This window comes from Balaenoptera physalus, assembly GCF_965194825.1.
Source record: "Balaenoptera physalus genome assembly, chromosome: 1".
Lineage (NCBI taxonomy): Eukaryota > Metazoa > Chordata > Mammalia > Artiodactyla > Balaenopteridae > Balaenoptera > Balaenoptera physalus.
In genome coordinates this window covers 94,053,453-94,341,810 of record NC_138882.1, presented here as the reverse complement: position 1 = coordinate 94,341,810, position 288,358 = coordinate 94,053,453, and the positions used below count along the sequence as shown (strand labels likewise).

The window sequence follows — 288,358 nt, the reverse complement described above, 5'->3', positions numbered from 1 at the left end:
TTGCTTTCTCCATGTTCACTGAAGGTTTGCAGGACCCAGAGGAGAGGGGCCTTTTTCTTCCTGCCCCTACCCTTATACACAGCTGGGTGAGGAAGGCTGCAGATGTGTCTTCTTTCCGTGGATACTACTCTCTGGGGATAAATTAGGTTCTTTGGGAAGAAGCTGTAAGTCTTCCTGATTGTCAAGATATTAGTTATTAAGTAACTGGTCTGCTGGCCCTATACTACTATCAAAAATAGCAGCTGGCGTCTATTGAACGCTTAGTATTTGCCAGGCACTGTGACAGTCCTTCATGTCCTTAAAGAAACCCATAAGATAGGTGTAACTATTACCCACATTTGCAGATGAAAAGATTAGGGCACGGAGTTCCCTCACAGCTAACGAAGGGTGGCTTCAGGAATTGGACCCAGGCCTCTGTGACCCCAGAAACGGCATTCTTAGCTCCTAGGCCATATTCCCAGAGGCCTTGCTTGTACCTGAAGAGAGACTGGTTTTTAAAGGCTGTGGTTACACAAGAACGAAAGAACCGGTCATGGCGTTCATTTGTGATTCTTCAGCAAAGCAGCAGGCTGCTCAGTGACACACGTGGTCAGTTCCAAGAACAACCGATCGGTTTAATAAAGAGAACTGAAGTAAAATCAACCCCCAAAACCAGAGAGCCCACTTTCTTTTATTGGGTTAACTGGTTATTTTGTAGAATCCAGGAATCCTACCAAAGCCCAGTGTCTTGAGGTCAATCAGGGCCCAGGGCTCGCTCACCCTGCACTGAGTCTTGAGACCCTGCTCCATCCTGGCAGCTGATGCACCAAGGCTGGACTGGCCCTGACCAAAGCGGGGAGGCAGATGAGACTCATGGGTGGGGAGCATCTGCTTCCTGCCTATGCCATCCGTCTCCCCCAGCCTCATTCCCACCCTGCCCCACTCCAGAACTTAAACCGTAAAGTTCCTCCGACATCTTTTACCTCTTCAGAACCCTCTCCTGAGGAGGCCCAGACGACTCATTTACACTGAGTGACCCCTCTTAGGAAGATTTATTTTAACCAGGAAAAAATGCCTTAATCAGGCCAAAGGAGTATATCTCCAGCAGTGGCATCTTAGGCCTCCCCAAGCTAATAAGACAGCTGGGGGCTCGGAGAGTGGCTCCATGTCACCCTCCTTATCACGCTCCTTGGGAACAGGCAGGGCCTTCTTGCATCTACTCATGGCTGGATGGTGGCAGGGATGGAGCAGAGCCAAGGGCACAGGACCTCACAGGGGTCCAGCTCAAGACATGGGAGTCATGAGGTTTTGCGTAGGAAAGCACTTTGCAAAAGGAACTTTGGAAAGGGTGAATCACAGCACTGAGGGACATTCTAGGGAGGAAAGGGAGAAAAAGAATGACCTAAGCAATTGAAAGCTTGGGCAGAAAAAAGGCAAACTGGGATTACTCTTGGGAGATAAAAACCTAGAGCTAGAGAGAAAAAAATGTCATGTGCGACACGATGTCTGTCAGCAGCTGTGCCGCTGAAAATTACCCAACAGGAAGAGCAGGCAGCCAGCAAGATGGAAACTGCCAGTGCAATAACGCATCAAGGAATGCCAGGGTTGGTTTGGGCCGTGGATAAAACTGAGCACGTCTGGGGCCAAGAAAGAACAGGGTCCCTCACGGCATGTGCCCAGCATCGGCACATATGCGGTGAGGCCCAACTTGGGCCAGAATTAACATTAATTGCCCAATAATAGCAATGGCCACGCCATATTTATAGATGATAGCTCCTATGACCACAGCAGTCAGTAGGTGAAATGCACTCAACCAGCCAAGACTTCGGGTATAGGACAGCATATCATCCCTTTGGCTTTCGGTGGTTTGGTTTTTTTGTATTTTTGTTTTTTGTTTTCTTACTTTAAAAAAAAAAATTAATCTTTTAAATTTATTTTTATACAATTTTTAAAGTTTACTTTCCACTTACAGTTATTAAAAAATATTGGCTATATTCCCCGTGTTGTACAATACATCCTTGAGCCTATCTTATGCCCAATAGTTTGTACCTTCACTCCCTCACCCCTATGTTGCCCCTCCCCCCTCCCCACTAGTTTGGTTTTTTGTAACCACTAGTTTGTTTTTTGTATCTGTGAGTCTGCTTCTTTTATGTTATATTCACTAGTTTGTCATATTTTTTAGATTCCACATATATCGCTTTTGGGTTTTAATGCAATAAAACATCTTCCACCACTGTAGAAAGTTGTAAGCCATACAGGAACTCTAACAATTTAGGAATCCATAGAGTCTCTGGAAAATTCTATCTTGGCTTCCTGAGTCCCTGTGTTTAGTCACTAGGATCTGTAGTTGCTCTTCCCAGGTGAGTTGGAGCAATATGTCCAGAGTGCTCAAGGGAGGGAGCTCTGAGGTCCCCAAGGGCTGAGTGGACACCAGGCCCCTGTAGTCCTTCCTGGAAGTGCACAAATGCACAGAGAGCTGGCCCCTGGGAGCATCTCTGCAGCAAAGGCCACTGCCTGCATGAAGTCCATCCTGATCAGCAAATTTGCATAGTGTAGTTCTATGGGGACCGCTGCTCTTGATTTAATTAATGGTTTGTTTGTTTGCATAATTCTCCTCAGGAAGGACTATTAGCACCTCAAAAGGATGTTAAAAGTATCCTTAGTAATAACAGAGTAAATACAAACCTGGTTTATCACTTTGTCACTTTCAACAAACACCACTCTGAAGTACTAACCTTTCCCAGGGAGGTGTCCTATTTAAGTCAACAGCCAGCCAAATAGGAAAAGTGAATGCAGGCCAGTCTGTGAACTAGTTCATGGTGATAAGCCAAAATAATTTCTATAATGATATATATTTCTTTAATTCCCAAAAATCTGAAAAAATGCCAGAGGCATGTGTATGACTTTTCCTTCCTCCCTCCTTCCACTTAAAACCTTTTGTAGAGAACCTGCTGGGCTGATAGTACATTCTTTGCATCTCAAAGGAGCACTTTGTAAAAATGTTTTTAGAACACTAATTTTTATAACACCCCAAGGAAAGATGGAAAGGTAGGCCATTTACATAAAATTAAGGATTTCTGCATATCCCATTTCTGCCCTACCTCTTAAAGAAAACAGAGGGAGAACAGCAAATCTCCTTGAAATTTTAGGAGCCAGCTGAGATTTGATTCAGAAAGAAAATGCCTCTGAAGGAGGAAAGCAGGGACCAGAGAGTATGACCTAGCCCTTCAGTGGCTCAAGACATGCCAAGATGCAGGTGAAACCAGTGACCTCATTATGTACACGCTGGGGTGGGATTGGGGGAGTTTCTTTCTATGTGGCAAGATTACTCAGTAAAATCTCTGCAAACTTTCCATAGAAACTTTGGCAGTTAAGGCCTATGGACTATTTTCAAAAACTGAAATTTAACTCTTTAGCTAAAAAAAACTATTTATTTTAGTTATGTACTATATCTATCACTGGTTTTAAAATTAATTAATTAATTTTTATTGAAGTATAGTTGATTTACAATGTTGTATTAGTTTTAGGTGTACAGCAAAGTGATTCAGTTATATATATATGTATATATATTATATACATATTCTTTTTCAGATTCTTTTTCGTATAGCTTATTACAAAATATTGAGTAGAGTTCCCTGTGCTATAAGTAGGTCCTTGTTTATTTTGTATATAGTAGTGTGTATATGTTAATCCCAAACTCCCAATTTATCCACCCCCTTCCCCTTTGGTAACCATAAGTTTGTTTTCTACATCCTTGTTTTTTTAAACAAAAGATAATGGACATAATCTTAACTTTTTTAACGGTCATCACCTGTCATGGATGAGCCTGGTCTTATTACCTAGAAGCTGGAGAAATAAGTTCAGAAATCAAAATATAACTGGGGCAACTAGAATTACTTGCAAAGTAGCAGAGTGATATTGCCCTTCGCCTACCCAGCATCTGTTCCTATTTCCTCCTGCCTGTTAGGTTCTGTCTCCCCGGGAAGCCCAGGGGCCTCAGGGGAAGCTAATCAAAACCCAGCTTCTCACCACCACTTACTCCTGGGCATGGCTAATCTCAACCCCTTGCCAGGGGTTGGTTCAGAAATGATCGTATGATTGAGCCAACAAGGCAAAAGGAGAGACTTTCTGAGAGCCTCCGGGGAAAATATCCTTGTTCTTTAGAGACTGCCATGGGAAGTCTCTCCGGACATTATTATTCCTGGATGTGAGGCAAACTGCTACAGCTGTCTTGCTACCAGGCTGAGGATGAGGTTACGAGGGGAAGAGGACAGAGCTAAGAGAATTGCAGGGAAATCCAGCCAGAGCCAAAAGACCCCATCAACCTCAAAGCCTCAAGTACCTCTGGAATTCAGTTATATGAGCTATACTTGTTTTATAAGCTGGCTGGAGTTTTCTGTTGCGTATAAGTAAATCTAAACTAATACAAGTTGTCAAAAACTAGAAACTTCCAAACAGTACTAATGACAAAGACAAAGCATTTGCCTGTATAAAGAATGTAATATTGACTAACGGATAAAAAGAAGAGAAACTGCATTGAAATATAACAAAATGGCTTTCTCTACAGTGAAAATGATTAATTTATGAAGTAATTTACCACTGAATTTAAAGCCTTGTCACCACTCAGGACAGTATGAATACGACCAGGTAAAATGATCCAAAGTCTTAGAAACAGATATCTATCACGGCCATACTCAACCTTAGCATAGGACTTGTTGAAGAGGATAAAGCAGTACATCCTACTGTACAGTTTAGAATGGCCCTCAAGATGCCCTGGTCGAGAGACCAGAGACTGTTCTAGAGGCTCTGAAAATAAAAATACAGTTCCTAGTGGATGGGGCATGGGCTGGAAGAGGGTCAATCAAATTTATGGAAGCCAAGGCCCATTTTGGGCATAAATAAAAGTGGAAGGCTTTAAGGAATTGAAAAGTGTTCCCTTCCCATCTAAAATACCTCCCTGAAATCTCTGATGTTTGAAATTATGTTAACTCAGGAATAAAGACAGTCCCTTAACAACGAGATAAAAGGCCTCAGATGGAAATTTCCATGAGAGTACTAATATGGTACTAAAAACTAGGCTGCTCTGAAGTGGACTTTAGTTTACTTTCTATTCCACTGGCTCTAGAGTATAAGCTTTGTGAGGCCAGGTATATTTTTGTCTTGTTCATTGCTTTGTCCCTTGTAACTAAATGGTCCCCAATCCATAGTACATGTAACAAAAATGTTTGTGAATGAATGAATGAATGAATGAGATAGCCAAATCCTTACCAAAAACAAACTTTTTTGGGAGAGAAGAAATTTTTAGAGGAGACTATATGGCTGAACAAGATAAAGGAAAAGTGAACCATGCAGAAGCTAAAGATGGGGGGTGGGGGGGAAGGATGAAAGATGGGAAAGGCAATTTTTTTTTACTTTATTTAGTCAAGGGCAGCTTCTGATTGGATTCTTACACTAGACCCACGTCACGGAGCTGGAAAACCCGACATCCTTAGGCTAGAGAATCACCAACAGTATTTGAGCCAAGTAGCAGAACCTGTCCTCGTTCTCCAAATATCAATGCCCCCAAATCCCCTCCCCAAAGTCCACAGGTGGATTTATCATGAAGTTGACAAAGGTTAAGCTTTGGTGCCCCCATTTGTTAGAAGGAACGCTAGCAATGCATTCACTTGTCATATATTTTGGCAAAATTTGTAAAAGTCAGATATTTTAGTCATAATAGGTCAGACTGCCCTCTCTTTCTACTCTGACTTGCCCTCTTATCAGGTGGCATCAGGGTGGCTGCAAGCATTTTGTGGGGCCCAGCTAAGGCAAGTGCAGTTGGAAATATATTAGTTTGTGTTTAACGGGGTTTATTGATGTGATTCCCAGTCACTTTATGTATAAATATTTCTAGCCATCCTTTTGTAGGAGTGGCTTTCGGGAACATTCCCACAGCCCACTGTGGAAGCTCATCTGGTTGTCATCACATAAAGTGGCAGACCTAAATGTTGTATCACAATATGAATGTGTTCTGTGACCTTAGTGGAGGAAAATAAAGGCTTGAAATGGAGCCAGAAGATTGTAGAAGATTCTTTCCAATCAATTTTTTTTAACTTCTTTATTGGAGTATAATTGCTTTACAATGGTGTGTTAGTTTCTGCTTTATAACAAAGTGAATCAGCTATACATGTACATATATCCTCATATCCCCTCCCTCTTCCGTCTCCCTCCCACCCTCCCTATCCCACCCCTCTAGGTGGACACAAAGCACCAAGCTGATCTCCTTGTGCTACGCAGCTGCTTCCCACTAGCTATCTATTTTACATTTGGTAGTGTATATATGTCCATGCCACTCTCTCACTTCGTCCCAGCTTACCCTTCCCCCTCCCCGTGTCCTCAGGTCCATTCTCTACAAACAAAGGATTCAGTATTCATTGACACCTACTCAAAATGAAGTTCTTTCCTATTAGGAATACACATGAAGATGCAATGTATACGTTTGTGGTTTTGTACCACACAATAAAATTATTTTTCATATATTTGTATATGGAGTCCATGGAAATTATTCTGACATCTAAAGTGAATTGTAATGAAAAAAAGAAAATTATTCCAAAGGTATATATCATTAACAGGAAGAGATTAATTACTAATAGAAATAATACATAGGCTCTTGGATTATTTAATGATCCAATTAATGAGGAAGAGTGAGTTATCTGAACATATTTGAAAAAATATTTGTATTTCTTTATGATTTGACAGGAATATGCATATTGACAAAGATGTACTTCATAATACACCACTACAATGAGGACATTGCCAACAAAATAGTTAACAGTGAGCACCATCAATTCAAAACCTTTAAGACTAGGCACTAAACAACAAAAAACTGGAAAAGGTCTGAAATCTTATAGATGACAAAAATTTGGGTGAAGTTTCCAAAATTTGACTATAATCCCAAACAACCATGTGATGATACCAATAATGAGCTGTGAAGCACACAGAAACTCTTCTAAATTATTAATAAACAAATTTGATCAACCATGTGTACAGGAAAAAAACAATTTATCTTTTTTTTTTTTTTTTTAGTGTATACATGTCAATCCCAATCTCCTAATTCATCACCCCACCCCCACCCCCCGCCGCTTTCCCCCCTTGGTGTCCATACGTTTGTTCTCTACATCTGTGTCTCTATTTCTGCCCTGCAAACTGGTTCATCTGTACCATTTTTCTAGGTTCCACATATATGAGTTAATATACGATATTTGTTTTTCTCTTTCTGACTTATACTTCACTCTGTATGACAGTCTCGAGATCCATCCACGTCTCTACAAATGATCCAATTTCATTCCTTTTTATGGCTGCGTAATATTCCATTGTATATATGTACCACTTCTTCTTTATCCATTCATCTGTCGATGGGCATTTAGGTTGCTTCCATGACCTGGCTATTGTAAATAGTGCTGCAATGAACATTGGGGTGCATGTGCCTTTTTGAATTATGGTTTTCTCTCGGTATATGCCCAGTAGTGGGATTGCTGGGTCATATGGTAATTCTATTTTTAGTTTTTTAAGGAACCTCCATACTGTTCTCCATAGTGGCTGTATCAATTTACATTCCCACCAACAGTACAAGAGGGTTCCCTTTTCTCCACACCCCCTTCAGCATTTGTTGTTTGTAGATTTTCTGATGAAGCCCATTCTAAATGGTATGAGGTGATACCTCATTGTAGTTCTGATTTGCATTTCTCTAATAATTAGGGATGTTGAGCAGTTTTTCATGTGCTTCGTGGCCATCTGTATGTCTTCTTTGGAGAAATGTCTATTTAGGTCTTCTGCCCATTTTTGGATTCGGTTGTTTGTTTTTTTAATAATGAGCTGCATGAGCTGTTTATATATTTTGGAGATCAATCCTTTGTCCATTGATTCGTTTGCAAATATATTCCCCCATTCTGAGGGTTGTCTTTTTGTCTTGTTTGTAGTTTCCTTTGTTTTGCAAAAGCTTTTAAGTTTCATTAGGTGCCATTTGTTTATTTTTGTTTTTATTTCCATTACTCTAGGAGGTGGATCAAAAAAGATCTTGCTGTGATTTATGTCAGAGAGTGTTCTTCCTATGTTTTCCTCTAAGAGTTTTATAGTGTCTAGTCTTACATTTAGGTCTCTAATCTATTTTGAGTTTATTTTTGTGTATGGTGTTAGGGAGTGTTCTAATTTCATTCTTTTACATGTAGCTGTTCAGTTTTCCCAGCACCACTTATTGAAGAGACTGTCTTTTCTCTGTTGTATATCCTTGCCTTCTTTGTCATAGATTAGTTGACCATAGGTGCGTGGGTTTATCTCTGGGTTTTCTATCCTATTCCATTGATCTATATTTCTGTTTTTGTGCCAGTACCATATTGTCTTGATTACTGTAGCTTTGTAGTATAGTCTGAAGTCAGGGAGTCTGATTCCTCCAGCTCCGTTTTTTCCCCTCAAGACTGCTTTGGCTATTCGGGGTCTTTTGTGTCCCCATACAAATTTTAGATTTTTTGTTCTAGTTCCGTAAAAAATGCCATTGGTAATTTGATAGGGATTGCATTGAATCTGTAGATTGCTTTGGGTAGTATAGTCATTTTCACAATATTGATTCTTCCAATCCAAGAACATGGTATATCTCTCCATCTGTTTGTATCACCTTTAATTTCTTTCATAAGTGTCTTATAGTTTTCTGTATACAGGCCTTTTTTCTCCCTTGGTAGGTTTATTCCTAGGTATTTTATTCTTTTTGTTGCAATGGTAAATGGGAGTGTTTCCTTAATTTCTCTTTCAGATTTTTCATCATTAGTGTATAGGAATGCAAGAGATTTCTGTGCATTAATTTTGTATCCTGCAACTTTACCAAATTCATTGATTAGCTCTAGTAGTTTTCTGGTAGCATCTTTACGATTCACTATGTATAGTATCATGTCATCTGCAAACACTGACAGTTTTACTTCTTCTTTTCCAATTTGTATTCCTTTTATTTCTTTTTCTTCTCTGATTGCCATGGCTAGGAATTCCAAAACTATGTTGAATAATAGTGGCGAGAGTGGACATCCTTGTCTTGTTCCTGATCTTAGAGGAAATGCTTTCAGTTTTTCACCATTGAGAATGATGTTTCCTGTGGGTTTGTCGTATATGGCCTTTATTATGTTGAAGTAGGTTCCCTCTATGCCCGCTTTCTGGAGAGTTTTTATCATAAACGGGTGTTGAATTTTGTCAAAAGCTTTTTCTGCATCTATTGAGATGATCATATGGTTTTTATCCTTCTATTTGTTAATATGGTGTATCACATTGATTGATTTGTGTATATGGAAGAATCCTTGCATCTCTGGGATAAATCCTACTTGATCATGGTGTATGATCCTTTTAATGAGTTGTTGGATTCTGTTTGCTAGTATTTTGTTGAGGATTTTTGCATCTATATTCATCAGTGATATTGGTGTGTAATTTTCTTTTTTTGTAGTATCTTTGTCTGGTTTTGGTATAAGGGTGATGGTGGCCTCATAGAATGAATTTGAGAGTTTTCCTTCCTCTGCAATTTTTTGGAAGAGTTTGAGAAGGGTGGGTGTTAGCTCTTCTCTAAATGTTTGTTAGAATTTACCTGTGAAGCCATCTGGTCCTGGACTTTTGTTTGTTGGAAGATTTTTAATCACAGTTTCAATTTCATTACTTGTGATTAGTCTGTTCATATTTTCTATTTCTTCCTGGTTCAGTCTTGGAAGGTTATACCTTTCTAAGAATTTGTCCGTTTCTTCCAGGTTGTCCATTTTATTGGCATAGAGTTGCTTGTAGTAGTCTCTTAGGATGCTTTGTATTTCTGCGGTGTCTGTTGTAACTTCTCCTTTTTCATTTCTAATTTTACAGATTTGAGTCCTCTCCCTCTTTTTCTTGATGAGTCTGGCTAATGGTTTATCAATTTCGTTTATCTTCTCAAAGAACCAGCTTTTAGTTTTATTGATCTTTGCTATTGTTTTCTTTGTTTCTATTTCATTTATTTCTGCTCTGATCTTTATGATTTCTTTCCTTCTGCTAACTTTGGGTTTTGTTTATTCTTCTTTCTCTAGTTCCTTTAGATGTAAGGTTAGATTGTTTACTTGAGATTTTTCTTGTTTATTGAGGTAGGCTTGTATAGCTATAAACTTCCCTCTTAGAACTGCTTTTGCTGCATTCCCATAGGTTTTGGATCATCGTGTTTTCATTGTCATTTGTCTCTAGGTATTTTTTGATTTCCTCTTTAATTTCTTCAGTGATCTCTTGGCTGTTTAGTAACGTATTGTTTAGCCTCCATGTGTTTGTGTTTTTTACGTTTTTTCCCCTGTAACTGATTTCTAATCTCATAGCATTGTGGTCAGAAAAGATGCTTGATATGATTTCAATTTTCTTAAATTTACTGAGGCTTGATTTGTGACCCAAGATGTGATCTATCCTGGAGAATATTCTGTGCACACTTGAGAAGAAAGTGTAATCTGCTGGTTTTGGGCAGAATGTCCTATAAATGTCAATTAAATCTATCTGGTCTATTGTGTCATTTAAAGCTTGTGTTTCCTTATTAATTTTCTGTTTGGATGACCTGTCCTTTGGTGTAAGTGAGGTGGTAAAGTCCCCCAGTATTACTGTGTTACTGTCAATTTCCTCTTTTATAGTTGTTAGCAGTTGCCTTATGTATTGAGGTGCTCCTATGTCGGGTGCATATATATTTATAATTGTTATATCTTCTTCTTGGATTGATCCCTTGATCATTATGTAGTGTCCTTCCTTGTCTCTTGTAACATTCTTTATTTTAAAGTCTATTTTATCTGATATGAGTATTGCTACTCCAGCTTTCTTTTGATTCCCATTTTCATGGAATATCTTTTTCCATCCCCTCACTTTCAGTCTGTATGTGTCCCTAGGTCTGAAGTGGGTGTCTTGTAGACAGCATATATGAGTCTTGTTTTTGTATCCATTCAGTGAGCCTGTGTCTTTTGGTTGGAGCATTTAATCCACTAACGTTTAAGGTAATTATCGAAATGCATGTTCCTATTACCATTTTCTTAATTGCTTTGGGTTTGTTTTTGTAGGTCCTTTTCTTCTCTTGTGTTTCCCACTTAGAGAAGTTCCTTCAGCATTTGTTGTAGAGCTGGTTTAGTGGTGCTGAATTCTCTTAGTTTTTGCTTGTCTCTAAAGCTTTTGATTTCTCCATTGAATCTGAATGAGATCCTTGCCAGGTAGAGTAATCTTGGTTGTAGGTTCTTCCCTTTCATCACTTTAAGTATATCATGCCACTCCCTTCTGGCTTGTAGAGTTTCTGCTGAGAAATCAGCTGTTAACCTTATGGGAGTTCCCTTGTATATTATTTGTCATTTTTCTCTTGCTGCTTTCAATAATTTTTCTTTGTCTTTAATTTTTGCCAGTTTGATTACTGTGTGTCTCGACGTGTTTCTCCTTGGGTTTATCCTGTGTGGGACTCTCTGCGCTTCTTGGACTTGGGTGGCTATTTCCTTTCCCATGTTAGGGAAGTTTTCGACTATAATCTCTTCAAATATTTTCTCTGGTCCTTTCTCTCTCTCTTCTCCTTCTGGGACCCCTATAATGCGAATGTTGTTGCGTTTAATGTTGTCCCAGAGGTCTCTTAGGCTGTCTTCATTTCTTTTCATTCTTTTTTCTTTATTCTGTTCCACAGCAGTGAATCCCACCATTCTGTCTTCCAGGTCACTTATCCGTTCTTCTGCCTCAGTTATTCTGCTATTGATTCCTTCTAGTGTAGTTTTCATTTCAGTTATTGTATTGGTCATCTCTGTTTGTTTGTTTTTTAATTCTTCTAGATCTTTGTTAATCATTTCTTGCATCTTCTCCATCTTTGCCTCCATTTTTTTTCCGAGGTCCTGGATCATCTTCACTATCATTACTCTGAATTCTTTTTCTGGAAGGTTGCCTATCTCCACTTCATTTAGTTGTTTCTCTGGGGTTTTATCTTGTTCCTTCATCTGGTACATAGCCCTCTGCCTTTTCATCTTGTCTATCTTTCTGTGAATGTGGTTTTTGTTCCACAGGCTGCAGGATTGTAACTCTTCTTGCTTCTGCTGTCTGCCCTCTGGTGGATGAGGCTATCTAAGAGGCTTGTGCCAGTTTCTTCAAGAATGATTTATCTTTATACTCTCTAGAGAGAAAATATTACAAGACCTCTGTCATTTGAAGAGGTAATCCAAAAGCATGGAGCTCCCACAAATTAAGTCAAAATCTACAGAGTTATCAGACAGGTAGGGAACAAAAATGTTGTGGATTTTTTTGGATTTTGTGATGTTTGTGGCATTTAAATATTTTTATTTTAATTTTTTAAAATTATTTATTCATTTATTTGGCTGCACCAGGTGTTAGTTGCAGCACTTGGGATCTTTTAGTTGCAGCACTTGGGATCTTTAGTGTGGCATGCAAACTCTCAGTTGCGGCATGTGAGATCAAGTTCCCTGACCAGGGATTGAACCTGGGCCCCCTGCATTGGGAGCGTGGCATCTTAGCCACTGGACCACAAGGGAAGTCCCTTTACATATTTTTAAAATGTGTAATTTATGGTGATTTCTGTTATCATTTTAAATAAATACTCAGTCTTGAGCTTAATTTTGTATTAGTAATCTTTTTCTTTTAAAAGCCCTGTTAAATGATAGAAGCTTCAGATCCCCAAAGCAATAATGATGTTGAGAGGAAGAGATCCTGGATCCACCTGTGCTTCTATTCATTTCAACTCTGAATTGATTAAACCATTACTCAGATTTTAAACACACACAACACACACACAAATAAAAGAAAAATTTATAAAATGGGTGAAATGATCTAACATGAATTTTTCCATATCATCAGTCTTTACTTAATAGCACAGCCATCCTGACCATCCTGGTGGTAGGATGGCATATGTGTGTTGGTGATACAAGGAAATTAATAGGGTTCTGGAATTCAGGAGCCCTCTTAGGGTTTGTAAAGTGAAGAAAAAAAAAAAAGAGGATCACTGCCTTAGACAATTGTATCTAGAGAACAGAGAAAAGAAAATTTACTTTGGACTTGCAGTGTCTTGGGTTTAAATCCCAGTCCCGCTGCTTAAATGGTTGTGTGACTGTGAGACTTGATTTCTACATTTGTAAAAATAGGCAGAATATTAAGTGCCTTTTAGAGCTTTTGTGAAAATTAAATGCTACTACTGAAATTAAATGAAGCTATAAGGATTAAGTGAATAGGGCTGTTCTAAAGAGTAAATGTTCTCAGTAATAGGTGTTCTGTAAATGTTAGCTTCCTTCTGAAATACATAGAGCAGGACGTCAGCTTATGCAAAGAATGTAAATTTGTTCTGGTCATAAATGTCAATGCATTTTCTGACAATGCCAGTAAATTTGTACAGACTATATGGATTATATTTCACCTTTTTGCTTTATCCTGAGGTTAATACCAAATAGGGCAATGACGTGTGGGCAATTTTTGAAAGAAGAAATAAGAATGTCTGGTGACACAGAAAGAATTGTTTAACATACCTGGTCATCAAACACGATGTAAACAATTAGATACCATTTCATCTCTCAGACAGGCAAAGATAAAGAAGGATGAGATGCCCGCCTGCCACTGGCAAGGGTGTGAGGGAGGGGGCAGGCTCATAACATTGGATGGTGGGAGTTCAAATTGGAACAACTGTTTGGAGGCCAATTTAAAAGTGGACAAAAAAAAAAAAAACCCTAAAAAAAAGCTTTTAAAAATGTTTACCCTGCATTTAAACATATGCCTATCTATGGCCTAGTAATTCCACTTCCAGTTTACATTTTAAAAATGCGTAGTTACGTCCTCCAAGAAAATGTATGAGAATGTTCACAGTAGCTTTATTCATATAGTCTAAATGTCTGATAACAGTAAATGAATCAATAAATTGTATATTCAAAAAATAGAATACCACACATCAATATAAAGAATGAATTACTGCAATACACGACAGCATGGATGAATCTCACATATATTATGTTGAGTGGAAGGAGCCCGAAACAAAACATTCCACACCCTGTGACTCCATTTATATGAAGTTCAAGAACATGGGGTAGGTATTGACTGGGAAGGGGCATGAAGGAGCATTCTGGGGTGCTGTGAGCGTTTAACACGTGATGTGGGTAGTGGTTACATAGTTGTACATACGTAGGTAAAATTCAACTAGCTGTACACTTGATGTATATATGTTATACATGAATTAAAAAGTTTTAAGGGAGCATATCCTTTGATTTAGCAGTTACGGTTTCATCCTAAAGGAAAAATCAGAGGAGGTTTACATACAGGAACCATCACCACGGGGTTATTTATTGTAGCAAAAATCTAGAAATAAACTAGTTCAATAATAAGGAAGTAGTTAAATTATGATACCTTCAAACAATAGAATGCTATATAGTCTTTAAATAAGATTAAATAGAATAGTTAAAAACATGGAAAGTTGTTCATAATGTATTGTTGAGAAAAGGCAAGTTAACCACAGGGTTAATACTATATTTGGTAGAAATATGTGTGGGTAGATAGATAGATGGATAAACAAATATATTTTAACCAAATACAGTATGTATATTTGATGTATACATTCTAGGTGTGCTCTCCAAACTCAGTTTCTGGCTGTAAAATGGGGATAATAATAGCACCTATCTTATAGCAATGTTATCTGGATTAAATTAAATGATCTGTATAAATCTGTACACAGTGTTTAACAGTGTCTGGCACAAGGCACTTTATAAATATTAGCCATTACCTTACTCTGGGATGCTGGCCAAGACTCCTGTTACCAGCACTAACTTAAGTGTTCTTCTTTTCACCTTGGGTATCCGCTGACCTGGTTATGACTTGTTCCTTTAAGGGGTAACTAGAACTTTGCTGGAGACAGGGTGGCAAGATTATCAGGTACGGGCGCATCCAGTCATCTGAAGGCCATGGGACAACCCCGTCTGATCAGGGACATTCCTTCTGAAAGCCGGGTCTCAGCGTTCTTCTGCAGACACATCCAATTCCAACTGATACGAGAGCCACAAGGACAACCTTGTGAATACCCCTCAGAGAACCTTGGGGCCCAGGTTCCAGAGCATTCTGAGACCTACAAACCCAAGGAGAAAGTTAGGAAAGAGCTGGTTTGCTTTCTTTGTGCTTTTCCTCCTCCCACTCACTACAGAAATGTTTTGAGCAGCTGGTTTTAGTTTCATTTTTGCATTGTGTCTCCTCTTTCCCAATTCCTGCCTGCCTTGTTTCCCGTTTCTATTTCCACGCTTTTCCAAAATGTTCGTTTTCAGAGCTGCTTCTGTGCTTTCTTCTCCCGGCACCAATCTGCCTACCCCAGTGTCTCCTTTCTCCCCTCCTTCCTTCCTTTTCTCTCCCTTCCTTTGCGTCTCTCTTGAGACAGGTCTAGTGGCCTGGTTGCCATCTGCTGTCTTTTTTTTTTTTTTTTATGAGGTTGAGATCAGATGGCATCTAATCGATCGTCATGGTCTCCATGGTTACCAGGGTGACAGAGCACTTGGGAGAGACACATTCTCCAGCCTGGGGCTGTCAGACCACTCCTGAGAGGGAGAAAGAAAATAAAATCTCTTCCCTCATATTTACACATTTACATCTCTCTCAAATGCAGTAGAACATAGACCTTGTTTATGTTTTACATAGCCACCTAGTGGCTTGAGGCCAGGGAATGAAGAGTGATTTTTTTCTATGAAAAAAAAAAAAAATGCACAAGAACAAAAGTAAAGATTTTTTTTTTTTGAACCTCTGAATACCCCCATCCTCACCCCATACACACAGACTATCACCTTTTTAAATTTTTTTTCCCCTTTTAATGTTTGGGCATTAATTTAGTAATTCTAATGAAGTGTTATCCTTCCAATATATCACAGAGTAGTTCTAAAACTGACAATTGACAGTTCTCTGCTTCAGAAAAAGAAAGAGCCACTCATAAAATTACGAACACTTTAAACTTTGATTAGGATCAGTGGTAACTTTAGTCGTAACTTGTTCTTTGGCCGAGAATTATTTGTAGTACAGAAAGCCATTCTTCCCACGAAGAGCAGTCACATGTGATGAAATGTAAGCAAAATAACCCTTCTTAATGCAAAAAGGTGTCGGGGCATGACCGGTCTGTAACACTTTAATGCACAGGTTGCACAGGTGCTGGCCAATCCCGGTCTTATTATAATAGAATATGGTGGCGTTGATGGCCCAGGTCTGGTTGAAAGAGACATGAGAAAGGTCTTGGTAATAAGGATGTGTAACTAATGGGACAAAGGCTAGAGTTTTGGAGAAATTCAAAAGAAAACAACCAATCTTCATATCATTAAATAATGTTAAAACTGCAAATGGTATGCTGTCTTTGATTTATTCACACACCTTTAATCCTAGGCACAGATGACTTGGGGCTATAGGCTGTTTTACTTCCTCTCCTGGTAATATTTTACGCTTCATAACACTTATTAGAAATTCTGCTCTTTTTTTACCTCTGTCAGAGAAAACTAAACTTAAAATTATGACACAGGTCCAAGGCCCATAAGTAATTATTTTTCATTGAAAGTGAAAACATCACCTCGAACGATGGGCAGTGCCTCCTTTCTTCTTTCCTTTGTCTCTGATGTCACTTCAGACCTCCTCCATCCCCTCTGTACAGTATCTTAGTAAGATTCAGATATATTCATCTGCAGTGCCTTTGGCTGTTAAGCAAATATCACACTGATATTTGAAATAGAAATGATGCCATCAGTTGGAGGAGAGACTTTAATATAAAGGGAAAGTAATTTCTTGTGAACACAACCCCTCTTACTCACTTTGCACCTCTGCGTCTTTGTAAATACCTGCCCCCTCTTCCCTCTCCGCAGTTCTTCCCACCCTCCATCTCTTTCCTGGTGACCTCTATAGGATGGCCAAGGGACCTGCTTGTACTTTAAGTCCCACATCCTCAGAAAAGCCCTCCCGACACCCTATGGTTCAGAGACCTGAACTCCTCATTTCTTATGGTCTACACTTCTCATTGGGGACTTAGCCTGTGGTACCTTATATCAGCGGTCCCCAACATTTTTGGCACCAGGGCCCAGTTTTGTGGAAGACAATTTTTCCACGGTGGGGGGAGCAGGGGATGGTTCAGGCAGTAATGCGAACGATGGGGAGTGACGGGGAGCGGCAGGTGAAGCTTTGCTCGCTCTCCTGCTGTGCAGCCCGATTCCTATCAGGCCGCGGACCCGGTACCAGTCCAATGCCTGGGGATTGGGGACCCCTACCTTATATTCTCGTTGAGGTATTTGTTTTGTATATTTCTGGTCTCTCAATTGTAAACTCCAGAGGGGAGAGACTATGTCCCCTGCTTCTGGGCTCTTCCCTTGCTTTCTACCTAGTTAGCCCTCACTGTTTTTTTTTTTTTTTTTTTTTTTTAATTTATTTATGACTGTGTTGGGTCTTTGTTTCTGTGCGAGGGCTTTCTCTAGTTGCGGTAAGCGGGGGCCACTCTTCATCGCGGTGCGCGGGCCACTCACTATCGCGGCCTCTCTTGTTGCGGAGCACAGGCTCCTGACGCGCAGGCTCAGTAATTGTGGCTCACGGGCCCAGTTGCTCCGCGGCATGTGGGATCTTCCCAGACCAGGGCTCGAACCCGTGTCCCCTGCATTGGCAGGCAGATTCTCAACCACTGCGCCACCAGGGACGCCCCCCTCACTAAGTTTTGATGAAGATGACCACAGCCTGTTGTGTCTCCCATAGCTGGCTTTCCATTTTAAGGCCTTGGATCTTAGCATTCTCGATCTGCAGTGATTTTATTTTGTGTCAGCCAGGAAGCTATCCTTGCTTCCTTGCCTCCCATACTCTGGTGCACAAGCGTGCTGCTCAGAGAAGGTGGGTTCCACCTCGGAATGAAATGAGTCATTTGTTCCCATCAGGATGACTGCCACAGCATGGTGTCAACTCACTCCTGCCTTTGGTAAATTGAGTTTGTCAGTGCTCAGACACACAGCTGAGTGAAATGTTGTGTGATGTGGGCTGCCTCCTGGGAGAGAGAAACTGGCATAAACCACATCCTAATGGGATCCAGAAACAAAGAAGCGTGAATGAAGTGTTAATTGCATTCATAAAGACATTAACAAAGGAATTAAAATGGCAGGGGCTTCCATCCCCCAGTCAAGATCCACAGGAAAACATGTGACCCCAAAGAATGTTTTAACAATAATCATCAAAGTTTATTGCTCGCCCACTGCAGAGATGACTGTCAATAAATATTAGCTTTTCAAAGAACAAACATTTTTTTGTTCATTATCTTGAGTACATTAACTAGCAGACAGTTTAGTCTACCCCACCTCCAGTTCTCTTCTTGCTCCTTGCTGCCTTTGTATGATTTAAGTTCCCAAAGAATCAAGAGGCATTTTCAATGCTGCTTCATTAACCACAAGGATGTCTGCTAACAGTTTGAACCTAATCAATCCTACAGCTCTTATTAGAGCAAAATGTTTATTATCTGGGAGATTTTTTTGCCTTTTGAAGTAGAATGACAAGACTGGGGGTTTGTTTTACAGTCCTTCTTGAATATTCCTGAGATCATCTGCAGCGTGGGCAACCTGAGGCTCCCTCCCCCTGCCCTTTGGCAGGGCCCCCAGCTGCTGACAGCAGGGCTAAGCTGGCAAAAGGGCAGAAGGCTGGATTTGGCTGAAGATGGATCACACTGATGAATACTGTGCCTGGTTAATGAAGTCAGGGCCACAGATTTGGGGCCTTTTATGGTTCTTCTCACTCAATTTCACCCTCACAGACCACACCACTAATCCCAGCCGGTCATTCTGCGTATGTATGCAACAGGTGACTCAGAGACTAGATAGAAGTAAATGAATCTCATCTAGAAGATCAGAAATCTCTGTCTACAAAGGAAGCAGAACTAAAAAGCGTGTTTACATAGAGTCTCAGGTAGCACATGCAGCAACTCCGGAAGATACATAATGCAGGTATTCCCACCCTCATCCTGCAGATAAGAAAACAAAAACCCAAAGAAATTAAGTCAAGTCCTGGCATTAGAATTCAGGTATGTTTGATCATCTGACTGCTCTTTCTACCGCAGGAGTCTAACTCTCGTGGGATCTCATTTGATTCTCACAAGAATCCTGTGAAGTAAAGCAGGCCGTATAAACAAGGGCGTCGATTTGCCAGGAGCCATATTAATGCAACCCGAGGAGCAGGTGCTCTTAAGCCCATGCCTAGAATTTGGCTGAACAACGGTATTTTTCAGTCTAGCCTAAATTGACCTTATTCATGGATGGTGGCAGATTTAAAAGTGACAATATTCTAGTCTGTTGTATGTGTCCAGGCTGATGAACATGGGTCAGTCAGAGGAAGCAGTCTCGGAAGTGCAGACAGCATCTTAGGAGAGCTCACCTTCCAGTCGTCAGAATCAGACCCACCGAGTCTCTTGTTCCTTCTAATTCTGCTGAAGATATTAGGGGCATTTCCTTTTGTATATGACCTGTACATTAAATTTAGGGATATCACAAAATTCCTAAAATAAAACATTTTGGATTATATGTTGCTTTGTATTAGTGGTTCTTAGTTTCATATCTATATTACCAAACACTCAAAAGATGATTGTCTTTATTTCTCATTAGAACATATCATTTATCTTCCTTGAGGCCATAATCTTCAAGCAAATTTAGCTCCAGTGTAGACATGCCATCAAGTTGTTCAGGAGTCTGATCAAACACCACTTTGAATTAATTATCTAGAAGTTATTAATATTATTTGCACTTACTTTACTTGTATTTTTATAATTTTTGTCTTGATTTTGGGTCCTATTATACCTTTATGTTGCTCCTAAGGTAAAAGACTAGCCAATTGTAATCTTACTTGTCTAAGGCTAGGAGTAGGATGCAAAGATTTATAATAAATGGGAAAAAATCAAGGTGAGCAGTTGGTCGGTCACGTATTCAATTGAGGTTACAGCCTTACTTTTTTATCAATAGCATAAAGGCTGAATATATTTCCTTGGAATTTCTTGTATCAGAATGCATCACTTTCACTTGCCTAAAAATGTTGACTGAGGATATGAAGGAGTTTGACACTATAATTATCTACTGATATTCAAAACACCCAGGTAATCATCTGGTAAAATATCTAGTTTTTGTAAATTATTTTCTTTTCATCTTGTCATTTGGATAGTGAGGAGACACACCCTGAGATGCCACCTAAATCCTGGAGGGGAGGGGGAGTTTCAGACTTTTATTCATTCTATTTATGTCAAAATTAAGAGAATTAATTCATGCTCCTAAGCCAAAATTGTGTTATTATTGTAGAGTGATCATTCTGATCATTCATTCTTTCCCATTCATGAAAATCCAAATGGTTGAAGTCGTTTTACAGGGCTGTACTGTACATTATGGGTAGCTACTAGCCAAATGTGGCTATTTAAATTAAAATTAATTAAAATTAAAAATTAAGTTCCATATTCCAAGTGCTCAATAGCCACATGGAGTTAGTGGCTACTGTATTGGACAGTGCAGATTTATAGAACATTTTTGTCACCATAGAAAGTTCTATTGGACAAAGTTGTTCTAGAGCAAAAGATTGAAATCCACACAGGCTGCAGAAATACATCCTATATCCAATCATCTATTTGTAGAACAATATAGTTTCACTGAGAGTGACTTGCGGGACCAGGCTGCTGGGGCCTGGGCATCAAGGAGGAGGTGGCCTGCAGCTTTCCTTCTCAGAGTGAGAACTGGCCCTGAGCGTCATGGGAGAGGATGAGTCAAATCTCTGGAGAAAGGGCAGGTGCGGATGAGCCATGTCCATTTTCCACTCCTGCAACTCTCAGAACCTTGAGTCCTGACCTGCCACCAAGTCGTGCTTGCACAGAAGCCCAAACCAAAGAGCATTTTGGATTAATTTTCTGGCCGTTACTTCTTTGCAAAATCTACCTTGTGCCTTTGATTAAGGACTTTCTTTCTTTGTGCCATGAATTTAAATGAATCTGAACCTAGCAGGGTTTTCCACCAGCCATGACATTTAGCATGGGCATTGACCAAAAGAAAGAAGGCTTCAGACAAGCCAGGATTATAACAGAGACTGAACAGTATGGGCCGGTATTCCTGGACTGGACATCTTTAAGTGAATGCCATTCATTGGCTCCTCATCATTAAACCTATCCATAGACTGAAGTTCTTCCTCTAAGATGGAAAAGGTGGGAACAATTTCCAGTGCTTGCTGCATTAGCCACTTAAACTTGTAAAAACTTAAAAGTAATACATCACCAATCATATCCTTTTCTCCGATGTATCTCACTAGGACTATCTCTACTGTATCAAGAAAGAGAGGCGGGATGTTTTCGTAAGATTGTTCAGTCATTTGCAAAAAGCACGTGAGGTAGACAATTCTCATTACTTTTATCACATACTTCAAAGTGGGCTTATTGGGAACATGTTTTATATTCTTAGTAGACTGTAAGTTCTTTAAAACTGCTAATAATACATGTTTGCATCCCACAAGTACCTGATACAGTAGGAGGTGCTCAGCACCTTGGTTCAACTCCATCAGCAAATATTAATTGAACAAACTAATGAATGAATAAGGAGATTATGAGTGACAAACTTGTCAAGGCTGGTAATTTTTAGCTGATAGCTATAGGAAGTTGGAGGACAGGGGGAAGAGGTTCAAATTTTGAGAAGAAACAGGTTGTGAGCTGATTGAAAGTGTATCCCTTCAAAACTTCCTTTGAATTTCCAGAGGGTTATAATGGGAGAGAAAACTTTTTTGAAGGGCAACCGTGTGTTTCAAGTGATGGAATTGGTGATTGATTCGGTGATGTACATCCAGCCTATTCTCTCCTTTACAGAATTTCCTTTCTGACATTCTTCCTGGAAGTAGGGAACCTAAAGTAATGTATGAATTTGTTTTGTATTGTTTTGTGTTGATGGCTGAATGGCAGAATAATGTAGTTAGCTGACAATGAAAATGATTTACACGACTGAGCCCAAGCCCATACACTTTTTTACAAACTGAATGAAAACAAATCCAAAAATTAAAGTGACCACAGGAGAACCTTGAAATCCATCCCCATACTTCCAATCATCCCTGATAAATCAAGGTGCAACCCCATCTTCAATATTTGCAAGAAAAGAGAACCATAGGTGTATGCTAAAGGCCATAGAAGGGACTTTAAAAAATGCAATGACCTCTTTCGGGTTTTAACAATGCCGGTCATCTACGTAAACACGTTCTGTGATGTAGCTTTCTAGGTCGTGTATCTTTAAATAACCGTGACTTATATTAGTCTCTTGTTCCAACTGTTTTTCTAGTATCTCTCTTGCTGAAATGGTTTCAATTAGAGCCTGGAAAGGGTTGATACAGAATTCTTTCTCGGTGCTTGCCAACATGGGATTTGGTTTTAAATATGGCTGTTTTTCATCCAAAAAAAAAAAACTCCCCCTTCCTGCCCTGGAGTTAGAAGAGATTATTCTCAGACAGGCATTTAGCTGATTTTTAATGTCAAAGAAACTTAATTTGCAAACTCGTTAGAAACTCTTTAGTAAAAGCCGCCTAGTAAAACAAATGATTAATATTGGTAAGCTCCTCATTTGCATATTAATTAGTCTCCATACTCAACTAATTAAAACTGCACTGCCTGTTTGAGGACTTCTAGACTGCTAGTCTTGTTTCTATGTACAAGCATGTATTTTAATGAAAATAAGGGTTAGTGATTATGTCTGTATTTTCCTAATGTACTAGTTTTTTCCATCTATGACACTTAGGACTCCTTGAGAGGTCATAGAACCATCTCTAAGAAGCCATTTCATTGGCCCAAAGATCACTTTTGTCCTAGGATTTGTGTGCTCCTTCAGGTTTTGATGGGAAGAAAATGGTTGGATTATTCATGACTGCTAATAGTTGAAAATAAGTAAGAAAGGCATCAAATTGTATCTCAGTATTTGTTTTCCTGAAGTCTTGCTCTGTAAGTGTATCTCTCCAGTACAGTATTTTTTGATATTTACTTAACTACTCTAATAATTTATTCTATTTTTTAACTTTTAATCAAGAATTATTGGGTGTGAAAGTAGGCTAATCTGTTTTAGAAAATTATGCTTTCAGAAAGCCTAGTTATTTGGACACAAGACCCTTGCTCTCATTGGTGAAAATGTATTTCCACTGTAGGCAAAACAAAACCAACTAGACGAACAAAAATACCTATGAATACAAACAACCTTTGAGTACAGTGCCCTCAAATGAGATTCACGAGAAGTTATATTAGTCCCAATAATCAAGTGACATTGGCCAAATTGCTGAGCTTTTCTCTCATCTACAAGAACTAAAAATAAATATGCAATGAGTGTTTGCTTCAGGCATTTTCTTATGACACCCAGTCCCCAAACTGAGTTAGGTGCCACTGCTAGGTTCTCCCATAGCACTCAGTGTTTACCCTTCTAAAAGACCACATCTCTTAGTACGGTAATCATATCTTTATTTATTTATACTCTTTACTGGATGGTTCTCCATAGCAAGGCCTCTGTCTTTTTCATTATTATATTCCCCCCCTACTTATCACAGTGCCTGTGGTAATAGTACATGCTGATTAAATAACTGCCAAATAAATGGATAAACCAATAATAGATGGATACAACAATAAATACATAGTGTGTTTCAATTATCTATTACTGCATAACAAATAGCCCCCAAACTTAGAAGCAAAAACAATAATCATTTCTCATGATTCTGTGAGTTGGCTGGACAATTCTTCTGCTCTTTCACCTGGGCTTGCTCATGGTCCTGCATTAAGTTGGGGGTCTTTCAGGAGTTGGACTCAGCTGGGACAGCTGAGGATCTGGAATTCTCTCTCTATATGTCTTTCACCCTCAAGTTGGCTACTTGGACCTCCCATTACGGTAGTAGTAGTGTTTTAATGCATCCAGTGTGTTATGCCTCCTTTACAGAATTTCCTTTCTGACATTCTTCCTGGAAGTAGGAAACCTAAAGGTATCATATGAATTTGCATTATATTTGTTGCAACCTCCTTCTAACATGACTTCCTATTCTGCAGAAGCTTAAAAAGATAAAAACTATTTATTAGACTCCCTTGCAGCTAAGGTTCATGATGACATACCTTCAACCAATCAGATGAACACTGTGAGAACTGACTTTGAAACTAAATCAAATGGGAGAATAGGCAGTAGCTGGAAGGGCATCAAAGGATATCAACCTTGATATCCAACTTTGTGTGGATAATAGCAGCCATAGCATAGCTCCAGGGACAATAGTCCTGGTTGGAGTCATGTCCTGGATGCATGGCTTTGTTGGTATGATCTCAGAGTCTGCAGTAGGTGTGGCATCTTCTGGACTCTTAGCATGTAATCTGTAGCAGAGGGAGCAGTTCCCCTGGCAGGGTCCTTTGAAGGTGATGTTTGGGAGCCATTTTTCCTGAAGGGCTTATCTGATGCTTGCCTATCTAGCCCTTTCAGTGCTTTTGTAGGCACCAAATTCCTTTTCTTTTAAAAAGAGCCAGCATAGTTTCTGTTTTTTGCGCTGAACCCTGATGGGTAGATTTCCTTCCTGGATTATTATGGAGTTTCTGTGAGACATTTTATGTAAAAGTGACTGGCACTTAATGAGTACTTAGAAAGAATTAATTTTCCTTCTCTTATAATTTGTATATACAAAGTCACAGATGAAACATCCAGGTGTTCTGAAAGATTCTGATAACTGACTGTCTCTCCCTGTCTCTTTCCCTTAGTTTTCAGTTGACCTGTAAACACAATCTTTAATCAAAAACTTAGAGTTACACCAATACACAAACATAGAAATATAGAGATGCAAAATACATCCTTCTCTTATTCATTCTTTTAACAAAGCCTCATTGACTATGCATTAAGATTCAGCGCCTGATCCTGACCTTGGCCAAATCATTTAATCTCCCTGAGCCTCAGTTTTCTCATTTAAAAAATGAAAGAGTTGGACTACATCATTTCTAAGTTTTCTTTCTTCCTTGCTTCAAAATTGTGTGTTCTTTATATCACTAAACAATTAACCCCCAATTTTGATCTATGCATATGCAGTCTCAGTTTGCCTCAGGGCTCCAGGCTTCTGTAGTGATTTGGAATTGTGTGAGAAGAGTTGACCACGTGTTTTTATGTACTTGTTATTACTCAAATCAGCTAGGAGAACCACCTTTTTATCAATAATAATATATTTTCTTGACCCAATGAATCATAGATCTAACACTCCTAAACATAATTCTTCCCTCCCTTTCACATTTAAGAAAGCACTATCACCACCATTGCTAACATTTATTGAACAATTACTATTTATTGTATACTTTGTATTTTCTTATGCACATGACTTAGTGCCCATTTAACATCTACAATGCTCTACGTACTTTTTTGATATGATGAAACCGAGGCTGAGAGAAGTACAGCAAGTTGCCTAAGATCACAGAACTAGTAAGGGGCAGAGCTAGATCTTGACTAGATTTATTTGAACCGAAATCCTCTTTCTTAACCACTACAGTAGACGGCCTCCCAATAATAATAGTAATGATGATGATAATAATAATAATAATTAGTAGTAGTAGTAGTTTTGAAAATTCTGTCATTTTAGCTAACCATTGTTGAGTACTTACCCTAAATGCCAAAAACTCTGTTCTTTTATTCATATTCTGAATTCATTCTTATCATTTACAACCTAAATCTTATTATAACCTCCATTTTATAGATGAAGAAATGGAAGCTTATTGGTTTTAAGCATCTTGACCAAAGTTGTTCAGTTAATCACTGGTGGAGCTGGGCTGTGAGCTTAGGCACTATGGAACCAGAGTGGTCCTACATGTCATGCATTACGGTCTCCTGTTTCCTGTAGCGATGGGATTGACTCTGCCTTAATTTATGGAAGAAGTAAATTGTTTGCATAATTAAAAGTCATGTAAGTAACAAGTACATATGGCGCTTCCCACAACTGATTCTGCCCATCAGTGTGCCCTGACCAGGACTGGGAACAACTAACAGAGGCTTGTGAGCACAGAGGGAATGGATCAAGTGGTCTGTGTGTGCAAGAAGAGCTGTGCTGTGAACACAGGTTCCTTCTTCTCAAATGGGTGTGTGAGGACCTTAACAACCTTTTTTATTATCTTCCCAGAGCTATAGAGTTTCTGACCCTGTTTCTATCAAGGTGATGGTGATTATGGGAAACCACTTTATATTTCTGTTTTAAACATCATTTTTAATGTTATGTAGATATGTGTTTAAAATGTATGTTTTTGGGGGGAGAAAGTATGGCCATTTAAAAATCTGAATCAATCTTACAGGTGACCTAGATGCTGGCTAGAATTAATAAAGAGAAAAATTGTATATCCAAGCAATTAATTATTAAACACCTAACAGCCAAGTATAGTACCTGTGGGCAGAAGGCCCTTTCCTTTGAGGAGGCAAAAACTAATTGCAAACACAGAGCTGCTGAGAAGTCACGCTGGGAAGCATGGGGTGCACATAGCAGTTGTCATTTTCTGTTGGCTGAGCCACATTAAAAGAAAGGTGGAGATCTAAGAAAAAAAAGTATTTAAAACCCCTTGGGAAATTTATTCAATAACTACGCATGAAAAAGAATAGGTGATAATGAGAGCCAGGGAGAAAGGTAGTCAGGGGATGTTTACTCTGGGTTGCAGGGAGCTCTGTGAGTCCCGAGGCTTCCGAACCCTGAAAGAGCACAGATCTGGCACATAGTAGGTGCTCAAAAATTATTAAAATAACTAGAAGAAACTTTATAAATATTATTGAAAAGAGTACCTGTGATGGATTGAATGTTTATGCCCCCCCACCATTCATATGTTGAAGTCCTACCCCTCAACGTGTTGGTATTGAGAGATGTGGCCTTTGAGAGGTAATTAGGGTTAGATGACATCATAGGTGTGGAGCCCTGGTCCGATGGGATTAGTGCCCTTATAAGAAGAGATACTGGAGAGCTAGGCTGTCTCTCTCTCCCCAGTGGCACAAAGAAGAGGTCATGTGAGGACACAGATAGAAGGGGGCCATCTGCCAGCCAGGAAAAGAGTCCTTCCCAGGAACCAAAAAGGCTGGCACCTTGATTTGGGACTTCTCAGCCTCCAGATCTGTTAGAAATAAATGTCTGTGGTATTTTGTTATGGCAACCTGAACAGACTAAGACAATACCTATACCCAAGCCCTTATATATCTTTAAATCTTGTCCTACTTGGGAACATGTATAATTATACAATAGTATATATGTTATACATTATATGTACATTTATGTGTATACATTGGTCATTTTAATGTTTTGTTTTTTAATAAGTAGTTAACTTTGAATGTGAAATAACTTCCCAACTGAATGAAAATCATACTATTTTCTATGACTCAGAGGTCCATGTCCAAGGAGAAATTGGTATTCAAATCTTAGGGCTATGACCAGGGCCCTACAGCCAATGCAGTGGCACGACACCAACACATAGGCAGATACCAAAGAAGAAATTCTGGTTTCTACACTATGGGTAAGGCATAAACTCACAATTTGCAGTCACTTTCTCTTCTTTTCCCTCTCTTTCTTTCTTCCTTGTATCGGGCCTTTGGGACACATAATAGATAGAAAAGCAAACACAGGCCATGTGGCCTCTAGATGGGGTGTGCCGGATACACTATGGGACTGCCATAATCAGAGCTTTCAGAGGAGGTTCAAATCCCTCAGGGCCTGCTTCCTGAGGTTGAGTTTCTGGGGCAGCGGAGTGTCAGCAGACATATTTCTCTGTCTCACAGTCCTCCTCACAGTGAATACAAACCATTCCTGAACATCAGATAGAGAAAGTACTAGCAAATCCCAGTTACGAGAGCTCTTGCTTCACCTGTGACAGCAGTCCCTTCCTTGGGTATACATAGCCAAGAGCTGATAGCTTTTTATACAATTTGTCATAAAGGTGAGTGTCTCCTTGGGAGAAAGGTATAGTAAAAGAGGAGCTGAATTCTGGAGACTAGGGTTAGATCTAATCTGTATTTCTTATTAACTGTGATCCTTAGTACCTTGCTTACTCCTTCTGAGACCTTCCCCTTCCGTGTAGAATGGGGCTAATAGCTTCTTCCCTACCTGCTTCGGTGAGTTGATCTCAGAAACAAATGAGGCAAATTTGAACATACAAAATCCTTTTGTAAAATATAATATTCTATACCAGTGGTGGGGAAACTTTGGTCCACAGGCCAAATCTACCCCTCTGCTTGTTTTGTACTGCCCGCAAGCTAAGAATGGTTTTAACATTTTTAAATGGTTGAGAAGAAGGTTTCGTGACATGAAAATTATATGAGATTCACATTTCAGTGTCCATATGAATGAGTGTAAATGATCGTTTGTTTATGCATTATCGATGGCTACTGTAACACTTACCATGTCAAATTTGAGTATGACCCACAAAGCCCAAAATATTTACTATCTAGCCCTTTACAGGAAAAGTTTGCCAACACCTGCTCTACACAATTCAAGGGATTATTCTCTTTTTATTAAATGGATGCACCTTACTTACATGGTTTTGGCAAACAACTGGGCCTGCCATTGAGGTTGAGAAGGCTGAGAGCTGCCCCTCCCCTAGCCACAGTGCTGGGAATGCCCAGCAGCTCCGTATCATCAGGGAGAAGTGGTGTAATATATAGGGCAGGCTGAACAGGCCCTAAAGATATAAAAGTCATATGAGCAGACCCTTCTCCATGGCTGATCTTCTTCAATCCATTCCTATGATCTTGGATACAGAGGGGGAAAAAAAGCAAGCCTTGCTTAGAGATGGCTCTGTGTGATTCGGTGATACCAGTGGAAGTGGATGGCGCAGCATTACAGCCCTGTTCAGGGTGGCCCTGAAGGACAGTCAGAAAAGAAAATGCCTCCAGAAGGCAGAACTTTAAGAGGAACACCAGTGTACTTTTCTCAGGAGCGATGGCCTGAGGTCAGAATCTATTCTGCTTCATAAGCAGTAGCCAATAATTTGGTTGGATGGGTAGGGACCAGGAAGGCACAAGATTGGAGAATTGATGGCAAGGTTTGGGGAAGTAGGTAGTGGATCCCTGAGAATGGTCCAGAAATGTGAGACTATCAGTGTCTCAGGTAAATATTTATGCAAAAGTCCCCTCCAAAGAGAAAGATTTTAATCAGGTAAAGGAGATTACCTGCTCTGTGGGTTGTCACCCTCCTCCCAGGGCTTGCTCAACAGGCTCGTGAACAGCAATCACTGGCTGTAATGGTAGAGTTAGAACTTTTGCTAGGCTTAACATTATGGACTTCCCATCTGTCCTGTTGTTGGCTTTTGCCATTTCTGAGAGCCTGACTTGCTCTCAGTGTTAACTAACCCAGGATTCTAATGTGGTACCACAGTCCCCAGGGACCCAGCCAAACCCTGGTAACACTGGACTCTTCCCTTCAAGTGGGAAGGCAGAAATTTGTCCTCCCTGGAGTAGGTCCCTGCCCACCATGCTTCTACCCTCCTTGTTTTCTGTAGAAGGAATGGTGCCCAATACACTGCCATGGCATCCCACATGGCGTTGGTTCTGACCAAGGAACTCACTGTGCTCTGAAAGAAGGAAAGCAATGGGATTCACAGGACTTACACCTTATCACCCAGAAACATCTGGCTTTATAGAATAGTAATGACAACTGACATTTACATGCCAGGCACTATTCTAAGAACCTCACATATGCCAGCTCATTTAACCCTTATAATAGCCCTCTGATATAATTATCATTATTATACCAATTTCTAACAAGAGGACACTGAAGCAAGAATGGTAAATAAACTGCCTCTGGTCACTCGGTTAGGAAGGGGGGACTGAGATTTGAATCCAGACAGTCCAGCTGCAGAGGCTACACTTGTAACCACCGATGTGCACTGCCTGCGACAGAGGAGTAGAACAGTCTGTCAAAGGCTCAGCATGGAACCTCACTAGAAACAAAAGCAGGTGAGGTTGCAGCATGGTTCTAGGAAGTGAAGTTTGTTTTCTGAACCAGTGGCCAACATATGGTGCCATTTCTGCCATAGCAAGAATCTACCTCAGGGAACTATATTCAGTAGCTTGTGATAACCTATAATGGAAAAGAATCTGAAAAAGAAGATATGTATATATGTATGTATAACTGAATCACTTTGCTGTACACCTGAAACATTGTAAATCAATTATACTTCAATTTAAAAATTTTTTTTACATTAAAAAAAGAAAGAATCTACCTATTTGGGAATCAAGAAGGTAGAAGTGGGTGGTATGCCTCATTCCCACTTGGGAAACTGCTTTTGTTCCCCATAACTCAGGGCCCTGCTGACATAGAGGATTTATAATCTAAAGGAGGAACCGTCCAGGGGGAAAAAGCAGTAGTCCCACTGAATTAAAAGCTGAGACTGTCACCTGGCCATTTTAAACTCCTAATGCCAAGGGAATAGGCAAAAGGGGGTGGGGAGGGCCTCTGATGTAGGTCAGGGCTTTTGAGCCCAACTGTTTAAGGGAATATATCAGTTAGGGTGCACTGCCTTTAAATATCTACTATAGCAATACATTTAAAAGTGACTTAAATCATGGGAAGTCTGGAGGAAGGCTGTCTAAGGGTGGATTCAGTGGCTGAACAACATCATCCAAGAACCGGGCTCTTCCAGCCTCTCATCCCTCCATCCTCAGCTGCTTGGTAATGTCTCCCCTCATGGTGCCAAGATGGCTGCCACAGAGCCTGGAGTGAGGGAATGAGTGAGGCAAAGAACCAGGGGTGAGTGGGCAGAGCACAGAGGATTCTTAGGGTAGTGAAAATACTCTGCATGATACTATAATGGGGTCATTTTACATTTGTCCAAACCCATAGAATGTACAGCACAAGAATGACCCCTAAGGCGTAGGCAGTTCCATCGGTGTGATCTTGGTGTGGCTCTCTCTCTTTCTCACCTCCATTTGTTCCTGGTCATTTTCTGACCCTGATTTTCCAGCTTTCCCAGTGAGTTGACAAGCTTCAAAATATCTCTTCAGTATATCTTTTTTCCACTTATATCTGCAAGAATTGATTTTTGTTGTTTGTAGCTAAGAAGCCTGGCTGATAACTTGGCTGTTTCGTTGGTTCTTTGAAAATGAGGTTTTCTGTCTTTCTGTTGTTCTTTTTGGTGTTCTCAGAGGGTTTCAAAAGATGGCCAGTGTGTAAATATACCATCACTAGAATGTAGCTCATATTTATCAAGTCTCTATGTTATTTTAATACCCCTACCCTCACCTCAGTAAAATTCAGGCCATACAAGTCCTGAAAGGTGTCCTGGGAAAGGGGATATAGCTGCTCACAAATAACATTTATCGAGAGCTTAATAGGTGCCAGGTGCTACAAAAGTACTTTAGTATGGATTCAGTTCTCACATCTTCCTATGAGGAAGATATTACTGGGTTGTCTATGTTTTGCAGATAAGGAAGCTGGTTTGAAGATGGGTCACACATGGTACGAGTGACAAATGACCCAAGTCTGCTTGACTGGATCTTCCCAGTGTACCAGGGTCATTATTTTCATTTACTTATGCTATCAGAAATTAAAGTGACAGATTTGACCCAACCAAACCTCCATAATACAACTCAGCCATTGTTGAAGTTAATATCAAAAACATCTATCTTGGAGTCCGTTCCAAGGATCTTGTTCTGAAGGACCATAAAGACATTGATCACTTTTTAATGTAGAGTAAGGTCAGTGGCACAAACGCTGAGATGACCTTTAAATTATGTCTTCAGGCAATGTACTCCTTTTAACTGAGCTTCACCTGCCTTGCACTGGACTTGTTTATGGAGCTTGTCCACCCACATGCCCTCGAGGAGGAAGTCCCACCTCCATCCAGTCCCTGTAGCTGAAGCAGACACTTATTATACTAATTGCCACTGCTGATGAGCCATGGACAACTTGCCCAAGGCCACTGGTTTAGAGACTAGCCTGTGGCTTCTGCAGCCTGTCTTGAAAAGATGGGTCATTCAGATAGCTCTCATGGGAACCAGGAACTGGGAAACTGAGAGACTGAGCAAGTTAGCAATGGAGCTGAAGGGAGAAGGATGCTCTGATGTCAAGCTGATTTTAAAAATCACACTAAAGCTAATGTTATGAGGAGGTAAAGCCTATCCTCTGTAAAACAGAGGACAAGGAAGTTGGTTGGTGGGGAGAAGTGGACAGAGTATATGGACGGAGAGACACAGAGGTACTCAGAGAGCGAGGAAAATAAAGGGGAGGGGCTGAGGGGAGAGCCCCACGCCTTCCAGGGTTTTTTGAATTTCCCAGGAAACTTTGGTGGATCTCTGTTCCTTACAGCTACCTGATCCTGTTTGAAACTCTTTCTCATCAAACCCTTTCTCATCAAACTCTTTTTCACCAATTGTGAACCAACTGGTCCTTCATCTTTTTAGTCTTACTCAATTCTTCCTCTTGTGACCTAACTAACCTAAATGCTGGAACCAAGAGAAAAGTGAAATGGGAAGCAAGAAGTCAGGATATTCCACAAACATAAGAACCAGACTCTGAATGGTAGAACTTGACTACATTGTGCTGAGACCTGGGCTTTTATCACCTCTCTGCTCCCCTCTGTGGATAAAAGCAGAATTGAGAGTATTTTTCATCCTATAAACTGTAAAACCAGAAGCAAAATGAATTTCTTTCTTTCCTCCTTCCATTTCATGACCATGAACCAAACACATCAATCCACTTCCTTACAAAAGATATATTTTTTTCTGATTCAACAACCTGCTCTACTTAAGTCTAAGGTGTTCTAAACACCTGGATCCTTCCTGTAAAATGCCAGGCAGGTGGTTTGAGTGAGAAAAGCCAGAGTGGGCAGTCATTTTGCTATAGGTTACCTAAAAGACTACCACGTTTCTCCTTCACACTAATTTGCTTCAGACCAAAGCAGTATCAGTTAACAAAGACTGAGGGCCCCTCCTCCCTTTCTGAGCCCACGGTAATGATCCCCTGGAACAGCACAGCTGATGGAGGCACTGAGGATAGTTTCACCTTAGGCTGTTTGGCTTTCAAAGCTCCTTCAACCATCCACAGAGAAGGGTCCCCAGGGCTCCTCCCTGAGTTCTCTTGCCTTCTACATGCTGTTGTTCTACTTTGCTTGGCAAAGCACGGAACGTGAGTTAGCAAAGAAGGACCGTGGTGCAGTGCTTATGCCCCTGGACTCTAGACACAAACTTCTACGGTTCAAGTCTTGCCTGTGTCACTTACAAATAGAACTCTCTGACCCTCAGTCTCCTCATCTGTAAGATGTGGATGGTATTATTAGTTTCAACTGTAGGACTGAGTGAGTTAATATCTACGAAAGGTCCAGGATAGTGCCCAGTACATAACGCACCATGTGTTTGCTAAATCAATAAACAAACGTGCTCCAAGCAAAGGGGACTCCTCCTCCTGACAGGACAGCCAGGCTGGTGGAAACAGAGCTTTGCTTGCAAAGAACTGAATTGCATTTCAGGTTATAAAGTGATATTTTTCCTTGCAGGAAATTTCCATTTGCTAATTCATCTCTACTAGACCACTGAATATTTTAAAGTAAGGGAGTGTTTCAAATTACAGGCAACTTATTTTTAGGGAAAAAAAAAGGAAATTGAATACAGAAATGTACCATTTATGTAGAGGTTAATTAACTGGCAATTTAGAACATGGAAATCAGCAACAACAACAAAAACTGGAGGTAGTCGTGCCAAAAGACCTGGGCTGAATCCCAGCTCTGCAAGTTTTTAATTGTTTGACCCTTGGCAGGGCCCTTCCTCTCCCTGAACTTCAGTGTCTGCATAATGGGGATGTTTTTCCCCAGCTCACAGGGTGGTCATGAGGATGAAGTAAGAAACACAGCACAATGCGGGATATAGTGTGTGGCACTTAATGACTCAACAAATGTTTGAACTTGAACCTGAAAATAATTTCTGCAGAGCTCAGACACACAGCCCTTCAGTGTTTGGCTCAGGACCTAATGACCTCATCTTTGGGCAAAATTCAAGCCGGGTCACCTGATGACCTACAAGGGGGGAAACTCATTGACAAGGGCTAAAAGAGACAGGGCTAAAAGAGATGCTAAATACATAAAGAAAAATAGAACATTTTATAAAAATAAGACAAAATTCCAAAGTTTGGTAGCCTAGGGTCCTTTTGTGTAGATAAAAACAGTCCTCGGACCGAAGTTGCCTCTGAGGGATTCCCTACCTCACAGCCCAGTGTGATGATTAACACTGACATGTCTAAAGCCTCTTGGCAATACACAAAGATACACAAAGAGTATCTCTGAAAGACCCTGTTAGGACTGCATGTGCCTTCACCCCAGGGGAAAGGGACTTGGGGGAGGGCATCACCATATTGTCTTGGGTTATTTGAAAATGAACCTCAAGACTAGGAAAGAGGCTGCCTGAGGTCCCAGCTCCTCATGACAGGGCTTAAAAGATTCGAAAGGCCTGGGAGGATACATTTTCACTAACCGTATAGGGGAAGAAGCATTCGGAGCTTAGTTATATGCTGGGCAGGAAACAGTCTCCCCTTAAAGAGGGACAGAAGGCCCATGACAGAAAGGGCTGGTTGGGAAGGTGGGAATGGTCCCACCACAGGGCAGGTCTCCAGTAGAGACACCCAGGACAGAAGGCAGGCAGCCCCTGGTCACAGGTGGCTCAGTGCTTGACTGCTAGGGCCCGATGTCTGGGTTCCAACCCAGGTCTTCCTCTTATTGTTTGCATGACCTCCTGCTTAATCTGACTTAATCTCTTCGGTGTGAAATAAATACCTGACAGCATTGTTATGAGGGCAATTATGTTAATACATATGGAGCACTTAAAAGACTGCCTGGCACACTGCAATAATTTGACCAATGTTAGCTACTGTATTGTCAAATGCATCTTTCGTATACATTTTACTTTCCTGTACTTCTAATAATGGATGATCGGGTTGCCTCAACTCCACTTACCAAAGACAATGTTGTGATGAACACTTTCAGACTTTCACTCAATATACATTTATTGAGTGCCTAATACATGCCAGGCAACGTTTTCCTTTAGTCTTGTGCAAGAGCTAGTTTCCCAGAGACATACAACCACGATGGGGTTACTTACCTAAATTCACTGAATGTTGGTCACCTGCTCACAAGTTTACACGCCTGCTGGCAGCACACGAGGGCTCCTATTTCCCCACACCTTTGCCAACACCCAGTGTCATCAGACTTTTTAAATTTCTGCCAATCTGATTGGCAAAAATAGTATTTAAATTTTCATTTCTGTGGAGAGTGAGACTGAGCATATACTTGTTAGCTGTTCCTATGTCTTTTCTGAGAATTGTCTATATGTATATTTTGACTGTTTTTCTATTGGGCATCCTGTCTTTTTGTTGTTGTTGATTTGAAGTTGTTTCTTATATATTTTAGATATGTAGGACTTGCTAATTTTGGATATTGGAAATATCTTCTCTCAACTCATCACTTTTTTATTACCTATGTTTAGATTTTCTTTTTTTTTTAAATGTATTTATTTAATTTACTTATTTTTTGGCTGTGTTGGGTCTTTGTTGCTGTGCGTGGGCTTTCTCTAGTTGCAGCGAGCGGGGGCCCCTCTTTGTTGTGGAGCAGGGGCTCTAGGCACGTGGGCTTCAGTAGTTGCAGCACACATGCTCAGTAGTTGTGGCTCACTGGCTTCAAGAGCACAGGCTCAGTAGTTGTGGCGCTCAGGCTTAGTTGCTGTGCGGCATGTGGGATCTTCCCGGACCAGGGCTCGAACCCATGTCCCCTGCATTGGCAGGTGGATTCTGAACCACTGCGCCACCAGGGAAGCCCCTAGATTTTCTTTATTGGACAGAAACCCTGTGGTACACTCAGCTCAACTCCTGACTGGACTGACTTAACCCTCCATATCTATGGCCTGTCACAAAAAGAAGTTTACCTATTTCTGGACATAAACACTGTTTATCTCAGTCTCAACTTTCTTCCACACACAAGGTCCAGCATTCAGTAAAATATTATAGGACATACATCAAACAGAGAAAGACAAATACTGTATGATATCACTGATATGTGAAATCCAACAAATATAACAAACTAGTAAATATTACATAAAAGAAGCAGACTCACAGATATAGAGAACAAACTAGTGGTTACCAGTAGGGAGGGAGGGGCAATATAGGGGTGGGGGAGTCAGAGTACAAACTGTTGGGTGTAAGATAGGCTCAAGGATGTATTGTACAACATGGAGAATATAGCCAATATTTTGTAGTAGCCAATATTTTGTAATAACTGTAAATGGAAAGTAACTTTAAAAAACTGTACTAAAATTTCTTTTTAATTTAAAAAAAGTCATAGAACTAAAAAGAAAAAAATTGGAGGACATACAAAAATCAAGGGTAAAAAAAACAGTGCCAAGACATAAAGCAATCAAAGAATCTGATCCAGATATTCAAATTATCAGACAGGGACTTTAAATAACTATGATGCATAGGCTGAAGGATCTAATGGAAAAGGAGGACAAGAGGCATGAGGGAATTTCAGCAGAGATGGAGAACATCATAATGAGTCAAAAAGTTACACATCCTATTTTTATTCTTCCAGTTATTTCCCTAAATTATTAAGACCTTTGCTTATGATTATTTTTTCTCTCTCTTAATTATTTTGTTTGTTTTGTTTCTCTCTTGATTTTATTGTTTGTTTGTATAGTTTGGCCAGTCCATTAACCTCTCTTTCACTTCTTTGGCATACCTAGAGCTGAGATTGAGGGACAAAACAAAGTTTGCTACCTTGTCAGGAAAAGGAAACTTCCTCCCATGCCTCACCTTGTGATCATCAAGCAGTGACTGCTTTAAAGGAAGTGACCTTCAGTAAAAATATCAAGAAAGCACCACAGGGCTTAGTTAAATGCAGGATCTATATGGGTTTAAGAAAAGGGTTAGGGGCTTCCCTGGTGGTGCAGTGGTTGAGAATCTGCCTGACAATGCAGGGGACACGGGTTCGAGCCCTGGTCTGGGAAGATCCCACATGCCACGGAGCAACTAGGCCCGTGAGCCACAACTACTGAGCCTACACGTCTGAGGCCATGATAGTGAGAGGCCCGCGCACCGCGATGAAGAGTGGCGCCTGCTTGCCTCAACTAGAGAAAGCCCTCGCACAGATACGAAAACCCAACACAGCCAAAAATAAATAAATAAATAAATTAATTAAAAAAAAAAAAGAAAAAAGAAAAGGGTTAATTTGCTTTTTGTTCAAGTAGAGTATCTCATTCTCTGATAATGCCACAAAATAAAATGTTGCCTACACTTAAACAATAATATTTCTAACAGGCAGTCAGATTAGAAAAACAAAACAAGTTCATTGTCTAATAATTATATTATTTGTTCTAAAATTAGTATTTTTTTCACTCAGTAATATCAAAGTCAGACGTTATTTATTATGTCAATGGTCACATACCCTGAAATACTCAGGTTCAGATCAGATATTTTAATATTTACTGAGCTTCAGTTCTACTGCAATTTTTCCATAGCTCTGATTTCCTTTCATTCATTTGCTCATGGTTTTGATATCTTAGACTAGCTCTTTTTATATTCTAACTGCAAGATAGGAATTATTCGGGGTTAAAAAAAGAGTTGCTGAAGGAAATGGACAGTTTTGCACATTGGCCAGTTCTGCTCCATCACGTTCCATCACTGGAAATAAAGAAATTGGACCCGTGGAGACATGACACTGAGATACCTTCCCCTGGGCTATTTATCCATCAGGTACTGAAGGCATGGTACCTTCAAGACTCTGAGTTTTTAAAGGACTTTCAGAAATGTTTGAGATCTGAAAAAATTTGTCTCTCAAATACCAAAAGAAAATTACATGTTTGATATGCTATGGGGTAGGGTAGTGGGGTTCCAAAGGAAAAGTATTTAGAACATATGCAAGCCCTGAGCCAGCCTTGAACCTCCTGGGAATGATCTTCCACCTACTTTGTTCTTGGTCTATAGCTTTTTTATTGAGAGCACTGGCCGATAGAGTACAATGGAGAATAACAGAGAATTAGAACATTTAATGCTGAAAGCTACAGTGGAGACCATCTATTCAGGTTTTCAAACTGTGCCTCAGATACAAAAGGAAGGTTGAGGCACTGGGGCCCTGGTCTACCCTGCTCCTGTTTGTACCCCCATCTCCTACAACTCCCTGCCCTGACTGCTATCAGAGCAGCTCCACTTGGATCTGTTTAATGTATCAGGATTTGTAAAGTTTTGTTTGGAAAACAAGTTCACTGCTTACTATTAGAAAACCACTGATCTATTCTGACTTCATCATTTTACTAATGAGTGCCCTGAGGCACACAGAATTTAAATAAGTTACCCAAGGTCTCCCAAGTAGCTAAGAAAGCCAGGTGTTCTGAGTCTCAGCTCAAGACTCTTTCCTTAGGCAGAGACTGAGGAATCCCAGATATAAGAAAACAAGTTTTTTCCAAAATCTGTCCCTGACCTTGTGTTGAGAAGGTGTTATTTCTGTCCTGGGAGGCATGTGGGCTTTGCTAGGGCAGCTGTGATATGGTTCCATCACCATCTCCCACGTGCGCCTTTCCAGCCAAGGACTTGGAGGAGATCTTTTTGAAGGGCTCAGAGAGCATCTGTGAAGCTAACCAGGGGAATAAAAATCATTTAATCTCATTTTTAGTACACGGGTTATCCTCCAACTCTCATCCCTTAAGAGAAAGTTCTTGTTTCCCATTGAAGAAAAACAAAGATTTTAAAAAATCCTTTAAAAACAAAGATTTACAGCTTACAAGAAAACTAATAAGCAAAAATACCACAAAACCAGAAAGTATATAAAGAAGTAAAAGCGTGCATCTGTGATGGCGAAGAACCACAATTGACTAAGTAAAGTTTTGTTAGTCATCCAAAAAGGCTACGTAACCCACACAATAGCTGCTAGCCACATTGGCTTCTGAGCCCTCGAAATGGGGCTGGTCCAAACTGAGATGCGCTGGAGGTGTAAAATATACACCAGAATCAAGATTTAATATGAAAAAAAAAATTTAAAAGAATGTAAAATCTCTCAATAATTATTTATTTTATTGATTCGTGTTGAAATAATATTTTGGATATATTGGGCTAAGTAAAGTGTATCATTAAAATTAATTTCACTTATTCTTTTTGCTGTTTTTAACGTGCTTACTAGAAAAATGTTAATTACATATTTAAATCTAATGCTTGTGTTATATTTCTATTTGGACAGCACTGGGCTGGAAGTAGCTAATTCATGTCCATGGCAACTGAGCTGAGAAGGCTGGGGTTCTTTCCAGGAATAGCTTCCTCCCTGCATGGTCCTGGCCCAAAACTAAGGTCTCCATCAAAGAGCAGCTCCAGGCTCTTCACTCAGGCTCTCAAATTATGTGCCTTCAGGGAGTGGTCATTAAAATCATTTGCATCAGAAATCTGACTTAACCTGAGGATATGTCAGTTAGCAGGTTTTCAGGGTTATGAGATAAGGGTCTAAAGGGCAAATTCCATTTAAGTTGATTTTCAAGCACCACTTCTGTGATATCAAAGCAAAAAAGCAAAAAACTCTGTACAGTGAATTTCTACTTTCTAAGTAGGTGGGATTAGATCTGTTAAAAGCAGAAACATACTAAAACCTATGCTGCTCAGGACTTTGCCTAACAGAAATCTCTGGAAGTTTTATTTTTTGTCATCTCTAAAACAAACCTTTAATCAGATAAATATTTATTTTAGTCTCACTGGAGATGCCTTTCAAAAGAAATGCCTGGCTTCCCTGGTGGCGCAGTGGTTGAGAATCTGCCTGCCAATGCAGGGGGCGCGGGTTCGAGCCCTGGTCTGGGAAGATCCCACATGCCGCGGAGCAACTAGGCCCGTGAGCCACAACTACTGAGCCTGCGCGTCTGGAGCTTGTGCTCCGCAACAAGAGAGGCCGCGATAGTGAGAGGCCCACGCACCACGATGAAGAGTGGCCCCCGCTTGCCACAACTAGAGAAAGCCCTCGCACAGAAATGAAGACCCAACACAGCCAAAAATACATAAATAAATAAATTAATTAATTGATTAAAAAAAAAAAGAAACTTAAAAAAAAATGCCTGACATAAAACAAAACTGAAGTGTATTGTTGGTTTAGGATATACTTTCTCTTTTTTATAAAAACAAAGTTTTGGTCTGTGAGAAATGAGAGGCACTACATTTAGAGTTGAAGTTTGGTTAGCACTGAAAATTGCTAGAGCTCTGAAGAAAAGAACAATTATGAAGAGCTTGTTAGAGTTCTAAAAATAAACCAAACCCAAAACAAATAAAGCACTTGCTTTTTTAAAGAGACAATATGATAGACATTCAAATTTGAAATGGACCCATGATAGGCTGAGTAATGGCCCTCAAAGATACAAACATCCTAATCCCTGGAGGCTGGAAATGTGACCTTATATTGCCAAAGGGACTTTGCAGGTGTGATTAAGTAAGGATCCTGACAGAGGGAGATTATCCTGGATTATCCAGGGAGGCCCTAAATGTAGTCACAAGCGTCTTTACAAGAGAAAAGTAGAGGGAGATTTGACTACAGAAGAGAAGGCACGAAGACTACAGACCACGAAGCAGAGACCTGAGTGATGTAACACAAGCCAAGGAATGTCAGCAGCCGCCAGAAACTGTAAGGGGCAGGGAATAGATTCTCCCCTGGAGCCTCAAGAAGGAACAAGCCCTGCCGACACCTTGATTTTAGTACCATTAGACTCATTGCAGACTATGGCCTCCAGAACTGTAAGAGAGTAAACTTCTATTATATTCAGCCACTACCTTTGTGGTAATGTGTAATGGCAGCAATAGGACCCTAATATAGGACCCCAGTGACTTCAAAAAATTAACCTAGAGGCTGAATTTTTTGCCTTCAATCACATTAGTTTTTATAGGCTTAAAGCATGGAAAATAGAAATCTCTAAGATAAAGGTCTTGGGAGAACACAGATCAAAGGGTAAAGTGCTCTAAATGGCATTTGCCCTCTCATCTTTCCTTAGTTTTTATCCCACTCTCTAGCCTTGGATTCTCCATCCCCTTGTCCTTCCTTGCCCTCCCTCTCCCAATATCCTCTACCCCAAGATTAGCAACCCATCCAGATGCAACTTCAGATGTACTTTTGTGTCTGACTTGCCAAACCTCTATAATGTTAACAGAAACATTCCAATTTTCCTTGTGAAATCATCTATGGTGTAATAATAAATGTAACTACCAGCTTATGGATTATAATAAATATTAATTCATTTATTCAACAAATACTTATTGAGTACCAACTATGCCCTAGGCACTATATTAGATCCTGGCAGAACAGCAGGGAACAAGGTAGATGTGGTCCCTGTCTTCATTTACAGATTAGTAAAGGAGATGGATACAGCAGGTAAACATATAAATACATAAAAGGACCAACTGTGGTTAAATGCTGTGACAGAGATAAAGAGAGTACAGTGCCAGAGAATAACAGAGCTGGCCTGTCTTAGGAAATGGCATTTTGTCTTGTAAAGAGCAGGGTGGGGGGAAGAGAGCATCCCACATGGAGAGACAGCACCCAAGGACCCAGGTGGGGCAAGAGCTTAGTGTGTGTCAGAGATGCAAACAAACCCATTTGGGCAGAGCACAGCAGGAAGGGAGGACAAGAGCACAGATGAAGTTAGGTAGGCAGGGGACAGATGACCTAGAGATTCAAGGGTAATGGCAGACATCGCTGGTCCCTTTTCTCCTGGTGAACAGCCTGGAAGTATCAGGGGCTGGAAAGCCTCTAGCTAAGAAATATGCCAGTAATTGAAGCCTTACCAGTAGAGATGCATTCCTTTAAGTTTGGAAATTTTATCTGAATATCTTCCACCCTCCAGGAAGCATTTTAAACCATTATCAGTTAATACTTTGGTGGGAATTAGTTTCCTGGACTCCTTTCTTTGATTCAACATTTACCACATGTCCTCTTGTGCCAGACAGCCCCGTTTGGGGTACTACACGGGTATGAAGGATAGGAGAGAGCCTGGCCCTGCTCTCACGGAGCACAGTGGTAGTAAAGTGCTATGAGGGAAAATCGTAGGGAGCAAATGAGAGTGGCTCACAGCAGGCCCCAGACTGGTCTGGGCAAAGGGAAGAAGGCTTCAGGGAGGAAGTGGCACTTAAACAGGAAACTGAAGGATGGATAGGAGTTGGCCAGGTCAGTGTGTGTGTAGCGAGGAACTGAAGAGGAGTACTCCTGGTCTGTCTGGAGTCCTATGGAATTAGCACACTAGAAGAGCTGAGAGAAGTCCAGTGCGAAGAGATTGAAAGTGAGGATGGAAGAGAGAGGACTGCATGGGTAACCTTGGAGGCCCTGGTAAATGAATTTGGACTCTACTCTAAAAACAAAGAGAAGCTGTTAATGGGTCATAAGCAGAGGAGTTATAGGCTCAAGTTTGCACTTCAAAAAGATCACCCATGTTTTGGTGTAGAGAATGGGATTGGAGGTAAATAAGAGTGAAAGTGAAAGAACATTCAGAAGGCGATTGCTGGCCTTCAGGCAGGAAATGATGGTGGCTTGGATGAGGATGAAGATTTCCTAATTGCAGAGCCTACTTAATCTTTGCATTTACATTTATTTACAATTTAGACTAAATATCAAGTCTTTATCAATTATGTTGGTCAGATATTGAGTATGATTTTTATGCCTTTGCAAAGAAGTAGAGTATTATTTTTTATATAAGTGTAATTAATTTCAGTCTCAAGCCACATTCTTCTGGAATTTGTAAATTTGACTTTGGTCAATTTGCTGGGGGGTGTCTCTCCACTTCTTCCTTGGTATGTATCTGAATTTGGGGAAGAAGGTATGCTGAGATCTTGTACAAAGTGGGTGTCGGGGGAACAATCTTGTCTCCTTGATTGTGTTCTACTCTGAAATCCACTGACACATCCTTGGTCACATATCTCTCTTCCGCTCTAGAATCATGCTTGGTATGTAGGACCAATAGTTTCTTGTTGGATCTTGGGGACAGATTCGAGAGATATTTAGAAGGAAAAAATGATTGTATTTGATGATTCATATACACTGAGAGTGAAGTGTCAAGAATGACTCGTAGATTTTTTTGCATTAGAAACTGGATGGTGCCTTTCAACGAGACAGGAACCTTGGGAGAGGAGCAGGTGCAGGGCAGTGGGCTGGAATCATGTGGTCACTTTAGAACATGATGTGTTTGAAATATTCAAGATGAGATATTGAAGAAGTGATTGGTAATGGGGGAGTCTGAAGCTTGGAAAACATCTGGGGTTGAGAAAATACACACACACACACACACACACACACACACACACACACACGGTTTTTTCAGTGTAAAATAGAAGGTAGTGGACGCTCTGGGACAGCATGAGATCCCCTGCAGAGAGAGAAAGAGTATGGAGTAAAATAAGAACAGAGCTTTGGAAAAAGTCTGAGGAATATCCAAAGATTGGGTAGAAGGAGAACTGCCAAAATATCCATGGAGGTAAGAGGAAAACAAGAAGAATGGTGTGAAATAAAAGTCTCAAGAAGAAAGTCTTTAAAGGTGGGAGTGATGAACAATATTAAATGCTACTGTTGTTCAGTCAAGTAAGAAAGATGAAAACTGAAAAGTATCCTCTGGACTAAAAAGTCCTTGGTGATCCCAGAAAGAGCGATTCTAGGGTATGGAAAAGGCAAAAGCCAAATTGGTGTGAAGAGTCTACCATGAACATGTGGGGCAGTCACTAGACACTTCAGAAGAGTCATGCCCTTGCAGGAGGCCTAAATTAGCCCTGCAGTAGGGGCTGCTCCAAACCCACCCCAACAAAGCTTAAGAGAAAGCTTCAAAAGGTCAAGCTAATGCACAAATAAATAAACTGCCTGCTAGGACAAAGGCTAACATGCTTTAACTAAGACAACAACATCCAGTGGTCAATAACAAAACTTCACAATTTATAGAATCCAATAAAAAATCATTTACACGCACCCCAATGTTCATTGCAGCACTGTTTACAATTGCCAAGACGTGGAAGCAACTTAAGTGTCCCTCAACAGATGACTGGATAAAGAAGAAGTGGTATATATGTATATATATATATATATATAATGGAATATATATATATATATATATAGTGGAATACTACTCAGCCATAAAAATGAATGAAATAATGCCATTTGCAGCAACATGGATGGACCTAGACATTATCATACTAAGTGAAGTAATTCAGACAAAGACAAATACCATATGATATCACTTATATGTGAAATCTAAAAAAAATGATACAAATGAACTTATTTACAAAACAGAAATAGACTCACAGACATAGAAAACAAACTCATTGTTACCAAAAGGGAAAGGGGTGGGGAGAGATAAACTGGGAATTTGGGAGTAACAGATACACACTACTATATATAAAATAGATAAACAACAAGGACCTACTGTATAGCACAGGGAACTACAGCCCATATCTTATAATAACCTATAGTTGAAAAGAATATGAAAAAGAATATATACATATACGTATAACATATATACATATAACTGAATCACTTTGCTGTACACCTGAAACACTGTAAATCAACTATACTTCCATTTTTAAAATCTCCCCCCCAAATTAAAAATCACTATATATAAGAAGCAAGAAATTGGGACTTATAACCAGGAGAAAAATCAATCAATAGAAACAAACCCAGAAAGGAAGAGATAAGAGAATGAGCAGATTAGCAGACAAAGACTTCAAAATAGTTATTAGAAATTTGGCTATGTATTGGGGAAAATATGACTACAATGAGAAGTGAAGATATAAAAAAGAAAATATAAGCAATCATATCAAGATTTCTTTTTCAGTAAGCACCACCCCCCCACCAAAAAAAAATCTATAACCCACCCTGCAGCCTCTTTTCTGCAAAAGATTTTTTTTCCTATAACTTTGTACTTTTGTTTCCTTGTATGGAAGTATTTCAAAAAAAATTTTTTTTCTTTTTTTTTTAAATTTATGGCTGTGTTGGGTCTTCGTTTCTGTGCGAGGGCTTTCTCTAGTTGTGGCAAGCGGGGGCCACTCTTCATCACGGTGCGTGGGCCTCTCACTATCGCGGCCTCTCTTCTTGCGGAGCACAGGCTTCAGACGCGCAGGCTCAGTAATTGTGGCTCACGGGCCCAGTTGCTCCGTGGCATGTGGGATCTTCCCAGACCAGGGCTCGAACCCGTGTCCCCTGCATTGGCAGGCAGATTCTCAACCACTGCGTCGCCAGGGAAGCCCGTATGGAAGTATTTTAAAATTGCCTTGGGGACCATATCATATGTAATTTTTAAAGAAAGTTTAAAGTGACCTTGATAGGTGCTGGGGAAGGAGGGAGGGAGGTGTGATTGTGATAGAATTCCAGATGCACTTTTGCCCTGAATTGACATTGTTTGTAGAAAGTACAAGACTTCCTGGTCTCTGAGCACAGAGCAGAAACTAGAGCTGCAGGGATGACCAGGTTGTGTGTTCTCCTGAACAGGCTGGTGTTCGGGTCCACCTGCCTATTGGTCCCTCTGACCTAAGGTCTAACAGTCCGGAGCCTTATTGTGGTAGAACTCTCATAAATGCTGGCCACATTCTCTTTTAACCATCCTTTGGGAGCTTTAAGAGTACTTTTAAAGGTATACTTAAAGTTAAAAGAAATATTAGTTAAAAGGAAAACATTAAAGTTCAGGAGCTCATCTGGTATATTTGTGAGCATCTTTATCAGAGCTATGTTGAGTCCTGGGCACATCAGCAATTTAAGGTAATAGGAGAAAGACCAGATCTTCTCACCTAGCTCTGCATCCCCATTAAGGAGGTATAGGTTTCCCCTAAGGATATTCATCCCATAAACACTGATCTCGAAGCTGAATTTTCAAATTTGAAATCTCCCATATTATCAGCTTTTCCAAGATTGTTCATACGGTCAAGAACTCATGGGAGCTCACATTACTTTAGTTCATAGATCACTTTAGTTCTAAAGCACTACTACAAACCTTAAACTTTAAAATGATAAATGATAGGACATATTTTTATTTACACTCATTTAACTGAAAACTTATTTATTTCTGCACAGCCCCATGCCAGTAAGGGAATTAGAAGTTGTGTTTTTAGCTATTCCCTGGATGAAGGAAAATAGAAATGTGGGTCTCAGTTGAGTGCACCAAGCTGTCATGCTTATATTTGGTGCCAGCTGGTCACCTGTTGGCGGGGCCAGAAGAGAGCCCCAGGACTAAATCCATCCTTACCTTCTACATCCAGCTTCAAATAAAACATCTCCATCAGCACATCTTCTCCCTGTGCAAACCACTTCACTGAATAGAAAACTTCTCTGCTTAAGTGATTTCTCGTTATCAGCTTGTATTTTGACATCCAACAAACAAAAACTAAATTTTTAGTCTGAAGCAATAACTTTCCATTATATGTTATTTCAAGAAGCACCCATCTCCTTGCAACAGAGCATGTATTTATCTCATAAACGCATACACAGTTGAAAAGAGCAATGACAAAAATAAAAACATAAACACAAAATGACTCAGGTATCTTTGATCAAATACCTTTATTATCAGTTATATTAATTTATTTTATGCCATAGACATTTTGTTCCTAAAATCTCATCTTCTTTCACTTACTTTAGTTCTTCATTTTATCCTCGATGGACCTGTCTCATGTCTTGACCATGGGAAGAAGATGGTGAGGAAAAGGCAAGCTGGTCACCAGGATGCTGTAAATGGCAATGACACATCATTAGGAACACTGTCATATAACAGACCAGGCCGAGAATACATCATTAAGAACCCAGACAGAAGATCACCATCTTCCATCATCATCTGAAATTAAAAAGCACCTCCAAAGGAACTGTTTACTGCTTTGTCTGTAAAAAGTGCTCTGAACACTAAACCAAAGAGACAAAACATCCTTTAGCGGATTGTTGGAGCACTTAAGGAGGTGTAAATTGTAATTAGCCATATGCTAGACTTTCACAGCCCAATAAGAAAGAAGCCTGATGGTGCAAGATCTCTGTGGCCCAGTTTTTCAGGTCAAAAGCAGAATGGCTGTTGAGTAAGGAATAATCCACAAAGGAAAGCTACAATGCTATTCCATTCTCTGGCTTCAAACACAACAGATGAGAAAGGCTTCAGCACGTGTTTGCAATTGCAGTCATGTCTCTGAGTTATTAGGGAGGGAGGGCCCCTATTGAGCTAAAGTCCCAACCTTAAAATCGTGGATCTGGGGACACATTTACTCTGTTTACAAAGGAATCAGAGTGTAAATGTGTTACAAAGATAATATTGTTCTATATTAATATTTCCAGATAAGAAAAAATGGTTCAGAGATGGGGCCTGTACCAGAGAGTGGAATCTGTTAGTAAAAACAAACAAACAAAACAAAACAAAAACAAAAAACAACTCACAAACTTTTGAGAACTCAGTTTTAGTTACTGCTGTGCTAATTATGTGACTTTCAGTATGTCCCTGAATCATCTTAAACCTATTATCTAACCTCCCATAGCCTAAATTTAACATTTTTATAATGTGGGGGTGGGTGGGCTCAGTGATTTCTAAAAAATGGCATTCAAAATGTGTGTGTGTATGAGTGCACCCTCTCCAGTACCCTCATTGTCCTGAGGAAAAACCATTAACTTCGGGCTTCCTGGTGGCGCAGTGGTTAAGAATCCGCCTGCCAATGCAGGGGACACAGGTTCAAGCCCTGGTCGGGGAAGATCCCACACGATGTGAAGCAAATAAGCCTGTGCGTCACAACTACTGAGCCTGTGCTCTAGAGCCCGTGAGTCACAACTACTGAGCCTGCATGCCACAACTACTGAAGCCTGCACACCTAGAGCCCGTGCTCCGCAACAAGAGAAGCCACTGCAATGAGAAGCCCGCGCACTGCAATGAAGAGTAGCCCCCGCTCGCCGCAACTAGAGAAAGCCCACGCGCAGCAACGAAGACACAGTGCAGCCAAAAATAAATAAATAAAATAAATTTAAAAAAAAAACATTCACTTCATTGGGTTTGCACAAGGTCCTGTGACAAAAAAAGGTGAAGGAAAATGAATGAAATACTGCCATTTGCAGCAACATGGATGGACCTAGAGATTATCATACTAAGTGAAGTAAGTCAGGCAGAGAAAGACAAATACCATATGATATTGCTTATATGTGGAATCTAAAATATGACACACATGAACTTATTTACAAAACAGAATAAGACTCACAGACATAGAAAACAAATGTATGGTTACCAAAGTAGAAAAGGAGTTGGGGAGGGATACCTTAGGAATTTGAGATTAACAGATACACACTACTAAATATAAAATAGATAAACAACAACAACCTACTGTATAGCCCAGGGAACTATACTCAATATCTTGTAATAACCTATAATGGAAAAGAATCTGAAAAAGTATACATATATATATACATATATATGTATAACTAAATCATTTTGCTGTACACCTGAAACTAATGTAAGATTGTAAATCAACTATAATTCAATTAAAAAATGTCTTTATTAAAAAAAGGTGAAAGAAGAATTTCAGGCTTGGTAGGAGGGGCAAATAAAACTGAGACTATTCAAAATCTTGCACTGAAACAGATAATTGACAGGAGGATTTGATTTGCTGTTTGGCTGAGAATAAGATACTCTTCTCATTCATATGAAAACCAATGAAGATGAGTTTATATCATTTAAGATGCAATATGATCTTCTGGCTCAAATAGCTGGATGCCAGTAAATTAAGGGTTAACTTGGTTCTGAAAATCATGTGAATTTGTGCGCTCATGTAACTTTCTACTAAGTGACTTTCACTACTATAGGGAGATAACAAGATCTGGCTAATTCTTCTTAAGGCAGATAAACACAGGGACAAGAGCCTTTAGACTGAAGAAGACATAATGGATACCATCCTTCTTTCTAATCTACTTAGTCACATTGTTGTTTTAATTTGGAGCCCATTTCATGATCAGATAGTAGAGCAAGTGTGCAATTTCCAGAGTCAACAACTCCTCCTCCTCTTCCTCTTCCTTGCTCTCACCCCTACCACCCCATCCAGTACTGCAGCCAAGAAGAAAGTCTTCACTGGAAGGCAAGCGCCACTAGCGAGAGGAGAGGCTTTGCTGGTTTAACCCTGTATTCCTCACACCTAGAATAATATGCCCAGGACAGAGTGGTTGCCCAGGACGCATTTGTTGAATGAATTCTCGTACATAACGATTTTCAGAATGGTTTCGGGATTGGTGACTTCTCCTTTCTGAGACTGAGTAGATCCAGTGGATCAAACTTGATTCTCTGAAATCTACTTTGGCTTCCTACTTTCTGAAGGCAATGTAAATTGCTGGTTTTAACTTAGAAAGCCCAGTTGGGGTTAAGACTCTTGATATGCAGGTTATCATCATGTTTGCGCAATACTTAACCAACTCAAGTGGTTCAGGCAATTCCAGTAGCACCCTGATTTTAATCCTGGGGAACTTTGGGGCATTTGGCAAATTTTTATCCATCCTACTGAATTATAGCCTCAAATGATAGACGTCCATGAGTATGGTAAATTCATCATTTCAGTCTGTATTCCCTAGTTGTAGAACTTCCCTGCGTTAAGAAACAGCAGCAGCATAGCAGCAGTAACAGCAACAACCCTGACGTTTTCATTAAAGTTGGGCACTCAGGAATGAATCTGTTGAATTAAATGAATGTCCTATTCTCTAAGCTCAGTGCCTCTTGGGACAGCATGTAAAACTGGACTCTCAGCAAGCAAAACACTCTATGATCTAAATTCAAACATAATTAATGGCTAATTTCCCTCATATTTCATCTCTTTCTGCTGTAACCTAAAAATAGAACTTTAGACCTAACTCTATTCATACTCTTTTATTGCTAAGGTTTGAGACATGGAAATGGCCAATTCCTCCATATTAAATTTAGATCTATTTTAGTATATGCTTTCACCCACTTACAGACGGTTTTTGAATGATAGTTGTTGGTTTGGGAGGCCAGAACACGGAGACACGTCCATCTCACCGCTAATTCCATGTTCTTTTTGCTTTTCCTCCCTTTGTCTTCTTGCTCCTTCCTCCCAGACATCTGTCCTCAAAATCTGGCTTCCTTGTGATCTGGTCACTCCCATCACATTTGCTGTGTTTATATCAACTTAATGTTGACAGAGGTATTTGGACTTTGGCTGTCTTTATTAAGGCGTGTTGCTGTGACATACTAACAATAAAGAGTTATCTCAGCATGAAGGTTTATGCAGAAGGAAAAATGTTCTTTAGATTTTTTTAAAAAGACTAACTCTGGGTACATTTAGGCTGGTATACAACACTGATTTCCAAGGATTTGAAACAACACTTAACACACATGAATTCTATTATCTTGCATACCAAATTTCAGTAGCCTTCAGGGACACCAAATTACCAGTGAAGCAAAAGGCATGACACTGTGGTTAGGTGTGGAGGTTTTACAATAAAAGAAAGAAGATGACAATGATTGAGTATATTTGCTTCAAGGCTTTATGTAATTTACCAGATAAAGTTAACCTTTCTTCCTCTCATATCCCAACAAGTGTATATTTGATAGACACACTATTTTAAACATTATTTTAATTGTTTATTATTTAAAAAAAAACCCAGATGTTCATTACTTCTGAGTTATAAAAAGAAATACAGGTACTATAAAATTATAGTAGGAAAGGACTTAAGAAAAAGAAAAATGAGTAAAGAATGGTCAGATGGGAAAAATATGCTCTCAAAATGGAACTCTTTGCTAAGAGCCACAGATGCAATACCTTGAGCCTCAGGAGAGCTTTAATTAGTCCTGCTCTTCCTTCAGCGCATGCTCAGAAGCTCTGGCACGGACTTTAAATGAGGGCAAGGAAATCCAGCAGGGGCCTGGGTGGGTTAAGGGGGGGAAGGGCAGGATCTTAAAGGGGCAACGACCATTTAAAAGAGCAATGCCTCTAGGCCCCACCATTCCTGTCTCAGGCCCTTCAACCTACCACCACCAACCTACTCTGCCTTCTGTGTTCCCTACCTCAGTTAATAGTACTACCTCCATTTTCCCAGTTGTTGAATCCAGAAACATAGGAATCATTGCTGATTTCTCTCTCGTATGCTTCTGCAAAATGAATCACTGTCAATTTTTGCAGATTTTACCTTAAATTTGACTTCACTTCTCAATTCCTATTACCACTGTCCTGGTTTAAGCTCTCAGACCCTCACTGGGTCCTGCCTGGGCCCTTACAACAGTGTCTCAACTGGTGTTATGTGTGTTTTCCACTGCTGCCAAATCATCTTTTAAAAATCACACCGCTCAACCTGAAAAAACACTTCCGTGGTCCCCATCACCTGCAGGAAATAGTTGAAGCCCTTAGCACTGCATACCTGGCCTCTATCAATCCACAGACCTCATTTCTGACACTCCCAGGGTTGTATTTTCTGTTCTCACAATAACCAACTGCTTTTAGGATATATGTTCCAACACAATGTGAATTAACACGGAATATGCAGAAAAGTTTCTGACCCACTTAAAATACATAAACTTTTAGCGAGTAAGATGAAATAACCCAACTTCTACTTAACACTTAATTTATTAATTTAGTTATATATCATAAAATATGGATGTATACTTTTTTCACTCTCATACATCATAATATCGAAGGAAATTTTCAAAAGTTAAAAATATGACTCTCTTACCTATACAGAATGAACCCATGTCAATGATTTTATTTTAATTGATGAAGGAAGCAGTAGGATGGTAAAGCTGGTTCTAAGAGCGTTTGAAGAACTGGTTATTTCTAGGAAGAAAAAAAAAGATTGCTAGATTATATATAAAATGAGTTAATGTTCTGCAGGGCAATGAATTAATAGATTATTATCTTTCCTATTAAACGTAATCATTTACATCTCTACCAAAAATAAAATCTACAAATTTACATGTAACTGCACAGTATCTAGACTCTAATTCATAGCAAATAGCCAGGTCAAACACTGGTAAATTTTCCTACTGAATTAAATAATTAAATAATCCTGGGGGTGGGCTTGTTGAATAATGCTTCATGATTACATTGAAAGGACATACAGTCCTCTTCTTGCTTCCTGATTATTTCCAAGTGTAGGACAATTTTCCTTAACAGTGAAAGTTTTTTGTTAAAACACTTCACATTAGTCTTGTTCATCAGTGTTTTGGCACCACAATAGTCACTTCTTGAGTCACCTAACAAAGCTTTTCAGAACATAACATTTTATGTCCTCCTATGTTTTCTCCAATAAAGCATTCTGGAATCTCGTGTAGTTTGAAAAGAGAATAAATATATTAAGTAACTATCAACATTGTAGAACAGTGTACAGTTATGTGGATGTTAAAACGTTGAGTAACTACTAAAATAATAATAATAACAATAATAATAACAATAATAGTGCAATGTGTAGCTCCCAAAAATAGAAGAAAGAAAGAAGGCCCATATAAAAATGGCTTTAAGACTTCAATAGATGGCCAGGAAGTAAAAAGAAAGAAGATGGTAAACATAAAACACAAAATAGTAGAAATGATTCCAAATATATCATTCACAATGAGTATAAGTGGATTTAACTCACCTGTTAAAAGGCAGAGACTACAAAATTGGGTAGACAAATAAACCCTCCTTCCATAAACATGTCTAGAATGTAACAAAGCTAAAAGGATGAAAACAAAGGGATTACAAGGAAAATAACAACAACAACAAAAAACTGACACAGCAATGTTAACATTAGACAGAATAAAAATTAAGACAAAAAGCATTAAGAGAAAAAAAGGTATTTTATCACAATAAAAGGAATGATACAATTGGTACTTTCATAAACTTTCACAAATAAAAAGAGAACTTGATAAAAACCCGAAAATGATAATCATTTTGGAAGATTTTGATGCATTTACTAAAAACTGATACATCCAGCAAAGTAAAATTTAGTAGTAATACAGACTACTTTAATAAAATTAACAAGGTTGATCTAATATATAAAGAACCTTTCACCCAAACAAATGGAGAGTATTTTCAATACATTCAGTACACTTTTCTAAAATGACCACATACTAGGTCACAAGAAAATTCAATTTCCAAGATTTAATATCATCTATGTTCACAAAGCATTTAAATTAGTAATCAACAATAAAAAGATGGTTAAAAAATAGCAACAACCTTTAATTGGAAACTTAAAAAAAATAAACAAATAGCTCATTGGGTAGAGAGGACATTACAATGTCATGGAATATTTACAACTAAAGACAATGAAAGTACCACATGACAAAACTTGTGGAATAGAGCAAAGTAGTACCTAGAGAGAAATGCATAGTCTTATGTATAATTATTCTTACAAAAGGAAAATTGAAAGCAAAAAGCTAAACTTTCAAGTCATGTAGGCAGTAAAAGAATTACATACTAGCAAAAATAAGTAAAGAAAGAAAATTGTTCATATATTCCATAAAATAGAAAACAAAGACATAAAGAAAGAAAAATCACAAAAACTGGTTTCTTCAAAAAATAATAAAGTAGACAAGCTTCTGGCAAGACTGATAAGAATGGGACAATAAAAATGAATAATATTCAGAATAAAAAATGGGACCTAAATACAGCTAGAGCATGATTTTAAAAACCCCAAGAGAACAAGGTGAACAAGTTTATTCCAAAAACAATAGAAAAACTAGATAAAATAGTAACACTTCTAGAAAAAAAACTAAAAGTAATTCAAGAACAAAAAGCCATAAAAATAAGTGACATAAATCTCTGTCTCTATCTCTGTAATAAAGAGGCTCTCCCTGCAAAACAAACCAAGTCCAGATGGTTTAAAGAAGAGTTTTTACTAAACACTTCCAACTCATGTTACTAAGCTACTATAATCTCACAGTCAAATCCAGACAAGAACAGTAACAAGAAAATTATAGACCTATCTCACTCTCTTAGACGTAAAAGGCTAGATAAAGCATTAGCTGGTTACCTCTTCTGTTCAATATTGTATTGGGTGCCCTGGCCTGGACGGTGGAATACTATGCTGTTAAAATCAATCTAAGGAGGTGGAGAAATGAGGAGGCTTAAAGCAAGTGACCAGCGTCCCTAGGCCCTGCTGCATCTTTCTCCATTTCCAGCCCTTCAAACTGCTGTTTATCCTTCAAACACTTTGGCAGCCATCACGTCCTGTCCCACAAATTAATCTTTCATCTTCTGTATTTCCTTCGTACCTCATGCATATTTCTATAACCAAATGTATCTCAGGGTTTTGCAAGAATGTGGTTGCCTGACCACATAGCTAGCACAGAGCAGGATGGAAAGAAATGTTGAACAGCACTCTTCTCCAAAGGATCTAGAACCCATTCCCACTTCCCGCATTTAACTGATTTGTACAAAAGGACAGATTATGCTAGCAGTCACCGGGTCTCCCAACAGTCATCGCGTCCCCCGCCCCCGAAGCAGTGGCTGTGGCTTAGACGCCGCTGCCCTACCCGTATTTCTCCATCAGAGAGGATGCCGACGCCCGAGCCCACTTCCCACTTCCTCTTTCCTCTCGCTTTAAGCGGCGCAGAAACCCATCCCTCTCAGAAAAAAATCTTTAACAGGAAGCCCAGCAGCCCTGGTACCTGGCATCCCGCCCCGGACACGCAAGCCCGCGCGGGCCCCCGGCCCCCGACCCCGCCCGCGCAGACGCACCTCCCGCCGCCCCGCCCTCGCTGCCACGCCGCGCCCGGCTCCTCGCTGGCGGGGCCGAGCCGGTGCCGGGCGCCGTGGGGCTCGCGCGCCGGGCCGGCCGGGGAGGGCCGCGCCGGAGCGGGGGCGGCGGGAGGGCGGGTCGGGGCCGGGCTCCCGCTGACGGCTAGGCCGGGGCCGAGCGCGCGGCCGGCCATGGAGGTGGAGGAGGCGTTCCAGGCGGTGGGCGAGATGGGCATCTACCAGATGTACCTGTGCTTCCTGCTGGCGGTGTTGCTGCAGGTGAGTCCCCCGCTGCTCGTATGGCTCCCACGTCCCCGCTTCCTGGCCGCCCGGGGAGAGGCGTACCTCCCTCCCCACTCCCCAGCGCTCGGCCCGGATGCCGAGCCTATGCAAACCCTCAGGTGTGGCGAGCCTCTCCCGCCTCCACCTTCACCCCGCGCGAGGGCGGCGCTGGGCTAGGCGCCGCGCGTTGGCCTGGGCCCCGGAAAGCCAAGGTCGCCGGTCGGCCTGTCAAACCAAGCCTCGGATCCTCGTCCCTGAGGCGCCATGCTCCTCTCACCTCGAGTGGGGAAGGACTGCGTAGGGGGTACTTAAGCCAGCGAGCTGGTTAGTAAGAGATGAAAAATCCAGTTGTTACCTGGAATACGCTGTGAATAGGAAGGGAATTTTTAACCTGTGGCGCTGTCACTTTGGAATCTGGAACACAGAGAGGGCCCTGATCACCCGTTGACAAAAGGGCTGATTTAGAGCGGCCTCCTTCAGCTCTGGTATCTACTTACCATCTTTTCTTGGATTTGAGGGGGCTTCCTATCCAGGGGCTTTCAATGCATAGGGTTTCTTTCTTTCTGGTTTAAGTTCTGCTGGGTCATTCTGCCCAGAGTCCCCTTGGGTTGAGACTTTTTTAAGTCCATAGTGCCATCTACAACGTCTGGTGTAAAATGGAATCACTTCTTCATTGTACAGAATTCTCAGAGACTGCTTTTTTTTTTTTCCTCCAGATTTTAAGCATTTTGATTTATTTAGAAAGGGATTGTTCATAGAATTACTTTGAACAGTATACAGGACTGATGGAGACTGGCTATGTCACAATATCAGACAGTACAGTCAGTATCTGCAGTATGGCTGGTCTCTGTAGACGCCCTTTGCCGTCCTCGCCGAGGGTGCCTTGTGTCTTGAGTTAGTCCACTCCTCTGGCCCTTAGGAATCATACGTCTCTTCTCTGAATCGGTGTCCATAATCATAGTAATCAGCACCACTTTGGGCTGGGGCGCTATAGCTGTTATCATAGGAATCATAACTCTGTTCATCATAGGCAGTGCCATATCCATCTTCATAGTCATAATCTCCATAGGTCTCTTGTGTTGGGGGCGGTGGTGGAGGTCTGTACCCAGTTGGGGGGGACTCCTCTTGCTCTGGGAGTGAGAAGTCCTCTTCCCCGACTCACTGGCCCTCGGGTGGAAAGGACTCCCTTGGAAGTCGGTGTCCCTTGCAGTACCCGGACTCCCACTGGCTGGGCTGTGACTGCTCCGCTTCCCCTGGTTATTGCTGGGGTTGGTACCCCTCTTGTACGCAAGGTAACAACTGGTACATCTGCATTTTCTGGACCACCATTCAAATATGTTAATTCCTGGAGCTGTGCTTACCTGATTTCATCATTATAGTCAGGAATGAGGAACTTTTTGATTTCCTCTAGAGCATGTCCCATCCGGGCATAGGCTTCTGCTGGGGTGGGGGGCAAACACTTCAGTCAGAACATGGAGATCGTCACTGAGGTGGAAGTACTTTACTTCTCCACTTTTCCTCAACTCTTCTTCTTTTGCCTTGTCTCTCATGGAGCCTTTTCCAAGGATGGACATTTTTGTCAAGGTTTCTTCTTGGAAACGCTTCAGAGAATTGCCACGTGGCCCCAAAAGTTTTCCCACAAAGTTGAACTTAGGGAACTGTTTTTACAGGAATTAAAACTTTCTGTCCCAGCCTAAAAATGTAGGTTCCATATGCTCAAGGTCACTACAAATACACTTTGCCACACAAGTTCCTCCTCCTTTGCCAGCTTAAATGGCCCATTTGACGTCAATTACTTCTTTTATTCTAAAGGCATTTCATTCACAGATCCTTTATTAGTATCTACCAGTCGGCCATTTTACTTATTCCTTCATTCAACGTATATTTAATGAGTGCCTACTATGTGCTTATCAGGGGCTATAATGTCAGATAAATCAAAGCCCCTTTCCTGTGAAGTTTGCATTCTTGTGGGGGTGGGATGAAGCAGGCAGGCAGTTAAATAATTACAATTAACGTGTGATGATAGTTATTCTGAGTGAAGGACAGGATGGTCATGGGTATAAGCACCAGTCCGCCAGTTGCTTAAACCTTGCATAAATCAACTGCTCAACAGGAAGACTGGGAGGGTTGGAGGTGAGGGTTGACTAAGCGATTCTCTTTTCCATTAAAATGTTTGAAAGTTCAGTTGATTTCATAACCAGCCAGAAGAACCATTTAAATGATGCACTGACAGATGAAGTCAGTTCTTTCTCTAGCAAAACAAGTTCTCAGTTCACAAATATGCAATATTCTGAGGTTCCTTTAAGTGTGTTTTAGCTTTAAATGCACTTTCCTGTGGGGAAAAAGTATTTGTGCTAAATCACAAAAGAGTATTTAATGCAGAGAGAATAGAATTGTGACCATGATGTCTGACGTTCATTTATAATATTTTCTCTTTGAGAAAATTCTTTTCCTATTCTAACCAAGAATTTCAGGAACATAACTCCCTCTCTGAGTAATCTCACCTACACTCTATCTCCTGTATCATTATGTTCTCACCTGCCTAGCCAGGTATCCACTGACCTTGAATAAGTTTGTCTTGAGTGGAGTGTGGCACTAAAAAGGCCACCGTTCTGGGTTCAGGACCTGTTAAATTTCCATCATTTACTTTTTGTTACGGTTGACCCAGTTGGTTAGAGTTTGGTACCAAAGAGGTCTAAGCCCATGACCATGACTGTTCACTGAACCCTGCCTGATGTGTGGTCAGTATTCACCATAGAAGAACTAGCTCTTAGAGTGTTGGGGATGAGTGACTGACTTTATCTTGTAGGTATGGGCTGAGGAGGTGCGGATCCCAAAAGAGTAGATGCCCAGGTCCAAGCAGAAGTGAATTCTTCACAGCTGCTACCTGTTTGTGAGGCCTCAACTACCCCATTGAGATACATAATCCAAATGGTCCTGTGGTCACCCAAAGCTCTCCTGGATATGAGAGTGGAGTTCCCCAAAGGCTGCTCTATCAAGTCTGTTGTTGGAGATGATTTAGACTAGGGGAGCTGGCCTGCAGAGTGCGAGTACTAGAAGGTCCCATCACACAGTTGTAACACGATGCTTTCATCATTCTTCTGGGGGTTGCTTCCTCTAACAGGAAAAAGTAAGAAGCCTTTTTCAGAGTTGGTTGGCTTGACTGGAAGGAGCTTGATGTTTGCTTTTTAAAACCAAAGCACTTGTCTACCAGTGCCCAGTGAGTGTACAGACCAATGGTATAGCAGCCCTGCGAGAGAGGGGGAGTCCTGCACATTGTAGATGGGACTGCCAGGGAGAGGGACCACCAGGGAGAGGGGGCTGCCTCAGCGGAAGCCTTATCTGCATCTGTGGTTTGGTGATGACCAACTCCAGCTGAGAAACACAAAACTAGAGGGACAGAGATGGAAACCTTACAGATTCTTTTGTTTTCTTCCTTCTAGGATCATTATTATTTTTTAAATGATATTAACTCCCTTTACTTCAAACACATCCAAGTTCAAACTAAGAGGACAAAACCACATTACAAGCCAACTCTAAAGGTCTTTAGGTTAACTGTTTTCTTGGATTATAGATATCATCAGGTAGCTCCTCAAACATCTCAGTATTGTTTCCTTTGCCTAGGAGACCTACCTTCACTTGCCTTGCAAACACAATCTTTGGAATCTCCATAGTGGTCAACTTTCAGATACGTACAGAATAAATGCAGATTTTGTAGATTTCTCATCAACATGATAAGATACAAGTGACCTGATAATAGTGATACTTGGTTTTACAGTACCTAAGCAGAAAGCTAGAGGAGAAAAATCGCCTTCTGTAAAACTGGTTGTCCTATGAACAAGCAATAAGATTTATAATTTTGCAGTTAGAAAAATTCTTACCCACTCAAATATACATGCCCTCCTTTGGGCAAGAGTTATTTGTGGTATTTAAATATGAATAATTCTATTTACTTTTTTACCATTTCTATTTTCCGATCGTGATTCAAAGTTGACGCCATTATCACTATTTTGTGTTTGTGTTAGTGTGTGCTTATTTGCCAGGCTGTTTGGAGGAAGGTTTGAGTACAATTCTTTGTTTCTTGATCCGTTTAGACATAAAGTGGAAATGGACCCTACTCCTTTGTTCTAAGTCAGAGACTCCGGCTCCTTCGTTTTCCTCAGGATCAGGAATCATGTGCTGTGGTATAATTTGCACAGAATTTAAAACATCCATTAACCAACAGGAACATGTAACCTGTAATAAACATTCGTTTCACCCGCAGAATTGTGATGGTGCTGTGAACCTCAGCTTGAGCTGCAGTACTCTGGTGTTTCGGAATGCATTATTTTTATGTAAACTCTTAATAACCCCAACCTTACTTTTCAGATCCTCGAACTACCAGTGCATTCATATCATCCACGCAATAAATATCTTTTCACGGTGTTTTAGAAAGTGGAATGACTGGACAGGTATTTTGCAGAAGAGGGAACTATAATAGTCGACACATGAGAAGATGTTTACCTTCAGTGGTCATCTGGGACAGGCATATTAAAATGACTATGAAATATCATTTCACACTTATTAGAATAGCAAACATTAAATAGTCTAACAGTACAAGTGTGATGAAAATGAGTAGAAAGTACCCCATTTACAGAACAATTCGGCACTGTCTAGTAAAATTACAACCAGCATTGGACTCCTAGGTATATGTACGACAATATCGCTTGAACATGTGCATAAGCAGATATGTATAGGATGTTTATTGCAGCACTGTTTGTAATGACAAAAATTAGTAACCACCTAAATCACTCTCAAAAAGGGACTGGGGACTTTCCTGGTGGTCAGGTGGTTAAGACTTTGCCTTCCAATGCAGGGGGTGCGGGTTCGATCCCTGGTCAGGGAGCTAAGATCCCACGTGCCTCTCTGCCAAAAAACCAAAACATAAAATGGAAGCAATATTGTGACAAATTCAATAAAGACTTTAAAAATGGTCCACATCAAAAAAAAAATCTTAAAAAAAAAGGACTAGATAATTAAAATCTGACATAAATTTTATAGAATATATCAGTTAAAATGAACAAACTAGGTCTACACACAGCCACATGGATGAATCTCCCTCTTTTTTTAAAATAAATTTATTTATTTATTATTTATTTTTGGCTGTGTTGGGTCTTCGTTGCTGTGCGTGGGCTTTCTCTAGTTGTGGCGAGCGGGGGCTACTCTTCATTGCTGTGTGCGAGCTTCTCATTGCAGTGGCTTCTCTTGTTGTGGAGCACGGGCTCTAGGCACATGGGCTTCAGCAGTTGCAGCACACGGGCTCAGTAGTTGTGGCTCACGGGCTCTAGAGCACAGGCTCAGTAGTTGTGGCACACGGGCTTAGTTGCTCCGCGGCATGTGGGATCTTCCCAGACCAGGGATTGAACCCGTGTCCCCCGCACTGGCAGGCGGATTCTTGTAGATCAAGAGGAAGATACATCTCTACCCTCTTCCCAGGGATATCCTCTCACTTTGTTCTTGATTCCATATTACTCTATATCAGTTATTTCTGATCTTCTATCTTCTGCATTCTCTGACCTCCCAAGGAGTGGCCCGTGTGGTAGTTTTAGGTGGTCTATGGAAATGTTATTAAATAACATTAACTCATAAAGTGAGAGGGTTATTCCCCTTTCAATTCTTCTTTAATCCTTTTGTTTATCTAAGAAGAAAGTCTCATTTGGTGCTAGTATTTCTCAAAACATTTGCAAATATTTCTGTTTTAACAAAGGGAATGAACCAGAATTAAGGAAAGTTCAGACTTTGGTGGAAAACATTACCTAGTTAGACTTGAATAACATTATTATGTTTTTATTGTACTTACTATTCATTTTCTTTTAAAACTTTTTAAAGTTATTAAACATTTCAAATGAAATACATAGAATAATATCACAAACACACATGTACCTACTTCCAGGTTTAACAAATGCTGATATTTTGCCATGTTTATTTAAGGTTATGTCCGCATAGTTCAACCAGAGAAACAGGAGGCAGAACTTCTAGGCTGGAGATGTATGTGTTTGTATATATACGTGTATCTGTATCTGTATATACGTACGTGATCATATATGTAATCAGTGAATAATTTATTATGAGGATTTGACCATGTATAATTGTGGGAGCTAGTTCGGCAGTCCCTGTAAGGCTGTTGTCTCTGTGTCTGATGTTGGAGCTTGAAGTCTGCAGGGAAGGCAACCTGGAACACATCAGAATTGACTGGAATCTGTGTCATTCTCACTGCCTGCAACCTTGATGAAGCACATCTGTTTCATCATGGAACTAAACACACACTTGGCCCAGGAGTCAGAGCAGCCAAAGGAGGATCCAGGGGAGTGTAGATCAGTAGCAGGTCCAGCTGCTGTGTTGCAGCGACAAGGTGAGGCAGCAGAAACATGACGGTGGATGTGAGGCACAAAATCACTGGCCCCAAAACCTGCCCGAAAATCTCTCTTGTGCCCCACCTTAAATAAAAATGTGCCAGCTAACACTTAGTGCTGTAGAAGAACATTGTATTTTTTTAAAATTTATTTATTTAATTTATTTATTTTTGGCTGCATTGGGTCTTCATTGCTGCGTGCGGGCTTTCTCTAGTTACGGTGAGCGGGGGCTACTCTTCCTTGCGGTGCGCGGGCTTCTCACTGCAGTGGCTTTTCTTGTTGCAGAGCACGGGCTCCAGGTGAGCGTGGGCTTCAGTAGTTGTGGCACATGGGCTCAGTAGTTGTGGCTCGCGGGCTCTAGAGCACAGGCTCAGTAGTTGTGGCTCACGGGCTCTAGAGCGCAGGCTCAGTAGCTGTGGCTCACGGGCTTAGTTGCTCCGCAGCATGTGGGATCTTACCGGACCAGGGCTCGAACCCATGTCCCCTGCATTGGCAGGCGGATTCCTAACCACTGAGCCACCAGGGAAGCCCCAGAACATTGTATTTTTATAGTTCCATCTGGCTGGTTATATTTGTATTGATATACAATTTTATTTCTCTGTAAATTTACTTAAGTTAAAAAATTTGAGTCAATTTAAAAGCAGACCATTAAGTAAATAATAGAAAACAAATGGGCAGGTAACACTTGCAGGGGGTACTCACGTGACTGAAGTTTGGGGAAAGCTGAGCCTGTCCAGTAATACTTCTTCAAAGAACACTAAAAATAGTGTTCTTTACTCTCATGACTCTGATCAGACTCTTTCTTTGGCCTAAGAATTCCTTCCCTGATTTTTGTTTTGACTAAACCCCTAGCAGTCTTTCACTGCCCAGCTCAGGTGTCACATTTGCCACCTTTTCCTTATTCCCCGAGTTGGAATTCACATCTGCTTTCTTTCTTCTCTCATTAACTTCATTTCTACTCTGGCTAATAGAGCATTTGTCCAAATCTGCCTTGTATTTATAGCTCTGGACATATTTGTTGTCCTCACTTGAATGTATGTGCCTAAGAAGGAAACAACTGTTTCTTATCCGTCATTGTTATCACCTGAGGCTCAGAATACACTGTGTTGCAAAGTGTTGGTACTCACTAAAATTTTTTAAAAATTAAACTGAAATAACAGAAGGAAGGTGGTCAGGTGGTGGCATTCCCATTTTCTTTGGGAGATTGAGAGAGAAACTGATGCAGGTCAAATAATGTGTCCAAGGTCTTAATTAGTGGTTGGAACCAAGATTAGGTCCCATAATTACTGGTTTTTAATCCATCATCATTTTCTTTGCCACACCATTATGCAAGGAATTAGTTAACCAAATATATTATAGCCTATTATGTCCACAGTAGTGTGTTGGGTTTCTTGAAAGGATATAGAAGTAGAAATTAGGGTTTTCTTTTCTTCGGGAGATGGCAAATCATTAGAAGAGAAAAATTTATATCTATACTGTTAAATAATGGTACAAAGTAATATTTCCCCAGTAAATAATACAGCCACTGAATGCTTTAGATATTAAGAAAGAGACATCAGCATGGTCCAGAGTGGTTTGTTGAAACTTCAGGAAGAGGGTTGAGCTTGAGCTGAAGTTTGAAGGTTGGGTTAAAAGAGAAGTGGGTAGGCCGTTTCAGGTGGAAAAACATAACATTGGAGAAAGTGTAGAAGAGGGAATAACCTAGACCCTTGTTACACAAAGTGCGGCCCAGACCATCAGCCTTGACCTCACCAGAGCTTGTTAGAAAAGCAGGATCTCGGGTCTCATCCCGGCCTGCAGAGTCACACTCTGCAAGTTAAAGTTGGGAGGTGCTGATAGATGCTATTTGGATGGTGCTGTGCGATTTACTGTGTGATGTTGGCTAAAGAAATACCCCTTTGACCTTCAGATTAGGTTAGTTAGATATGAATGAACTAGATAAAGATATACTGCCAGTGTCCAGTCTTACTGGAAGAAAACATGAAGTTTAGAAAGGTTTTGATTTGCTGGAAGTTTACTAGAGCTGAGATTCAGACTCAGGTGTACAGATCCCATGTGCTTTTCACAGCACACGATGAAAAGTCCCGTTTGGGGAACTGAACAGGCTAGTACAGAAAGCCTGGATGCAGATAAGGTAGCCATCGGGTCATGTGGTGGAGATCTGGATGCTTTGACCAGAGGAGTTTCACGAAGAATGTCTCAGGGAGACTGATCTGGTGGCATCATGTGGATAAATTAGAGTCAGGGAAGAAATGGGACTTAGAGACATCTGTTATTCAGGGCGTAATTAAATTTTTTATACACAAGAAATAGTATCAGTAAGTCACTCCACAGATATTTATTGAATACCCACTTTGTGCTGGGCCCTGGGCATTCGGTGCTGCCTTCGTGATGTGGTCATACTCATGTAATGCTTTTGATTGAGTCAATTAGATAACTGAGTTCTAAGTGCATAAAATACTAACAGTGATGACAACAATAAAATCATCTCTGATCCCTCCCCGCAACTTTTTCTCTGAAAAAAGCTCTGGCCCCAAAGTTAGGTGGCTCCCAGTCTCATCCTGGCTTTGCCATTAGTGTTTTACGTACCCTGGAACGATTCACTTAATCACTCTGTGGCTCATCTTTCCCACTTACAACATAAACATCATATTTACCATGACTTCACAGCACAAGATATTGTGATGAGATAATTTATGGGAGACATTTTTGGTTTCCTGAGTATTATAAAGGCTCATAATGCTGTTAGTATAAAATTACTTTTAAAGCATTCACTTTTGAAACTTTAAAAATTTCAATCCCCCAGTGCATCTTAGTCACTTTTCTAATTATAATTACATTGAAGGGGAAAAAACAGTCCCGCCATCTGTGGCACTCGTTCTCCTTCCCTGGAGGTAACACTAGAGAAGATAATGATTTATTTGAGATGTTGTTGGTCCCACTCCGAAGGAGAATGGATGGTGGTTTCTCATTGTGGCTTTAAGACCCATCTGCTGATGGGTGCAGTTCTCTAGACAGGGCTACGTAGTGAATGTGTGCACAGAGTCACAGCAGAGGGAAGAGTGGGAGAGTGTTTGTGCTCTGGGGGAAGAAGCAAGATGAGAGCTCTGTGACATTGTCACAGACGAAGAAGGCAAACCGAGGAAAACCGCCCCATATGCCTTGTATAGGTGGTGCATCCCCTTGACTAGCTAAGGGCTAAACCATCTTTGACTTCATAGGACCACGTGACCCATGTATGTGGCTCTGGTGTAAAGTACCTAACAGTAATCTGTATGCAGAGTTTAAGCATCTCCTCTTTTCCCTAATCTCATGATGTCCCTTTCACCTTTCATAGTTAGCATGCATCATAGATGCCTGCCTACTCTCTCTTTTACCTTTAGCAAAACCAGGCATGGCCATTTGTGTCAAAGACAGAAAGGCTGACACCATGTTATGGAGGCTGGCACTGCAAGGAAGAGCTGCATGTTTCCGACCCCTCTGTTGACACAAAGCCATGGCCCTGTGTATTCTGTGAGGTCCCTGGGTGTGTGTGTGTGTGTGTGTGTGTGTGTGTGTGAGTGTGTGTGTGTGTGTGCGCACATGGGGTGGGTAATGGAAGCATTGTGAGGGGTAGGAAGAGAGCAGAGAAAGTGAGAAAGGAGGAAAGTGCTTATTCAACCTACTGATTGCTAAGAATAATACTGATTAATACAGATAGTACTGATTAGCTAGGTTTCACTGCTCCCTGCGTTATAAATAAGGGTATATATCAGCACCACCTCTTTGTTTTTTAACTTTTTTTCTGCACATTGTAGTTTCTTCCAAGAATGGTAGCCTCCACAATGAAATACACCTCAGATTAGAGGACCCTTTGGAGCATTTCCTGTTTTACATAGAACATTGCTTATCCTAGAATAATACAGATAAAAATAAGATGCATTAATATATTTTCACCAAGCACTTAGAATGGTACCTGGCATATAGTTAGCATTAGAGAAGTGTTTGCTGTTATTATTAGTATTCTGTTATGGTCATTCATTCATCCATGGACTTGTTGAATGTGTGATATCATCTATCTAGGCCCTGAGTTATTTGCTTTGGGAGCCTAAAGGTGAATCAGACACAGATCCTGCCCTCAGAGAGAGTATATTTCAATAGAAAAAATAAGACAAGCAGATACATATAGTGCAGTGAAGAAAATGATATGGGTTCTAAGGAAGGTCTGAATGGAACTTTTGGAGGTGAGGAGAAGCAGGAGAGGGCTTCTGGAGGGGTTGGAGGGAAGGCAAGGTGGTAGGAGGTGGCATGGAGGAGGGGGCATCTGAGTTACATTTTGGAGGATGGGAAAGGTTCAGGCATTCAGAGCAGGAGAAAGTGCTTTCTAGGTGAAGTGAATGGTATGAACAAAAGCAGAAAAGAGCACGCTTAGAGAAAAAAATATAACTAGTTAGCTTTGCCAGATTGAAGGCTGTGTGTTTACTGGAACATGTGTTTTGCATCATCTCCTGAGTTTCCTTTTCCCCATTTTTTTTTTTTTTTCAGTTCTTTACCCATGAATTAAATTTCAGCAGATTGTAATCAGGAAGGGCAGTTACTAAAATGGGTGCAAGTGGCTTTGTAATTATAGCTAAATGTGTAATCTATCTGTTCTTGTAATTATTAAGGTTTTCATTTTTGTAAGCTGATTGCCTCCTATCCTGAAAACTTCCTTAATAGTATGCAAATAGGGGCCAGGAAGCAATATAAACCGAGAAACGTGTTTTCCTTTGCGTTTTACAGTAAATCACCCACGCAGACTGACCTGTGGCAGCTTTGTGCATCTCCAGAGGCTCCCAGTCATCCGACTCACAATAGATTGGGGCTGCCTTACAGCCTTGCAGCCTTGGTGGAGAGGGGAAAAATCACATCTTGGGTTTTACATTAGCTCTCTGTTATGACACACACAATGTCATGACTTCTTTTCTCTTTCCTTGTCAGTAACTCCATCATCTACTTGTGATAAATTACTCTGCTTTTGGCGCTTTAGATTATCCCCTTAACAGCTGAATATGCCCCTCCAGAAGGGTGTGGAAGGAGCTGGGAGTTCCCTGACAGTGGAGATAATGCTGTGGGCAGGTCTCTCCATCCTTTCATGCCGCAGTCAACTCGTCCATCCAGTGGGGGTGTTACTATATGCTGTACCGAAATCACATGCGTTGTGTTTTTTAAACACTTACTCTGTTTAAAGCTATTTTAAGACATTAAGTTCTAAGTTAATAGTGATAATTTTTTTAATTAAAAAAATTTTTTTAAATAGCGATAGCTTCAAATAAGATTGTCTCAGTATGGAACAGACTATTTCCGTGTTTTCCTAATAAATTTTAAGCTTGAAACAATCATCCAAGGAGAGTTATATAAATGGATCTATAGTATTAAAACGCTGCACAGGGCTCAACAGCTTATAAACCCAATTGTGAATCTCCAGAAAGCCCAAAACAGTCAGTGACAAATGTCATATGTGCTCAATAAATATTCCTTGAATGAATGAATGAAATAATTTTTTCTTTAGAGGGAAACTATGTTTAGATTAAACAATGATTAACTACAGCTAAAGGTTATAAAGTGAGTACCTATTCCTGGGATTTTGAATTGTTTACATCTTATAAGTTGTATACTATACTTTAGTACCTACTCAAGTGCATATAATGCTTCCCTGATTTAATAGAGCATCTGTCCTCCCCATGTGTTTGTGTGTGTGTGTTTGTGTGTGTATACAAACACATACTATTTTTGGAAACATTTAACTATGCCACAACATGTTTTCTTGTTTAGATCGTGAATTCAAGACCAAGATACTCCTGGGCGCTGGTGACTGCTTATCTGAACTGAGGTGTAGTGGTCAGGAGAAAAGAGCTGGAATGTTAGTCTTCTAAATCAGAGCCAGTAATATCACCCCCTCCCCCACTCCCTGCCACTGCGGAACCATTTATGTGCCGTGTCCTCAGCATGAGATGTATCTCAAATGTAGAAGAAAACCCTCGGAGGAAGTAGAAGGTGCTTTACAGATGGGATTGCTGATGGCTCCGTTAGTCGTAGATCAGGAAGCTTCCTTCTGTTTTCTCCTTTGTTTCTGAAGCGTCTCGTTTCTGTAGCTCCTACAGACATAAAAGCGAGACCTGCTCTTTCAAGGTTTGTGAGCTTACTAATTGTGTTTCCTCTTTTCAGCTCTACGTGGCCACGGAGGCCATCCTCATTGCACTGGTCGGGGCCACACCATCGTACCACTGGGACCTGGCGGAGCTCCTGCCGAACCAGAGCCACAGCAACCGGTCGGCTGGTGAGGACCAGGCGCTCGGGGCCTGGCTCCTGACGGCCAACGGCAGCGAGATGCACAAGCACGTGCACTTCAGCAGCAGCTTCACCTCCATCGCCTCCGAGGTAACGGCAGGAGCAGGGGACAGGCCCTTCTGACCACTGAATGATCCCCCTGGAGCCATTGTTTGGTTGATTTAAATTTCAGCTCACTTTCCAATCACTTTCTAGTAAATTTGAGAGTTAAAGGAGAATATCCTATGGAAATACATTGTTCTTCCTTCTTACTGCAAATGGGAGAAGCATGAGTCCTACCAAACTAGTTATAGATGAAGTAAGACATAAACTCCAGAAGAGCCCCATTTTGATTAGCGTATCCTTTTAAAAAGTGAATTAAAACTTTCATGTCTTTTTCTTTTTCTTTTTTAATTAATTAATTAATTTATTCATTGAATTTTGGCTGCGATGGGTTTTCGTTGCTGCACGTGGGCTTTCTCTAGTTGCCGCAAGCGGGGGCTACCCTTTTTTTTTTTTTCACACACACACACTGTACTTTATTTTTACAAGAGATAAATAGACTGACACCAAGCATTGTACATGGATGACCACAACGAAAGCAACAATGATTGCAATTACCAAACCTGAAACACACTCATACTATGTCATAATATTGACATTCAGTCCAGTAATCCTCCACTGTAACAGCTCCTTTACTTTGCAGTGAAAATTGATTTGTATATTCTTTGCCTCTGAGTCCTTGTGGGATTTTTTTTTTTTTAATTCAGACAGAAAGTCACAAAAATTATACTCATCCTCATCAGTTCACTCAGTCCCATGTAATTACATTTTTTTTTTCATCTTGATCTTTTGTTAGCACTTTTTTGAGTTCATCAGTTTTTCATTAGAGTTCTGAAAATGCTTATTCATTCAGTTCAGCAGTACAGTCAGTTACCAGAAACGTGTACTTGTCAGAGTCTTTTCCATGAATTTCTTGAAGATGAAACCCTTTTATAGGAACATATTTGCAAAAGCATCAGAGTACACCCAGAACTGTCTGTAAATGACAAAAGACTTAAAAATGACCACAGTTAAAGATTTGATGAAAGTTCATAATAATGCAGTTGACAAGAAAATTAGTTATTTCTGAGATATACATTTTAAAGTAATAACTAGGATTATGACTTATAACATTATACCAGAACATATAAGATTTTTAGAAATTTCATGTAATGTCTGAAACATTTATATTAACATATTTCCATACAAATAACCCAATGAAAGTTTAGTATTAGTTGTTTTGTTTGTTTGTTTTTTTATACTACAGGTTCTTATTAGGCATCAATTTTATACACATCAGTGTATACATGTCAATCCCAATCGCCCAATTCAGCACACCACCATCCCCACCCCACCGCAGTTTTCCCCCCTTGGTGTCCATATGTCCGTTCTCTACATCTGTGTCTCAACTTCTGCCCTGCAAACCGGCTCATCTGTACCATTTTTCTAGGTTCCACATACATGCGTTAATATACGATATTTGTTTTTCTCTTTCTGACTTACTTCACTCTGTATGACAGTCTCTAGATCCATCTACTTCTCAACAAATGACTCAGTTTCGTTCCTTTTTATGGCTGAGTAATATTCCATTGTATATATGTACCACATCTTCTTTATCCATTTGTCTGTTGAGGGGCATTTAGGTTGCTTCCATGACCTGGCTATTGTAAATAGTGCTGCAATTAACATTGGGGTGCATGTGTCTTTTTGAATTACGGTTTTCTCTGGGTATATGCCCAGTAGTGGGATTGCTGGGTCATATGGTAATTCTATTTTTAGTTTTTTAAGGAACCTCCATATTGTTCTCCATAGTGGCTGTATCAATTTACATTCCCACCAACAGTGCAAGAGTGTTCCCTTTTCTCCACACCCTCTCCAGCATTTGTTGTTTGTAGATTTTCTGATGATGCCCATTCTGACAGGAGTGAGGTGATACCTCACTGTAGTTTTGATTTGCATTTCTCTAATAATTAGTGATGTTGAGCATCTTTTCATGTGCTTCGTGGCCGTCTGTATGTCTTCTTTGGAGAAATGTCTATTTAGGTCTTCTGCCCATTTTTGGATTGGGGTGTTTGTTTCTTTAATATTGAGCTGAATGAGCTGTTTATATATTTTGGAGATTAATCCTTTGTCCGTTGATTCGTTTGCAAATATTTTCTCCCATTCTGAGGGTTGTCTTTTCGTCTTGTTTATGGTTTCCTTTGCTGTGCAAAAGCTTTGAAGTTTCATTAGGTCCCATTTGTTTATTTTTGTTTTTATTTCCATTACTCTAGGAGGTGGATCAAAAAAGATCTTGCTGTGATTTATGTCAAAGAGTGTTCTTCCTATGTTTTCCTCTAAGAGTTTTATAGTGTCTGGTCTTATATTTAGGTCTCTAATTCATTTTGAGTTTATTTTTGTGTATGGTGTTAGGGAATATTCTAATTTCATTCTTTTACATGTAGCTGTCCAGTTTTCCCAGCACCACTTATTGAAGAGACTGTCTTTTCTCCATTGTATATCTTTGCCTCCTTTGTCATAAATTAGTTGACCATAGGTGCGTGGGTTAATCTCTGGGCTTTCTATCTTGTTCCATTGATCTATGTTTCTGTTTTTGTGCCAGTACCATATTGTCTTGATTACTGTAGCTTTGTAGTATAGTCTGAAGTCAGGGAGTCTGATTCCTCCAGCTCCATTTTTTTCCCTCAAGACTGCTTTGGCTATTCGGGGTCTTTTGTGACTCCATACAAATTTTAAGATGATTTGTTCTAGCTCCGTAAAAAATGCCATTGGTAATTTGATAGGGATTGCATTGAATCTGTATATTGCTTTGGGTAGTATACTCATTTTCACAATGTTGATTCTTCCAATCCAAGAACATGGTATATCTCTCCATCTGTTGGTATCATCTTTAATTTCTTTCATCAGTGTCTTATAGTTTTCTGCATACAGGTCTTTTGTCTCCCTAGGTAGGTTTATTCCTAGGTATTTTATTCTTTTTGTTGCAATGGTAAATGGGAGTGTTTCCATAATTTCTCTTTCAGATTTTTCATCATTAGTGTATAGGAATGCAAGAGATTTCTGTGCATTAATTTTGTATCCTGCAACTTTACCATATTCATTAATTAGCTCTAGCAGTTTTCTGGTGGCAGCTTTAGGATTCTCTATGTATAATATCATGTCATCTGCAAACAGTGACAGTTTTACTTCTTCTTTTCCAATTTGTATTCCTTTTATTTCTTTTTCTTCTCTGATTGCCGTGGCTAGGACTTCCAGAAGTATGTTGAATAATAGTGGTGAGAGTGGACATCCTTGTCTCGTTCCTGATCTTAGAGGAAATGCTTTCAGTTTTTCACCATTGAGAATGATGTTTGCTGTGAGTTTGTCATATATGGCCTTTATTATGTTGAGGTAGGTTCCCTCTATGCCCACTTTCTGGAGAGTTTTTATCATAAATGGGTGTTGAATTTTGTCAAAAGCTTTTTCTGCATCAATTGAGATGATCATATGGTTTTTCTTCTTCAATTTGTTAATATGGTGTATCACATTGATTGATTTGCGTATATTGAAGAATCCTTGCATCGCTGGGATAAATCCCACTTGATCGTGGTGTATGATCCTTTTAATGTGTTGTTGGATTCTGTTTGCTAGTATTTTGTTGAGGATTTTTGCATCTATATTCATCAGTGATATGGGTCTGGAATTTTCTTTTTTTGTAGTATCTTTGTCTGGTTTTGGTATCAGGGTGATGGTGGCCTCATAGAATGAATTTGGGAGTGTTCCTTCCTCTGCAATTTTTTGGAAGAGTTTGAGAAGGATAGGTGTTAGCTCTTCTCTAAATGTTTGCTAGAATTCACCTGTGAAGCCATCTGGTCCTAGACTTTTGTTTGTTGGAAGATTTTTAATCACAGTTTCAATTTCATTACTTGTGATTTGTCTGTTCATATTTTCTGTTTCTTCCTGGTTCAGTCTTGGAAGGTTATACCTTTCTAAAAATTTGTCCATTTCTTCCAGGTTGTCCATTTTATTGGCATAAAGTTGCTTGTAGTAGTCTCTTAGGATGCTCTGTATTTCTGCGGTGTCTGTTGTAACTTCTCCTTTTTCATTTCTGATTTTATTGATTTGAGTCCTCTCCCTCTTTTTCTTGATGAGTCTGGCTAATGGCTTATCAATTTTGTTTATCTTCTCAAAGAACCAGCTTTTAGTTTTATTGATCTTTGCTATTGTTTTCTTTGTTTCTATTTCATTTATTTCTGCTCTGATCTTTATGATTTCTTTCCTTCTGCTAACTTTGGGTTTTGTTTGTTCTTCTTTCTCTAGTTTCTTTAGGTGTAAGGTTAGATTGTTTACTTGAGATTTTTCTTGTTTCTTTAGGTAGGCTTGTATAGCTATAAACTTCCCTCTTAGAACTGCTTTTGCTGCATCCCATAGGTTTTGGGTCGTCGTGTTTTCATTGTCATTTGTCTCTAGGTATTTTTTTATTTCCTCTTTGATTTCTTCAGTGATCTCTTGGTTATTTAGTAACGTATTGTTTAGCCTCCATGCGTTTGTCTTTTTTACTTTTTTTTCCCTGTAATTCATTTCTAATCTCATAGCGTTGTGGTCAGAAAAGATGCTTGATATGATTTCAATTTTCTTAAATTTACTGAGGCTTGATTTGTGACCCAAGATGTGATCTATCCTGGCGAATGTTCCGTGCACACTTGAGAAGAACGTGTAATCTGCTGTTTTTGGATGGAATGTCCTATATATATCAATTAAATCTAACTGGTCTATTGTGTCATTTAAAGCTTCTGTTTCCTTATTTATTTTCATTTTGGATGATGTGTCCATTGATGTAAGTGAGGTGTTAAAGTCCCCCGCTATTATTGTGTTACTGTCGATTTCCTCTTTTATAGCTGTTAGCAGTTGCCTTATGTATTGAGGTGCTCCTATGTCGGGTGCATATATATTTATAATTGTTATATCTTCTTCTTGGATTGATCCCTTGATTATTATGTAGTGTCCTTCCTTGTCTCTTGTAACATTCTTTGTTTTAAAGTCTATTTTATCTGATATGAGTATAGCTACTCCAGCTTTCTTTTGATTTCCATTTGCATGGAACATCTTTTTCCATCCCCTCACTTTCAGTCTGTATGTGTCCCTAGGTCTAAAGTGGGTCTCTTGTAGACAGCATATATATGGGTCTTGTTTTTGTATCCATTCAGCCAGTCTATGTCTTTTGGTTGGGGCATTTAATCCATTCACGTTTAAGGTAATTATCGATATGTATGTTCCTATGACCATTTTCTTAATTGTTTTGGGTTTGTTTTTGTAGGTCCTTTTCTTCTCTTGTGTTTCCCACTTAGAGAAGTTCCTTTAGCATTTGTTGTAGAGCTGGTTTGGTGGTGCTGAATTCTCATAGCTTTTGCTTGTCTGTAAAGCTTTTGATTTCTCCATCAAATCTAAATGAGATCCTTGCCGGGTAGAGTAATCTTGGTTGTAGGTTCTTCCCTTTCATCACTTTAAGTATATCATGCCACTCCCTTCTGGCTTGTAGAGTTTCTGCTGAGAAATCAGCTGTTAACCTTATGGGAATTCCCTTGTATGTTATTTGTCGTTTTTCCCTTGCTGCTTTCAATAATTTTTCTTTGTCTTTAATTTTTGCCACTTTGATTACTATGTGTCTCGGCGTGTTTCTCCTTGGGTTTATCCTGTATGGGACTCTCTGCGCTTCCTGGACTTGGGTGGCTATTTCCTTTCCCATGTTAGGGAAGTTTTCGACTATAATCTCTTCAAATATTTTCTCTGGTCCTTTCTCTCTCTCTTCTCCTTCTGGGACCCCTATAATGCGAATGTTGTTGCGTTTAATGTTGTCCCAGAGGTCTCTTAGGCTGTCTTCATTTCTTTTCATTCTTTTTTCTTTATTCTGTTCTGCAGCAGTGAATTCCACCATTCTGTCTTCCAGGTCACTTATCCGTTCTTCTGCCTCAGTTATTCTGCTATTGATTCCTTCTAGTGTAGTTTTCATTTCAGTTATTGTATTGTTCATCTCTGTTTGTTTGTTCTTTAATTCTTCTAGGTCTTTGTTAATCATTTCTTGCATCTTCTCAATCTTTGCCTCCATTCTTATTCCGAGGTCTTGGATCATCTTCACTATCATTATTCTGAATTCTTTTTCTGGAAGGTTGCCTATCTCCACTTCATTTAGTTGTTTTTCTGGGGTTTTTTCTTGTTCCTTCATCTGGTATATAGCCCTCTGCCTTTTCATCTTGTCTATCTTTCTGTAACTGTGGTTTTTGGTCCACAGGCTGCAGGATTGTAGTTTTTCTTGCTTCTGCTGTCTGCCCTCTGGTGGTTGAGGCTATCTAAGAGGCTTGATGGGAGGCTCTGGTGGTGGGTAGAGCTGACTGTTGCTGTGGTGGTCAGAGCTCAGTAATACTTTAATCCACTTGACTGTTGATGGGTGGGGCTGGGCTCCCTCCCTGTTGGTTGTTTTGCCTGAGGCAACCCAACACTGGAGCCTACCTGGGCTCTTTGGTGGGGTTAATGGCAGACTCTGGGAGGGCTCACGCCAAGGAGCACTTCCCAGAACCTCCGCTGCCAGTGTCCTTGTCCCCACGGTGAAACAGAGCCACCCCCCGCCTCTGCAGGAGACCCCCCAGCACCAGCAGGTAGGTCTGGTTCAGTCTCCCCCAGGGTCACTGCTCCTTCCCCTGGGTCCCGATGCGCACACTACTTTGTGTGTGCCCTCCAAGAGTGGGGTCTCTGTTTCCCCCAGTCCTGTAGAAGTCCTGCAATCAATTCCCACTAGGCTTCAAAGTCTGATTCTCTAGGAATTCCTCCTCCCATTGCCGGACCCCCAGGTTGGGAAGCCTGACGTGGGGCTCAGAACCTTCACTCCAGTGGGTGGACTTCTGTGGTATAAGTGTTCGCCAGTCTGTGAGTCACCCACCCAGCAGTTATGGGATTTGATTTTACTCTGATTGCGCCCCTCCTACCGTCTCACTGTGGCTTCTCCTCTGTCCTTGGACGTGGGGTATCCTCCTTGGTGAAGTCCAGGGTCTTCCTGTCAATGATTGTCCAGCAGCCAGTTGTGATTCTGGTGCTCTCGCAAGAGGGAGTGAGAGCACGTCCTTCTACTCCGCCATCTTGGTTAATCCTTGAAGTTAATTCTTATAATGCATTTTTATTTATCCAGTATATCTAGGGCCAGCATGTAGCCCTCCAAGTTGTCGCTGCTGAGCAGGCTCCAGGTGCCGCTGAGGTCGGCGGGCATGGTGGGGCTGGGGCGGCACTCGGGGCTACTCTTCATTGCGGTGGCTTCTCTTGCTGTGGATCACGGGTTCTAGGTGTGTGGGCGTCAGTAGTTGTGGCATGCAGGCTCAGTAGTTGTGGCGCACGGGCTTAGTTGCTCCGTGGTGTGTGGGATCTTCCCAGACCAGGGCTTGAACCCATGTCCCCTGCATTAGCAGGCGGATTGTTAACCACTGGCCAGCAGGGAAGTCCCCATGTCTTTTTCTTATATCCTCAAAAATTAACAAAGTAAAGAGAGGGAAATGTAATGGCTCATCTATAACATCCACAGTTGATGTTTAAGTCCGGTCCTGTGTGTAGACTGCATGGGACACCTTGACTGTACAACATAAAATACAAATGGTACTGCCCAGTGTGGGCAAAAAGCCTTACCTTCAAGGGGACTTTCCTGGCCAAGAAGGTTCTGGTAAGAAGAGCACCATCTGGGCCAGCCTGAGGTATCTGAGCTGAGGATAGATAGTCTGGTGAAGAGAAACCCTGGGATAAGAGGTGCAGGGCCCAGGCACAGCTGGAAAGCACGGGTCCTGGTTGTTAAAGTGTTGAAATACTGTGTGTCCTTTGCCTGCTCCCCACAGGCTATCCACTTGCACACTGACACCCTAGCCCAGTGGCGTTTCCATGACAACGATCCAGTCCTGTCATCCCTCACCCAAAAACCTCCAGTGGTTCTCCCACCACACCCAGAAAACAGTGAAACCCTACATGTTACATTCAAAGCCCTTCACCCTCCCCAGCTTGGTCCTGGGTGTACTTTCCAGCCCCATTCTACACTTCTCTCTGCCTCCCCTGCTTCCTACACGTGCTCTGAGCCCATAGCCCATACCTGTTACCTGCATCAGGATGGCCCCAAATACTCATCCTCGCCTCTGCCTGGTGAAATCCTAACCTACCCTCTACTGCTCACGTGACCATTACCTTCCCTGAGAAGTCTTTCCCGACCCACTCCCCAGAAGAAGTAAATACACTTTTGTTTCTGCTCCAGCAACAGTTTGTTTGCACTTATGTGACACACTGTAGTTTGTGGTTCAGCTCTATTTTTTTAAGTCCTTTGAGGTCAGGAGCCATGTTTTGGTCGTCTTTGTGTTTCCATGGCTTTCTGGCCACCACCACAATAACTCCCATGACACGTATCACCACTACTCAGCTATAAAAATAATAAATAGCATTGTGGAATGATGACTATATGCCAGACATGGTAATATTTTACAGCCCTTATTTCATTTAACCCTCAAAATAATTTTATGAGGTAAGCATTATTTTCTGCATTTTATAGGTGAAGAAATTGAGACTTCTTGAGGTCGGCTAATAAGGGCAGAGCTAGGATTTGAACCCAAATTTGTCTTAACCCAGAAGCCTATGCTCTTATTGTTGTACTTTTTAGGGCCCTATCCCATCTAAATTGGTATGCACATCTCTTAGTTCTTTTTGACAGGTTAACAAAAGCCAAAGAACTTTAAAAGTTATTTTATTTGGAAATAATTTCAAACTGACAAAAGTTTCAAGAATAGTTCAAAGAATACCCTTATATCCTTTAGTTTCATCTGTTGTTAGTATCTTACCTCACTGGTGTTACTGTCCCTCTCAGTTTTTTAAAGCCATTTGAAAGTTCCACATACTGCTGTTCTTTGATACCCAAATACTTCAGTGTGTATTTCCTAAAAATAAGAACATTCTCTTACATAACCACAGTACAATTATCAACTTCAAGAAATTTAACATCGATGCTGCAGTTTTATCAAATCTACTATCCACACCCAGTTTTGCCACTTGACCCAGTAATGTCCTTGATAGCGGTGGTTTTCCCCTCTTGCATTGAATTCAGTTTAGGATCAAACATTGCATATAGTTGTCATGGCTTTTTAGTATCTTTTCACCTTCAGCCTTTCTGTTTCTTTTATGATATTATACTTTTGAAGAATGCATAATCTCTCCCTTTTTAAAAATAACAATGTTCTCCATTTTGGGTCTGTCTGATGATTCCTCATTCAGGTTATGCCTCCACAGTCAGACTAGTACATTAGTAATGTTGTGTCCTTGGAGGATCACATGGGAGACACACAATATTCATCTGCCCTTTTTGGGTGATGTTAATTTGACCGTCCAGGTATTGCCTGATTTCTCCCCTGTACAGTTTTTTGTTTTGTTTTTTTTTTCATTTCAAGAAATAAGTAATCTATGTGGAGTCGAGTCACTTTAAGATTATGCTAAATTACTACTCCTTATCAGAAACCCCTCCCTCCAATTTAGCATCCTTTGATGATTTTTTCATAAACCAAGCTAGACTATGATGGTTACAAAATGATGAATTCTTAACTCTAGTGCTTCCTCTACATTTGCCAGTTGGGCTTTTTTTTTAATTTAGGTATAATTGACATATAACATTATAGTAGTTTCAGTTGTACAACATAATGATTTCCTATTTCTATCACTGTGAAAAAATCACCATAACAAGTCTAGTTAACATTCCTCACCATACGTGGTTACAAAATTTTTTTTTCCTTCTTATGAGAACTTTTAATATGTATTCTCTTTGGAACTTTCAGATGTGCAATACAGTATTAACTGTGGTCACCCTGCTGTACATAACATCCCTGTGACTTATTTATTTATTTAAAATTCTACAGGACTTTGTTTTTTATTTTATATTATTTTTTTTTGGCTGTGTTGGGTCTTTGTTTCTGTGCGAGGGCTTTCTCTAGTTGTGGCAAGCGGGGGCCACTCTTCATTGCGGTGCGCGGGCCTCTCACTATCGCGGCCGCTCTTGTTGCAGAGCACAGGCTCCAGACGCGCAGGCTCAGTAGTTGTGGCTCACGGGCCCAGTTGCTCTGTGGCATGTGGGATCTTCCCAGACCAGGGCTCGAACCTGTGTCCCCTGCATTGGCAGGCAGACTCTCAACCACTGTGCCACCAGGGAAGCCCTGACTTATTTATTTTATAACTGTAAGTTTGTACCTTTTGACTCCCTTCACTCATTTCAGCTACCCCCTCACCTCTTGCCTCTGGCAACTACAGTCTGTTCTCTATATGTCAGAGCTTGGGTTCATTTTTTGTTTTTTGTCTTTTTAGATTTTGCTGTAAGCAACAGCCCTTTCTTCTTCCTTGTCCATCTGTCTGCCTGTCTGTCTCTATCTCTTCCTCTTCATCTCCCTCTTCTTTTCTCTCTCTCTCTATCTCTCCATCTCTCTATCTCTCTATCTCTCTGTCATTAGCATGTACTAGTGGATTCCTAGTCTTTGAAATTATTTATAATTTATTACAGCTTTTAATTATTTTGGTGCTCAAATTATCCCCAATTTACCAGTGGGAACCTCTTCAAGCTGGCTCTTGTCGCCTTTTTTTTAATTAAAGTTTTTATTTTGAGATAATTGTAGATTTACATGCAGTTGCAAGAAATAATACAGATAAATTCTGTGAATGCTTTACCCAGTTTTTCCCAATGGTAGCAGCTTGTAAAATCATAATATACTATCACAGCCAGGATAACGACATTGATACGGCTATGACACAGAACATTTCCATCACCACAAGGATCTGTTACCATATATATTTATATATAGCCACACCCATTTTCCTCCCTCCCCAGCACTGTCTGATTTCCCTGGTAACCACTAATCTTTTCTCCTATACTTTAATTTCATCATTTCAAGAATATTATAAAAATGGAATCATACATGTAGCCTTTTGGGATTAGGGCTTTTTTTTTTTCACTCAGCATAATTCTCTACAGACTCATCTAGGTTTAATTATATTACTTTAGTTATACAATAAGTCTTGTGTGCAGGTAGATTTGTTCCTCTCACTTTATTCCTTTTCAAGATTGTTTTAGTTCCTTTGGCTTTTCATATAGAATTGGTGTTAGTCCTTTAAACATTTGGGAGAATTCTCCAGTAAAATCATCTGGGTCTTTAGGTTTCTTTTTTGGGAGTTTTAAAATTATGAATTCAATTTCCTCAAAAGTTGTAAGACTATTTAAATGACCTCTATTGTGTTGTGAGTTGGGGCAGTTTGTGATTTTCAGAGAATTGGTCCATTTCATCTAAGTTTTCAAATTTATGTGTGTAGCGTTGTTAATTGTATTACTTTATTATCCTTTTGACATCTGCAGAGTCTGAAATGATATCCCCTTTTATTATCTGATATTGGTGATTTGCGTCCTTTCGTATTTAGTTACTCATCCGTCCTGATAGAGTTTTGTCAATTTTACAGATCTTTTTAAAGAACCAACATTCTGTTTCATTGAACGATCAAGCATAATTTACAACACTCAAGAGGAGAAGGAAAGTCTGTTGTATTTACCCCAATTTTTTCTTACATTGTTCTTTCTTCCTTCTTGATATTCCAAAGTCCCTTCTTTTATGTTTTCTTTCTTTTTAGAGAACTTTCATTAGCCATTGTTTTAGGGTAGTTCTGATGGCGACAAATTCTTTTAGTTTACCTTTATCTGAGAATATCTTGGTTTCCCCTTCATCTCTTGTTTTCACTAGTTATAAAATTCTTGGTTGACAATTCTTTTCCTTCAGCATTTAAAAACTCCTGTGCTACTTCCTTCTGGCCTTTATGGTTTGTGACGAAAAATATGGTGTTATTTGAATTTTTTTTTTTCCCCAATAGGGAAGGTGTCATTTCTCTCTTGCTACTTTTAAGGTTTTTTTAGTCTTTAGTTTTTAAAAGTTAGATTGTGATGTTTCTTGGTATGGATTTCTTCAGGTTTATCTTATTTGGGGTTTTCTGAGCTTCTTGGATCTTCAGGTTTATATCTCTTAGATTGGGAGATTTTCAGCTGTTATTTGTTCATGTACTTTTTTTTTTTTTTTTTAGTACTTCCCTCTTTCTCCTTTCCCTCTAGAACTCCAGTGACAAAAATGTTAATTCTTTTGTTCTAGCCCCACAGATCCCTGAAGGTTTGTTCTTTTTTTTTTTCAGTCTATTTTATCTTTGTTTTCAGATTGGGTATTTCCTGTTGTTGTATTTTCAAGTTTACTGATTCTTCCCTCTATTCTGCTGTTGAATCCATTCATTGTATCTTTTAGTTTAAAATTTTCTATTTTGTTCTTTTTTTTTATATATCCTCTTTCTTTGCTGAGACTTTATCTTCATTGAGTCTTTTTATTTTGTCATCTATTTCAAGCATGTTTACAAGTGCTTATGATGGCAGCTCTAAAACCTTTGTCAGTTATTTCTATCATCTCAGTGGTTGTCTTTTTTCATTCTACTTTGAGATTCTTCTGATTCTTGGTATGACAGATTATTTTTGTTTGAAACCTGAAGTTTGGGGGATTATGCTAAGAGATACTGTGTCTTATTTAAGCTTTCTGTTTTAGCTGGCTTTCTATGACACTGCTCTGGCACAGGAAGAAGGGAAGGGTGTTTCATTACTACCAGGCAGTGAAATCCAGTCTCCCCACGTGGTCTCCACTGACACTTGTGGTGGTGGTGGTGGTGGTGGTACTGGGGCAGGAGGGAGGGGAGCTTTGGCAGGAATGAAAGTGCTGGCTCCTACTTGTCTTTTGTGATACCACCTGGGTGGGGTGGGGTGGAGCGACTCATCACTGCCTGACCAGGCGGAAGCCTCGGTTCCCCACTTAGACTTTGCTGGTGTAGATGGGGTTGGAGCCCCAGTTGGTAGGTTTTTTCATTTATTTTTTATTTATTTATTTTTTTGTGGTGGTAATTGGCCAGAATAAAGCAGTGATTGCCCAAAAGTCTTTTGTCTTGCTGGGCTGCCCCTCTCCTGGGCCTTTTGCTAGAGAGCAGACCTCACTGGGACTTCTTTTGTGGCTCCTCTTAGCATTTCTGAGTCGCTGACTTCTCCAGTACCCAGTCTGGGTGTGTGAGGTAAAGGGAAACCCAGGGAACTCATCACTGCACCATTCCTTGTGTCCCAAGGTCCTTAGCTGGTCTTCTCTCCACCTTTCAGAGTTATCTTAACGTTTATTTTATGTATAATGTCCAGGATTTTTAGTAGTACATAGTAGGGGAAACAAGGAAAAGTACATGCGAAAGAGTTCCTGGACCCAATTCCAACAAGCAGTTCTCGGATGCCAGCAGTATGTGCGAGAATTCAGCTCAATTCTGATACTATCTACCCAGAGATAGAATGGAATTCCACAGGTAAAGGGCTCAGTTCCACAAGACTGCCCTCTGCTTCAGATGCCAGTCGCAAACACAGGTTGTTACCGGTGCTTCTGACCATCTGACTCTAAATCAGAAGTTCCCATGACCTCTTCTTCAGGCTCAATTAATTTGCTAGAATGGATCACAGAACTCAGGAAAAAACCGTTTACTTACTAGATTACTGGTTTATTATGAATGGATATTAAAGGATACGGAACAACAGCCAGATGAAGAGCTACGTAGGACAGAGCATGGGGAAACAGTGTGGCGCTTCCATGCTCTCTGAGCGCCACTCTCCCCAATCTCCACATGTTCACCAGCCCAGAAGCTCTCCTAACCCTCTCCATTTGGGTTTTTATGGAGGCTTCATTACATAGGCATGATTGATTAAATCATTGGCTGTTGGTGATTGATTTAAATTCCAGCCCCTCTCCTCTCCCTAGAGTTTGGGGAGAGGGATGGGGGTTGAGAGTAAAAGATCTAACCTTCTAATCACATGGTTGGTTCCCCTCGGCAACCAGCCTCCACCCTTGGGTGGGACCCAAAAGTCACGTTCCCTGAAGCATTTTTCAGGAACTAAGGACAAGAGGCAATTATCCCATTGCTCTTAACCTAAGCTCAGGAATTCCAAGGGTTTTGGGAGCTGTGAGCCAGGAACTATGAATGAAAACCAAATATATATGACAAATATATCTGCATTTGGTCGTCTGAATGACCAAATATATATTTCTCCTATAAATCACAGTATCACAGTATATTTACTCCTATGTTTAGCCTATTTTTTGTATTCATGTTTACTCCGTCTTCCTGGAGCTGAAAGTCCTATGTCCTTTTGATGTGTCCATCTTTTTTTAAAGTTTTTTAATTTTTTTGAGCACTTCGAAAATTTTTGACATAACAAAATAGTCCAGGTTTATCTTGCATCTCCCTACTCCAACTGTGGGATTAGGTATTTCTCCAGAAAGCCCTGGTTCTATTTATTGCCCGCATAGGATTTTGAAATGGGTGAGAGCCATCGGTCTGCTTTCCAACAAATCCATTAAACACATGATAATGAAAGTGGATCTCAAGCCAAATTCTACCACATGTATAAATGAACTTATTAACTTATTAACTCAATTCTTATTCTCAAGGAAGCGCAAAATAAACTATCTTGCAGGCTTTAGAAGTCTCAGCTCTGCTTTTATAGGTGTTCTGTACACTGCTTGTATGGCAGGTCGCTACAGGAAAACCCCAGTTTTCCATAGTCAGGGTACTATGGAAAATAGTACTTCCCATCAGCTTCAAGCACATGGAAACTTCCAGAGTTCATATTGGCTCAGGACCAAGGAGGGGTTTTAACCTAGGGCATCACCCCTATAGATAGAGTACAGAACACATTGGATTATCTCAAAAATTCATGGAAGGATAATGAGTGTCTCTAAAATATGTTGAGCTAATCTGTGTATCTTGAATGTCTTTAATTTCACTAGGGATAGCCTATTTTTTATATTCATCATTGCTAGTCAACAGGCCACTATTTTAATCAAGAATAAGCAAAGCACCCATTGTTGGGTTTCCCTGGTGGCGCAGTAGTTAGGAATCCGCCTGTCGATGCCGGGGACGCGGATTCGAGCCCTGGGCCGGGAAGATCCCACATGCTGCGGAGCAACTAAGCCCGAGTGCCACAACTACTGAGCCTGTACTCTAGAGCCCGCAAGCCACAACTACTGGAGCCTGCAAGCAACAACGAAGACCCAATGCAGCCAAAAATAAATAAAAAATTTTGGGGCTTCCCTGGTGGCGCAGTGGTTGAGAATCTGCCTGCCAATGCAGGGGACACGGGTTCGAGCCCTGGTCTGGGAAGATCCCGCATGCCACGGAGCAACTAGGCCCGTGAGCCACAATTACTGAGCCTGTGCGTCTGGAGCCTGTGCTCCGCAACAAGAGAGGCCGTGATAATGAGAGGCCCGCGCACCGCAATGAAGAGTGGCCCCCACTTGCCGCAACTAGAGAAAGCCCTTGCACAGAAACTAAAGACCCAACACAGCCATAAATAAATAAATAAATAAATAAATAAATAAATAAATAAATAAACAAACAAACCCAAAGTTTTAAAAAATTAAAAAAATAAAAATAAAGTCTCCCCGCAGCACGCGTGGTGCCCCGGTAGTTCTAATAACCAGCCCAGGCTGATGAGTTAACAAGATTCACTCACAGTTATTATCTCGTAGAAAAAAAAAAAAAAAAAAAGAATAAGCAAAGCACCCATTGTTGATAGAGACAATGATTACAGAAGCCCTTGTCGTAGCTCCCTCTGGAGAATGGGCTTTCTGAAGGGAAAGCCAGCTGACCACCAGCGGACAATGCAACCTTAATGAGAATGCTCGCAGTACCAGGGTGAAAGCTTGACCTAACATGGATACAGAGTATCCCACTGAACGTGCTTAATACTTTAAAGTAAATTGATAACATAGCAGCACTGTGCTTCAGCATCACAGGCACTCAACGAATTTCAGTAGAATTGAATTAAACGAATACTTAGGAAATCTGCAATTAGGAGCCCTTTTAGGTATCACTGGAGGGAAACCATTCTTAGCAAATGTCATTGAGCAATGACTACTTGCCCAATGACAGAGAAAGCCTTGATACAGAGAAGGAGAGTGCTGTCAGACCCTATGCTCTGGGACGGCAGGAATGGGCACCCAGGTCACCAGCTCGTCTCCTGTGCTGGCACCTGGGAGGCTCACCCTTAACACTGCTTGACTGAAGGTTGAATACGGAGGGAAGGGAGCCCTGAGGGCTACTACTCCCAAGACAAAGAGTTGGTAGATGCAGGAGAAATGGAATTAGATAGCTTCCCCAGCGAGTGCTGAAGGTCTGTAAAGCAGCTCAGAGAAAGAGGAGATAAAGGGCTAAGATGGCCCTTACCTGACCTACCTCTGATAGTAGCCTCAGGTCCCTCTTCTTCTTACCACTGCGTGTGTCTGTGAGTGACTGTCTCTCCTGCAATCTGTCTTTGTCAGACTGTAACTCTGTGTTTACCTGCCTGCTTTCCTTCCTTCCCTCCTTCTTTTCTCCCTCCTTGTTTCCTGTATCCCTCTGTCTCTCTCATTTCGTCTTTCTGAATCTGTTTCTCTCTATCCCTAGCTCTCTCCATCTCAGTTTCTGTCTCTCTGTATTTATCCCGTTTCTTCATCTCTGCCTTTCTCTGTGTCTCTGTCTCACTGGCTGTCTCTGAATTGCCTTTCCGTCTCTTTCTCTGATGTTTCTGTCTCCGTCTCTCTGTGTATATCTCCATGTGTCTTTCTCTTTTTCACTTTCTTCCCTGCCCTCTCTCCGTCTTCCTGGTTACTCGGCTGTCCTCTTCCTCATTCCCACCCGTGTCGCTCCACTGAGATACATATACTTGCATATACCGTTATCCATCTTGATTATACGTATACCACTATAGATTTATAAATACACGATACTTCCCCCCCACGGTATAGAAGCACACATTATGTTCCCATGCCATCAGAAGGTCAGACAGTTCTCCATCTCCGAGGTGTGTCTCAAGGCGCAAACATCCCCTGTGCAGAAAGTGACCTTCAGTCTCCAGCAGGTGCTCCAGAGCTATGCGTGAGGGGTTGGGGGGGTGGTCCTGCCCAGCTGCACAGCTGGTTGATATCAATGTGCAGCTCTGTGGGATCTCCAGGGGATGTTCCGTGGAGAGTCTGGGGTCACGGTTTAGGATGAATTCTCTTGGAGCATCCCTGATACTCAACCGGCTGCTCCCAGCCTGTGTGGGTTCGTGCTTGCAAGGGTGGCTGTGGCCTGCCTGCCCTGGTGATGGAGGAGCACGGGTGGCATCGCCGGCTGCACAGTGGGACAGAAGTCCACGGTCCCCACAGGCACCTCAGCTGCAACGAGACTGTTGCATACTTGGCAGAGAGTTTGTGGGTGAGATGATGAGTCTTGTAAGGGTTATTAGGTAGAGGCGAGTGAAGAGGCAGATAACCATGACTACTTCCATCAATGCCCTCTCGTGTGGGAGGCCCCCTCCCAGGGGCCTTCCACGTGTGCTGCTTATTTACTCCTGCCAACAGCCCTACCCTGTAGATTAAACAACTGACGTGTAGAGAATTTTTTAAATTTGCCCTAAATCACATATTTAATAAGCCACTGATCTGGGACTCAATGAGCCAGCCCATATTCTTCCCGTTACACCAGTGATTTGCAAACTCTTTTTTTTTTTCTCTTAACAAACAGAAGCCTTTAGTTTTGAATGGCGCCTCAGGTGGCATTTCAGTATGAAAAGAGCGGGGTGCTGTGCTGCTATCACTGAAGAGGAACAGAGGCCTGGGCCCAGCACTCTGCCGCCAGCAGCCAGCCCTGCCAGCTGCACAAGCCCTTCCACGGGGAACAGGGCAAGAGCTCAGCTCTGCCTGGGAGGAGCGGACGGGAGCGTGGGTGCCTGGGTCGGTGAGAGTGAAGGTTAGCAGGGTGACTGTGGGTGATAACACATGGTGCACACACATTGGGTTGAAAGCTAAGCAAAGTAGATGCTCACCTCCCCCGGCTGCCAGTTGCCTGCTTGAAATTGCCTCCGACAGAGCGAATTCTAAGGGAGAAGGGCAAACAATCGTAATGTTTGTATCGCGGCTTGCAAATGAAAAATATGACTGCCCAGGTTCAGAGTAGCTGGGTGAGTTTGTATCACGGTTGGTAAATGGAGGAGCGTGGCCACTGATTTCTGTGGCCTTTCTACAGTGGCATGTGACAGAGGCAGGGAGCGAGGCAGGGAGGCAGCCCACTTAGGTATCTGTCACGGGCTTGTCTTCTCTAAAGTGATGGGACCCTCAGGATATTTGTATCCAGCTCACAAGGATCCTGGCTAGCGGTCCCACACAAACAAATCACACAAGTACTACAGAAGTGGTAACGATTCAGTTCAGCTTTCATAATTGTCAAGCCCAAATAAACTTACAGGTGTCCTGATCTAACCAAGAATAACAAAGAACCAAATAAAACAAGCAACAGCTCCCACGCCCCTCAGCGGTTCGCCTGCATGTTCAGAACTCAGCAGCCTGCCGCGCTGGTGTTCATAGCGTCACCCCATCTCTTTGCGTATGTCCACATAGACCCAGCACGAGGCTTGTCTGCTTTGCATTTTTGGTGCAGAATCTCATGTCTTCCCTGAAGTCATTTTATTTCGAGGTACAAATGAAGTGTCCCCCACTGTGTGCCCTCCTCTCCAGCGCTCAGAGTGTGCGAGTTCCACGCAGGTTCACACACTCCACTTCCACCTAGGACATCAGAGCCCCAGTCGGGTGGTGTTCCAAGTCCGGGAGTGGTTTGGAGCCGGTGGTATGGGTGGCATCTGGGTTTCCTGCTGCCGCTACCAGAGTGACAAGAGTTAGCAGGGAAACAGCAGCAGAGGGCAGCATACTGAGGTGATGATCGAGGGGCAGCGGTGCCGGGAGGGATGACCGCGTCGGCCACCCTTCAGCCAGTGTCCTTGAGGAGCCGCTGCTCTCTACGCTCACTCCCAGTCGTGTTCCCCTTTATTATGGTGGAGCGCAGCCCCAGCCAAACCCTCCACTTAATTGCTTAGCATTGCTTTAATTTTGCTTACTGCTCTAGTTTTTCAATTGTTCCTTCAAATTTCCAAAGTGGTAATATTCAAAGCAGCACTCAAACTTTGCCAGTTAGTTGGTAAATATCCTTAGTATACACTGCAGTCTGTGTATGTAGATAATACATGTTTCATATTGAAATTATTCGGTATAAAATGAGAGTTAAAAAAAATTATAAAGTCTTGTTGACTTCTCATATTAAATTCCTGAAAATAAATATCAAGATAGAGTCTACAGAACTCTATAGTTTAAGAAGATTGTCTTAAAAATACACATTTGAAAACTCCTACCCGCTACCTTATTACATTCAGGTCAGGCCTTGCAGAAGTTATTCATGGAGGGTTTTGGGGAAGGGTGAATAAAAGGTTATGTAGATGTGATTAACTTGGTATTAATGCAAAAAAAAAAAAACCCCTCTAATCTAGGAGTCTTGACTACTTTAAAATGAGCTAATAGCCATTGGGGTGAATTTATGTAGCAAATTGCTGTCTGCTGTATTCAAATTATTCCCTGAGCTCTGACTCATTCAGAAAGCACCAAATATCATGGAGACACACAATTATCATGCTTAATTAATGTTTGCAACCAAAAAGAGTAAGGTTGGAATCTTTAATATCATTGTGGATATTGAAGAACTGAAATTGACTGATTATTATCTTGAGATTAATATATTTTCCCCAAGCCATACCCTGGGGTCAAAAGACAGAGTATTAAAACTATTTGAAAAATTCACTGCAATAATTGCTTTAGGGGCTAATTTTTTTTAATGTCTTGCTTCCTTACGCCTGTACTACTGATTGTTATAGGCTGCACACTTCACCCATTAAGTGGTAATTCAGAGTGACAACTACATTGAAATGAAGCAAGTTAGTTAATCACCGTGAAACTGTTCCTGAACTACTCGGTCCAAGTACTCCCTAATCACAGGAGGCTTCTGACGTAGAAGGGAGATTTTCCTGTACGAAGCCGTATATATTTTTATGGGACATAGAGAACAGCGGAGGGCTGAAGTTTGGCTGGAATTGTCACCAGAACCATTCAGAATTTTTCTCAGAACAGTAACCAGGGCACCGGTTGTGCAGAGCCCTGGGGGATGCACTGCAGGGGTGTGGGGAAAGCTGCTGTCTGATCCAGCCCTGCAGCCTTGAAATACTGACACGCCGGGAGTCAGTCTGGTTCGGGCTATGGTGCTGGTGGTCTGACTTAGTTTTCATCAAAGCAGGACTTTGGGCGAAAAGGAGCTCGATCAGTAACACGTGCCCAGTCTTCTTTGCCCATTTTCATTGGCCCACTGGTCAGCCTGCGGAAGCTGCTTTAGTCTTTGTTTTTCTTTATGGTCAGGCAGGCTACACCCCTGAGTAGCCATGGGTTCTGTCCCCCCTTCCAGGGGAGGCTGAGTTGGGACTAGTGACCTCCTCTGGGCTCGTGAGCGAGTGTGCCTTTTGGAAGAGACACAGCAGCCAGATGGGGGGCTTGGGTGCCCCTCTCCGACCTGCTGCAGCCACTGCCTGGCTTGCGGGCTCACTGATACTCTGTGTATCGTCTGTGGCAAAGTTCTTACCCCTGCGAGATCCCCGTGCTTCTAGTGGGGTATCTGTGGACCAGTGAAAGTGCTTTCAGGGCCACACCGCTTCGATCACTCGGGCATTGGGAAGTAGATGTTTCAATGGCACAGATTTTGCCTTTACAGCTTTTTCAGCCACGTTTCCAGAAAACTGCCATAGTTATGTTTCTCCTTATCTTTCTTTCTCATTAATGTAGGGCTAAAGATGAAACTAAAGTGTTCCATTTGTCAGACTGGCTCTAGGAGGAAGGAAAACCCCTCAAATTCCAAATCTCCCTCACATTCCCTTTTGCGAGAAAGCCATTCAGTGGCTCCAGGGAAAAGATGACGAGCTAGGTAGTTTCCCGGGTGTCTGTAAACTTACAACTTCATGCTTGAAGTCGTGACATTGAGATAGTGTATATGAAGATGCCTGTAAGACTCTAGCATTCACTCTTATTGCATAGATAGTTCAGCAAATATTTAGTTTGTGCTGGCACTGCCAGGTAAGCACTTGGGATATAAATATGACCTTAGGAAACTCAGCATCATAGGGGAAGAGACAAGTAAACATATAATTCACCATACATCACAGCAGAAGCAAAAATAGGAAAGAGAAGGCAGAAAGGACGGAGTGGCCAACCCTGCCCCCTCAGTCAGGCAGGACTTCACAGGAGGAGGAAGGGTGAATAGGAGCTCGTTAGGGGATGAGGCGGAGTTGGGGACAGGCGTGGGGGGCAGGGGCACAGCCCGTAGGAAGAGTAGTCAGTTTCTGTAAGGTAGCAGGCTTCTCGGAAAAAGTGGAGTGAGTAATGTTTGTTTTCCTTTGGGGATTGGTGCCCTCCCTTGTCGGCTGCAAGGCATGGTCCTACATTATTCATGTGTGGCTAATGCAGAATCATTCACCTACTGATGGCCAAAGCAAGGAAGACGGGAAGGGCACAACCTCCTTGGGGGAGGGAAATGACCCACGCTTGAGAACGCTTAGGGGAAAGGGCTTTTATTTACCATGCACCGCCCCTTCCATTAGAGAGGTCTCTGGTTATAGCATGTTTCTCAACCCCTGTTCCATGAAATGTCACCATAGAAATGGGCAGCTCAGGTCACAAGGGAAAACTAAAGCAGAGACAGACAAAATTCATGACATTGACAGCCAATGAGAGGTTGCTCAGAGCAGAGGCTGGATGTGTGTCTAAGGATCCTTCTTGCTCCAAAGAAGTCTTCCTAATATTCATGACCAATTTAAGAAACATCTCTTATAATCTGCGTTCTAGGCCAGTGCGGAAGGATAAGGCAGCACAGGACTATTCAGCGGAGGAAAGTAAAGAAAGCAACCTGGGGATGGTTTGTTTGTGTCTATGTGGCTACACCAGGGTGTCAGATAGACAGTAAGTAAAGGATAAAAGTTCAATTAACACACCATTGTAAAGCAATTATACTCCAATAAAGATGTTAAAAAAAAAAAAAGTTCAATTAAAAGTTAGAAATTTTATTAAGTATTTGTATTTAAAGCATACACTGTAGAATGAACTAAATCTACTCCAAAAAATGAGTAAATAAATAAACAAAACCAAGTTGGAAGTTGATTTTAAAATTAATTATTCACATCTCCTCATGCCCAGGCTTTTCCTTGTCATTTCGCAAGCACCCAGGCCACGGAACCTTCACTTCATATTTGACATGCCATCTTCCTTTTCTCTTTTCCCTCTCCTTTCTGCCTACCCCTGGTTCTGTTACCCTAAGCCACAAGGACCTTCTTACTTCTAGTATTTCTTCTAATATTCAGTTGATTTTTTTCCATAGCTTCCTGAATGGAACACATGCTAAAAAATAGAAAGTCTTTACCCAGCATATTGTAATTTCTGTGCTTGTGGTTTAATACGCTCAAATATACTGTTATATCACTAGTTAGCTCCAGAATTCTAAGACTTAAGTAATTCAAACATATGGTGCTCAAAGAAGATTTTGAGGCAGATGTCTTGGTGTTAGGGCCAGATCCACTGCTTGTGTGATTGTGTGATTGTGTCTGAGCTGCAGTTTGTATCATCTATAAAATGGGAATAATAAATACCTATTTTAAAAGGTGGTGTTTTGGATTAGAGGAGAATATTATATGAAAGTTGGATGGTTATTAATTATTTGGTTCGAAATGGCATACTCCCATTTGACATACCTTTTTTGAATTGAAATATAATTGACGTTCAACATTATACTAGTTTCAGGTGTACAACATAACGATTCAATATTTTTAATATTGTGAAAAGACCGCAATAAGTCTAGCTTGCATCCTTCACCATACATAGTTACAAAATTTTTTTTCTTGTGATGAGCACTTTTTAAAAAAATTTATTTATTTATTTTTGGCTGTGTTGGGTCTTCGTTTCTGTGTGAGGGCTTTCTCTAGCTGCGGCGAGCCGGGGCCACTCTTCATTGCCGTGCGCGGGCCTCTCACTATCGTGGCCTCTCTTGTTGCGGAGCACAGGCTCCAGACGCGCAGGCTCAGTAGTTGTGGCACATGGGCTTAGTTGCTCTGCGGCATGTGGGATCTTCCCAGACCAGGGCTCGAACCCGTGTCCCCTGCACTGGCAGGCAGACTCTCAACCACTGCGCCACCAGGGAAGCCCTGATGAGCACTTTTAAGATCTACTCTCCTACCAACTTTCAAATGTGCAGTATGGTATTAACTATAGGCACCATGCTGTACATTGTCTCCCCATGACTTACCTATTTTATAACTGGAAGTTTGAACTTTTTGACTACCTTCACCCATTTTGTGCCCCTTCCCCTGCCCCTCCCTGCAACCACCAATTTGTTCTCTGTATCTATGAGCTTTTTTTTTCTTTTTCAGAGTCCACATATAAATGAGATCATACAGTATTTGTTTATCTGTCTTTCTCTGTCTGACTTATTTCGCTTAGCGTAATGCTCTCAAGTCCCATTCATATTGTTGCAAATATCAGAATTTCCTTCTTTCTCATAGCTGAATAATATTCACAAGTATATATCACATTTTCTTTATCCATTTATCTATTGATGAATATGAGGTTGTTTCCATATCTTGGCTATTGTAAATAATGCTGCAATGAATATGGGGGTGCATATGTCTTTCCTAGTTAGTGTTTTCATTTTCTTTGGATAAATACTCAGAAGTAGAATTGCTGGATCATATGGTAGTTCTATTTTTAATTTTTTGAGGAACCACCATACTGTTCTCCACGGTGGTTGAACCAATTTACATTCCCACCGACAGTGCGCATGGGTTCCCTTTTCTCCACATCCTCACCAACCCTTGTTGTTTCTTATCTTTTTGATAATAGCCATTTTAGCAGGTATATCTCATTGTGGCTTTGATATGCATTTCCCTGATGATTAGTGATGTTGAGCACCTTTTCATGTACCTATTGGCCATCTGTATATCTTCTTTGGAAAAATGTCTAATCAGATCCTCTGCCCAATTTTTAATCTGATTGTTTGAGGGTTTTGCTATTGGATTCTATGAGTTCTTCATATATTTTGGGTATTAACCCTTTATTAGATATATGATTTGCAGATATTTTCTCCTGTTCAGTAGGTTGCTTTTTCATTTTGTTGATGGTTTCCTTTGCTGTGGAGAAGCTTTTCAGTTTGATATAGTCCCACTTGTTTATTTTTACTTTGGTTGCCTTTACTTTTGGTGTCAGAATCCAAAAACTTATCTCCAAGACTAATGTCCAGGAACTTATTACCACCTATGTTTTCTTCTAGGAGTTTTATGGTTTCAGGTCTTACCCTCAAGTCTTTAATCCACTTGGATTTTTTTTTTTAATCTTTGTGTATGGTGTAAGATAGGGGTCCAGTTTCATTCTTTTGCATCTGGTTTTCTCAACACCATTTATTGAAGAGACCGTCCTTTCCCCATTCTTTATTCTTGGTTCTTTTTTTGTAAATTAATTGACCATATATGCATGGGTTTATTTCTGGGCTCTCTATTCTGTTCCATTGATCTACATGTCTGTGACACATCTTTGATATATATTTTTATTACTCAGATGTTAATTTTATTTTTAGGATTATATAAGCATGCAATCCATTTTAAAGCAATAATTAATTTTTTCAAATTATATTTCTGCCGTGTCAGAAAAAATGATTTGATTTGTGACAGTTCCTTAAAGCTTAAGGTTTGATGATTTCAAGGGAGATGCTTAAAACATATTTTGTTACCACCTTTAAAACTTATCTCAAGCTTCACTCAATCTGTGGTTGATCTAGTCCATACTAGTGGTGTCAGATAATACCTGCTCATGGATGAGTCAGCCTTAGTATATCCGGCTTGAATCTGTTCTGTTCTCTGAGGTCTCCACCTTGTCCAGCTGGCCTGGATCACTGTAATGACCTTGACAGGTCTTCCCACACCCATGCTTACAGTTACTCTTCCATTCTCTGAATTGCAGCTAGAGCAACTTTTCTTTTTTTTTTTTTAATTTATTTTCTTGAAGTATAGTTGATTTATAGTGTTGTGTTAATTTCTGCTGTACAGCAAAGTGAGTCAATTACATATATATATATATATATATATATATATATATATATATATATATACACACACATACACACACACCTTCTTTTTCGTTTTCTTTTCCATTCTGGTTTATCACAGGATATTGAATATAGTTCCCTCTGCTATACAGTAGGAGCTTGCTGTTTATCCCTTCTATATATTGTAGTTAGAGCAACTTTTCTTGACATACACCAATACTTTATCCCTTTTTGAGAGATGCCATTTATTCTTAGCCTCTAAGCAGTAAGAATCCTAATATTAAACAAAAAACCTCCCAGATGCTTCCTTAATACCCAGTCAGTAGTTACTGTCTCAACTCTTTGCTTCTGCTTGCCTGCCTTTTTTCCCTCTTTAAGAGCTGGAAGGCCTGGCATGGCACCTGGCTCTGTACTCAAACCCATATTTGCCATATTTATGTTCCTTTCGTCTTTTCTTTTCAAGGCACCTACTCTTGGTGTCTATCCCCAGTTGTGCCCGATTTTCTCTCAGGTCTGCTTTCTTTAGATGAGTGAATGATTGTACCAGTGCTTTTAATGCTAGGCTCCTTATATCCTTTTTGAAAATGCAGTATGATAAATGAACTTAAGAACTCAATATAGTGATTGTGGTAAGCATATGAACAAAAATACAGATGTTGGTTATGAAACACAAATAGATTTAGCTATAGCTAGGTCAAACTGAGGCACGGAAAACATTTTGTCTTTATATTCTTCCCGTTCTGTTAATGTATGGGAAAAGAAAAGTAGATTTCCTGCTTTTTCAATTTACAAGTGATTTTTCAATTTGAAGTGAAATAGTATAAAAAGGAACATTCTGCAGCTTTAGAATTTGGCTTGTCATTAAAAATAATAGGAGAGTCATCACTGTAATCTCTAGCCAATTAAGGGTTTGACTTATAAATTTATGATTTTTAAAATGTAAAGCCTCATAAAGAACACATTTTTCAAGAATGTCACAGTCATCATATTTAGGTTTCTTATAGTTTAACTTCTGGTATCCTGGTGGTATCCTGGTTTTGGTTTTACCTTGTTACTAAGTATTGACCAAAGGGACAAGAAAATAACCTAGTAATTGAGTCTAGCCTGGTGGGTGACCTCTTTATAAAACTGTAAAAATAGGTAATCCCCCAATACATTTTCTCAAATACTGTAAGGGTCACTCTCCTAGTGTATTATTGATATATTTTGTCTGAGCTTTGATGAAATGAAACTCTTTAGATCATATAGTAGGTATGTGATAAGTATGTAAACTATATTTGGAAAGTTTTTAATATTGAAAACAAGACAAAACATTTAAACCAAAATTGCTCAATATTAGGGCAAGGGGAATGTGGAAAGTGGATTGTAAACACATTGTCGTAAGTGCTTGACTTGGCATTCCTGAGTCAGCCATCCCCCGTTCACCTACATCGGTCAGTGAGATCTCCTGGGTCCCATTTTTCACATTCTCTAATTTGCTTTTTTAAAATCTGGCAGTGCTTTTCAATTTTTCTATCAGTTCCTGCATGTATTCCAGAAGAAGTAGGAAGATGCATTAGCCCAGCCAGCATTGACCTGAAGAAAAACTACTAGAAATTACTTTGACACTTAGAACTGGCAGCCTAAGAATTAGAATTTGAAATTTGCTGGTCAAACATTCCTTGGGCTATGTCTTCCTAAAATTGCCATCCAAGTTGATAGTTATCCGGTTGCTAGAAGGATAGTATTACAGCCTTTTTGATGAGTTTGAGAAGTTCTGCAAATGTGGTTCACGGGGTAGTTGATGATGGAGCAGCCACGTTGGCCTCTCCTTATTGGTTAAACACAAAACCAATCAGTGTGAGCCTGGACCTCTTGGCCATGTAAACAGACCAGCAGATTTGAGGTGCAGGATAGTCAAAGCTGAACTTGCAGGCCAGATTTTAAAGGCATGAAAGCACCAAAACAAACACTAAGAATATGAAAGACATAAAAGCAAGTATTTGAACTCCAGGGTGTTAACAAGGCCTAATTGTACTTATTTTTTATTGACCATTGTAAGAGAAGGGATATAGCCCTGTGACAAATGCAGCCCTGTCTTCTCTAGGCCAACCTAATATTTAATATTTGATTCATTTTTCAACCTGGAAAAATATCCTCATATGCATTCCTTGTAAGTTGAAAATTCTATCACAGAACTATCCATACATCCAAAATAAGTTAATTTTTCACAAAACAGAATTTCTCCTTCAAATTCCAAACCTCTTTTAATCATTTTATGTGAAACTTTAAAATGTATTTTACCATTTCCTTTACAGATCCTTAAATCAGGGCTTCTTAACATGACTTAAGCTTTTTTGATGACTCAGGCCATACTTCCTATAGTGTTTGGTAACTGGAGGCCTTGAAGAGGTTGAAGAATGTTTGGAGTAGGGGTACTGGAGGAAGTGGGTAGAAGTCTAGGGAATGGTGAGTGGGCTGTTCAAAATCAAGATTTTAGAGGTGATGCTGTTGTTGAGGATGACAAGGTCCAGGGCAGGAATTCCTAACCTGATGGCCTATGAGAATCATCTGGGGAACTTAAAAACATATGCAGTGCCTGGGCTCTACCGCAGTGTTGTCAGGGACCCAGCCTTTGACTTCACTATCACTAACAAGTGACCCTCTTCATCATGGCCTCAGGTAGAGCTCCAGCTTTTTTTCTTTTTCTTTTTTTTTTCATACACACATTATCTTTTTATTTTCTAATTTTTTAAAATTAGAGTTGATTTACAATGTTGTGTTAGTTTCAGGTGTACAGCAGAGTGATTCAGTTTTACATATACATATATATATATATATATATATATATATATATATATATATATATATATATTCTTTTTCAGATTCTTTTCCCTTATAGTTATAACAAACTATTGAGTAGAGTTCCCTGTGCTATACAGTAGGTCCTTGTTGTTTATCTATTTTATATATAGTAGTGTGTATATGTTAATCTTATCCTCCTAATTTATCCCCTGCCTTCCCCCTTGGTAACCAGAAGTTTGTTTTCTATGTCTGTGGGTCTATTTCTGTTTTGTAAATAAGTTTATTTGTATCTTTTCTTTTTCAGATTACACGTATAAGTGATATCATATGGTATTTGTCTTTCTCTGTTTGACTTACTTCACTTAGTATTAAAATCTCTAAGTCCATCCATGTTGCTACAAGTGGCATTATTTCATTCTTTTTTATGGTTGAGTAGTATTCCATTGTATTTATATACCACATCCTCTTTATCCATTCATCTATTGATGGATATTTAGGTTGCTTCCATGTCTTGGCTATTGTAAATAGTGCTGCTGTGAACATAGGGCTGCATGTATGTTTTCAAATTATGGTTTTCTCCAGATACATGCCCAGGAGTGGGATTGCAGGATCATATGGTAACTCTGCTTTTATTTTTTTAGAGCTCCAGCTTTCAAATGGACATTCTAAGCAGAAGGGTAGTAGAAATAAAGAAGGGGAAAAGGGCTGATCAGCCATCTCTTAAGACCTGTTCCTGGAAGCTGCCACATGATGCTTCTGCTTACATTCATTGTGCAGAACTTGATAACGTGGCCGTCCTAATTGTCAGGGATATTGGGAAATTTATGCCCAGCTAAACATTCTCTTCCTATGGAAGAAAGGAAGAGTGGCTATTTCCAAACGGGCTAGGTTCTCTGCCCTAGAAAGGTAGTAGGTTACACAGTCTAATGATGTGATCTTCACACGAGCTGACAATTTTGAAGTTTGGCTATCTGCTCCCATCTCAGGTTCTCAGGTCCATGGATGTAAAAGGAAAAACAGCCTCCAGTTGAGAGGGATCTGTTTCAGTGAGTGATTTCTTCTGGGGACAACCAAATTTCAATAAGGGCAAGAATGGAAAGTACAGAGGAGTTAAAGAAATAGGGGGATTTCCTGATGGTGACATTATTTCACTACCTACCATCCTCCTATGTCTTCCTTTTCTCCTTAACCAGCATGTGTTTTGTTATTATAATAAACACTCCTTTGCAAATCCCTGCAACTTCCTGGTACCTCTCTCCCTGTGGAATACTCCTGGGAACCCCCCAACTCCCCACCTTCTCCTCACAAAATGGATAAGTACAGAACTCAAGTGTGCATTCGGTATGGCAGTCGTGTGACATTTCCTGTGAATGGGCCATGTCCCCTTCTGAGAAGGGCCTTTCTTCTTCCTCCTTCTAGCTCCCCCTCCACTTACACTCCCTTCAACAGTCGACCTCACTTGATATTTCAGTGAAAAAGCAATGATGCAATCCAGCAAGGGTTCCTTTACTACCTGCTTCTGAACCCACATTCTGCCTTCCTCCCACTTACAGTGGAACCTCCCTGCTTCTACGAAAGGCTACCCTCTCTACTTGGTACACTCAAGCCCCTTCCTTCTTGCTTTTCCAAGTACTTTTCTCCTGCAAGGATAGCTTCTCTACTGGATCGTTCTCATCAATGCACACACATGTTAAAAAACACGTCAGTAATCTCTGACCCCACCTCCCTGTCCAAATAGTGTCCCATTTCCTGGCTCTTCTTCACAGCAAAACCTATGGAACCCATTCTGTGCACGTCTGCTGCCTGCAGTTCCTCAAGCTCGTCCAGTTCTTCAACCTTCTCCAATCCGGCTGCCATCCGCACTCTACTGAAATTACTATTTTTTAAGTGTCCATTTTGTTTCCAAATATAACTGCACATCTCTGTCCTCATCTTAACTTGACCTCTAAAGCAGCATTCGACATAACTTGGCCACCCCTTTCTCCCTGAATCACATCTCCTCTTGTAGTATTTGTGACACCACCCTCCCACCTGTTTTCTTGCTCTCTATCTGACCCCTGCTTGTGAGTTTTCTGTGGTGGTTCTCTTCTACTCAGCCTCTGAATGTGGAAGTGTCCTGGGCCTCTGTCCCGAGCCTTATTCCTTATCTCTAGGTTCATAAGCCCTCACGTCCTCTCCCTCGAGCTCAAGACCCACATCCAAATGTTTGCTTGGCATTTCCACTTGGGTGTTTTTTAGGCATCTCAACCTCCACGTGTCTAAACAGAACTCTTAACTTTACCACCACATACCTGATATCCCTTTGCAGCGCCCTCCATCTCAGTAAATGTCATCACCATTCACTGAATGGCTGAAGTTAAAAACTTAGGTTAAATCCTGACTCTCCCTTTCTCTCCTCCCCGCTCCCCATCTCATTCATCAGCAAGTCCTGCTAGTTCCACCCTCAGGATCCATCCCACGTTCATGTATTTCATGTAATCCCATCACCATTGCTTTCATCCTAGTCCAAGCCCCCATTATCTCCTGAACTATTGCAGTAGCCTCCCTGCTCCCACTTTTCCCTGTTGTAATGCATTCTCTAAGTGTGGCCCAGGCTGATCTTTAGAGACATAAATACAGTAATTCAATGTTTTCCCTTTGCACTGGAATAAAATCCTAGCTCCTTACCGTGGCTCAGGGCCCTGCGTGACCTGATGCCTGCCCACCTCTCTGGCCTCATTTCATGCCACTCCCATGAGAGGCGCCCTGATGTGTCTTCGCCTTAGGGCCGTTGCAGTTATCTTCATGTTCTCCAAACAGCTTTTCAGGGTTGGTCACTTTCTCATCATTCAGGTCACAAGTGTCACCTCCCCAGAGAAGGCTTCCCTGAGTACCTTATTTAAAGAGGTTTCCTCCCAGTCTCTCCCTCTGTGTTTACTTGTTTAATGTCTAGCTTACGCTACTGGAACTTATACTCCATGAGGGCAGGGACCAAGTCTAGATCGTTCGCATCTGTATTCCCAGGGTTTAGAATAGTTATTAACCTCTAGTAGAAACTAATCAACTATTTATTGAATACCGGAATGAAAAAAGCCTGGAATGTAGTTCATTTTTTTTAATCATATCGCTTCCATCACTCTCTTATTTAAATTATGACTGCCACCAAGAGTGGTAACTGCCTGATTACTATTTCTAAGGGCAGTGTCACACTAGACTACTATTTCTAATCCATGAAGAGCTAGGAAAACCAGTTAGTTAATCTTGTTAATAACCGCATGTGAAGGACAGAAGAACTTAGAAGTAAAGCACAGCATTAGTGAGGGGCATTATTCTTGTTTACTTTCCAGTGCCTAAATTTTTGTGTGTGTTGTTGTTGCATAAAGATGTACAGAAGCTGTCTTGTCAAGATCTTTATCAATCTTGTCTTACAGGAAATACAAGAGAAGGAGAGAAGTTAGATGTGCTTTGGGCCATAATGACTGGTTGTCAAAGTGTGGGACAGGAGTGGTCTGAAAGACAGAGAAGGGACAACTAAGGGGTGTCTCCATGTGAGTTTTCGAGAAGGGGCTTTCTTAAACCTGTCTTTGCTGAGCCTAGGAAGGGGGCTGTGGAGGGGAGAGACGAGCATTCTCTTGGTTCTCTGAGGTCGCCTCTGAGACACAGGTTGACTTTTATCTTTATAACCAGAGATCACAGTAGCACATCACTAGGCAGGGCTTTAGATAATGACATTTTAAGCAGAGGATGATTACTTTCTCTTTGAGTTTATAAGTTTTCCTAAAATAGCAGGTCATAGTGCTCAAGGGATTATTTTTTATTGTGGTAAAATATGCATAACGTAAAATGTATCATTTTAAAGTATACGGTACAGGGGCATTGAGTACATTTGCATCTTTGTGCAACCATCACCACTGTCCATCTATACAGCTTTGTCACTATCCCGAACTGAAATTCTATCCTCATTAACCAGTAACTCCTCACTCTCACAGCCCCTGGTAACCACTATGCTACTTTCTGTGTCTGTGGATATGACTACTCCAGGTAAAGGAAAAACACTCCTCTGGTTTCTCCTCTACCGGCAACTACTTCCCTTCAGACACTTCTGCCGCCAAATATGGGTGGGCAGGAGTGTGTGTGTGTGTGGAGTGGGGGAGGTTCCCACATCAAGCCGTTCTGCCACACCGGCTGGGTGTCCCTGCAGTTCAGTTCAATTCTGACACCATCTACCTGGAGTTAGCGTCAGATCCCACAGGTTAGGGTTCAGTCCCACAGGACCGCCCCGCCACCCCCTTCAGACACCAATCACACGTTCAGGCTGCTTCCCGTGCTTCTGATCAACTGACTATAAATCAGAGGGTCCTATGGCCTCCTCCTTCAGTTAGATTAATTTGCTAGGGCAGCTCACAGAACTCAAGAAAACATTTTACTTACTAGATCACTGGTTTATTATACAAAGATATAACTCAGGAATAGCCAGATGGCAGAGATGCACAGGGCAAGGTACGGAAGGATGGAAGGGACACAGAGCTTCCATGCCCTCTCTGAGCTGACCACCCTCCCAGCACCTGCACATGTTCACTAATCCAGAAGCTCTCCAAACCCCTTCCCTTTGAATTTTTATGGCGGCCTCATTACGAAGGCATGATTTATTAACCCACTGGCTGTAGCCAGTTGTTTCAACCTCCAGTCACTCTCCTCTACCCAGAGGCCTAGAGGGTAGGGCTGAAATCCCAGCCCTCTATTCACACGGTTGGTTCCCCTGACAACCAGCCCCCATCTAAGGGGCTTTCCAAAAGTCACCTCATTAATATAAGCTCAGGGTGGTTGCAAGGGGCTTGTTATAAATAACAAAAGACGCCCATTTTACCTTTATTGCTCTGAAGCTTTTCCAGGACCTGGGAAAAAATCTAAATATTATAAAAAAATGATATCCCTGTGGTTCTTGCATAGGAAATTATGAGGATTTCAGGAGCTGTGTTCCAGGAACAATGGATAAAAACCAAATATATGTTGCTTATTATAAATTACAATATCACACTCATAATTGGAATCATACAATATTTTCCCTTTTTGTCTGCTTATTTCACTTAGCGTAAGGTCAAGGTTCATTCATGTTGTAGCTTTCCAGAATTTTCATTCCTTTTTAAGGCTGTATAATATTCCATTAGATGTATATACCACATTTTGTTTATCCATTCATCAATGAATGGACATTTGGGTTCCTTACACCTTTTGGGTATTGTGACTAATGCTGCTATGAACCTTAGTGTACAAAATCTGTGAATCCCTGCTTTCAGTTCTTTTGTGTATATACTCTGAAGTGGAATCACTGGATCATAGGGTAATTGTAGGTTCCATTTTTCAAGGAAAGTACTCAAGAGATTTTAAACCCATTAATTTATTGGAGAAAAGGACCATTCATTTTTTGCCTCATATATGTCTTGTAAAATGTTAGGTGTCAGAGAAATGGAAATTAATGGGATACGGCTCCTCCTGTCTAGAAACACAGGGACTTAGGATGAAAGACGTGACCAACAGATGAGTAAGTAAGTAGCTATTACATACTGTGCTCAGTGCTGGAACAAGATGTGTATAGACTATTGTGGGAGCACTTTATAATAATGATTTCTGGGGTTCCTGAAGACAGAAGCTCCTTGGGTGTTGTCCTGGATGGATGTTCTACTGAATTCCAGTTAATAGTGGTAATGCAGTGGAGAAGTTCCAATATTCAAGTTTTTGTTGTTCATTTGGTTTTTTTAATAGCTAACTCCATCCATCCATCTTTTCCGTGACCTCAATGTCTGCCTTTTGTTTTTTTCTTTCTCTAGTGGTTTTTAATTGCCAACAGATCTTACAAAGTGAGTGCAGCAAGCTCTTTTTTCTTCAGTGGTGTGTTTGTGGGAGTTATCTCTTTTGGTCAGCTCTCAGATCGGTTCGGAAGGAAAAAAGTCTATCTCACAGGTAATCTCTTAATGTTCATGGGCTGAATAAGAGGAGTTATTTCCCTAAGGTTCCCAGGGAAATAATAAGGGGACCATTTCCTTAAGGTTCTCAGGGAATTGCCATGTGGACCCAGAACTGATTTTTATTTCACTGGCAAGAGGCTGAGTTGATTCTGGCCAAGCATTTTAAAGTGACTAGCATACCCGAGGAAGGCCAGATATTTGCACTGTAAGCTCTTCATGGTGGTGAATTCTACCATCCCTGGATTCTAATTCATGCCATGTTTCTAAGGAGAACAAAGATTGAGGCAGTCTACTAGATCCATTTCCTTATATCTTGTGTGCTAATTCATTTCAGATGAGCTCTATAGGACTCACCATAGTCCTCTTGACAAGCTGAGTACGAGCTAAGATTTTTCAGTTTCCAGCATTATTGTTAATAATTGAAAACTGCGCATGACAGAAATCAACTTGTAACAAAGAAAACCTCAGTTTTTCTTGATAGTCTTTAAGAGAAACTATTTTAAAAAAATAACATAGCTCAGAAAATTTAAATTCACGAAGATTTATCTTTACAAACTAATGAATATAATACATTACGTTCATCAAATGCTGTTTTGCCTCTGAATTATTGAATAGTGTTCTTCTCTTTCTAGGTTTTGCCCTTGACATCTTATTTGCTATCGCAAATGGGTTTTCCCCCTCGTATGAGTTCTTTGCAATGACTCGCTTCCTGGTGGGCGTGATGAATGGAGGGATGTCGCTGGTGGCCTTTGTCCTGCTGAACGAATGTGTGGGCACCGCCTACTGGGCACTCGCAGGTACTGCTTCAATCCATGCAGACATGGAGATGGGGAACTGCTCCAGACAACTTGATAGGAACCAGTTCAACCATCGAGTCTAAAAATGCACTCGGACTTGAGGTGCTCTATCCAACTATTAGATTTGCTTTCCTGAGTTTGTTCTATATGACCTTGAACGAGTCATCAGTCATTTTATTTGTATTCCTCTCTAGATAGTCTCCCATGGGGCCTGCCTCACAGATGGTGACCTTGCCCCTATCCTCACGGATTGCCTAAGGGCATTCGTTAACTGCTTTTTACCGGTAAAGTGAAAGATAGTGCAGAGGAAATACTAGAAACTCCTTTCTCAGTGCCTTCGTATTGTATTGTATTAAATCCTTGTCTCATAGGCCTTTCTGATTTTTACTGGTCTCTTCAAGTTAATAGTACTCTTGTATTTCTTTAATGATGTTTAAGTTCCAAAATAGAGGCCATATTCTGTATTATTTTTAACTATCCCATCATCTTCTTAAGAACTACACTATAGTCAAATGAATGATTTTAAAAGCTTCCTTGACTTAAAATAATGTCTTAGGAGAACAACTGCACTAAGACTCTACTTTGTGGACTGTAGGTTTGCAGTGAGAACTTTGTTTCGCTTTCCATTCATTTGACAATTACTGAGTGCTATTGATGATCTTGTACTAATATGGGAACAAGTTGACTGTGGGACTGTAGAAACTTGCCTGCCTGAGGATGTGGATGAGACCATGCCAGCTACCATTTGCTGAGCATCTGTTATGTGCCAGGTACCATGCTAGGCATCTGACTCATATCTGTAATATTCCCAGAGCCTACAAGCTAAGAATTTCTACCTTCATTTTACAGATGAGGACACTTCACCTCTGAAAGGAGGGGTGATATGCCCATTTTCACACAACTCATGACTGACAGGGCTAGGATGACGCCAGGCTCATGTTGTCCCACTGTTCCCTGAGCACTCCCCTCTTAGATCTTCAGTGGGTCACCTTATACGAATACTGGTCTGCTTAGCCTATTTTTTTCTCACTTGGTGGTGTTTTCGAAGTTGGTGAGGGCTAACGTATTGAGCTGGAAGACAAAAGCTAAATAAAATAAATTTTGCTCTATTTGTATGTCGACCAAACTGCTGTCCAAGCTGAAGGACACAGAGGGTTGGACAAATTAGAATTAAGGTGGGGAGCAAGAGACACCTGCTCCATCCTAGCAGGACGGGCTTCCTGCCTGTCTCTTAGACGTGGTGCTTTTTTATGACTCACTTTATCTATAGCAGCTTTCAAAGCCTTTAGAGATGGGCTTCTTTTTTCCCTAGCCCAGCTCCTAAGTCAGGATCAGTGAGAAAGTGTCCTCTGAGTCTTCAGTTTGCATTGAGACTTTTAAGGTCACTTTTTCAAGTAGTGGGTTCAGACTTGCTGGGACTTCCCAAGAAATGAGTAATGATGGTGATCACGACCACTCACATTGTCCAGGGAAGACACAAAGGCACCCTCTCCTGGGGTTTTGGTTTTCCTGAGTCTAAAATCTTGCTCAGGGACTTCCCTGGTGGTGCAATGGTTAAGAATCTGCCTGCCAATGCAGGGGACACGGGTTCAATCCCTGATCCAGGAAGATCCCACATGCCACAGAGCAACTAAGCCTGTGCGCCACAACTACTGAGCCTGTGCTCTAGAGCCTGCGAGCCACAACTACTGAGACTGCATGCCACAACTACTGAAGCCTGCGCGCCTAGAGCCCGTGCTCTGCAACAAGAGAAGCCACCGCAATGAGACGCCCGCGCAACCCAACGAAGAGCAGCCCCGCTCACTGCAAGTAGAGAAAGCCTGCAGGCAGCAACAAAGACGCAGTGCAGCCAAAAATAAATAAATAAATAAATAAATTTATTTTTTAAAAATAAATAAATAAATAATTTAAAAATTAAAAAAATTAAATCTTGCTCATGTAGAGCATCATGAGTACATATTTTTCATGTACCCAGCACATTCCTCTATTAAAATATTCACATTTGACTCTAGTTGTTCCATGAAGAAGATGCTCTCTTACAAAACACATATACTACCCCCACCCTACCCAATTCTCTAGGACTATTCCTGTCCTGTTGCATATTTTGGGTAAAAAGAAAGACCTCCTGGTCTCTTGCTTCCTTGCCATTCGGCCTAAAGACAGTGAAAAGATTGCTCTTAAAACGCATTTACCTTCCATTCTTGTCCTTGAAGCTGAGTTAAGATGAGGCTATTAAAATTTCTATAGCAAAGGGAAAAGGGAGAAAGGAAAAAAACCTGCAACAGTGGTATCAGATGGTTGCCAAATTCAATGTGAAATTCAGAAGGAGCTTGAGAGAGTTCCCTGAAGGCCAGTGCACTTGACCTGCACCAGGACAGAAGTAAGATTCTGATGCCCCTGGAACTCTTTTGTGAGGAGCTTCCTTCATCCCTCTCCCATGAGCCGAGTCTTCCCCAGAATTTTGTCCTTGGCCTTTCTTTCTAAGCTGTTTTCTCTCCAGCACAATTTTATACACTCCTATGGCTTCAGATACGCTCATGAACTGCAAGAAACTGGGAAAAAAACCTAAAAGGTTAGCAATAGGGGATTAGTTGGAAGTAGCCTAATTGTTTAGCAGTTTAAAAAGATTTTGAAAAATTGTGCTTGATTACAAAATATTTGCAGTATGTATAAAATACTATGTAAAGTACGTATAAAAAAATATAAGTACAAACTGAAAACATCCATTTTTTGACCAATTTTCAGTGTATTGTTTAACAAGAATGAGGATAATTGATTGAAAATTATTGAGAGTAGAAAAAATAAAATACTAAAGCTATGAAAAATGTCATATTAATATATTTATTATTTATTTTTCTTATATAAATATAACAAAAGGAATTGATGTTCCTTGTAAAAAAAATCAAGAACATATAGAAGTGAAATATAAATAATACATATAGTCCTACCCATGTAAAGACCACCACTGTAAACATATTGCTGTGTATCCTAGAGCTTCTCCTTTGCATATCTGTTCTACAACATTCATTTATTAAAAAGACCCTGCCATGTACCAGACACTGCCTTTATAGACACTTGTGATAAAAGGGTGAACATGGCAGGCCAGGGTGGGGGAAGGTCCTTGCTCTTATGGAGCTTATGTTTTAATCAGGAGAGACATAACCAATATGAGGTAATTTCAGAAAATTTTAAATGCAATGAAGAAAATTAAACAGGGTAATAGACTAGGCAGTAAGTGCAGGGGACAGATAGTTAGAGAAAACCGAGAAGTAGGTGTTTGATCAAAGATGTGAATGATGAGGGAGGCCTGGGCATCTGAGATTCTGAGAGAACATTCCAGTCAGATGGAATGGCAAGGACCAAGGCCCTGAGGTAGGAATGAGCTGCTCTGAGGACCTGAAAAGAGGCAGTGCAGAGAGGCAGGGGGAGGTTGGGATGAGATCAGGTTGGAGGCGCAGAATGATATAGGGCCCATGATAGGCCAAATGAGGAATTTTGGTGTTTTTTTCACTCACAGTGCAGTGAGTAGCCAGTGAGTGAATTAAAGAGAGGAACAATGGGATCTTGTATACAGAAAGATTACTCTGGTAGGCGTGTGAAGAATCGATTATAGAAGAACAAGAGTAGAAATTGAGGGGTCATTCAGGAGGCTGGTGCGGTTGGCCCCATGCAACCCAGAGGCAGCTTAGACCAGGTGGGAGTAGTGGAGGAGGAGGAAAGAGGGTGCATTTGAGCTGGATTTGGTGGGAACGTGACCTGTTAAAGAACCAGCAGAAAAGGCAAGAGCAAGAGGAATCAAGGGGACTTCATGGCTTGTGCTTGAAAACTGGAGGGATCACTGGAGACATTTACAAAAACGAAGTCATCACTATACACTATTTTCTAACCTGCTGAAATTTGGCTTTTACTAGTGCGAACTGAGTGGGAGTAGCAGACATGAAATTAATTTAAAATAAGCAGAAAAGAAATCTGAAAAATAGGCATAAATACCCAAAGGCCCATAAACAGTTATACAACCACCTATGGTTCTCCAGAATTACAATGTGCAAAAGTGGTGATTTGAAGTGTTCTTTTTTTTTCTAATTAAATTTTTTAACCAAATGACCTAGAGCCTTACCACACCTGTATCTCCTCACCTTATCCCTGTTGTCATTTCGGGACATACATGTGCAGCTTCTTGCTGGATATTAGATACAAATGTCTACTGGCACCTCAAATTAAACATATTGCTTTCTTTTACCTAAAATCTCCATCCTCTTCTGGGACCTCTCTCTATAGGAACGTCATCATTTTATTTAAAGCCATTAAACTAGAACCTTTGAATCATTTCCTCCTATCCATTATATCCAGTTGATACCAAGTCTTTCTGAGACAGAGTTTCAACTGTGATGAGCTTAGGTATAAAGGGAAATCATTTGGTTAACACAACCAAACCACAGGAGAGACAGGCCCTTGCGATACCTGGAACCCGGAAGTCAGATGCATCTCATTTCTGTTTCCCATCATCTCTGAGAAGCTTCCTCTGCTCAGTCAGGGATGGGGTCCAGCAGCTCTCAGGTTTCACCACCATGTCCAGTATTTAAAATCCTTGGTAGGAGCTCTGATGGTCCCAGCAAGAGGCCCATGACTGGCAGCCCTGACTTGAACCACAGGGGTAAAGTATGGGGAGGTCATCTCTCTGAAAAAGGGAAAGTGTTCTTGGAATTAGAAAGGAGTGCTAGGTAGACAGTATTTTATAATTATTGATAGAGGAGACTAGGTAGAGGAGGCTTCCAGATGGCTTTTTGGGGGAGGTTAATAGATATAAGGGACTATACCCATTTTAACAGTAGGACGATATAACGTCCTCACATTTGTACCACATGCATTGTTTCATTTGAAACCAACAACTACCCTTTGGAGTAGATATTATTATTTCTCTTTCCTTGATAAGGAAACTGAGGCTCAGAGACATTTAGTGATTTGCCTAAAGTCACACAGCAGCATGTGGCAGAACTGGGGTCTGAACTTGGTCCTCTGAAGTGGTCCCATCCTGTGGTCTCTCGTCTTTTTGCCTACATTGTTGTCAGTGGACACTGAGTACTCAGGACTGTTCTGAGCAATGACAGAAAGCCTTGTTCTTGGAAACCAGGTGCTATTCAGTGCACTGTAATGAACCTGTAATAGCTATTGATTATCTTAAGTTTCCAGGGAAATCACAGGGAATGGAAGTTCGCATTCCCTTACTTAGTGGACCACATGCTCTGATTGGTTTTCTGAGCACACTGAACTTGCTGTCACAGCAGCTTTCCCTTCTGCGTCCCCCTTTTCCTCACTAGGGCAGACAGCATACGAGGCATTGTTTTTGTTATAGGTTAATAATCTATGAACAAGAATAAAAGAAACATTTGTCTTACAGGATTGCTATAGAAAATTCTTGTAACAAGTCCTATTGCTGTGGGATGCCCACAGGAGCCTGCCTTTCCCCAGAAGGGTGGTGACGGGGAGGGGAACGGTACAGAGTGCAGGCTCTCCAGTCAGACAGACCAGGGACAGACAGCCTCCTGTCTGGGCCACACACAGCCCTGTGTCCTTAGGCAGTGGCACCTAACTTCTCTGAGCTCTATGGCTGTATATGGCTAATAATGGTACCTGCATTATAGGACAATGTATGGATAAGGCTTAATACTCGATAAATAGTAGCTATTACATAAACAAATAGCGATAGATTTAACTACTACTAATAGTAGCAGGTACAGAAAGTATGTCAGAGGTATAGAATTTGCAAGTATATTGGGCAAGGCAGTGGGTTTGTACCCATTCAGCATTTATTTCAAAAACCATAGGATCCTTAACAGCCCCATAGTTGATGATTTTTCTATCAGTGTGCTGACAAAAATTCATGCTTCATAAAACTTATATTCTACTTGGGATAGACAGACAAGAAACAAATATAACTGATGGTGATATATATGATGGTGATAAATTAAGTGGGGAAGGGCAATAGGGGAATTGGGGAGTAGGTTGTGATTTAAGATAAGGATTTCAGGGACAGCCCCTGTGATAAAGATACAGTCCCAGCACTGTCACAGTCTCATGACCTAAAAACCTTCCCACCATGTAGCAAACAATATTTCCAAGCCTCAGCCACAAGTTCAGGTGGATGTCAGTACAACATCAATGCAGAAAGCACTTGGGCAGGCCCTTAAAATTCATCTTGACCACATGTGGTTTGTATTTTTCATCTGTCCTTCCTTCTTTTCCACTGATTTCCTGGCCTCTCTTCTAGTTTTTTTTTTTTTTTTTTAAATGGTACCTCATTTTTTTTTTTTAATTAATTAATTTATTTATTTATTTTTGGCTGTGTTGGGTCTTCGTTTCTGTGCGAGGGCTTCCTCCAGTTGCGGCGAGCGGGGGCCACTGTTCATCGCGGTGCGCGGGCCTCTTACTGTTGCGGCCTCTCCCTTTGAGGAGCACAGGCTCCAGACGCACAGGCTCAGTAGTTGTGGCTCACGGGCCTAGCCGCTCCACGGCATGTGGGATCTTCCCGGACCGGGGCACGAACCCGTGTCCCCTGCATTGGCAGGCGGACTCTCAACCACTGCGCCACCAGGGAAGCCCCCTCTCTTCTAGTTTTATCATCTGATCCTCCATATTTGTGTAGGTTTTTCTTCCTGCTGACATCTCACAAGGAAGGGATTGACTCCGTGACCTGGGTTGGAAATGGGGCTGCAGATGGTCCTTTCCCCGGTAACAGGTCTCTTTTCCTGAATTAGGGTCGATCGGTGGCCTCTTCTTCGCAGTCGGCATCGCCCAGTATGCCCTGTTGGGATACTTCATCCGCTCCTGGAGAACCCTAGCCATTCTGGTTAACCTGCAGGGAACAGTGGTCTTTCTCTTATCTTTGTAAGTAGTTTTTCCTCTTAGACTTTTAATTTAATAAGCAGAAGGAATGTCTTAAGAGGATGCGGGTCAATGAGCGACGTTATTCCCTTTCAGGAGTTTGCCTGAACTGACTTTGGTGAAGAACTAAATTCCGCAAGCGCTCCAATGCTTGGCAGCTCCCGGGAAGAGAGATGCTTAATTAATTCAGAATGCAGGTATCCCTTGTTTAAAGTAACCTCTCAGTAGAGTGCATTTTAACCTTCATATTGCCAGTGGAGGGTACCAATTTCTTTTTTAACCTAATGCTTCAGGCTTAAAGATCTTCAGGCTTGGTCAGATCACATGCTAGGGGTGCGACTGAGGTATGATATTATAGAGCAATCTGTGCATATTGAATATATAGGGACACCTCTTCATCCCACGGATGAGTATAATTTCAGGGCCTCTACATGTGGACATGGGAAGATACTCAGATATGGGAGAAATCCTTAGAATGCATGGACTCAAAGCAGTAAAAGGGTGATACCCTGGTCAGGGCAGGGTTCTACAAAACACTCATCCAGAGTATCACACCATGGTCCTCTAAAGGCTGTAAGATGAGCCGCCAACTTAGGCCTATTTCACCAGAAGTTTTATTGTGCTTCTGAAAGGTTTTCTCCCCTCAGGTATCAGACCTCTAATTTTAATCATTAAAATCTTTGAGATAAATACAGTTTTCAGCCAATGGTACCAGCTTTCTTCTGTGAAGTGAGAGATACCCGTAATAGAATTTTCACTCAGCGATTTGATATAGTAATTCTTTATTCAAGTTCTACTAACTGAGATTTGGTGGGAATTGACCTGAAATCTGTTTTCATTCTCTCTTTGAAAGTAAGAGGATTGTTAAGTACAAAAATGAATATAGTAGAAATAGTTAACGTATATTTAGAAAGGCAAGATTTATGAAATGCATTTAGTTATGTGAAAGAGAGTGACATAATTTTATTAGAAAGGAAAACAAACCATATTTTATGCGCTTGTGTATTGTAAATTTTTGGAATAAATGGGTTCCTAGTATAGTTCCTTGAATTAATAAGCATTCATGTAAATATCAGTAGATCAACGAATTTTCTTTTTAAATATTTAATAAGTCGCATACTCCTTAATCAGGCTGGCTTTCATCTCTCCTTCAATAGCAGAGTGACTTCACTGGATGATCCGAGCCATTTGCTTTTCCTTTTCAGAATGTTTAGTCTGTTTGTTACTGCTTAGTGCTAGGTGGGGACGTTGACTCACTGGGAAATTAATTCAGGTCATGAAAAATAGAAAACAGAGAAAAGAGCATGTAAAATCACAATATATGTGTGTTCCATCAGGCCTAGAAAGTAAAGCTTGCTGCAGTCGGCCTCCAGTTTCCCTCCCATCTCATCTCACACACGCTGCTCCAGGCACACTAAGCTGCTCTCTGTTCCAGTTTGCAGCTTAGGCTTGTCTGCCTCCGTGTCTCCTACTCAGTGCTATTGCCGGCTCCTTCAACGCCCTTCTCCCCATCCCTCTTCTTTCTTAGTTAATAGCGTTCCCAGTTTGCTCAAATGCCACCCCCTCCGCACTTTTCCAGGTCAGACCTCCAGTTATTCGCTTTCTTTTCTTAATTCTGCAGCACTAAACCGGCACCCTTCAAGTGGCCCCTTATTTCTGCCTCACCCGGAGCCTGTCCTCTTTATAAAGCAGGAACTCTCTGATAGCACAGGCTCTTTGCTCAGCTGCATTTCCCCCCAGCTCCAGAGCTCTGGGCCTTCCTCCACACAGTAGATGCCTCGTATCCATTGGGCAGATGTTGGCACAAAAAAACCTTTGGAATTAGCCTGCGTTAGCCATCAGCAACATCAGAAAAAGTCATGTTATTTTAGAGACATACCTTGTTTGTTTTACTAGAGACATTATTACTTAGCTTAAAAACTCCTTACTTTCACAGTACTTGAATTTGGATAGTTTTACTTTAGAAACCAGTGCCCCCTTAATTTACAAAGGTTTTCCACCTTTCAAGAAATTCACAGGACATTTTTTGAGCAGAGGCCTCGTTGTTAAATTAGCACGGTAGCTTCTAAAGGAGAGCACAGTGTTATGTAGCAGGCAGCATGTTCAAGGGCCTGCTGTTTCTTTTAAAAACATGTCTTACTGTTTCGCATGTGCAATCAGCGTGTGTTAGAACTCATATTCCCAAATCTGTCCACTGGCAGCTAGGTGAGGCTTCGTTACTGAGAAGCTTATAGGCTTCTCGAAATGTGGAGAAATATCAGGTCCTAAGTTTCCATAATCCAGATAAACCCTTTCCCAAGTAGAGATCGTTTTATTAACTCAGAGTCAAATTTCCAAAGCCTGAGTATCTCTCAAATATCATCGTTAAACATGATTTATATAGTTTTAAAAGTAATTTTTATTGCTATAAACAATTCTGAAAACACAGAGAAGCTTAATAGGAAGGGGAAAAGTGACTTAAGTTATCCAAAGATAATAATGACTTCCTATATTTTGACTATTTCCTTGTGGGTCCTTTTTCACTCCTCTTAGCGCTTCTCAGCTTTAATTTTTATTATCATAGACTTTCTAGCATTTCACTTATATTTCTATCCCAAGTATACTCTCTATATTCACCCCACTAGTCTTATATTCTTTTTATTTATTTATAGACTTGATCAGGTAGTTTTACATAGGTACCTCATATATGGGCTGGTGGACAGGGCCAGTGGATCCAGTGATGATCGGCAGACATAACTTCCAACAAAACAATATTTTACTTGATTATTTACTTGTGTGTTAGTAACAATCATCAGATAGCAGTGAAGAAGTAAATAAAAGAATTTTTCAGGATGTTGTAGAGGCCTTTGTTCCTGCTTTTGTTGACAACCAAATGTTGTACATGAATAATCTCTCCCCAGTAGCAGAACTCCTGGGAAAATGCCTGCTTTTTTGTTTCCGTGTCTTTCCTCTCAGCACTGATTACATTGCTCTGTACAAAATGAAAGTGTTCAGTAAATGGTTATTGATGAACTGGCTGTCCATGAAGTTCCAAATCCTGCCGTGTTTGTTGCCAATTCACTCTCCTTACTGAAAGGCATGGGGAGTTCTGAAAGGCACCTTAAATAACCTTTTTTAGTATTATTCATACAAGTTTCATTTTAGGAAAATAATATCAAATTAGATCAAAATGTACTTGATGTTGTGTTTTGTAAACAAGGCTTCCATGTTCCTGCCACCCTTTGGTTTTTGAAAAGTCCTCTAAAAGTATGCAGAACTGTGAAGAGGAGAAAAGATACATAATATCTAAGTCTTGAAACTGTTGAAAGATATCAGTGGCAATAGAAATGTTCAATACTTTGTAGCTATAGTAAGAAGTAACTGTTGTTTTGGAACTGGAGAAGTTAACCAGAAAATAAACTTTTATTCTTGAAGGTCTTAGAGGATCACGAAATATCCTCAGGACATATTAAAGTGAATGTCTTAGCTGATTGGAGTATTTTAAAGCTTTAAAGCTCAAAAGTAGCTAAGATGTGATAAACCCTTTTTCATTTTTATGTGTAGTCTTAAACTACCTTTTAAATAACATATCACTGTGTTAAAAACACTTAAAAATTCTTTTCTGATGGATAATAGAGATTTTAATCTTCTTTGTGAGGCTTTTTCAGAACTTTAAAAACCCACTCTACAGTATTATTCTAACAACACTTGGCTATGATTTAGAGCCATATCTCTGACACATGCTTTCTGAAGAATTAGTACTGTAAACTTAACTTGCCATTCATATATTAAAATTTACTTAAAAGTAAACGCATACTGTTTACTTTTTTACTGCCATTTTGAGAGAGTGTTTTTGGTTTCCATTCGTAAAGGAGGCCATCATTTAATGATGGCAGCTGTTGACAGTAGCCCTCTCTCTCTTCCACGTGTCGTTGGGAGAGTCAAGCTTTAGACCTAACGTGGAATCCGGTTGTGGTTTGGGGACCACGTACGGCGTGGGTGATTTGTCTCCTTCTGGTGCACGTGTACCTATACGAATATACTGCCTTTGATGACATCTCTTTCAGATTCATTCCTGAATCACCTCGTTGGTTATACTCCCAGGGTCGACTGCGTGAGGCTGAAGCCGCCCTGCACCTCATCGCCAAGAGGAACCGCCAGCTCAAGTGTACCTTCTCACTAACACACCCGGCCAACAGGAGCTGTAAGGAGACGGGAAGTTTCCTGGACCTGTTCCGCTACCGGGTCCTCTTGGGGCATACTCTGACCCTGATGTTCATCTGGTAATTCTGTCTAAGGGCTCTTCTGTTGATCTGCAATTCAGGTTATTGATAATCAGTTATTTCTTCAGGGTTACAGAAAATTTCACTCACCTGTGCTTTCTCAGCATCCTCCCCTTCAAGGAGGAAATGATGGTGCCTGGCGGCAGGTTTACTGAACTTGTAGAAGTAGGTGTCAGAAGCACATCTTTGCTTATGAGGTATTTAATGTAAATTTTTAAGTCCCCCTTCCCCACTCCAAAAAAAGGAAAGCAAGGAAGCACACCAGAGACAGAAGACTTTCTAAGGAGGACTTGGAGCCACCTCCCCTTGGTTTTGGCCTCAGGCACTTAGATAGCACATTCTAATTGCAATGCCCTATACTGCATTTTGTGCGGCCTCCCACTCGCTCACTCAGCAGGTGGGCTGAACGTTATGCCTCGTGGGAATGAGATCCTTGGAGTGTGAGGTGACAGCCTCAAAGCCACATGTGCAAGTCGGTGAATGAACGGATTAGTACTCTCTGAACCTGATTTTCTAGTTTGGCTGATTCTGACCTACCCTCAAAAATGTTCTCAGCATTAATGTAAATTGTACTGAATGGTTCAAGATTGTGCCATTTAAAGAATTAAATTGTGGAAAGGGGAGCAATGGATGGTTCATACATAGAATTTGTGGAGTACCATGGGTTTTAATATTATTCATTCCGTTAAAGTGCCATAACTGTAATTTGGTCCAGGATTGGACACGAATATCATATTTACTGGCCTAGAGGACTGTTGTGCTATGGTTTGCCTGTATTTGGCAAGAAGCCTGCATAGAAACCTACATTTTTCACTTGGGAAAAGAGGAGAGTCATTTTATATGAAATTAATCGTATATGTAAAGCTAAAAAGAACAGTATATTGAGAATAAGAAGCTGCCAAGATAGTTTTCTATATCTTGATTCTCTTTTCCCACCCAACCAAACCCTGGCTACCACCTGTATGGTTAGGGGCCAGGTCACATCAGCTGCCACCGTCCCCACTGAGCCAGCCTAGTGCTGGAATATCACAGATGCATAAGAAATGTTGAATGAAGGACACAAGTTTGGAAGCACGGAGATTAAGGGAGCCTTTATTATTTATTTATTTATTTAAAATTTTTATTGGAGTATAGTTGATCTACAATGTTGTGTTAGTTTCAGGTGTACAGCAAAGTGAATCAGTCACATGTATACATATATAAACTCTTTTTTAGATTTTTTTCCCATATAGGCCATTACAGAGTATTGAGTAGAGTTCCCTGTGCTATACAGTTAGGTCCTTATTAGTTATCTGTTTTATATATAGTAATGTGTATGTGTCAATCACAATCTCCAATTTATCCCTCTCCCCGCCTTGCCCCCAGTAACCATAAGTTTATTTTCTATATTTGTAACTGTTTTTCTGTTTTGTAGATAAGTTCATTTGTACCCTTTTTTTTTAAGATTCCTCATATAAGCGACATCATGATATTTATCTTTCTCTGTCTGACTCACTTCACTCAGTATGACAATCTCTAGGTCCATCCATGTTGCTGCAAATGGCATTGTTTCATGCTTTTTTAAAGCCAAACCTGACAATACAGCGTAGGAGCTACTAATTTGAGGTTCCACCAATTGTACAGGAAATCCTTACAAAGTATGTTCAGGTACTTAAGGTTCCATAAAACTGCATTTGCATGTCAAGTAGACAGTCAGTCAAACCCTCTGCCTTGAAGGAAGTATCTCCTTTCTTAGGGATTATTTACTTCTTGTTTTTAAGTTTTTGTTTTTTCCAGGAATATTAACTTTTGGGTTCTGGCCTTCAGGGGATAAAAAACAGACAGACAGAAAAACAAACAAACTAGACTTAGAGCCAGGGAGAATGTTCATGTTTATTTTATGTCTGACACGGCCAAAGGAGCTGTTCTCAAATAAACTTCTTCCCCCGGGCTCAGAATGTTAAAATACACGATAACAGAGACGGTGTCATTCCACATACTGCCGTTCTTTTTGAAGATGCTATAAAATTCTAAAATCTTCTCTGTGGATCTGTCATTGAAGAAAACCTTAACTGGGGAGTAAAATTATACCTCTGTGCTTAACATCTGTTCCTTTGGTTATTTCCCACAGTAGTGCCTTTTTAAATAGTTCTTTGGTGCCCTAAATATACTGTTAAATATTACGCAAGCATTTTAAATTTTGTTTGGGGCACATAAACAGGATTGAAATGATTTGAATAGCTGTAATTATGCATCCCAACGACCAACTCTACCAGCAAAGAAATCTGCAAATGGAGTCTGAGACCATAGGCCTTCCTTGCCCACGTTCTCCCCATTTTCTCTCACCACCAGCTGGCAACTAAATCCCTCTAGTGTCTTGAACTGGCTCTGTTTATTTGTGCCATACTTGCTACCTTCACAACTTAGTTTAAATATGTATGTGTGTTTCCATTGCTGGAATACTTCACTGGGATTTCTATTTTTTTTTTTTAATTAATTAATTTATTTATTTTTGGCTGTGTTGGGTCTTCGTTTCTGTGAGGGCTTTCTCTAGTTGCGGCAAGCGGGGGCCACTCTTCATCGCGATGCGTGGGCCTCTCACTATAGTGGCCTCTCTTGTTGCGGAGCACAGGCTCCAGACGCGCAGGCTCAGTAGTTGTGGCTCACGGGCCTAGTTGCTCCGCGGCATGTGGGATCTTCCCAGACCAGGGCTCGAACCCGTGTCCCCTGCATTAGCAGGCAGATTCTCAACCACTGCGCCACCAGGGAAGCCCCAGGATTTCTATTTTAAATGCAGAATAGATACACACTAACACATACAACACATTAGGAATAGCGTTATGTAAAGGGGGGGGTCTCTACTGCAGATGGGAAGGATTTTTTAAGTACTTCAGGAAAATATTTTAAATTGTCTAGCCTGCTGCTTACAGGCAAAGTGCTCGGGGACGGGGAAAACAGACAATTCAGTGTCACCTTGCATCCTTACCCGTGATGTCCCAGCTATGACTCTGCTCAGCATCCTCAGTATATGAATGACAGCTCCACCCAGGAAGAAGTAATGGGAAGTAGCTGCTGCCTGGGCTAATTTGCCAGAGAGGGATGAGTCACTAAGCAGGCCAGCTTCAGGGGTCCGTCTTCCCTCCCCATCCCTCTCCTTGGTTCCTGTGGCCCATTCTTAATAGCCCAGGGCATTTGGCCCATTTTGCTGTTTTGGCAGAGACGGAGAGAAAGCTTTCCCTTTCCTGTTGGTCTCATCATAGCTGCAGCTCATTGGACTTTTTCTAAGGAAAAGAGAAGCAAATGGGAATTGCCTCATAATAAACACTTGTCAAAATGAATTGTAAAAACATAAAAACTAATGAACTTCCGAAGCCCGTCTTTTACTATTTGTATAGAAATTTATAGTTTACAGAGGGGGAAAAGGAGGGGGTGTGGGATGAATTGGGAGATTGGGATTGACATATGTACACTATTGATCTCTGTATAAAATAGATAATTGATGAGAACCTACTGTATAGCACAGGGAACTCTACTCAATGCTCTGTGGTGACCTAAATGGGAAGGAAATCCAAATGAGAGGCGATATATGTATACGTATAGTTGATTCCCTTTGCTGTACAGCAGAAACTAACACAACGTTGTAAAGCAAAACTATACTGCAATAAAAATTAATTAAAAAAAAAAGCCTAGTCAGGGTTTATTTTTGTTCTCTTCTAGTTTGTTTTATTTTTAATACTGCAATTTCCTAGGCACAAAAGGTTTTGCTTTCTGTGGTTTCAGTTACCCAAGGTCAATTGCAGTCTGAAAATATTAAACGGAAAATTCCAGAAAGAAACAACTCATAAGTTTTAAATTGCATGCCATTCTGAGTAGCGTAATGAAATCTCGCACCCTCCCGCTGCATCCCACTTGGGACCTGAATCATCCCTTTGTCCAACATATCCTGCCCATTAGCCACTTAATCACTGTCCTTCTTATCAGATCGACTATCCGGTATCGCAGTGCTTGTGTTCAAGTCACCCTCATTTTACTTAATAATGGCCCCAAAGCACGAGAGTAGTCATGCCAGCAATTCGGATGTTCTCTTACTGGGCCTAATTTATAAATTAAACCTTATCATAGGTGTATGGCTAGGAAAAAACATAGTATATATAGGGTTCGGTACTATCTGAGGTGTCAGACATCCACTGGGAGTCTTGGAACGTATCCCCAGCAGATAAGCGGGGGCTACTTTAGTCCCTTCACTCTGGAAGAAGTTCTTATTATTCCCCAACCTGGAGTTTCAGGATGGCCCTTGCTCCAGCGTAGCTCCTGGGCTGCGGGACGTGGGCTCTGTGCCTGGCACAATGCCTGCCTCCTAGGAGGCGCCCCCTCAGTGTTTCGGCGGTGGCGTGCAGAAATAGATGCAGGGCTTTGCTCATCCTAGAGGAGCCTGCCTCTACCATGGCCCTCGTCTTCTCTTTCCTGTTCTGGGCGTCTATAGCATATGCACCTGCTGAATGCCAGGAGGGGTTGAGAACCTGGTCAGGGGTTATAGAGTCCCTGTCACCCTGGCCTGCAGGCCACCCGCTGGCAACCCAGGCACTTATCAACATCTGTTCTCAACACCATCCTCTGTTGGCTTTCTCTCTGGGAGTTCTTTTCTAGAGTCATTTCGATAATATCACAATTGCCTAGGGCAAGTGTTCAATAAGCTGTTGAATTATATACAGTAAGAATAGAGTCACTGTCTTCATTTAAATGCAGAAAAGTGTGATGAAAGCACAAGCGATGTCTCCTCTGTCAGGAGCTGGCCACACATTTGCTTTATAGAGCATCTGGATGTAGCTCAAATCATTTCCAAGGCCCCTTTTTTATTTTGCCCTAGTATAGAAATTATATTAGGATAGAAAGCTTAGTGGGAGAGTCAGGCTTAGTGCTTGAGCCAGATGGCATTATTGAACCAAGATTTGAATCTTCTGGTAAATTCTTATCGGCTTTTTCATTGTCTTTCTTGTCTTTCACCCCCAATTGCAGGTTTGTGTGCAGCTTGGTGTATTATGGCCTAACTCTGAGTGCAGGTGATCTAGGTGGAAATATTTATGCCAACTTGGCCCTGTCTGGCCTCATAGAGATTCCATCTTACCCTATCTGCATCTACTTGATTAACCAAAAATGGTGAGTATGGGTGGATATGAAGTGCACCACGTTGAGGACACACACACACTAACATACATAAATATCTAAGTATTATTGTCTTTGTCCATATGCAGGATCTGCTAAGTACTCCATGGTGATTAGAATTCTTTTCAGACCAAACACAGTGAGAATTCATTTTTTAGTGTGTTATTTCTTGGGCTTCAAGTTTATGAGTTATTATGTAGGTTTTTTTAATTGAACTATAGTTGATTCACCATGTTGTGTTAGTTTCTGGTATACAGCAAAATGATTCAGTTATACATATACATATTCTTTTTCATAATCTCTTCCATTATAGTTTATTACAAGATACTGAATATAGTTCCCTGTGCTGTACAGTAGGACCTTGTTGTTTATCTATTTTATCTACAGTAGTTTGTATCTGCTAATCCCAAACTCCTAATTTATCCCTCCCTGCCCTTCCCCTTTGGTAACCATACGTTTGTTTTCTATGTCTGTGAGTCTGTTTCTGTTCTGTAGTTAAGTTCATTTGTGTCATATTTTAGATTCCACGTATAAGTGATATGATATTTGTCTTTCTCTGTCTGACTTACTCAGTGTGATAGTCCATTCATGTTGCTGCAAATGGCATCATTTCATTCTTTTTTATGACCGAGTAATATTCCATCATATATATATATACCACATCTTCTTTATCCATTCATCTGTTGATGGGCATCTAGGTTGCTTCCGTGTCTTGGCTATTGTAAATAGTGCTGCTGTGAACACTGAGGTGCGTGTATATTTTCGAATTAGAGTTTTCTCCAGATATATGCCCAGGAGTCGGATTACTGGATCATATTGTAGCTCTATTTTTAGTTTTTTTAAGGAACCTCCATACTGTTTTCCATAGTGGTTGCACCAATTTACATTCCCACCAACAGCGTAGGAGGGTTCCCTTTTCCTCACACCCTCTCCAGCATATATTGTTTGTAGACTTTTTGATGATGGCCATTCTGACCAGTATGAAGTGATGCCTCATTGTAGTTTTGATTTGCATTTCTCTAATAATTAGTGATGTTGAGCATCTTTTCACGTGCTTATTGGCCATCTGTACGTCTTCTTTGGAGAAATGTCTATTTAGGTCTTCATAGGTTTTTTAATCCAATATTAAGACATTACCACCCAACAGTTTTTGAGCAGTCTGTGTGTGATTTGTTCGTCCCAACATGTGGGAATATTGACTCGACATAGGTAGAGCTCCATGACCCAATCACTATCATTTAGAAGCTCTCACACAAGACAAAGAGCTGGAGGAATGAAAAGACTTTTCTTTCCTCTTAAGATCCCCTGGACTTTGTTGAGAGGAAGAAGAGATCCTGCTTTTGCTGTCCATTGTCAGTGGGCACAGTTTTGAAATGTTTTTTAAAAGTTCTTTTATAGAGCACCCTTTCCTCAGCTTTCTCAGATTCCTTCTGTTACTGAACCCCTGATCAGGGCAACTGAAAATTGTGAGCTAGGAATCAGTTGGATTTTGCCATTTCTCATTCTCCAGAAATCATCATTTTTACCAAAAACAGCACTCCTTTAGCATTGCACTGGGTGCTGTCGTCATGGATATTGCGGTCAGCGCATTTTAGAGGGCAGTTTTGGATTCTGTTCAGTTGCAGGGCTTTTCTCAGGGGGGTGGTCCCAGTTGCCTCTGCTGACCCCTCTGTTAGTGACTGAGTGTGCCGTCATCATGGTCCAAGGGCTGAGTCAGGCAGAGTGTTCAGAAATCTGTTGCCACCATCCCCGGTGTGCTTCCTGTTACAGGTTCCTATGCACCCCTCTGATGACCACGGACAGTGTTACAAGGACACAGTCGATGGGGGTGTGTGTCCTAGGTGTCTTTGCATCCCTAGTGCCTGGCTAGAATGATGCCTGTCACTTGAAAGGCATGCAATACTGACTGTTAAATTAAGCACAATAACCTGGAGACCTGAGTCCTTCCCTGTCTCCCAGCCCTCCACACCAGAGTCAGGATTAAAATCTGAAGCAGAGGGAAGGAACACCACCTTGGGGATCAGGCAGACCTGCGTCCAAATCTAGTCTTAGCCTCGTGTTAGTTTTATGACTTTGAGAAGTTAACCTTGCTAAACCTCCATGTAGTTATCCTTAAACCAGGGATTATAAAATTCCCCTGGAAAAATTGTTACAAAAATTACAATAACACTGAAGCTCCTGACAGAGGACCTAGCGCATTGCCGGCTCCTAGTAAAGGAAGGCCTATTAATGTTCATATCTTTCTTCTAAGTCTAGAGCTCTTATTTGAAAATTATTTCTCCCAAGAAAGTGTGCAATAAATTTCACTGAATTCTGACATACTAACAAGAGTTTCTTTCTGTTTGTCTTTTTAAGAGAGAGAGAGGTGTGTTTAAAATTTTAACTGCTTAAGATACCAGTAACCAGAAAATGAAATGAGCTGGAAGACTCCATTCTCCATGTCTCAGTGTTATTCTCTAGAAGATAGAGAATATAACAGCATATGCCTTACAGGTTTATTATTAGCTTTAAGTAAGATAACATAGAAAGCATTTCAACACAGAAAGTGCCTGAAACATAGTAAGCACTCACAGAAATAGATAGAATGATTCCCTATTCTTTTCCTGCACACATGATTTAAACCCGCCATCCAGCAAGTTTTCCTTGGCTTTGTGATGGTTACTTATTTTATGTCCTGGTCAATCACATGTGCCACCCACTCCTTAAGAAAAGATGAACATATAATGAAAGTGAGGACATTTAAAAAGGAAGGTTAGGGGGATGAAGCAGATGAATGTATAAGATTCTCAAGGGAAACGTGAATTTCTTTGTATTATTTAGGTTTGGCCGGAAGCGGACATTAGCAGCATTTCTGTGCCTAGGAGGACTGGCTTGTCTTATTGTCATGTTTCTTCCAGAAAAGAAAGGTATGCCTTTCCAATTTCTACATGAGGGTTTTGAATAGCACTTTTATTACAATGAATCTCAATATAGTGGAGCGATCACCATATGCCGTGCTTCATTTCTGTGACTGCATATTATTTAGCAATGGTGTGGGGTATAATGGACCAGATTCTTTCCATTGCCTAAACTATTCTCCGGGTGAATAATGTGCTTAGAGGTGCACTATTAATTCTTTCAGGCGATTAAGCTACCATCTGGGGTGTCTGGACTGCAGTACTGGTGATGTTGGAGTTGTTTATTTGATGATGATGTGGGCCATTTAGTTCTGCACAGAAGGAGACTCTGTCCAAGGCTGCAGATTGCCCTCCTCATTCCAGCCAGTCACGAGACTGGAGGTGAGAGGCACTGGTTCTCCACGGTGGCTTCAGCACCCCTCATTGTCTCCATCAATACTCCCAAGGCACCCTGATAATAACAACAGCACAATAAGAATAATAGTCACTGTTGGTGCCGATTGACCTTCTCTCATTCTTATAGAAAGTGTGAATAAAACATCCTTAGGAAACTTGCTATTTTTATATTTGTAGCTTTGCTGTGTAAACACAGCTTTAAAAAAAGGTCCCTTTGGCATCCATATCTAACATGGCTTCTGCCCCTCTATAGAAATTCTATAGATAGTACTGGTCCTCAACCTCTTTTCCGCACTAGCACACCTGAGACATGCCCTCTATTACATCAAAAACTGTGGTTGTAGCAGTGATTTTCAACCATAAGAAGTGGGTCATAACAAACTCTCTGCTGCTAGGGAATAGGGTACAATGAAAGCCCTGTTTTGGGGACTTTTGGATTTTGATAGGGTTCCACCATGGCGCTTGTTCTTCAGGTGGGAATCATTGTGAAATGGTTTAACATAAATTTTTGTTTTTTGGCTGCACCGTGCGGCCTGTGGGATCTTAGTTCCCCGACCGGGGATTGAACCCGGGCCCCAGCAGTCAAAGCTCCCGAGTCCTAACCACTGGACCACCAGGGAAGTCCCTAACATAAAGTTTTGATAACGACTAGAAATGCAGCTGACGAATTCATTTCCCGTCGGAGCACACCACGTATTAAGTGCTCCTTTGGTGATCGCTTCTCCTTAAGGGTCAGGTGTACCAGCATCTCACTGAAGACTCCAAGGCCACGTGTCCTAGTTATGCAGCCCTCCAGTACACCTGCTGTGCTGCTAGCTGCCACCTGGAGTTCTGTGCCTTAAATCCAGAGCACTGTTGGTTCATTAGTTAGGATTTTACTCAATATTTAGAACAGCCTTGGGGACTTCCCTGGTGGCGCAGTGGTTAAGAATCCGCCTGCCAATTCAGGGGGCACGGGTTCGAGCCCTGGTCCGGGAAGATCCCATGTGCCACGGAGCAACTAAGCTCGTGCACCACAACTACTGATCCTGTGCTGTAGAGCCCACGAGCCACAACTGCTGAGCCTGTGTGCCTAGAGCCCGTGCTCCGCAGCAAGAGAAGCCACCACAATGAGAAGCCAGCGCACCACAACGAAGAGTAGCCCCCGCTCACCGCAACTAGAGAAAGCCCGCGTGCAGCAATGAAGACCCAACACAACCCAAAATAAATAAATTAATTAATTTTTTAAAAAAAGAACAGCCTTACAGTGATTTTCATGGAATCCTGGAAACTAGAGAATTCAGTAAATTTGCCATCGAGGCTTCCCTGGTGCTGCAGCACTTGTAAACCGCATGCACAGCTCCTCTCCTTGGACACACATGGGCACAGTGGCATTCAGCATTGGCCGCCTAGCATGGTGGGTACTGCCCAATGAAGAGTGTACTATATGTTTTTTTTACTATAGGCCATACTTATACAGACATGTATATATATTTATATAAGATCTACCTATCCTAGGATGGAACGTTTTAGGGAAAATAAAATGAGAGGCCAAAAAAAAAAAGAGGTAACACTTCCAGTTGGGAGCCAAGATTGTAACCTGAGAGTAGCCAGGATCTACCTGTCAGTAACCATGTTTTCAATAAATACTTTTCCATGTACAAAAAAAAAAAAAAATGTCTCAGTTTTAAGAAAGTTGTTACCTGTGCTAGTGCCAGCAAAACGAGAAACTCCTCAGCTCTTGCCCTGCCGTGGGCTTGTAGAACTAAGTGCCCAGTTCTGTTTGTCTGGGACAAGACATTAATGGGCTTCAAATCACTGCAACTTTCAGTTCAGCAGATTCTGTTTCTCATAGACAACGTAGAAATTCAGTTGTTTTCTACCTGTTATATCCAGCGGTCTATTTATTACTCTATAGAGAGAAACTTTTCCTTGTTACTCTAAATGCCCCTGTAAGCTGTCACACCTCGGCAAGCCAGGCCGATTCATATCTTTCCTCGCTCCCACATATCTGTACTCCAGGTAACCCACACCCTGGGCCTCTGCACACAGCCCTTTCCACACAAACCCAAAGGGAAAGCAGATTCGTGGTCTCCCGTCTAGACCGGTCACCACACTGTGCTCACTTCCAGTCTGTCCTAAGAGAGCAGCTGAGCCCCTCGTGGATCATGCCCTTGGTGGAGACTGAGTTACAAACACAGCACATCTGTCTTACACACCCACAGATGCGCCCCCCGAACAGGATTCCTGTCATACTTAGAAAAGTGGATGTAGTCTATCTTTGAAGATTTCCAGAGAAAGAAGTTCCATAATGTTCCTTAGCAAGTAGTTTCTATTTTTAATAGCCACGCAAAGGTTAGAATGAGCCTCTTCCACTACAGCTGAGCCCGTTTCCTTTCATTTTATTCATCACTAGAGATAGAGAACAGATGGTCACCCCTTTTCTGCATAATCCTTTCTCCCTTTGCAGGGAGTCATCTAGCTATTCCTGAATCTTCGCTACTTTGAGCTAAAAGTATTTATTCTTTAAACTTTCTTTGAACCTTTCATATTTACTCTTCAAAACATTTTGGATGCTTTCTTTTAAATCTCAATTTTTTCAAAGTGCCGAGGTTTAGGCTACCTGTTGTGAAAGTTCTGATAAATGTATATTAAGAAAGAGACCTAGCAGTTTGAAAACGTCTGTTACCATCTTATGTGAGCTTGGTGACCACTCATTTTCTCGCTGCTTTTTATGCTCATTTGCCCTCACTTTTTCCCACCAAACATGCATTTGCTGTCTCTGTCAACTCAGGTGGCCCTCTGCCTACCAACTCTTTTTTAACATCTACGTATGACTGTGATACCCAGTGTCCGAGGCACAGACATAGGTATACCTCTATAAGAGACAGCCAGTAAGCTAGAAAATAGATTGCGTGGCATTCCTTAGCCCATGGTTGATAATTATTGGACAGAAGTGTCCTATTCAGTACATATTTGCACCCTGGTTGGCCTCCAAGTAAATGTTCTCCCCTGAGGGCAGTGTTACCAAGTGGCCACTAATTTCTTCCACAGATTGGTCCTCATACATTTTACCTGATCTCTATCCTTGCTTAAAGGGTCCTAATTAAGCTGTAATACTGGCGCCCATTTATTTTCTTTTAATATTTATTTTATTTATTATTTATTTGGTTGTGCCGGGTCTTAGTTGCGGCAGGCGGGCTCCTTAGTTGTGGCATGAGAACTCTTAGTTCCGACATGCATGTGGGATCTAGTTCCCTGACCAGGGATTGAACCTGGGCCCCCTGCATTGGGAGCGTGGAGTCTTAACCACAGTGCCACCAGGGAAATCCCCTGGTGACCACTTATTAAATGTTAACTGTGTGCTGGGTTTTCTTCATACATAGAGGTATTACCTCTTATCCTCATTTCCTAAGGAAACTAAAGCTCAGGTAGGTCAAGCAACTTGTCCAAGGTTGCACAGCAAGTAAGCAGCACACCTGGGATTCAGATCCCACATCTCTCTGACTCTAAAATCAGTGCTCTTTTGGGAATGCTTATTTGTCCTCTTAGAGTTTTAGGACCAAAGTATTCATTGCACATGGTAAAGCCATAGCCTTAGAGAATTAATGCTGCCTGACTAGGACCCATTCTTAACTCTTCAATGGGCAGGCCTGATGGGAATTGGCCAGAGTTCAAGAACCTGGCTTGTCAGGGTGGCACTGGGTAAGGAGGTTGGCAAGGAGGTTTCTGGCAGGTATGATCCTGCCAGAGAATCTGAATACTGGGACGTCACAGCACATGACTAGATAAACAGTTTCACAGTTGAAGGGAGTGTCCTCAGACTCAACTCTAGTAGAACCTTTATCTCTCATTGCTTTGTTCAACCTCGGCCTGCCCGTTCTTTATTCATTTGACTTCTCTAGGGCCTGCTATGTACAGGGTACTATTTATAAATATGACCTGGTTCCTGGCCTCAAAGAGCTTATAATCTAGTGAGGAAAATGAATGATTCATAAAAACAGAAACAAAAACAATAACAACAGAGGGTGCCATATGAGAATTGACAACAGAATGCTATAGGAACTTTAATTTTAACAGGCTATGATAGTAATGGAGACCAGCTAACCTCCTGTTTTAAACAACTATAAAACCAGACAAAATATAAGAAACACTGATTTTCAGACATTGGACAACAGGTTGCAGAGCACAGAAGTGATCCCTGAGAGAAATGAAGCAAGATGTGCCCTAAGAGTGCCCTAGCTCAGGTCTCCAGGCCTCAGTGCACAAAGGGACACCCAGCAAATCCTGGTGCTCTTACCAAATTGATAAGACAGATAGTAAAGCTTGGGAAGGCCAATATGGGTAGAATTTCCTGGGCAAACTACTGGAGAGGAGTAAGATATATAGAGGAATATATAGAGGAAGAATTCTAGAGATCTGCAGAAGATCTCTGAGCCCTTGGCTGCTTACTGATCTGGGCATGCATTTGAGGAAGCTACTGAGGCTGGGGAGGTGGCCACCAGAAAGGAACAAGTGAAACAATTCTTGGAACCTAGGGCCATGCCTGGTTCGTGTTGCCTTTAGCCAGACGTGGAGCACTGGGTAGAGATCTCCTGGGTCAAAGTAGCCCAACACTATAGGCTATTCTGCTATAGCAGAGCTTGCTCTAAAAGTGCTTAAAAAATTTAGAGGATCAAGTGATTCCCAGTAACTTAACTGCATTCCAGGAAAAAGAGCAACAATATGTAAAGGAATACAATAAAATCCAGCACCTAACAGTGTAACATTCACAACCTCTGGCATCCAGGCAGTATCACCAGGCATGCAAATGAGCAGGAAAATACCTCCCACAACCAGGAGAAATGTCAATAGAAACAGAACCAAAAATGACACAGACAATAGAATGAAGAGGCAGGGACCTTAAAACAGCTATTATAAATATACTGCATGTGTTTACGAAGGTAGAAGACAGCAAGATAATAATGAGCAGAGAAAGAGAAGATAGAAAAAGAGGCACACATTACATCTAGGGATGAAACATACATTATATGAAAAAAAAAAAAAGGCAGTGGATGAGATGAACCACAGAAGAAAAGATCAGTGAGGAAGATATAACAAAAGAAGCTGCAGAATGAAACAAACAAAAGTTGTAGGACAACACCAAGCCCAACAGTTATGCAACTGGAACCCGAGAAGGAGGAAGTAAAAAAAAAAAGATATTTGCAGAAATGATGGTCAACTACTTTCCAGATTTGATGAAAACTATAAACACATTATGAGAAAGTGGTCAGTTCATCAAGAAGATGCTACAATCCCGATTATGTGTGTGTCTGATAACATTCAAAGCACAGGAAGCAAAATGGACAGAACTGAAAGGAGAAATAGACAAATCCAACATTACAGTTGGATATTTCAGTACTCTCTCTCAATGACTGAGAAAAACTGACAGAAAAGAATTAGGATATGGAGGCTTAAACAGCCTACATGACCTAATTGTCGGACACACTACCTAAAACAGCAGAATATGCTTTCTGTCTGAAGAGCACACCCAGGACATGTACCAAGAGAGATCATGTTCGGGGCCATAAAACAAGTATCAATAAGTTTAAAAGGATTGAAATCTTACAAAAATAAGTTCTTTGACCATAATGGTATTAAAGTAGAAATCAATAACAGAAAGCTATCAGGAAATCCTCAAATATTTGGATTTCCAAAAACATTCTTCTAAAAACACATGCGTCAAAGAAGAAATCGCAAAGGAAATTAGAAAAATTTTAATTAAACAATAATTAAAGTACAACATATTCAGTTTGTGGGATGCAGTAAAGCAGCGCTTAGAGGGAAATTTGTATAATTAAAAAATGTATCGGGCTTCCCTGGTGGCACAGTGGTTAAGAATCTGCCTGCCAATGCAGGGGACACAGGTTCGATCCCTGGTCCGGGAAGATCCCACATGCTGCAGAGCAGCTAAGCCTCTGTGCCACAGCTACTGAGCCTGTGCTCTAGAGCCCGCGAGCCACAACTACTGAGCTGCGCCACAACTACTGAAGATTGCGCGCTCTAGGGCCAGTGTGCCGCACCTGCTGAGCCCGTGTGCTGCAACTACTGAAGCCCATGTGCCTAGAGCCCGTGCTCCACAACAAGAGAAGCCACCGCAATGAGAAGCCCTCACACCTCAATGAAGAGTAGCCCCTGCTCGCCGCAACTAGAGAAAGCCCACGTGCAACAACGAAGACCCAACGCAGCCAAAAATAGATTTTTTAAAAAAGTATCAGAAAAAAGGAAGTTTTCAAATCAATGATCTAAGCATCTCCCTTAAGAAAATAGAAGGCAAATTAAAAAAAAAAAAAAAAAGACTGACAAATTAAACACAAAGTAAGCAAAAGGAAGGAAATAATAAATCTAAGTAAAAATCAATAAAGTAAAAACATGAAAATAATAGAGAAAAATCAATGAAACCAAAAGCTGGTTGTTTGAGATCAATAAAATCAATAAGCCACTAGCCACACTAATAAAGGAAAAAGAAAGAAGAAACAGATTACCAGTATCAGGAATGAAAGAGGGACATCACTATAGAAACTGTAGACATTTATAAGGGAATATTATAAACATTTTTATGCCAATAAATTCAACTTAGGTAAAATGGATAAGTTCCTTAAAAGATACAAACTACCAAAGTGTACAAACCCATAGATAACCTGAATAACCCTTTATCCAGTAAAGATATCTAATTTGTAGTTTAAAACATTCCCACAAAGAGAATTCCAGGCCCAGATGGCTTCACTGGTAAATTATGAAACACATAAGGAAGAAATAATATAATTCTACACATTCTTCCAGAAAATAAAAAAAAGAGCAAATACTCTTCCAACCCAGTGTGTGAGGTCAGCAATTACCCTGATATTAAAACCAAACAAAGACATTATGAGAAAACTAGAGACCAATATCTCTCATTAATATAGATGCAAAAATCTATTAACTAAACATTAGCAAATTCAACAATGAATAAAAAAGGTATAATACATCGTGACCAAGCAGGATTTATCCCACAAACGCACAGTTGGTTTAACATTCAAAAGCTAATCAGTGTTATTCACCATATTAAAATACCAAAAAGAAAAAAAAAAATCATATGATCATTTCAATACAAGTAGGAAAAGCACTTGTCATGTTTCAACACCCATTCTTTACAAAAACTAGCAGCAAGTGTAAGTAGAAGTTTCCTTAGCCTGATAAAGGAAAACCTACAGCTAACATCACGTTTAATGGTGAAAAACTAAATGCTTGTTCCCGAAGATTGGGAAAAAGGCAAAGATATCCATTCTTGCCACTTCTTTGGAGCATTGTACTGAAATTATTAGTGAATACAACAAGGCAATAAAAAGAAATTAGGGGGATCCAAAATGAAAAGGAGGAACTAGAACTGTCTTTATTCACAAGACTTCATGATTGTCTCCATAGAAAATCCTAAAAAAAAATCTATTAGAATTAAGAAATTAGACATTCTAATTAGAAATTCTAATTAGAAATTAGAATTAGCAGTCTTTTGACACATAATTTTAGTTCTGTATATTAACAACAAGCAATTTAAAATTGAAGTAAAACAATGCCATTTATAAAAAATAAAAATATGAAATATTTAGAAATAAAAACTTAAAAATATGTATGAGACCTATAGAAAACTATAAAATATAAAACATTGATGAGAGAAGTTAAAGAAGACTAAATAAATGAATTGGTGGTAATGGTAATAATAAAATAAATGAAGAGCTTACCATGCTCAAGGATCAGAAAATACTAAGACGTCAGTTCTGCCCAAATCAATCTATCTTCAACACAATCCCAATAAAATTTCCACCAGGCTTCTTTTTGCTGATAGATATTGACAAGTTAATACTAAAATTTCTGTGGAACTGCAAATTATATCCCAAATAATTTTTATCAAGAAAAATTAAGTTGGAGGACTTTTTCCCACCTGATTTTAAAACTTACTACAAAATTACGTTAATCAAGACAGTATGGGGAATTCCCTGGACTCGGCACTTTCACTGCGGTGGCGTGGGTTCGATACCTGGTTGAGGAACTAAGATCCCACAAGCCATGAGGCATGGCCTGAAAATTAAAAAAAAAAAAGACAATGTGATATTGGCATAATGGTGGATGCATAGATAATAGAATTGAATATGAAATAGACCTATATATACGGTCATTTGATTTTTATTTTATTTTTGAGGGGGCTGAGATTTTATTCACCTTTTAAAAATGTTTCATTCAATCATAACCCACATAGAGAAGAATACACATGGTCAATTGATTTTTGATGACAAGTCAATTCAATGAGGAAAAGACAATCTTTTCAATAAACCGTGCTGGAATAATTGGATATCCATATGTAAAAAATGTACCTTCAACCTGCACATCCCATCATATGCTGTAATTAACTTGAAATGAATGGTAGGTCTAAATGTTGTGGACAAAGAATCACCAGCTATATCAGTAAACAAAGAATGTTGCAGCCATCAAACCATCAGCCACCATATCGGTTCCCCCTATGATGCACCCTGAGGTGATTCAGGTTGGAGAAAACAGGATGTTGGCCCTAGATAGTTAAGGTGCATATCAAAAGAATGATTTCAGTGAGCCCAGATTCTTGCATTTTCCCATGCACAGAAAAGTGCTAAATTCATTAACCTGAGATATCTGTTTTTTCTTTAACTGGCAGTAATCTTTTGATGTTCTGACTACCTGATTTTTTTTTGCAAAAACTCCTATATATCCTGGCTCCTCTCTTACTGTCCAGAACAGTCCCTCAGAGCTATCTGAGAGGCTGTCTCCCAGGCGTAAGTTCTCAGTGTGTCCCTGGAATAAAACATAATTGTCAACTTTTAGGTTGTGTTTTTTTTTTTCAGTCGACAGTATAAAGGCTAAAGCTACACAACTTCTAAAAGAGAACATGGAAGAAAATCTCAGTGACTTTGGGCAAAGATTTCTTAAATATGACACAAAAAGCACACAAAAAAATTCATAACTTAGACTTCATCAAAATGAAAACTTTTGCTTTTTAAAAGACATTATTAAGGAAATGAAAAGCAAGGCACAGACTGGGAAAAATATTTGTAAAACGTATACCTGATAAAGAACTTGTACCCAGAAGATAGAATGGACTCTCACAGTTCAGTAATGAGAAAACAATGGGAAAAAGGTTTAAACAGACACTTCTGCAAAAGGATATAAATATGGAAAATAAGCATGGGAAAAGATGTTCAACATCATTAGACATTAGGGAAATGGAAATTAAAACCACAATGAGATACCACTACACACCTATTAGAATGGCTAAAATTAAAAAAACTGACCATACCAAATGTTGGCAGTGATAAGAAAGAACTGGAACTCTCATACACTGCTTATAGAAGTGTAAAATGGTACAGAGACTTTGGATAACATTAGCAGCTTATTTTAAAGAGAAACATACATTTACTGTCTGATTCAACTTTACCCAAAAGAAGCAGAAACATAGATCCACAAAAGGACTTTGATGTTCGTAGTAGCTTTATTAATAATAGCCCCAAACTGGAAGGAACCCAAATGCCCCTCAGCTGAGGAACGGATAAACAAATTGTGTTATATCCGTACAATGAATTACTCACCAACAACAAAGCAATGAGCTGTGACCTACTGATGCAGGGAGCAATGTGGATGAATTTCAAAAGCATTATGCTAACTAAAAGAAGCCAGACACAAAAGCCTACAAACTGAATTATTTCATTCATGTGAAATTCTAGAAATGGCAAAACTATAGTGACAGAATTTTTGGCATATGTGGTATTTTTCTTTAGAAAAAAAAAAACCAAAGGAAAGCAAAATGAATTGTGGTTCTTTGCCCAACTTATGTATCATAGTACAGGACCTACAGCTGTCTTAAAGATTTTTAACATATTCATAAACAATAAAAATTTACTATAATCACCCAGTGAATAAAGTGGATGATTAAGTTTAATTTTTACTATTTGGGTCAGTGAAATGTGACTGTAACGTACTGAGACCCTAATGGACTCTGAGAAAACTTCAGATAACTAGTTCTGAAAATGATGTCCGTAGTATCTTCATCATTGGAATCAACTTAAAACCTCTGAAGTTCAGTACTTTGAAGAATACAAGTGTTTTGAAAATTCCCTTTTTTTCCTCCTAAAGATAATTGAGCTTAATTTTTCCTTTTAAATCACTCTTTTTTCCTAAACAGTCACTTTGAACATTCATTGATAATAGCCAATAATATCTAATTTCATTTTCAGATAAAAACCAAGGTCAGAAATCCAGGGAACCAGCCCAGTGGCCGCAAAGCCTTCCTAAATATTAACTCATGATGACCGATAGACCGGCAGCTCCACGGGCAGGCTAAGAAATAGTTTTCTAATAAACAGAGCTGTCTGAAATTGGCATGGGCTATCTTGGGAGAGAGTGAGTTCCCCCAGGTTCAAATGGCCACTACAGACTCCATTGGCAGGAACAAGGAGAGAAGTTTCAAGCATCAGATGAGGTGTCAGGCTGATGGGAGCACTTGTGGGTATGCGGCTGGGGCCAGGCTCCTCAGATGGGCCACTGCTGGAAGTGTCCTGAGCCTCACAGGGGAGAAATCTTCCAGCCTTGGATCTTGTGGGTGTTTAGATGGTAAGCCTTCTGCGACATGTTATTTGAATTTAGTTTTCAGGATGGCAATCCCCTAACCTGTTTTAAAGATGTTGTAGAGTATCTCCAACACAGTTCTGAAAGGTACCATCCTGTATGGGTTGAAAACAGTCCCAAAGATCATTTGCAGTCGAGCAAACGTGCACATTTCTGTTTGCTTCAGTGCCCCCCAAGACCTCTTCCTGACTCACTCAGTTTTCTGGAAAATCATTGATGAATTTAATTTGCCCTCATTATTGGTTTACTTGAAGTTGTTAGATATCAAAAGTCCAGACCTATACCTTGAGCATGCTTCTTTTTCCAGAAGCACCTCATGGCTTAAAATAATATATTCAGTACTTAAAATTGCTGACATATTCTTCCAGATAGCCTGGCGGAAGAGAAGAAGGCCCCAGATGGTCAAGTTTGGCAGTGCCCGGGCCACTGCGTTCAGAGCGCCATCTTTAAAGTAGTTGAAGTTGTATTTCATAGTCAAGCTGGGAATGTGAAACTTTTATTTTGGAATGGGATATATTATGTGCCTCCCTCCTCAGACATTGAAAGAACAGGAGCACAGATTCTCTTCACTTAAATTAATCCCTGTTATAGTCTTTATACTGACTCTTTCAATAAATATTTAGTGATCAGACTATGGGAGGTGCCGTGAGGGGAACAGATACAAACAAGGCCTTAGCCTGAGGCAACTCAAAATATTATTGGGGTCAGACAAGATGGAAAAGAAAGCAACTACAGGAGAGTGTCTAAAGCATGCCATTTGCATGGATTGGGAAATGGGCGCCGTGGAGGTCCAGGGCAGGAAAGAATATTGCATTTGAGTTATTTAAGGGAAGAGTGGTTTGGATGAGCCAGGCGTGCAGTCCCAAGGAAGGGACAGGCATGTTCTATTAGTCAGAAATGTCAAAGAGAATGAGAGGCAATTACGTTGGTGCTCAGGACATTGCTGCTGACCTTCAAGAATAGGAGTTTCAGGAGAGGATGGTATTGGAGGCCACATTGTAGTGATGTGCAGGGCAGATGCGTTTGAGGAAATGAAGGGTCAATCACTCACTGGAGATGTTTGATTGTGAAGGGGAGAAAGTGCAATGGAGCCAGTGAGAATTTTTGCTTTTTCCTAAGGGGAAGAAAACTGTTATTTTGAAGGTTACGGCCTAGTGGGCTGCTGAAGGGGAGAGGTTATATATGTTTGAAAGGGAATAATTAAATTGTAAGATCCCAGAGAAGATAGTATTAATAAAGGAAAGAACCACTGGACAATTGATAGCATTTTTGATAGGGACGTGAACTAGCATAAACTGTATTTTTGCATTTTATGTAAAAAACGTTACATTAAGAAATTGAAATATCATTATTGATTAGTAATCTTCAAGTAAGAAGTTGGGGAGGAGGAAGGATGAAAAGTAGTTCCACATTTAGAGTCTTGTTCTTTAAAGAACGTTAATGTTTTATATCTTCCGGTAGTAGTTTAGTGGGATTATTCCTTATCTTTACAATGGAACACCAAGGAGTGCAAACTGAAGATAGGAGTTTTTTGAGACTCACTCCTCTCATGTGTCAGGGCTTGTCATGCTAATCAACCTTTTACATCATTGATTGTTGAATGAGGTTGGGAAGAAAGGAGAGGCAAGTAATACCCTGAGATAGGTGGAACTTAACGACTTCTGTGAAGCTTACTTGACCCCAGTACAGAAGTTTTCAGGGACATCTGTCATTCAGGAGTGAGTGCAGGGTTTTGTTTTTTTTTTTTTTTTTAATTTTATTGAAGTATAGTTGATTTATAATGTGTTAATTTCTGCTGTACAGCAAAATGATTTAGTTATACATATATTCTTTTTCATATTCTTTTCCATTATGGCTTTTACAGGATATTGAATATAGTTCCCTGTGCTAAACAGTAGGACCTTGTTGTTTATCCATTCTCTATATAATAGTTTGCATCTGCTAATCCCAAACTCCCAATCTTTCCCTCCCCGACCCCTCCTCCTTGGCGACCACAAGTTTCTTCTCTATATCTGTTGAGTCTGTTTTTGTTTCATAGGCATGTTCATTTGTGTCATATTTTAGATTCCACATATAAGTGATATCGTATGGTATTTGTCTTTGTGTGACTTAACTTCGCTTAGTATGATAATCTCTAGGTCCATCCGTGTTGCTGCAAATGGCATTATTTCATTCTTTTTTATGGCTGCGTAGTATTCCTTTGTGTGTGTGTACGTATATATACATATCCCATCTCCTTTATCTAGTCATCTGTTGATGGACATTTAGGTTGTGCGGGTTTAATCACACATCACGACAGCCACTGTGTAAGATTTCCTGAGGATGGCCAAAATGCTGAGAAATATTTGCTGTGTGTGATGACTAAACCTTCTGAATGTGTGTCTGGTTATATGACCTCTTCCCTGTTTGAGATCACCACAAATGTCTCTCGCTCCTTCAGAATTAAGTGTGTCACTTAGATGAATTTTTCTCCACCAAGAACCTCACACATGTGGCACTTGTCCTCCTCAGACACAGGTGTGTTCGCAGTGGTGAACAGCCGCTCCTTGTCCCTGCTGGGGAAGCTGACCATCAGCGCTGCCTTCAATGTCGTGTATATCTACACCTCGGAGCTGTACCCCACGGTCATCAGGTATGCCTCACACACAGGCTTCTCCTTCCCATGTCCTGAATTCTGTTGTAGATGTTTGCATTGACAGAGGCGTGGTCCTCACTCCACCTGGAGCACAGCGAGTGTGGGCTAACAGCAACTCAGCAAGCAGTTGTGAGCCCAGCACCTGTGGAGACTGCTCTTGCCCTCTTGGCAGAGGAAAACGTAACTTTATCTTGGGCTGAATTCCCTGTCAATCTTGAGAGAAGTACTCTACACTAAACGTATCCCATCACCCAAATAGTGCTCGGATGTCATTTTTATTTCAGTGCATGTGAGTTATTCAGTCAACCCTCCTGTGTCAGGTACACAATGGACCAGGAGACAAGGTCCCTGTTATCACAGAGCCTATATTTTAGCACAAAATATACAGATTTTAAAAAAGATGGGACTTCCCTGGTGGCGCACTGGTTAAGAATCCGCCTGCCAACGCAGGGGACACAGGTACAATCCCTGGTCCGGAAAGATCCCACACGCCGCGAAGCAGCTAAGCCCGTGCACCACAACTCCTGAGCCCACATGCCACAACTACTGAAGCCCGCGTGCCTAAAGCCCATGCTCCACAACAAGAGAAGCCACTGCAATGAGAAGCCCGCACACGGCAACGAAGAGTAGCCCCCGCTCGCTGCAACTGGAGAAAGCCCGCGCGCAGCAACCAAGACCCAGCGCAGCCAAAAAATAAATAAATAAATAAAGATAATTCCGTATAGTTATAAGTGAATATTATATTTATGTATTAGTTGTTAAAGGTGGTTTTCAATGAGTAGGACGTGCTTATATCAAAAATAACGTATTCAAAAACAAAATCAAAAAACCCAACATATTCCATCCTAAGTTTCCCCTCATAAAATAAGTCTGAAAACAAAAAAACAAACCTAAATTTGAAGGGCAGGGATGCAGCTTAGTCTTTACAGAACAGCCTCTGTGGGCTGGACCATAGTCCCCCAGTCGGCATTTTCCCGGTCTTTTTTTGAGGATCATTCCAAACAGATCCTTCTTTTTCCCTTATCCATGCAAGAAGCGTAATGGTTCCGTCTGCCTTTTTCCCAGTAAGAGATCAGGTTGTCTGTGATTGGCGTGTCATTCCCTGATTATTCCCAGAACCTGCTTTCTCTGGCTATTGCCTATAAAACTAGGGTGACCGTTTAGTTCCAAACTGGGACACTTTTGAGAGCGAATGTGGGCATTATTAACAATTTGGCTGGGATAACAGGGTGCTGTATGGTCACCCTACTTATAATCATTATCATTCTCATTTCCTCCCCCTCCTTGATACCCACATTCCCCAAGAAGGTAATGTTCTTGGTTTCCTGAGAATATATGTCCAATCAATTCCTATTTATATGCCTGATCCTTTCGTAGTTAATTAGTTGAGTTTAAAGAAATGGGCAGACTTTTCAGATCATTAAACCCTGGCTCTTCTATGGATGTTTTAACTGATAGGAGACCTAAGACACGAGAACCCAGGAGAACATTTAACAAGAAATATTCACATGCTCACTTCTGCACCAGCCTCTATACCTGCACTGTCCAATATCACATGTTGCTATTTAAGTTTAAATTAATGAAAATGAAGTGAATTAAAAATTCAGTTCCTCATTCTTAGTTGCATTGAGCTCTCTGTAGCTGCCTGTGTCTGGGCGCTTCCGTATTGGACAGGGCGAGTACAGAACATTTGCAGCATCACAGAAAGTTCTAGTGGGCAGTACTGCTCTGTAGCATCCTGCACTTCCACTTTGGGGTTTGTTATTCTGAGCCCACTACCCCTTTGAGTCTTTAAATTGTCCCCCTAGAACTTACTGACTTTTTTTTTTTACTTTTCCTTTTGCCTTTCAGGAATGTTGGGCTTGGAACTTGTTCCATGTTCTCCAGAGTTGGTGGGATTATTGCTCCCTTCATCCCCTCACTGGTTGGTTTGTACCTCCTAGTTTGTTCTTCTTGATTCTCTGCTTCGGAAATGTTTGTGCTTTTGAGTAGAAAGAGCAGTAAAACAGCTGCCGTTTTAAGATCAGCCTGACACAAATGTGCACCTTGTGCCTTTTAGATGAAGGATCCATGAGGGCAGATGGACCCTTCCCAGGGATTGGCTGTATTCACTGGAGAGTTAGCTACTGCCAGCCTGCCCCTTCCTGTCCCCATTTGTACGTTAGTTGATTAGTGAACATTTCCTAAGTTTCTGCTGTGTGCTGAGCTCTGTGCTAAGCCCTTTACGTACATCATATCATGCAGTCTTCACCACAACTATATGCTGTAGGCATTGGTACCCTGTATTAAATAACAGAGAACACAGCACACCACTCGGAAAAGAAAATTAGAAGAGAAGAAGGTGAAAGAGAGATAAAGTAAACTCCATCCAATCTCAAAATGTCCATGTTCTGAGAGAGATCCCATGGAGCCCCTGTGCAGGTCTCTGCTTGGTCTCCTCTAGGACTTTCCCAGCCAAGACTTGTTGAAGTGTGATTAGGTTTGATGTGGGGCCTTGAGCCTCTTCTGGAGACAATTGCTCATCACTCAGGCAACTGCTCGCCTCGTCCTAGTACAGGACGTCTCTGAAATGCCACTGTAGCCTTTTCTTTTCTTGGGGAAGTGGGATACACTTCCTTTTTCTGAGTATTTCTCTGTGTTTCATGCTCAATTTTATTTTTTTTAATTTTTTTCCACATCTTTATTGGAGTATAATTGCTTTACAATGGTGTGTCAGTTTCTGCTGTATAACAGAGTGAATCAGCTATACATATACATATGTTCCCATATCTCTTCCCTCTTGCGTCTCCCTCCCTCCCACCCTCCCTATCCCACCCCTCTAGGTGGTCACAAAGCACCGAGCTGATCTCCCTGTGCTATGCGGCTGCTTCCCACTATCATGCTCAATTTTAGATCACAAGACCCTTCTTATGAAGGAGTCATATTAGTTTCATTTTGCAAAATGTGTCCAACGCTAGGTGTTTATCATTAATGATGCCCGACTTTGGACGGCTGTCCTAGAACATTGTAACACCCAGCGCTGTGTCTTCCCTGAGTCCCACTAAGTTGAGAAGAGGTGAACGTTCCCCTTGATTCAACAGCAGGCCCACAGTTCTGGGCACGTGTTTGCACGCAGGCGGCCGGAGGTCAGAGTTTTTCGTCCCCCTCCTCTCCCCTCCCCATGCCTCCCTCTCCTGCTCCATCATCTCTTCACCTTTGAAAAATCAGGAAAAGATGATCAGAAGGGACATCCTAACTAGCCGCCGAATTTGGAAGCCCAAACCGAAAGGTGATAAAGCTGGGTCGCTCCTGTGCAGGAACTCAGGAATGGTAATCAGCTCAGAAATCCCCCAGAGCCCCGTCCTGCAAGAACCTTGGTGTTATCTTTGAAATTGTATGTTTGTATTTAAATTTTCCTGAGACCGTCTTTTGGACCGGCCCGCTACCATGTCCAAACCATGTGTATAGGTTTCTCTAGGCCTTTCTCTTCCTTTTCAGGGTGTTTACGCCTTTAAGCCCCGTGCCTCTCAGTTCTGGTGCTTAGTGAATCAGAACACATATGTGGGACTGTTTGGCCCGTTCCAGTGTTGAGAGCATTAAAGTTCGTCGTTGTCAGCAAATATGCGGGGCGTCTCCTGCGTGTGGAGATCACTGTGCTGCAGGCCACTCACCTGGAGTGGAAGCTGAGTGTCCGACTCACCACGCACTCTGGCCGTGTGTCTGCCCTGCTCAGACAGCCAAGCCCCTTCCCCGCAGTCCCCAGCCCGTGCATGAACAGTCGGCTGCGTCTGCTGCACAGGCTAGCGCTGTCCTTTTGATCTACTCACTCCTGTCTCTGTGCCCGAGGACTGGCTCTGGTTTCCTGGGATAATTCTCTAAGGGGAAAGAAGACGGGCTTTCTGCTGTATTCTAGTGAGGAGGCAGGGCCTGGACAGTAAACATGGCAGGTCCTGGGTCATAAGACTGCTGATGTCATCTGCTAGGAAACTAACACTGAGTTTTTGTTTGTTTTCATTTCACTCCCTGCCCCCATAGAAGTACGTGCAGTGGTCTTTACCCTTCATTGTCTTTGGAGCCACGGGGCTGACCTCAGGCCTCCTGAGTTTATTATTGCCAGAAACCCTTAACAGTCCATTGCTAGAGACGTTTTCTGACCTTCAGGTGTACTCATATCGGAGGCTGGGGGAGGAGACGTTATCTTTACAGACCTTGGATCCCCCTCAGGTATGATGGAATTTTTCTTAATCATTCAGATTTACCATTCGGATGATGATAGTTTTGGGGGAAAAGAAAAAAAAAGAATATCTGGTTACGTTAAATAGAACTGAGCAAAACTGCTGGAAAGAAAAGGTGGGATCTGATAGCAGCTGATTGTCAGAGAAATAAAGATGATTCATTAGCTTTCTTAGAACACTTTAGGGGCTAGTCCTTAGGGGAATAAATGTCATCAGAGTACATTTGTCAGTTGAATGCTAGACAGTAATTTAATTTTAGAAATGTCATGACATCATTTCCCTGCCCTTTTCTCCTTTCCTGCTTTAGTCTGTGGACAAGGAGAGCCCTTTAGGGAGTGAGAGTGAGGAAGAGGAAGAGTTTTATGATGCGGATGAAGAGACACAGATGATCAAGTGACGTGCCCCAGATTCCTCCTCAGACGCAGAGGGTCATCTTCTCTGCCTCCAACGAGGGCAGGTTCTCCCAGGAAACTGAAGGGAGCTGTGGAAAGATAGGCTTGAACAAACATCGAAGGTACTCCGTGTGGCCTGATGTTTTTTAGGCACCAAGGAAGTTGGAGAAGAGATTTCAAGAAACAGGACATCACTGCATCAAGTGAATAGTTGTTAACTGCCCACAATTCGGGTTTAGCTCAAAATCATGACCTCTGGCCAGATTGCTGAAGTCCACATGCCAGAGTGGTAAGCTCATTTGTTTCTAGAAGTTTGATTACGTTGCCTTTCGACTTCATTGTGACCTAAAGGCAAATATGTAAAATTTCTTCTCACCATTAACACATAATCTGTCCACCAAATTTGACATCTGCCCCTCTCAGTAGCTCCTCACCAGGAATCTTTTGAGGCAGGTTGGTGTTAGCATTTCATTCATTTTTTTGTGCCAGAAGAAAAGCACTGAGAGGGCATTTGTGTGGCCTGAGGCCCTCCACCTTCATCCCAACGGATGAAATTTGGGCCCCCAGCTTGGTTCCTGGCCCAGTGATTGCCTTGAGCTCCCTGTCCTGTGCTTTCAGTCAGTCCCACAGATGACCCGCTAGGAAAAGCCAGCTGCACCAGAGTAATGTTCAGAGTCCGAGGTGTGGCTTCCTCTCCCTGGCAGCTCCCTTTGATACTCGAATCGTGTAATTTCTTCAGTTCCCACTTGTGTGTGCCTGGAGAAAAATTTCCATCTCAGATTCTAGTACCAGCAATAACTTCCAAACCATGCCCAGTAAATGACGAAGTTTTATAAAGGGGGAGGGCAGTTAAAAAGTGACATGTCGGGGCTTCCCTGGTGGTGCAGTGGTTGAGAGTCCGCCTGCCGATGCAGGGGACATGGGTTCGAGCCCTGGTCTGGGAGGATCCCACATGCCGCGGAGCGACTGGGCCCGTGAGCCACAACTACTGAGCCTGCGCATCTGGAGCCTGTGGTCCGCAACAAGAGAGGCCGCGATAGTGAGAGGCCCAAGCACCGCGATGAAGAGTGGCCCCCGCTTGCCGCGACTAGAGAGAGCCCTCGCACAGAAGCAGGGACCCAACACAGCCAAAGATAGATAAATTAATTAATTAATTTAAAAAAAGAATATGTACTTAAAAAAAAATTTTTTAAAAAAAGTGACATGTCAAGACTTTGGATGTTAAAAAGGAAAAAAAAAGTGGATGTTAAAAAAGGAAAAAAAAAAGTGCTGTTTATAATAAGGAAGAAAAGAAAATTATCTTTCACAATTTTCTGTTTGTTTTCAGTGTTGTGCAAGGAGGGACTTGGGCAACATTTAAGAACTTGAACTCTTCTAGTCCTAGATCAGCTCCAGCCTGTTTGGTTAGCTAGAATGGAAGGCACAGTAATTTCCTAGTAAATGTTGGTTTTCATTAAGTACTGCCAGCTTTCAAATAAATCAAAGTCGTACTCAGTTTCCTAAAATCATGTGCTGAAAGTGTTTCCCATGAGACCTGAGTATTATCTCAAATAGGAGTGTTAACCTGGAGTCAACAAGCTTGGACAGTGTTGCTTTAGGTCACTTTCCCAACTGGGAAAATTTCTGTGTTTTCAGAATTTCCATTTCTATTAATCCCTTGGAGAAAAAGAAATTTCACTGGAGATAAAGAGAAGTCATCACTGAGTCTGTTTCTGGAAATCTTGGAGGACTCACCTCACATTGGCTCCAACCCTCTCCTGTCCTCTTCCATTGACCTCTTGGTTTGCACTATACCAGCTTGTACCTTTGTTAAAGTATTTTTATGTCCTTCATGCCCTTGATTATGTATTTGGCTCTTTATAAATAGGGACCATCTCTACTACTGTTTATTTCTCTCTGCTGTGCCCAGAACACAGTAAGTATTACTGTTTCTAGCCATCAGGGAAATTGTAGAACTCCTACCAGTATCATTTTTGTAAATCACAGGCAAATCTGACCCAAACCCCCAAATTGTGGAATCTCGCTGTCTTTCTCTGGGAAATGGAGACCCTGCCCACCATCAAGAGAGGAAGAAAGGAAGAACTTACAACTCAAACCCATGTCCCCTGCATGCCAATGCAGGGGACATGGGTTTGAGCCCTGGTCCAGGAAGATCCCACATGCTGCGGAGCAACTAAGCCTGTATGCCACAACTACTGAGCCTGCGCTCTATAGAGTCCGTGAGCCACAACTACTGAGCCTGCGTGCCACAACTCCTGAAGCCCACGTGCCTAGAGCCCGTTCTCTGCAACAAGAGAAGCCACCGCAATGAGAAGCCCGCGCACCACAACGAGGAGTAGCCCCCGCTCGCCGCAACTAGAGGAAACCTGCGCGCAGCAACGAAGACCCAACGCAGCCAAAAATAAATAATTTAAAAAAATAATAATTACTGTTTTTTCATCCCTTTGCCTTTTATAAAAACAGGGTTTTTCCTTTTGCTATTAACTGTTGAAAAATAGTGATTGTAGAGATGGTGCACATGAGCATATTTGTATTGATTAAATTATTGGAAAACTTAATTTATAGGTAACATATTTTGTCTGTTCAGATGATTTGTAAAAGGTATCCTTTTAAATTTTTTATTGCATTCAAAATTAAATTTCTTTTCTCCTAAAAAGCAGCAAGAAAACCAGAAGACACATTAGAAATCCCAGGGCTTCCAGGGTCAAAGGTCTTATCAATAGCTTGTCCAGAACCCTGGCACCACACGGATATGTTGAAAGAAACTGTTTTGTAGTTTCCTGATTGTTGAGTTAAAACCACTGCCCCTTGAAAATGCAGTATTTGTCATTTGGCTGATTTCAAGCAATGTAGACATTCTTTAGTACTTAAAAATGAACAAATAAAATACAACAAATAAGAAGTAAATGAAAGTTTCTGGGACACTACTTAAGTAAATGTAATCTGGGCAAGTATTTTTATGGAGGTCAAATTGATAAAGGTACTTTTAATAGATTCATATTCCTAATGAAAACATTGAAATAATTCTCTCTACTAATTAAACTGAATTAAACTGCAGCTTTCTAATAGGACTTACTCTTCCATTACTAATTCTTACTAGATTATTAGTTCTTAAATTGGACATGTATAAAGGATTTTTTTAACAAAATAAAATGCAGGTATTTTGGTTTCTTGTGAATATGATAAAGAATTGTAAAATGTAGACCTTTTGTTCTTACAGAACGTTATCAGGATGTACACAGTAGCATCTTTGACAAATTGAGCAAATATAGAATCTGCTAGAAATTATGGGTGGTATGTGGGTCAGGGGCTGTAGCAAAGTTAGGGAGTCAGTGGGTACAAAAGATAACTATAAAAGTATTTCTAGAAAAAGAAAAATGCAAAGATACTGCATTGTTAGAAAATGCATCTGTGTAGTATGTTAAAGGGAAAGATCTTATGATTATCTCAATAGATGCATGAAGATTATTTGACAAAATTCAACACCTATTTAAAATAAAAGCTACTAGCAGACAAGGAGTAAAAGGAAACTTCCTTAGCAGTATAAGGGGTATTGTAGCACGTAAGATGAATTGACCTAAGGCATCTCTTCACCTTCCCGGGACCTTCAGACTTTCTTGATAATGACCACAATAAGAAATGTATTTTACATATTCTTTCTCTTCCCTGTTCCTCCACCTCTTTCTAATCTCTGTCTCTGTCTCTGTTTCTGTCTCTATCTCTGTCTCTTTCTCCCCGCCTTACAATACTTACTATATATATATTTAAAATGTATTAAAATATATACATAAAACTTTCATGAAACATGCTTATTCTTGCTTGGTACACTGATAGCTTATATTCTGTCCCATTTTGTTTTATAAAATGCCACTTGTGACCCACTAAACCGATTTCATGACCTACTGTAGTTTAAAAACTCTTGGTTCGTTTCTACTTTATAACAAAGTGAATCAGTTATACATATACGTATGTTCCCATATCTCTTCCCTCTTGCGTCTCCCTCCCTCCCACCCTCCCTATCCCACCCCTCTAGGCGGTCACAAAGCATCGAGCTGATCTCCCTATGCTATGCGGTTGCTTCCCACTAGCTATCTATTTTACGTTTGGTAGTGTATATATGTCCATGCCACTCTCTCACTTTGTCACAGCTTACCCTTCCCCCTCCCCACATCCTCAAGTCCATTCTCTAGTAGGTCTGTGTCTTTAGCAATTATACTCCAATAAAGATGTTAAACAAAAAATAAAATAAAATACTAAATGTAAAAAAATAAAAAAATAAAAAATAAAAAGAGCAATACCAAAAATAAATACATTAATTACTTCAAAACAAAACAAAACAAAACCAAAAAAAACCCCTTGGTTCTTCTCTGTCTTCTTGTACTGCAGAGGCTTTAAAGCTAAGATGTACATTTCCCAAACACCCTTTGCAGCTAGGCTTCTAGGTGCAATTAAGTTTCCATCAGTCAGATTCAGATGGAATTTGGAAGGTGGGAGTGAGGTGGAGGCCATATTTGTGATGCATCGTTTTTTCCTGCTGGGGTCTCCAGGGATGGAGGCATTTGGTCTTGCTGAGGCAGTTTCAGCAGAGATGTTGACAGTCAGGGGCAATATTGATTAAAATCTTAACAAGATTTTTTGCATAGAACCTGGCAAAATAATTCTAGTAAAGAAAAGTAATGATTCGGAGCTTCCCTAGTGGCGCAGTGGTTAAGAATCCGCCTGCCAATGCAAGGGACACGTGTTCAAGCCCTGGTCCAAGAAGATCCCACATGCCGCAGAGCAATTAAGCCTGTGCGCCACAACTGCTGAGCCCGCACTCTAGAGTCTGCGAGCCACAACTGCTGAGTCTGTGTGCAACGACTACTGAAGCCCGCGCACCTAGAGCCTGTGCTCCACAACAAGGGAAGCCACTACAATGAGAAGTCCGCGCACCGCAGCGAAGAGTAACCCCTGCTCCCTGCAACTAGAGAAAGCCCGCGCACAGCAACGAAGACCCAACACAGCCAAAAATAAATAAATAAAATTAAATTTAAAAAAAAAAGAAAAGTAATGATTCGAAAGTATTCAACAATCCCAAAAAATAAGAGCAAGCAGAAGGGACTCAACTTTCTAGATATTGAAACTTTTGAAGCCGTGGTGTCAGTGTAGCAATAGATAAGCAGATCAATAGAACATAATAGATCCCAGAACAAGACCAAACATATATAACAATTTGGCATTTTTTGAAGATGGCATGACAAATCAGTGGGAAAAGAACGAACTATTCAATTATTGATGTGGGAACTACTGGGTTTCCATATCAAAGAAAACTAAATTAAGACCTTTCTTCTCACCATAACAAAAATTCCAAATAAGTTGAAGACCTAAATGGAAAAAGTCAAAACTTTAAAACAGCTATGAAGTAGTATAGGAGAATGTTCTTATGACCTTGGGGGATTGAGGGATTTTTCAGACAAGAAGTAAAAATCACAAATCATTTTTAAAGAGACAGATTGATATGTTTCACTGCATCTAAATTTAAAACTTCTTTCTGTATGACTAGACACACCACAAAGTTAAAAGCAATAGATAGGAAGAAAATATTTGCAACTGCTGTAAAAAAACAAGGATCAATATCCGGAATATAGAAAAAATTAGTGCAGATAAGAAAGAGAAACAATAAGAAAGTTTACAAAAAATATTTTTAGGCAGTTCACAGATAATAGATGCTCAGCCTCAGTAGAGGATCAGAGAAATGCAAATTGAAAGATTAAGTTATGTAAAATCCATTACATTGGAGAAAAAGGCTAATACCAAATTTTGAGGATATGAAGAAAAGGGAATTTACTTACATCCTGATAGTATAAATTTTTTCATCAACTAGATTGTCAGTAGCAAGTGAGGTTGAAAAATGTAAATGTTCTATGACATAGGAATTTTGCTTCTATATCTATGTCATGGAAGAGTTTTCAGATATTTTGACTGTAACATTTTAAGAAAACTGTTTCACACTGTGTGACACACAGTACACACACCTACATATACATATCCACACATATATATATCACCAAAAAAAGTTTTATAAAATAATACTTACTGGATACATTGCATTGTATTTTCTATGGTATTATATTTTACTTTAAAATGAAAAGAATGTTGGTGAAGACACACAAAAGTGATTTCACAATTCATAAGCAAATCAAGCAGTTGGAAAAAGTGAAGCATAAAATTTTTGCTAGATCAAAGTTCTTTCATGGTTAAATTCTTAAGTGAGTGACAGGAGTATTTGCCAGTTAAAGAGATTCAAATGCTTTTTAGGCCACACTTTACAGTCAAGACTGTTGATATTCTGTTGCAGAAATACAAGTCTCACTGTTATTCCCACCCAAATGAAGAGTTATCCCTCTTCCCTATAGGTCTTAATTTCTCTTGGAAAAGAGCTTTGCATCTGTGGAAACATTTGGACTTCTCAGCTGAGACCCTAGAGCTCTGTAATACAAAGCTTAGAAGAGATTACTTATTTATTGAAAAATGTCAAGGGCAGATGTAGTCAAAGTAGTATTAAAATAACTTCAGTCTAGACCTTGCAGAACAATTGCTTTTGAATAGAATAGATGTTGATGGAATTTCTTTGCTTCAAAATATAACTTCAAGAAATTGAGTGAAATGATTGTGTAAGATGTGCAAAAATGCACACTCAATTTGGAAGTGAGTTTAATCAATGAATGATTTACCAATATGTAGGCAGAGCTTCCAGAAACCACAGAACAGAAGGCAGTATGCAGAAGGAAGCCCATTGATACAGTCCACACAGCATAGGTCGAGGAGTGGATCCGGAGAGGTAAACTGTTCAGCACTGGGAAGCACTTGAAAGATGGTAAATATTTGTCATGTCAGATTAGGGTTTTAAAATTGTAGAAGCTACAATATGCTTGCCGGTGATAATATAATAGGTTCATTTGTTTCCTAGAGCCACTTTAATTATTAGAGATGCATTTCACCATATATAGGGTGTTTGCTTTCCTATTGGCTATTGCAGATGGCATGCATCTATTTAATTGTTTAGCAGGATCAAGTTATATGTATATGAATATAAGAGGTACTATAACATGTTTTACATTGCCTGCCACTGGAGCGTGATCTGCCAAACGACCGCTCTGATTCTTTCAGTGGGTTCTGAGGAAATACTAGTAACATCAAGGGCAGCATTTCACCATATTGATGATCTTTCTTAAGGAAACAGGTTGACGATGATCCCCAAATATTTTAAAGTCTCACATCTCCCCCCACTAATTTCCCTGAAAATACAAAATAGAAGAATGGTGAACTGAAATGAATTGTTATGTCTATTGATATGCTTGCCTCTAATGCAGCATAGTTAGATTGGAAAACTTAATTCTGAAGTTAACAGGGAAGAAAATTGGTAGAGAGCAGCAGTTCACTTTCAAATAATATCCTTCCCGTACTATTTAGTGTCATTAAGTTTTCCATTATAGTTTTCTCTGAATGGATACTATAACCAAGAGAGAGGAGGAGGAAGAGGAAGAGTATTTTGCTTTTACTGGCAGAATGGCAGCAGAATAGACGGGTGGTTAAGAAATGCCAATCAAACTAACTTTTCCATAAAGACTCCCAAGACCCTTTTTAGTTTACATAAGTAATCGGGCGTTATATTAGTTTCCTATTGCTGCTATAACAAAATACCACAAACTTTAGACAACACAGATTTATTCTATTACAGTTTTGGAGGTTAGACAACGAAGTGAATCGTAAGGGGTTAAAATGAAGATGTCAGCAGGGCTGTTTTTTCCTGAGTTCTTGGCGGGGGTTGGGGGATATCCATTACTTTGTCTCTTGCAGCTTCTGTCTTGCAGCTTCTAGAGTCTGCAGCATTCCTCGCTCCTGGCCACATCACTCCAGTCTTGTTGTCTAACACGGCCTTCTACTTGTTCTGACCTTCTGCCTCCCTCTTATAAGGACCTTTGTGACTACATCAGGCCTACCCAGATGATTCAGGCTCATCTCCCCATTTCAAGATCTTTAATCACATCTGCAAAGTCCCTTTTGCCATAAAAGGTAACATTCACAGGTTCTGGTGATTAGCATGTGGATATCTTTGGGGGCCAGTATTCAGCTTATCACAGGTGTCTTAAGTGTGTTTCATTAAAGTTTTTTGAGTAGATGAGACCTGCTGGAGTCATCAGGGTATAATTGTAAGTTTTATGGGAAAACCTAGTCATGATCAAGAGAAGCTGGACCCAGACCACAGGTAACAGCCTCAAATCTACTTTTATTATTGAGTTTATAGACCCAGTTGGCTAAGCCTGAAGTCTTCCAGTTACTGTTTGAAAGAATGAACTGCTTACAAAAGAATTTGAACCTACTAAGACTTTATTTCTGAGTTCTATTTGTTGCTGTATCTTAACAATTTCCAGTAGTTTTCTTATCAAAATCAATTATTATCTCTACCTTTGTTACATGCTCTTAAGCATCCTATACTTTTCCATAATTATAGTACTTACTGTGTAATTTAATAAACGATGATGTTTTCCCTACTAAGCCATAAGCTCTATGAAAATTGGGTACATGTCTGTCTTTTTTCCTACTACATTCCTGCCCATAACACTGGACCCAGTGTTTATTAGGCATTCAGATATTTTTGAAGAAAGGCATGAATCTCTCACCACTCTTTCCTATGAACTCAGTCAGTACATTGAACTCAAAAGCAACCAAAGGGGCTGTATCTTACTCATCTTAGTAATTCTAAGAGCTAGCACAGTACTGGGGACATGGTAGGCATTTATTAAATTTTTAAATGAGTGAATACCTGGACACAAGGTAGTCAAGATTGGCTTAACTGACCTATCAAGTAATATTCTCGAACGGAATACTCTTCCCCAAGATCAGTTTGAAAAGAAGGTCTATGGATTATTTAGCTCTGAGAAAACTACTCATAGGAAACTAGAAAAACCTTCATTCCACGTTAACCTTCCTATTACGTAAATCACCATTTTAAGCAAAGTTAAGAGTTAGGATTAGAATATATTCAAGAGAGAAATGATCCCTTTTAAATGTCTACCTTGGTCTAAAATGTCTACCTTGAAAATAGAAGTAAGCAAAGAAGGGTTGATTATTAAATAACAATCTTGTCCATGTATTTATGGACTTATTGCTAAAATACGATTCTTCCCACTGAGTTGTAGAATAATTTTAATTTGGTGATTCTTTTCTTTTCACTGAGGCATCTCCCTCTCCCCATAGAGAGACATTCTACCCTATGAGGGTATTCTTTGGAGGAATTTTTGGTATAACCTTCAATGTTGTAATATTCAGATCTCCTAAAATAATTCATCTAGTGGAAACAACATGTAAAAAGTTCAGAAATGCTGTCAATTTGATTCCAGGCGCTTGAGGGATCAGCCCAGTAAGAAAAAAAGTTTTTAGGAGTTGGATCAATGTCTAGATTTTCCTGTTTGCTAGGTGATTCAGAAGCTGGCCCTAATGTTGACTAAAATATAAGTTTTCCTTGATTTATCAGAGGAATGCTTTGTCAGAGGAATGAATAAATACCTGAAAACAACTCAGAGTAAAGCCTAAGGGGAATGCTGGACAGTTAGGCTAGTTGTACTTACTTCTCCATCCTGCCATATCCAGAAACTATTTATTATTGGTAAGTAGGTTCCAAAGCATCTTCAAGGCCAGAAAATGCATTCAGATGCTGTTGAGCTATAGAATTCTATAATGATTGATTTGCCAATATCAAAGCAGAGTCAGAGCATAGCAGATGCATTTCTCACAGTGAAAGAATTTATTATCTTCCCAATCCAGTCCATCAGGAGAGAGATGAGGCTTGATAAGGATTTAACTGATAAAGGAAAGAATGACTTGGTAAAAAGTTGAAGACCTGGACAGCAGCAGAGAATTTGGGGAAAAAATCAGAGAGCAAAGGTAGTGTTGTTTTGTCTTGTGGAACAAAGTATTTGAGTTAAGCAGAGGTATAGAATCATTAACAAGTTTTGTTGACAAAAGTGTCATAAAATGGCATCCAATGAGAAGTGGAGTGACCACCTAGGCTTTGTATGTCTTTAAATTTTCTTTCAAACCACCCAGATAGCTTCAAGTTTATCCTAGGAAGATGTGCACAGAAGATCAAAAGATTTCCTTAATTAGTTTCTTTGTATTCAAAAGATTATTTCAGGGAAAAAAATCATTTACTTATTCACAAAATATTTAGAGTACCTACTTGTGCTGTGTCCTATTCTTGGTGCTGAGTTAAAAGAAAGAACATGTATTGAGCATCACTCTAAACAGCTTATATTTCTTGGTACATCCAATCCTCAGAAGAAAACTATGAAACGTATACTATGGATTCCATTTTATGGATGAGAAAACCGAGGCCCTAGTTAAGTCACCTCCTCAAGTCAGGCAACTAATAGTTGGCAAAGCCTGGATTATCTGACTTCAGAGGTCATTTCTTTTTTTTTTTTTTTTAATATCTTTATTGGAGTATAATTGCTTTACAATGGTGTGTTAGTTTCTGCTTTATAACAAAGTGAATCAGTTATACATATACGTATGTTCCCATATCTCTTCCCTCTTGCGGTTCCCTCCCTCCCACCCTCCCTATCCCACCCCTCCAGGTGGTCACAAAGCACCGAGCTGATCTCCCTGTGCTATGCGGCTGCTGCCCACTAGCTATCAATTTTACATTTGGTAGTATATATATATCCATGCCACTCTCTCACTTCGTCCCAGCGTACCCTTCCCCCTCCCCATGTCCTCAAGTCCATTCTGTACCTCTGCATCTTTATTCCTGTCCTGCCCCTAGGTTGTTCATAACCATTTTTTTTTTTTAGATTCCATACATATGTGTTAGCATACGGTATTTGTTTTTCTCTTTGTGACTCACTTCACTCTGTATGACAGACTCTAGGTCCATCCACCTCACTACAAATAACTCAATTTCGTTTCTTTTTATGGCTGAGTAATATTCCATTGTATATATGTGCTACATCTTCTTTATCCATTCATCTGTCGATGGACACTTAGGTTGCTTCCATGTCCTGGCTATTGTAAATAAAGCTGCAATGAACATTGTGGTGCGTGACTCTTTTTGAATTCTGGTTTTCTCAGGGTATATGCCCAGTAGTGGGATTGCTGGGTCGTATGGTAGTTCTATTTTTAGTTTTTTAAGGAACCTCCATACTGTTCTCCATAGTATCAATTTACATTCCCACCAACCAGAGGTCATTTCTTAAGTGACTAAGCTATACTGCTACAATTCTAGAGGGGCTCTTAAATTTTAGCCAGGCCTTATATTTTCCATAGGCTGTTTGATGATACTGATGATGGTGATCATAACTACTATGCATTGAGTACCATGCACCATGTCACCATGTCAATACATTCTGTGGTTATGTCTTAAAATTCTCACAACAGTTCTATTAGGTAGTGTATAATTCTTGCTCTGCTGATGAAAACAACGAAGCTTAGGGGCATTACATAACTTTTTCAAGGTCACAGCTAATAATAGGCAGTGTTAGGTCTAGATCCCATTTTGTCTTATGCCAAGGCCCAGACATTTTGATTAGGCTCTTTCTGGAGGCAGAGCATTTTAAGGATTCTAATTAGTTAATGATTCTCCCTGTATTTTAGAACCATTGAGGTTTTTTTTTCTCTCCACAATTAAATCAGTAAAGGAATACATTTGTCAGTCAAAAATGTGGATTCAGAAGCTCATCAAGATTCAGACTCCTCATTAATGGGCCAAATCCAGCTATGATCTCATAGAGAAGATGGAAAAATTCTCCATATCTCTGGAGTACCCTTTGAGGTTACTTAAATTATTCACTTTAGGGCAACTATTAACCTACCATTTCACCAAATATATTCAAGAAAAATTCACTGAGCGCCTACTGTGTACTAGGCATTGTCGTAGGCTTGGAGTTGTCAAAGATCAGTGAGGTGGGTTTCTCAAGCTGTGAGCCTTCCCAGAGGGATTTAAGTACTACAAAGATGAAAAGACCTTGGTGAAATTGAGACAGCCTCTGGGATCCAAGTTTGGGAAACTTGCTAGTGACAGAAATGGATTTCTTTTTCAATGAAAAATTTCTTGAGCAGTGAGGTCGCAGGCTGAGACTTTTGATAGTGATTTCAAGGAAGTCTAAGTTACAGAACTTTTGAGCTGTCCCTCACCCTATGCTTTTAATTATGCCAACAATTAAAATTAATTAACAGGCTAAAGCCTGTTATCTGGGGAGAGTAAGTGTGCTGCTATCAGCAAAGGGACACATAAACATTTCCTCTTGTAAATACTCTTTCCCTTTATCAGTTAAAAGTCCAGTGTAAAGACCAGGCCTTCCCGACTGCCACCATTTTTTTCCCCACATTCCTCATTAAACTTCTTTATTTGATTCTTAATAACTTTTAGCTTTGGAGTAGTTCAGAATACTCCCCAAAGATATTTTAAGTACCCTCTGAAATCGTCACAGTATTGCAGGAATACGGTTTTAGAATCAAGAGAGATTTTTTTTCTTATTCTCACTTTCCTTTTCTTTTACATGAAATATTAATAATATCATTTTTATTATAAGTCCTTGTGCTGATTACTAAGTAATGTGTATGGAAAACTCCAGCTGCCAAGTAGGAGGGCTTCAATAAATTCTACTACCTAGAAACTGCCAAAGATTTTAAAACAAGGATTTAATACACACATTTTTTTAAATGTTAAAAAAAAAAAGTGAACTCTCATGGTGCCATATTTTTTTCCAAAAATGAAATTGATAAGGAATGTTTCAAGAAAACATATTTTCAATCTGGTCCAGTTCATCTGCCACCTAATCATGTAACTGAGGAAATAAGACTTTTGTAAGACCACTTCCTTCTTATCTTCCTTGAAGATCTGTAAGCTCCCTTCCCCCTTTCCCCTCCCACTTTCCTGAGGAATCCTGGTTTGGGGAGGAGACGGTAGCCTCCTGGTGGGAGGAGAGGAAGGACTATAAAATCAATTTCCTCTAGCCCTGGACGGCAGATCTTCTCTCTTTCCCTTTTGGAACCAGCTTGGAAGGGTAAGTGTGGGAGAGAGGCAATTAGGGTGTGTGTGTGTGTGTGTGTGTGTGTTTGTGTGTGTTTACCATCTAGAGTTCTATAAGGGAACTGGGGAGAGGAAGCCACGAACACCGATTGCACCATTCTCTGGGCTGTAGGGAGAGGGGATGATTCTTGAGGATTCTTTCTGGCTGTAGTTGTGCTCAGGAAGACTGTGCTCTGGCCAGAGTGTCATCTGTGTTTAAATCCTTGAAACTCAAGGGAGCCTTAGGTGAAGGAACAGGAAGCAAATTCAATTACAATATGTGGACCACCCTTAAGGTTGATGGACAGGTCTTACTGTTTTGAGAACAAACAAATATTACCACTCATTTGTATCTAGTTGTTCACAAGGGTTCTATCCCTTGCCCTTTTCTCTTTCCACTTTATATACTCTCCCTGAGCAATCTCAACGCCATCCACTCTGAACATTGAATTTTATTATTTGTATATCTTTTCTCTGATTATAAAAATATCAGTGCATTAACTGTAAAAAAAAAAAAAAAATCAATGGGAAGAAAGGTAACATGGAAAGTAAAAATTGGATGCACTCCCACCACCCAGAGAAGACCATTTTAACTTTTTCTACATGTATGGGTAATGTTTTGTGACCTACTTTTTTCTATCTACCAATAATATCACAAACATTTTTCTGTTATTAAATATTCTTTTACTGTATAACTGTTAAAGGCTACAAAGTATTCCATCATATAGATGAATTGTAACTTATTTGCCAGCATCCAATTGTTATTTAGTTTATGTCCATTGTTTCCTATTATAAATGAGGCATACAGAGAGTTGGCATACCCCTTATGTTTCCTTCATATAAATTTTAAGATGCAGACTCATTGGGTCAATGGGCAGGATTTCTTTAAAGTTTTGATGAAAATTGTCCTGTCAGTTTACATTGCCCTTGTTAATACATGAGGGCCACATTTCCAACAGGCTTCTAAGCACTATTACCTTTTCCTAATTTTTGCCAAGTTATCAAATTGGGGGACGGGCCAGATGAAGGAGTATCTCATCGTTAGAATTTAATTTGCATGTTTTTGTAATTAGAGATGTAATCGGTTTTTTTTTTTATGTTTATTAACCATTTGTATTTATTCTTCTATGGATTGCCTACTCGGATACTCTGCTTATTCTATATTGTGGAATTATGTTTTCTAATTTTGAAGTTTTTAATTTTTATTTAAAGTTTTCAGGACCTTCAGCATATGTTCTTCATATACACAAGTTTAGATAAATGTTGATCTCCTTTTTCTTCTGGTTTCTTTTGTGATTTGTTTTTATATGTAACTCCTTCATTTACTTGGAATTTATTTTGGTGTATGAAAGGATATAGGAGCCTGGCTTTTTTTTTTTTTTTTTTTTATTCCTGAATAGCTGAGCATTTTTCTTTCATCTCAGTGGTTCATATTATCCCCACAGATTAAAAATGCCACCTTTATCTCAGAGCCTGTAAGGATCCAGAGCTCGTGCATGGTCAGGGTTGTTCGGGCAGAAGAAGGGAGGTGGGTGGGAAGGAATGGGGCTTGGGAAAGGCAGAAAGTAAGGAGACTTCAACTTTATGACTAGTATGTCAATTACACTTTTAAAAAAAAATCAGTAGCAAAAAATGACAAATGTTTTCGTTTGTAAAGTCTAGATGTATGGGTCTAGAATGATTTTCTATATTTTTCTGGTGCTCTGTAAAAAAATTTATGAGAACTGTATATTCCCTGGAAGTTTAAAAGAGTCACCAGTAAATTGAGCCTGGCACCTTCTTAACAGTTTTATCATTTCTTCTATAGCAGTTGCCCTTAAAATGTTCTTACTTCTTTTGAGTCGATTTTCCTCATTAATTTTTTTCTAGGACATTATCCGCTTTATTCAGGTGTTGAATTAATTGGTATGTGTTTCAACAGAGTAATCTTTTTATATCTGTGACTATATCTTTCTGATTCCTATTTTGTATATTGTAATTGTCTTCTTTTTACTTGATGAGATTAACTAAAGTGTCTTTGTGTTTCTGTTGCTTTTAATTATTTTTTAAAAATTTCCAAGTAGTTGGAATTATTTCGTATATAATCATTATAACTTTTTGTTGTTTTGCACTGGTCAAAATATGTAGTCAGTACAGTTTCTTTTTAGAATATTTAAGATTCTCTTTGCCATGATTTTTCCGTATTTTTTATGAGCACTTGATAAGACTGTTCAGGTTTCTGTTTTAATTTTTGCCTACTTGATCTGCCAGGGACTGAAATAGGAGTGTTAAAACTTCCTACCACAGCTGTGTTTATGCCAAATTCTTTTTGGACTTCTAGTATTTTATGCTTTATATGATTATTCTTAATGTTAGTAATGGTACATGAAGATTCTTACTTGACTCCTACATATTCACAATGCCTATTAAAAATAGCAGAAAATTGAAATGATTGTGTTCCATATGCGAGTCTATAAGGGAGTTTAACCCACTGATATTTATTGTCGTAATTGATATTTCGGGCTTCTGTCATCTTATGTTTTCTGGCTTGTGTGTTTTCTTGCTATATTATATATTTTCTATCTTTTTCTGTATGAATTGTGGTTTTTTATTGTGATAAAATATACATAACATAAAATTTACCATTTTAATCATTTCTAAGTGTACAGTTCTGTGGCATTAAGTACATTCACATTGTTGTACAACCATCACCAGCATCCATCTCGAGAATTTTTTTCATCTTCCCAAACTGAAACTCTATTCAATAAGCACTAAATCCCCATTCTTTCTCTCCCCAGCCCCTGGGAACCACTTTTCTACTTCCTGGCTCTATGAATTTGACTACTTTAGGTACCTCACACAGGTGGGATGGTACAATATTTGTCCTTTTGTGACTGGCTTATTTCACTCAGTAAAATGTCTTCAAGATTCATCCATGTTGTTGCATGTTGTCAGAATTTCCTTCCTTTCTAAGCTCATGTACCATTCCATTGTTTGTATATACCATATTTTGTTTATCCATTCATCTATTGATGGGCACTTGGATTGCTTCTACCTTTTGGCTGTTGTGAATAATACTGCCACGAACATGGGCGTGCAATATCTGTCCAAGTCCCTGCTTTGATTTCTTTTCAGTACAATACCCGGAAGTGAAATTTCTGGATTAGGTAGTAACTCTATGTTTAATTCTCTGAGGAATTGCCATGCTATTTTTCACAGCAGCTACACGATTTTACATTCCCAGCAGCAATGTACAAGGGTTCCAATTTCTCCACATCCTCACCAACATTTATTATTTTCTAATTTTTTAAATTACAGTTTTCCTAAAGGGTGTGAAATGGTACTTCATTGTGGTTTTGTTTTGCATTTCCCTAATGGTTAGTGATGTTGAGCGTCTTTTCATGTGCTTATTGGCTATTTGTAGATCTTCTTTAGAGAAATGATATTCATGTCCTTTGTACATTTTTTAATTGTTTTGTTGTTGCTGAGTTGTAGAAGTTCTTTATATATCCTGTATATCATTCCCCTATCAGATATATGATTTGCAAATATTTTCTCTCATTATGTGGATTGTGTTTTCACTTTCTTGACAATGATTTTTGATGCACAAGTTTTTTTGTTTTTGTTTTTTATGTCTTTATTGTAGTATAATTGCTTTACAATCTTGTGTTAGTTTCTGCTGTACAGCAAAGTGAATCAGCTATATGTATACATATATCCCCATATCCCCTCCCTCTTGAGCCTCCTTCCCACCCTCCCTATCCCACCCCTCTAGGTTGTCACAAAGCATGGAGCTGATCTCCCTGTGATGCACAAGATTTTTGTTTTTTTGTTTTTAATTAATTAATTTATTTTATTTTATTTTTGGCTGTGTTGGGTCTTTGTTTCTGTGCAAGGGCTTTCTCTAGTTGTGGCGAGCGGGGGCCACTCTTCATCATGGTGCGCGGGCCTCTCACTATCACGGCCTCTCTTGTTGCGGAGCACAGGCTTCAGACGCGCAGGCTCAGTAGTTGTGGCTCACGGGCCCAGTTGCTTCGTGGCATGTGGGATCTTCCCAGATCAGGGCTCGAACCCATGTCCCCTGCATTGGCAGGCAGATTCTCAACCACTGCACCACCAGGGAAGCCTGATGCACAAGTTTTAAATTTTGATATAGTCCAATTTCTTTTTACTTTTGTCACCTATGCTTTTGGTGTCATATCCAAGAAACTGTTGCCAAATCCAGTGTCATGAAGCTTTTCCCTTATGTTTTCTGCTAAGAGTTTTATGGTTACTGTGTTTACGTTTAGGTCGTTGATCCATTTTGAGTTAAATTTTGTGTATTGTTTAAGGTAGGGATCCAACTTCATTCTTTTGCATGTGGAAATCCAGTTGTCCTCATGAATTTGAGTAAATTTTGCACGATAGCTACATAGTGGTATACTTTCTAAATTCGTATATGTCTGAGGGTATTTTTGCTGCCTTCATGACAAATAAAAATATTTTCCCCAAAAACTTTGTCAGTTTGCTTGATTGCAGTCTGTCACTCATTGTTGTAGAGAAGTCTGAGGCTATCTCATTTTTTGCTCCTTTTTAGGTTATTTTTCTCCATCCTGCATGCAGTAGAATTCTTTACTTAGCATTTATTTATTTATTTATTTATTTATTTATTTATTTAATTTTGGCTGTGTTGGGTCTTCGTTGCTGCGCATGGGCTCTTCTCTAGTTGTGGCTAGCAGGGGCTTCTTTTCGTTGCAGTGCGCGTGCTTCTCATTGCGGTGGCTTCTCTTGTGGAGCACGGGCTCTAGGCGCACGGGCTTCAGTAGTTGTGGCACGCGGGCTCAGTAGTTGTGTCTTTTGGGTTCTAGAGCTCAGGCTCAGTAGTTGTGGCACACAGGCTTAGTTGCTCCATGGCATGTGGGATCTTCCTGGACCAGGGCTCAAACCCATGTCTCCTGCATTGGCAGGCGGATTCTTAACCACTGTGCCACCAGGGAAGCCCCCTACTTATCATTTAAACTGTAGAGATTTACCTGGACACATGTAACTAGTCTTGTCTTTTCATTTATGTTGTATAGAACACGTGAGTCCTTTATCGTCTGGATTCAGGTCTTTTTTCATTGGAAGAAGCTTCCTTCTGTTTTTTAATTTAATTATTGCTTCTGTTCTTTTTCTTCTCTCTTCTTAAGGTGCACCATATGTAAGATTTCCATTTTCTTCTCTTTATATCCATCATCTTCCCATTATGTTAATATTTTTGTCCTTTTTCTTTGCATTAGAGGAGGTTTCTCAATTTTGTCCACATGATTAATTTGACTAACAGTAATGCAGATTCTCTTTCTGTTTTTAATTGTTTCAAATTCATTTTGATTATTGTTATATTTCTCACAATTTTTTTTTTAATAAAGTGTATGTCTGTATTATTTTAAATTTTTATTTATTTATTTATTTATTTTTGGCTGCGTTGGGTCTTCGTTTCTGTGTGAGGGCTTTCTCTAGTTGTGGCAAGCGGGGGCCGCTCTTCATCGCGGTGCGCGGGCCTCTCACTAGCACGGCCTCTCTTGTTGCGGAGCACAGGCTCCAGTCACGCAGACTCAGTAGTTGTGGCTCACGGGCCTAGTTGCTCCGCGGTATGTGGGATCCTCCCGGACCAGGGCTCGAACCCGTGTCCCCTGCATTGGCAGGCAGATTCTCAACCACTGCGCCACTAGGGAAGCCCCTCACAATCTTTATTTAACTCAGTCCAGCCAGATCCCTCTTGCCTTAGAGTTTCATCTTTTGCCTTTGATTTAATCAATTCCATGTGTTTTTTTTGAATTTTATATACAACATGAAAACAGAAACCCCCTAAATCTTCTTTCTTATAGTACTTTCACAAATATCCTCATGCTTCATGTCTTGAATGATGCTCTTCCTCCATGTTTTTAGGTTATATAATATTTTCACACTCCCATGTTAATTATTAAGTGTTTATGAACCAAAAGGACAAATCCAGTCCTGATGCTTGCCAGCAAATTTGTTGGATTCTTACTGGAGAATCCCCTCACCTGGATACTATTAGAATTTTACTCCCTGGATTTTATCTTTGGGAAACGGTTGATAAAAGCTTACCTAAATAATTCAATGTCCCAGGACCTGAATGGAGGGGAGACAGAGCTGGGGCTGCAGGCTGTTTCAGCAGAGGAAATATGTCTCCTTCAGGCTGGGCAAAACCTCTGAACCAGGGTCTGGTTTAATGAATTTAATTTTCTGTTTGGCTTAGCTGTCACCCCAGGGGGTCAATGTGCATGCATCCGGGTTCTTACTAGTTTATCCTCCCAGGTCTAGCAGGCTTACAGTCTGGTTGGGCTTCTTCTCACCTAGAGACTTCCAATACAATAGCCTCTGAGACTGGTGCCTCACCACTGGGAAGTGGGAGAGGTGAAGCACATCTCCTCTAGCTAGTATCCTACCCTCACTTTCCAAGTTAGGATGATTAATGGGTTTCGGCAGAACCCATACCTACCTACTATAACATATATCCCATCCTCACTATCATTACAGGGAATTGGCTCTCGGTGTCTTCCAATTTGTATCCCTCTGCAGGTTGTGACAGACCCATAATATCACGTCTTAGTTCCAATGTGAATTAAAAAACAAACATATTTTTATTTTTCATTAGTCAATTCATTTGGCTTGGGGGTGAGAGTAGAGTAGGGTTTGTGATGCCTGGGTGTATTTTGTCATTTGATTGGAAGTCTATGGTCATTCATTGCCTCCTAACTTAATATCTCTATTTTGTTGCCATCTTTCTGCCATCAGAGGGATTTATTTCTAGATGCAAATGTTATCATTTTACTCCCCAGCTTAAAAACTCTCAAGGGTTCCCCAGTACCTACAGGACAAAGTTCAGATGCCTCTTCATGTTAGGCCCAGCCATTATCTGGACACTGCTGACCTCTAGGGTCTCAAATCCGACCACTTTTTCACCTCATTCCAGCAATGACTAACTCATTTCAGTTGCTTAAATACCTTAAGCCTACGTTCTGCTAAGCATTATGCTGGACTCTAGGAAAACAGAATCCTTCTAATAAATTCTAATTTTAAGGATCTTTTAAGCCTGGTTGAGGAGACACAGAAATATATCAGTTTTATTATCAATCCAGTTTTGATAACTGCTATAGCAGGAAGCATATAGAGAATGCTTTAAGAAAGTTGTTATGACTCCATGTTTTCTTTATTTTTTTATTGAGATGTAATTCACATACCATAATATCCACTCTTTTAAAATGTATGATTCACTGTTTTTTTTTAGCATTAACCATCACCACTCTCTAATTCCAGATTATTTTCATCACCCCAAAAAGAAATCTTGTACCCACTGGCAGTGGTTCCCCATTCCCACTTGTTCCCAGCCACTGGCAATTACTAATCTATTTTCTGTCTCTATGGACTTATTATAGATGCTTCATATAACTTGTGGCCCTTTGTATCTGGCTTATTTTACTTAGCATGTTTTCAAGCTTCATCCATATTGTGGCATGTATGTATCAGTATTTTATTCTTTTTTTATTGCCAAATAATATTCCACTGTATGGATACACTACATTTTATTTATTCATTCATCAGTCAGTGGACAATTAGGTTGTTTCTACTTTGGGGCTATTATTAGTAATGCTTCTATGAACATTCAGGTACAGATTTATGTGTGAACATATGTTTTCATGTATCTTGGGTATATACCTAGGAGTGCTGGGTCGTCAGATAACTCTCTGTTTAACTTTTTGAGGTCCTGCAAAATTGTCTCCCAATGTGGCTGCACCATGTTACATTCCCACCAGCAATTTATGAAGATTCTAACTTCCCCTTATCCTCCCAACATTTGTTATTGTCTGTCTTTTTGATTATAGCCATCCTACTGGATGTGAAGTCACATCTCATTGTGGTTTTAATTTGCATTTTCCTAATGACTAATGGTGTTGAATATCATTTCATGTGTTTATTGGCTTATTTGTATGTCTACTTTGTTGAAATGTGTGTTCAGATCCTTTGCCCATTTCTTAATTAACTGTCTTTTTATTGTTGAGTTTTAAGACTTCTTTATAGACTCTGGATACCAGACTCTTTCAGAAATATAAATTGCAAATATATTCTCCCATCCTGTGGGTTGTCTTTTCACATTTTAATAGTGATCTTTGAAGCACAATAGTTTTTAATTTTTATAAAGTCTAATTTATCTATTTTTCTTTAATTGTTTGTGCTTTAGATATCATGTCTAAGAAATAATCGCTATTCCAAGGTCATGAAGATTTACACCTATATTTTCTTCAAAGAGTTTTATAGTTCTTACATTTAGATCTTTGTTCCATTTTTATTTAATTTTGTATATGGTATGAGGTAGGGATCCACATTCATTCTTTTGCCTATGAATATCCATTGTCTCAACACCATTTTTTGAAGGATTGTTCTTTCCCATCAAATTGTCTTGACACTCTTATTGAAAATCATTTGGCCATAGACGTATGGGTTTTCTCCCCTGAACTCTGAATTCTATTCCATTGTTCTAGATGTCTGTACTTAATGCCAGTGTCACACAGTCATGATTATAGTTGCTTTGTAGTAAGTTTAGATCAGGAAGCATGAGTCCTTCAACTTTGTTCTTTTTCAAGATTTCTTTGGCTATTCTTTGTCCCTTGTATTTGTATATAAATTTTAGAATCATCTTGTCAATTTCTGCCCCAAAAGGTAGCGGGAATTTTTGTAGAGATTGTGCTGAATTTGTAGATCAATTTGGGGGTTATTTCCATCTTAACCATAGTAAGTCTTCCATTCAATGAACATGAAATATCTTTCTACCTACTTAACTATTATTTAATTTCTGTCAGTGTTTTTTAATTTTCAGTGTACAAGTCTTATACTTCTTTTGTTAAATTTATTCCTAAGTATTTTATTCTTTTTTATGCTATAATAAATTGAATTATTTTCTTAATTTCATTTTCAGATTGTTCATTTCTAAGTGTATATTAATAAAACTGACTTAACTGATTTAGTATATTGGTTTTGAGTTTATATCCATCAACTTTGCTGAACTTGTTTATTAGCACTAATAGATTTGTGTGTGTGTGGATTCCTTATGATTTTTTATATACAAGATTATGTCATCTTCAAATAGAGATCATTTTACTAAACTCCCTCATCGAATTTTTTTAACTTTTCAAGACTCAGTCTAAGTGTTCCTTCTTCAGTGAGGTTTTCCTTAACCTGCCAGGCAGTATTGATCTTATTTACTTTAGCACCGTTAATGGTCTTGCTCATACTTTTTATCACCTTGTATGACAATTAAGTGTCTGTGTTTCTCTCATCATGAAAACAGTCCTTTTGTTTCCCTTCCATGAGTTTGGAACTCTTCAGTGTGGTGCCATGTTTAATGTAAAGAAAATTGTTCTCAGTGTTCTACAGCTTAACTTAAATGCGCACAGCTACCCTGAAAGATTTTACTTAAGGCTTTAAAGTAGAAAATACAAAATTCACTTATCAAAAGATTAAAACCAACTTATTGATAGACCTCCAAATGGCAGACAGATTTGTCAGTTATGTGTTCTTCTATCCACCCTACATAGCAGTCTTGCTGCGAGTGATTGGCTTTTACCCAATTTAGGGTTACAAACTATATGAAGAATAATTACTTTGCTCCCAGCTTGTGGACAAAAGCTGTTATAATCCCCTCATAATTACAGCCATGGATTGTTCTATCTTTACCTGGGTTGTCTCAATTAACCTGAAATATTTTTAACAGATATTTTGGTTTAGGAAGCTTCTAGAAGTAGTTAATCAAAAGAAGTTATGTTGAGCTATACTGGGTCCCCAAGCTGAGGTACACAAACTGCAGACCTGGTTAGCCTTTATGCTATTTCTTTCATTTCCTTTTTAGTAAGGCCTGTGTATGATTAATTTGTTGCCCAGTGTCATTCAGCATTGCCTTTTATTTTAGATCATTTTAGTCTCATTTAATGATTGTGGTATAGTTAGACTTAGCTGGGAAGCTGAGGATTTATGTAATCTTACCCTTAATTGGATATTAAAGAGGAAATTGGAATCTAAGCAGTTTATGGTGCCAAGAGCCCAGAAGCCCTTGGATCTCTCCAGTGCTAACGACTGGCTACTCGATGTAATAAGGCAAGAATTTACTGAGAAACAAGATCATTATTTGAAATAAACCCACACGAGCTGGGGATAAAGGCTTACTCTTTACTTCTTGGTTGATAGTATTCTGGCTGCTTATGACTGATGGGGGTTGTCATGGTGATGGGAGAGAATGAATTGGGAGGTGGCTGTGATAGACATTGCAGTGTGGAAGAACAGGACTTAACCTACATATCTTTTGTTAATAGGACTTTGTTATAGCCTTCCTCTGAATAGGGCTTGTAATATCATGTTGCCTCTCTTGATGCTAGAGTATAAAATGAAGACAGTAAAATATCCTATGGTTCTTCAAATCAGACTTGTCTCTGTGTTCACTCCATTATCCCATGACCCTAAGGAGGCTTACATACTGAGACAGAGACTTGGTAGTAAGAAAAATTTTAGTGTTTTATGATAAGTTTAGGAACTAAAGAAAAATGTAAAAGAGTTATTTCAATTGGTACCAGTCATTTGGCACTTTGTTCCACCATGTTTTTTTCTTTTTAATAAAATGTTTAATAATAAAGACTCCTTGATGTTTAGGAATCAAACTTCATTCATTCTTTTCTATTCTCTCTTATTGTTGTTATTGTTTTCTCTGGATGGGTTGACCTTGATCACTTTTATTGAAGGAACATCTGCCCAAAAGGCCACATTTTTTTTTCTCAACATTGACTGTAGATTATAAACTTCCATAAACCCATGATAAAAAGCTGTTTTCCTTGGCATTTGGTTTCCTTAATCATGTTTCAAGAACAAATATTGTGGTTTCTGAGTAGTGAAGCAGAGAAGGGGGTCTGAGTGTTCCTTTTGGTGATGAAGCCTCCAGCATGCACTCTGGGAGGAAAGAAAGGGCGTTGTTCCTCATGTAGCCTTTGCGAGCTTTCTAGGTTTCCTAAAGTCCTGAGAGAAAGCTCAAAAGAAAGATTTTACGTCAGTAGCTTCCAAGTTGGGGGTCTAAATCAAGAATGCTATGTTATTGGACTTCCTGGTGGCGCAGTGGTTGAGAATCCGCCTGCCGATGCAGGGGCCACAGGTTCGAGCCCTGGTCCAGGAAGATCCCACATGTCGTGGAGCAAATAAGCCCGTCCGCCACAACTACTGAGCCTGCGCTCTAGAGCCCGCGAGCTGTGACTGCTGAAGCACGTGCACCACAACTACTGAAGCCCGCACGCCTAGAGCTCATGCTCCACAACAAGAGAAGCCACTGCAATAAGAAGACCACACACTACAGCGAAGAGTAGCCCCTGCTCACCACAACTAGGGAAAGCCTGCGTGCAGCAACGAAAACCCAACGCAGCCAAAAATTAATTAATTAATTAATTAAAAAAAAAAAGAATGCTATGTTATCAAGACTTTTGGGGAGACTCATTTGAAGAAAAATAACAAAGAGGGAATTGTGGTGTAAGAGTGAGCTTTCTGTGGTCGTAGGATTGAAAGTCCTGAGTAAAGAAAAAGCTGTCCCCAACTTCTGGTAGAGGTGGAAAGAGTAGCAGAAACATGTCCCAGAAAAGTAAGAAACTCACCCTTCAGAAGACACCAGCTGAAATGTTGTTGCCCTTCCTGGGGCAATTGGTTGACTGGTGTCAGGGAGTGAACAAAGGGCGGTGCCTCTAACAGGCCTGTTTAGCCGTGGGGAACCCACATGAGGTCTTCAACAGAGGAGTACTGGTGTGCAGTGGCTGCTGGAACAAAATACCACAGACTGGGTGGCTTAACAATGGAAGTTCTTTCCTCACGGTTCTGGAGATGACAAGTCCAAGATCAAGGAGTCAACAGGTTTGGTTTCTCTTGAGGGCTCTCCTTGGCTTGCAGATGGCCACCTTCTCACTGTGTCTGCACATGGCCTTTCCTCTGTTCACATGCATCCCTGATGTTTCTCCCTCTTTTTATAAGGACACTAGTCAGATTGGATTTGTACCCTACTCAAATGGCCTCATTTTAACTTCATTACCTCCTTAAAGGCCCTGATTCCAAATACAGTCACATTCTGAGATACTAGGGGTTAGGAATTCAACATATGAATTGAGCAGGGGGGCAACATAAGTTCATAATAAGAAGGGATAGGAGGGAAAGCCCCACTCCCCCCCCACCAAAAAAAAGACCTGTAATTTACAATACTTGGCAACTAATGACCACCTAAGTATAGTCAAAAGAGCTGAAGTGTATTTAAAAGAACTGAAACCTCTGGGGTAGTTGGGAACTTTATCCCCATTTATCTTTCTCCCAGAGCAGCAGGAGAAGGAGACAGCAGCAGTGGAATGGTAGGAAATATGCTTATGCTCCTGGGGAAACCAAGGTTTATCAGCATGTCCAATCAGCCAGAGATCTGCTGAGCACTCAGGAGAGTGCTGAGAGGTGGAAGACACAGTCCCAGACATCAGAGAGCACAAAATCTCATTAAAGCACGAGGTAGGAACATGTGGAAAGTTATTAAGTTCAGAGAAATGATCCAAACATTTACCAAGGTTTTTCTGAGACCTCTGTTTGTCCAGCCCTAGGCAAGGCACTGGGAGTTTACTGAGAGCCAAGCAGACCTGGTCTCTGACCTCTTGTGGCTTCCACTCTAGAGCAGGGAACAGATGTGGTCTAAATGCCACACATTTAATCTCAAACTGTGATAAATGCTCTGAAATCAGAGGGCAGTGGGACAGGATTGAGAGTGACAGAGAGAACGCATTCTGATCCAACTCAAAGGAATTCTGAGGAACTGACATGTAAGTTGAGGCCTTAAGGATAAGGACGAGTTAGCCAGGCAAAGAATCAGAGGAGCATTGTTCCAGCAGAGAGCACTGTGTGTGCTAAAGTCATAAGCAAAAGACAGCTTTAAAAAAAAGAAGATAATGTGAAAGTTTTTTCTGATTGTATAAATGATGCACGCTTATAGAAAATGTTTTTTTACGCAGGGAACTGTAAAAAAAAATTACCTGAAATTTTACCTCCTTGAGATAACTACTATCAGAATATATGCTGTTTTACATGGTGAAGAGCAGCCTTAAGCTTCTTTTGCTTTTTTAGTTTCTTCCCATCTTCCCTCCACCTCCTCCCTCTCTGTCTCCCACATACAAGCCATTTGTACCCCATTTCTTAACTAATAACAACAATGTGTGTATATATCTGTACTTTTTTCATGTTCACATATATATACTTTTCCCATGTATTATTATATATGATATATATACTATATATAATATATGACATTTTATTTAAGTATATATATTGTATCTATATCTACATAGTGTGTCTATATACACCAAATATAAATGTAGTAGAAAGATATACACTCAGATTGGGGTTGTTTGTCATTGTTTTAAAAAATGGCATTATGGGGACTTCCCTGGTGGCGCAGTGGTTAAGAATCCGCCTGCCAGTGCAGGGGACACGGGTTCGAATGCTGGTCCGGGAAGATCCCACATGCTGCAGAGCAACTAAGCCCACGAGCCACAACTACTGAGCCCATGTGCCGCAACTACTGAAGCCCACAAGCGCTAGGGTCCACGTGCTGCAACTACTGAAGCCTGTGCGCCTAGAGCCCATGCTCTGCAACAAGAGAAGCCACCACAATGAGAAGCCTGTGCACTGCAACAAAGAGTAGCCCCCGCTCACCACAACTAGAGAAAGCCCATGCACAGCAATGAAAACCCAATGCAGCCAAAAAAATAATAATAATAAAATAAATAAATAAATAAAATAAAATTTTAAAAATGGCATTATGTAATGCAACCTTCTTGGCATCTTTAATAATTTGTTATGGACATCCCTCCAAGTTAACTGCCAAATATAACTCAATGACTGTCACCCTAACTGACCCCCAGAGACTGATTTAATTGGTTTGGGGTGGGACCCAGGCATGTTTTTCAAAAGCTACTCAGATGATTCTGTGTATAACCAGGGTTGAGAACTAATCCAAATCATTCTTTTAAATAGTTACACGCTGTTGTATGATATGGATGGTCTGATTTTTTTTTAACTTTTAAAAATATTTATTTATTTATTTTTGGCTGCACTGGGTCTTAGTTGTGGCATGCGGGATCTTTCCTTGAGGTGTGCGGGCTTCTCTCTAGTTGTGGTGCATGGGCTCCGGAGCACGCTGTAGTTGTGGTGTACGGGCTCTCTAGTTGTGGCACTCAGGCTTAGTTGCCCTGCAGCATGTGGGATCTTAGTTCCCGACCAGGGATCGAACCCGCATCTGATGCATTGGAAGAGAGCTCTGGACCACTGGGGAAGTCCCTAAATAATTTTTTTAAAGATTATACTCCATTTATAGTTATTATAAAATATTGACTATATTCCTTGTGTTATACAATATATCCTTGTAGCTTATTTTATACCTAATACTTTGTGCCTTTTACTCCCCTACCCGTATATTGCCCCTCCCTCTTTCCCTCTCCCCACTGGTAACCACTAGTTTGTTCTCTATATGTCTGCTTCTTTTTTATTATATTCACTAGTTTGTTGTATTTTTTAGATTCCACATATCAGTAATATCATATAGGATTTGTCTTTCTCTGACTTATTTCACTTAGCACAATACCTTCCAAGTCCACCCATGTTGCTGCAAATGACAAATTTTCATTCTTGTTTATGGCTGAGTAGTACTCCATTGTGTATGTATACCACATCTTCTTTATCCATTCCTCTGTTGTTGAACACTCAGGTTGCTTCCATTTGTTTTTTTTTTTTAATTTATTTTATTGTATTTTATTTTTGGCTGCGTTGGCTCTTCATTGCTGCACATGGGCTTTCTCTAGTTGTGGCAAGTGGGGGCTACTCTTTGTTGCGGTGTGCAGGCTTCTCATTGTGGTGGCTTCTCTTGTTGTGGAGCACGGGCTCTAGGTGCGTGGGCTTCAGTAGTTGTGGCACGTGGGCTCAGTAGTTGTGGCCCGTGGGCTCTAGAGCACAGGCTAAGTAGTTGTGGCGCATGGTCTTAGTTGCTCTGCAGCATGTGGGATCTTCCTGGACCAGGACTCGAACCCGTATCCCCTGCATTGGCAGGCAGATTCTTAACCACTGCGCCACCAGGGAAGTCCCAGTTTGCTTCCATTTGATGGTCACATTTTGTTCAACTATTCCAGCAATGATAGGCGACCCTTTTGTCTTTATTATAAATAATGCTGTAATAAACATCCTTGTATTTACATTTTCTAGTACACTTGTAAAATGAGAAAAGTAATTGTCATTATTACTTGTATCTGGTATCTTCATATATGATTATTTATTTCTTTGAATTAGATTCCCAAGGGTGAGGTAGAGAAGCAATGGCAATGGCGGTCAGGAGGGATGGATGGATGGACCTAAGAGTTATTTTAGAGGCAGACAGGATTGAATGGAAGGTTGAATATGGGAGGTGAAGGATAGGAAAGAGACAAAGATGACTTTAAATTTGGGATGATGATGGTTCCTTTTTCTGATCTCCATAAAACTGGACAAAGAGAAGATTTGGGAGAAATATCGAGGGTTTAGTATGAAGAAATGAAAATAATCATAAAGGAATATTATTATGTAAAAGTTTGTGACAATAAACTTGAAAATTTAGATGAAATGGATGATTTTTGAGTCAACTATAAACTGCCAACATTGACCCTAGAAGAGGTAGAAAAATTAAACATGTCATTAGTATTGAGAGATGTTCAAAAATAGATTTTTTTATTTTTAAAAGGACCTAGCCAAAATGCTTTGGCAGCTGAGTTGTATCTAAGTTTTGAAGAAAAGACATTCTTTACATTATTTAAGCCATTCTAAACTCTCAAAAAATATAGATGAATTGCAGCATTGTTTGTTTCCAGGCAGAAACCTGGAAACAAAGGGAATGCCCATCAGAAGTGGAGTAAATTGTGACATGCTTATACTATAGACTATTATATAACTGCTTAAAGAGTGAATTCTGTCTATAGCAGTAAACATGGCAGGGTAAGGGGGTGGGAATTTCCACACTATATTGTTAGGGAGATACAGAGAAAGTGTATATAATTCTCTCCTATTTCCTCATCAAGCCATAAACCTTTGTGAGGGCTGCTTCTTCCTGGAAGATCTTTTTCACACAGGTATGGTCAGCTCACCAAGCATTGGCCTTGTAGGACTGAGTCTACCCAGAGGGGCCACCCTTCCTGATTTGCACAATGGTGTTAAAGCAGCTAGTATCAGCCCTGAGTCCCACAACAACAGTGAATCAGACACAATCTATGCCTGCAAGGCTGACAAGCTAATAGAGATGGATAATCCCATAGACAACTAGCTGTAAAATAAATCACTTTAAAGAACAATTTCTGTCCTATCAGTGTCAAAATCCTTCAAAGGCTCTCCATTGCCTACAAGGAAAAATTAAAATACCTTAGCCTTGAATTCAGCACCTTGTGTAATCTCTTCAGACTAATCTGGCATCCTTCAGCTGTTCTGCTCTGACCACAGTCCCTGGCTACGTCTCTGTACCTGTGCCCAGCTGTTATCCCTGGCTTAGGATGCCGCCTCCCACCTACCTCTCTTATCACTCACCTCCTCGGTGTACACTCAGCCTTCCCTCCCATGCTTCCCTACAGCAATTCCTGTCTGGGACAGCTGGGGCTTGACTCTTCAGTATAGGACTGATGATAACCACTCTTTATACTATGGCCTCAACTCTCTAATTTTACCTGAGGGAGGAACCTATGGAATCAATAGGATCTTTGCATTTTGGGCACCCAGCACAGGACTTGGACAAAGCAGGAGGGCAATGACTTTGGTTGTATCATCTGAAGATTCTTTTAAAATTTCCCAGTGTACTTTCAAATATTAAATGCTTGCCCTTGAAATTGTGTAGCTACCTTGAAAAGATAGACATGTACCGCAAAATGATTTATGAATGTTCTCTTACTGCCTCTGACCTACATTTGTTTCTTTTTCTGATTATATCTTTCCTGCTTCAGCATGATACATCTTAATAAAGAAAACCAACATAGAAATATATACGTTACAGTTGCGCTAATAGCATTTTCCTACTTTTGAACATTTATAAGATTGGGTCTGTTTTCTGATTGTGCAGAATAATGTTGGCAAAACTGGAAAGCAAATATAAAAAGAAGCATCAAGAAATGAATTCATTTTGTTTTATTTTAAATAGCATTTGTAGCATTTACACCTTTTTTCTGATTATAAATAGCATATGCTCTTTGTAGAAAATGTATAAAAACCAATTCACAAAAAGAAATAAGCCCATAATTATTCCACCATCCAAAAATAACAACTGTTAATTTCATCACATATTTTTCTCCCTCTCCTCTTTCTTCTACACATTCTTAAAAATTTCCAAAATGTCTGTTTAAAATATATCATTCAGAAAGACCACTGTCCAAGGCAGTAATAGCACATTTACTTATGCAGAATTACCCTCCTGATTTTCACTCATAATATTAGAATTAATTATTTAAATCTGACTTGTTAGCTGTCTGATTTTAAAATTTTAAATTACTATTAGCATTTTAATAACTAGAAATATTTGAGATCTAATAATGAGAGTTCAAAACAGATGCTATTGGATGTCTGGTCTCTGGTTCCACATGTAAAGAGCTTGGAAGTTGCTACTCGACCCTCACAATGACAAAAAAGATTGAGCAGACTGAAAAATCAACAACTCCTCTTGGATTAGTAAGAGAGGAGATAACACAAGGCAGACCACTCTCCCCCAAATTGAAGAGACAGACAAGCAAATACAAGGAGTCACAGAGCAGAGGCATGGACGTAGAAACCACCATGGGAACCAGCACCAAGGTAGGGAAACCTGCACTGTAATTGATGAATTGCTGGAACAATGCAGAAAACTCCAGGGACCCGGTCATGGGGAGACCTCCACAATTTTGTGAGACTTACCTCTAGGTTCTCCACCAGATCCTCACAGTAAACATCAGAAAGAACAAAAAAAAAACAAAACCAAAAATCCCTCGTGCTTCCTGCAGGGGAGAGAAAATGAACCAGAGCAATCTATTCTTTTTAGCAAGGCCTGTCCTCAGCAGAAACTGGGTAACCAAAACCTAACCTGCTGGGGTATTATCAGACCTGAGAGAAGGGAAATATCCAACTCTAGTAAGCTCTAGCTTTCCATAAGGGAGAAGGAGAATAGCCAACTCCAGCCCACTCTAGCCATCCTGTCCCACTTCAGGAAGGAGGAAGAAAAAACCCTGAGAAACACTAGTGAAGTCCATGGTCCAAAGCACAGGCTCACTAAAAGACTGATCATAGGACTCTAGAATATTTCCCCACCACCACATTACTAGAGCCTATTTACATCAGTTCCTTTTACCCAGCACATTATGTTTGACAAGAAAAAATTACAAGGCATATGAAATGACAAAAAACACAGTTTGAATCAGACATGGCAGAGATGTCAGAACTTTCAGATAGGGAATTTAAAACTATAATTAATATGCTAAGGGTTCTATCGGATAAAGTAGACAGCATATAATAACAGATATGTAATGTAAGCAGAGAGAAGGAAATTCTAAAAAAGAACCAAAAAGAAGTGCTAGAGATGAAAAAAAAACAAAAAAACATTGAAACAAATGAAAATGCCTTTGATGGGCTTATTAGTAGACTGGACATGGCTGAGGAAAAAAAAATCTCTGAGCTAGAGGCTATCTTAATAGAAACCTCCAAAACTGAAAAATAAAGAGAACAAAGACTATAAAAAAAAATATTTAAGGACTGTGGGAAAATTGCAAAAGGTGTAAAATACACATAATGAGAATACCAGAAGGAAAAGAAACAAACAGAATATTTGAAACAGTAATGACTGGTAATTTCCCCTCAATAAATTGCAGATACCACACCACAGATCCAGGAAGCTCAGAGAATACCAAGTGTAATAAATGCCATAAAAACTACACCTAGGTGTATCATATTCAAATTACAGAAAATCAAAGACAAGGAGACAAACACTGACCTATAAAAGAACAAAGAAATTCCATCTGATTTCTCAGAAATGATGCAAGAAAAGGGTGGAGTGAAATATTTAAAGTGTTGAAAGAATAAAAACCACCAATATAGTATTCTTCAGAAATGAAGGAGAAAGAAAGACTTTCTTGGACAAACAAAAATTAAGAGAATATGTTGCCATTAGACTTGCCTTGCAAGAAATGTTAAAGAAGTTGAAGAAGTTCTTTAGAGAAGGAAAATAATATAAGTCAGAAACTCGGATCTACATAAAGAAAAGAAGAGCATTGAAGAAGGAATACAAGAAGGAAAATAAAAACTTATTTTTCTTATTCTTAATTGATCTAACAGAAAACAATTTGTTCAAAATAATAATGGCAACAATGAATTTGACTATGTGTATTTCTGTATATTATATATATGTGTGTGTATATGTATAATGCATTTATATATATACACACACATTTATGTATGCTTATATATAAATGAAATGAATGATAACAATGATACAAGGAATAGAAGGGATGAGAGGAAGAAATTAGGATTATTTCATTATTATAAGGTACTCACACCACCTGTGAAGTGGTATAGTGTTCTTTGAAAGTAGACTTGGGTTAGTTATAAGTGTATATTGCAAACTCTAGGTCAACCACTTAAAAAATATTAAAATAAGTTAACTTATTAATTAACTGATATGCTAAGAAAAGAGAGAAAATGGAATCACAAAAAATGCTTAATTAAAACCCCAAAAGGCAGAAAAAAGAGTGGAAGACAAAAAGAGGCACAAAGAATAAGGGCAACAAATAGAAAACAGTAACAAACATGTTAGATATGAATCCAACTATGTCAATAATCACTTTGAATGTCAATGGTCTAAATTCACCAATTAAAAGACAAAGATTGTCAGAGTGGATCAGAAAATGAGACCCAAGGCCCAACTGTATGTTGTCTACAAGAAACCCACTTTAAATATAAAGATAAAAGGTAAATATATGGAGAAAAATACTCCATGCTATCTCTAATCGAAAGAAAGCAGGAATAATTATATTAATTTCAGACAGCAGACTTCAAAGCAAGGAAAGTTATCAGGGATAAAGAAGGACATTATGTAATGATAAAGGAGTCAATTCTCCAAGAAGACACAGCAGTCTTTAACATGTATGCACCTAACAACAGAGTGTCAAACTATGTGAGGCAAAAACCAACAGAATTGCAAGGAGAAATAGATGACACCATTATCGTAGCTGGAGATATCAATACCCCTCTATCAGAAATGGACAGATCCAGCAAGCAGAAAATCAGTAAGGACATAGTTGAATTCAACAACACCATCAATATTAGATATAAGTGCCAGAAAGGAGGGGGGTGGAGGGAGTAAAATAGGTGAAGGGGATTAAGAGTTACAAACTTCCAGTTATATAATAAGTCATAGGGATGTAATATACAGTATCAGGAATATGGTCAATAGTATTGTAATAACTTCGTATGGGGATGGATGGTTACTAGACTTATCACAGTGATCATTTCAAAATGTATGCAAAAGTTCAACCATTTTATAATAAACCTGAAACTAACATAATATTGCACATCAACTATATTTCAATTAAAAAGCAACTAAATATTTATCTAATAAAAATACCAAATATAATTGATATCTACAGGCTATTTTATCCAACAATAGCAGAATACACATTCTTCTTAAACTCAGATAGAACATTCACCAAGATAGACCACATTCTGGGCCATAAAGCAAATTTAAAAGAACAGAAATCATACAGTGTCTGCTGTCAAACCATAATGGAATTAAACTAAAAAACCAATCAATAACAGAAGGATAACTGGAAAATCCCCAAATGCATGGAGATTAAACAACACACTTCTAAATAATACATGGGTCAAAGAAGAAATCTCAGGAGAAATTTTAAAATATTTTGAACTAAATGAAAAAACACAACCTATCAAAATTTGTGGGATGCAGTGAAAGCAGTGCTTAGAGGGAATTTTATGGCATTGAATGGATATATTAAAAAGGAAAAAAGATCTAAAATCAATAATCTAAGTTTCCACCTTAGGAAACTGGGAAAAAAATCCAAAATACACAGAAGAAAAGAATAAGAATTAGAGCAGAAATAAATGAAATTGAAAATAGAAAATCAATAGTGAAAATCAACAAAACTAAAACTGATTCTTTGAAAAGATCAATAAAATTGATAAGCCTCTAGCCAGACTAAGAAAAAAAGAGAGAGGACAGAAATTACTAATATCAGAAATGAAAGAGGGGCTATCACTACAGGTCCTATGAACATTAAAAGGATAATAAAGAAATACTATGAACAACTCTATGCCCACAGATTTAATCACCTTGATGAAATGGACCCATTCCTAGAAAGACATAATTTGCCAAAACTCATAGAAGAAGAAATAGGCAATCTGAATAGGCCTATATCTTTTAAAGAAATTGAATCAATAATTAATATCCTTGCAAAACAGAAAGAACCAGTCCCAGATGTGTTCGCTGGTAAATTCTACTGAACATTTAAGGAAGAAATTATACCAACTCCCTAAAATTTCTTTCAGAGGATAGAAGCAGAAGGAATATTTCCTAACTCATTCTATGAGGCCAGCACTACCCTAATACTCAATGAGACAAAGACATTACAAGGAAAGAAAACTATAGACCCATATCTCTTATGAACACAGATGCAAAAATCTTCAACAAAATATCAGTAACGACGTATAGAAAGAATTATACACCAAGACCAAGTAGGATTTATCCCAGGTATGCAAGGCCGGTTCAACGTTCAAAAATTAATTAATATAATCTATCACATCAACAGCCTAAGAAAGAAAAATCACATGATCATATCAATAGAAGCAAAAAAAGTATCTGACAAAATTTAACACTTCTTTGAGATAAAAATTCTCAGTAAACTAAGAATAGAGGGTAACTTCTTCAACTTGGTAAAGATTATCTACAAAAAACCTACAGCTAACATCATATTTAATGGTGAGAAACTAGAAGATTTCCCACTAAGATCAAGAACAAAGCAAGGATGTCCCCTCTCACCACTCCTTATCAACATCATACTGGAAGTCCTTGCTAATGCAATAAGGCAAGAAAAGTAAATAAAAGGTATACAGATTTAAAAAGGAAAAATAAAACTTTCTTTGTTCTCAGGTGACATGATCCTCTATGTAGAAAATCTGAAAAAATCAACAGAAAATAACCCCTGCAACTAATAAGCAATTATAGACAGGTTGCAGGATATAAGGTTAATATACAAAGCCAATGGCTTTCCTATATATCAGCAATGAGCAAGTGGAATTTGAAGTTAAAAATACAATGCCATTTACATTAGCATCCCCTCAAAATGGAATACTTAGGTACAAGGTCCATAAATAAATGAAGAGATATTCTATGTACATGGATAGGAAGACTTAATATTGTCAAGATGTCAGTTTTTCCCAACTTGATTAAATGCAATCCCAATAAAAATCCCAGCAAGTCATTTTGTGGATATTGAGAAATTGATTCTAAAGTTTATATGGAAAGGCAAAAGACACAGAATAGCTAACATAATATTGAAGGAGAAGAACAAAGTTAGAGGACTGACAATACTTGACTTCAAGACTTACTATAGAGCTACAGTAATCAAGACAGTGTAGTATTGACAAAAGAATAGACAAATGGATGAACAGAATGGAGAACCCAGAAACAGACCCCTATAAATATAGTCAATTGATCTTTAACAAAAGAACAAAGGTAATACAATGAAACATAATATTTTCAACAAATAGTGCTGGGACAATGGACATCCATATGCCAAAAAAAAAAAAAAGAAAAAAGAATCTAGACACCTACACTCTTCACAAAAACTAACTCAAAATGGATAATAGGCCTAAATATAAAAAACAAAACTGTAAAAATCCTAGAATATAACTTTAGAGAAAACCTGGATGACTTTGGGTATGGTGATGACTTTTTACATAAAATACCAAAGGCACCATCCGTGAAAGAACTAATGAATAAACTGGACTTCATTAAAAGAAAAACTACTGATCTATGAGAGACAATGGCAAGTGAATGAGAAGACAAGCCACAGACTGGGAGAAAATATTTGCCAAAGACACATCTGATGAAGGACTATTACCCAAAATATACAAAGAACTCTTAAAATTTAAGAAGAAGAAAACAAAAAATCCAGTTAGAAAATGTGCCAAAGACCTTAACAAGACACCTCACCACTGCCATACAGATAGCAGATAAGCATATGAGAAGATGCTCCACCTTATAAGTCATCAGAGAAATGCAAATTAAAACAACAATGAGATACCACTACACAACTATAAGAATGGGTAAAATCTGAAACACTGACAGTACAAAATTCTGGAGAGGATGTGGAACAGCAGGAAATTATAATCATTGCTGGTGGAAATACAAAATGATACAACCACTTTGGAAGACAGTTTGGTGGATTCTTACAAAACCAAATATATCCTTGTCATATGATCCAGCAATTACCCTCTTTGGTATTTACCCAAAGGAGCTGAAAACTTATATCCACATAAAAACCTGTAACTGGATGTTTGTAGGAGCTTTATGCATAATTTTCAAAACTTGGAAGCAACCAAGATGTCTTTCAGTAGGCGACGGATAAATAAACTGTGGTACATCCAGACAATGGAATATTATTTAGCACTAAAAAGAATGAGCTATCAAGCCATGAAAAGACATGGAGGAACTTAAACGCATATTACTAAGTGAAAGAAGCCAATCTAAAAAGGCTACATACTGTATGATTCCAACTATATGACATTCTGGAAAGGGTGAAACTATGGAGACTATAAAAAAGAATAGTTGCCAGGAGTTGGTGGGGGGTGGGGGTGGAGGAGGGATGAATAGGCAGAACACAGAGTATTTTTAGGTCAGTGAAAATACTTTGTACAATATTATAATGATGGATACATTTGTCCAAACCCATAAATGCATAACGCCAAGAGTCAACCATAATGTAAATTAGGACTTTGGGTGATAATGGTGTGACAATGTAGGTTCATCAACTGTGACAAATGTACCACTCTGGTGGCAGATGTTGATAATGGAGGAGGTTATGCATGTCTTGGGGGAGGGAGTATATGGGAAATCTCTACCTTCCTCTCAATTTTTCTGTGAACCTAAATCTGCTCTAAAAAGTTTTTTTTAAAAAGATACTATTTGATTACACAATACTTACATTTTCCCAAAAAATAACACAAAATGTATTATCTATGAGGACCTGGTAACTTGATTGTATTTTCATTATAATCAATATCTTTGGGTTTCTTTATTTAAAAATGATCTATAGTAACACTTTTTTTTTCTGGTGAAAAGTTGTATGAATTTTAACATATATACAGATTCATGAAAACCCCACCAAAATCAGAACACAGAACAGTTAGACCATTCCAAAAAACTCTCTCACGCTATCCCTTGGGTAGTCACACCTTCACCTCACCCAAGACCCCTGGCAACCACTGATCTGTTCTCCACCACTATAACTTGGTCTTTTTTCAAGAATTTTTGAGAATGCCAAATTAATGGAATCATACAATATGTAACTTTTTGAAACCGGGTTCTCTCACTCAGCACAATGTATTTAAGATTCATCCAAGTTGTGTATATCAATAATTTGTTCCTTTTTATTGTTGTATATTATTATATGGTATGGATGTACCACAGTTTATCAATTCACCTGTTGAGAAGCTTTGGGGTGGCATCCAACTTTTGACTGTCACAAATAACAGTGCTGTGAACATTCATGTACAGGTTTTTGTGTAAACCAGGTTTTCATTTCTCTAGGCTATATGCCTAGGAGTGGAATTGCTGGGGGTCAAATATATATTTAACTTCATAAGGAATTACCAAACCATTTTTCGTTCCCATCAGAAATGTATGAGAGTTTCAGTTGCTCCGTATACTTGTCAACACTAGGTATTGTCACCATTTTTTCATTTTAGCCATTCAATTAAGTATGTAATTGTATCTTTTCGTGTTTTTAATTTGCATTTCCTGAATGTCTAATGATACCGACTATCTTTTCACATGCTTATTTGCCATCCTTATATCCTCTTTGGTGAAGTGTCTGTTCAAGCCCTTTACTCATTTTTAAGTTGTGTTGTTCTCTTATTATTAAGTTTGAGAGTTCTTTACATATTCTGGATACAAGTCCTTTGTTGGGTATGTAGTTTTCAAATATATCTTCCTAGTCCATATCTTGTCTCTTCATTCTCATGACAGTATCTTTGGAAGAACAAAAGTTCTTAAATGTGATGCAGTCTAATTTATCAATTTTTTTTTTATCATTCCTAAGAACTCTTGGCCTAACCGCAGGTCACAAGGATTCAGCTTATGTTTCTCATTAAGATCTATGATCCATTTTGAGTTAATCTTTATGTAAGGTATGAGATTTATATCAAGGTTTATTTCTTTTCCTATGGACAACCAATTTTTCCAATACACATTAGTGGAAAGAAATATCTTCCCTCCACTGAAATGTGTTTACACTTTATCAAAGATCAAATGACTGTGTTTGTGTGAGTCTATTTCTGGACTTTCTATTTTGTTCCCTCGATCTCTATGTCTTTATCTTCTGGCTGGGTCTCTTTTAACTAAAAACAGATAAATTTGTCATGTGTCATGAGCAATAGAGGGGGGAGGAAAAGCAGTCCCCTGTGTTCCCAAGAACTAGGAACAATTAATTCCTCCCATCACCTATTTCCTGCCACTTCCTAACTCAGGTATCACAGAAACTTAGGTGAACCAGTTAGTTTCATGGTATAACAGATTAATAAAGCCAAATGTCTTCTTCCTTAAAGGCTTTCTTCACTCCCAGTGTTTTCCTGGTGATGTCAACTGAAAAACATGCCAGCCTCACATGACTCAGAGCAGAGGGAAGGGAGTTGCACCCTGACTTGAGGAAAAGTTTCAGATGAAAATATAACTCTGTTTACCAGGTAGAGAGATATGAACATGGAAATACCTTACTATTTAATTTGAAAATAAAGTGTCATCCAAGCCATAGCAGGAGCTTTATTACATCGACAGCTGGTCTCTGTTAAAAATAAGTTTCTGGGTTGCCTTTCAGCATTGGGCCATTTGAGTGAGGAAGATCCAGAATGACATTCCAGTGCACAGAAGTATAAATGGATGGACACACAGCCAGATGGACACAGATCTAGATATTTTCCTTTCCTTTCCTCTAGCCCAGTCTGGGATCACTGAGTATATACTACTTTGCAACAGGTCATCTTTGCTGTTCTATGCATCTCAAAGTATTTTATTAGAATGGTCACTTTAATGTTTAAGGCAAAGAAATATTCACCACTATTCATTGAGGGTCAGTTATGTGTTAGGTTAGTGCTTCCCAACATTTTTGGCGCCAGGGACTGGTTTCGTGGAAGACAATTTTTCCACGGACAGGGTGGGGGGCTGGGTGTCGGGGGGTGATGGTTCAGGTGGTGCTGAGAGCTTTGGGAAGCAGCAGATGAAGCTTCACTCGCTCGCCTGCCGCTCACCTCCTGCCATGTGGCCCGGTTCCTAACAGGCCGCAGACCAGTATCGGTCCACGGCCCAGGGGTTGGGGACCCCTGAGTTAGGTACCGGGCTACACAGGTGACACAGAACAGACAGGGTCTGTTCATTGTTGGGGGCTTCCTCACAGCTTAAACAATTATCTCTATTTTGTCCTCTGAACTGTCAGATTTGAGTCACCCTGGGATTAAAAGAAATCTTTGAAAGAATAAGTCAGAATTTATAACCTTGGTGAAGTTTAACAAATCTGTATATTTAAGATTGATCTGAATCAAGCCAACCCTTCCCCTTTTTGGTATGAAAATCCTGGCCACTAAGGTAAATCAGTAACAAACACCTTTGCTGGTGAACCAGGTGACATGATCTTCCCAGGGCTTCTCATATTGATGGTTTAGGGTTTGAATGCCTTGTTAAACTGACTTTAAAGAATAACTTCTTGGTCCTCACCACAGAAATTGAGCGAAAGTTGGTTTACATGTTCATACTTGCATTTGGTGTGAGTCATGAGAAACGAGGATATTTATTTCCCGAGGAAAGAGGGGAATCTGAGTCCATTTTTAATCCCTCTCAGTGACACAGCACAGTGCCTTGGGCAATCTGTTGCTCAATAAATATTTGCTGATCCAATATCCAATTAGCCAGAGATCTCTATCTACAAAGAAATGTTGTCTTTGCCAATCTGTCAGAGCACCTGTGTTTGTGGGACTGGCCTGTATTTCAGAACCTTTGCCCGTAAGGAACATCATGGAGCAGGGAACTGCTTGTGTTTATACAACACCCCATTTCCTGGGTACAGCATCCAGGTAAAATTAGACTCTAGTAAGCCACCCTGAGCACGTGCTCCTTCTTCTTCTCCCAGGCTCCTCAGTTGGCCCTGTTCATTGCTCTCCCCGCTCACATCTGGCAAGTGTCACTGGACCCTAGCACGAGAGAAGAATGCCACTTTCAGCATTTTGATCAGCTGCGGTACTGGAGCAATTGAGGTAAGGCCACCACAGGCGCAAAAGGATGAAAGTTTGTGCATCTGATGACGGGCGACTGGGGTAACCTTAGAATAGTAGGAAAGGCCCCACCAGAGGAAAGGGGCTCCTGCATGAATGATTGCAGTGAAGCAGAAGTAAGGACAAAAGCAAGAACACCTGGGAAAAACAGGAGGACTTTGGTGAAGTTGAAGATGAGGTGGAAAGAGAACTCTGAATTGCAAGAAGCACAGAGGGAAGAGACTCTTGGTCTGTGAAAAACTGATAGTTTGGAACGACTGACCAGCGGTAAGAGAAGGCAAAAGAAGAAGATTCTGAAATATTCGGGAACATTTGCTATCAAAAGAAGGAGGTTTAAAATTACAAATGGAAGAAAATGAAAAGTCGAGGCGGTATTGAGGAGGGGTGGGTGGCTTTACCATATTCATATCAGACTGCAGGTTCCCAGAGGGGAGCTGTAGAAGCTGGACGGAACACTGGTATTAGTGAGGCGGGTGGAGCACGGAGCAGCCGGAGCTCTGATGTGGATGTGGCTTTCAGATGGTGCCAAGTTCGGGAAGATATGCAAATGCTGTGGTTACAGAGCGCAGAGCAGCCCGGGCGCCCAGCATGGTTGCTGGGCACCCAGAGGATGCACTCAGAGGTGGGTTTGGAGAAAACACTTGCCTTTGGAACATTGCTCCGAATTGAGCCGGGCTCCCAGAAGTGCTCTCACACCTTTAGATCATCTGATAGCAGACTCTGATGTTTACCAGTTTCAGGGAGATCAAGCCATTGTGAAATTTTTTTTTTCTGTAATAAAACTAGCCCCAGCCAGCCAGACTGGGAATTTGCTGCCTGAGCTGTTTTCCAACATAGTTTTGCTGGCAAAACCAGATGTGAGTGTTTCCTCGGCTTTATTTTTACACTGACTTTATTTTTACTGCTAGCTTTCAGGTGGGAAGAGGGAGATTTAAAGGTCAGCAGGCGAGCGGAAGGATCCTGTCCTGCGACTCCTGGGTGTGCTTCTGTGTGCCTGTGCGTGTCCATGCCTGTGTGTGTGCGCCTGTGCGTGTCCATGCCTGTGTGTGTGTGCCTCTGTGTTCGTGCCTGTGTGTGTCCATACCTGTGTGTGTGTGTGCCTGTGCGTGTCCGTGCCTGTGTGTGTGTGTGTGCCTGTGCGTGTCCATGCCTCTGTGTGTGTGTGTGTGTGTGCCTGTGCGCGTCCATACCAGTGTGTGTGTGTGCCTGTGCGTGTCAATGCCTGTGTGTGTGTGCCTCTGCGTTCGTGCCTGTGTGTGTCCATACCTGTGTGTGTGTGTGTGTGTGTGCCTGTGCATGTCCATACCTGTGTGTGTGTGTGTGTGCCTGTGCGTGTCAATGCCTGTGTGTGTGTGTGCCTCTGTGTTCATGCCTGTGTGTGTCCATACTTGTGTGTGTGTGTGTGCCTGTGCGTGCCCATGCCTGTGTGTGTGTGTGTGTGTGTGTGTGTGTGTGTGTGTGTCTCCACATGCGGATTGTTGTGTCCTGATCACTTGTTTGTAGGCATAATCATGGGTGCCAGGCTGGTTGTTTGGCAGTTTCTTATTTGTTTATTGTAAAGAAGGTAAATCCATCTGTGGGGTTTTCTGGATTGGAGGGCAAGGGATATTTACTGTCAACAGGATTAGAACAAGGAGATATAAGATACTGAGCTCAAAGGTGCATCTAGTGTCAGGATAAGAGCATACATAGTTCGGAAGAAGCCAACTACAGGGCATTTCCGTCTTGAATGGAACTTTTGAGTATTTGAGTGGGAAATACAACTTGGAAAATTGCCCTTCGGTCAAAGCACCAGTCAACAGAGCTAAATAGAGTAAAATTTGGCTGGACTCAAATGCAGTTTCATCAACTCTCCTTCTTCAATTCTTTTTTTTTTTTTTTAATTTCCCAAAAGATGAAAGATGGATGCTCACAATTTGGAAATGAGAGCTTGAATGAAGAATTGAGAAGGCAAGTCTGTGGTCCACATACACATTCCCAGAGAAATTCAGCACCCAGAGACTAATATCACTGGGAAATCTACGCACAAGTGCTCTCTCTGCTGAGAGACAAACCAAGACGTTGCTGTTCTGCTCAGCATAGACCAAGAAGACATGAAATCCCTAATGGAAGGAAACTTAGAAGACTGCCTGCTGAATAAGGTAAGGACAGATACGGGTCTCTCTCATGCGCCCCTCCCACCCTCCTGCCCCACCAACCTTGATGCAGAAAGAATATCAGGCTGTTTCCAAAGATACAGAAAATGTTCCTCAGGAACTCAAGACCATCACCCATAAGAGTGTTCAGGAACTTACCATATTTCATTCCTCTCTTTGAGGTTCTAGTGCAAGAGGTATGTTGGGAATAGAATGTGGAAAGAAGAGTTAGAACTTGGGCTGGAACTCCAGCTCTGCCACTGATGCCTGGGTGGTCATGAGCAAGACACTTAACCTGTCTGAGCCTCAGTTTTCTTCTCTGTAAAATGGGAGTGATAATAGGATCTTAGTGGGGTCTTTGAAAAAAAGTAAATAAGAAAGCTCTTTGAAAACTGTAAAACTGCTAGATTAAAATATGTATGTATTACCACTATATTTTTAGTATGCATCAAATAAGAACTAATTTAATTTCTTCTCTATAGAGTCATAGGCTCTTTGGATGTTAGAACTTGAAGGGACATTCAATATTATCTAGTTTAAGCCTTTCCATTTACAGCTGAAGCGATTAAGGCACAGAGCCACCCTTAAAACTAAAATATTTAAACAAAGAGTTAGGCACTAGTCTAGGGTTTTCATGCCTTTACGAGTAAACAAAGCAGAGTTCATTATTATAGTGATAAGTCAAGTTGATTTCTTAGGCAAAACCATTAAGAGGGATAAATAGGGAAAACTTATCATAATAAAAATTATAGCAAACAAAATGATTTCTCCTTTTGGGGGCTATAAGTGGAAGGGGCGTTAGCTGGCATTTCCCCATTGTCCTGTGTTTTCTGAAAGAAAAAAATCCAAATATTTTAGCCTGGCATTCAAGTAATACTTTATCTTTCTACTCTCTGCTTTCCTGCATCTTCAATCACAGAAATTCTAAACAAAAGCTCTTTATGTTGAATCCAGCTTGTGCGTGTGTTTTCTTTGGCCTGCAGAGAATTTTTAAATTTTGTCCCATTTGTTACAAACATTTCAAAATAGTGAGATTTTGCATAGAAATCCAGCTTTCCATCTTCTCTGGAAAAAAAAAAAAATCAGACTATCTGGCAACCACAGGTCCCAGTTTCTTACCTGGCAGCCATGGGCTGGAGCTGAGTGTCTGTCCCACTGTAGGCTGCGGCACTGCTGGGTCTGACACCCGCCTCCACCCCCCCCTCCCCATGTGTGTCCCCTACTCTGCCCCGTAGGTGGTTGAGTCTGACAGCCCTGTCCCATAAGAACTGTGCCCTGAGAAGATCTCAGGCCAGAGCGTCCCTCCACCCCCGCACCTGGGGAGATGTCCTGTCTCTTCTTCATTTTTCTGGCTCAGCCTCATCCTTCAAACTCAGCTGAGAGTCCACTTTCTGATGGAAGATTAATCTGACATCCCAACACAAAACGTCTGTGTCTTCCTGTGAACTCCCATCATAATGATCACTGATCATATTTATTTGGCGATGAATTGTATCTTGACTCCCGACACCTTTCTTATTTTTATCTTGGTGGCAACTTAAATAGTATATCATTTTATTCTTTGTAAGTTTCCAGGGGGAAGAACAGTATCTTGGATATCTTTATTCCCCTTGAATTCACATAGTATCATTGCACGTATGTGGTCAGAAGTATCTTCAGGGCTCATTGAAGATAATGCAAGATGAGCGTTAAAGGTGCTGACAGGTTGAGGCCCTACAGTGTCTCATTTAATCAACAATCATGTGACACGTGCATATTACCTCCATTTTAACAGAGGAGGAATCAGGGCTCATGCTGATTAAACAGCGTGTCCAAAGTCACACAGTTAGTGAAGATGCTGCAGTTTCAGCCTATTCTTTTTTTACGCCAAACCACATTTCCTCTGCTAAAACCTCTATATCACCATAAACACACACAGTGCAAAACACAGTGCCCAAAACACAGGTCTGGATGTGGCCTGCTTAGTGAGAGAGAAATTTTGTGTTTGGGTATCTTTAAGGGTGGCCCTATCTCACCTGCAGATTTTGCACATAACCCCAAAGGTAAAAGGAGGAAGTTCTCCATGCAGACAGCAAATGCTTAACATCACAAGCGCTACATAGAGATTTATTTATTTATTTATTTATTTTTATTTTCAGCTGCATTGGATCTTCGTTGCTGCGTGCGGGCTTTCTCTAGTTGCAGTGAGCGGGGGCTACTCTTCATTGCGGTGCGCAAGCTTCTCATTGCAGTGGCTTCTCTTATTGTGGAGCACACGGGCTCTAGGCGCACAGGCTTCAGTAGTTGCAGCACACAGGCTCAGTAGTTGTGGCTCGCAGGCTCTAGAGCGTAGGCTCAGTGGTTGTGGTGCACGGGCTTAGTTGCTCCACGGCATGTGGGATCTTCCTGGACCAGGGCTCGAACCCGGGTCCCCTGCATTGGCGGGCGGATTCTCAACCACTGTGCCACCAGGGAAGCCCACTACATAGAGATTTAAACAGGGTGCTGGAGGGGAAGAGAGCAGTGTGACCTCTGATGGGAGAGGCGTTTCACAGAAAGAGTGATGACAAAGCCTTAGTGCATGCGTAATGCATAGGGTTTTAACAAGTGGAGGAGAGGCCTTCCAGCTACTGGAACCCCATTCAAGCAGTTAGCAGGTTTCATTCTCAGTCCCCTTGTCCTTGGGGAGGCAGAGCGGTGCAGTGATTATGAACAAGGGCACTGCCTGGGTGTGGATTCCTATTCTGTGATTTACTGACTCTGGGACCCTGGGTAAATTATTACACTTTCTGACCTCCAGTGTCGTCCTCTGTAAAATGGGGATTATCATAGCATCCACCTTAAAGGATTATCGAGAGTCTCAAAGGAGCTAACCCTTACAAAGTATCCTGCGCACAGCAAGGCCTCAGCAGTCTTAGCTCCACAGTGCTGCTGTTGCTATGGCTTCTGCTGTGTTTGGGAGCTGCAAATATCCTGTGGGGCCCAAGCATTTGGTTCATGGAAGAATTAGTCTAAAAAGATGGAGAATGTGATGTCTTATCTGTATGGATCACTGAATTCAAGTCTCCGTGCCTTTAAATTATAAACCCCTGGAAGACAGAGACAGTGTCTGTGCCCCCCGCCCCACCACTTTTTTGAAATGATTATTGGAGTTAATGCAATTCCAGAATTAAAAGTCTGACTTCCTGTTGTCTAGAAGGAAGTTCTCAGCCTTTTTCCCCAGTGGCACTCACCATGGATGACATTCGCTTTGGTCACATGCTCCTGGGTGTGGCCAGGCCTGTGTGGCATTCCTGGTGCACTATTTAGTATACCCCCTACCTCCATCTCAGGAAAGCACGTGGGAATACAAGTGAGTCAGACTGATGTAATTATAAGGAATAACCTTGAATTCTCAATAATTTGTATTTGAAACAGGAAATTGTTCACAAACTTGAGCTATTAATAGTAGCAAATGATGTGGGACAACAATGGGCCTGACGCTGTGCCTGGGGAGGTGGACATGCGTGTGGGCACATAGACAAGTCCTGGAAGGAGGCCCACAAAAAATGGATGGCAACCTTAAAGGTGCCAACAGTCTCTAATGACTGTTTCTGCGTGAACTCTGCTTAGTTAGAGTGACTAAATCTGCATGCTAAGGAGTGTGGCATAACTTTTGCAGGGTCAGTGCAATGCAGGGGTTGGATTAGATGATCTAACCACATCTAACATCATGGGCCTGGTTAACTTACCACAATTTATTTCTGCTTTTGCTCTGTCACACCCACAAATGCTTCTCTTTAGAAACAAAGTGTTTCCCTTTATTTATTTATTTTTTTAAGACAAAGTCTCTTTTACTTATTTATTTTTTGGGGCTACGTCAGACCCTAGTTGCAGCACATGAGATCTTCATTGCAGCGCACGGGTTCTTTCGTTGTGGCACTCGGGCTTCTCTCTAGTTGAGGCGTGCAGGCTTCTCTCTAGTTGTGGTGTGTGGGCTCCAGAGCACGTGGGCTCTGCAGTTTGCGGCACACAGGCTCTCTAGTTAAGGCACACGGGCACAGTAGTTGCCACGCGTGGGCTTAGTTGCCCCTTGGCATGTGGGATCTTAGTTCCCTGACCAGGGATCGAACATGCATCCCCTGCATTGGAAGGCAGATTCTTTACCATTGGACCACCAGGGAAGTCCCAACCTTTGTCCATTGACCTAATCAGCAGAGGACGTGAATGAAACTTAAACAGGCACTTGAGGTCAAGTTTGGACTGTGTGAGGAAATTCCCTGGTGGTCCAGTGGTTAGGACTTGGCGCTTTCACTCTTAGGGCCCAGGTTCGATCCCTGGTCAGGGAACTAAGATCCCACAAGCCGCGGGGAGCAGCCAAAAAAATAAAAAATTTGGACCGAATGGGCTTTGATCCATCTTCTTAAATTATCATATTTCCTCCTTAAGTTTGTTTCAAAGCTTTGCTGTGAAATAAATTTAGTGACAAGGCTGCTTCAAGGTTACAACTGGTATCTTAGCTTGCTTCCTGAAGTTTGAGAGGCAACAAAGGGATTCTGACATTGGGCTGGCGACAGGTCTCTACCTGTGGTGGAGCCTCCTTCTTTCACCAAGACCACTCCCTGTAAAGCTGCCTCAGGCCCCATTTCCTGCTTTTCCACACCGTGAAATGGAATCTTCTTACCGTACCTCACTAGGCCATGGTCAGGACAAGCGGAGGGAAACAGCCTGGGGCTTCTGGGTTGTGGTTTAGACCATGGGAGTGACAAGAGGTACCCCCAGCCCAAACCCCTTTGTGGGCCAGTGAATAGCTCTGTGATCCTGTTTGGTAAGAACCAATGGCAGGAAGTGTATCCAGAGACATAGGCAGGAAGGGGCTGCCCATCACCTAACAGGAAAGCGGCTCCCCCTCGACTCCAGTGGCTTGGGTCCTGGGGCAGGCCTGTCCAAGGCAGGGCTCTCCCTCCACAGCTCTGGTTAAGCCCTGCATCACTGTCCGGCCCCTGCTGTGTCGCCTTTATGTGTCTGCGGCATGCCAGAACAGTCAGTGGTGCGGCATGCCAGAACAACTTTGGACTTGTTATTTCATGAACTCCAAATTGAGGGCATGGTCAGGTTCAGAAAGAGGATAAAGGTAGGTATTATTTCTGGAACTCCTAATTGAGGGTGTAGCACAGTGTGACAGAAAGAAGAGTTAGGGAACCTGGGCATTAGGTCTAGTCATACTGCTAAGTACCAGTGTGATATTAGGAGGGCCACCCTGTCACTCTGGCCTTCTGTAAAGGGATACCAGACAAGATGGTTTCTGAGAGTCTTCCAATTCTAAGATCCTGAGTTTAAATTGCAGCAAAAGTGACAGATAAAGAAAATCAAAACCAGAATGTGTGGCTCTAGGCCCAGAAAAAGTATTTCCGTATTCTGACTTTTATCTTCACATGTCAAAACAGGTCATAAAGAGGAATAATGAATGAGAAATTATAGGTGTCTTCTAAGGGGTGTCTGGACTTGTCCTGCCAGTAAGAAAATTCTACCATCAAATGGCGGCATAATTTGTAGATGACGTTCACAATGGAGAACTGTTCCCACTAGGTGCACACACACACACACACACACACTCACACACACACACAGACACACTCACACACACAGACACACACACACAGAGACACACACACACACAGACACACACAGAGAGACACAGACACACACACACACACATTTTCAAGCTTTTATCAGTTAAAAATTATTTGATAGTATCAATATGGTAATGAATCTTTCATTAGTTTGTTAACATAGGAAACAAAATGTATCTGCATATATAGTCACCGCTGTGTTACTACCAGTCAAGTTCTATGGACACACATCAGTGGACTTGGAAGATTTGGGAAATTAGCCTTAGTCCTCAACACATTCTGAGAACTTAACTATTCGAGATTACTATTTCCCAACCATTCTGACTGCAACGTTCTATCCAGTTAGCCCTTGTCTTACTTTTTCCCACTATTCCTGATCAGACGTCTGGCCCCGGAACTTGTCCAATGTCCCCTAATCTACCAAACTGGCTTCATCCATTCTCTGCCCAGGCTCGAAAACATGGCCCTCCACTGACCCCTTCCCTTGCTCTTCTCCAGATCTTGCCAGCAAACTCTAATAGCACCTCCACTGTTACTCCTGGAGGGCCGGGAGGTACTGGACAACCTCTTATAACTGAGTCCACTGGTATCCCACAGCCTCGTGCACCCACAGCTGAGTCCTGGTTCTGCCTGGCAACCTTTACCCATGTGCCTAAATGGCCCCTCATCCCTTAGAGAAGCTATTGCCAATGTCTGTCACCCTGAACTCCCCTGCCTTCCTCTTCTCACCTCACTCTCAACACACTGCTTTGTCTCCTGCTGACGTCAGGCAGGAACTCTCTATGCTTTTATCTGCATTTGCACCCATCTTCTTTTCCTTCTGACACACGGAGGCGAGCTCCTCACCAGGTTTCTGGATTTCCACAATGCTTCCTGGCTGGGAAACCCTTGTTCAGAGGTTTTGCTCTCTGCCCTCTTCCTTCTTCACTGGCTCTTTTCTCTCAGCATCTAAACATGTTCGAACCTGTGTGTCCTTTTGAAAAAACCCGTTGCTGTCCTTGTTTTTGTTTTTTCCTTCCCCCAGCCAGACTTGCAGGAGGAGTCGCTTACCTCTGACTTCACTTGCTGGTTTCCCATTCTCTCTAAACCCACTGCTATCTGGCTTGACGCCCACGGTTTCCCCAAACACATCAGTCCTGTTCTAGTTACCAAACTCTACAGGCATTTGGGGGGCCTTATCTCACTCAGCCACTTACTGTTGACTTTGTTCTTGAAATTCTTCTTCCTGTACTTTCAAGACCTCTCACTGTTTGTTCTCCCACCTCACCATTCTCCTCCAAGGCAACGTCTGCTCCAACAAAGTAGAAACAATTGCAGTTCTCCCCTTGTGCTCCTTGTGTTAGGTATCTACCATTTTCTCTTTCTAGAACAACCTTCTCTCTCTAGCTAACTCCTGCTAACCTTTCAAGATACAACTCTGATATACCATGCCTTCAGGAAGGCCTCCAGGCTAGATGCAGTTTCCCTTTTTTTTTTTATTTTTTTTATTTTTTTATTTTTGACTGTGTTGAGTCTTCATTTCTGTGCGAGGGCTTTAGTTGCGGCAAGTGGGGGCCACTCTTCATTGCAGTGTGCGGGCCTCTCACCATCGTGGCCTCTCTTGTTGTGGAGCACAGGCTCCAGATGTGCAGGCTCAGTAGTTGTGGCTCACAGGCCCAGTTGCTCCGCGGCATGTGGGATCTTCCCGGACCAGGGCTCGAACCCGTGTCCCCTGCATTAGCAGGCAGATTCTCAACCACTGCACCACCAGGGAAGCCCTGCAGTTTCCCTTTTTTGTGTACCCTTAGCATCCTTTGCAAACCTATACTTAGCACTAATGGCTATCATTTTAATTTCCAGTTTATTGGTCTTGCTTTGTCATCTTATCTGTCAACTCAACCTCTTGACAACACGGTAGGCACAGAACCTGGCATGAAGTGGATGTTCAACAAAAATTGGTCAAATGGAATTGAATCCCAGCACATCAGAGAAGTCCTACACTGGAGAGACCCTTAATTATGCTTCTACAAGCATTTGCCTTTATTTTGGGCATGGCAAATGACCTGCCCCTCTCTGTGACTACCTTCTCTCTTCCACTTACATACTCCAAAAGATGCAGAATCTTGATAGTTTACAGATGCTCAAGAAAGCTCCCCTTTGTCCCTTCTCCCATGATGAATGTTGTGAGATGAACACACGGAGAGGGGTGGGTGGCTGCTGGTGGCAAGAAGATGATATTTAAAAAGCTAGTATAGACCTGATCATCGTACTTAAGGTCATATAAGACACACGCTCTGCAGCATCTCTGAGGGAGACCCGTATCATACACCAGCCTGCAGGTGCCTCCGGAGCAACGTAACAAAGAGCCCCTTCCAGTTCTTGGAGACTTGCCGTGCAGATTCAGAAGAAACATCAGTGCACGCCTTTTCTTAAGGGTCTAGGAGCCAAAGGAGGGGGTGAGCGCAGGGGAGAAGGGAACCATCATTTATTGATGGCATACAGAAAACAATCTGTCGCATGTTCACGTGCATTAGACTATTTTATATTCACCAACCTGGACAGCAGGCATTCTTATCCCATTTTAGAGTCTCACCATGGTTCACAAAACCCTGTGGGATGGCCACCATCCTTTCCAAGTTCATCTCCTATCACCCTCTTTCTTCTTTTCCTATAACCACAGCAAAGGCCTCCTTGCTGGCCCTTGAGCCTTGCCAAGCTTGCTCCTGCTTTAGGGGCCTTGGAATTTGCTTTCCCAAGCTGTCATCAGGGCTCACTCAAATCTCACCTCCTTCGAGAGGCCTTCCCTGGCCACCCGGTCTAAAATAGCAACCCCTTTATTCTCTAGTCCCTTATCCTATTGTATTGTTCTTCTTAGGACTTATACCTGATCTTACATTATACATATGTGTGTACACATATATGTATATATGTTTGTGTGTATGTATGTATATATGTATGTGTACACACACACATACACATGTGTCCTGTATTTTCAACTCGAAAGCAAGTATCTCTATCTCGTTCGCTGCTGTCCTGTTCACTGTCATGCCGAGGACCTAGACAACACCTACCACAAGGCAGGTACTACATAAATATTGAGCAACGCTTCTATTTCAGAAGAGAACACTGAGGCACCAACGAGTGTCATCAGACCTAAGTTCATCTCTCCCGGAGTTCTTGGAAGGGCAGGATTTTCGGAGCTGACTGCTTGGTACCCTGTCTCGTCACTTCCTTGGGGCCCGATCTGGGAATAACTGCCTTTGCTGATCCTTTCACCCCCAGGTGGACTTGAGGCGCCAGTGGATTTCCCAGATGGTGGAAGAGGTGCAGAAAATTGTCCATCATCTGACCACAGAAATCAGCTACCAAGACATTCGATTTCAAGCCGTCCTTTACTCTGACACGTACAATGAGAACATTAAGGTATGTGGGTCACTTGGCTCTAAGTGCCCACCCAGCGAGCCAGGAAACGGGGGGGTGGTCTCAGCATGTGTCAGGCACTCACATCACTAAGATTACTAACAAGATCTCTTAGTATTTACCATTTACACTCATTGCATAGATGTTACTGCAGTTGAAGCCCCACATTTCCTACTTTACAGATGATAAAAATGGAGGCTTAAAAAAGTCAAATGACTTGATCAAGTCATATTAGGCGCTAGAACCAGAACTCCACCTGTGGCTTCTGATTCCAAAGCATGTTCCACTGTACCAATTAAAGTTCAGTTAAGCACACATTCATTTATTAAGCACCCATTTAATAGATTGGGGACTGGGTAGAGGGAACTCAAGGCATTGGTGAGAAAAGAGTTCAAAGTGATAGTGGATGGGCTACAGGTGGGGGAAGGAAGAAAGTGGAAGAGGTGGCCCTTAGGAACTGCAGGAGCAGCCTGGCAACTCTGTCCCTGCTGAGGAATCCCACAGAGCTGTAAGCCCCCAGGGCCCATGTGTGACAACCAGCATTCGTTCAACATTGTAGTGTGGGCAAAGCCAGTCTCACAGAAATGATCTCACCCAAACCTGCACACCACCTAGTGGAACAGCCATTATGGTTTGCTCCCTTTTAGAGGTGAGAGAAATGAGACTCTGAATCATTCTGAATCCCTGTGCTCCTTTATCTTGATTTTTCTTGTGACACACAAGAACCCCTTTCCTATAAGTATTAAACGTATGTGTACGCATGCCCCAGCTCTCACACGAGACCATAAGTTCCTTGCTTATAAGGATCATGTTTCTTGATTGCTCCCTTCCTAGCACCCAGCATAGTGTGTGGCCCATGATAGACACTCAACTTCTGTTGAATGAATGAGGAAGCAAAAGAATTAGTACCTGAACGAAAGACCATTGCTAGTCCAGTACATTTCAAGTTTGGTGGGTACAAGGACCACCCACAAGATGCTGGGACTTGTGGATTTGGGGACAGAATCAGACTTTAGGAAATTTACTCCAGGATGAAAATTATAAAATTAGATTGGACCCTGGAATGTCAGAGCATCATCTGCCCACCTCTATCTACCTTGCCAACCTAAACAGGACAAATATAGGCAAGTGACTAGGAATAGAAACATCACACCACTTTTCCTAGAACTGTATCTGGGGAAATTTCCTTCTGTGGTCTCACTTAGAATTCACAGCTTAAAATATATCTTGCATTTATATACACTGTATCCTGCATATTATATAAGGTTTGAAAGTAGTTACAGTGGGGCATATAAAAATGCTTTTATTTTATCTTGGCCCAAATTCAATAAGCATTTATTAACCACCATTTTTGTGACTAATAACATGATAGTTGTGTTCTTGGATTCACGTGCAAGTGGGTTCAAAAAATGTATAGATTTGGGGTTTTTCGTTTGTTTGTTTGTTTTGGCCATGCCGCACAGCATGCAGGATCTTAGTTCCCCGACCAAGGATCGAACCCGTGCCCCCTGCAGTGGAAGCACAGAGTCTTAACCACTGGACTGCCAGAGAAGTCCCCCCAAATATATAGATTTTAAATGCCATAGTTCATATCCCCCCTCCCTTGTTTTAATCCCACCACATTTCAATGGACACCAGAAGTCATGTGCACTCATCATCTAAAGCATCCATACTACTGTTCCATGAAAATGAGGCAGAATCAGTTATTGCTGATTTTGGTGTTCACCCCTGAATTCGCCACTGACTGGTCCCTGGGCAAAGTTTATCCAAATTCCACTGTCAGAACTTTCCGTGGAAAGGAGGTGGCTCCTCCCGTGTATAGCTGAGTGATGGGGAAACATGCAGGGTGGAGTGGGCTGCTGGGTGATGTGATTAAAGGTCATTTCCCTTTGGTGGTACCGCACTGTGGACTAATTTGTTCTATCTCTTGGACTATTGGCCTGACCACTGCTTTCCCGGTTCCTGTAGAAACAGAGTAAGTAGATTCTTAGTGTTTACTTTTTCCCATTAAACTTAGAATCATCTCAATAGCTCACCTTGTCTCAACAAACAGGCTTTCATGTCACCTGTGATTCTGTAAGGATTAGTCATTAACACTGTCTGTGTGTCATCAGTACAAGCAAAAAGAAAGGGAGGCATTTTGCAGAATTCTTTCACCTCCTCTCCCATCCCTTCCCACCCTTAATTCATACCGGATCTTTCACCCATCCCGGGTCATTGATTCTTGACTAAGAACCAGCTCAGGAGAGACAATTAACCATTGAACAAGCAATCAGAAGACCTAAAGTCAAGTTCTGGCTCTACCACTGACTGGCTGTGTGTCCCTGGGGAGACTTGGAGCCCCTCTGAGCCTCAGGTTCCTCATCTGGGAAATTTTAGCGAAGCCTACCTCAGGTGTGGCTGTGAACACGAGATAGGGTAATGCACAAGAATTGCAGTGCTTGGTGTGTGCAGAAAGCAGTGACTACTAGTTCCCCTCCCTGCTTTTTTGTCCCCCTCCCCTCAAGCTTTAGGTGCCTCTAGAGTTCCGGGCCCACTTCACTCTTTTTCCTTGCAGATCCATGAAACCCAGGCCTCACTGAGTTAATTTCTTTGCCCGAAGCGTTACAATGGGCTAGTGGCACAACAGAGACGGAATCCTCTGCCAACAGGCGGGCAGGTGGGCGCAGTTCTGTCCTCCTTGTCACGTTGCTAAGGGTTGAGTGGTTAACCGAGCGGCCTGGGTCAGCAGGGCGGCTCCCTGAGGGCTTCTGTCACCTCCCGAGTCTAGGAACTCACACTCCTTCTCCCTCCTTTCCTAACCACAGGTTTTGGCCCCCACCCAGTTCCTCATCACAGTGCCGATGAGAGGCCTGGCCGGGTACAGAGAGGCCCGGCAGCAGCGCTGGCGCTACTACACCCTGCAGGGCGCCCGGCTGCCCTGCCCCCTGCGGGACCCGGAGGGCCTGCAGCAGTGGCTGGAGGTGGAGCAGTTTCTGAAGAGCCTGTGGCAGTGGCACGAGGCAGATGTGAACATTGACGGAGACATTGTGCCCGCCAAGGTCCTCCAGGTGTTCCGGAAACTGGTCGAAAACGCAATTGAAACCTGTCACCTGTCAGGTGAGCCGATCAGGAAATGTACACGGAAAATGTCTGGCATTTCCATTTTGCTCTAAAAAAAAAAAACCTCTGCTTGGGTGTTTCCTGAAGCTCACGCCCTTAGATTGAGGATAAAATCATGTGCTTTTTACATCTGTCTAATCCCCATAATATGAATTAGCTCTTTTTTCTGCTGTGACACACAGAATGGAATTCATACTCACAACACACTTCCGTGGCCTCAGTAGATTACTGCCCTAGCGTAGATAAGACAGTCTTTGGGTTATGCGCCATTTCCAAGATGTTAGCTTCAAAACCTGGGTACTTTCACAAATTACTCATCAACCTCAGATCTTTGTTATTAGCACATTTCCACTACAACACCCTCCAACTGACTGCAGTATTCCAGTGTGCTGGGACAGCACATCTGGGAACCACTGACATACCAAAACACAAAAAGCCAGAAGCCATAAGGAACTGATTATGTTTGACAACCCCCAAATCTTTTTTTTTCATTGAAGTATAGTTGATTTACAATGTTGTGTTAGTTTCCGGTGTATTGAGTATAGTTCCCTGTGCTATACAGTAGGTCCTTGTTGGTTATCTATTTTATAAGTAGTGTATATATGTTAATCCCAAACTCCTAATCTATCCCTCCCCACGCCCCTTTCACCCTTGGTAACCATAAGTTTGTTTTCTATGTCTATGGGTCTATTTCTGTTTTGTAAATAAGTTCATTTATATCTTTTTTTTTTTAGATTCCACATATAAGTGATATCTGTCTTTGCCTTAGTTCACTTAGTATGATAATCTCTAGGTTATTCCATGTGGCTGCAAATTATTCATTCTTTTTTATGGCTGAGCAATATTTCATTTTATATATATATACACACCACATCTTCTTTATCCATTCATCTGTTGATGGACATTTAGGTTGCTTCCATGCCTTGGCTATTGTAAATAGTGCTGCAATGAACATTGGGGTGCATGAATCTTTTTGAATTATAATTTTCTCACAACCCCCAAATCCTAAGCTACTGTACAGTGTAGCATATGTGCACACCTGCCCACACACATGTTTCTGTTCACACAGAGTAAAAAGGTGAATTTCAACCTGGGAAAATGGCTAATTTCCTTAATTATAAAAGAGTATTTATAAACCAATAAGAAAAGCTATGAGCAGACCAATAGAAATACTGACCAAAAAGCACGAGTCACAGAAAAAGAATATAAATGGCTAGTAAAAATAAGAAATGCTCCATCTAACATACATTTCAAGAAATATACATTAAAACACCTAGTAGGCTGACATATAATCATGCTCCCTGCAGGAGTGAGTATGGTTAAATAGGCATTTTCATGCATTGTTCTTGGAAGTGTAAATTGCTGCCTCCTTTTTTAAAGGGCAGCTAGCCCATTTTTATTTTTGTTATGTGCTTACTTGGCAATTCAACAATTCCAGTTCTAAAGATACATTCCTGCAGATACACAAAGAAATATGCATGAGGATATCTACTGAATCGGCTTTGTAATAGTAAGCAATTAGAAATCATCTGATGGCTAACAAAGGAAAACTGACTTCATCAATTATGCTACCTCCGCCTAGTGGACTATCACGCGGCCTTTAAAAGGCACAAGGTGTGTCGATATTGGATTGGAGCCCCACACCCGCTGTCTATGCAACACCATTCACACTCCATGTGCATATCACGCTGTGTTTCTCGGAGAAGACTTGTGTTTGATTTTTCCTGGTACTCTCAGAAGTACCATCTTACCTAGATGATTTGGGAATGTAAACATCCGGGCCCTAAACACAGGTTGGCGACTAACGCCTTTGAAATTCTAAGGAGGAGGGAAGAGCTTGGTTTTTGTTGTTGTTGTTTTTTGTATTAAATCAACTATCCAGAGCCCACAAGAAAATCTGCCTACTTCTCTTAGTTCATAATTTCCCTCAAGATACAGCTTTTCCTGATTGCAGGTTTGTGAGGCTTACCACCCAGCATAAGCCCCAGGATCAGCCCGTTAGACCTCCTCTCTTCCTCTCTGTGCAGTTTCTATGCACAGAAGCTGTAAGTACCGAGGCTTAACGCCATGAAGGTATTTTGGCAATTCTCCCACTTAGTACTTTCCTGGGTAGGCGTTCTTGCTTCATTGCTAGTTTCAAATGATTCTCCTACTTCCTGGCAGTCTCCTTACATACAAATAATGTTTTTAAACTTTTATATGTCTTATTGGCAGTGGGTTAGGGGATCTCCAATCCAACATATGGCTTTAACAGAAATCCCTCCTTTTCATTTCCCTTTTAAAATACTTTGTTGACTTTTGCATTTGCATATATTTCTCATTGGTGGAGTAAATTGAAGTAAAAGATAAATTAGGATTAAAAAAAGAATGGGGTGTGTGTGTACATATGCACACACAGAGCTATGAAAAACGCCCGTGCAACATAATTAAGTGAAAAACCAAATTGCTGAATAATATGCAACCCCACTTGTAAAGAAAGAAAAGGATTTGCATGTACTTTTGCTTGTCTAGACAGAATAGTTCTGAAAGATTCCGTAATGGAAATAGCTCGTGTTGAATGGATTTTTACCATGTAGAGGCTGCGTTCATGGATTATTTCATTTAATACTCACAGCAACCCTGTGAGAGTTAGGATCATTTTTCTAACTGTTGTACAGACAAGAAAACTGAGATTTAGAGAGATTACGTAACAGGCCAAAGGTCACACACCGAGTTAGCAGAGTAGCCGAGGCAGGGTGTGGGCCAGGGCAGGCTGGTGCCAACATTTGCTCACCTCCTCACTCTGCGACACTGTTAATAGTGAAAGTGCATGTAAGAGATTCAAACTGGGCCAGGTTGATGGGGTGCTTTCAGTAAATAATGCTGAAGTACCAGACGTTGTCATGTTCCTGTCTGGGCAGCTCTGATGAGATGCAGACAATAAGCTCTTTATCATACCCCAGCCAAGGAGAGGAGTGTTTTCCTTTTGAACAGCCTAACACAATTAATAAATGAGTTTCCGTTTCCTTCTCTGAGCAAGGAAAAGCAAAATAACAGATCCCGATTCAAGACGGCTCATCCTTATCTACGATGAAGGCAAGCAAACAAACACAACATGACTGTGTATCTGTTGAAAGAAGGGGGAACAAACTGGAAATGAATTCTAATGTATGAGCTGGAAAACTTTCCCAGATCCATTCCTTTTCTCTCCCTCTCTTTGCCTGGTTGGAAAAGACAGGGAGGGCTTCTTTCTGCTTACTTGACTCTTCAAGCCAGCGGCTATGCCACACTTGGAAGTATTTTATGATTTCAAGGCTTATGATGATAAATCCATCTGAGGCTAGGCTGGTTCATGGGTGGTGGGAACAAATACCGTCTCTGAGACTGTGTGACTTAGTTAAGAGACAGGTTAAGCTGAACTCCACCAAAGGCAAATACATAAGTAAGGGGTCTGAGGCTGTCCTAAATGGGGTCGTCGACATCTGGGTGGAATGGATGGGGCTATAGAAAAATGCTTGGATTTCATCTTACCGTAGCAAAAGCTACACCTTTTCCTTGTATTCTCTGTCTCTTTCAGTCGAGCCTTCTGGAAAGAGTCTATTAATTTTTTTAGAAAAGGTAGGGGAGGAGGATGAAAGAAAAAAGTAAACCCCATCAACAATGAGATTTTCTAGCAATGTTTTTATCAATATTTACTTAGCTAATTGTCTAGTGTTGACATAAACACGCTGCCCTTGTGTGCTACTGAAACTCTGAAATTTGCCCCACCAGTTACAAGGAGCTGGTAGGAGCCACAGCTCACAAATTCCTTCTTTGAACGCTAGTGTTGAGCCAAGCTTTGTCTTCCCATTGTCTGTCATTTACCACCAGGTAAGGTCAGCATGCTAATGGACCGCCCTGCAGTTCGAGTCGCCGTGGAAACCTCCACAGGTCGGGTGGAACTAGAGCTGACCCCCTCAGTGGAGATCCCCACCGCCTGGTCCAAGAAAGCCCGGTGGCCTTCGTGTCTGAAGCGCTGGCCTTCTGCAGAGAGAGTGCAGTGCATCAAGGTATGAGCCTGCAGGGTCCCGGCTCACCAGAGATGCTCTCACCTTAACCAACCACAGCATCACTAACCACCAACCACCTTCGGAAGGAAGATTGAAATTTCACTAGATCCCCAGAACCTGCAGCGGCACCTGGGAATCTGTTATAAATGCAGATTCCCGGGCCCCGCTCTGGCCCTAGGGAACGAGACTCAGGTGGGCAGGGTCCAGCAATTTGTGTTTTCACAGGCCCTCCAGGTGATTCTGGGGCAGGCTCAAGTTGGAGAACCACTGCCCAAGAGAAAGTGGACGCAGCCTCCCCAGTTAATTGCCTGAGTGCAAGGGGCTCCCCTGAGGCTCCCTCCGTGTCCCCACGTGGGATGTGCTGCTCGCCCAGTGGCAGGTCCCCCCTCCTAGTGGACGGCTTCGGAGATGGCTTTCTCCTCAACCAGCATCATCCTTCTCGTTTCCCGCTGTTTTTCTCTTCCCCCAGTCGTTTGGGTTTAGCTTGTTGGCCTGTTCAAACTATCACTGGCAGCTGAGCTTCTTGCGGGCTGAACAGGTGCTGCTGGAGCAGCTGGATGAGGACGGAGGCTGCCGCAGGAAGTGTCTCCAGGCCATGAGGCAGATGAAGGAGGACGTCTGGTGTCCAGGGAAAAGACCTGTGATCACGTCCTACCACCTTCAGGTGAGTGTGCCGCCCCGGCCTAGAGGGCCAGGGCGGCTGGGGCTGGGTGGGTCCCTCTGCGGCCTCTGCAGGGTCACCAGAGCCATTCACAACGGGGGTGTGTGTGACGAGTAGGAGGGGGCCTAGTGTCCATTTTTGCCATCTCACAAATTAGTACTCCTTATGGCGCTATACAGCCCCAGCTGCGTGCATGTCCACAGCACCCCTGCCCAGGGGCCCTGTCCTCCACCTCCTTTCTTCCCTCTTCCAGTTTCCCTCTTCCCTTTCTTCCTTTCTGTCTTGCCTTCTCTCCCTCTGCCTCTCCCCTCCTTTTATTTCACTCGACAAACCAACACAAGCGCCCACTATGTGCCAGAAACCGTGCTGAGGTTCAGAAATGAATTACAGCATGCAGTCTCTGCCCCTGAGAAATCTACATTCTGGTGAAATCTTGGGAGTTCCTCAAACCTCAGATGGATTCACATTTTCCCTCACGTGTGACTCATTCAGTCCCCGTTCTAGCCCAAGTGCAGCCATTCATGCGCACACACATACACATTCACACACGCACTCTGTGCAGAGGAGAAAACGAGGAAATGTTGGGGTACCTGACAAACCTGGCAGCAAACCTGAACTTCTGGGTTGCAAATCACCAGGCAAGGACTTACCATCAGACAGCCATACATGCATTCACTCACTCACTCAGCAAATGTTTATTGAGGTCCCTGTGGGCCAGTCACTTGCCCCCGCACCTGCTGTGTGCTCTACACCTGGCGGTACAAGGTGAACAAACGCAGATGTGGTTCCTGCTCTCATGGAGCTTGTGGTCCAGCAGGGGAGACAGACGTGGGTCAAACAGTCTGCAGGTGTGCGTGGAATCGTGCAACGTGGGGGAATGCTGGGGTGGAGAGGAGCGTTGCTCTAGGAAGGCTCAGGGTAGCAGAACCTGACCTGGACCGGGGGATCAGGGGGTCCCCCCTGGGGAGATGGCCTTTGATCACACTCTCAGCTCCTCTTTCTCAAATTTCTGACCACCCATGGTGAGCTGGATGCTCGGGTAATACTGCGTGCAACACACTGTGGGGGGGTAGGTATCAGGCTCTTAGTAGCCCCAGCCCAGCTAGTATCCATCCTGGAGCTTCAGCCCTTCTCCCCGACCTTCTACACAGGTGAGCACAGGTCCCTGGGGTGTGCGGTGCCTTCCTTGCATGCTCCTACCTGGGCCTCGTCTCATCCAGTAGACAACCATTTCCCAGCCCTGTGTTACTCTTGCAGGCCTAACACAAGCTATTTAAGGGCAACTCATACCGAACGCTTTGTATCTCTCCCAATGCTTTGTATGTAGTAGTTGCTCAGTAAATATTTGCTGATCATCTGAATGAATGACTTCACATTTTACTCCACGTTTCCGCCCAGCAAAATTGTTCATCTTTGCTTTGCTTTCTTATCTTTTCTGACAACCTGTTCTTCCTGACCTGCCCAAGAATCTAACATCTCATTTGCACATACTGGGGCCTTTCTCTCCAGTTTCAACATTCTTGAAGTGTCCCCAAACATGTCCCCCTAAAAACACACACCTGTTCTCCTGGATCGAGGACATGTACTTTCTGAAGCTAGTCTAATTCATTTCTGGGATTTAGCTTCTTTCTTACTTGCCTTTCCACTGACCACACTAGGAAAAGTCAGAGCTGAGAAGGAAACTCCAGGCGGTCTCATATCAAATCTCATACTCTTAACTAACCACTGACTTCATTGCTCCACAATTAGGATGGATGAAAACACTTTAAGTACCAAGAGTATTTTAGAAAGATTGAATAGGGCCACCACGGGCCTCCCAGCCCTTGACTGCTCTCAAAACTGCATTCCATCCAGGATTTACTTGTATTCCAGTGGCTTCTAAATCATCTAGAGGATTTCAGGGCAACTCCTTAAAGGTCCCCTGTTTTAGTCTTCCCTAACCCACCTACACGGCGTAATAAAATTGTGCATTCTCAAGAATTAGCATTTAAAAGGGGGTTATTTGTTGAGAAATCGAAACAGTACTGACTGCCTTTTCCCCTCGTCTTCCACCCTTGTCCGAGGGTAGACTTCTCTCACATGGAGGCACTGGGATGGACATGGCTGCTGGTAATGTTACGTGTGAGATACCATCCTGGACGGTGGCTTAAGCATGCAGGATCCTTGCCAAGACTTTAGTCGGGGGAAAGTGGAAGACACTGGGTTGCAAAACAGCATCAGGAAGGATGTGCCAATCATGGGCACCTCCTAGAAGGTCTTTCCCTCCTCCCCAAAGAGACTTCTCCCCCATAGCAATTTCATGTGAAGAAAGAGCTTATCTTTCATCGGCTTATTTATTCCTAAACCTAATCAAAGGCACAGAGGCTTGCTTATAATAGGCTTAACTGCTTCTGTTGGCTTAGGGAGATAAAAGCTTAACTACACGAGGAATTAAAACATGTTTTTGTATCTAGGTTATCTTGACTAGCATGAAATTATCTCCAACTCATTTACTCAAAACAATGTACTCCAAATCAAAACACATTCAATATCTTGCTGTGAACCTAAAACTGCTCTTTTACTTTTTAGGAAAGACTGTATTTTCAAAATACTCAACATCTAAACCCAAACTTTAATTATTTCACTCAGTCAATAAATGTCAATTGGCTGCCTCCCATGGGCCAGTCCCTCTGCTGAACGTAGTAACATCAGCGTGAATACAAATAGGTCTAGTCCTCTGCTCACATAGGGTTTGCCATCTAGTAGGGAATCACCTAAATACATAGGAAAACGACCACCACTGTCGTCATTGCTGCATATGAGAAGTATGGGATGAAGAGAGTGCTTAATGGGTGTCATAGGGAAGTTTGATCTGATGGATGAGTTTCCTGGACAAGTTGGGGAAGGAAGTACGCTCCACATGGAAGAAGTGGGTTGCGAAAGGCCCTGTGATAGAAGAGAGCATGAAACGAGGCCAGTGTGGCTAGAAGGAAGGAGCGAGGGAGAACACAGGGCGAGATGAGGCTGGAAAGGAAGGGAGGGACCAAACCTTGTCAACCAAACCATGCTAAGGATGGTGTTTTTTAATTAACAAACAATGGGAAGACTTTGAAGTATTTTAGACAAGAAGAAACATAGACAGATTTATATTTCAAAGAGATCACGTTGGCTGCAGTGTGGATGACGACAGATAGGATGGTGACAAGAAGAGATGCAAGCTGTGGCAGAGGTCCGGGCGAGACACGGTGGGAGGGGGTGATCGTATTGGTGAAGATAAGTGGGTGGATTGAAAACTACACAGGCAGGAGGACTGGCCGGACTTGATTGGGGGTGGTGAGGGAGGGGAATGACTCCTAGGTTTTCGTCTTGCGTAACAGGCTGGATAAACAACCCTGGAAGCACACGAGGTATGCGGGGGAGGGCCAGGAGTTCAGTTTGGACATATGGACTGAGATAACTTTCAGATGGCCAAGAGATACCAGGTTAAGGAGGTCAGAGGAGAAGTGTGAACTGGAGAAAAGAAATAGCAAGTTATCTATATTTGGTGGGAGAAGAGGGCTTGGAACTGAGCCCCCAGAACTCCAGCATTAGGGCAGGTAGAAGGTGAGCACGCCAAGGAGTAGCTGCACTGCTCAGAGAAACCCACTTGGAAGCCAAGTGAAGAATGGCTCAAGAGTGAGGGTATGCATGAGAGAACCAGATTCCACTGAAAGGTCAGGTAGGGTGAGAGCTGGAGAGAGCCTGCTGGATTTAGCAAACATGGGGATCACTGGACCTTAAGGAGAACAGCCTCTGAGGACTGATGGCAGAAGAATCGATATTGGAGTGGGTTAAGGCAGGAAATCAGAGGGGAGGAAATGACAAATTATTAAGATGATTCTCTGCAGAAGCCTGGATTTGCGGAGAGGTGAGAGTTAGGGCAGGAGGGAGATGTGGCACTTGGAGAGCAGGAGAGCTTTAATAGATTTAAAAGCCAATGAGGAAGAAGAAACTCAATCATTTACAGTTCCTGGAAGGGGAGATCCCAGCCCTGCAGAGGGATTTTCCCAGGCTAAGGGGATGCAGAGAGGAAGATACCAAATGAAGGAACGATGGCTGGTTTGCACGCACGAGGCATTTTCCCTGTAAAGGAGGCAAAGGCATCTGCCAGGTGTGGGGAATCGTGAATTTTAGGAGAGTGGTGATCATTGGAAATGCCAGCGGAGAGAATAAATTACCAAAGAGGCATAGGAGACCAGCAGGAGGAGGCTGAGAGCCCGTCCAAGGCTGGGGATCATAAATCCACGGCAGACCCAGCTTGCCCCTGGGGCTCCCGTCTCCTCCTTCCAAGGCCACGTGAGCTCAGGAACGTTCCTGAAGACACTCTCCTTCAATAGCCCGGGACGATGTCTGACACCGCCTCTTCCTTCCACAGACAGTGCTCTTCTGGACTTGTGAGAAGTATCCCCACCCAAAGGACTGGCGGGTCTTCAGCAGAGCGTTCCTGCGCCTGGTGAGGAAGCTGCACAAGTGCGTGAGCCAGCACTTTCTGAAACACTACTTCGTGCGGAAGAGCAACCTCCTGCGGTACGCCAATTCAGGCGAGCTGGGGGCCCTGGCCCAGAAGCTGGCCTTCTTCCTGAAGAACCCCCAGATCAGTCTGCCCTGATGCTGCCCTGCGTGGGACACTCTTGGACATTTCATTCAAGCTTGACCTCACTCTCTGTGGATCGTTCCTCAGTCAGAGGCCAGGATCCTGCCCGGGAGAGAAGCAACGGACGGCAGAGGAAAATTCCATCAACCCAGCAGCACTTCAGGGGGGAAAAACTGTGCCCCAAATGTCTGGTCCAGGCCTCCCTGCAGCCAAGCAAGCATTTCTGCCCCCCACTAGCTACCTCTTTGGGAGACAGCTCTCATCAAGCTTCCCCGAGCCATAGTTTCTGAACTGATGACAGTTCTGAATTTAGTTTCCCTTGCTCAGGCTCTGGTTGTCTGTCAGGGACAATGTAGAGAGAACCCCCGGAAGGCCAGGCATCAGCCTGCTGCCCGCGAGTGGTTCTCCAGCCCACTGACCACGGGCTCATGATTGTTCCATTCGTAAAATGGGACTGTGCATATGCCTCCCTCAGAGCAGGGCTGCGAGCCTACGGACTGTGCTGCTGCCCTTTCAAGGGGAAGGTGCTGGATCAACACAAAGTGTTACTCGTTGGTTTAGTGGCTGGTGTTTGCGTTCAGGATCAGTATCTACTCCACTGGTTAAATGATTACGTCTGATGGGTTAACATGCCTGTGTGGCCCGTGTGCCCTCCAGTTCTCCTCAACAGTGGTTCAGGCTTGTGGGTCTGCCTGCTTCCCTGGTGTTCTCTAAGAAGGGAGGAGTGGTTTTGATGACTAGTGCGGTCGAAGATGAGAGCGCAGCAAGCCCAGTGACTGCCCTTCCTTGCTTCCCATGCCGTGGGTCAGGGATGAGACTTCCTTCTGTTTATGGAATGAACTCGGTACTGTGATCTATCTGCATGGAATGACTTTGGTGTCACTCACCTCTCAGTTCCTTCCTTTGCTCACTTAGTGGTTCACTTCCTCATTCACTGATAAATATATACTCATTAGGTACTGGGGATGCAGCAAAAGCAAGATGGACAAAGACTTACCTGATGCAGATGATGCCTAATGGTAAAGACAGGAAATGAACAACAGATAAACACACCTGATTATTACAAATTGTAGCAAGTGGCTTGAAGAAAATAAACAGAATATTGAAATAGAGCCACAGAGAGATCCTTGAAGGATGAAAATGCAAACAGTTGCAAGGGAAGAAAAGGGGGCCAAGGGCAGACTTCGAGGGGCTGGCATGAGCCAGATCACTTGGCCTTGTAAACCTGGTAAGGAATTTGTATTTTACTCTAAAATCAGATGTGTGATATTTGACCTCTCCAGAAGCAGGAGGGTATTATGATTTGATTTGCATTTTTTTTTTAAATAAACTTGCTACCAAGCCTTTTTTATTTAAAGTTTATTTTTATTTATTTATTTATGGCTGTGTTGGGTCTTCGTTTCTGTGCGAGGACTTTCTCCAGTTGCGGCAAGCGGGGGCCACTCTTCATCGCAGTGCGCGGGCCTCTCATTATCGCGGGCTCTCTTGTTGCGGAGCACAAGCTCCAGACGCGCAGGCTCAGTAGTTGTGGCTCACGGGCCTAGTTGCTCCGTGGCATGTGGGATCTTCCCAGACCAGGGCTCGAACCCATGTCCCCTGCATTCGCAGGCGGACTCTCAACCACTGCGCCACCAGGGAAGCCCTGATTTGCATTTTTTAAATGCCCATTCCGGCAACTGTGTAAAGGGAGTCTGGGGACCCACACGAGGATGGGGACACTGAAGGCCCTTGAGCCCACTCATTTTGAATTTCACCGAGGTCCTCAAGGCCACACATCCTGTGACACACACACACCAGGAATTCTAGGAGTTCTCGGGAGATCCATAGTTTCTTCTGGCACTTATTTATGCTTCTCAATTCAAGGGAATCCTTTATTACTTAGAACATTTTCCCCAGATAAATAATTTCTAAAAGCATGAACTGCTGATTCTTTTTAAAATAAAAGTCACATATGAAAATGAAAACAATCATTTTTACAAAAATACTGTAACCAAGTGGTGGGGTCCTTGGACTATCACATAGGAAATCATGGTTTTAAAATGTTGAACAAACTTAAAATCAGTCTATAGTTTTTGAAAACATGAAAGTATGAACAAACCAATATTTTATTAAGTCATCAAAACCTGCATTCGAATTCTCATATTCTTGGATCTTGAGAAACATCATTTTCGAGAAGGTGGCAGATATATATTTTTTAATGATGAAAACTGACACAAGTTTTAAAACAGCTGCACAGTCACGGAATGCCAAGTGAAAGTTGACTGTACCATTGGTTTGAAATGTATGTATATGTATGGAAAGGAGTGGGACTGACATACTCCACAGTCTGATGCCAGTAGATTCTTCCCATCTTTCCCTATGGATTTGTAGTTTTTGAATGAAGTAGGGCTGTCTGCACATTCCTGGGTGTTCCTAACTGCTGGCCAGCAGAGAGCAGTGGGGGACTGCCTATGAAAAGAGCCAGGTTCCCACCCATGCACCGCAGAGCCCAGCAGGTGTCGCCCTCCTCAGCTCATAATTTACACCGGGCTTCTCCAAAAAGGGAACCAGGGACTGAGGACTTCAGCGGATGCTGAGTTGTTGGCCTTTACTGCCGTTTTGGCCAAAAACTACAGTCTTTTTGATTAAAACTCAGATTTAAAAAGGGAGTGTATGAGAGGACATTCCATCTATTCTGTTTCCTGGGACAGATTGCACAGCTCTGAAAGTCTAATAATATAATAGTACTCCTTTATTCGGAAGCTTTTTTTTTTTTTTTTTTTAGTTCTCCAAAAGCCTTTTTTCATGCATCTCCACTCTTCTCAGGCACCAGACTGTTTTTTAGTGGAATGGTTGGCATTCAGAGACTGCAGTTGATCTGCTTGCATTCGCATCCCAGCTCTTACACTGTACCTGCATGCCCTTGGCAAGCTGTTCAGCCTCCCTAAATCTCCATTTCTTTATGGGCATTGTTATGGGCTGGATTGTGTCCCCCAGCCCCCAAATTCACATGTTGAAGCCCTAACTTCCAGTACCTCAGAATGTGACTGTATGTAGAGCTAAGGCCTTTAAAGAGGTGATTAAGTTAAAATGAGGCCGTTAGGGTTTGGGCCCTAATCCAATAGGACTGATGTTCTTAGAAGAAGAGGTAGAGACACCATGGGCAAGGGTGCAAAGGAAAAAGGCCATCTGCAAACTGAGTGGAGGCCTCCGGAGAAACCAGCAAGGCTAGCACCTTGATCGTGGGCTTGCTGCCTCCAGAACTGTGAGAAAGTAATTTTCTGTTGTTTAAGCCATGCTGTTTAAGTCTGTGGTATATTGTTATGGCGACCCTGGGAAATGAATACATCATAAGAGAATATATACCTCACTGCTTTGATGGGGGGGAATAAACAGAGCAATGGATGTACAAAACTCTTCGTTTACACATGACATGGAGTAACTGTGGAATAAATGTGTAGCATTTTAGACGCCTACTCCTCATGTCCGTTTGTCCGTTTGATAACTACCACCACCCCACAGATAAATTCTTCACAAAGAAATTAGAAACCATCACAAGGAAAACATGCCCAAAATAACACCACATATTCCATAAACCCATCTTTTCCTTTGTCACTCTTGCTGCAACAGAGGAATATCTCTCCTGATTTCTCCACGTGCGATGCGCTGGCCCCCCAGCTTCTCAGGGCGGCCTTCCCTGTAGCACCCTCCACACCCTCCCCCAACCACCACCTGCCTCTCTTCCCCCCGTTCTATCCAGCTTCCCGAATTATTATACATGTGTCTCCACTTCCTTACCTCTTCACACTTTCCTAATTGCAAAAAATATCATACGCGCGAGAGTCGAAACTGTTTCAAGAATTATAGTAAAACAAATACCAATATACTCACTGTCTAGATGAAAAAATAACATCTTGCCAATACTTTAGAATTCTCCTAGGTGACCCTTCCGTTCCTTAGCCCCCTCCCTCCCTGAACATAGGTAATTGTGATCCCGAATTTTAGGTTAGTCATTCTGCTGCTTTTCTTTCATTCTACCACCTATCATATTTCATTGAAACTAAGCCCCCAACAATTATGAGATGCATCATTATTTCATGTCTAAGAAAGAAAAAGTGCTGCTAAGGGTAATTACAAAACACCACTGATTATAATTTTAGAGGATGAGATGCATCCTAATTTTAGAGATTAAAAGGTGAAAAAGTAAATTTTAGAATCAACAAAATGTGACCTGCGGGACTTCCCTGGTGGCGCAGTGGTTAAGAATCCGCCTGCCAATGCAGGGGACACGGGTTCGAGCCCTGGTCCGGGAAGATCCCCCATGCCGCGGAGCAACTAAGCCCATGCGCCGCAACTACTGAGCCTGTGCTCTAGAGCCCGTGAACCACAACTACTGAAGCCTGCATGCCACAACTACTGAGCCCACATGCCACAACTACTGAAGCCCACGTGCCTAGAACCCATGCTCCGCAACAAGAGAAGCCACCACAATGAGAAGCCCACGCACTGCAACGAAGAGTAGCCCCTACTCACTGCAACTTGAGAAAAGCCCATGCACAGCAACAAAGACCCAAACGCAGCCAAAAGTAAATAAATAAATAAATTTATAAAAAAAGATAAAAGAAATACTGTTCTTGATAAAGATGCAGTCAGAAATCATTTTTTAAAAAAATGTGACCTGTGTACATCCCAATTGTCTTTTTAGTTTTGCCTGTTTTTAAGCATTATGTATATGGAACCATCCTGAATGAAGTCTTCTGTGATTTGCTTCTTATGTCCACAGTACACCTTTGAGACTCTCCCATGTGGATGCATGTGGAGTGGTGTGTTCCTTTTAGCTGCTGTATAATATTCCTCTGTAAGATTATGCCACTTCATATATTTATGTTACTGCAATTAGGCATTTGGGTTGTTTCTAGTTTCAGTGATTTGAACTGTCTTTATGCACAGTTTTATATATGTCTTCTGATGCAATCAAGTCTTTTAAGGGTATATATATGGGAGTGAAATTTCAGGTTCAAGGAATAAATGTGTGTTTAAATTTATGAGGTAATGTCAACATATTTTCTGAAGTGATAACACTGATCTAAATTCTTCGTTTTAACATAGGTGAATTTTCAGTGACTTTCTCCATTATAATGGAGCACATTTTGTGTCTTGTTTAAGAAATCTTTCCCGTTCATTTTTTTTAAGGTCATGGAGATATGCTCCTATATTGTTCTCTAAAATTTTATAGTTGTGCCTTTCACCAGGTTTAGGAAGTGCCCTCTATTTTTTCTATTCTATTCTATTTCATGCATAAATTATTCTTGAAAGTTTGGTAAAACTCACCTAAGATGCCGACTGGGCCTTCTGTTTTCTTTGTCAGAAGATTTTAAACTATTTATTTTCTTTTAGGGATAAAGGCTATTCAGGTTTTCTAGTTCTTCTTGAGCAAGTGTTATCAATTTGTATTTTATTAGAAATTTACCCATTTTATCTAAGTTTTCAAATTTACTGACAAACTTGTTCATTCTATTTAAACTCTGATGCATCCATACACATCTTTCTTGATAATCTGTTAGAGACTTACCAAAGAATCAGTTGTGAGTTTTGTTGATCTTATCCATTGTATACTTGTTTTCTGTTTCATTCATTTCTGCTCATATCTTTCTTTCCCTCTACTTTCCTCAGGTTTATCCTGATGTTCTTTCTATAACTTCTTAAATTAATGCTTAGCTCAGAAATCCTCAGTTTTTCTTCTTTTCTGACTATATAAATTTCCTCTTCATACCACTTTAGTGGAATTTTACAACTTTTGGTATATTGTGTTTTCATCTTTTTTCAGTTCTATTTATTTTCTAATTTCAGCCATGATTTCCTCTTTGAATTATGAGGTGCTTAGAAGTTTTTAAAAAGTATTATTTTCAAATTCATTGTGTTTCCTAATTATGTTTTTGTTACTGATTTCTAACTAAACTGAATTATAGTCAGAGAAAGTCTGAAAGGCCTCAATCCTCTGATACCCTTCGAGGTCAGCTTTTTAGCCTAGCATTTCTTCCTTATTTTATGTCATACAAAGAAGCGATGCAAGTTTAGATACAATGTTCAAGAAATGTCAGTTAGATCATGCACTGCTCAAATTTTCCATGTATCACAAATTGCCTTTTGGCTGCATTTTCCAACATTTACTGAGAGAGTTTTTTTTTTTTTGGCTGCGTTGGGTCTTCGTTGCTGCATGCGGGCTTTCTCTAGGTGCGGCGAGCAGGGGCTACTCTTTGTTGTGGTGCGTGGGCTTCTCATTGTGGTGGCTTCTCTTGTTGCAGAGCACGGGCTCTAGGCCCACGGGCTTCAGTAGTTGTGGCACGCGGGCTCAGTCACTGTGGCTCGCGGACTCTAGAGCGCAGGCTCGGTAGTTGTGGAGCATGGGCTTAGTTGCTCCGTGGCATGTGGGATCTTCCCGGACCAGGGATCAAATCCACTGCGTTGGCAGGTGGATTCTTAACCATGGCGCCACCAGGGAAGTCCTGAGACAGTTATTTTTAAATCTTCCATTGAGTGTGGATTTTTCAATTTCTCCTTATCATTCTGTCAAACTTTTACTTAATACACTTTTAGATGATATTATTAGGGACATACAGATTTAGAATTTTTACATCTTCCCAGTTAAAGATTCTGTCACTATAAAGTGACCTTTTTTAAACTATTATAAATGTTTTGCCTAAACATTGATTTTGCCTGGTCTTAATATAGGGACACCACTTTATTTTGCTTCCCTGTCGCCTCTTATATCTTTTCCCATCCTTTAACTGTTAACCTATTTGTGCCTCTGTGTGGTTGATAACTGTCTCTTGTAAATGGTGGATTTTCTAAAAAATCCCATCTGACAGTTGAGATCTGCAACTCTAATGCTTAGTCCATGTGCGTCTCTTCCAGTGAATAATGTGTTTGGATTCATTTGTCTCTTGTTATTTACCTTCTACTTGACCCATGTCTTCCTCTGCCTCCCACCTCACCCTCTTGCCTTTTAAAACCTTGATTTTTTTTTTCTTTTTCTTTTTTTCATTCCTTTTCCCCCCTTACTACTTTGGAAGGCTCGTATCCTTCCTCTGTCCTTTTCATGGTTACAAAGCCTATCCATATAGACTAAACTCTAGAGTCAAAAGTTAGCCAACACCTTTACTCTCCTCTCTAACAAGGAACCTAGAAGGCATGGCTCCTGCCATTCCCCGTCCCATGGCACCTGCTGCTGTAGCCAGGATTCTGGTTCTCGCCTGTTGGCCGTCCCCCCTGCCACCACATACACACACATATGTAAAACAGAAATTTTATTTATTATTTTATAAATGTATTATAATATACTATTATCTATTTATATTATAAATCTTATATGTATAAAATATTATAAATTAATATTTAAAATATTTAAATATTATTTTAAAATATTATAACTTTATATTACAGTATAAAATAATATTATCATTTTATAAATAATACAAATAATCATTATTATTTTCTTATTTTACTCACATATTTGCCACTCTCTATACTCACCACTCCTTGAATCTCACACTTCCTATTAGGGATCATTTTCCTTCTGCCTGGACTGTATGCTCTGACATGACCTACAGTGAGAGTCCACAAGAGTAAGCTCTCGGTTTTTATTTGTCTGAAATCGTCCTTATTCACCTTCATTCTTTTTTTTTAAATTTATTTATTTATTTATTTTTGGCTGTGTTGGGTCTTCGTTTCTGTGCGAGGGCTTTCTCTAGTTGCGGCGAGCGGGGGCCGCACTTCATCGCGGTGCGCGGGCCTCTCACTGTCACGGCCTCTCTTGTTGCAGAGCACAGGCTCCAGATGCGCAGGCTCAGTAGTTGTGGCTCGCGGGCCTAGTTGCTCCACGGCATGTGGGATCTTCCCAGACCAGGGCTCGAACCTGTGTCCCCTGCATTGGCAGGCAGATTCTCAACCACTGCGCCACCAGGGAAGCCCTCACCTTCATTCTTGACAGAGAGTTTCTCTGAGTGTTTTGTTTTAGGTTCACACAACTTTTCTCAGCACACTGAAGATATTTTCCACTCTCTTCTGGCTTCAATGTTGCTCTTGACAAGTCAATCACTAGACTATTTGGTGTTTCTTTGTGGGGTGTCTGCTTTTTCTCTCTGGCTGCTTTTAATTTCTTCTCCTCCCCCTCCCCCATCTCTCCCCCACTCCTCCTCCTTCTCTTCCTCCTCCTTCTCCTTCTTCTTCTTTTCTCTCTCTCTCTTCCCTTCCCTCCCACCTCCCATCTTTCTTTTTCTTTGGCTTTGTTAGGCTTCCTGAGTCTGAGGAATTATTTCCAGTATTTCTGAAAATTTATCAGCATTTAATGCTAAATGTTGCCTCCTTCCCATTCTCTCTATGTTCCATTCTAGAGGGAAATCCAATTTACATGTATAGTAGACCCTATCATTCTACTCTCTATACTTTTATCTTCTCTTTTATAATTTGCATCTTTTTATCACTCAAAACTGCATTCTCAATAATTTCTTTGGATCTACCTTCTAGTTGACTAATTCTTTCTTCAGCTGCATCTAGGCTAATGTTTAATCCATCCACTGAGTCTTAAATTTTTAGTGTTACAGGTCTTATTTTCAGTTCTCATTTAGGCCTATTTCTCAAGCCTGCCTGTTCATTCTTTAAAATCTCTTATTCCTGCTCATGTTTTTAAGCTTCTCTTCTATTTGTTTAAGCATACTAAACATAATTGTTTTATATTCCACATCTGAAATTCAAATATCTGAAATCTTTGACTGGTTGTTTTGCTGTCTATTTTTTGTTTGTTTGTTTGTTTTTACTGATTGCCAGTCATAGAGCTTGTTTCCTTGTGTGTTTTGTAAATATTTAAGGTTAACTGTTCATTTTTTCTTAAAACTTTACCTGTGAGAATTGGTTGAGGTCTGGATTGAAGTTGTTTTGGTACCTGGAAAGGATTTCTTTTTAATTCTGCCAGTTATCTGAGAGCACTACCAACCCAAGGCCATTTAAATTAAATTTAAATGCTTGAGATTTTTCAGCCTAACAGACAGATAAATTCAGAAAGAAAATATTTGAGGCTAGCTCATGGCTGCAAATCCTGGGAGGATTCTTTTCCCTCCACCCAGTGTCAGCCAAGGTCAAGGCAAGCTAGTTGCCTTCTTCATGGCACATTTATTCCTTATTCACCTTTATTCTGAGAATACAGCCTTTTGAGGTCCGGATTTATGCAGGAAAATACTATCAGACTTCCCACCTGGGGCAGGCCCTAGATGATCTCATTTGTCCCCTAGACTTGCACAGTTGCCAATGAAAGGTCCAGATCTCTAAGGATCAGCAAACCCTCAGGGTAAAAGTGAGCTTTGTTCACTCACCTGCCAGGGTTCCTAGTTCTACTTCATTTTTGAAGTCTATGGATTTATTACTTTCATTCTATCTCAGGGAGACATTTATAAAGGTTTTAAAAATATATATATATGTAACCCAGCATTTTAGCTGTTTCAGGTCGGGGGAGAGTCATCCAGAACACCTAATCTGCTATACTACTGGCTACTTAGCACGACCCAAGGCAGCTGGAAACTTCAAACATCAACTCAAATGTCGCTTCTGCCCAACCCTGCATGACAAATCGAATGCCACTTCTCCATTCCCATCTTGCACAACCTCTGGGAAGCATTCAGCACAGTCCACCTCTCCTCCTTGCACCACTCCTCTCTGGGTTCCTGTGACGCCCCTCTCTCTCCTCTCCCTCTGCTCCTTCCTAGTCTCCTTTCTGACTCCTTCTCTGCCCACCCCTAAATGTTGTCATCCCTCTCTGGAGGGCTCAGTCCTGAGCTCTCTTCTCTTCAGACTCTACACATTCAGCCTAGGCAATCTGACCCACTCCTATAGCTCCAGATACCATCTATCATCCCAGGATGTCCAAGTGCATAGCTCTAGCCAAGCCTTCCTTGTGAATTCCAGATAATTCCTACGGACCGCCTCCACCTGATGTTTCACAGGCTGTTCCAACCTAACAGGTGTCGCCCCCACCCCCAAAGGTGAGCACCCTGACTTGGCTCAGGCAGAATCACGTAATTCTTATAGAAAACTCCTCAAGGGGATACTCTACGCTTCTACGTCAGTCCTCAGCTCACAATCCTCCAGTCACTCCCCATCTCACTCCCATGAAAATCCAAAGGTCCTGGATGATCTGGAGCCCCTGCCTCTGTAAACCTGTCTCCTCCTCCTTTTCCCCTTTCTCACACTCATCTCCAGTCATACTGCTGCCTTCCTTGTTCTTCCTGGAACACTCTAAACGTGACCTCACCTTAGGATTTTTGTACTTGCTGTTCCCTCTGTCTGGTGACCTTCCCTAACTTCCTTACATAAAATAGTATCACTGGTCCCCATCCCATCTTCACCCAAGTCTTGACATGTTCTACCCTCCTTCTTTGCTTTATCACCACCTGGATGCCCTATCTATCTATCGATATATCTATCTATCTATCATCTATCTATCTATCTATCTATCTATCTACAACCAGAGGGAAAGCCCCATAAGGAAGGGACTTTTATCTGTATTTTCAAGGTTGTGTCTTTACAACCCTAGGCACATAGTAAGTGCCCCATAAATAAGGTGTTGAATGAAAATGTTTGCAAAACTTTTTCAAAAATTAACCATTCAGGTCTCAAGTTTCTTGGACTTTGACATGCATTCAGATTTTTTTCTTTCCTTAAAAGCAATAGAATCATAAAATGTTCTAGCTTGAAGAGATAGTGGAGGTCTTTACATTTACAGTAAAGGAAACCGAGGTTCAGACAGGTTGAATGACTCTTTGGGCTCAAATCACAAACTTTGAGCTAGTTTGTAATTCAAAGGCTAAAGTGCTTTTCCTTTCAAAAGCCCTTGAAACTTCTCAAGTGCAAACCTAAGAGATGTAGGAAATGAAGTCTAAGTCACACTGGCCAGTCATACATTTTTGGTGATTCTTCCTCATCTGTGCCCTCTGCTCTGATTCACTCCCCTCACGCGCCACCCTGTTTCCTTTCTCCTGGTTGTTAGGACAACAGCATGGGTGGGAACCCTTGTGGGAAACGGAGACTTGCTTTTGTTCTCTCTCTTTATCTCTATCTCTTTCTCTCCCCAAAGAAGAATTAGAAGAGTCCTGTCACTTCTTTTCTCTGAATTCAAAATATATTGGTGGGTTTAAAAGAGATGAGAATGTGGAAGAATTAAGAAAAATAACCCTAATGACCACAGAGAGATCCTGGGGATCACATGGGCATCCTCTTTATTTTATAGCTGAGAAGGCAGAGGCCAAAAGAGAGGATGGAAAATGATTTGCTCAAATTTATTATGTCCCAAACTGAACTCTCGAGTTCCCCTCTCAACCCTGCCCTCACCTCTGTAAATGGAATCATTATTCAACTATTTGCTTCAGCCAGAAACCCAGGAGTCATCCTTGAGCCCTCTTTCCATGACCCATACCCTCAATCCACCAGCAGATCCTTTTGGCTCTTTCTAATTATAGTCCAAGTATGACTCCCCACATCCCCCAAGCTGCCCCACTGCCAGGCCACGTCGTCCTCCTCTCCTTTCTAGACTCTGCGGGGTTTTCCTAATTGGTCCCTTACACCCACTCATGCCACCTCACCCCATCCCATAAAAGTCTCCTCCACACAAGAGCCAGAGTGGTCTTTTCCACATGCACATCGAATCATGTGTTTTCCCTGCTCTAATCCTTCCACCAGCTTCTCATCACTCTTAGAAAAAACTTGAAACTCCCTACCATGGCTCACAAGACCCATACAATCTGCCGCTCCCCTCTCTGTCTTCACCCACTACCACTCCCCTTCACTCTGTGCTGGGGACAGGACACTGGCTCTCTTGTTTTGTTTCGAACACACCAAGTGAACACCAAGTTCCTTCCCCAGGGCCTTTATACCTGTCTGCCCCCCTGCTCAGAAATCCCTTGCCCACTCCTCCCTGACCAGTCTAACAATTAGCACCCCATCCCTCTGTGCTTGCCCTGCTTTATTCCCCCCGTAGTGGGGTGGCTGGTCCCCTGTTAGAATGTAAGCTCTTTGCCAACAGAGGGTTAGTTGTCTTGCTCACTGCTGTATCTCCTGCACCCAGAACAATGTTGGTGCACAGCAAGTGCTCGATGCATATTGGTTAAATGGATGAAGGAGTGAATGATTTTGCTCCATGACAGGCATCTGCTTCCTCGCAAGGCCTGGACTTGAACCCAGGTCTTCTGACTCTCAGGCCAGGCTCTTTCCCGCACAAAGTAATATTTTGAGGGGTTGAAGAATCACATCTTTAGCTTTAGAGAAAGAGGAATTACCTCTGGCTCCAGAAGCCTTTTTCCAGGAAGGGCCTGGCTCCTCTCTCGTTGCAGAGCACAGCAGTGGTGCAGCAAAGCCAGGATGCTCACTCATGCTGCAGACGTGACGGTGGCATCTCAGCCTCCCTCCACCGCCAGTGGGGATACGGGCACATATTTGTTGTAGGGTGTTTGCCAGATACAGCTACTCAGCCAGCATCCAACACATACGTTTTGTGACTGTAAGCCACACACACACACACACACACACACACACTTTGCATTTAAACAAAGCATGTCAGAAAGGCCCTCAGGCCCTCACCCTCCCTTCCTGCCAAGCGTGGGGACGAATAGTAGTGGCAGAAAGTCTCCGAGTCTAGACCATGCGTTTCCGCTCATTCAGCCAGCTTTATTTTTGGCTGTGTGACTTCTTTTGTGAACTTAATATCTTCTGTGCTTGGACGTTGTAACCTGTGACTCTCGGGTCAGGACCTACCCCTTGAACACTGGTGCAAAAGACCAATGAGAGTGCTCCTGTGAGACAGAATGTGGTTGTAAATGAACAAAACGCCCGGACAGCCTAATGCAGAACCCTTCATGATCACGTGAAATGATCATGCACAGAGGGATATTAGGGTATTGGGTCCAGCACCCAAGATATTGCGTGCTCGCTAGGGAGTGCCCCAACGCGTCGTTTGAGACCTGGGAGACCAGCCGAGCAAGCCAGGCTGCCCTGGGAGAGAAAGGCACAGCTGGGGACATTTGCGGGGGTGGGGGTGGTGGCCAGGGTCAAAGGGAGCTGAGCTCTGGCTCCTGCCCTGCGCTTATCCCCATCACCACAGCCGCTCGGGCGAGGCCCCTCCTCTCCGCTTCCTCTTTCTTCTCCTCTCCTGCCTCCTTCCGGGATGTTTGCCCACACGGTGAGATGCGAGGGGCATCAAGAATGCTCCCTGCCCTTGACTGTGGCCAGGGGCTACCATTGGTGACTGGTGCCCTTGGTAACCAGGACTTGGGCTCTTGAAGGAGTAAGGAGGAGCAGGAAAGAGGGTGGAAGCGGGCACCCTCGGCTCGGCGCAGGGCGGGCCTGGTAAAACCCTCCGCGGGCTGGGCTGCCGGGGGTAGGGGGCGGGGGACGGGGGGTGGGGTGGGTGATGAAAAGGACGGGATCTGTGGGGCGGGGCGGCCGTGGCGCTGCGGTGTAGGGCAGCAGGGGGCGCCCGCGGCTCCCTCGAGCGGACCCGCCTCCGCAGCTCGGAACCTGGGGAAATTCCGCCAGCCCAGAGCCAGCCGGCCGCGGGGACCAGGGCGGGACACTGCGGACCTCGGAGCCGCACGGCCCTCTCCAGCTGTCGGGAGCTTGCAGCACCCGCTCCCAGCGGCCCCACCCGGGCCCTGCATCCACAGCTCACCCAGTGCCCAGCAAGGCTGTTCCGATCCACAGGGCGGGCCGTGCTCCCTGGGCCCCCCTTTGCAGTGGGGAGTGTTTATTGCACGAGGGGAGGCATGGCCACTCCAGCACAGACCTATCTGTGTCGCTGTAGGTCGCTCGCCCGCCTTCCCTGCCAGGTTGGAGCGGCCGCGGGAGAGGGAAGAAAGTTGCCGTGCTCCTGTGGTCCCCTTTTCCTTAGGTAATGCCTGTAGGAAAAGGAGAGGGAAAAGTAGAAGCTCAGAGGCGTCCCGGTAGGAGGGTTGAGGAGAGGGTGGGGGACTGTTCCAGGATCGGAAAGGAAAGGACGTCCAACGAGACATATGGACACTTCCATTGTGCCGGGCACATTTGCGGAGTGTTTTATGCTTTCTCTCATTTAATCCCCTCAATAGCTCTTTGAGGTAGGTAAGCATCATCAACCCATTTTGCTGATGAGCTGAATGGAGGCTGAGGGAGTAAGAGAAATTCCCCCAAGGTCACCCTGCTGGAGGTGAACAGGGCCATGTTTTGTGCACTTGGCCTAATGAATTTCTCACAATGTAGGTGACAGTAGAGACACGTGGAGCAAAGCAGACTAGGACCTGGGTTCCAAGTGGAAGCCTCTGCCCTTCCTGCTGGCTCTGCAGCCAAACCAGCCTGCAGGAACCAAGGGAGAGGGGCCTGGCAGGAAGGGACCCACACCCTCTGCTCTGGACGTAGGACACTCCTCACATGGACAGGGGTCAAGGTCCTCAGGGAAGGGGGGATGGGTGGAGCACATGGCATGAGGATGGGAGAGAGAGAGAGAGAGCTGTTCTTACAATTTGCCCTGGGCTAAAATTTTCTAAACAGCACCTTTGAACGCTATAAAAAATCCTCAAAACTCACTTTCGCAGGAGTTAATCATTCACTCTCTCCACAGGCCAGATGACCTTTGCCATGTGATTGGGCTTTCGTTTGCTTTTCTTAAAAATCCTGGAGTTTGTAATTGGACCAATGTCCTTTCAGTGAGGAAGAAAGGAATTTGGGGTTCAGGACAAAGCTTGGTTTTCTTCCTTGCCCTCCATCTCCCAGGAGTTTGGAAACATTTTCTCAGTGAGAGGTTATGAATTCAGGACTCAGAATAAGTTGATCATCTATAGCTGTGGCCCTGGGGGGAGGGGCAGTTCTATATGTAGGAGACCCTAGGAGACAAAGCATGCCAAAAACAAAAAACAAATAAAATCCAAGCCACCATCCATCCTGCACCTGATTCCTTTAGGAGCTTGCTCTTATCTGGGTGGCAGCTACGTTTACCAACAGAGATCATTTCCTTACTACATACCCTAATCAGCTTTACACTTAGAGAGATGCAAGCTAGGGACTGTTCTATTTTAACATTTCAATCACCTTAAAGTTCATTGACCTCCTGTAAGAATTCAGGAGGCAGATTGGCTGTGTGACCTTGGGCAAGTCACCCAACCCCTCTAGGCCTCAGATTCCCCTTCTGTACAGAGGAGGAGTGAGCTCCAAGGTCCCCTCCAAGGCCAGTGCTCTGCAGCCCGCAATCCTGCAGGCTGCCATCAAAGGCTCCCCCAGCTCTGTTCCGTTGACTATTTTTGGCTCAGTGATTAGAGGGCTTGTCCGCCATACCCATATCTCTAACATTCTGACAGCTGACTGGACATTCTCACTAGACATCCCAGTGGGCCCTCAATCTTCAGATGCCCCACGCAGACACATTGTCCCTCCCCTCTGCCCCTCTTCTCAGCCTAACTCCTCTGACTTCCCCTTTTCTCTTCCTGGCCCGGGAGCTGGGCACCTCAAAACCATCTTTGCAAACTTGCTGTCCTTCAGCCTCCATAATTCCTTCAGTTGCTGAGACCTGAACAGGCTGTCTTATGTGACGTGCCCCTCTTCTGCATAGTCTCACGACTTCTACCCAGTTCAGACCCTTTTACCTGTCACAGGAGCTCTCACTACTGCCCTCACACCCTCAACAGCGCCCCCTGCTTTCACTCTCCACTCGACCCATAGGAAGTGTCACTACTGGGTCACCACACTAATCCCCGGCTCTAGCCAGCCTCGCCCCACTACAGACACTTGAATGGTTTCCTGTGGCTAAGTGAACAAACTACCATCTGTCCCCCCCCATGTAGGCCCAACCTAATGCCCCCTTCGCACGCCCCCTTTGCTTCAGCCAAACTTCACGTCCCTCACCCAGCCTACTGTTCTTTGTCCCACACTCTTCCTGTTCTGTCTGGAACACGGACAGCTCCCGCACCTGCCTATAAAAACGACCTCTTCTTCATCAAGACCCAGTGCAAATGCTATGTTTTCCTTGAAACTTTCTAGGAGGCCCCCATGAAGGATCAATTTCTCGTGGATTCATTCAGTCAGCAAGTATTTACTGAGTATCAACTGTACCCCAAGTTCTGTTTCCGGGCACTGAGAATTCGGGGGTGAATAAGATAGGTGAATTTCTGCTCCCAGGGAGCTTACTGTTGAGGGTGACAGAACACACACAAGCAAACAGACAAGAAAATTATCGATTCTAATAAGTACGGTGGGGGAACTCTTGGAGTCACCGGCCCTGATTACAGTCTACTTGTAACGTGCTTAGTTGTCATCAAACACTACCTGGTAAACCCTCTGAAGGAAGAATGTGAGTCTCACTTCTCTTTGGAACTTCCAGGATGCCAACGTCATCCCATCTGTGTAGTGGCCCCTCAGTGTGTGTTTGTGAGAGGAAGGAAAGAAGGAAGGAAGGACAGGAAGAAAGGAAGGGAGAAAGGAAAACAGGGATTTGGAAAACATTTAACAAACACTCCTAGCCAGCAGTGGAGCTGCATTTGTTAAATTCACAGTATGTTATTATCTTGCATTTGTCAGCTTTGCAATCCCTAGAGATGGCTTTCGCTGAGAGAAACTCACTCCAGGTAGGAGAGGCGACATAGGGCAGGGCAAGGGTGCTGCACAAACCCAGGATTTTGTCCCTGCCTCATCACGTGACTCTGGAGAGTTTCGAGCAAGTTCCTTAATCCCGCGGACCCTTAGTTTCCTCAAAAGGGGAATCATAAAACCTGCCTCACAGAAATGGAAAATCAAATAAGACAGCACGTGGGAAATTGCTTCTTAACCAAAAAAAAGTACCCCATAATCTTTAAATCAATTCAGGATTATTCTAGGGCCTTGTACTGGCTTTCTTTGCAGAACACCAAGGCTGGCTATCTGCCCCTCAAAGAAGAAAGCTTCTGGATATAGGGATATTTTAAAATATTATTTCTAAATCTACCTTTTTTTTTTTTTCCGACCCCACCTTGCGGGATCAACTTAGTTCCCCAATCAGAGATTGAACCCAGGCCCTTGGCAGTAAAAGCGCAGGGTCCTAACCACTGGACCGCCAAGGAATTCCCTAAATCTACCATTCTTGATTCCTGAGGAAGAAAGAGTCCTGGGCTCCCAGGATAACCTCAGGCTGCCTGAGAAGCAATTGGGTTCTCTCTTACTCGTCCTTAAAATATGTCCTCCTAGGGTTGTGCCTCCTCCAGCCATTAGGATTTGTCGCTTCAAGCACGGGAGCCACACAATTGGCTTCCTTAAAAACCATGTCCCTGTGTCTCATGCTCCCAGAAAAACAAGGTGAAGTCATCTCTTGCCCTTTGCTGTGATTTGCTAGTGCTGGTATGTGAAATAGGGCTTGCCCGTAACCTCTGCTCACAAAGCGCAGGTTACAAAGACCCTGCAAACTTCTCCCTTAGCCTACTTCTCCCTTCCAACATAGCCTCAGACTCAGTTTTACATCTTCTGTGCCTTCCAGAATTCTCTCATCCCTGCAGCCCCCATGCCAGACTTACTCCCGTGAGGTTGGAATGGTAGGGAATGACTCAGCCTTGGGATGCAGCAGCCAGAATCAAGCCTGATGTACTATATCACTCGAGCAAGATGTGATTTCAATAGGGTGACCACTGGTAAAGAAACCGGCCCCTTGCTTGTCCAGAGTTTCCTGATGGGTTCTAGCATTTTGGCAAAATTTCCTGCAGTACCTTGAGCTGTGATTCCATTTTAAAATTAAGTCCTTTGAAAATGGCTTTTGGCCAGTAAGATCTACTTCTCTGATGAAGAAGGGATATAAGCAATTACTTGTACCAAATATCTCTCTGGATATTTGATAAATACTAATTGAATTGAAAGAAGGGGAGAGATATTAAAAAAAAAATACAGTCGCTCGTTAGCACGCTTCTCATTGGTGTGTTTCTGGCACATAACCCACTCCTCTCGACCACCTCAATCAACAGGACCCCAGTGGGTGTGCTTCCCCAGGTCCTGCTGTCTCCTCCGCCCGTAACTCGCGTGCTTTTTGAGGAGGGTGGGGGCGAGGAGTAGAGGGAGGAGCTCTCAGAGAAGGGGTTTAATGAAGTTGCAGGGAATTAGAGAAAATATTGATAGGATGGAATACTGTGGCAATCTTCATTCTCGCTCCTCCACTCACACCTCCCACTGCTTCCTTGGAACATGGTAGAATACCTTACCTTCACTGTAGGAAAGAAAATCATACGATGAAAAGAAACCGCATGGAAAGCAGGCATTTAAAGAGTGGAAGGCTTCTCTGTTGCAGGTGAACTGAACTCTCAGGGGGATGGAGTTACCTGCCGTGGCCGGGAGCTAGACCACAGCTTCCCTGCGCTGTGAGCTCCCAACCCCTTCGCCAGTGAGGTCCCAGCAGCCACTGCCCTGGAGCAGGATTGCTCCTGGATTCGCTTTCTATTCAGGGGACAAGGAATTTCACTGCCATCACCATGGGGTGGTACAAGCACAGAGCCAGGGGAGTGTTAGTGGGAATCTGGGCCGATAGGACCTTCCACTGAGGGTCTGCACCTGTAGCTTGACTCTCATTAATACACAGGAGGACATGTCACCTAAGACTCAGATTCCCCGTCTGCAAAAATGAGACCAGTAATACATACCTCATATGACTGTAGTTGAGGGGATTTTGTGAAATGTGTTTGAAAGCACACTTTGTATCAAAAGATAAACCATAATGGAAAAGGATATAAAAAAAGAACGTCTCTATGTGTATAACTGAGTCACTTTGCTGCACAGGAGAGGTTGCCACAGCATTGTAAATCAACTCTACTTCAATAAAGAAATAAAGTATAATACAAATGCTAGTTACCATCGTCACAAAGATAGCATACACACACACCACACGAATTTTTAAACTTTACTGTAGAAATTAACATACAGTAAAATGACTGGTGTGTGTGTGTGTGTGTACATTTCTATGACTTGCGATACATTTATAGATTTGTGCAACCATCAACACAGTGAGAATATAGAAGAATATCATTGCCTCATTCATTCACTGAAGGACATTTAGTCGTGCTGTGTTATTATTGAATTACATCACTGGATTCAAGTTGCTAATATTTTGTTGAGAATTTTACATCTTTGTTCATGAGGGATGTGGATCTGAAGTTTTATTTTCTTGTAATGTCTTCATCTGGTTTTGGTATCAGTGTAATTGTGGCCCCATCAAATAAGCGGGGAAGTGCTTCTTCCTCTTCTCTTTGCCCTTTTTTTTTCTTTTTTTTTTTAACATCTTTATTGGAGTATAATTGCTTTACAATGGTGTGTTAGTTTCTGCTTTATAACAAAGTGAATCAGTTATACATATACATATGTCCCCATATCTCTTCCCTCTTGCGTCTCCCTCCCTCCCACCCTCCCTATCCCACCTCTCTAGGTGGTCACAAAGCACAGAGCTGATCTCCCTGTGTTATGCGGCTGCTTCCCACTAGCTATCGGTTTTACATTGGTAGTGTATATATGTCCATGCCACTCTCTCACTTTGTCCCAGCTTACCCTTCCCACTCCCCGTATCCTCAAGTCCATTCTCTAGTAGGTCTGCATCTTTATTCCCATCTTGCCCCTAGGTTCTTCTGACCTTTTTTTTTCTTTTTTCTTTTTAGATTCCGTATATATGTGTTAGCATACGGTATTTGTTTTTCTCTTTCTGACTTACTTCACTCTGTCTGACAGACTCTAGGTCCATCCACCTCACTACAAGTAACTCAGTTTCATTCCTTTTTATGGCTGAGTAATATTCCATTGTATATATGTGCCACATCTTCTTTATCCATTCATCTGTTGATGGACACTTAGGTTGCGTCCATGTCCTGTCTTTGCCCTTATTTCTTCTTGAAATGTTGGTTAGAATTTACCAGTGAGACCATCTGGGCCTGGAGATTTCTTTTTTCTTTTTTCTTTTTGGCCCCACTGCGCAGCATGCAGGACCTTGTTCCCCCACCAGGGATCAAACCCACGCCCCCTGCAGTGGAAACACGGAGTCTTAACCAACCACTGGACCGCCAGGGAAGTCCCAAGATTTCTTTTTCAAACGGTTTTTGGGTTTTTTAATTAATTAATTAATTAATTTATTTATTTATTTATTTATGGCTGTGTTGTGTCTTCGTTGCTGCACGCGGGCTTTCTCTAGTTGCGGCGAGCGGGGGCTACTCTTTGTTGCAGTGCACGGGCTTCTCATTGCGGTGACTTCTCTTGTTGTGGAGCACGGGCTCTAGGCGCACGGGCTTCAGTAGTTGTGGCACGTGGGCTCAGTAGTTGTGGCTCACGGGCTCTAGAGCGCAGGCTCAGTAGTTGTGGCACAGAGGCTTAGTTGCTCCAAGGCATGGGGGATCTTCCCGGACCAGGGCTCAAACCCATGTCGCCTGCATTGGCAGGCGGATTCTTTACCACTGAGCCACCAGGGAAGTCCATGGCAGGCAGATTCTTAACCACTGCGCCACCAGGGAAGTCCCCTCAAATGGTTTTAAAACTATTAGTTCAATGTCTTTAGTCATTATAGGACTATTCAGATTATCTATTTCATAATGACTGAACTGATAGTTTGTGTTTCTGAGAAACTGGTCCAAGTCATCTAAATTGTCAGATGTGTGTGTGTAGAGTTGTTCATAGTACTTCCCTTATTATCTCTTTAATGTCTACAGGGTCTATAGTGATATCTCTCTTTTATTCCTGATGTTGGTAATTTGTGTCTTCTCTCCTTTTTAAACTAGACGTTTATCAATTTTATTGATCTTTTCCAAGAACCGTCTTTTGGTTTCATTGATTTTTCCCTATTGTTTTTCTGTTTTCAACTTTATTGATATCTGCTTTTTTTGTTTGTTTGTTTTTGAAGCACCTCTTTTTTATTAATTTATTTAATTTATTAATTTTGGCTGTGTTGGGTCTTCATTGCTGTGTGTGGGCTTTCTCTAGTTGCGGCTAGTGGGGGCTACTCTTTGTTGCAGTGCGCAGGCTTCTCGTTGCTGTGGCTTCTCTTGTTGTGGAGCACAGGCTCTAGGCACACGGGCTTCAGTAGTTGTGGCACGCGGGCTCAGTAGTTCTGGCTCGCGGGCTCTAGAGCGCAGGCTCAGCAGTTGTGGCGCACGGGCTTAGTTGCTCCGCGGCATGTGGGATCTTCCCGGACCAGGGATCGATCCCGTGTCCCGTGCATTGGCAGGCGGATTCTTAACCACTGCGCCACCAGGGAAGCCCTGATATCTGCTCTTATTTGGTTATTTCCTCCTTTCTACTTGCTTTGGATTGATTTTGCTCTTCTTGGTCTAGTTTCCTAAGGTATAAGCTTGGATGATTGATTTGATATCTTTCTTCTTTTCTACTATAAGCATTTAATCCCATAAGTTTCCCTCTAAGCACTGTTGTAAGTACATCCCATAAATTTTGATATGTTATATTTTCATTTGGTTCAAAATATTTTCTAATTTTCCTTGAGACGTCCTCTCTGAATAATGGATTATTTTTAAGTGTTTTATTTAATTTCCAAGAGTGTAGAGATTTTCTCACATATGCTTCTATGACCATTAAACCTAGGAACACTGCAGAAATCTAAAAAAGCCGTTAGTTTTAAAACTCAGTAACTTATTGAATACCTCCTGTGTGCAAGGCACTAGGCTAGGTGCTGTTTTGGGTCCAAGGCTGCATGAGATTTAATTCCAGCCTTCAAGGAACTGACTGTCTAGGAGGGAAGCCAAGACTCTGGCAAATAAGTGGGATGCATGGTGGTCGGTGATACATGCTTCTGCGTGGTGCAGAGCAGCACGGTAATGGGGGTCTCTTCCAGCTGAGGTGATCAAGGTCAAGAGTGTGAGGTGGACCTTGAAAATGGGTACGATTTCTATAGTGATGGTCTTAGGGAAGGCCATTTCTAGTTAGACAGAACTTTGCTTGGTAGTGGCAGTAGCTGCTGCCCTGTGGGCACCTCTCCTCCCGTGCCCAACTGAGCCTGCTGCCACTTGGCACACTTGACCTGCTTACTCCACACATATCTGGGGAATGGACTCATGAGACTCACTAGACTGAGGGTCTTCTAAAGGTTGGAGGCAGCTCCCAATGCCTTTAGAGAAAGGGGTATTGTTGTGTGTTTTCTGGGCCAACAGAGGTAAAGGTGGGGGTGACAAAAATAAAAACTAAAATCAAAAGAGTATTCTACCTCCCTCACATCCTGCAAACTCACAAACAGAGCTGGTCCTTCAGCTTTGTCAAAAATTGAGCTAAGAACGTGGAAGTCAAGGACTCGAGACAATAAAGCGACTCATTGGCAGACCCTGGAACACGCTGCCGGTTGTGACCGTGAGTCAAATTAACTTTGGGATTCTGGCCTCTCTGGCCCACAGAAGCCGGGAAATACTGGAGTCGCTGAAGCCAGAGAAGAGTAGAATGACAAGGGGTGAGAAAGAAAACATTTGCTTCAGGACAGAGGTCTCCAGCTCATTGCCTGAAGGAACAGAGGGGAAAATGTGAGGTGAAAATAGCTCCCATCCCTTCCAGACACCTGAGAGATCAACCAACAAGAAAGACTTCTGGAGAAAGTGAGAATTAACAGCCATAAGTCCTCATAACCACATCTTTTTCATTCTTCTTGAAGTTTCCAGTCATATTTCACTTCCTTTCCCATTTTTCTTTAAAAGCTAATTCGCAGGGTCTGCTTTCAGCACATAAAAACAAAACAAAACAAAACCAATGTTTCTGAAAATTTGGAATTTGCATTTTTTCCATCAATTTATTTTGCACTTGCATATTTTGTTTTTACTGAAGAATGATTGTACATGTGTTGGTGATTTAACAAGAAGGAAATACTTGTTTTAAGTCTTCTAGCAAAGACTAAAATAACTAGATTCAATTTTATTTTTAAAAAACTGTCTTTAAAGAAAATGGTTAATTTCTCATTGAATTTCTGTGGGCAAGTTACTTAAACTCTTAAGTCTCAGTCTCCTTATCTGTAAAACAGAGATAATAAAACCTACCTCATGGGGTTGCCATGACACGGGGAAGATAAGATAGCAATCTTAAGAGCACCTTGCACTGCTGGGCAAGTGTAGAACCAAGGTATGGATATGAACTGCATGAATAAATCAATGACAGAGTAAATCACCCCAATGCCTTATGAAGTCCTATCTTGGAACTTCCATATAATGATATAAAATTGGAACTAATCTTGGTACCTTAGTATCTGGCCCCCAAATGAAAGGTCGACATGACCTGTTTTCTTGTGCAAACTAGTTTGTTTTAAAGAGAGGTAATTCTAAAGCAGCAAGAATTTTTATAAAGAACTAGCTTCTGATTTATGCAAAAACAAGATGTCCTGAGGGATTTTCTGTTTCTTATGGTGCTTTATAGTTCATAAATGACCTTAACATGCCTCATCTCTTTTGCATTACCAAAATCACCCCCAGAGAAAAGGCTGGGAAGGGATCAATCACTTTGGCTTTACAAATGGGGAAGTGAAGACTCCAACAGAGTAAAGAAATCACCCATGGCTAATAAGGGCTAGAAGTAGTCTCAAACCTAGACTCTTATGCCCAATTCTGTCTCTGTGGTCTAGAGGACTATGGTTAAAGCTCTTCAAAAGACGACTGAACCCTTTTGTACTTATTGGTGCATTTTTCTACAGTGCCTGCAAGCATCTGAGTAATAGTTTAGACTAATATTTCATTAGTTTTCATGATGACAGTATGTGAGATTTTACCTATGTTACTTGAGTTGCAACATGTGCTTAAACTCCAAGTATATAATGGGATGAAGTGGGGGAGAAAGAGGGAGTCAGGTGGGCTATTCCACAGGCTACTCTGGGCTTCCTGGATTGACCACTAACCAAGCCTCTGCACTACATTGTTCCTGCCACTTGGTTGCCCATTTTCGACTCAGCCTGCCCACTTGCAGTTTCGTGCCTCCCCAAATTCAACAGGGGACAGGCCTCGCAGAGGGATCTGGCCTGCTCAGGCCAGATTATGACACAGTTTAAGGAATCCCTGCTTCCGTTCAGACTCCCCAGGTGATCTTACAGGGACAACCCTGCTCAGGGCAGTCCTCGGAAGACACAGTAAGCTACAGCGGGTCCTGAGGTTGTGCCTGGGATCCCATGAAAAGCCCAAGAGGGTCCTCGCCTCAAGGCATACGGTCCCGTTTCTCCTGTTTGTACTACCTAAACAATTGGATCTGCGAAGGAATTGGTTCTCTAATGCCTTTTCTTTCAGTGAATTCCCAACATTATTTCACGTTACCGGAAGCCGTGAGAAAGAAGCACCAAACGGCCAGCCCGTGTCCCTCGGTGAGTTGCTGTCACATTGCCCAGGACCACCCTGAATGTTGCCAGATGCTTAGCATCCTGGGTGCCTGGGTTCCAAGTGTTGCTAACCCCCCTCCCCAGTCACTGTGACAACCAAACACATCCACCCAACCTCTTCCTACCATTTTGGAATACCCATAATGGCCCTCACATGAAAATCACTGAATTAGTTTGACTAGTAATTTTTTTGTTTAGAAATATCTGACCCAGTGACAGAGGAGCTGGCAGGCTATGAACCGCAGGCAGAATTTACCCCATGGCCTGCTTTTTTGGGTGACCTTCAAGCTAAGAATGGTTTTCGTATTTTTAAAGAACTGGGAGGAGGAAGAGGAGAGGCAGCAATAGAGTCTGCATGAGGTCTGCAAAGTCTATATTTATTCTTTGGCCCTTTATAGGTAATGTTCACAACTCAACAAGCCATGGCCAAGTACCAAGCATGCTGCCAGGCGCTGGTGATCCCATGATGGATAAGACATCATTGTTGACCTGTGTGGGAGAAAATAAATGCGCCTTCACAGCAAGTGCAGTGGGGTCATGCACATGTTGCTAGGGAAGCACAAATGAGGGTCACCCAGCTCAGCCTTGGGACTGAGGGCGTGCAGATGGGGGAGCCTTCCAGGAGGGGGCAGCAGGTAAAATGAGTCTGGAAAGAGAGGAAGCTATTAGCCAGGAGAAAGTGGGGGGAGGGTGATGAGGTAGAAAACAGCCCAGACAGAGAGAGAGAGAGAGAGAGAGAGGGGTGCAAAAGTTGTGAGCGGGACATGAGGTAGAGAGTGTCACCGGCTGAAGCTCGAGGGGGGCGCTGAAGTCTGTGCCTCACAGCTACGTGCTGGACTCTACCAGATTCAGATGCTGGCCCCATCACTTAGGACCTGTGTGGCTTTAAGCAAAGTACTTAACCTTTTGGTGCCTCAGCTTCCTCATCTGTAACATGTGGTTGGGAAGAGTACCTGTCCCATGGGGCTGCTGAGAGCATTAGATGAGACAGTGCATACAAAGCATGCAGAACTGTGCCAGCCGATAATGAGCCCTTGGCGAACGGTGGTGATCGTTGTTGTTGCTGAGGTCATTGCTCTTATTATGCTATCAGTGATAGGAAGGCACTGAAAAACTGTGAGCACCTACTGTGTACCTGCCTTTACATGAATCACCAGGAATACAGTGGTCTTACTTGTCTTATGACACCTGTACGAGACGTAGACCTCACAGAAATCCAGTCAAAAAGGGTTGTGACTATGGGGTTCCCTGGTGCCAATTGCCGGAGTGTTCAGGAAATGGTCACGATCCATCCATCCTTTGCCGAAGTTGCTTAGGATCAGCTGCAGGCGTAAGAGTGGGTATCTGAGAGCCCAGGGAGGCAGGTTGGCCAAAAGAAGGGCGTTAAGAGCTCCTCAAGTCGGAAGCCACATGCTTCCCACTTTCTCCTAAAAGGAAAATACCAAATATGTTTAATAGTGGAGAAAAGTATCAAGCCTTCATGGTACCAGACTCACACTTGATCCTGGACAGCTCTTCTTCTTTTTTTTTTTGATAGTTGAACATTTATTAGGGGTGCCAGCTAGAGCTGATAACTTCGTGGTGGGTTTTCTTTTGGGGTTTTTTTGTTTTTTTTTAACATCTTTATTGGAGTATAATTGCTTTACAATGGTGTGCTAGTTTCTGCTTTATAACAAAGTGAATCAGTTATACACATACATATGTTCCCATATCTCCTCCCTCTTGCGTCTCCCTCCCTCCCGCCCTCACTATCCCACCCCTCTAGGTGGTCACAAAGCACCGAGCTGATCTCCCTGTGCTATGCAGTTGCTTCCCACTAGCTGTCTATTTTACGTTTGATAGTGTATATATGTCCATGCCACTCTCTCTCTTTGTCACATCTTACCCTTCCCCCTCCCCATATCCTCAAGTGCATTCTCTAGTAGGCTGGACAGCTTTTCTTTGCCTCAGTGGCCCTATCAAGTCAGCAACTCTCTGAAATTGCTTTGGCCTCATGGAATCCTTCCGTGGGTCTCTGCTTCTTCATACTCTCTCTGCGTGTAGTCCAATCCAGAGCTTGGACAGACACGGGAGGCCCTCACCCATGAGCTGTGCCCACCTGGGTTTCTCCGCCCCGGAAGTGGGGTCCACAACTCAGCCAGGGCTTGCGCTGGACAGAAGGGGGGTCACTTCCTGCCCTCCCTTGTGGAGCATCGCTCTAGCTGCTCTGTTCCTGGGACCTTCTCAGACACAAACTTAGCCTGCGAGAGAGGCGGGGAGGAAGCGCCCATTTGCTGCAGGCAGGCCTGCACCCCACCAGCTCATTTCTCCTGCTGACAGTGCAGTGGGTTAAGAGGGCTCCCCTCCTTCTGTGGAGCCCTTCCAAGGTTTCTAAGCTGCTGGTGACCTCCAAGGTCAGTTGCCTCTCCGTGTGGGTTGGCCATGTGGCAGCGGATCCGCTGTGGGAGTTCTGAGGATGCAGCCCTCAGGTTGAGTATGGTGGTGGTGGGGGGTCTGTGTGTGTGTGTGTGGAGGGGTCCCCAGGATGCCCTTAGCCCACGTGCTGCTGTCCCCACTGCAGGAGCAGCCCGAGCTGGTAAGCCGGCAACCTCCGCCCCGCAGCGCAGGGCCCGTGCTGGTCGGGCTCTGACTATGCAATCTCTAAGTGCCCTGGGCCCCTTTGAGAAGGAGGCACTACCTTTGCTATTATTATATAATACTGAGGAAGTATTCCTGTTTTCTGTGGCTTTCTGGTTGAGCGCGCTCTACTCTGTGAGGAAATATGCTCTTATTTATTTTCTCTCCAGAATATCAAAGTTGACAGCACAGAGACACAGGTCTGTGGTCATTTTCAGGCCATTTGCGTCTCCCGGTCCCACGCTCCTCTGCTACTCAGCCAGCCTGTCGCCTGCCCCTGGGCCTCCAGCCCTCTCACCCACGTACCCAGCTCTTTAGAGCACTCGCAGTGTACAGCACTCAGCGCTTTGTTCAAATGTACCCATTTAATTCTTACAGTAGCCCTAGGAGGTAAGTATTATTACTGTTCTCATTTCACAGCTGAGAAAACCTGGGGCCTAGAGAGGTTAAGGAGGTTCAGTAACTCGCGCAGGTCACACAGCTAGTCAGCAGCAGAGCACAGGTTCAAACCCGGGCCATCTGACTCCATAATTTGTGCTTTTAACTTCGTGCTATTCAGCCCCCCGGTCTGGTGCTTTTTCTGTGCGGATCTACATACAGAACAAACCGGGGGTTCATGACAGGTGGCATCCAGGCCAGCGGACGCCGTGGAGCCGAGGAGGGCTGACGACCACCCACGTGAGAAGAGGAGCCCTGTGGAAGCGTTAGGCCATTCAAGGTGGGCAAAGCTCTCCTTTCTCCCTGAGATGTTCCCAGAGCTTCTCAGGTAACCCCAGTTTGTGTGCCTGACATCCCTGTGGGAAGCCCAGCACCTCCAGAGCGATTCCTGGAATTCTCAAAGCTTCCTAGAACCAGACTTGGTGTGAGTAAATGAGCTACAGACACCTGGGCTCTGGGACCAGCTGTCCGGGCTCTGGGACCAGCTGTCCGGGCACGGCCAGCAGTAGGCCACGGGGACCCTGCCCAGGAACACCCAGTGGACACGTCTTAGAGTCCGTCATCGTGTACCTCTGGGGCTGGGCCTGTCTAACAGACAAAGGTGTATTTCACAAGGGTGTGCTTCACTGGTTGTCCCTTTGTGTCTTTATTTTCCCCACGTGTGTGTGTGTGTGTGTGTGTGTGTGTGTGTGGCTTATGTCAAATGTGGGTATGTACCAACATGAGCATAAGGTGTGTCAAAGTCTGTGTGTGTGGAAGAGAGAGGCTGGAGGTGTATCTGTGCATCCACGTGTGTGTGAGTGGGCTGACTCTCCTAGCGGCTCTCAACACACTCCTAGTGGCTTATAGCCACCTTGGCACTCCTCCTGTGCCGCTCCAAGGCCCCCAGCAATGTTCCAAGACCATCTGGGCCCTGCTTCGCAGAGCAGGAAAGAACTGAGGTGGCTTAGTTCTTTGTTGGCTTCTGTTCCTGTAGGAACAGCCCCTCCAGCTTTCCTCTACTCCCACTGGTTTCTGCTCTCCTCTCCTGCTCTGGCCCACCCATGTGGACTGCCCCCTGGGCCTCATCAGAGGGAGCTGGCAAACATTTGGTTTGGAGGCAGCTTTTGAGCTAAAGAAAAGACAGTGCCCAAGAGTCCCCGGTGCCATGGCAGGACCATGTCCGTGAACCTCAGCATTCCACACTCCATCCCCTTCTGATCTGAGCCTCTCCCCCCAACCCAGGTGGGCACAACTCATGGGTGAGGGCCCTCCCCTCTCTAGTCATTCTGCCTCTGATTGGTTCCAGTGGGGAGCAGCGTCACCCTCCGAGGTGCCTCCGGGCTCCTCCCTAGATCTCTGGGGATTGTACTCAGAGCCTCCACGGTGCCCTCAACGCTGGGAGAACTGGGGACTGTGAGGGCTGTGACAACCTGTGACTATTTGGACTCTGATGGAGAGGGAAAGGCGAACCTGCTGATGGGCTGTCAGGAGAGAAGTGCCAGTTCAAGAGGCAGATGTGGGAGATGGGTTCTGCAGCCTGGCAGCTCTTGGCATCAGCTGCTAGAGGGCGGATGCAAAGTCACTCCCTCTGCAGCAGTTCTCCTGCGCGATTCTGTGCGCTCCCTCCTCCTCAGCACCTGTGCCCGGGGCTTCGGGATGTGACTGACCACCCCCACCATGCTCTTTGGCAGTGGGGCTTAGGCAGGGTGCCCGCAGCTGGGGACTCTCTTAGGATGAGGGAAAACGATCAGAAAGCTCTGTGATGTCAGACAAAGTGCTTAAGCCTTCTGTGGCTGTTTTCTAATCTGTAAAGTGGGGATGGTAACAGGGTGATGGTGAGAATTAAGTGAGTTACTGTATGGAAAGCACTTAGGACGGTATCTGGCACGTAGAAAGCACTCAACAATTGTTTGCTACTATTAGACAATCCCAGAGGTCAATCTGGCCTTTTCCCAGGGTTCGCGGGGCATGGGGGGTAAGGGAGGGTAGGGAGACCTGTCTTTTGTGGTGTCAAGGGTTGGAGGAAGGGAGCGTCAATGCCCTTCACCCCTGGAAAGGATTCACACTGTCCTGGAATTATTGGGTGCATCTAGGATGCCTGGTGGACCCAGCCCAGGGCCACCTCCCTGTCAAGGCAGGTGAGGGCTGCAAGCATCACAAAACCTACGCTCCCAGGACAGGACCTGCCTCTCCCGGCTCTTCTCTCATCTTTGAAGTCTTTTCTTAAAGGTCAGTAAAGCAGAGAGACCCCTCAAGAATTCATCTCTGGTGATAAGGGCAGCAGACGCGGGCTCTAAAAATAAACCTTAATAAGATTTTAAATACACACTTTCCACAACAATTCAGATCACGATTCTTGTTTCTTTCCAGGAGCAATGTGACCTATAGAGAAATCCATCCCCACAGAGGAGGAAATGTCAAAGGCTTCCAGAGTGTGGCACTGAATTTGGATAAGGCTTTGCTCTGGGGTCCAGCCTCGCCAGAAGGCCCTCCAGTCTTTGCTTTGAGAGGCCCCTTTCCAGCCCCACCCCAGGGGTGCACCTGGTTCTCCCGCCTTCACCCCCACCCCAACTGGGGTGAACCTGAGCCCTGTGGCAGCATTTCTGTCCCCAGAGGCCAGCAGGGACAGGAGAAGCCATCTCTGCTTTGTTACATTTCGCTCCCCCCGCCCGGCCCCCCCGCATGCAGCTCTCAGAGGTGGTGTATGGGGACCATCGAGGCTGACTAGCTTACTGGGTCTGGGGCCAGCCTAGTGGGCACACAGGACAGTGAGGGCGCTGTGGAATGCCCAGGAGGAGACTAGGGGTCCGGGTCTCCAACAGCTCAGCGGGCCAGCGGGCCGACTGGGACAAGCCAGCCAAAGCATGCTGCAGAGAAGTCTCTCCAACTCCTTCTCATAGCAAAGCGAGAAAAGGTCAGCGGGGCGCTGGGATCGCTGTCAGGGCACCGACCTTCTCCTGGGGCGTTCTAAACCGGGGGTGGAGGTGGGAAGGGAGGCGGCACGGGAGGCGGGGGGAAGGGAAGAAGGAAGAAGGCGGGGAGAAAAGGGGGGAATGGTACGGGGGAGGAGAGTAAGGGGAAGGAGAAAGTTGGGAAAGAGAAAGGAAGAGAAGGTGGAGCCAGGGGAAGGGCGGGGAGAGGGCGACAAAGGCCGCACTGCGGCTGGCGCTCCCCGCGCTCCGATGCGCCCGCGCTGCAGCCGCTGGGACCCGCCGTCCCCGCAGGGCCGTCTGGAGAGGGGGCGCGGGAGCCTCGGGCAGGGTTGAGGTGGGAGGAGAAGGAAGGAGTCGGGGAGAAAAAGGGGCGGAAGCACAGGGCCCGGGAGGTTTTACTGAAGTCGCCCTGGGAGATGGGGTGGGGAGGGGTGGCGTGGGGCGCGGGCCGGCTCCCACCTGCGCCCCCAGCGCCGGGCGGCTCCGCGCCGCATCCCGCCGCCGCCCGCTGAATCGCCTCCCACCTACTGGTATTTTCTCCTAGCTTTCAGTTGAATGGTGGAATGTTTTCACCATTTCCTTCCTGGAGCTGAGGTTGAGGCCCACTGTCTTCGCTGGTATGAAATATTATTGTTGTACTCTCGCTTCTGTCTGGTTTGGGATTTGAGGATGGAGAAGGTACATTCTCTCATAATTAATTTAGGTGGCTGTCGCTGTGGTCACAGCTGGCCCCAGGCAAAGAGCAGAGCCTGAGAAATTGAGGCGATGGAAAGGAAATAATAACCATGGCCTGGATGAGCCACAAAGAGAGCCTTACTTAACCTCCTGCTGAGTGGCGGAGCCCGCCGGCGCTGCGCTCTCCTCTCTCCAGCACCCACTGCGCGTGGGCACTAACAATCTACTAAGCATTTGTTACACTGCATCGTTTATCCCCAGAGTCACCCCGTATATTAGCTTTTACAGCCCCCTTTTACAGATCAGAAAACTACAATTCAAAGAGGTTAAGTAATTTGCACTCTTCCAGCAGCAGGAAAAGCTCGGATGGGAGCCATGATCTCTCCTGTATACCAGGCAGCCCCTCCTGATTCTTGTCTTTGGAATCCCAACATTCCCAGTTTCCTCCATCCCCGCCCCCCTCCTTATCCCACCCACAGTGAGGTTTCAGGCCTGAAGTGCCCCCTTCTCCTCCCTCCCCAAGATTTGCCTTTTAAATAGAATCTAAGCTTCAGGTGAAAGGGCCATGTCTTAAGGGAACTGATTTAAGTGACAGCCAAGAACGCAGAGCGGTATTGTGGGCGCAGCAAGCCCTGCAGCCCCGCCCGCCGGCCCCCCGCAGCCCCTAGAGAAGCCGGGCCCTTTCTATCCGTGGGCTCGGCTTTCCGGGGAAAAGAGGAGGGGCTGGACCTTAGCTGAGAAGCTACTGCGTGCCTGGCACATTCGGCCACACGCTTCGTACATGTTACCCACCCCTCGATCCCTCACAGCTCCCCACGAGGTGGTTGCTATTCTCCGCATCTCACAGAAGAAGAACCTGGGTCTTCGCAGAGGTGAAAGAACTTGCCCAGGGACATGCTGCTAGGAAGTGCCTGAGTTGGAATCGAAACCCATTCATTCATTCCTTAAGCGTATTTTTACTCTTTATTATTTTTGCTGTGTGCAGGGATATGGAGATGAGATATTATCCTCCCCTCCCTGTTTATGCTCCCAAACAGGCGAATAGACATGAGCAAATCACTACAGTTAGGTGTTGTATGATAGTCGCTGTATGGGGTGCTGTGAGTGGACCACAAACGCTAAATCGTGGCCAATTCCACGTAGGCAGGCAGTGGGGAGTGGAAGGGAGCCAGGAAGAAAAGAAAACCTTTTTGAAAGAGACCTGTTCAGCCTGGCGTTTTTCTTCCCCCTCCCCCGCGTTGCCTCCAGAAACCACTGTGATATGGGGGAGGGGAGCACCGGGGTCTCGGACGGGGCCTCTTTGAATGTCCCTTGACGCCCCTGCTCAGGGCCACCTGACTTCACTGCAGCGTTCTGAGGATTATTAGATCATTATGAAGTGCCCTGCATTTCATGGTATATTTGGGCATCCTAAATGTACAGGAATCATCTCCCCCCCCGCCACCCCCCCCCCCCCCGCTTTCCCAGTTCAACAGGAGATGATTTTGAAATATGCTTGACTTGAAGAACAAGGATTAAAAAAAATGTGGGGAGCCTGAGGTAAAAATGGAAAAGAGATGAAACCCAAAGTATTTTCAAGGTGTCTTTCTCTGTGTTTCTATTTTGCAGGTTTTAAAAGCAGAATTAAAGTGTAAAGAAGAGGGAAATGGCTCTGATGCAGCATTTACATAAGAAACACATTCAGAAAAAGAGGCTGTGATGCTGAAAGTTTCCTTATTATACTGCACTAAAAATCTCCCTTGGGATCGGCAGAAGTTTAAATTAGCTGGGGAGTGGAGGAAATAAAATCCCCCTTTTCAAATTGCAAATCTCTCCCAAACTGAACATTTCGCCTGAGGAAATGGCCACACTGTGTTCAGGAGCAGACAAAGCCCTCTTTGATTGAGAGCTCCACCTTCTCAAGCCTTCATTACAATTCCCTGCCTCGCCCTACATCCGCTGGACAAGTCCCTACTGCGCTGGGGCTACTGTCACAGGCCTTGAGCGTCTCTCTCAAGGAGGCCCTTGTTTCAGTGGGTGTGCAGTTTGCTCTAGAAATGTGTCCACAAGCCATATAATTGACTCGAGAAATCAAAGTCAGTGGAAATAGCACAAAATGTCATCCACTTCCACAACCCCCTATTCTGAACGTGTGTATTCCTATATGTTTTCTACAACAACTATCAAATACTTACATGTTAAACTGCAAAGAATTCACATAATGCCATCAACACAGTGTTCTGGCTGTCTATGGCTGCATAATGAACTACCCTAGACTTGGTGACTTAAACAGCAAATCATTTTGTTATGTTGTTGTGATTTTGTAACTCAGGAAGGAGGGCAGGGCTCAGCTGCGTGATTCTCCTGCTCCAGGTGGTGTCAACTGGGATCACTTGGTGATATTCAGCTAGTAGTGGGGCTGATCTGGAGGGTCCAAAACAGTTTTGTTCACACATCTGGCACCTTGGCAGGGATGGCTGGAAGGGTGGACTCCATGGGCCCCTCTCTCTTCCTGTGGACTCAAGCCCTCTCTGCATAGTCTCTCCAGCCAGATGGCCAGACTTTATGTAACAGTTCTGTTACCGAGTCCAAGCTCATACTGCTCCCCGCATGACAGGCCAATAAATTGAGGACAGGTTATCAGGGCAAGGAATAGCGGCTTTATTTGGAAAGCCAGCAGACCAGGAGGATGGAGGACTAGGGTCCCAAGAAACTATCTTACTTGAGTTAGAATTCAGGCTTCTTTTATACTAAAAGAGGAGGGGGTGTGGGTGGCTCCTGCAAACTTCTTTTTTTTTTTTAATTAATTAATTTATTTATTTTTGGCTGCATTGGGTCTTCGTTGCTGCGCACAGGCTTTCTCTAGTTGCGGGGAGCAGGGGTTACTCTTCGTTGAGGTGTGAGGGCTTCTCATTGCAATGGCTTCTCTTGTTGCGGAGCACGGGCTCTAGGCGCGCGGGCTCAGTAGTTGTGGCACACGGGCTCAGTAGTTGTGGCTCTCGGGCTCTAGAGCGCAGGCTCAGTAGTTGTGGCACACGGGCTTAGTTGCTCCGTGGCATGTGGAATCTTCCTGGACCAGGGCTCGAACCATGTGCCCTGCATTGGCAGGCGGATTCTTAACCACTGCGCCACCAGGGAAGTCCCATCCTGCAAATTTCTTGGTGCCAGAATCCTTTGGTTCTGTCCGCGGGTCACAAGGTTCCTATAAACCTCCAACAAGAGAATGTTATTCTGTTCTGCAACTTTTTATCTCTATGTGAATGGAAAAGTGTTACACCTTTAAAGGTCAGAGCCTTGAGAATGGACTATCCCGTATATTTCAGGCTATAGGCAACATTCTTAACTTGTAGCAAAAGCAATAGAATACAAAGGTTAAAGTAAAAGAAACAGATCTAATAGGAGTCAGGTTTGTTCTTCCCTATTACAGTTCAGAACTCTTAACACCAAGGGTTCCCCGACTCCTAAAGCCCCAATTGTCAGACCTTATTAAAGGCTTTTCTTTGGAGTCCCAATGCTCCCAATTTCTTCCTCGCCCTTTCCCTCCCTCTACCTCACCCTGGCCCTGCTCAGGACAGCCACTTACTGTGCCCAGAACTGGCACAATGTCACGTCCACTGCAGTCTATTATTGGTCAAAGCAAGTCACAGTGCAGCCCAGAATAATGCGGAGGGGAAATAGACCCCACCTCTCTGTGGGAGGAGGGTCAAAGAATTTGTGTCCATCCCTAACCCAGTGGCCAACTACACCCAGTATCAGTAGGGCTTATGTGTAGACTTATTTTTCCAGGGATAAGAATAGACTACACAGAAGCATAGAATCTGAGATTTGGAAGGGACATCATCTAGTTCAACATCCTAATTTTACAGATGATAAGCGAGGCTAAGAGAGAGCTAACAAACTGAGTCACACAGTCACTAGTTGCAAAGGGAAGTCTCAACCCCAGCTCTTCCAACTCCAGATTCAACAGGATATTTACTGAATGCCTACTAGGTTCACAGTGCAGCACTTACACTGAAGGAAGAGATACAAAGTTGAATCTTTTGCGGTTCTTGGTATCTAAGAGTTTACAGTTCAGGGGAGAGGAAGAGTCAAGAAATGAAGGTAATACAGGAAAATAAGAATTGCAAATAACATGCCATGAAACTCTACAGAAGAATAAATCTAATCCAGCAAGAGAGTTTAGGAAGGGATTTCTGAAGACCTGGGTTTGATATGGGTCTTTAAGGATGGGTGAAACTGTAGACTGGTGGCAGCATAGCAGGAGGCTGCTCCAGCCAGAGCACATGGTGAGCAAAAGGAGAGACAGGGGAGAGCCAGGGAAGTGACCACTTAATTCTGCATCATCCACCCTCTGACTCAGTCACGCTGGAGACCCAGGGTGCACCCTGTTCAGATAGATGTCCAGACCTGCAACGAGCCTGTTGTGGTTCACTGAGATGCTTTACAGTTAATTCTCCTATATGAGCAGGCTCAGATTTCTGTTCCGGCCCAGCCATTCCCAACACTGACTACACAGTAGAATCTCCATGGATGTTAGATTCTCTGGGATGGGACTCAGGTCTTGATTTTGTTTTTAACGCTTCAGGTGATTTTAATGTGCTGGAGCAGTGGTTCTCAAACGCTAATGAGCATCAGAATCACATGGAGGGCTTATCAAAACACAGATTACTGCCCTGCCCCCCGAAGAGGTTCTGGTTTAGAAACTCTGGGGATGGGGCCCAAGAATTAGCCTCTCTCTAACAAACTCCCAAGTGATGCCTCTGCTGCCTTTCCCTGGACTAACCGCACTTTGAGAACCACTGCCTCAGACAGTTGACCTAACCAGTTACCCCTGAATCCACCTACTTGGAAATTCTATCCTTGAAAAGAGAACCGAAGTTGCAGACTGCATAGCCCAAAGCCCTGCTACTCAAAGTGTGGTCCGCAGACCAGGAGCATTGGGATCACCTGGGAGCTTGTTAGAATGCAGACTTTCGAGCCACACCCCAGACCCAAGGAATCAGAATCTGCATCTTAACAAGACTGTCCAGGTGATTTGAAGGCACAGTACAGTTTGACAGGCTCTGCTTTTGAGCTAAGTTCTGAGTGTTAATTTCTCCGGGACACCTGAATCTTGATGGCCTCACAAAATGAGCAGAGGCCCCCAGGCATAGTAGCTATGATGACCCACTGGACATGGGCACAAGCTGAGATGTTGGTAACACAGGAACTCACCTGAGCTTTTTAATACATAAACTATGAATTTGGATAATAGCAGCTAGATAACACAACAGTTCTGTTTTTTGGTGGTTTTTTTTTTTTTTTTGGTTTGGTTTGGTTTTGCCTTTTGCAGTTTATGAAGTACTTTTACCTACAACTGGTTCTACATCTGTTAAAAAATATTGAAATACCCAACTCAAGCACAAGTAAAAACTCTAATCACTTAACTATCAGGAGTATCTATGACTTTAAATTCCCTTCACTCCTACCAGTGTGTGACCCTAGGCCATTTTCATAGCATTTGGCCCTATTCCAGACTGGATGAAGTTTTTTTTCTTTCTTTTTTAATTGTATTTTTTTCTTTTCTGAAGTTTCTATTTTGACTTCGTGTATTGATTACCCCCTTCATACTGCTCTCAAAACTAAATGCCCCCAGCTAGCTCTGAGTTTCTTGCCTAAGGAGATATTTCTTCCTTTTTACAAAGAGGAGAGTTAATGATTCATTTGGCAAAGATTTCACCCGTGGGTTTGGAATTTGCCTTATTTTCAGGTGGCTTGCTCTAAACCAGCTACACCTATGCTTTACCACTGGCAGGATACTGAAAGCCCTCCCCACCCCTCCCAGCATCCCAGACCTCTTGCCTTAGCTTCTAATCCAATTAGTTCAATTTAATCCCTTTCAGTGGAGGGGGGCAGCAGGGGTCAGGCTGCTGCCCTGTCTCATTCCCAGTTGAGTCCTTCTGTCTCCTTTTGCCAATCTCATGATCTGATGGATTGTTCCAAAATCTCTAGTGTGGGCTTTCATAGAAAAGAAAAAAAAAATCACCCTGGAAGGTCACTTCAGGTCTCTTGATAGTGCAGGCAGGTATTAAATGCCGCGCTGGCAACTCTCCAACCCAGACAGTTCCTCATGGACATTCTTGCCATTTTCACAGGATGCTGAATTTTTCTATTTTTAACAAAAGAATGTCATTGTCGGGATGAGAAAAAGTTTTGGCTTATGTGAAAGAAGAAAGTCACATCAATGCCGATAAAAAAGTAAAGGATCCTGATAGAATACTCGGTTTACTTGTCAAGGTACAGGTGATTATACTGACGGGAAGCAATCACCAAAATTATCCTCATCTGGCTGATCAGGTGGTTTTTAAGGAGTGTATTATCTCGTGGCAGGAAAGGAGGGGGTGAACTATGCCAGGTAGGTTTCTTTGTGGGGTCATACGTATGTAGCCAGCTTTGGGGAAAAAACAATGTACAAAAATTAGTTGGTTGTGCACTTGATCAATCAGGGAGGGATTATCTGCTTGCCAGAAGAATTTGCCAGCAGCGTTTTTGGTTTTTTTTGGTTGCATCGGGTCTTAGTTGCGGCATGCAGGATCTTCATTGAGGCATGCGGCATCGTTCGTTGCGGTGCGCGGGCTTCTCTCTACTTGCGGACGCGGGCTCTCGGGTTGAGGCACCCAGGCTTAGTTGCCCCGTGGCATGTGGGATCTTAGTTCCCTGACCAGGGATTGAACATGCGTCCCCTGCATTGGAAGGCGGATTGTTCAACACTGACCACCGGGGAAGTCCCTGACAGCAGTTCCTTTAAATACTAAAGGACCTGGGACTTGGAGAATCTGAGAGGAGATGGTGCTTTTTTTTTTTTAATTGAGGTACAGTTGATGTACAATATTACATATGTTTCCAGGGTACAACATAGTGATTCACAATTTTTAAAGGTTATACTCCATTTATAGTTATTATAAAATATTGGCTATACTCCCTGTGTTGTACAATATATCCTTGTAGCTTTTTTTAAAAATTTATTTTATTTACTTATTTTTGGCTGTTTGGGGTCTTCATTGCTGCACGCGGGCTTTCTCTAGTTGCGGTGAGTGGGGGCTACTCTTCATTGCAGTGCGCAGGATTCTTATTGCGGTGGCTTCTCTTGTTGAGGAGCATGGGCTCTAGGCACATGGGCTTCAGTAATTGTGGCACGTGGGTTCAGTAGTTGTGGCTCACGGGCTTAGATGCTCCATGGCATGTGGGATCTTCCCAGACCAGGGCTCGAACCCATGTCCCCTGCATTGGCAGGCGGATTCTTAACCACTGAGCCACTAGGGAAGCCCCTTGTAGCTTATTTTATACCTAATAGTTACTCCCCTACCCCTATCTTGCCCCTCCCCCATCCCTATTCCCACTGGTAATCACTAGTTTGTTCTCTATATTTGTGAGTCTATTTCTGTTTTGTTATATTCAGTAGTTTGTTTTATTTTTTAGATTCCATGTATACGTGATATCATACAGTATTTGTCTTTCTCTGTCTGACTTATTTCAGTTAGCATAATACCTTCTAAGTCCATCCATGTTGTTGCAAATGGCAAAATTTCTTTCTTTTTTATGAGTGAGTAGTATTCCTTTGTGTATATATATTGGGTTGGCCAAAATGTTCGTTTGGGTTTCTCCATAATATCGCATGGAAAACCCTGAGTGAACTTTTTGGCCAACCGAATGTGTGCGATATATATATATATGTGTGTGTGTGTGTGTGTGTATATATATATGCCACATCTTTTTATCCATTCATCTGTGGATGGACATTCAGGTTGCATCCATATCTTGGTAATTGTAAATAATGCTGCTGTGAACATTGGGGTGCATGTATCTTTTCGAATTAGTGTTTTCTTTTTTTTTAATGGATATATACCCAAGAGTGGAATTGCAGGGTCATATGGTTGTTCTATTTTTAGTTTTTTGAGAAGCTTCCATAATATTTTCGATACTGGCTGCACCAATTTACATTCCCATCAACAGGGTACAAGGGTTCCCTTTTCGAAATGGAGCTCTTTTGAGGAAAGCCCGCTGGCCAGGTCTCTGAGTATGACAACACCTACAGAGAGATAATGTAGTCCAGAGTCTGTTTCTTGGCCATGCAGATCCAGAAGCTCAGACTGAAAATAAAGTTGACAGAGCTCTGTGGGACTGACTACCCCTAATCTAACTCACAAGAGTCCAAAGTATAAGTTAGTCGCTAATTTGTTGTTTTCTGTGGGAACTTGCCTTTCCATTAATAAATTCAAAATTTTTATTGGGTACCTGGTATGGGCTCAAACTGCCTCCCCTCATGCTGCATGCATTCTAGTGGGGAGACATGATAAGCAGATACCTATAGAATATGTTAGGCATAAATTAGGGTCAGTTAAAGGGAAGAGAAAGTGTTGGGGTGGAAGTGAGAGTAGGAAATTTTCCTATTTTATTTAGGGATGTCAGGGAAAGTCTTTCTGATCAGGAAACATCTGAGCAGAAACGTGAAGGAGCTAAGATTCAGAGATTTCTGCAGGAGGGCTACCCCTGGCAGAGTCACAGCAAGTATAAGTTAAGCATGTGCTTGATGGGTTCAGGGAACTACAAGGAGGCCAGCCTAGCAGCTGAGAAGCGAGAGAAGGGAGAAGGGGCAAGGGGATGACATCAGATAAACTTCCAGGGCCAGATCCCTTGCAGGCCTTTGTAAGGATTTTGGCTTTTGCTCTGAGCGAGACTTTGGGCTGAAGAGTGACATAATCTGATTTACATTTTAATGGCATCTTTTGGCTGGCTGTGTCAAGAATAGATGATGGGGGTTGGGGGGAGGGGAGGGAAGAAGCAGGGAGACTAGTTAAAATGCTTTTGTAACAGTGGAGGCTGGACAGAAGCGTGGCTTGGATCAGAATCAGTGGCAGTAGAAGCTGTGGTCAGGGGTCAGACGCTGGATACATTTTGAAGATAGATCCAATGGCATTTGCTGATGGTTTGGATGTGGTGTGGGAGAGAAAAGAGTAGAGTCGAGGATGACTCCAAGATTTTGGCGTGAGGAACGGAAAGAATGAAGTCCCCATTTGCTGTGAGTAGGAAGAAAAACTTGGTATATGTGTGCTGGGTTGCTGGGGAGGAAGCAGGAGCCCAGTTTGGGGAAATGTTAATGTTGACATATCCACTATATAAATGGAGATACATGCCATGGGGTCTATGTGTCTGGAATTCAGTGGAGAGATCTAGGCTGGAGATATGAATTGGGGGGATCACGACAGGTAGACAGCATTTAAAATCCTGACACTAGATGAAACTACATCCAGTGAGAATGTAGGTAGAGAGGACTGAGCTCTAGGACTCTCCAGTCTTTCCAGTGAAACAAAGAAAACTCAGGAGGAAATACTGAGAGGGAACAGCCAGAGAGGAGAGAGGAGAACCAAGAGAGAGCAGTGGCCAGAAGCCAGTAGAGAGTGTGGTTCCAAATGAGAGGTGACGAGCTGTGTCAGACGCTGCTAATGGGCTGAGTAAGATGGGCCCTGGGACTTCAGTACTACTAGAATTAGGAACCAGGACGTCATCGTTAACCTTGACAAGAGCAGTTTCAACAGAAAGGTGGAAACAAGAGTTGTCTGGGACTGGGTTCAAGAGAGGATGAAAAAAGGAAGTGAGGAGAATGAGAATGGAGATCTCAAGAGTTTTGCTGTCAAGGGAAACAGAGAGTTGAGGTAATGGTTGAGGAGGGATTGGGGTTCAAGGGAGTTTTTCTTTTTCTTTTTTTTTTTATTAATTTTAATTTTTGGCTGCATTGGGTCTTCGTTGCTGCACGCAGGCTTTCTCTAGTTGCAGCGAGCGGGGGCTACTCTTTGTTGTGGTGCACGGGCTTCTCATTGCGGTGGCTTCTCTTGTTGCGGAGCACAGGCTCTAGGCACATGGGCTTCAGTAGCTGTGGCTCGTGGGCTCAGTAGTTGTGGCTCATGGGCTCTGGAGCGCAGGCTCAGTAGTTGTGGCGCACAGGCTTAGTTGCTCCGTGGCATGTGGGATCTTCCCAGACCAGAGCTCGAACCCGTGTCCCCTGCGTTGGCAGGTGGATTCTTAACCACTGCGCTACCAGGGAAGTCCAGTTTTTCTATTTTTGGTTGCGTTTCGTTTTGTTTGGGGACAGACAATATCAGAGCATGTTTGCCAACAAGGGGAACACTTTTTGGAGAGATGTTCCTGGATAGGGGAGAGGAGATGAGGTCGAGTGCGCAGATGTAGGGATTGGCCTTCGAGATGAGCACGGCCGCTCATCCAGAGTAACAGAAAGGAAACCAGAGTGTATGAGTACCGTGTTAGATGTGATGGTGGCAGCAGCAAGGTAGTGTCAATGAAATGGGCAGCAAGGTATTAGTTGAGATGGAGAAGCGAGTGCAGAGAGGTGTTAGATGCTTGAGGAAAAAAGATTAGAGGCAGATGGTGTTGTCTAAGACCGTAAAGGTCAGTGATCTAGAGCAGTGGTTCCCAACGTATGGTCCCAGGACCCAGAGCATCAGCATCACCTGAGAACTTGTCAGAGATGCAGATTCTCAGGCTCTACTCTAGACCTCCTGGACCAGACACGCTGGTGCCAAGTCTTGCTCGAACAAGCCCCCCAGGTGACTCTGACGCACACTCAAGTGTGAGAAGCACTAGTCTAGGAGTCTCCGGTGTGCTGCAAGCTGGCAGTAAGAGCCTTCTTGAGGTGAGTGGCCATGAATTTAGAGTGGACAGTCAGTGCATCTCATCCCAGCCCATCCTGATAATGCATCCCCCTTCCAGCGATTCCATTAAGAATGGACCTATAACCCTATTCTAGCTCATGCGGCAGGAGGAAAAGTCTGCAGGGAAGGGCTTCCAGTGAAGATTCCCTTTATCTTAAAGATGAACTCAAGGAAGACACAATCCTTTTATGCTGCCGGGGTTTGTGGTATGAGGATGTGGCAGCTGTCTTCCGATCTAGGAGGACAGTCTGAGGACAAGGCCGAGAGGTGAGCAGCGTGGAGTGGAAAGATGGAAAGGCCTTATGGCTAATCATGTTGAGCCATTGGATTAACCCAGAGCTTCCCCACCTCTGGACTTACTGCGGTGCAAAGTAATAGATTCACACTCAGTCTCACGGTCCTTATCTGTAAAATAGTAGAACTGATAATAACAGCCACCTCCCTGATTATTGTAAAGACCTAGGGAAGATCATACCTTTGAAAAGAGCTTCTAGCGTTGTAAAGCACTATACAAATGCAAGTTACAAGTGTTGTTTGCATTAGTGCCTTTGTATTTTAATTCAGATTATACACATTTTGCTCATGTGCAGCTTTCTTGAAAGTGAGGTATAGTGCGGGTAGAAGCACCAATGCATTTGGGGGTTTCCTTGATGTTGCTACTCCAACATCAAGCAGCCTGTCCCCATGTGAATCCTTTGTCTCAGGATACCAGGTGGCCTTGGACAGTGCAGAGACACTGGTAAACACAGTTCCACCCCCCCCCCCAGCTCAGCACAGCGGGGGCCCTCTGCAGCCAACTGGGCAGAACAGGCCCTGAAAGCAGGTGCAAAAGAGCAAACTCCACAACTGCCACCCCTCACACCATTGAAATCTTTCACCTGCTTCTAAATTCCATAGCCCATTTCAACTCTCCCCCTAAGATTACAGATTGCATTCTGAGGGCCTCCTTCCAAAACAAGCAAAACCACGCCTTCGCCATAGCAATCTTCCTTCCTGGATGAGGCACGTACACACACACCTTCCCCCTCCACATTGAGCCCTCATATGCATCCGACCAGGGTTTGATTCTCCAGTAGAGTCACCTTGTTTGCCCCACCGCTCTTCCTCCTCTCCTTGCCAGTTACTGCTTTTGGGGCCTTTCCCTTTGACCATCTCATGTCCCTGCCATTCAGCAGCAAGAGGTGTTTCTTTTACATCCTTAGTTATCTTTAAGGCTCACTTTTTTTTTAGTTGCAGCATGCGAACTCTTTATTTTCTTTATTTTTTTTGGCTGCATCGGGTCTTAGTTGCAGCACTCACAGGGACCGCTGGGTATGCCTCAAGGGACCAGCTTGCTCTCCCACAGAATTGTACCCTCAGTGAGATAATGAATGGCTAGGACCTCTAGCAGGAGCCACATTACCTCAAACTGGGATCTCTATATAAACCAGGGTCCCAGGGTGGATGGTCCCATGCATCTCTAGGAACACAGAGGACTATGTGCTTAACCTGTATGCTCTTCTACTGGACCTTGGGCCTTACAAGGACAGAGGCAGTGCATTATACAACAGTGGACCCCTGGGGATGAGCCCAGAGTCTGACTCACCAGAATCTATTCTCAAGGAAAGTTTGTTAAATCAAAGGCCTACCCCTGGGGGTGAGCAAACTTTTCCTGTAAAGGACCCAGTGGTAAATATTTTAGGTTTTGTGGGCCATATGGTCTCTATTGCAGCTCTATTTCAACTGTGATGCAGCCACAGATAATATGTAAACAAAGGAGTGGGGTGATGTCCCGATACATTTTTACTTTATGAACATTGATATGTGAATTTCATGGAACTTTCAAGTCATGAAATATTGTTCTTTTGATTTTTCAACCATTTAAAAATGTAAAAACCAGGCTCCCTGGTGGCACAGTGGTTAAGAATCCGCCTGCCAATGCAGGGGACAAGGGTTCGAACCCTGGTCCGGGAAGATCCCACATGCCGCGGAGCAACTGGGCCCATGAGCCACAACTACTGAGTCTGCACTCTAGAGCCCGTGAGCCACAACTACTGAGCCCATGTGCCACAACTACTGAAGCCCGCACACCTAAAGCCTGTGCTCCACAAGGGAAGCCACGGCAACGAGAAGCCCACGCACCGCAATGAAGAGTAACCCCTGCTTGCCGCAACTGGAGAAAGCCTGCATGCAGCAACGAAGACCCAACGCAGTCAAAAATAAAAAAAATAAAATAAAAATGTAAAAGCCATTCTTAAGCTTGTGGGCTGTACAAAAACAAGCAACAAGCCAGATTTGGCCCACAGGTTATAGTTTACTGAGCCTTGGCATCAAAAAAGGCCCACTTCCTGTTTTCAGTGGGAGTAGACCTAGATCTTCCATGGGTACTTTTGGGTCACTTAATAGCCATTGGGAGATACAGTGCCTCAACAGCTGGTTCATCCACACTCCTCCCTGGTGTGTGTGTGTGTGCGCGCATATGTGCACACACACACAGATCCATCTAATACGTGGCCACTGTTCTGGACACCAGGGTGTGAGGGGGGGCAGTCTCCGGGTCCATGAACATTGCAGATGCACTTTTAGAAATATTGTTACTTCTAGGTGAGAGAGAGCTGTGTAGACCGTCAGCAGCCTGAGGCTGATTTATCTCCCCATCCACCACCATCACGCCAGTGCATTTTAGGTCAGAGTGGGAGACCATAAATTAGTGTGAACCTGGGAGAGAGAGAGGATAGCAAGGAAAGATAATAAGCCGTCAAGAAAAGGATTTCTAATGTTAGCAGTGATTCCTCTTGAATGTTTACTCTTTTGGGTGCATTTTATCAGGCTCTTTCACACACTTTAGTTGACTTATTCCTTACAACCCCAGGCACGACTTCCCTGAAGAAATTATAGTCTGAAGGGCTTTGGAGTTTGCTTACTGTCACACGGCCTTTACGTGGCAGAGCCAAGACTCAGATACAGGTATTTTATCCAGAGTTTATTTGTTCATTTATTCAAGTTTTGAGGGCACCAAAGGTCAGGCGATGTGCTGAGCAGGAGGAATATTAAGATGAATGAGACCTGGTGCTCGTCCTGAGTGTATCAGCGTCTAGCTGGGCCTCTCAGCCACGAGCTGAACATCCTCTTTCACCTCTGCCTGCTCAGGACGCCAGACCTCAGAGGACACTCCTTCCGTCCAGGTGGTGGAGGTCATTCCTAGAACCAGGATTTAGTGTCAGGGTCTGCTAGGTGTTAGGTGCCCAGACACCTTTTAAGATGAAGACAAGCCTCAGGTTTCTTCCTGCATCACTCAGCGTCTGAAGTGAACTCACTGCAGAGGAATACGACATGAAATTCACATTAAATTACTTAACATGTCACAGAACTCGGTTTCCTAATGTATTTTACTGACATATGATATTCGGGGGACACTTTCTGATTTTTACGTAAGCTTACAACATGTCCTTTTTTGTTTTGTTTTGCTATCCTCCCCTCATACTTTCAGTTTTTGTAACCATCAGATAGATTCCATCTGGTGTGATCCAAAGTTGTGGCTCTCCTGGCCCCAGAGGAGGGGCTCTGCCCACCATCTCCTGACTGGCTCTGCTTTCTCCCTCCTTGGGGAAGGACACGCCCCTCCGCCTGGCTACACAGCTCAGAGCCTAGGCAAGGCGTTTTTCTTTCTAGACAGGGGGTTTCTGTCTCATTTTCATATATATATATATATATTTTAACCTCAGTTAGCTGTGGTTTTATTTAATACTGAGATTTAAATAGCTGATTGCTTCAAATGGGCTTTGGAATTATTTATTTTGCTTCTGATGACTCTGTCTTCTGATCTAAAGTATTAAATCCCTCTTTGTTTTGGGATTTACGGCCTGGCTACTCTAGGTTCACAAAGCTTTTCCATTAAAAGTCTCTCTTCTCTGCCAATATTTATTGCTAGGGTCACTGTTTGCCCAGAAGCTGTCTGCTGCATCATCTGGGAAATGAAATTTATGTCTCCTGGCATTGATGGGGGTGACATCACTGAAGAACTGATTACATCACCAAGTGGCATAAACCCAGAGCCCAAGTCTCCAATGCATGGCAAAGGTGGGAGGTGGGAGCGAACAGAGTGGGTTTACATAAACCAACCAGTCTACCTCTTCCTTCCCCTCCCCTGACACAATCCCCCACCCCATCTCACCCACCACTGGTATTTACAGTATCATTATATAATTATTGAGGGGCTGGGGTCAATAATGTGGAGGAATAGGCAGGAAGGGGATGCCCAGGCTTTGTAGGGAGGGTGTCTGCTCAAAGGGCAGCAACCCTGCTTTCCTTCTGTAGCAGCTCACCCTCACACAAAACATGTGACACATGTTTTGCTATCCTCTGCTGAGCTAATTAAGGGGCAGGGACTCAGTTTTGCTAGTCCCTAGAAGAACTGGGATTTGAACCTAGCTTTTCTGACCCAGGGCTCTCTCCTTTGCTTCCAGTGTCTCCTGGTTTGGTGGCATGGGTCTTGATAAAGGTGAGTGGAGCTCTCAGCCCCAGCCCCTCTCTATCTGCCCTACATGAAAGTCATGCCCAGTTTCCAACACACACTGGCTAGGAGAGAGAGAGAGAGAGAGAGAGAAAATGCCTGGGCAGGGATTCCCTGGTGGCGCAGTGGTTAAGAATCTACCTGCCAATGCAGGGGACATGGGTTTGAGCCCTGGTCCAGTAAGATCCCACATGCCACGGAACAACTAAGCCTGTGTGCCACAGCTACTGAGCCTGCGCTCTAGAGCCCACGAGCCACAGCTACTGAGCCCGCATGCCACAACTACTGAAGCCCGTGCACCTAGAGCCTGTGCTCTGCAACAACAGAAGCCACCACAGTGAGAAGCCCACGCACCGCCACGAAGAGCAGACCCTGCTCACCACAACTAGAGAAAGCCCACGTGTAGCAACGAAGACCCAACGTAGCCAAAAAATAAAAACAAATAAATAAAAAATTTTAAAAAGTTTATTAAAAAAAAAAGGAAAAAGAAAATGTCCGGGCAGTGGTTTGCTGGGGACATGCAGCCTCTGCCCACTCTCTACTTTCTTTCCCTATTTAGCCAGCTTTCTCCCACTGCATCATGTCTATTTTCTACAAGAAATGTTGGTGCCATCTCCACTTTCTCACCTCCCATTCAATCCTCTGCCTACTGCATTCTCTTCCCCTTCTCTCCTCCCCAAGTCACCTGAATTGACCAATGATCTCCCAACTGCCCAGCTCAATGGGCAGCTTTGGGTCTAAGGCTGACTTCACGGACACGGTATAAATGCATTTGCACAGGGCCTCACACTCAGAGGGGTTCCACACTCAGAAGGGCCTCCGTGCTTGGTTTAATGCTTCACTGCTGTGGTTTTGAAATTCGTAATAAATTTTGAATAGGGAATCTTAAATTCTCATTTTGCAGTGAACCCCGCAAATTATGCTGCCGATCCTGCTTGGGTCCTTTAAAAATGTAACATCTGCAACAGACAACACCCAACATGCATTTTCCCTTCTTCCCTCCAACAGAATCCCATTTTTTTGAGTCACCATTGGAGACCACTTGAGTGCAGGAAGAGGCCCTTCCTCAGCTGCAGGGAACGAATCTGATTAAAACACGTAAAACTGACCAGCTTAAACTGGTTTTGCCTCCTTAAATAGGTTGTTGATTAATCAAACCTGGAGTTGTTTCACAGAGGCAGCACTGAGCATGGGCAAGGTGGGAGCTCCCGTCTCCAGGATGACCCGGAACCAAGACTCTTCAGTCTACGGAACTCACAGGGTAGAGATGTTACCACCAGAGCCCTCTAAGAAGCCAGAAGTTCTTCAGTGAGGAAAATCTGGCTTCCAGCAGCATGAGTAGCTCATGGACTAATTCAAGACTAGCCAATCAGCTTCCAAATTTGAAAGTCTCCTAACCCCTTAAAAATCACGCCGAACCCTGGATCATAGAGACAGGTTTGAGAGTCTTGCCTCCTGTCTCCTTGTCTCCCGATCTCGTGAAAAAGCTCTCTCTTTTTTCAAAAGCTGCTGCTGTAGTATCGGCTTCTATGCGCGTCAGGCGGCGACCCATAGCTGCGTAAAACAATCTCAAGACTTTTGGTCAGGAATTGATCGAGAGGTGAGTATGTGACCCAGATCTCAACAAAGAAAGGAAAGTAAAAGCTTCTTCTGGGAAAGTTTTGGCGTTCCTGAGAAAAATGGACGGACTCAGCTGGCCACTGCCCCATCTTAGACCACCTCCTGAACTTCCTGCCATGCACCAAACAAACAACAACAGCAAAAGCATTTTTTTTTTTTTTTTTCCCACACCGTGTGGCATGTGGGATCTTAGTTCCAGGACTAGGGATCAAACCCACGTGTGCCCCCTGCATTTGAAGCGTGGAGTCTTAACTGCTGGACCGCCAGGGAAGTCTCCAAACCATTATTTTTTTAAGTCATTGCTGTGGTGTTTTTCTTTTCTTACTTCCAATCAACCATTTTGTAATTGCTACAACTCCTTGGCAATATTTAACACAATGTCTGTTCCCTCCACTTAAGACATTCTTTGGCATTCGTGACGCTGTGTTGCTGGATATTTTGATCCCTTCTCACGTTCCTCCCCTTAGCTTAGTCCTTGACGGTGGAGTCTGGCAGGATTTAGTGGTTCATTCTTTTATCCATTGCTAGGTATTTACTGAGTACTCGTGTGCTACGTGCGGCAGATGCAGCCACGGAGGCAGACGGGGCCCCTGCTCTCCTGAAGCTTACACTCGAGCCTAGCCCACTTCCTCAACCACTGTGCACAACCGCTGTCCACAATTCTCCTGGACAATCTTATTTACTTCCTTGGCTTTACCCCGTGCAGCTGTTCCATCTTGCATCTTCTGATGCAGGGCTTCACATTGACTTATCCAATTAATCAACAGTCAACAGATCCTCCTAGAAAAGAAAGAAGAGGCTGAACGGCCCTTGGTGAGTCAGTCATGAAATAATTTTTTACTTTATATTCCCAGCCAAGATATGAAGAGAAGACATAAAAGAGTTGGCTACCTAAGCGCCAACTTAATTTTTCTGCAGCATTCAGACGTGTTAGAGGATTCTATGGCAGTAAATTTCCCTGACAGAATTCTGCCATGTGTGGAGATTTTCTCTTATTTCTCCTAAAAGGTAGTGAAAATTTCAGGTTTAACGATCATTGTACTGTCAGTACAGCCAGGCCCTCCCTCAAGCACAAAATGTGACAGAAAACAAGATGCACTAGGAAATGAAAACCTGTTAAATTCCCCCAGACCACTAGTGAAGGAAGACTGCTGCTATTGATGATAGCATTTTAAAAACATATGCTGCATTTGGGAAAAGTTTAAAATGAAAAAGCTGAAAATAAAATGGCAACACACTAATTTATGAGAATATAAGTAGGGGATTTGACCTAAGGTTATAATTCAAATGACAGAAGATAATTGATCCATAGATATGCATATTGTTTATTTATGATTAAAATAATTGGGAAAAATATAACTTGTTATCCATGTAATTCACTACATTCTCTTTCTTATTTTTTTAATTGAAGTATGGTTGATTTACAATGTGTTAATTTCTGCTGTACAGCAAAGTGATTCAATTATATATATATATACATTCTTTTTTTATATTCTTTCTATAGTTCCCTGTGCTATACAGTAGGACCTTGTTGTTTATCCATTCTGTATATGATAGCTTACATCTGCTAACCCCAACTTCCCACTTCATCCCTCCCCCACACTCCTCCCCCTTGACAACCACAAGTCTGTTCTCTATGTCTGTGAGTCTGTTTCTGTTTTGTAGATAGGTTCATTTGTGTCATATTTTAGATTCCACATATAAGTGGTATTTGGTATCGGTATATGGTATGTGTCTTTCTGACTTAGTACGATAACCTCTAGTTGCATCCATGTTGCTGCAAATGGCTTTATTTCATTCTTTTTTATGGCTGAATAATATTCCATAGTATATATGTATCACATCTTCTTTATCCATTCATCTGTTGATGGACATTTTGGTTGTTTTCATGTCTTGGCTGTTGAATTCACTAGATTCTTAAAGGAGAGACACGAATAATCATCTTGATAGATACTTAAAAAGTACTTATTAACCTCAATGACCATTCCTAATAAATATATTTGGTAAGCCAGGAATAAGAGGGAAGCTCTTAATTTATAAAGGGTATATAAAAAAAAAACCTACAGCAAACATTATATTGAACAAGGAGATAGAAAAAGCCTCCCCATGAGAGTTTGGTAAAACACCCTACAGATACTTTAGAGCTGGGACTACGGTTAGGCGAGTGATGAACTTACTTGAGGTACAAAATTTAAGAGCATGCCAAAAAACTCAGTAATCGGTAGAATAAATAGTATTTTAATGCAATATTTTAAAAGCAAAATGCAAAAACTTGAACAAAATATACAAAATAGGCACATTTTGAATATAGACAGGCTCAGTATTTTTCCTGGTCTTTCCTTATGCCTCCAGCTCTGCTATGGCTATCACATTCAGTAAAGAATTCTGTATCTCAATTCCTGAGCTTTTTGGTACCTCCCTAAGTTGTGCCCCCAAGGCAAGTGCTTCACCTCATTCTGGAGTTTACTGAGATACACATGAACTTCACTGTGGTCCTCTGTGGTGGTTTGTGCAGGGCCCTAACCCATCAGTAGAGGCTTGGTGGTTTTCACCCTTTTCCCCGAACCCCCTCATCCTTTAATCCAACCTCTGAAAAGGACCTAGAATAGGGGTTTATTTTCAGCATATATTTAATAGGCATCTTCTATGTGTCAGCACCAGAAATACAATGATGCACACACTTCCAGCCTTTGTGGAGGTTACAGTTGGCTGAAGGAGAACAATTAAACAAGCAACAATGATAAAGTACGGTATGTGCCATGATGGGGCTGGGGGTCCAGGGAGTAATGAGAGCACTTGGCAGGACTCTTGGCCTAGTTTACCAAGTCAGAGGAAATGAGGTCCAATCCCAAGCTTGAAGGTTGTTTAGGAGCTAAAGGGGCAAGGAGGGGGTGCGGTGGGGCTATGGAGAAGGATATCGTGTCCCAGATGGAGACAACTGCTTATGAAAAGGTTTATTTGAGAATGTGAAAGAATTACAGTATGGTTGGAGCTCTCAAGAGAGAAGTGTGGTGTAGAAAGAAATAAAACTAGAGAGGCAGATGGGGGCAGAATGTGAAGGACTTTATAAACCATGCTTAGGAGTTTGGAATTGTTCCTAAGAGTAATGAGGAGACTTTGAAGCAAGAGAATGCCTGGATTGAGTTCGTGTTTTAGAAAGACCATTCCAGCTATGCGGTGAGGAATGCAAGAAGATAAAACTGCATCCAGAAGACCAGTTAGGAGACTGTTATGGTGATTGCTATAGACTGAATGTTTGTGTCCCCCCAAAATTCATGTTGAAACCTAACCCTCAGTGTGAGGGTAATTGGAGGTGGGGTTCTGGGGAGATGATTAGATTATGAGGGTGGTGCCCTCATGAATAGAATTAATGCCCTTATAAAAGAGACCCCAGGGAGCTCCCTAGTCCCTTCAGCTGTGTCAGGACACAGTGAAAAGGCAGCCATCTATGAACCAGGAAGCAGACTCCCAGCAGACACACAATCTGCCAGCACCTTGATCTTAAACTTCCCAGCTTTAAGAAGAGGGAGAAAAAAATTTCTGTTGTGTATGAGCCACCCAGTCTATGGTACTCCTTAAATAGCATCCCAGATGGACTAAGTAACCTAGGAGAAAATGTTGGTGGTCTGGTTGAGGGTGGTGGCAGGGGGGTGTTGGTACATTTTAGAAATATTGAGTAGATATAATCAACAGGATTTGGTGATTGGTTAGATGTGGGAGGTACAGAGAGGAAAGAAGGATGACATCCAGGTTTGTGATGTGTGCATTGATTTTTTTTTATATTAATATCCAGCAACCTTGATGAACATTTTTTTCAGTTCTAAAATGTAACTGTAGATTTTCTACGTAGACAATTATATTGCCTGCCACTGAGGATGGTTTTGTCCCTTACCTTCATTTATATTTATATGGTATCAGTCAACATTCAGTCAGGAAAAGAGAAACTGCTCTTGGTATTTCAAGCAGCGATATTTAATAGAGGGGGTTGGATGCTTACACAACTGTTGAGAAAATGAGAGTAGGGAGAGCTACCGCTAGCTTTTAGGTTCACCATGGCAGCCGTGGTCCTACAAATTAGAAAGTTGTTGTTGACATCCGGGTCAGGAAACTGCAGGAAGCTGTCACTGATGATCACAGCCCTCCTACGGTAGTGAATGGGGGTAGTCGACAGGGATGCTTTGAGAACTTTGTAAAACCTTGTTTCTGCCAAAGCCCAAACACACACAAGCCACTGCCAGAGACAGAATAACACAGCTCCTTTCCATCCCCAAATGTGAGCAAGTGCATTTCATTGGCTGACTGTTAATGGTGTTCAAAACCCTGGAGGTAAAGGAGGCTGGGATGAGTAGTTCCCAGGCTTCAGCCCCTGTAATAAACAGATAGTAGAAATAAAAGCTGGTTGCAAAAAGAAATCAAGAAAAACCAATATCCAGCAAAGCTTTCCCTTAATTTGCTAGCCTATCCTTTTGTGTATAAGGTACCCAAAACACTTTCAAAATTAGCTAAACGCTCCAAATGCTTCACTCACCCTTCTCCCCCATGTACACTGTATTCTAGGAGATGCATGAAATGACATGTAATTTTCCAAACACATTTCCATGTCTTTGCACTTGTCCTACCGCTCAAAAGTTACCTCTCCTCTGCCTGTGAAGACTCTTCCCATTCCTCCACCACCCTCCCCCTCCCTGCCCCATGCCTGCATCAGGTGGGATTGACCTGGATGGCTGAAGGTTTCCCCTGCACAGTTCTATTATGGCAGCTTGTCGCAGTGAATGTCAACTTTTAGTCAAAGTATCCATTTTTCTTCCAGTAGACATAAGCATCCTAAGGTAAGGGACCAAGACTTGTTTCGTGTTTATGTCACAAGGACCTACTACAGTGCTTAGAACATAATAGGTGCTCATTGCAGGTTTACTGAATGTGTGAAGGACCGTGTCTACATGGTCTCTCAGGGTAAGTACCTGAGGTGGTATGAAGAGCAACCACCTTCAGAAACAGGTATGCCACTTGTTCCTGAAAGGGGGTCTAACGAGTGATAGAATCTTAGAAGGACAAAAATTCATCTTTATAAATTGCTTATTGATACTAGCTTCATAGTCTAAATCCTTATTTCCTGTTAATGTTGACTTTTTCCTTTCTTTTCCAAGTTTCTACCATCTGTCCTTGCTTCTGAAGCTTGTAGCACTACTTCCCATTAAAATATAATTCCCATGTAACATTCTGGTTGCTCCCATCATATCAGATTAATGCCATGACACGTAAGCTGCTAGAAAAATATGGGTCATTACATGTTGCTGACAGTAACACTGATAGTGGCATTGAAGCAGGGACAGAGAACATCTTAAGTGATTTTTTTTTTTAAATTTTTTATTTATTTATTTTTGGCCGTGTTGGGTCTTCGTTTCTGAGGGCTTTCTCTAGTTGCGGCAAGTGGGGGCCACTCTTCATCGCGGCGCGCGGGCCTCTCATTATCGCGGCCTCTCTTGTTGCGGAGCACAGCGCAGGCTCAGTAGTTGTGGCTCACGGGCCTAGTCGCTCCGCGGCATGTGGGATCTTCCCCGACCAGGGCTCGAACCCGTGTTCCCTGCATTGGCAGGCAGATTCTCAACCACTGCACCACCAGGGAAGCCCAGTGATTTTTTTATACAAAATCAGAGAACTCTAGAGTTTGAAGTGTTCTTAGAGATCTAACCCTATTATTTATACAAAAATGGAGATGGGAGAATTTCCCATGATTCCTTAGCACAGTGGAAAATTGGTTAGCAAGCTCATCTCCTCCTTCAGGTGGGAGAAGCCTCTACAGTCCAACCTCTGAGACTCCCCAGCACCCAGTACAGTGTTAGATGCATAATAAGCAGTTAATCAAATGTTTTAAAATGGGTGTACGTATGTCCTACTTATTAAATCCCTCAAAGCCAACATCGTTTTGTTCCCTAAAGGACCATTTGCCCAAGGTAACCTGGAAAGTCTTCATTTTTCTCTGTGGCAGCTTCTGTGGTTGACTCAGCATCCATTCCCAGCCTCATTTCTCTTACCCACCTTGTTTATAAAGCCCAGGGAAGCTAAGTACTTTTCTAGTCTCCCTGCACTGGAAGTGACCAGGTGACAGATTTGGCTTGTGCGATGTAAGCAGAAGCTGCAGGAATTTTCTATAAACATTTTGCTTTCCTGATGGAAGGGAAAGAGGAGGCAGGTGCTGTCCTTGCTCCTTTTCCTGTCTAGAGGGTGAATGTGTTGGCCACACCTACACCAGTCTTCCTGTGCCCACGAGGGAAAGGCCAAGAGAATCACAGAGAGGTTGGCCCTGCTATTGTTGAACTGCCAGACCATCACCAGCACCACCTACCTCCTGACTTCTTGTTATATGAGAGAAACAAACCCCTCTTTGTTTAAGCCACTGAGTTTTTATTCCTTGCTCCTAAGTGCTTTTCTAAAATTTGCTCTCTACCAGCCGCAGAACGTTCCAAAGTTCATTGCCCAAAACAGGAAGGACAGGTCCACATCTATCAAATAAGACAGAGGTGGACATTACCATAAATTCACTTTATAAGTTGAGTTTTGTAACAATTACTTGTCACCATGTTAATCTATAAGAAAAAAAAGGTTCCAATGAATGCATAAAATTTGAAAACAAGGGAAACCAATGACAGTTATAATCTTATATCAGCCTCATCAATGTATTTTTTAATTGATGTATAGTTGCTGTACAATATTATATAAGTTACAGGTGTACAATATAGTGATTCACAATTTTTAAAGGTTATACTCCATTTATAGTTATTATAAAATATTGGCTGTATTTCCTGTGTTGTACATTATATCTTTGTAGCTTATTTATTTTATATATAATCGTTTGTACCTCTTAGTCCCCTACCTCTCTCCCCTTCCCTCTCCCCGCTGGTAACTACTAGTTTCTTCTCTGTAACTGTGAGTCAGCTTCTTTTTTGTTATATTTAGTTTGTTGTATTTTTTAGATTCCACATATAAGTGATATCTTACAGTATTTGTCTTTCCCTGTCTGACTTACTTCACTTAGCATAATACTCTCCAAATCCATCCATGCTGTCGCAAATGGCAAAATACTGCTCAGCCATTTTTTTTTTTAGTTAATTAATTAATTTATTTATGGCTGTGTTGGGTCTTTGTTTCTGTGCTAGGGCTTTCTCTAGTTGAGGCAAGCGGAGGCCACTCTTCATCGCGGTGCGCGGGCCTTTCACTGTGGGAGCCTCTCTTGTTGCGGGGCACAGGCTCCAGATGCGCAGGCTCAGTAGTTGTGGCTCACGGACCTACTTGCTCCGCGGCATGTGGGATCTTCCCAGACCAGGGCTCGAACCCGTGTCCCCTGCATTGGCCGGCAGATTCTCAACCACTGCGCCACCAGGGAAGCCCAGCCATTTTTTTTTTTGGCTGAGTAGTATTCCATTTTGTGTGTGTGTGTGTGTGTGTGTGTGTGTGTGTACCACATCCTCTTTATCCATTCATCTCTTGATGGACACTTAGGTTGCTTCCACATCTTAGCAATTTGTAAATAATTCTCATTCAATGTATTTTAAAAATTTGTTTTAGTTGCATAGTATTGAGAAAATCTTAATTCACACAAATAAGTGGTTGCAAATACATCAGTTTTTCACCCTACAATTTCAGGTCCAAAAGTTTGAAAGAAGGCTATGAGGAGAATTTCCCTTCAAAGTGGAGTCAATAACAGCAGGTAAGATCTGCTGTCATTCCTTAACTGGCAAACATCCAATCTGGAGGGAGGGAGTCAGTGAACAGCTTTTTCAACCAAGTAAATCTTCATTGTTTGAGGGAAAATACGATGTAGTGAATGAGAGTCCGGATTCTGGAGGCAAACTTTGTGGGTTCAAATCCTGGACTACCACTTGCTGGCTGAGTGCCTCTTTCTTGATTCTTCATCTGTAAAATGGGGCACAATAATTGTACCAACCTTACAAGGTTCGTGGGTGGTTTAAATCAGTCAATACAGGTGAGACCTTAGAACAGTGCTGGATACATCGTAATAACAACTGTGAGCAGTTATGTCCAGTGATGTCTCAGCTTCTCCATTGCTTATCTCTGTCAGATATTTACTCAAAATTTTAAGATAAACAAATTTATTTTGCTTGGAACACTGAATATGTATTTTAGGTATGATGTCTTTGCTGACCAATTTTCTAGGATTAACCCAGAAGCTTTACCTTGCCAAGGTGAGCTTATTATCTTTAAAAGGAAGAGAGAAGCATTCACATTTTATAATAGGTACTAAAACTATGTGTAAGGTGACACAATCTTTGCACCACAACACCTGCCTAATTATTTTTTAAAAACTTATTATTATACCATGATCACACAGGGGCTGAGCAAAGGTATATTTCACCTGACACTTAATTTCACAGGGCCCATGCATGGTATATTTGATACTCATGTGTATAATTTTATGTAAACAGACATGGGAAGGCCTGCATTTAAATAATAATAATAATAATAAAGAAAGAACCAGTACAGAGCTGCATATTCTGAATAAATGAACATTTACAAAATATTTATGTTAGGAACTGTATACACAGAAGCACAATTTAATGCCTGAGTTGTCTCTAGTAATAAGCATTTGGTGTGTGAAATATTTAACTGTGATTTTTTAATTGAGGAATTTTAAATTGTAGAACACAATTCTAAATGAATTTGAATCAAACATTTGTAGGTTTCTAAAGCATCCCTGCATAACTGTAGGGGTCCATGGGTCAGAATTTTAAAAATCACCTAAATTATCTCAAAAGTCTCTTCTAAAATTTGGAATTTGGGGTCATATAGGTTAATTCATGAGATCTTACCCAACCCCTCCTATTTTGGTCATTCATCCAGTTACACTAGCTCTTTATTCTCTATAAGCCGGGTCTAACTCAAAAACAGCAAATGATCTTACTTTAAGACATTCCATAGAAGGAGTTCCATGGCAAGGGACTCATGTTCATTAGGATGCTTTTGCCAGCAAGTCACTGTCAACTCAATTCAAAATGCCTTAAATAATGAGGGCATTTGCTATCTCATATAACACAGGGTTTAAAAGGAGGGCAGCTCCTTGGTTAATTCAATATTTCAACCACCTCATCAAAGACCTAGGGTTTTTCTGTACTTTCTGCTCAGCCATCTTCACCTTGTTGGCCATTTTCCCTCGTGGCCACAAGATGGCTGCTACAGCTCCAAGGATCCGATCTGTGTGCAACCATGTTCAGAGGTAGAAAAGAGACCTCTGTACTCTTTGTAGTTCTTTGAAAAGCTAAAAATCTTTCCCAGAAGAGTTACCCTCCAATCTTGTTAACCAGAATTGAGTTACATGTTCCTTCTTTTTTTTTTTTTTTTAAGATTTATTTATTTATTTATTTATTTATGGCTGTGTCGGGTCTTAGTTGTGGCACGCAAGATCTTCCTTGAGGCTTGTGGGATCTTTCGTTGTGGCTTGCAGCCTTCTCTCTAGTTGTGGCATGCGGGTTTTCTCTTCTCTAGTTGTGGCACACAGGCTCCAGGGCGCGTGGGCTCTGTAGTTTGCAGCACGCAGGCTCTCTTAGTTGAGGTGTGCGAGCTCGGTAGTTGTGGTGCGAGGGCTTAGTTGCCCCGCCCCTGAACCCCAGCATGTGAGACCTTAGTTCCCCAATCAGGGATCGAACCCGCGTCCCCTGCGTTGGAAGGCAGATTCTTTACCACTCAACCAGCAGGGAAGTCCCACATGTTCCCTCTTAAGCCAGTTCCTAGCAGGGGGAATAAAATTACCGTGATTGGTGAGATTATCAAGATTGATGTGCTGGGCCTGGGAATAGGGCCAAGTTCAGGAAAGTCCATGACCACCCCGAGGAAAAACAGACAAACTGGGATTCTGGGTGGGAAACCAAGAATGTCTGTTAAAGGGGCTGGGCTGGAGGCTAGTATTCTAAAGAGTACCAGAAACATCATTTCCTGCCTGTCCACCTTCTCCCCTCCCCGGGCTGGATGGTAAATGGGAGGAAAAGACACAGGGAACAGTAAGGACAAGAGAGAGCTGGGCTGTGTCTACACAGGGCCAAAACTTTCCAATAAAAGTGAAGATTCAATTGATCTGAATGTTTTATGTAGCCCAATTCCAAATATTGGAATAATTATAAAGGGCTTAGTTTGGACTAAGTTTGCACTGGAGTGGAAGGGGGTACGTGTTGGATGCAAAAGAAGTGTTCAGCAATACAGTTTTTCTTTTTATGATGTGCTGTTTAATGTTTTGTGTATCATGAAAACTTTAATGAATCTGCTCAAACTGTGACCTCTCCTCCCCAGAAAAAAGAGCAAATATGCCCTCTTATGCAAATTCTGCAAATAATTTTAGGAGATTCGCTGATGCCCTGTCACTCATTCATGAACTCTAAGTTATAGCCTCATGATAACCTTGATTGGTATAGTGGGAAAAAAAAATTATGTGTGAGGAAATAAGCAAAACAAAACAGCAAAATCAGGAAGTCTGATGGACATTTGTTAGCTGTGTGACCTTATTTGAATCTTTAAGACCTTGATTTTACCTCTATAAAATGGAACTAGCAGAGTTATTTCAAGAACCAAATGGATAATGTATGAGATTGTTTTAAATTACACAGCACTTTACAAATGTTGGCTTAAAAACGCAAATGGGCAATAAATCCAAACAGCGTGATGGCTCTTACTTCCCAATTTAATTTACTGAATTCAAAACAGTGCACCCCATGAGGACAGGCCTGAAAGTAGGCTTTGTGGTTTCAAGGAGCAGAAGATTCCTTCTCCATAAGCAAATGTCATCCTCAAGCTCATGGATGAGCCCAGCAGCTGATTTGAAAAAAGGCACCAACTGAAGTACCCCTAACCCATCAACAAGCACTGTTCCCAGTAGGTGAAGTCAGGACATGCCAATGTAGCTGAAAGACCAGGACAATCTTCCAGTTGCTCCTTCCTCTGCTTGTCTGAGGCGAGCCCCCACCCCTGGGACTATCCCAGGCCATGATCGGTCCCCTCTGTGAATCTGCTCCAAGTCCCTCAGACCCTTCAAGACAGGCATGCCAGCTCCTGTTCCCTCACCGTGGTACCCATCTCTCACTCTTCACCTTATACTCCTTCCCATCATTACTTTCTTTCAGTGTAAAAGGCCCAGGTTCCTTTCTTGTTTCTTGGATTTTCATAGCATTCTTTCCTTGTCATGCCATACTGCCCTGGCAGCTGTCCCTTTACCACTGGATAGCAAAGTGCCTAGTAGAGTTTCCCAAGGGATCCATCAACAAAGAGTTACAGAAGGTGGCAAACTGTCCAAGGTGCTGAGGTCCCAGGTGGACAGACCTGGCTCCTATCTCCATAGAGTAGGCAGTCAGTGCATGGACTCTCCCCTGCCTTTCCCAATGCAAGTAGACAGCTGACTGTGCAGGACCTCCAGATTCGCAGTGCCTTGAGAAGAGAGGGAAAAGAAGGACCTATAGGAAATGGGCACCTTTCCCTCCTCTCATCCGATTGCATCCTGACTTAACGAACAATTCCAGAATGCACTGACCTCCTAGCTTGTGGTTACGTGAATGCAAAGTTTATGATCTTAGCAACCACGTTCATCTTCAGAACCATTTTCGTGACAATGCACAGTCTTTGCAGACAATGATCTGATCCTTTACTCCATGGCCCTCTTCCCTTCCCTCTCCCTGTCTTGTTTTTGCACCAGATCTGGGATAAGCTGAAAGTGTTTAATTCCCTACACCATTCTCCTGGCCTTAACTTACAAGGGAGCTTCTGATTATTGGTTTGTCTGTCCTTCTCTATAGCTAGTGTGCTTCACATTGTTGTTGTTTGGTCCTTCTGGGGCTACATGGAACTTTCTTTTTTCCATCTCTGCTTCATTTGTGTGCATTTTGATTTAATGTGTCTAACAAAAACATCACTCCAACTTTCAGTTTGTGCTGACCCTATTAATTTTCCCAGTTTTTCTTCTTTATTTCCCCTTCCCTCTCGATTTCGAGGACATTTTCAGGTTTTCTTAGTCCCTGAGGTGTAAGTATAGGAGAAGGAGCACTGCTTTAGGGTCGCTGAAGCCTTTGTGTGTTCAGGTCCCACTGCCAGCTATGATGCTAAGTTAACCTTTATAAATAGGTGGTGGGAATAAAAGAATCTCTCTTTCCTCTCTTAGAAGGATGTCTTGAGGATAAAATGAGGATGGGTAAAAGAAAGTACCAAAAACTAGTATAAAAACCATATTAATTTCCACGTATTCACAATTACTCTGTACCAGTCACCAGGCTGAGCTCTTTATATGCTACTGTGTTTCATCCTTATGATGATGCAGTGAGGGGTAGTGTCATTACTATCCATGTTTACTTGTGAGTAACTTGAGGCTTAGAGCTGTTAAGTAACTGGTCTGAGATCACAGAGCATGTATAAAGGGAAGAGCCAAGATTTGAATCAAGTCTGTCTGGCACCAGACTGTGGCTCTTAAACACTGTACCATCCTGACACCGTATGAACCAGAGGTACCATCATTCAGTTGGATGCTGGTCATGTCTGTGTAATTCCACTCCAAGAAATCAAGTGAGTCGGAGACAGTGGAAGTCCCAGCGTACTCTGTGAGTGGTTATTCATGGTATGGTGGTCTGGAGAGGAATCCCCCACCGAAATTTTGCTTGAGTTTCTAGAATCAAAATTCACACCACTGGGCTTCCCTGGTGGCGCAGTGGTTGAGAATCTGCCTGCCAATGCAGGGGACACGGGTTCGAGCCCTGGTCTGGGAAGATCCCACATGCCACGGAGCAACTGGGCCCGTGAGCCACAATTACTGAGCCTGCGCGTCTGGAGCCTGTGCTCCGCAACAAGAGAGGCCACGATGGTGAGAGGCCCGCGCACCGCGATGAAGAGTGGTCCCCACTTGCCGCAACTAGAGAAAGCCCTCGCACAGAAACGAAGACTCAACACAGTCATAAATAAATAAATAAATAAATAAAAGACCGTGAATTTCTAAAAAAAAAAATTCACACCACTGACTAAGGGGCAGCATGGTGTCGAGGTCATTAGCATCGTTGTCTGCAGTTAAAGAGACCAAACTGTGACTTTGGGCAAGTCAGTCTCGCTGGCCCCCTAGATACTCCTTGAGAAGAGGAGGAGCTTGGAAAAGAAAACCGTTAAGGTCTCTGGAAATCACAGTAATAAAAATAGCTAACATTTATTAAGTGCTTACTGATTGCCAGGGCTTTTTCTAAGTGCTTTATGTTCAATCTTACATGACTCTCACAACAACCCTAAGAGGTATTGCTATTGGTATTATTCCCTTTTCTTAGGTGAAGAAACTGAGGCACAAGGAAGTTTGCCCAAAGTCACATAAAGAGGGGGAAGAGCTGAGAACCCACACACTTAACCATTCAGCTCTCTTTCCTCTCTAACTGATAGGAATTATATTATTAGTTGCCTTGGATAGATGGGCAATCACATTTCATCACTTCTTTATAGCCTGACCCAGCTTTTTCCTACTCTCGATAAAATATAGTGTATGTTTTTAAATACCCCATCACACTGCCTAGGACATAGTAGGTGATCAATAAAAATTCGCTTACCTGATTTTTTGTCATTAAAATAATCGTGTTAAAAAGAGACAGGCAAACAAACAAGCATAAACCAAGAAGTAGAGAATAATGAGGCTGTATAACTGAGAGAAATAATCTGACTCAGACCTCCTAATATGTACTGTCTTATGAGAGAATAATCCAAAGATAAAACCCAATATGAGCCCACACAATTCTTATCTGTACGAAACAACCACCAAAAAAAAAAAAATTATCTCGGTTGCAGAAACTTGATTATTGACTTTGGCAATCCTTTCTCCGCATCTTTGTGCCAATAAAGTTATTAGAATTGAGTTGAGAGAGGCAGACGCACAAGAAGAGCTGAGACAAGATGCTGAGCAGTTGAAATCAATGACCCGAGGAGCTGATCCCCTGCCAAAGGCTACACCAGCTCCCGGGAGGAATCCACCACTCTGGCCAGCGGTCCGGCACTGCGGAAGCTGCAAGTCAGGTTTCTGGAGGGGACTCCCAGGTGGCTGGGGACCAACAGGTGTAGAAAGGAGGAAAAAGGGGTCCCTTCCCATTACCAAGGGCCAGACAGGCCAGGACCCACCAGGGTTGAGAACAGCGAGGCTTTTCTAGATTCACTGTGCTCCCCAGGCTGTGGAAAGAGAAGAGGAGGCAGAGGAGGAGGGTGGGAGAGAACACAGTGTTATTCACAATCTGTCGGTGACAGGAAGAAAGAGTGGCTTAATAACCCATAGCCAGATTAATGGAATATTCCTTCTTTCCCCTGGCAGAGCTGGTCCTCTGGTGCTATCACCCATAAAATTGATGGCCACCCAAGGAGACATGGAGCTAATTAACAAATCTGCCCCCAAGTGTGCCAAAACCCATTCCACTAGAACTGCAAAGATAGCGACTGTTTAGATACCAGCTTAAATGGAGAAACCACTAGCATTCTCTGGAAGCCACCATGACCACTTGGCATTCCTTCTAGCCACTTCCTCCTTCTCAGTCAGCTGCCTCCCCACCTCTCCTAGGTTGGCCCCAAACATCTTCCTTCCACTCACCTTCTCTATCATCCACCCAACCATGAAGCATCAGAGCACCACTTAAAGTTTGTGTGCAACTCTCTGAGAATGATTGCACCTTTGTGAATCTCTACGAAGATCCAAGCAAGGGTATTGGCTTTTGATTAGTTGAATTGTGTATATATTTGCTTCTCTGTGAACGTATTTTCTACAATAACAATAACAGTAGCTTTCACAATAATAACAAGTACTGAGTACTTGCTTGCTATGTGTCAGGCACTCTTTTAAACACATAGAGTGCTGAGGGAATCTGTGTAACCTACAAGGAACAGACTAGGAATACTGACACAGGAGGTTCTCCAACAATCCTACATTGCAGCACAAAAAGTCCAAAGCTTCACCCACTTGCCCAGAGTTTTCAATCAACTTGAAAACTTCCAATCAGATTAATAGTTCCACTCTCTTAATCATGATCAGATATCCCAATACTACTATCTGAGGAGAGCTAATAATGTGGACAATAAACACCAAGACAACAATTAAAAATAAAAGTAGTGGGCTTCCCTGGTGGCGCAGTGGTTGAGAATCTGCCTGCTAATGCAGGGGACACGGGTTCGAGCCCTGGTCTGGGAAGATCCCACATGCCGCGGAGCAACTGGGCCCATGAGCCACAACTACTGAGCCTGTGCGTCTGGAGCCTGTGCCCCGCAACGGGAGGAGCCACGATAGTGAAAGGCCCATGCACCGCGATGAAGAGCGGCCCCCCCCACCACGATGAAGAGTGGCCCCCGCTTGCTGCAACTAGAGAAAGCCCTCGCACGAAAACTAAGACCCAACACAGCCAAAAATAAAGAAATAAATAAAGTAGCTATAAAGCAAAAAAATAAAAAAAAATAAAAGTAGTGTATGGGTGGGGACTTCCCTGGTGGTCCAGTGGTTAAGACCTCACCTTCCAATGCAGGGGGTGAGGGTTTGATCCCTGGTCAGGGAACCAGTATCCCACATGCCTCGGGACCAAAAAACCAAAACATAAAACAGAAGCAATATTGCAACAAACTCAATAAAGACTTTTAAAAAAAAGTAGTGTGTGGGGGAACTGAGAACATGCAAGGAGAGGAGAATTAAAGTGTATATAAATTACATCTTTACAGAGATAAGAGAAAATATTGCATCCAAGAAAAAAGAACAGGGTGAAATAAAAAAGGAACATTCAGAGGCCAAAAAGGAATTCTTGGAAATTAAAAACAGCAGAAATAAAAAACTCAATAGTTAGTCTCTCAGAAAGTAGAGTAAAAAATCAAAGCGATTTTTAAAAATTGGAAAGAAAAGAAAGCAAAATTAGAAGACTAGTCCAAGAAGTCCAATACATAAATAATAGGAGTTCTAGAGAGAGAACAAGAAAAAACAGAAAACGGAAAGAAGATAATCACAAATGAAATGACTCCCCCAGATTTCCCAGAGAAAAAAAAAGACAAAAGTTTCCTGCTTTAAACAATGCATCAAACACCCAACACGTTGGCTAATAATAGATCCACATTAAGGTACCTCACTGGACATTTTCATAAAATTGGAGGAAATAGAGTCTACGAGATTCTAGAGAGAGAAAAAAGTCACATACAAAGAATCAGAAATGAGAATGGCTTTGGACTTCGCAATAGCATCACTGGAAACAGAAAGAAGATGAGGCAATGCATTCAAAATTCTGAAAGGAAATGCTCTCCAAACTAGAGTTCTATACCCAGCCAAATTATCCAAAAAGTACAAAGATAGAATAAAGACATCTTCAGACATGCAACGTCTCAAAACATGTATTTCCCTTGCAGCCTTACTTGAGAAAGGGAAAGATATAACAGGAGCAGAAGTTTCAACACAGGAGAGAAGTAAAAGTATTTCTAGGAGGATGGTGCAAAAAAAATCCCAGAATATATATTGTTAGAGACAGAATATACATAGCAGTCATTTTTCTCTGACAGTTTTCCTGTAGGAAGGCCTCAGAAGCCCATGTGCTCAAGAAATAGTAAAGGGGTCTGGAGGGAATATGGGATGAAAACTCTGCCACAAAAAAAAAAAAAACAAAAACTCTGCCACAATAACCAGTAGTATCTGCTAAGCCTATAATTGGTATGAAGCTCTTCAGCAGCTTGAAGTGTGAATAGGAATTCAGCTTTTAAATGTTCACTTCCCACTCTCTCCCAAATGATGTTCAGCTAAGGATGCTCTAACTTGGATTCCAAGATCACACTCGCATACTCAGCTGCTGTTTCCAAAGTAGGTCCTTTGTGCTGCCATAGTGGGTCCAGAGAGCAAAGCTTCTGTCCTTGGTTGCTCACTGTGCCAGAATCAGCACTCCTGTGGCAACCATCTAGGCCTAGCGTTGAGTTTAATGAGTTACTCTTGGGGATCCTTGGGCCCTTTACTGCCAGCTAACACCATTTGGAACCATCTCAATAATTGGAAAGATTATAAGCATGTCAGGGTCTAGGACTTCTAGGTTCCCAGAGGTTCCTTGACTTCAAGCAAGGAAGTTTCTCCCTAGGGGTTTTTAAAAGAGCAGGCTTTGTCAAACCCAGTAAGGGTCTTGTCATTTCTTTTCCCCTCTAGATAATGGGCGCCTATGAAGCTTACATTGAGGGAACACTCAAGTGACTTGAAAACAAAGATCTGCCCTCAGGGGACTTGCTGTCTTCACTCAGACAGGTAACTGACCTATTAAATGACAGTTTCTTTTGCTAAACTTCCACCAAAGTTGGTAAGGCTCTGCTCTCGTAGAAAAGCTTTCGATGAAGTATGAGGCTTGCTAACTTTCTCCTCTGCTTTAAGTTCTTTGCATCCAAGCCTTCTTCTAGACCAAGTTCTTTGAGGGCAGAATCCATAACAGAGGATTCTTTATATCCCCCACCCCACACCCCCCAGTGACTAGTACGGTGCCTAGCACAGAGTAGCTGCTCAATATATATTTACAGAGTGAACAAATGAATAAATAATTGAATTAACGCTGACTCTTGAGACATCCAGGATGCATACGTCATGTTAGGATAAGGCGGTTCTGCCAGCTCCCAGAAAAATCAGATCCATAATGGAGTATTAAAATAAAATCTCATGGATCCGAATGTGAGGCAAGAAAGCTTTTTTAAAATTAGTGACAATAGTACCTTATAGAAATTAATTATATAGAAATGCACTTATTTTATACTCGAGAACTTACCTCAATTCAAACTAGACCAACCAGGGGTTCTATGATAGAAGTCTTAGTGGATAGGGAAGTGATCTGTTATTTCCACAGTAATTGTTAACATATCAATAGATACTTCTGAAGTGTTGATGGTTCTTAAAAGCGGTTGTTCTTTTCAATGTTTTAAGCATTCCTCATTGAATTGCATTTTATTTAAAAATACTATAGGGCCAGAGCACTCATACACTGCAAGGGAATATAAATTGGCACAAACACTTTGGCAGCATCTACTAAAGCTGAACAAATATCAACCTACTACCCTTCAGTACCATTCTTGGACATACACCCAACAGAATGAGTGCTATGACCCCATTGTATGTAGTCAAGAACGTTCACGGCAGCACTATTTCTAATAGCCCCAAACTGGAAGAAGCCCTAGCATCTATCAACAGATAGAAAAACTGTGGTATATATTTACACAATGGACTACTTCACAGATAAAAAAAAGAACTTAAACCATTGCACACAACAAAAGACATATTATTGAGAGAAAGAAATTAGATAACAAAGAACATACACCAAGTGATCCTATTTATAAGAAGACCAAGAACAGGCAAAACTATATAGCAGTAGAGGTCAGAATGATGGTTACTTCGATGTGGGATACTGTCTGGGTAGGACCATGAGAGCCTTCAAGTGTGCTGAAGATATTTGTATGTTGGAATAGTGGTTTCATGGGTTTATACGTATGTAAGAATTCATCAAGCTGTACTATCTTTGTGTCCAGTAATTTACTGTATGTAAGTTATGCCTTAATTTAAAAAATACTATGAAACTCAGTTCTATTAAAAAAAAATAAAAGCTCCATGGATTACAACAAAAATGTTTAAGACAGAGTTCCTGCCCTGAAAGAGATACAAAATTAATTACAGAAGATAAGATATACACTCAAATAACCATAATGCAAAGCAGTGTCTGAAGACGGATGAATGGTCCAAATGGGTGTCATAGGGTTGCAGAGAAGGAATGGAACAGGGAGGGGAAATTGACACCTGACAGCTGAGCTCCACTCTGAGCAGCTTCTGCATGCTTGTTCCATCAATTTTCTCTCTCTCTTAAATCTCCTTAACAGTCGGTTTCTGATTATGTTCAAGTCTCCTCTACCGAACTTTCCTCCTTGGTTCATCCTCCAAGCTCTCTCCTCCCCTTCCTAGCTGAGTTTCTGGGTGGAATAGTCTACCTGCTGTCACCACTTCCTGCCTCTCATTCACTCCTTGACCCACTGCCTTCTGGCTTCTCCCCGCATCTCCCACAGAATCTTCTTCCACCTGGTCAGCAGTAAGGACCCAGGTGCCAGGTCTAACGGCTTCTCTTCAGTCCTTATATTCCTTGACCTCTGCATCATTTGACACTGTCAAACACCTCCCCTTTCTTCAGAAATCACCCTTCCTTTGTTTTCTGAGAAGCCTGTCTCTTCCCACCTCTTTGCTTGCTCTCCTTGGGGAGTTCACTTTCCTCTGCCCTCAGCGTTCTCTGGCGTAGCACCCTCAGTTCACTCCTCTGTCCACGTTTGGACTCTCCCTTGGCAAACTTTCATCTCCACCTGCTGATGCCCCTGGGACCAGGGATCCCTAGACCACATCTCTCTCTGGGACTTGGATCTCTATATACACCAGCTGACGGGTATCTCAGTTTGACTGCCTCATACAGAAAGCAAGTGCAGCATATCAAACTTAATCGTTATCTTCTCCGTCACTTTCTTCCCTTAGCATTCAGTTACCATTCAATGATACCTCCATCCACTCAAAGAAATCATGAAGTCATTCCCAAACGCCCCCTCTCTCTCCCTCCCCCTTATGCCTGTTGATCTTACCTTTGGCCCAGCCTCAGGGCTTTGTTTTGGTCCCCAGTCATTGCTCTCCTGCAAATCACCTTACTCCCGTCCTTGTTTCTAGCTTCATCCTCATCTAGGTCATCCCATGATCTCCCTACGGTTAGAATCTGATTATACACCTCCCAGCCTCCCTTCGAAAATCAGTGCCCCGCTCCTTAGCCTGGACCAGCACCCTCAGTGTCTTCTTTCCAGAATCACCTCCTTCCCATTTGTCTCAGGTGGCCTGAGCTCCACCCGTAGTGACTTTGAGCGTTTCAAATGTTCCACACCCTCCTGTCTGCGTGAATCCCTCTTCCCCTTCTCACATTCACCAGGGAACCCCTGGCAGTCCTTCGAATCCTGACTCCTGCAGATAGAGATGGATGGACCCCCTGTTCTTCCTGTTCCCATAACACCCACAATATGAGAGCTGTTTGCCTGTTTTCCCCACTGGCTAACCTCTCAGAAGACAGATATTTTTATGTCTTATTCATCTTTGTATTCAAAGCACATGGCTCAGTGTTAGTGCTCAAAATATTTGTTGCATAAATAAGTCAACGTTCGGTCCTCAGGTATATAGACTTTTTTGCCTCAAAGATACATAGCTCAGCAACTGCATTTGTAGCATCGTCACTGTTTCTATTTCTGAATCTAATTGCTATTGCACAGAACTGTTCAGGGCAGAAACTGCAGTAAGTGGAATGGTCCAGCAACTCACTTCCAATGCAAACGCCCCATGCTCTTATGAAATTGCTGCAGTCTTAAAAGGGTGTAGGCCTTTGGAATTTTAGACAAGAAAAGAAATCACAGTAAGGTGTGCTGCCGGGGAGATTCTTATGCCGCTGTTGAAAGTCCCCTCTCTCCAGGATTGCTACCCCCTTTCTCCCCCAGTTCAGATGAATGACGCTGAAAAATCACAAGTCTAAGAAATTTAGGACAGTCTCATGGGCATAGGAATTGCTGCACGGACCAGAACCCTAGGCCCAAGGGGACAGAGTTCTCCTTCTTTAAGTCTTGCCAAATGCTCGATGTCCTTCCTGGTGGCAAGGTCGCAGGGTCAGGGGACACCCCATACAGAGATCAGCCAACCATGAATTTGCCTGAAACTTCGTTTGATGTACTTTCTATGCTTACACTCAGCTCCCTCTTGGGTAATGAATTCTGTGAGTTTATTACTTGCTGGAAATGAAATAGATTCCTTTCACGTAACCTAAAATTCCTCTTGCTCTAATGTCACCAATCCCTTCCTAAACCTATGCTGCTGCGATTGGGTGAACAAGGACTTGCTCCCAAGCCCTGTGCGTCCCTGGGGACTTTATGGACCTCTCAGCAGCCCCTCTCAGCCTTCCACTTTCCAGACTGAAGGAAATACATAATGTCTGGAAGAAGGCCCTGAACATAATAAATATTGAATGATGATCGTGGAGCTGAATGATGATAAGAGCTGCCTTTAAATGGGGATTCAAATTCTTGCCACGAATCTGAGATGTGAGAATTAACCATTGTCAAACAGAGTCGAGATCAAACAAATGAGAGGGCTGAGGTCCCCCTTGGTGTAGGGCAAGGTTCATTGTTCCCAGACCTTCCCCCAGTTGTTTCCGTTTCTAAGCAAGAAACAGTCCCTTTGTGTGCGTGGCAGCCAGCATTTGTGAGATGGCTGGGCACTGCTGAACCTTTCTGAGGATGGTACTCTTGCTTAGGAATGATTGCTCTCCCATTAGGAGGAGGAAGGAGAGAAGGAAGATCTGAGAGAGAAAGAGGAAACCTACTAAATGCCCTGTTCCTATTTTATGCCAGGCCGTGTTCTAGGTGGTTTGCATAGGTCATGTCCTTCAGCCTTCACCATGATCCTATGAAGGGGACCGGGCTCCGTATTGTACAGATGAGGAAAGGAAGGCTCCAGGAGGCTGGGGAACCTGTCCAGGATGCTGGAAGCAGTGGGTCTGGACTTCAAAGCCAGGCCTGTTGGATCCCAGAGCCGTTTGTGTTAATGGTACTGCCCTAAGCCCCTACCTAGAGGACTGTGCGGCCCAATGTGACCCCTGCCCCCATAGAGGCATGGCTTTTGCCCCTGCTCAGGGCAACAGCCCAGTTCCGCCTCCTCCCTTTTCCATCTTCTGCAGACTTTTATGGCCGGAGCCCACCCAGGCCTGCAGGTGCTCCATGAGCCGGCCTGGTGCCCCCCCTTTCTTTTTCCTTCTCTCGTCTCCTCGCAGGAAGCACAGGAACAAGATGGCAGCAGTGACTCATGGCTAGAAGAATACAGTCTTGAGTGGGGGCAGCCTGAGTGGCGTAGCTGGATTCTCTAACAATGGAAGAATGTCCCCTGAGCTTTTGAAGGTCATTACCATTCACTGCTATAAAACAAAGGCAGAGAAAGGACAGCAGCCAACAGTGGGGGTGGGAGTGCAGGCTGAGGAGAATAGAGACCACAGAACTTTCCAGGGTGAAAAGGGAAGAATAAAGGGGATTGGAGACTTTTCTTTGCCTATAATTTGAGCTGTTGGTAATGGTAGAGAAATCCCAGGTGTTTGTTTAATTTTTATTGAAGTATAGTTAATTTACAATGTTGTGTTAATTTCTGCTGTGCAGCAAAGTGATTCACTTATACATATATATATACATTCTTTTTCATATTCTTTTCCATTATGGTTTATCACAGGATATTGAATATAGTTCCCTGTGCTATGGAGTAGGACCTTGTTGTTTATCCATTCTATACATAATAGCTTACATCTGCTAACCCCAAACTCCCACTCCATCCCTCCCCCAACCCAAGTGTTTTTTATTTAGCAGATTAACCTGGCCTTAACACATGATGAATGGTCTCCACATTATAGGCCAGGCATGTGGAAGCCCCCAAGATTCAATGGTTTAACCTGTGAAATGTATGAGGAAGTCTGCCCAAGGACAGACTTTATAAGGCTGCTGTGTCCTGACCCCAGGTGGCTTCATGCTTCTGCTAAGTAACAGATGAGATTTGTCCCTCTGCTTCCTCTTCCCCTTCCTCCAGGGTCACCCAGGGCCTGACCATTGGGATCCCCCCACAGACTGCTGTCCAGACAGCCCTGCCAGCCTGTGTTCCTGCACCAGGCCTCAGGGGTGCCCACCCTGCCCCTGGGTGATGTGGCAGTAACATGACCAGATTCTAAGATGGGAGAAGGAGCCTTGGGTGGGTAGGCCAGAGGATGAGGCCTGGGACTTTGATTGGAAGGGCAGCAAATACCTCAAAGGGTACCATCATTCTTGAATGTTTCACTGTTTGACCACTGCTATGGACTGAATTTATCCCCCCCACCCCCAAATTCATATGTTGAAGCCCTAACCCCCCAGTGTGACTGTATTTGGAGATAGTGCCTATAAGGAGGTATTTAGCATTCAATGAGGCTATGAGGGTGGAGCCCTCATCTGTTAGGATCAGTGCCCTGATAACAAGAGTTACCAGACAACTTGCTTCCCCTCTCCCTGCCATGTGAAGACACAGCAAGGAGGTAGCCCTGTCTGCAAGCTGGGAAGAGAGCTCTCACCAGAAACTGAATTGGCTGGCATCTTGGTCTTGGACTTCCAGCCTCTAGAACTGTGAGAAATAAATGTCTGCTGTTTAAGCTACCCAGACTGTTGTATTTGTTACGGCAGCTGGTGCTGACTAATACAACCACTAAGGTGTCAGTTGCTAACTGAGCAGGCTGACCCTCAGTTTCCCTCTGCTTCTGGCAATGAATTTTCACTCCAGTGTAAGTAACCATTGTGTTACAATATCACCTTGTAAAAATGATCGCAAAGGTGCCACTCATGGAGAATTTGCTCACGGGAGGAAATCCTCTGCCTCGTCCCCCCCGGACCGTGCCTCTGGTGAAGCCTGGAAGCCCAGGTTGGGCTGCAGCAGACAAGTGGCTGCCCTGGGGGGAAAAGGGGTGCCCTGGAAACTGCCGACATTCTGGCCATGGCAGTAGCATCCCCTGGGACTCTGGCCCTGCCTCACTGCACCCCACCGTCCAGGCCAGTATTGTGCCAGCACTAGGGCCCTGACAGTGCCCCCCAGACAGCCAACTCACGGGCCACCAACTTTGTGCCCCTCTCTGAAAAATCCTGAAAGGTAAGGCAACTCACAAGGATTCCACAGTTTCCTTAGGAAAATGCAGTTTTATCCAGGCCTTAAGGAACTCAATGGATGAAAAAGCTAGCTTTCCAAACTGGGTGTGATTTATAAAAATACTCTCAACCGAAGTCCTTTCAACTAGGCCTTCCTTCCTATCAAAAATACAAGGCTTCAAAATTTTTGTGTTTTTACCTGAATTCCTCAAACACATTCATCTTCTGTGAAACAAAGGTACACGTGGATTTGAAATAAGTATCGGAGTTGATTTCAGGAGGAGAAGTCTGTCTTAGGCCCCAGGAATGGCTGGATGGGGCCCAGGGCAACTACCCGGAGAGAATGAGGGAAGGGTGGGAGTCGGGGAGGGTGGGGCACACAGGGAGCCTGACGTTCACCCTTTCCATTTCGTGGTTCTAGCGAGGTAACCCCTCGGTCACCTTCCGATGTCATTTGAGCCCCGTGTCTCCAATTCCAGCAGTAACCATGAGTGTTTCTGACCACTTAGCAACGCTGAGGCCTTTCCCCAGCTTCTGCTTTTGGCCATTAACGTGCTAACTTGAGACCCTGACACTGCACTCCCATAGCCCCGAGGCCCAGAGGCACCTCGCGACCCACCCAGATGTGTTCTGCTCACCTTCTCATCACAGAAGCACACTTGCAGAGACCCTCCCTCGTCCTCCGTGAGAGTGTCGCGTGAACTGGCACTTGGAACCCCGCCATTTTCTCCTTGGATCCCAGACACGAATAAGAATAAAGCCTGCTTCCACGCCTAGGACGTTTCTGAGCTGCAGTGCCCACAACATTTCTTGGGACTGAGAACGCAAGTCTGTCATAATGGTATTTGCAGAGCCAGAGACTGTATTTAAGGCTTCAAGAGGATGCTTATTATAACCCTGTCTTGGACTATCATGTCAAAAACACTACATGAAGAGTCTTTTTCAAGGAAATTTGCCAGGGAAAGCAGAATGCATCTGATCACAGAGGAGTTGTTCTGGGTTGGTTTCAAGCTGTAGAGTCTGGGGGAGAAAGAAGTTTTCCTGGAGGCTGCCCTGGGGAAGAGGAGTCCACACAGAGCTGTGACTCAAGGGGCTGCCATCCAGAGAAATTATGATGGGAATGGTACCCCCTTGGAGTGAACACTTGGCAGCCCTGATGCCACCCGCAGGAGGCGGGCAACTGTGGAAGACCCTGAAACCTGAATTCAAGATTAATGATAGGGGAAGCAGGTGCTTCAGGGGATAGCCGAGTGTTCTGAGCTCTTCCCAGCGGGGGAACAACGAGGCAATCAGGCAGACACCCAAGCCTGGCACACGCAGCTCCCAAGGGAATCACGCTGGGGTGGGAGAAACAGAGGCACTTTCACTCCAGTGCAGTTCCCATTTTCTAAAACCACTTTTAAACCCATTGTCATGACTCAGTGGTCAACAGTTATCCTGCCATTTTGAATTTCTCCTTTTAAAACAACTCATAATGCAGTTCGAGAAATTGCATTCCACATCACTAGTATCCCTATTAATATTAATTGCCACATTTAAAAATACTTAAGCCGCTGTATCTTTTCCTCTTTTATCTGCTCTGACTTTGCCTGTGGGGAGGAAAGGAAGTGACGTGCACACAGTCCTTTCTAGGAGGACTGTTCTGGAAGTGGTATAGGGATGGGTTGGGGAGAACCAGCAACAGGCAGGGAGACTGCTTGGTCAGCAAACATTTACTGGACACTTGCTATGTGTCAGCTGTATAAAGATGGTTTCTGCTTCTATGTCATTTTAGAGCCCTCCATCAAGCAGACACCAAAACGGAATGTGATGTGCAAGAAACTTACCGGGGGAAATGCTAATGAAAGCTAAAGGACGAAGGAGCTGGAGCAGGTGGGGCGAGTCTTCAGACTTGACGCAAGTCTGACACCTGTGAAAGGAGAGCCGGAAGGAAGAGCATCAGGCACCATGCAGGTCCGAGAAGGTCTCAGCCAGGCCGACAGAGAGCTTCCCAAGCCAAGGCTGCCAGTTGCAGGAGCCCCATTTGGGGCAGGAACAGACCAGCCCCAGTCCCTGCAGTGTACTCACTGGCTGAGGACAGACTGGGAGAAACGGGAACGCCATGGTGGATATAAAAGGCAGCAGCTGGAGGCGGTCAGCCAGTTACATTTCCCACAGCAGGAGCTTTGGAAGGAGATGTGAGTGGAGCACCTCCATGGCCGACACGGCCTTCCAGGAGCTCTCAGTTTAGGCAGATAAACATCGGCATCACAGCTGTAGTCCGAGCCCGCCCACTAGCCCTTTGGGGTTGGATGTCTGTTGCACGTTTGGTCAGCCACAGCCTGGGTTGTAGGCAAAACCCACGGTGTGGAGCTTGGCCGCTTCGCTGGGGAGGGCTGTGACACATGGGTGGGCACCACCCGCAGTCCCAGGCCAGCAGGGAGATGGTTGATGTAACACAGTCAGGTACAAGATGCAGTGGCAGGAAGGTGGGAAACTAACTGCTTATGAAGGAGAGGCGAGAGACAGGTTCAGGATACGGGGATGTGGCAGTTGGGTTTTAGGGCGTGACTAGAATTTATCACGTACGCAGGAGGAGATGCAGTGGAATCTGTCTCACTGAAACCTGGATTCACATCCTGGCTCAGCCACTTACCAGCTGTGTGACCTTGGGTAAGTCTCTTAACCTCTTTTAAGCCTCAGTTTCTTCATCTGTAAAATGGAGATAACAATTGCACCAATTTTACAGAATTGTTACGTTGATGCATGTGAATTCGTTAGCAGAGTGCCTGACCTACCATATGTGATCAATAAATGGTAACAGTATCGTTACCATTGGTAACGATGTCGTCAGTATTTCTGACATCCCAGATGGTGGGAACAGCTTGCCCAAAGGTGGGAGAGGATGAAGGGCAGCCAGTCCAGGGAGTCCGTGGTTCTCTGTGGCTGGGTCATCTGGCGAAGGGAAGGTTGGTAGAAAACAAGGTTGGGAAAACGGGCCCATCAGATGAAAAGCCTCGTGAGCTGTGTAAGATATTTCAGGTCTCACACCAGGTGATGAGATGCTATGAAAGGACGTTACACAGGTAGGGAAAGGATCAGATTTGCATGATTAAGATTCCTCTCTGGGAGCAGGGCATCCGGTGGATTAGAGGGAGATGAGACTGGAGGGGGGAGGTGGGTTATGAGGCTCTTTTTTAAAAAAATTAATTTATTTTTATTTTTTGGCTGTGTTGGGTCTTCGTTGCTGTGCGTGGGCTTTCTCTAGTTGCGGCAAGCGGGGGCTACTCTTTGTTGCGGTGAGCGGGCTTCTCATTGTCGTGGCTTCTCTTGTTGCAGAGCACGGGCTCTAGGCGCGTGGGCTTCAGTAGTTGTGGCACGTGGGCTCAGTAGTTGTGGCACACAGACTTAGTTGCCCCACGGCATGTAGGATCTTCCCGGACCAGGGCTCGAACCCGTGTTCCCTGCATTGGCAGGTGGGTTCTTAACTACTGTGTCACCAGGGAAGTCCCATGAGGCTCTTATATTAATCCAAGCAAAGGATCAAAGGACCCGAGAGAGAGAAGAGAAGCAGGTTTAAAAGGTATATTTAGGAGGAAGAACCAATGAGCTATGGCAACAGTTTGTACGCGGTGGGGAGGGAGGCGTCTTGGGCGAGGAGGGTGCTTGGGTGGATGGAGCCACAGTGCACCCAACAGCAACCCTAAGGCAGGCGCAAGTGATCAAGGGTGGCTGGGGGGAGACAAGAGAGGTGAGCTGGGGGTGTTGAATTTGAAGGGCCTGTTGGACTTGCCAGGGGGCCTATTGGGCAGACAGTTGGATGCATGGATCTGGGGCTCAGATGAGAGGTCTGGGGGTCACTTGGAGACTGTGGCCACAGTCCAAGTGAGGCCTAAGAATGACAGTAGGAGGAGTGAAAAGAACAGGGTCAGGCAAGAACCACCACTGGGCCTGTGTGGTTTACCTGGGACTCTCATTGGAAACACACGGCAGAATGTGAAGACTATACTCAGTGCCCCTCCTGCCTCCTAAAGCCCCTTGAATCCGTGAAGATACTGAAAGAATAAATATCAAGCTGGGATTGAAAGAGTGAAAATCAGTTCAGACTGAAAGAGAAAAAAAGAATTCTCTAGTTAATCAGGCTGGGAGGACGCAGATAAAAGCAGCTGCAAACTTAACAGGCGAACTGGTTTCTCCCAAGGTCTTGTAGTGGCTGTAAAATGAGCGACCACCACTTTTCTTCCCAGTGGTGCCCCAGACCCGCTTTGCTAAACCCGCTCAGTACTGAGGACACCCAGTTACTAAACCGCTCTGGTCTCTGAACAGCCCTTCATCCCTCCACTTCCCCTGAGTCTGAATCAGAAGGCAACCAGTCCAGAGCAGAGGACTCTCCCCTCACAGCCCTCTCAGAGTCCTTCCGCAGGACCACACTCCTGGTGGAAGATGCTTCTCTCCTCCCTCTTGGCCACCGTTCCTCTGGAGTGGCCTCCCTCGCTGCAGCAAGCCAGGAAATCTGACTGTGGCGTGCGTGCGTGCGTGTGTGTGTGTCCGTCTGTCCCAGACCACAGTTGTCCCTGGTGGTCTTTGGCTGATTCCGTTTTAATAAATATGCACATCCTAAAAACAGAAGTATTGCTGAGGATAGTATGCCACTCAGCAGGATCACTGAGCAGAGACCATGGAACCCCTGGCTAGAATAAAGTATAAGAGGAACAACCAGAAATCTGGAATGGGAGCAGGCTTAGCCACACTTGCCTGGGAACTTGTCACCTAGAGAACTGCTTCTCTTCTGGGGCCGCATCTTAAGAGGGAAATAGGTAAATGGGAGCAGGTTCCAGGGAGGATGGTAAGTGCTAAGAGAATTCAAAATAAGTCACATGAGGGATGCTTGTGTGAACTGGAGGGAATTGGGTTCTTGAAGGGAAAATGCAAGGAAACTGTCTTCTATTATCTAAGAGGGCATGATATTTAAAAGGGATTAAACTGGCCCATTAAGCCCTGGAAGAATAGAATAGGACCAGTGATTCTATCTTTGGCAGAATACAGGCTACGGCAGATTCAAACTCAGTAGAAGGAGAATTTCCTTCTACAGGCAGGGTAGACCACAGGTTGACTGGATTGCTTTGGAAGGCATGGGTGCCTTGTCACAGGGGGTATTTAAAAAGAGGCTGGATGATGCTTTGGCCAGGCTGTGGTACAAGGGACCTCCGTCTCATAGGGACTTTGGACTAGATGACTTTTAAGGCCCCTCCTACTCAGAGCCTGTGTCTGAAAGCAGAGTCCCTAACTGGGCAGGATAGGCCACCTAATGCACCAATGCCTACAGCTCCCTTTTCAGGGGGTTGGGGACAGGCGGGGGAGGTGGGAGTTATGGAACCAGCCCAAAGCCCTCTACTAAGGGACATTCCTTCGTCAGAAGCCACTGTGATACCACGTGACTGTGACCATCTGGCTGTTGCTGTTTGGACCAGCAGTGGGCAAGTAATATTGCAAGAGATTTCTAGCCAAGCAGGAATGTGAACTGGAGGTTATAAAGAGAGGGCTGGTGGGTTTGGGGGCAGAAAGAGAAACTGCAAAGAATCCACAGAGAGTAGGATGTCAAGCAGGGCCATGGAGGCAGCAGGGGGCCTGATAGTATAAGGTTACAGATGTTCCAGCAGCAACACCAGGAGAAGGGGAGGGCAGTCTCCATAGTGACGTGGAAGAGCCCCTGGGGCCAAGACTTGGAGAGAGAAAGTAGACTATCGCTGTCCTGGGGTCCCGTGGTTAGGACTCTGAACTTTCACTGCCAAGGGCGCGTGTTCGATCCCTGGTCGTGGGAACTAAAATCCCGCAAGCCGCCAAAGCCTCAGATTCCTCATCTGTGAAAACAAGCACTTGACATAGACCTGCGACAGAATAAGCTCTGAATAAGTGTTGGCTGCCATTTATTGTAGTTCTCCATAAGCTTATAGACACAGGATTCAAAGACGTTCTAAATGTCACCAAGTTTTGGAGTGCTTCAGCGCCTGGTCAAAGGTGACTTGAGAGGAGTGGGGTTAGAGGTGAGAAATTAAGAGGATCCACCCTCCCTGCAACCAGAATCGCTCTGCATGAGTCAGCTTGATGGAGCTTGTATGGAGATTTTAGGGGAAAGGAAAAGGAAGTGTTTTCACTGCCAGAATTAATCCAAACTGCAAACTGGTGCCAGAATCTCCTCTTCAACATCCTGGCCAAATGGTTGTCCAGTCTTTTCTTAAACACATTCTCTCTGTGAGGCCCCAAACTCATTTGCTTAGCAATTTTCTTACTCTTTAGAATATTCAGAAGCTCAAACAAATGACTAACAAAGTTTTATTGCCTTGTAAAAGTCCCACCAGAACTACTTTAATGAAAGGACCATTGTTCAAAATTAATTGAAGTCCAATACGCTTACGGTAGTGCCACAATACCCACCACTGGCAATCTTGGCCATGCTGTTAGTTTGCTTAGCAAAGCTTTTTAATTATAGTGAACAGAAAGATAATTTTCAGCCTGGACCCTTGTGCAAATTAACACCAATTCTGAATCAATGCAGTTTGAAATAAAAAGATTTTAGTGTTGCTGTAGTGATGTTTTCCACTCTGTAGCACTGCTGAGTTTTCAAAGCATTTTCCTATCTGATGTCTTCCTTGAGCCAGTCCCTCTGAGTTGAGATGAGAATCAAATGAAATTCTACAGGTCAGCACGCTCTGTAAACTGCAAAACTCTGAAAAGGTTTGTCATGAATAAGTTATTAGACTGCAGGTTTCTTGACTCTGACTCACAGCCTGGCCTGTCTCCTTAGGCCTCGAGGCCCCTCTTGTTCCGAGGCTATGGAAGATGACTTGAAAGATATCCTGCACATCTGCATGCCTCTGTGTCTTCCAAGACCAAGGAGGATGCCGGTGACCGGCAGGTGCTGACACAGATGGGTACGGGGAGTGGGGAACGGGGAAGTGGGTATGTAGTGCTGTCAGGGAGGGGTGGCCAAGGAGTCCCTCATTCACGTAAAAACCTGTCCTTTGGTTTGCAGTTATCACTGTTCTTTGCTCTGCTTGCACTCATCACCCCATTTCCATTTGCAAGTTTATATCCGCCTTTCAAGCCCAGGCCGACCAGCTCAAATGCCACCTCCTTCAGGAGTCAGAATAATTATCTCAAGCTCAAGCCATCCCTCCTTCTCCTCTGAACTTTTTCAGCTCTTTGTATTGCCTCTGTATTGCTCCTCCTTCTGTATTGCCTCTTTCTGTACTGCTTTGTATTGCTACAAGGGAACAAGGCACTTTGTTCTCATGAGTTTACAAGCAACCTGAGAGCAGCCCCGTGCAATTGTCATCTTATCTAGCACCCTGCATTACGTCGGGCAGATTGGGGCAGACACTGCTACTGTACCAACTACCAATTCTCCCCTTCTTCCTTTTAGTAAGTCTTGGCCGAGTCCATGGCTGCCTGGCTAGAGCTGCCTTTCTGATTCCTTGGCAGCTAGGCATGGCCCTACCCAGTTTCTGCAAAGAGGTAAGAGCAGAAGTTAGGCGACCATCCACTTCTCATTCCTAATCACAGAGTAGCTTGTCCCTTTTGTGCTCTCCCTTTCCCATGGGCTGGGACACAGAGGTAGCAGAGATGGCAGAGCAAATAGATGGAAGGCACTTGGGTCCCTAGCAAAGCTCCCCAGCCCCTGAACAACTCACCCCAACATTTATATGAGAAACAGATACAGTCCTATTTTTCTTAAGCTATTCTACTTTGGGATCTCTTTATTAAAATTGCTTAGCCTAATCACTAATCAGTGTACAGGTGCTCAATACATTTTAGTGTGTGAATGAATGGATGCATGAATTAATAAAAGAATAAAGAAAATGAGTGCACATATCAGAAAATGACCTGTTGCCAACTGCAGTTCTGCTTGAAATAACACCTAATTTTCCTAATGGCATCTCTGGTTTTCCTGGCAGAGAAAGAGTCAGGGAAGAGTTTGGGGAAGAGAGGGAGGACCTGTGCTTCAGAAGTGTGTCACCAGGGAGTGAAGTGATGGCTTTGCTACCGATTCACTCTCTGTGTGATGTTAGGCTCTACTCCCCAGGGACCTGCTACCTGAAAACTCAGAAGGGAGTTTTCTACTGTCAGGAGTTCAGTTGAAATAGCTTGAGCTGGTGGTGTGCAAGGACTGCATCAGATGACAATAAAGGACATTTAATGAATCTATCCTTCTATGACAAAATTCTTTAAGAAATTCATAGTATTTTGCTGAATGTGCAACCAGCTACATCTGTAAGGTGAGGCAGCGTCGTGTGGTGGAGAAAAATAATGTGTGATCTACACTCCTCACAGGATTATAGTGCAAATCAAATGACATCATGTGTGCGTAAGTGCTCTGTAAACTGTTGAACACAGTAATGGGTGGCTGTTGTTTTATCTGCCAGGCAATTTCCTTTGATTATCTATCCATGTGATTCTGGATTGGCAGCTAATTGCAGTCCCCTATCTGGGGCTAAAATAGTGAAAGTGACCGAGGTCTGGCCAATCATGGTCCCCAATTTTTTGGCACAGTGATTTGTCCAAGGGGTGAACACGTGACCCAGGCTGAGCCAATCAGAGCTCATCCCTAAGAAGAGATTGTACTGCCCTGTTCCCTTGGGCTACCAGCTAGGATGAAGTCAGCCTAGAGCTCTTTGCAGCCCTGGGTTCTGAATGGAGGAAGTAGAGTTCAGAGATGGAGAGGGCGGCTCTGACTGATTGTGTCTGAGGCCAGCTCCACCGCTGTCCTGCAGAAGTACCTGAACGAATTATGTTATATGAAAAACTTCCCTTTTTTCCTTAAGTTGATTTGAGTTGGGCATCTTTTACCTGAAATGAAAATAATCATGGTAAGATACTATACACAAGTAAATGTAACGTTATCCAAGAGACTTGTTCAAATGGACCGTGAAAGCTTATTTAGAGATTCTAACCAGGGACAATGCTACTGGAGGATGCCTTGGTGTGTAAAAGGCATCCTTTTTCACCAATCATGTGGCTTCTAAGGGGACATACACATAGTGGTGAAGGTGGAAGAGGAACCCAACCAGCCAGTGAGTCCAGTCTAACCCAACGTGATGATCACTGGGACAGTAGTTTTGCTTGAATATTTCTGAGGATGGGACTGTCACCTCTTCATAAGGCAGGCCACCCTATTGCTGTACACCTCTGAATCTCAGACATAAAACCAAATCTGGTCCCTTCAGACTTTTGTCTTCGAAATCCTAGATATCTAGGATTTCAACCTGCCCTCCACCTACACTCCCAGCCCTTCTAAGTGGATGGCTCTTCAGATATGTGAAGATAGAGAACATGTTTCCTCAATCTTTTCTTCTCTGGACTCTGACCTAATTAATGTATTACTGATAATTGTCCCTAGCATTAGAGAAAGGCCTAGATCAGCAGGCATGGGACAGGTTCATTTGGTGGGTGGGATGAGAGGAGCAGCAGATGGGCCCTGCAGAGAGAAGATGAGACCAGCACAGGGGCCCTGAGCGCTTAGGGGCATAGGAGCTTCTGAAGATGTGGAGGAAATTAGAACACAGTTTCGTCCCATTCGCCATTTAGCCAGGCAGGTCACATAGGGATATATGCTAGATGTAACCATTCAGCACGCAGTTATCTAGTGCTTAATAGCGATGAGACACCGTGGGACAAGCACGGTGCTACAAAGACAGTCCCTGTGCTCCCAGCGTCAGAACCAACATGCCCTCATCATGGAGGTTTCAGGTACATCTTAGACTTTCCCAAGCCTTAGAGCCCTTGAACTTGGGCAGGTGAGACATAGTCCTAGACGTTCTTAAGAGCTGGGGTGTGGGGCTCAGCTGAGCACATTTCAGGCGCAGGTTATATAAGACCCCCAACATGGCGAAAGGGGCAAAGGTCTGATGGAGGAATCAGGGAACCTGGGGAGCGCTGGAAGATTACTCTGAGAGACTGTTGACCTGAGCTTCCGTGGGGACTTTTCACCACTGGGGTTTGAAGTTTGAGTGCTAATATCTTTCATTTTGAACATTCGTGGGAAAATAGCATTTCCAAATTGTATTTGTTCCATACGGCTACTGTAACAATATCCCACACTGGATGATCTAACACAATAATAATTTATTCTCTCACAGTTCTGGAGACAGAAGTCCATAATCGTGGAGTTAGCAGGGCCAGACTTTCTTCTAAGGTTCTGGGAGAGAATCCATTCCATGCCTCTTTCATAGCTTTCAGTGACTGCTGACATTCCTTGGCATTCCTTGGCTTGTAGCCATATCAGTCCAGTCTCTGCCTCTTGTCTTCACATCGCCTTCACCTCTTCCATCTGTCTAAAACCACCCTCTGCCCTTTTGTTATAAAGACCCTGGTCATCGTATTTAGGGCCCACTAGATAATCCAGCATAATCTCATCTCAAGATTCTTAATTTAGTTATACCTACAAAGATCTTTTTTGCAAATCAGATAACATTCACAAGTTATGGAAATTAGGACGTAGACGTATCTTTTGGGGAGGGCATCATTCAGCCTTCTATAAGAATCCATCTTTTGTTTGTACCAAATCATTCTCTCATCTCAACCCCAAGCGGTGCTTTTGCTGCCAAAATCAATCCAGAATTGCAGCCAGAAATGAACAGTATGTGTGTTATGACCTATGGATGGAAACCCAGCACAATGTTTACTGGAATATAGAGAAAACACACACACACAAAGGAAACATTTTATCTTAAGTCCCTAACACCAAACACAATCTTATTCTCCTTAGATATATCATCAGCTAGAGTGACTATAAGCACAGTTTGTGTGTTAGTATGCGTGTTATGTATTTTAAAGTCATTTGATCAGGATCTATTATTATTTTTGTTTGTTGCTTTTGCTTTCAGCTAATAATTTGGAGACCCCTTTCCATTTATCGTCAGGTCACTTCATCCTTCCCTAGTCTCACTCTTGCACCAACCCCAGACCTTTGGTGGCCAGCAAAGAGATGATTCAGGGGCCTCCTCTTACCTGTAAACTGGACTCTCCTCGCCATGTTTGCCCCACTCCTAATAGCTGCTCCCACTTATTACAGTTACCGCCAAGGGGCTGTTGCTGCACAGGTTTGTACTTGAGGGCCCTCCGGAGGAGGGTTGAGCATGGTAGCAATAATTGCATAGGGCCACTGCTTGAGCAGTTACAAGTTAAATTCATTCATTCATTCATCATTCATTCAAGCAGACCTCTCTGAGTACCTGTTATGTGCAATGCACCATTCTAGGTCCCAGGAGATGGGGGAGGGGGTGTAAAGATGATCCCTGCCTCTAAAGCAGGGGTCCCAACCCCCGGTCCACACAGCAGGAGGTGAACAGTGGGTGAGTGAGTGAAGCTTCACCTGCCGCTCGCTCTCCATTGCTCGCATTACGCTTGACCCATCCCCCCGCCCCGTCCATGGAAAAATTGTCTTCCACAAAACCGGCCCCTGGTGCCGGAAATGTTGGGGACCGCTGCTCTAAAGCACTTACTGCGATTTCATAACATCCCATCTTTCAGACTGAGAACTTTCAATCCGAAGTAAAGAAGATAATGTTCTGTAAGTAGATGTGGAACATTGTAAATGCCTCAGTCTTAGTTCTTCACCAGCAGCATTCACACACAACGTCTCATTAGAACTGGTGTTATCACCCTGGTGACGCTGGTAACCTCTCACAGTTTCCAGAGGAGGCAGCAGAAGCTCAGGTGGTAAACTGATTTGTTCCAGGTTCCCAGCCAATGGGCAGCAGAGCTGGGATGTGAGTCCAGGTTTCCTCTACTAAGTCTTGGGATCCTTCCACTCTGCCATGAAACACTTTGTCTTTTCTCTTTCCCACCTCACCTTCTGAGCCTTTTGCAGCCCTCCTCCTTTCTCTCCCTCGATGCTCCCAGGACCCCTGGCCCTTAGTGGTACCCTGTCTCCCCACCCTGAGATTGCCTGGGCTCCCCCCTCTTTATCCAAGAGCTTCTCAGTTCTCTAATTGGATAACTTATGCTAATGAGTGAAAGTAGGTCAAACATAGCAAATTTCCAGTCCTATTTTAAGCTTTGGGGAGATGAAGCTTTAATGGAAAGTGAACACAGAGACTAGTTAATGGACTCACTGGCTGAAGGATAAACAACCTCCATCATTATGCAAATGTTTACCCAGCACTTATCATCTTGGAGGAAATGAGCTGGGAAGTACATGGGAGGGTGTGGTGCGGTTGTGTCCCCCTGAGCCAAGGCACAGAAAGCTCAGAGTTGGGAGCCAATCAGAGCTCTGTTTGAGTCCTTGCTGTGAGACCCTGGGCAAGCGACAAGCTCTCCGAACTTAACGTTCAGTGAAATGGAGATAGAATTATCTACTTACAAGGTTCTTGTGAGGATTTGATGGGCTAAAGTACATAGACATGCCTGCCAGGGGTTAGGAGTTCAATTTCTTTTTTTTTTTAATATGTTAGTTCCTTTCCTTCTCAGAGAGCTTACATTCCAGTTGGGGAGGTAAGCTCACTCATATGAATTGACTTGAACTTAACTATACTCCAAGGGCTTCGCCCTTCATGAAACTGGAAAAGAGCCACACACTCTGGGGAAGTGGTAAGAGGATGGGACACAAGTAAGAAGATGGGGCACAGGTGAGAGGACAGGTGTACAGGTGAGAGAATATGGACACAGGGGAGAGGGCATGGTGCAGATGAGAAAGTTGGGGTACAGGTAAGAAGACACAGGCACAGGTGAGACAGCAGGGGCACAGGTGTACTGCCAGGTGGGTAGGGCCAAGCACTTATGGGGCTTGAGGGCAGACAAAGGAGGTGGTAGCAGGAAATGCCCTTCCCCCGCAACCCCGGGTGGCATCTTGTCTTCCTTGCACTCTTTAAAACATGTTTGACTTACAAAACTCATACATACTTGTAAAAATAAAAAGTTCAAACAGTGCAAAATTTTCTAAATTCTTTACGAAATACTGTGAATGGCTTGTCTCCTTCCCCTAGCTCCACGGCACCACGAAGCATGTTAACGATTTGGTGCGGTCTTTCCACACCTTCGCCCAGGCCCAGGAGAACATATTTTATATACACTGCTTTTGATTTTAAAACAATGGTTCGCCCTAAGGATTATTCTGAAACTTGCTTTTTGTTGTTGTTGTTTTTTACTCAAAGTCTATCATAGCCCACTTTCC

The 288,358-nt window shown here is 42.3% G+C and overlaps 2 protein-coding genes, 2 long non-coding RNA genes and 1 pseudogene across 21 annotated transcripts in view; 2 read left to right on the top strand and 3 right to left on the bottom strand.

Moving 5' to 3' along the window:
- Positions 1-52,468: 52,468 nt before the first annotated feature.
- Positions 52,469-58,834, bottom strand: LOC309640186 (KH domain-containing, RNA-binding, signal transduction-associated protein 3 pseudogene; annotated as a pseudogene). The gene is made up of 3 exons (XR_014268629.1): positions 58,788-58,834; positions 55,332-56,527; positions 52,469-52,546 (listed from the first exon to the last, which is right to left on the bottom strand). The product of XR_014268629.1 is annotated as a KH domain-containing, RNA-binding, signal transduction-associated protein 3 pseudogene (transcript).
- SLC22A15 (solute carrier family 22 member 15) lies at positions 52,554-182,235 on the top strand. 9 transcript variants are annotated; one of them, XR_014262696.1, is made up of 13 exons: positions 52,554-54,831; positions 67,413-67,625; positions 101,192-101,324; positions 101,962-102,126; positions 108,882-109,011; positions 113,055-113,270; positions 118,266-118,406; positions 121,233-121,318; positions 134,864-134,984; positions 136,839-136,911; positions 139,002-139,190; positions 139,509-139,882; positions 182,130-182,235. XR_014262696.1 is itself a non-coding variant. In XM_082458731.1 (12 exons), exons 1-11 carry the CDS (start codon positions 54,370-54,372, stop codon positions 147,643-147,645), a joined length of 1,836 nt encoding a protein of 611 aa, XP_082314857.1. In that variant the 5' UTR covers positions 52,554-54,369; the 3' UTR covers positions 147,646-147,648; positions 180,094-180,217. The 9 variants fall into 9 exon arrangements, 3 of the variants coding, with proteins under 3 accessions (XP_082314857.1, XP_082314855.1, XP_082314856.1); XR_014262697.1 differs by lacking the exon at positions 182,130-182,235 and adding an exon at positions 180,094-180,196; XR_014262698.1 differs by lacking the exon at positions 182,130-182,235 and adding an exon at positions 146,317-175,513.
- A 22-nt stretch (positions 182,236-182,257) lies between these two features.
- Positions 182,258-274,239, top strand: MAB21L3 (mab-21 like 3). 9 transcript variants are annotated; one of them, XR_014262948.1, is made up of 7 exons: positions 182,258-182,376; positions 191,223-191,363; positions 194,168-194,459; positions 198,312-198,490; positions 198,960-199,154; positions 231,255-231,461; positions 259,165-264,508. XR_014262948.1 is itself a non-coding variant. In XM_082459767.1 (6 exons), exons 1-6 carry the CDS (start codon positions 182,329-182,331, stop codon positions 268,715-268,717), a joined length of 900 nt encoding a protein of 299 aa, XP_082315893.1. In that variant the 5' UTR covers positions 182,258-182,328; the 3' UTR covers positions 268,718-274,239. The 9 variants fall into 9 exon arrangements, 7 of the variants coding, with proteins under 7 accessions (XP_082315893.1, XP_082315892.1, XP_082315890.1 ...); XR_014262949.1 differs by lacking the exon at positions 259,165-264,508 and adding an exon at positions 236,332-236,531; XM_082459767.1 differs by lacking the exons at positions 231,255-231,461; positions 259,165-264,508 and adding an exon at positions 268,673-274,239.
- LOC309660332 lies at positions 260,141-265,548 on the bottom strand. Its single transcript, XR_014263349.1, has 2 exons — positions 264,523-265,548; positions 260,141-264,198 (listed from the first exon to the last, which is right to left on the bottom strand). It is a non-coding gene; the product is annotated as an uncharacterized lncRNA (long non-coding RNA).
- A 13,375-nt stretch (positions 274,240-287,614) lies between the features above and the next one.
- Positions 287,615-288,358, bottom strand: part of LOC309660303 — a 4,670-nt gene continuing 3,926 nt past the window's right edge. Inside the window, exon 2 of the long non-coding RNA XR_014263327.1 lies at positions 287,615-288,358. This exon is cut by the window's right edge and continues 1,073 nt beyond it. This is a non-coding gene — a long non-coding RNA (uncharacterized lncRNA).

Excerpts from the sequence above, each read along its gene's own strand:
- SLC22A15 (XM_082458729.1), top strand. The coding sequence starts at position 54,370 with ATGCCGACGCCCGAGCCCACTTCCCACTTCCTCTTTCCTCTCGCTTTA. Across the intron at positions 109,012-113,054 it reads GTGGTCTTTCTCTTATCTTT|ATTCATTCCTGAATCACCTC; the intron begins GTAAGTAGTTTT and ends CATCTCTTTCAG. Across the intron at positions 134,985-136,838 it reads CTGTACCCCACGGTCATCAG|GAATGTTGGGCTTGGAACTT; the intron begins GTATGCCTCACA and ends TTTGCCTTTCAG.
- MAB21L3 (XM_082459761.1), top strand. The coding sequence starts at position 182,329 with ATGAAATCCCTAATGGAAGGAAACTTAGAAGACTGCCTGCTGAATAAG. Across the intron at positions 198,491-198,959 it reads AGAGAGTGCAGTGCATCAAG|TCGTTTGGGTTTAGCTTGTT; the intron begins GTATGAGCCTGC and ends CTCTTCCCCCAG. Across the intron at positions 199,155-203,544 it reads TCACGTCCTACCACCTTCAG|ACAGTGCTCTTCTGGACTTG; the intron begins GTGAGTGTGCCG and ends TTCCTTCCACAG.